The sequence below is a fragment of the Camarhynchus parvulus genome, chromosome 2, assembly GCF_901933205.1.
Source record: "Camarhynchus parvulus chromosome 2, STF_HiC, whole genome shotgun sequence".
NCBI classification, from domain to species: Eukaryota; Metazoa; Chordata; class Aves; order Passeriformes; family Thraupidae; genus Camarhynchus; species Camarhynchus parvulus.
Window position 1 is genome coordinate 116,804,761 of NC_044572.1, and position 224,501 is coordinate 117,029,261.

Below are 224,501 nucleotides of genomic sequence, written 5' to 3' on the forward strand. Positions count from 1 at the left end.
TTTTTCATAATAGGCAGTAATTTCATGGCTTAATTTAATCAATGGCCTAACTTAGTGCAGTACCTTGCTCTGCTCCTGTACTCGTAAGTCTTAAGGCCTCATTAACATAGGATGTGTATGGAATATTTTATGGGGTCTTATTCCATTTTAAGTAGTGGCCCCAACAGAAAGTATTTACCAACCATCATTTTAAGAGGCAGGTGAGGTGTTCTGCAATAATTTACATTTTCTGTAGTAAGAACAGTGTATGAGTGCTGAATTTTGGACCTCGGTATGTGGCAAGTGTAAGCCAAGGCTTTCAACAGCATCCACAGCATTGTATCTGACTTCCACTTACCCCTGTCTTACATCTGGAAAGAGCTTTGGGAACTGCTGGCAAAAGAAGACATTTCAGCACCATTAAGTGCTGTTGTGATTAAACTGTTTCCACAGAGAAGAGGAAAGTGCTATGTCAGTTTAAAAAGTGAAGTTAAGCTCTGGTCCTGAGGATACAGTTTTTGCTAGGAAAGAGTGCTCACCATGTGTCATTGTTTTCTGTAGAAAATCAGGCTGTGTGTTACTTGGCAATAAGTCACTAACATGAATACATGTGCAAGGTGAGAGTCAATAGCCTTTTGTGTTTTATATGCCATCATTATTTCTATTCTTACCTTCCATGCAAAGATGACTTCCCATCTCAGGCTTACCTGTACAGGCCTGGCCAAGAGACTGACTATGGATATATATGACCACACACCTTTAATTTCATTTCAATAGATTACCTAACACATAAGGATTTTTTTAGCAACTATCTTGATAGGCCCACAAGGCCCTTAAATATCAGAGGCAGAACAATCATCCTTCTACCTGTGTTGAGACCAAAATATACGTTTGTGCTACCAGAATTGATATATTTGAAATTCATCATGCAAACTCAAGATTTAAGAAACTGGAGCAAACTCAAATCTGCTGCCTGCTGTATAGGGAAGCAGAGTTAAAGAAGAAACTAATTTGGCCCAATTGTTTTAATGTGAATTTACTGCTCTTGAAAGACACTGCATTTATGATAGCACTTAATTTATCCTAAAGAGTACAATGTGAGTGACACAGAGGCTCCAGGAAAAGTGTTTGCATCCCCTTCATCATGTTCACTGGCATCTTTGGGCTTCCTGGTCTCACCAGCAAAGCCATCATCATTTTATCAGCATTTTTCACACAGTGGGGAGTTAGGTTTACAGAAAAGAGATGAGATCAACTGTTTTTAAAGGCTGTAAAAAAGCTTGTAAGAGATCACAAAATCTCAGAGCTAAACTAAAGCATGAGCACAGTAGAGGCACATTTCTCCACAGGCAACCACTTTCAGCTGCATGCATGTCTCTACTGGCTTCATCTTGCCATTAGTGAGAGCAACAATGAAGCTGCAAGTTTCTGAAGAATATCCCGAACTTCTAGAAACTTGGTTGGAACAAGGTGTGCCCTTCAACAAGAATATACTGGCTGATCCTTTAACAACATTAACAATTAGGTTTTAATTAATATCACTCTATAGCAGAAATTTAATTTCCAATTACATTCCATCAGTCTTCAGCGCGACTTTTGGAAGAAACCTATTGAATTGTTTAGATTTATTTTTTAGCAGATATCTCTTTAAGGAAATATGCATGAGCAATTACCACACACTTTGTCAAGTCTATAGAGTTGACACTGCCTGTGTTTGGTGTCTATACCCATGATACAGTGCAACAGAAAAAAGTGCATGTGTTTGGCTTAGTGCTAAGTCATCCAAGATCAGACGGACAAATCAAAAGCTAGAAGCAGGAGGTCAAACACCCTGCCATGACATTTGGGTATGAAGTTCAGCAAACTTTTTTGCACTCAGAACAGAGGGAAAGAAACTCCCATTGCCAGATAAATCTTCCAGCCACTCATTTTTCTACTGTTGGGAACAATTCTTTACTCAAGGCCCAAAATTTCTGTTTCCATGGGAATTTCTGATTTCTGTAAACCATTTTGCTCAGTATTCAGGTCCAGCAGTTGTGAAATTCCTCCAGAAAAGTGCTGAACAGTACAACCTATTTTTTTCTTTGTGTTTTCAAATTTTCAGAAGGAACAAGAACACTAAAGAGACACAGAAGTGTTAGTCTTACACTAACTTCCATGATGTTTAGTAATACCTGTCCAGAGGATAAAGTCAATTATGTAAATTTTAACCTTTCCTACAGATTGAAAACATGAGATAGGATATACTGCCTTATGATCATTAGGAAAATTAAGTACCCAATATGAGATTATTACAATTTTGGCAGAGAATTCTAGACCTCAGAATTTCTAGAGAATCCTATATATCCTTGGCCTGTGCCAATGATATATAGGACTCCATTTACACAGAGAACATTTGCAAGTATCTAAACTGGTATTTCAGCCCTATTCAGCATCTGTGATGTCCATCACTGGTGAGCTGTTATAATTAGACTGCTGAGTACTCATATCCAGTACTCAGTACTCACTGGATAGTGCAATAGGCTTAAGACCACAATTTAGCTCTGGGATTTTAACTAATTTTAAATCAAACTTTGAATTTCAGTACTTTGACTATGTACTAGATGAGGTAGATGTAGCAGAATAATACACATGAAATGTTTGGCTTCCTTACTTCCACACATTTCCTCCTCATTTTACTGTTAGTAATTCACCACCATAGACTTTAGCCCAGAATAATGTCTTTTCAATTAAAACAACAACAACAACAACAAATCATCAATAACAGCATCATCATTAACAATCTGCAATTACAGCCTAGTTGCAGCACTTGTTCTGGCTCTGGGGCGGCGTGCATCCCGCGCTGATGACGGCGATGATTGCGGTAGCAAAGGTCAGGCTCGCAGCCTCGCCGAAGCCAGGCATCCAGACGATTACCATCATTGACAGCTTTTGCCAGAAGCACACTTATTGAAAGCAATGTGAATGCCACAAGGACTGTGTATAAAAATAGAGGAAAATTGTCTGCAGTCTTCCCTCATCTCCTGGTTGCCAATTGTAATTAGATCTTCGGGCTGCTTTGTAATCAGCCATCAATTCGGCAGTATAAAGAGCTCCGCAGCAGAACATGCACTCTATGTCTTCATCATCAGAGTCCTCCAGTCATTCAAAGGGCTTACAGTGTAAATATCTTTTCCATATAACTTAGGACATCCAAGGAAAAATAGAAAACTGAGTATATCAGAGCTGCTTCTAGGAGAAACTAGAAAAGAATACCAATTGCAATTACTGTGTACCATTTCCTAATGCAATTTTACACTTAGCAGAGGCACCAAAATAAGGTCAGAAAGAATCTTCAGTTATACATACAATGTTCCACTCCCTTTTGCCTTTTTCAGTATGTGGGATTATGTCCTCTCATGCAACATATTTAATCTTTTGTTATCACTAAGTTAATGTTCTTAATTTCAGTGTTTTGAGGGATCTAATCTGCTTCTACTGATACAAGAAAAGGATATACAAGTGACCTCCCAGATTGTATTCACCTACATGTTACATGATATTTCTGTATCATTTTCTCTCAGGAAATAAAGTTTTTTCTTACCTATAGGCTGTTATTTAAATAGCCTGAATTACAATTGTATTGATTTATAAACAGATACGTTCCTAATCAATTTCCACTGTGTTTAGATGTTAGATGCATGCATAGAAGAGTGTTCATCTTATTGACCTATAAGCTATGGTCTCTGTATTTATTGCTCTTAAGGGAATCCGTATGGACAAAGACTCTGATTCACAGCTTTACACCAGTGTCCTGGTTTTCATCATAAAGAATATTGAATAAATACTTTTTTTAGTCCCTGTCAGCCAATTGTCCTTTAAAATGTATTTAATATAGCAGAAATCCCTCTCAACAATACATCTTCTACTAAGCAATGCCAGAAATTACAGTAAGACATAATTCTTCTGTCTCTGAAAATGCTGTTCCATGCTTCTCTTTAGAGGAACTCCATGTGAGTGGGGCAAGAATAGCTACTGCTACATCTCATAAAGCCATAGACTACCAGCACAGCCCCCCAAGGTGAGTTTCAACCACTCTATAGCTGCAGAGGATTTTCACGAGCAGAAGACTTCAGGATACAAAGAAAAATTGCCTGTATCTGCTGGGCCTGGTTGTTGGAGTTGGGAAGTCCCATCTCCATCTTCTCAGATGCTCATCCCATCAGTAAAAGAGAGATTCCATTTTAAGGATGGGACTGACTGTCTGGTCAACCTAGACATAGATGCCCCCTGCAGTTTTTAAAGCTGTTTCTTTACTAACTAGGAATAATAATGACTCTGCAATGTAGAGTCAATATAATAATAATAATTTCTGCAATGGAAGTTCCTGCAACTTTTGTCCTTACTTCTAAAATCATTGTCAAGAAGGAACTAGTGCTATACTCCCTTGATTTTACCTTGTCTCTCTAGATGAGGAAGATTGAAGAGATGGGGGCAAACTTAAGAGTTAGACATTTAAATAATGTTTCATGAACTTCAGAAAATGCCATGCTGATCTTTTCAGGTGAAAATTCAGTTTCTATGCATTCCAATCTTCTTTCATTATGCCCATCTGACACTCCAGATTCATTAACTGAGCAGCCACATTTTCTAGCAGGTTTCCTATAGTGACTGAAGTTTGCAACACATCTATTTCTGCATATAGCAATTCCAACGCTTCTCAAAATGATCCCTTAAAGTCCAGACTTGTGGCAGATTGTCTTTCCAGCAGGACAGCACAAGATGGGCTCTGGTATGTGTCTTGAGATGTAGTGGTAATGCACATTGAAATAAATTAACTATTTATACAGAGAATTTCATCTTAAGAATTGTTTGAGCTATCTACCTCACAAACCATACGCAAAAGTAGCAGCCTCCAGAATGAGACAAGGGGGTTTATGCAGGTCAGGATTTTAGGTGCTAGCAATACACCATGCTAAGGAAACCTAATGAACTTGGGTGGTTCTGAATATAACAGTGATGTTTTTTAGACCACTAAATTGTTGTGTAAAAAAAAGTTTCCAGGATCAGGGATTAATGGTTCAATTTAGGCAATGAAAAGCAACATTATACCTTATACCTTTATACCTTAGCAGAATGACCTTTAGGCATGACTGGAATGTCCTGCTTTTGCTTGTTAAGAACCAACAGTTTTAACCAACCTGTATTTCAACAGTCATTGACAGAACTAATCAGAAAGAGAAAAGTTCTCAAAGTTCTCCTAAGTAATTTCTTTCCCTCCATCAGTCTTACTGTCTTCTATGGCAAAGTTATGAAAAACATCTGGCTAGCAATTCTATAGAATCATATCAAGTGAAAATATTTTAATAGTTTTGTTATATTGTGACATCTACAACCTACACTTAGTGGTTAATAGACATAATTTTGGGGTTTTTTCACCTACCTTCTCTCACACTTACCAAATAACATTAGGATATAATCAGACTTGTTTCTTGCAAAACTCCAGCCAGCTGAACCCAAGTGACCTTTAGAGAAATGCAAGTCAGGCCAATAACATGTGACATTTCTTTTTAATTCCTGTGTTTCCAATATAAAATTTTTAAAAAATCAAAACAAAACAAAAAGCAACCACAAACAAACAAAAAAAACCCCAGGCTAAGATACACAGTGCTGAACAGCCAGGAGATGTACTCTCAGAAAACATCCTATAGAATGAACATCCAGTTCCAATTCTTCCTTCTTGTTTTTTTTGTTAGTATTAATCATAAAATCATATAAAAAGTTGGGGAAGACATTGTACATCGCTGAGTCCTACTGTTAACCTAACACTTTCAACCAAGTCTACCACTTAACCATGTCTCCCTAAGTGCCACTCCTACATAACTTCAGGGGTGGTGACGCAACCACTTCCCTGGGCATCCTGTTCCAATGATTGACACCCTTTCCATGAAGAACTTTTTCCATAATATCCATAAACCTCTCCTGGTACAACTTGAAGCCACTTCCTCTTGTTCTATCACTTGTCAGCTGTGACAGGAGAACCCCACCTTACCACATCCTCCTTTCAGGTAGTTGTAGAGGGACATAAGGTCCCTGCCGAGTCTTCTTTTCTCCAGGCTAAACAACCCCAATTCACTCAGCTGCTCCTCATGAGACTTGTGCTCCAGACCCTTCCCCAGCTCTGTTGCCCTTCTCTAGACTCATTCCAGTACCTCAGTGACTTTCTTGCAGTGAGGGACCCAAAACTGAACCGAGGACTCAGGTGTGGCCTCACCAGTGCCAAGTACAGGGAAACAATCCCTGCCCTGATCCTGCTGACCACACTATTGCTGATACAGGCCAGGATGCCATTGGCCTTCTTGGCCACCTGGGCACGCTGGTGGCTCACATTTACCCAGTTGTCAACCAGCACCACCAAGAAATTTTACAGCCACTCTGCCCCAAGCCTTCATGGGGTTGTTGACACTAGAGTGCAGGACCTGGCACTTGGCCTTGTTGAAGCTCATACGGTTGGCCTTGGCTGATAGATCCAGCTTGTCCTTTGTAGACCCTTCCTGCCCTCCAGCAGATCACCACTCTTGACCTCTATCCCCTCATCCAGATTATAGCTGAAGATACTAAACAGGACTGGCCCCATTGCTGAACCCTGGAAAACACCACTTGTGACTGGCCAGCAACTGGCTATAACCCCATTTTCCACCGCTCTCTGGCCTGGCCACCCAGCAAGTTTCTTGCCCAGTGAACCATGCACCCATCCAAGCCATGATCAGCCAGTTTCTACCAGAGAATGTGGGAAATGATGTCAAAGGCTTTCCTGAAGTCTAGGTAGAAAATGTCTACAGCCCTTCCCCCATTCACAAAACGGGGCACCTTGTAATAGACAGAGATCAGGTTAGTCAACATCACAAATTAAGGGTATCATTGCTACCACAGTCCATAAAACACAGTGCCAAATTTACCAAGTTTTTTATGGGAAATGACATTAAAGCAGCTGCTTCTATATCTCTGGTAAGCTCCACATATTGTACAGACAGCTCTGAAGTTGCCTTTAGATCTGTCATATGGTGCAAACAGCTGTCGATGAGCCATGTGAACTGCTTTGACCTCCTGCATGCCATTTTCCTCTGGCTTCCCTTTGACTTTGAGCATGCGGCCTCTTTTACACAGCCCACAGGATTGCAAGGCAAAAGGTTTTTTCCCATTTGAAGGGACCAGTGATTTTTCTTGGAGAATACAAATACAAATCAATGTTTTCTCATTTTGACATAAGGGAAATGTTTTTTTTTTTTAACAAACTCTGGTTTTGCCCCTGAGACTAGTAAAAGCAACAAGAAGAGGCTACATTAGAGATGCATGGGGGATTTTAAGACTCCACTTCTCTTGCACCCACTTCACATTGTCAAAACATGTAAAACCAAAGGATTTCATTTAACTTACAAAAGATATGTCAGTTAGTGTACAGCTTCAGAAGAAGTTTAATTGCATGATGAATTCACAGGTGACAAGGTGCTAGCATTTGTATATGTAAAAGCTACCTGACTTTGTATATGTGAAACCACCAAGCTTTTGGAAGGATTTTTCGTTCAACACAAGGAAATTAGGTCTACTATATCTCACATTTATTTAAGGTGAAGAACTCCAGTCAGATGAGCACATAGGACCCTGGGCTGACTGAACCAGCCACAGAATAAATGCAGAATGTCGCCTTTGAATCGTGCATTCTCTTTTCCTCCTGGACACCACAATGCTGGGTTTTTGACATGTATGGGTTTTTTTTAGGTTCATTTTATCTATTTAATATCTGACTGATTTACCTAGAAAGTAAAATCATCTTTACAAAACATGCCTCAAACACCAAGTGGTCTGCTAGGCAGAAATTTCATCAGAAACTTCTGCCCTTTAATTTCCTCTTGAAGAGAAAGAAGCAGCATGAAGCCATAGGAATAGAGCAGAGAGCTGTTCTGGGGAGCATTACCAAGCCATGACCCTGGGTACAGCTGGAATTAGGAGCAATGGATTTCCTTGTGGACACTTTATGTCAATTCAGGGAAACACCACATGCCCCAGCTCTGCCCCACCTTCTGCCATGGGGGAAAATGCCCCAGGAGGTTTCAGTGCCAAAGTGCTCAAGTAACACTTTAGTATCCTGTGCTCAGGATGTCACTGAGCAGGATATGGTATCAGATGCAGGTCTGGAGCCCAAATTTTGCTCCAGTAACCTGTGTGGCTTGCTGAAATCCTGCAAGTCTTACACAGGACTGAGCTGTTTAAGACCAAAGACAAAATTTGTTTTCTTTTGTTTAGACTTAACAGAGCTACATTTCATTTCACATTCCTTATTTGTACAGCAAAGAAGCAGATTGATATTTCAAAACCTTTTCCAAATGTTTATTTTAAGCAGTGATACAGGAACTCTGTATTTTTACATATGGTTAGTGGTGCTGTTTGCAAGTTATCAGTCATCAGTTTAACTTTTAATCAAAGGGTTTAAAACATTTGTGTATCTTTGAAAGTTTCACACATATTTAAGTGAAGCTTGATGAGTAGCAAAGTTTTAATTGAGCAGGTGTTCAGGGATGGATGCACACTTCCTGATAGGCCTCCTTGGGGCTATCCCTGGGTAGCAAGACACTGAGTGGCTGAGAGGACAGGTAGCTGAGAGTAGGTGTGCTGACAATGCACCTTATTTAGTACAAAATCGCTAAAGAAAAAAAAATAGGAAACAAGGACAGGCTTTGATGATTATAAAAGTTACAGAGATAATTCTACAGCTACCATTACATATTGCACATACTGCATAAATTGTATTCTATTCTGCAATAGAAATCTTCATACATTCAAGTTTCCTGGTTTTTTTGTTTTGCTACTACCACTTTCTGATGATTGTCTTTGATTGTATTACTTCATTTGAGTTGACTGTTTATTCCTCTGCTGCTAGAAACAACAGAAAAGGATGTAAGTGGTGCAGGGAAATAATCTAAGCCTGGGGGTCTAAGGACCAGCATTTCTGATTCCTGTTACTTCTCTCCATTTTGGGTCACATATATAATATACATGCCATACACAGCCTTAGAGACTATTCTTATTAGCTAAAATGTCTTAGATTTTGATGCATACACATTACACAGCTAGAGAGACAAGAGCAAGTATTAAACATTCACAGGCAGATATGAAGATTTAATTATACAAGCAGTTTTGAAGCCTTGGAATCAATGTATACACACACACACATAAGCATAAATACACTTAAGTGCAAAGTGATATTAATACTGGATATTGTTTTCTAAGTGACAGTGAAAAATAAGTAGATGTCTGTCGCATTCAAAAGTCAGCATTCAGTTTCTCTAATGAGTTAAAATGTAAATACACCAAAAACTGAAGACAAACTACAGATTCAACACAGGAAGAATTAAAAAAACTTAACTTCACAAAAATAAAATTTATAAATTGGATCCAATTATTTGAAAGGATCTTGATGTATCTAAAATTCCAAACTATTAATAAATATATCTGATAAATAATGATGATATTCTCCATATTTCTTTGTTTAATTCTCAGTTTTCTTGCAAGATCTTCTTGAAGTTTGGTTGTAATGGATCATTACGTCCATAATGTGCTCAATGTTGGAGTGAATTTTGAACAGTTTTTCAGCTGCATACTGTTTTCTTCCAGATAATTTACTGGATTAAAATTAGCAGTGTGAAAAGCTGTAGAGAAATCTAAATGCCTGCCAAATCAAAGAAATAATCACATTTTTATGAATATTTAATATCATAGTCATGGCAAATAAGGCAAGTAATTAGTACTTACCATAAATTTGCAAAGTATTATTTTATGTAAATGTTACATTCTACTAGTTTGATATGAATTATTCATTGTATTACCAGACAGTGACACAAACCAGCAAACACTAAAATCTATGTGTTATTAGTTTACTTACCTTTAATGATATTGTTTAGAGGATATTTTTCAGAGATCACTATTTTTTCCCAAACGGGATGGAAACAACAAGAAAGTCATTTAAAGTCACCTACTGCACATTCCAATATTGGAGGAACTCAAGATGCAAATCAACAGAATGCAAGTTCTTTCATGTGTGCAGATGAAGAGCTCTCAGCTATGTCTCCAATTGCAAAGACTGCACAGGTGATTACTATTAATGAAGTATGGCAAAAGCTGTTTATAAAAATAATGGATGTGGGAGAAAAACACACATCTTTACAGATAACCTCCATAGCCCCTCACAGTCAAGGGGCAGAGTCCTTGGGTCGGATAACTAAATGATTAAAAGAGAATCTAGCCCTGACTATAACTCACAATATCCAAATAGCACTTCAGAACAAAAGGACCCATCCCCAGTTTATCTACAAGTGCGGGTTATCACCTGTCTTTCAAGGCTTGATCCTAACTTTCCTTGATTCCTAAAATTATCTGTTCCTCTTCCTAATTTGTGATTAGCACCTACTGATCCCTGAAAACATCAATCGTTTTTGTGCTTCCGTGTTACAGTCTACTAAATGGCCAAAGCCACCTAAAACTCTTGTTCCATCTTAAATATAATCTTAAATATAATCTTAAATATAATTTATATAATAATATAGATATCATGTCCTTCTGGTGTCAGTAAAACCTTTCACTTTATTGTAAGAGGCAAATTTTCACTGATACTCCTTTAGAATCGCCAATATAGAGAGCTAGTCAACATTAATTACTGAAACATACACCCCTTTGCAATTACCTTATGATGTGAAAAATAACCAATAACTTCCTCATTTGTCTTTCACCCACCAAACTATTTTATTGAATCTTGATGAGCAGCATCTGACTGTTTTTCTCGTACAAAACAAGTCTTCTCCAAACAGTAAATCTTTCAGTCTAAATAAATTACATCCACTGCTTGTCACCTTGCTCTGTAACAAACTTACCAAAATTAAAATCAGTTTATGCCATATATCCTCTTCTTTGGTAAATCCATGCACATTTCCTGCAGACAATTTTGATCTACTCTAGTATTCAACTCTCCTAGTATATACCAATTAATTGCTCATGAGACTTTCAGACTAATTGGTTCTGGAGCCAAATTCTCACAAAAAAAAAAATCTGGTGTTCCTATGCAATAAAAAACATATATTGGTCTTTTGGATCACAATTCAACTTAGACCTACCACCATACACTTGCGATCTACCAAGGGGTATTATAGCTTTCAGTGTCTGCTTCACTCTTCATCCTTCTGGCAGTGTCTAGGGGCAATAGGGTTCACAGTACATAGTTGAAAAGCAAATGTTCTGTTTATATTTTTTTTCAAAATTCATCAAAGCAGCAAAGAGTTTTCTTGTCCTAATAGAACTCTGAATAATGAAAATGTGAACTACCTATATACAGTAAAAAGCAATATTACCATCTTTGGACAGAGATTGGAATGACTGGAGTAGTTGTTTTACTTGTGGTAAGTAAATCAGATTACAGGCTGATAACAGATTACAGTTCTTTCTGAGCCTTTGGCACCTCTGAATGGGGAATTTGCAAGTATGAGCAACACTGGTTTAAGTTTTGTTTATTTTATTTAAATACAGCTTTCCTTATGCAATCTTAACTCTGTGTTACCTGTGCTTTTCACTGATTGGTATCTGAAGTTTCGTTCAGCAAAGGCCTTTCCTGCTATCACTAAAATTGTAGGTTTTCAACAATGTCATGCTAAGGCACACACCAACCACAACACCTCTACAGTTTCTAGTGCATTTCACAAAATTATAAACATCTCATTTCCAGAGAACTGAAATACAAGGGTTTTAGCTAGGGGAGAAGATGAGTATCAGATGTGGCTTCATAAAAAGAACTATTTCGAAGTACAGAGGAAAAGGTGCTGTTACAATAGCTCCTCCCTATGACCTCATGGTTTCATGCCGTATTTGGGAAAGTGCATCAAGGAACTGGCAGCTAAGCTTCCACTATTAGAAGCAGCTTTAGAAACCACAGCTCAGTACCCCCCATTTTAAATAAAAGCTTGCCAGCTGGCAGGTGGGAGAGAAGGAAATTTCTTGTCCTTGTGGGTGGTTTGGACTGTGCACCAGTAAACCATCAGTCTTTACCCTAACAAAACTCTCATCAGTCTTTGGAAGTTGCATGTTTTCCCTTAAAATCACGCTTGTGTAACCTATTTTATTTAGGTTCAAATTTGGTTCCATCGCAAGTAAGCAAGACAGAAGGGTCTGTAGAAACCATAGAGAAACAGATACAATGGTCAAAAGCTCACACTAAAAGAATCCTTCAATCCCTGACTCTTTCACCCTTTGGTATGGACTCCTCTGCACCCCACTCTGGCCTCGTCTCCCCCGATCATAATGATAAGCAACATGTGCAAAACATCCAATTAAAAGCAAAATTTAAAGTGATAGGGAAGAACACAGCACAATGGACAGTAAAAATGTGGTTCACATAAATGTTTGGTTTTAGCTTTAATATTTTAAACAAACATTTCTTTCCACTTAGACTCATCCTAATCTGCAATCTCCACCTGGTGTTTTTCAAACCAGATGGAAATGTAAATTATTTAAAATCATGAAATTCCATTAGCAGTTGGGCTTAAGTGCTTAAAAAAAAAAAAGAAAAAGAGGATGAAAGATAACTTTTCCGGGTTCCAAAATGCGACTGCGCCACCCATTGTGTGTGGCTGTGGCCACAGAGCAGGGTCCAGGAGTGCTCTGCTCCATGCATGCCCTGGCTGAGCTCTGAGCACTGGGGGGAAGCCCTAGATCCAAGCCATGGCTGAGATTTGCACTGCAGCAGCACCTGCAGCTCGCTCACTCCCACAGCAGAAAGAGTATGACCCCTGGAGAGGCTGCAGAGCAGACATCCATTTCACGTCCCAGGCTGCTCCAAGCAATGCTACCTACTTTGCTTCTGTTCCATGGGGAGAAAGAATTTCCCAAAAATGGTTTTTTTTTCCAAAGTGCAACCAATGCCCATGACGATGGCTGTTCATTCCTGTTTGTAGCATAAAAGCTTGTGAAGAAATCCCATACAAAGAACATGCCTGCATGAACAAATACCACAGTGAAATTAAAAGGACGACAAAGAAGAAAATACAAACCAACTTCGTCTTTCCACATGCAGGATTTTTGGCCATGACTACTCATAACAAAAATTACATTTGGGGACATGATATTATTTTAATTCTCTTATTTGTTGAGGCCTTGTACAAAAGGAGACTAACAAGAAGAAAATGCTGATGTTGTTGAGGCCACTGACAGCTCTCAAGTGCATCCCAAGACACGAGCCTACAGCCACTAACACCAACAGGCTGAGTCACAAGGTCTTCCCAGCTCCCATCTCGCTTCCTTTAAGCTGATTGAGTTCTGCCAACAAACATCACCCTCTGCTGAGCTCCCTATTGCCCTGCACATCAAGAAATCGAGCAGAGACCTCTTCACCACTGGCTGAAGGACTTTCTTCTCTGGTTTTGTGAGACAGGAGTTCTCTAACTAATCTTTCCCTGGATTTTCTACTATTTGGCAGCAACATACTGTAAAAAATATCTCTAAAGTTCAATTATATTAATTAATGTACAAGAACTTCAAAGTATTTACAAAATGTGTAAGAAGGTATATGTGCAAGAGTCTATCCAGTGGCATGGATATATTCTATTCACATGTACCATTCATGTACCGTTTCACATGTATTCTGTTTACCTGTACCATTTACAAAACCCACACCAGACATACCCATTCTGGCTCTGTGATTGAACTCCGGTTATTAACAAGCATACTTCTTACTAACCTCCCAGCTTGAGCTAGATGGTAACCACACCTCCATCTTTAATCCCACTTTCATTGACCAAAGAAGAACAGCTGGATTTGTTAATTGTTCATGGACCAAACTCACTGCAGGAGACTTAGGCACTGTGACATTATCCTAGCTGTGTCATTATGAATCCAGAACTCTGGGAGAGATGGCTATGGCCCCCTTGCAAGGCAGGAGAAGAACTTGATGCTTGTGAAGGGAGCTGTCGTGGTTTGAGAGGAAGTGAGTTTTTTGGGATGCTGTGGTCAAACCAATAGGTGGTCAGATTTGAATGTTGGCACCTGGTGTGGCCACTGAGGACATGGATACGTCTCTGAGAATGCGGGGGGTTAAAAGCAGAGAACTCCCATGAAAACTCCTCTTGGGTTCCTGAGGTGAAAGGGTTCAGACCTCCCCTGCCCAGCTGCTGCAGCTGGGTGGGGGAGGTGAGCCAGGGCCTGAGGATGGAAGGGTGGAGGAGCACCAAGAGGCATCGGGCAGCCATCCCCACCCAGGAGAGAGAGAGAGAGAGAGACACGGTGTCTGTGCCTGTGCCACCTTGAAATTTGATTGCACGGCCAGCAAGAAGGAGGGGGGGAAGGGGGTGGGGTGCGGCAAGGAGGAGCCCGGCAGGGCAGCATGGGAGTTCTGGACAGGCAGAGCCTGAGATTTTTAAGCCTTTTCTTGGATGATGGAAACCTTACAAATGCTGATCCTCCTGGTGTTGAATGAGAAGAGAGATAGGGATGAATAGCAGGAAATGGGCAAGTGTGATGCAGGTTTGTGCAAGTGAAAGATGTCCGAGAGAACTTGAGAAGAATCCTATGTGGCAGGAGATGATGGAGTGGCCTTGGCTGGACTTTTCTTGTATAGCCATGGACAGAACCATTTTTCCTGTGACACAGAGACTGCATCTAGGGGGAGGCAATGGCTCGGAGCCAAGAGAGTTCAGTGTTCTTATGTGAAGGAGTGTGGGAACAGAGACAACGGGTGAGGAGGGTGGTTGGTGCCCTCAATCTTCAGTAGAGGAGAAGATCTCTGTTCTTGAGACCCCTCGGCCCCAGGGGGTGAAATCTGGGGGGGACAGATGTCCCGAAAGAGTGCTTTGTCCAGTTCTTTTTTGGAACTGGACAAAGCACTCTTAAAAGGATGACCCTAGAAGCAGCTCTGGTCCTTGTTCAGTGGTGAGAGCACTGGACATGAAAGGAAGAGGTCATGATGGCAATGATCTCTGGGCAGTGCCACGAGTGACATGGAAACACACAAAGTTTCAACTGTGTTTCCTGGGGAAGCCTATGGCACAAGAAGGACTCCTCTCCTCTTGATGAACTGAGAATTGATTATCTGAAGGGTGATGATGGACTGAGAGTTGGTGATCTGAGGGATGACAACTGAATTGAGAGTCCAAGGTTTTGTCTTACTGTGATGTATTGGGAACTTGGCTGGGGGGAGGAGGAATGTTTGGAAGTTTTTCATCCTGAGTTCTGTGTGTTTCTTTTATATATTGTAAGTTAATAAAGTTTTTTTTCCTTCTATTCCTAAGCTGGAGCCTGCTTCGCTCTATTCCTGGTCACATCTCATAGTAGACACTAGGGAGAATGTATTTAAATGGGGGCACTGGCCTTGTGCCAGCATCAAACCGTGACAGGAGTTCACAAGAATCAGCTCACTGAATGACTGTTAATGCACCTCTTACACCCCAGGCCTCTCAGAATACTGACCTGGTGCAAGCATTCCCTTGAGGCGTCACAGATCTCTCTGCTTGGTTTGGATCATAGATCTGAATCCAGGTCTAGTCTAACAGAAAATGTCTACATGAGAAATCTTAAGCCATACAACCAGAGGATACAGCAGATTGTTAAGGGCATTGGATAGATGAATGGCAAGTGAGCAAGGAGCTGGAGTCCCAGGTTTGATTTTAAGTTCTTTGTTTGAAGGTGGTGCCAACTATATGAGTTTGGCCTTCTGTTTACACATTGCCTAGGCCAGTATGAGTCCTGTCTGCTGCAACTTTATATGCTCTGTGAAACTGAGAGAAACTGTGCTTAATAATGATCATATTTACCGTGGAAACAATCACTTGATTTTTTTCTTGCTTTGCTCCTTCACACCAACACTTCTGCAAATCTTCTATGTCTTTGGTGCTTAGGCCAATGTAATAGAAAGACTTCCCTAGAAAATCTTGTACCTTCCTCTTACTTCTAAAAAATTGGCTTATTGGCTAAGGAAAAAATTCCTGAGTCACAGATATGACCCTCTACAAGGCACTATCTACCTACAATTCCTGGTATTTCATACTATTGGAAAAGAGAACTCTCTTTCATAGGGAAAAAACATATTAAATGCTGTAGCACTAAAAGCACCTAGAAGTGGCAATGTAATCAGCAATCCAAATTTCAGTGTCTCCAAACAAATTTAAGAGTAGCTGCCTAATGGAACACAGGACTGGTTGCTTCATATGGCTCTGCTCTTCTCTGGCCTGCTCCTTTTTCTCATTACATTATTGAAATTCTGGAGATGTTATTGCCATGCCTTTTTCTCTCTCTGATTTCAAAGAATTAACCCGGGGCTTCTGATCAGGATGCAGAAGAAAAGAGAAAAATAAACATTTCTCTAACAAAGAGACCCCTGTCAAAACACATTTTAAAATAAAGATAATATTATATGTGTACCTATTTTATAGGTATACACCTATTGTATTTGTTGCAGTTTGGGCAAAGAGAACCTTATTCACTGTATGGATCCTGGGGGTGATATCTCTTGTTGCACAGAAATTGGTGGGACTAAATGTCTCAGTGTTTGTTGAGTTCCTCAGAAGGGATTTGCAGCCTGTGTGGAGCTCTCTTTTATGTCACCAGGAGCATACAGGCAAGCCAGTTTAAATCTAGCTAGGATTTCCAAACTGCGGTCAGCTCAGCTGCAGAGTAACTGCAGTGTAGTCTCTCTTCCCATGCAAAACAAGTCACTCTATGTTGTTAATTTTCTGTAAGTTTGCATACCCCACAGGTAGTCCGAAATTATCCTGCTTCATGGAAAGAAGTCATCAGCCATCTGCACCAGAGTGAATGGCACTCAGCGTGAGAGAGGTCCCAGTGGGAGCAAGTCTTCCTCTCATTCTCATCTGAGACTTTCCCTCTTCCCCTAACAAAACCCAGAGAAGCTATCAAAAAGTACTCTGAAATTTCCATAGCTTTATATCCATATAAAGCTTCTTTTGTACTCTCTGTGTAGAACAGCTTGCAATATTTGGGGGTATTTCCCTTTTGGGGGTAGGGCCTCCAGAAATACAGTCAGTTTGGCCACAGCCCCCAGGGACAAACTCTGCTGTGGCTCCTTCATCATCATCCTGCACAAGGTGCCAAAGGTAAAAAGGCAAAAGGAGGCCTAGCTGGGGTTGTACTGTCTATCACCTTGGACTAAGAGTTGCAGGAAGAGAAAGCTTCTCTCCACTGCTTTAGGGAAATCAGAATTAGGCGGGGATTCCCCTCCACCCGATGTGAATCAGAGGGCAATACAACTTGGACAGGTCATCTTTCTTAAAGCAGGCACTGCTATGAGATCAGGTGATTTTACTCATCACACAAAAATTCTCATTCTGTCAACATGGGAGTGAGCAGGTAGAGCACTCTCTTCCATGGCTTCACTGTTCTCATGGTGAAACAGTTTTCCCTCATATCCACTAGGACACATTTTTCCTTGTTTTATTTTCTCTCCTTCCAATGTCTCTTTCAGCACACACTGCTGTTAATTCCTGTCTGCGTCTTCTTGATAAATTCATTGATTCTGGTACACTTTTGATAGGTCCCCCAGAAGTCATATCTTCTCAAGGCTGAGTGAACCCAGACTCCTCAGCCTCTCTTCACAAGTCTTGTGCTCCAGCCTCTGACAACCTCAGTGGTCCCCTGCAGAATTCAGTTTATTGAATGTCTATTGACTTCAATTTATTGATGTCTCACTTATGTTGGCATGCCCAAAACTGGGTTCATGAATTAAGTCACTTAGGAAGATCAGAAGGAGCCAAAGCAGGGAGACATTCTGAGAACTCTCTGTGGTTTTGACTGGGCATTTCCCTGCCTTGTTTGATATGTTTCAATATGAAATCACAAATGATCACACACTCAGGATGCAATAAGTTATCCCCTTCTGGCTAACAGGAAACCAGGAACCAAAGGAATTCACACATCTTTTCCCAGTGTAGCCTAGTTGTAGCCATTTAGGAACCTGCACACAGCATTCTCACCAGTGAGCTGATGGGTAAAACCCATTAACCTTCAAGTTTAGTTTATCTGCTCAGTCTGGTTTATTTGACCAATGAATGCAAATTAATCTCAGTATTGTCTCCCTGTCTCCTTTCCTGCATTGCTTTTCAACTCTTTATTCCTCTAAGCTGCCCAAACCTTTTCTTCCTCTTTCCTCTGCCATCTTCCTTTCTGAAACTCTGGTAATTCCTGCAGCAATTGTCAGCACCCCCTTATCCCCAACATGCAGCTTGGATCTAATCCATTTCAGTGACAGTCTTAGTGGACATGGGACCACTGGCCACTTCAGTTCTGACCCATGTCTAGAGTTAGGTGGCTTCTTGGTTTTCTCCATAGGAAACACAGTTATTTATAATAACAAGAGATGTCACAAATTAAGTGTATGTATTACCATGGCTGTATCTTTAAGATAGGTCCAGTACAGGGATGCTAAGAGTGGATTCTTATTCAGATTAAGGGATTTGAAGTTAGGTGTTGACAGCTGCAGCACAGACCTAAGCTCCCATTACAAAAAGTGGATAGTTGAAATAGATTAAGGTTGTGAGCTTCCCACATAACACTGCAGGCTGGTTTTTCCACGTACCCTGCAGGCTATTTTATCTCAAATCAAATCCTACCTGAAGAATTAAAAATGGCGTTATATAACTTAGAATTTTCTTTTCCTACTACAGACACAGGAAAGAAGGACCAAGTTAAGTAATTATGCTTTTTGTGCTAGCACAGGTCTCCCAGTGTCTTGCTCCAAACACCAAACCTTGCTCCCTTAAGATGTTAAATGCAGCAAATCAGCTCCATTTAAGAATATATTTCTCAGAGCTCCCACATGTTTGCATTTTGCTGCAGGCCAGCTGTGGCACAGGGATGCAAGACCCTTCAGGGGCCTCCAGCTCACCAGGCTCTCCAGTCCTGGGGACACATCAGTGAGCACAGACTCCACCTGGAGAGTCAATCCCCACCTGGGGCACTGAGGGGGGATCCCTTCCACCAGCAGGTCCCAAGGAGAACTTTACTAACAAATGGAGGCAGAAAAGAGCTCCCAGGTGAAGGGGTCTGGCTGAAGCAGTTAGCTGGGGCACAATGTCAAGGGGGAAAGAATGCATCCTCTCCAGTAGTCACTGTGCCTTCTTTTTTAGTTTTCTGCTTTGTTTGGATCCAAGGCAATTCAGGTCCAGATGAGAGCACGTTCAGAGCCAGGGGACTGAAGCAGTTCCCAGTTAAACAAAAACCATTCAAAGTTAATAAACAAGTCTCTGCAAATGGGAAGAAATAGATTCATGCATTAAAGCTGCATTAAGAGAGCAAAGAGAAAACAAATAATTCTCTGCCTGCCACAAGCTTCACTTTAGCTGAACACTATTGGAAAAGAAATGCTGTTGGTCCCCAGTGCAAAAGGGGTGGGAAGGTTACGTGGGGAGAAGAAGAAATCACTTTATTTCTATCACGATGCACTAAGATATAAATACAATCAAAAGGGGTTAATCTAATCCTTTTGTGAAGCACTGAGTCAGAGAACAAGACAAAAACAAATCTGTGATCTGGAACTTCCTGAGCACCCACTCAGGGTGGATTAATGAGGAGTACACGGCTGTGAAATTACGTGCCCTCTGAGTCAGGAAAATGGTCCTAGTGGTGCATGACCTTGAAATGAGGGGAAGCAAACTTCACCTGATCCACAATTATAAAGACCTAAAAGGAGGGGGACTAAGGAGGAGAGAGAACACATTAAGAGCCAAGAAAATGTTTCTGAATATGAAACCAACAAAATATTAAACAAACCCAAGGCTTGAAAGATGAATTAAATGTAGCATAAAAAATCCATAGGCTTTAAAGTATGCTGGCATTAGTGTTTGAGCATTATAAGGAAAGCTTGTCCTCTTTATTTACATGAAGTGGATATTTTGTTGCTGTTGTTATGGACTTAGCGATGTTTGTCTGCCTTCAATTTTCTCTTTGCAATGAAAAATTGTTGTGAGATGATTTCTAGTCTTAGCTGCTTTACATGACAGTATTATCAAGGATTCATCAAGAGGCCATCTGTCGAATTTATGAAAAAAAATGCAAAAACAAAACAGATGAAAAGGAAAGAGCAAGACAGAGATTAGTCCAGGGGACGATAGATGTGGCAGCATGTGCCTCAGTGTGAAAATTACAACATTTAAATACTGTAGAATAAATTACTGTGCCGAAAAATTAGTGATGCTCTCCCACTTCAGATTCTCTCCTTATGATGAGAACATAATGAAATAGATCACAGACCAAATCATTTTTTCCTGTGGCTATTATTATATTCTAATGAAAAATTAAAATGGAGTAAAGACATAAAACCTGTAAGGGAATCAAATAAGCTTAGCTACTGAGTCATTTCTTAGGTATCTCCAATACATACAACTGATGTGGAAACAATAAATTCATAGCTTTTTATGTCTGTAATCAACTGATCTCCCCTGTTTTTCATATCTTCTTGCATCTTTATTGTTGGTATGTGTAGACTCAAATACATGCCTGTGACATAGAAAAGATAATAAAAGGGCAAAAAAAAATTATTCGGCTTCATTACAACTGGTTGAATTGCATTGCAAAGTAAGTAAAATATAAACATCTAATCCCCCCCAAAAAATATTACATATAAAATTCACTATTTGCTGTTTTCTAACTACATTGATACTTATTTTTACATACTGTGTATAAGAAAAAATTTGAATCAAACATGTGCATATTGAAATCAGGATGGATTTAATCAGAATTTAAGAGTTTTAATCCAGCTTGTAATGTATTTCTAAAAATTCCATGTCCCTCCTAGCCTCTCCTTTCACCTGTCTTCCATAAGGGATGCGCTTGAACTTCCAGGAAAATTTGTGATACGCTAAAAGGGGAAATTATTGCACTGATTACTGCACAAATTCGAAGATTTTCAACAAGCTTTCCCCAGACACAGTTTGTGTTTTACTGATTATGTTTAAAGTTATGGAAAGCCAGCCATCAGGCTATACCCATGAAAGTGCAAAAAATCAGAATTTTTCATACCATATATTTTTAAACGTAACTGTAATGCATAATGAAAAAATTTAATTCTACATGTCCACACAGGAAAAAAAAACTAAGAGAAAAAAGGCTGATACTGCTGTTATACCGCACTTAGAAAGACACTCACAATACTTAACTCTGACTTTCTCCACCAAAATTTCCCCCAAAAGTAGATGGCTTACCAACAATGACCTACCCAATGATGATCCAAAGCAGATGAAATTTCTCTCAAGCTTTATTAAAGACCTTCCTCAACTATTCTAGTTTATGTGTCAGAAACCATCTTCTGCACTAATGTCCATGAGTCCCAATTGTTAAATAAGAAGTAAGGAAAGGCTACATCTGGAAGTCCATCAAACAGTCCTCAAGCACACAATCGCTCAATTTAGATAACGAACATTCTTGGTGCATGGAGAAGTCAACACTCCAAAACCTTCAGTTGACTTGAAAAAAAAAAGAAAAAAAGCACCAAGATAATCATTAATTTTAACATAATTGAATTGGGAAGATCATCTTGATGCATCAGTAATTAAATGACAGCAAACACCATAAAAGCAAACTGTGCATATATCTTAATGGCACAGAGCATAGCAAAACTACTTACAAGGTCTAAACTCTGTGTCCTTCCAAAACTACAATAGAGTTTATGGCTAAAGATCACTGTATCATTCACTGGAGCCTGGGGAGGCTGCATGAGGGAGGATTTGCAGGTTTAGACCTGGAAATATATGCTTACTTATTTAACTTTACTCATGAGGGTAAGCTCACAAATTTCAGTTGTACTTGACCCAACTGTAAGGGCAAGCACATACAAATCCCTGTGAAAGATGAGACATAAAATTTACATTCTGGAAACTTTTTTGTAATACAATTATGCAAATATTACTATCATGTTATTATGCTTTAAGGATCAATTCTTTAATTATATAAGCATCAATATTCGCTTGACAACTGTGATGTAATTACAAGCAAAAGAAGAGGTAGTTATGCTGGGTGGGGGCTAACAAAGTATAAGTCTTCTGTGGAGTATTTTCTTTTGAATCTACTCAAATATCTGAATATTAAACAAAGTCAGGAGAATGAGTCTATTACAAAAATATTGTCTGCAGGACTTGCCTTCTGATTTAAAAGAAGATTGGTATGTGAATACCAGACTTGGTACCTTTTTTGAAGAAGGACCTGTCATGCACATGCAGTGAACCCAGAGTTTCTCAGGGATCAGTAATCTTGCTTGTGAAAATTAACAGAGAAGAAACCCACAGCAATCAAGTATATTCTATCACTTATACTCTATTAACGCTTATGATATGACCAAGCATTTAGATAAAGATTGTGCCATAGTAAAAGGGAAACAAAAGAACTTGTTGACAGTGACTTTTGATCCTCATTTCACTGCATCTCTAGGAACAGTTCAGAAGCAAAAAATTGCATCAACGAACCACCAGTGTATTCTGTGACTGATTTTTAATAATCCAGCTGCCTTGTTTAGGGCTGACCATTTCTTTTTCCCTACATTCTTCAAGAAAAAAAAATTAAAGCCTTTGCCTGAACCAATGTGAGGACCAGCTCATGATGAAATAGCACAAAACTCCTTCAAGTTGCAAGGGAGTGGTGTTTCCCACACAGATGCAGAATTCTGCAGATGTCCAGCCCAATTCCTGCCATTGATGGACCATTTAAGCACTTCACCCATGCCAAACCATTATTTCTGTTGGTCACACACAATGGTCACCCACAATGGTCACACACAATAACAATCAGCAACAAAAAATTGTCATGCAAGCACTGGAGGTCCGGTTTCATCAGGAGCAGAGAATTCCTGGTAACTCTAATTAATTTGCTGGGCTCAGACTCAGTTGTTTCACTGGCAGCAGATTTACCACAGAAGCTGTGGTCCCATTTTGGGGAAATCAAGAGCTTTTGTGCCACTCTTTACCTGTCCCAAATTGCTGGCACCCCGAGAAGAGAATTATGCTCAGGCAGAGCTGTGTGGGAGAACATGAAAACACATTCCATTAAATTAGTTACTCAAGTGTGTAGCTCTGCCATGCACAGGAGTCAATTACCCAGATAGCCCTGCTCTGCCCCACTCCCTATCACCATATGACTGAAGATCCATTGTGTAATAATATCCTGCAATATGGTGTCAAGAAAGGACATTAGGGGTCTCTCAAGCAATGAGCATTAACTGGGTACAATATTTGCCTGGGTCCATTTTATTGGGATAATCCCTGAACTATTCAAATACATGAACTCCCATATGAAACGGGTATCTCTCCATCTGCACTAGCCCCATTACTGATGAACAGGCTGGAAATATATGGGAAGCGACGATATTTTAAATAACTGCTCCATAAAATAAATAGTAAGCACACAGCTCAGCATTTCAAGAGCCATAAAATAAACCATCATCAAAAAAGCTTGTTTTATGAACCCATAAATCACCTGAAAATAAGCGTTTTCTTCATCTTCCTGTGTTTTAATAAAAAATTCCTTTTTTTACTCACTCAATTACAATATCACTATCAGTTCAAATTACAGGTCAAAGATATGGGGCTTAATGTATGTACAGCCAGTTCTCTTCTCCTAATAACCTGTCATTCCCAGGATTTGAATGTCAGAACAGAGCCTGCCGTGGTAATGCTACCCGGCAGCACAGTGATGAAAACTTTGGACAAATCATGAAGAACATTCCAGATCCAAATCATCAGAAGGTTACTGGGGAGAGCCTTTCATCCCGCTCTGACCCCTTGATCTGACAAGTGACACCTACAAAATGAACAGCTCTCCAGCTTAAATTGTTTAACTGTAGCCTGATCAGTTTTATTATCTTGCTAATCCGGATATCAGCCATTTCATCAGAATGGAAGATATGCATATCATGAATTATTTTGACACCAAGACCTTTTAATTTTTGCCAGCAATATTTCACTACACCAATCAGGGCCTGCAGTCAGTGATGCTGTTCGCCTCCTGGGATGTCAGAGGACAGTGCACTCCTGACAGCACCAAATCATCTGGGAGCTGTAACGAGCTATTGCTGCAATTATTATTATCTCTTGTAGTCATGCATTTCATTACAGTGCAGGCAGACAGAGGTTTCAGTTTCAGGCCGCTCTTATTTAGGAATCTCTGCCATTTTATGGGCTGTAGGGCTCTGTAGTGTAATTTCTTTTCTCCTCGGTAGACAAGGATAGGTGAATTTCTAATAAAAACAAAACACTAGCGAGGTACTGTAGAAAGAGGGAGCACAATACAGTACATTAACCAGCAGTGAAACAGCTTAAATGGCCCACTTGTAGTTTATGAAAGCAGTGGTTAATCAGCAATATGGTTCGCTGCAGAGAGAAATAAAGAACAGTTTATCTTTAAATACATATATATTATCCTTTTCCAAACTACCCACTGCTAAACTTTTTTGAAGGCTAACACTAAATCTTGAAGGGGCAGACCTACGGCTTTTAGTGAACTTTTTTCTGCCACTTCATAAAAAAACCCCTAAAATAGTTTAGTGCATATGCCTGGGTTTTTTGTCTAAGCAGCTTAGTGGCAATTATTGCAAAGCACAGGTATGCAAGCAAGCATGTTGGAGAGAAAGGGGAGAGGAGTAATCTCATCTAAAAATTATTAAAAATTATGAAAATTAAAAAGTTGATATTTACAGGTAGAACATGCCATGTCTTATGAGGAACAGCTGAGGGAGCTGGGTTTGTTTATTCTCAAGAAGAGGAGATTTAGTGGATCTCCACAACTCCCTGTCAGGGGTTGTGGTGAGGTGGGGACCAGTCCCTTCCACCATGCTTGCAGTGAGAGTACCAGAAGGAATGGCCTTAAACTGAGATAGGGGAGATTCAGATGAGATATAATAAAAACCTTTTCACTGTTTGGGTGGTCAGGCATTGGAATAGGTTGCCCACAAAGGTGGTGGAGCCCCCATCCCTGGAGGTGTTCAAGAGCTGTCTGAATCTGGGTGATGGTTTAGTGCTGCAGGGGTTACAGCGGTAGGGCTGGGTTGATGGTTGGACCTGGTGATCTTGAAGGTCTCTTTCACCTTTGATGATTCTCTGATTCTAGGACCAGGGGCCCTTCCCAGAGAAAGCAACAACCACCATTTTACTTCGTTCTTACATCTAAGGATAAGTGGCGGCCCAAAAAACCTTGACCTGTCTACCATGTGTTGAATGTCCTTTGGAGGATATCACCAGATTCCACAAGCATTACAGAACAAAAGAAGATGACAAAATGAGAGATGACTCTTTCTCTTCAGGAATTCCTTTTCCTCAGTTTCCTTTCTCCTTTTCAAACCCACTCCTTCTCAATGTTTAAGCTACAAATGACTTAATTTTATAATATAAAAAGAAACAACAGCAAAAACAGGGATAGAATTCATCAATTTCCATGCTCTTTAGTAATGGTATGTAATAGCATGGGTAAAAAAGCAGGAAACCTTCTCTTAAGTGTGAGGAGCACAGCCAAGCTCCTGGCTATCTGTGTACACATGATAAAACACTGGAAAGTCAACTACACATTCAGAGAATCTAAAACTAAGTTACCACTGATACAGACAGAAATTGCTGCTGCACTAAATAAAATAATAATTTTAAGAGACTAATTTAAGTGTCAACAATAAAAAAACAACTTCACACCACCTTTCCCCATGAAAACTACATGATGTCTTCTGTGCTGAGGTATTTAATTATGCACTTTCTGTATTCAGCCATCTCCTCCACATGTATAGTTTCTTTGACAGCAAGAGAGACAAAGTTCTGAATATTAAACTTAAAGTAACATATTCTGCCTCATCACTTGTGTAAAGACAGCTGATATTGCCTGAGAGTTTGGCACCAGGGGCCAGGCACCATATTTTCAGCCACCCACACATAAACCCTTTCAATACAATCACTAGCAACTTGACTGTGAAATTTCCAGACATTGATGGCTAGCAAAGACTAATAGCAATGCTCCTGTGATGGACTCCCATCAGGAAAACGCAGTTCTTCAGCTTTTTGATCCCATCTGTGTGATGCGAAGAGAGCAGGGAAGAGTTTGCCTCAGCAAAGATAGGATAGCGTGTCCAAAAAGGAGCAGAGCAGCACACCAGGGTCTGTAGTGTTGTGTTTATTTACAGATGCCATGCAGTTCTACATAACTCCCTTGTTAGTTAAGGGTTGCTGACCCTACAGACTCATACACATGTGAGCAGTTCCATCAAAGTCATTGGGACGCGCATGAATTAAGATTCCTCCTTCAAGAAAGGCTTAGCAGGATCAAGGCTGGTCCTCGTGGCTGTTGAAATCTTTGAGATTGACTAAAAGGAGAAGCTAAATCCACTCAGCACTAAACAAACTAGAGAATAGTTTCTCATGACCCTTTTCAGTGTCTCTTTGTCTGGTAAGGCAGTAATTCACACCTCAGAGGGACTGGCTCTGCCAATCCATGCTGCTGGTGTGCAGCTCTGGAGGAAGAGAACTGGACAACAGCCCCAGAACAGGCAACTGACGTTTGCATGAAGAGCATCAGCTCAAGGCACTGACATGGACAGCAAAGGTTGCTCTATTGCCTCAGAGTCATGATGCCCCCTTCTCTGCAAGGGCTGGCTCATGGGTGACTTGGAGCTAAATTCTCCAAATCACCCATGGGTGACTTGCTAAAAGAGGCAAGAATTATCCCCTCCTCTCTTTGCCTGCAAGACTTCAGAAAACAACTTTTCTAAGTCACTGCCCTTTGCAGGTCCTTTAACATGAGCTTTACATTGGCTGTGGCTATCACAAGTCAATCACAAGCGAAGAGATTTAACATAAAACCAAGCAAGACAGCTCAGCCAGGAGGATCTAAAAGCATCACAAACGCAGGCTGCAATATTTTGGACGTTTGCAGCTTTTCTCTACCTTGAATCCAAACTCTATGCTGTGCTCCATCACAGCTAAGTGGGAGCAACTGAACCAAAGTCAGAAGTGTTCTGGCTGTGCCAGGTGGCTTCTTTTTGAGAACAGGTGGGAAGGCAAAAAATTTCCTTCAAATTACTGAAAAAATTTAATGCAAAAGAAGTTTTTAAAAATTAGAACAATTAATTAGAAAAATTTAAGAGGGAACCCAGGCAATGGAGTTCTCCCACTCCCACTCTACAACCTGTCACTGATTTCAATGTCCCTTATTTATTGTTTTATAATCATTTTTATTCCCTTTAAGACAAATGTTTTCCTAAATGACTGTAAAATCCCTTTTTAAAACTACAGTCACCTCTTTATTATCACTTTAACTAGATATACTTGATAAAAAGTCTATTTAACTCTTGAAAATATGTAATTCTTTCATGTGCATCAGGAAGAAATTAAAAATGCAATGCAATAAAAAAAGAAACATGAAAGTTGCCATTCTTCAGGTCAGTGAGAAGCTCTTCAAACACATTCATGTAAACACACAAGAGTACAGACTGCATATAGACTCTTCTTTTAAGATATTTTGAATTCTACGGTATTGTGAATAAAAATTCATAGGAAAATACGCTAATAACATCAAAACCACTTGCATTTCAAGCATATGTTAGTGTGTAAGTGGTGTTTTTCTGTTTAAAAGAACATGAGAGCACCTGATTGTGAGGAAGTTACACAACAGATATAATTACTTAATTGGATCCTCATAATATTTCCAGACAATCAGTTCCAGAATTCTCACAATCATCGGGGGTCAAATTCCACAACATCCACTGAAGTGAAACAATGTGGTTCATTGATCTGGCTCAGATCACACTCCTTATTTTTTTCAAGGATTCCAGCATATGTTAGCATGTTGCTTAAATCTTGTAGTGATTATTACTTCTTGTTTACTACATATTGCTTTGCCTTAGTAACATCTTAGCTTGTTTATTTACCCTAAGAGCCAGGTCCTTCGTATTACAGCCTAAAGAGTGTTTTAACTTATAACATCAGAATTTTAGTTATCTTTAATGGAACACAGCAGATTTGCACTAAAATAAACATAAGTTCTTCATTAACTTTAGAATGTGTACAGACTCAGCTTTTAATTTTTTACAAAATCAATCATGATAGATTCTTCCCAATACTTTTTAAAACAGAACTTGACTTCCATCTGAGTCCTGCTGATGAGCTGCAGTGTGAAATTGCAGCCACCAAGTACGGTGCATCAGCATTTGCCATCACAGCTTATAGGTGCGTTTAGTCATCTAAATGATTCAACAATAATTAAGTAAAAAAAAAAAAAAAAAAAACCAAAAAAAACCAGGGATTTTTTTTTAAATCTGGCTCTCAGCAACCTGTCTAAAGCTTTATCCTTAAATCCAAGGAAAGAATTCAATACTTCATAGGTATCATGACTGAGCTTCAGCCATCTCTTTGTTCCTTGTAGTAACTCATGGAAAATGTTTTCCTTCCCCCTTTGCCCTCCTATAATGTATTGTGTCTTTCATTCTTGCCATGCTAAAAGGTTAAGGATGCAGTGTGCACCAGTAAGAGCACTTTTTACTTTTGCACTGGTAGCTTCATGTCCATGTAGGGAATGTAACACAACCTGCTTAAATTACAGCCACTTCTACTTTTGGTGAATTTAATTTCTTAAATATCCTGCAGTTTCGGCCATACTTACAAGTAAAAAACCAATTTAATGAAAACTTCCATGGTTTATGTATCACACAGACATGAATACTCATTATAGAAACAGAAGTCTGCAATCCAATGACCTGATAAAGATTGGACCAAAGTTACCAAATGCAGTTCCTAGTGGCAGGCTTCCAAGTCCATGTTAGGCTCCCAAGCCCACAATAATTTTACAGTTTCCATCCAAAAAAAAGGGGGTTAAGCCCTGTGTGAAGGAGCCTTACAGCATTTCAGTAGGCACCTGCTGTTTTTTGCAGAGAAGGAGCCAAGCACTGCCACAGACAAGTCTTGCTGGATCTGTGCTGCGCCAAGGTATGGGCTGGGAATGGAGCAGCTCTGCTGGCTGTGCCAGGAAGGAGATCACGCTCAGCATCCAGGGAAGAGCTGCAGGTTTGAGGGAGTCAGTAAACCCCAAGGGCTAGGTGATCTGGAATAATGTCTCAGCAGAAATCTTTAGGGATATAATGTTGGGCATTAAAAGCTAAACTCAGAAATAATTAAGTGACCAGACTCACATTTGGTTTGACTTAAAACCACTAAGTGCCTGTATGTCCCACTAATGCCAAAAGCTACTGTGGCTTTTTTATGGAAGAGACAAATCTGGAATGTAAAATAAAGCAAAATATTTTAAAACTTTGGCCTATAAACCTTGTGTATATAGCCAGCCTAAACTAAACTCCTAAATATTTAAAATCTTATTTGCTTTTTATTAGACATAATTTTGATTTCAGGAAAAATAAGAATGGAAATAAAACCTCTTATTTTTACTCATAAAATTCATTTAGATGACTCCATGAGATCACAGTCAGATACATAAATTAAATTAAACTACACAAATAAGTCTTCTTAGGCTTGAAAAGAAAGTTAGGGAAGAACAAATGACCATTTTTCCCCTTCTGCCTTATTAATTTTTAACCATCCTTCCTTGTGCAACCACCACTACCATTCATGGTGAAGTTTAAGGGAATTAAGAAAAAGAGTGCATGGCACTCTGCAGCATCTACGGCCACTTACTTAATTTTAAATATTGCACATAAAATTTTACAACACTAAATCTGAAAGACTAATCTTGAACAATTGCTTGTAATCCTGACCAGTGGAGGGACTCCACCACTCTCATTTTTCAGTGGAACAAAGAGAAGGGCCCCAAGCTGCAACCCAGTGTAGGGTAATGACATATGTGTCTTCTGTCAGAAAACCCACTCTTGGCTGGAAGTTTGGCAAGTTTAGAATCAACCCCTCTGTTGGTGTTTACATGCTGCGGAGAACCTGACATGTTCCAACAAAGGCTGTGTGAACCTTTCAGAATATTTTCTTCCCATATATTGGGTGTGTTCACACTTTTCTTTTAAACATAAGGCACTAGTACACTTACCTGTGCTGTCAGTTTGTTGTTAAGTCAACACGCTGGACAGAGAAGCCTTTTGAAAGAAGCTGCTGTCTACTTTATGGAATGCTTGAGGATTTCTTTCGCCTTTCTCATTCACACAAGGAAGTTTTCATTTCCAAATCACTCTGAATTAACTTGTATACTGCTCCACAACCTTATTTACAATTTAATTTTACCCTGAACAATGTTTCTTTTTAAAAACTTGAAAAGCACTTGGTTGGTATAAATCAGTAATTCAGATTTGCTGTTGTCATTCTATAGTAAGTAACCTTCTGAATTACTTGTAAAAGGAATGGTCTCCTTAAAAGAGGAGAAAATCTCATCAATTAAATCATAAACATTTAATAATATATACTGTCATCCTGGGAAAAAAATGTGTAAATTTTTGTAAAACCATGCTATCAAAGTTGGGGGAAAGCATAATGCAACTCAAATCTTATGAAAACAGTTTTAATAATGCATTTTACTTTGTAAGCAGGTGAGGAGCTAGAGAGCTCACACACTATTACAATATGCAGGGGGTGGGCCACTTCTTGCAGAGGTGTTGAAACTCAGTGGTGTGTTCAAATGTGTGTTCATATCTGAGTGTATGTAACCAGTTTTGTTCAGGAACAGACAAAGCTACTTCTAATTACAGTCTTCATATTAGAAGCTGAGCATGTACTTGTCCTTGCAGAACTGTGGCCAAAATGATTTTACAATGCAAAAGATGAGGCAGGTCACTCATTGCTCTGATGAATACTTATGCATGCCCCTGGGTTAGGTAGACAAAACAGTACTTCACTCTCAAATTCACATCAATCATAGTTTGCTTTATTTGCAACCATTCTGCCACAGGAGCCTTGTGGTTCAGTCTTCATTATTTGTGGGTTTGGGAAGCAAAATTAAAATGTGAAACCCTATCAACATGTGAACTCTGCACCCTCTGACATATGGGGCATGCCCCTCATCCAACACAATCTTTGGCTAACAGCTGTGAGGAGTTTTACCAGGCTAAACAGCTTTTTAGTCTAACCCAGGGGAACTGGCATGTGTTAGCGCAGCTACAGAAGGTCTCTACAGTCCCTAAATGCAAAAACATATTGACGATTGCAAAGAAAAAGTTACAAGGGGGACAGAGTTCAAATAAAATTTGTTCTCTGCTTCATGGCAAGATCAATCTATGCTCACAAACACATTCCAGACAGGCTCATTTGCTACAGGTTTGCATTTGTGAGTGCTCAGTATGAAGAGCTCCCGTTGACATCCCCAGGAACACCGCCACACAGAAACACCGCTCCTCTGTGGAGTGCAGACAATTTGAACCACCTGACGATTCAATTCTAAGTACTTACAAGATGAGGTTAGAGGGCTGAGTTCCATTACAAGCAAAAAAAGAGGCAGCATCACTTTTTGCTTCATTTTTGGTTGAGGACTGGTTCTTGCCAGTGGAATATCCTTAAAATTCATCCTGGAATGCAACAATCCATGGGCATAGCAAGACCTGAATATGGCAAAGCAAAAAGATTCACCTAGGCAATTTTTGGGTGTGGCCACTGTCTAAAGGTAATCCTAGGAGCAGCACGCATTGATGTTTTTGCTCTCAGAGCAGCAATGGAATATTAACTGCATGCAAACTGGTGTCTGCATCTAGGGCTGCCATACTTCTGCACCCAAGTCTTCTATAACGCAAGTGATGCATACAGATCTTAACAAATCTGGTATGCAAATATAGGCAGACCATTATATCCCAGAACCTGAGGCTTTCTGTACCTTTAGAGCTCATCTGTCATGCCCAGCTGCCCTCCAGTGCATGCAGAGCCTGGTCAGACCCAGTAGCCTGAGCAGGCATCAGACAGCCTGAAACACTGAGCAAATGGCAAGGTGTTCTTTTCTTGCCAAACAAAGGAAAAAATAAATTATTTTCAAGGAAAACTGAATATATGGTAGCAGTGTCCACATAATAAAGAACCCAGACTAGTTAAAGTAAGGCTGACAGCAGGGCAGTCTGTTCAGGCCAGTGTAGCCTGTACACGGCCCACTGACCACTTCAATCACCACCGTGCTGCATGGGGGGGACATGAACACTTATGTGCCACAGACACGTGAGAGTCTGAGAGAGGGGGGTGTTCACTCCCTTATCAGTGTGAAGGGTTTGTTTCATTATTCTGGCTTTGACTGAGTTCCTCTGCCTCTTGCCAAGTTAAACTTCCATTATCACAGTAATTCTAGGTGCTGCTAAAGGCATTTGGCGAAGCATGAGGAAAGCTAATTGACATGGAAAAGGAAAATTTGCAGGCCATGTTTTCTCCTGTGGAAATTATGTTAAATTGTTGCTGCTGCATTACACAAATAATTTTGATGCATTAACTTGTCTTTTGCTTGTCTTTACCTCAATCTCACCCAAATACTATGGTTTTTTTTACATACCCTTTTTCGTTCTTATTTGACTGGCTTCTGGAGAACTCGCAAAGGCATCCTAGAGAGCAGCTTCCTTCGCATCGCTTCAAATGCTGGTATGGAACACCAGTTATTCAACAATACATTTATTTCCCTAAAAAGGAGCACTACTTCATCAAGCCAACCAGCATTTCTCTGAAGGATTGACCGTACTGACTGCAGTCAGGCTGTGCTGTGCTTGTGCCATGGCACGAGCTGAGGCTCTGCAGTGCAGCAGGGCTGCTGCCAGGTGAAGGTTAAGTCCTTCGCGGCGGCTCTGCCGTGCCCGGCTGAACTATTTTTGCCTGTCACCCTCATCCTCACGCACCACCTCAGGTAAAACCCCGACCTAGCCCATGCTGCTTGAAAGTCATATTCACTGCTCCTGTGGTGACAACTTCATGTGACAACAGGGTCGCCTTCCTTCCCCATCAAAGGTACAAAAAGCATTACTGCCAGAAAACAGCAACATTTCGGTAGTGTTTAGCTCTGCTTTATCTCCGTCTTTGTTCAGTGCTCACCCACACTGACTCTGTCATTAGTTTCTAACAGTTTAAGGCGTTCCTGTTTTCAGCTTTCTCTGAAGCAGCATGTAAGCCTCTGACAGTCATATCTCACTGATGCTTTTTTGTAATTTAGGAAATCTAAAGATAGATCAGAATCTGACTCCAAAAAATCGAATCAATAGACACTTTATAAATTTTACACAATTTTTCACCTACCCATTGCAATGACAAAAGCAGGGACTATTAGTTTTTTATAGCGTTAAAACTATACAACATTTATAATTCAATTTTATTTTATAAATACATAAAAGCTTAAGCAAACTACTTCACTGCAGAGTGCTGAAATACATGCCCACTAAATTGTGGCCAAATCTGAAGATGGCTATGAATGAGTCTCTCAGAAATTTAAAATAAATAAAAAGAACAAATATTCATGTTAAATTATTTTAAATTATTTACATCTCTGTTGTTTCATTGTATCTTAGATGTCATTTTAAAAATGAAGTGATATTTTATCTTGATTACTAACAAATATATTATCACTATTTTGCTATGGACTTCATAACACTATCTGTCTCGCTAATAGATATTTAGAGAAAATGAAAACATTTCTGTTTTATTTAGAGAACAATTCTTGATTGTTCATCCTCACTGTTCTGGAAGAACAATGAAACAGCACTTACAAGAAGGATTTACTGGTTTGCATGCCAGGACAAAAACAGATGGACAAAACAAGTTTAGACAACTGAATCTGAAAAATTGGATGACCTTTATTTCACAAACAAAGTTACAGAAATCCAGAAAAAGCCAAACACTGTTTTATTGCCTTCAATGAAGAAATTCCAGTATTTGTACTGGAGCCAACCACTTGAATTTAAATCTGATGATATAAGCTAGTAGCTAGCCCTTATGGCCAATACAACATCATTCCTAAAGCACAAATATCTCAAATGCAATTTTAAAAAGCCCCACTCCATTCCCCAAAATATTTATCATTGTCTTAGCTAGGGGTAGATCAGACCTAATAAAGGAGATACATGGATTTGGTTTTTTGGTTTTCTTTTTGCACTTGATAGCATTGACTCACAGCCAAGATCAAGTGGCTTGAAGTGACAGTGTCAAGCTTGGGTTGATCCTGACTCTGGCAGCTCGGGGGTGAGGATAAGACAGAAATAACACCAGGCAAACAAACAAGAGGTCTGGTAGGCTGCTAAAGAGTCAGGGAGGAAAGAGAAAAACACACCTTTGTTAACAACAAAGCACAAGGTTCAGATCACTGGTTTTAAGGTATGCAAGAGGAAATTACACAAAGGAAGCCTTCCATTGATGTTCCTAAAATATCCAATATTGCTCTTTGCTGAAACCATGAGAATTGAAGCAGTCCAGACAGAGAGCAAAGATATGGCAAGGCCACTGCAACAAGCAAGTATTGTAACTATGCCCATTTACATTACAGATTTGGAACGTGTATTTAAACTCTGTAAAATCTATTGAATACAAGTACTGAATTAAAAATATTCCCACATGTATTCTTCACACCCGTTTGAGAGCACAAGAGCAAACTGAAATTATCATGAAAAGCTCATCAGTGTCCTTTCAGCTTTAAATACAATGTGTTCTAAGAAGCTGGAGATTCAAACTAAACAAAAGGAAAATTAAAACCTACACAGGAGAATCACCTTATACAGAAGCAAATAGGAAACCTTGCAAAATATGGAACAGCAAAGTTTGGGAATCATGGTTCATTCAACAATCAAGCCCCAGAAACAGCTATGTATTTGGTACATTTGCAGGTAGACATAGAAAATTGCTTCCTTTTCATCTACCTACAGTTAAGAGATCAATATAGTATTGGCACAACACACTAGAAATCAGCTGCTGTTGTAGGAAACAATCAAGGCCACTTCTCATGTTCATGTGGTCCTCCTCAGAGAAGTATCCTACTCATTAAGGATTCCTGTCAAGCTTTTTGTCCCTCATTGCACTGATCACACTGGGAATTTGCGTTCACACACAGCAAGGGATGAGCATGAGCTCATGTGAGTGGGTGGGTACCTCCTCCATACAGCCCTTACGCAAAAATCAACTTAATACGTGATGGAAAGGGGAATCCTCATGAGAATACATCAGGCAATGTAGCAGAGGGACAGCCTTGCCTGGTCATTTTCGAATGAATACCTACATTCCTACTGTGGGAATACGGGTTTGTTATATTCTTTGTGGTTTTGTGTGAATTCCATATCTAGAAAATCCATCTAGTACCCTGATTTTTCTAAAAAAGAGACATCTATAAGAGCATGAGGACATTGGCCCTTCACTGCCTGTCCAAGCAGTGTCTCCTCTACAGTCATGTCACACACAGATCACAGACCTATGTATCTGCTTGAAGTGGCTGGAATTCTAAACTGGACACTGTCATGTCAGAATATCATTTTTAAGAGACCCCTCTGCCTGGATTTCTGGTGGTTATGACTTTGGTTCTGACTCAATCCATGTACATCCCAATGCCCAAGTTATTCTCCATTAACTTTAATGGGACTCTGCCACGGCTCAGGAGAGACAGGATCAGGCCCCAGGAACAATCTGTGATTGCAATAGAAACAAGAACTTTTGCTTTGGAGTGAAAAAGCTTCTCTTTTTCACAATCATTTTCCTGACTGCTTGAGTTGTGAGCCAGGAAAGATGCTGAGGCAAACCACATAATATTATGACCTTAAAGATTTTTATTTTCCTTTTGTGGCAGGGATAAAGTGCTCCCTCTTCTGCATCTCTCAGCTCTATCAGCCTTTGTTTCTCAGAGCTGTTCAAAGATCCGAAAAGACAGAATCCTCCTGTTCTGCCTTTTGCTAAACAAGCTGCTGTATTCAGAACGAAAATGCTCTGCAAAGACACAGCTTTTTATTCTCAGTAGTTCCGATTTTCTTTTTTAGCAGAAAATGGTTTAATTCTGCCTAACAAGCAATTAATGTGTTCTTCCAAACAAATCAGAACTGGAGAACCAAATTAACACCCTTCAAGACTGATATATCAGCGCCGGATTTCACAGAATGCTTTATGACCCTTCCACCTAATCTAATAGATGGATTTTAAACAGAAGAAGAACATTTTAACATGGCTTGAATTTGAGCACTTCAATTTCTTCTAAGTGTGTGTCACTAATTACAGTGATACTTTATTAAACCAAGTAGTCATCTGTGTATTTCAAAGGCAAGAAAAGCTTTAAAAAAAACCCCAGCAACTACTAAACATTACATTCACTCTTATTTTTACTGAGAAATACCCAGTGAAGGAATATTTACCATTTCAGTACTGCATACATACCAAGATTATTTGTAAATCTAAAATCAACTAAATATTAAACACATAGCAGTATCTAGTCAGAACCAGGGATATCAGCTGCTAATTTTTTCCACTTGTCTTTCACTTCCTTCAGCTCATAAACAGATTTAATAAAAAAAGAATCATGGAATCAAAACAACATATTCATGGGGAGGTATGTTCATTTAAGCAACAGGCTGTTCCAATGTAGCTTTTAATAAGATAGATGAAATTGAGTAAGTGATAATTTAACCAATGACAGAAATGGTTTTGCATACATTGCAATAATGCCAAGCTTTGAATTCTAATGAATCCTCTGTTATTCTCATAAAACCTCAGCTCTTGTAGTCAGTTAATTACTCAGTAATTTCATTTTTTATTTGGGGGAGTGTGCAAAAAGGTACAATTCTAGGGGCTGATTTAATAAGAAAAACTTGATGTGAAGGAAACACCTTAGAAAATAGACAGTAAAGTAAAAAAGAACACAATGTTCAAAACTATGCAGGTTTTGTGTTGTATGGTGGGCAGACCTCATGATTATACACATATTCAAAGTATCCACAGCAGGATGTAGATGCTGGGAGTCCAGGTGGTACCATTGCTGCAGCACCTGCAAAAAGATGGAATATAATTTGTGCTACTGAGCTCTTCATGGACTAATATCCAAGATAAAATCCAGCATCAGGGTATATAGCCCCCATGAGAGTGGTCAAGTGTACACAGAGTTAAATAGCCTAAATAAATGGGCAAAAGCAGGGCAAGGTTCTAATGATGCCTCACTCACTTAAGGTAACTTTGTCCTGAAGAAGTGCCTCTGAAAACAAGACTAAATCAGCCTGCATGCCTGTACAGCTTCTGCACTGCCAAATCTGGCAGCAGAGGTTTCTGCCAATTATTTTTTTGTTAAGGGAATTGGACTGCAGCCTGTGATTCATTTTACATATAGTAGAGCAAGAGTTGGCCTACATATAAAAATTCACACTGGTAAAACTGTGTCAGTTTGGGGTGTGATATTTTGCTGACAGTTTTACCTTTAAAAGACCTAAAGTAGATGTGGTGAAATCTGTGCCGAGATACCTTATACTCACTGAGGTTCTTTGTTGGGTTGGCATTTTTTCCTGGTTTTCAGCTAGAATAAACAGGCTAAACTATACAACTATGGCACCTTACAGCAGGCTGCATATTTATCTGATCTTATCAAAATGATACAGATGACATGTAAGTCCAGACATGTACTAGAAACTTCCCTCCAAAAAAGGGAGGATCATTAATAGGCCCTTTGCACCAGTCATCCCTTTAAAGAATCACAGAACAGCTAAGGCTGGAAGGAGTCTCCAGAGGTCATCTGGTTCAAAAGCCCTGCTCAAGCAGGACCACCCAAAGCTGGTTGTACAGGACCATGTCCAAACAGCTTTTGAATGTCCTCAAGGGTGGAAAATCCACAACTGTCCTGGGCAGCCAGTGCTCAGTCATCCTTCCAGTGAAAAAGTGTTTCCCAATATTCAGACTGAATCTTTATGAGAAGAATAAACTTGTTGGGTAGAGATATTTTAAAAATTTACCAAATATACCAGAATTTTAGAGAGGTTAACTAATATATATAACACCTAGTATTACCAGAAATGAGTCTATGTCTGTTCTGAAAATGGTACCAATGCAATGGCCTCATTATTCACACTTTCTAGAAATCAGGGTTTATACTGAAAAGGGCAATTCACCATATTTAATTGAAAGGTAAGGAGTCTGAAACTAAATCCCCTTCTTGGATATCAGCAAAGTGAGACTTGTCAGAAAGGCATAATCAAAAATGACCCTAATTTTTCATGTGCACTCCCAGTTTATTTCTCATGTTAGTTGTAGATGGGAAGAGACCATAATGCAATACAAATGTTTTAAGAGTCAAGATTTACAAGGGGAAAAATTAATTTGTTAACCAACTACATCCTGTTTTATTAGAATCATTATTTTGAAGAAGACTGAGCAATGGAAAAAGAATTGGCTTTCATTTCTAACATTTCCTTCCCCCATTAATACTCCTAGTCAATTGCAGTAATCAATTTCAGTTTGACCCACTGAGCCTTCAAATTGTAGGGTCTGGAGGGGGTAGATGGCTTTTGCATCTTTTCCATATACTATTTCCTCCGACAAAACTGGTTTGGCAACCACATGTCAGGCTCTTGGCAAAGGATCTGACCTGAACATTTTAAGCACTGTTTTCTTAATATAATGTTGACATATGGCTATTGTGCTCTTAACGTAGTTATTTTGTGTCTGCTGTGTTGTTGCTATCTCATCTTCTGAATTTTCTTCAGGCAATTACTGTCAGAGGCATTTAATTTCTTCTGCTACATATTAAGCAGTTGCCAACATTCCCTTCTTTTTGGTGTGGAGGGGATATTTGTGAGGCCAAAGAAATATTATTGCAAGGTGTCCTAGGTATGTCTGTATACTTGCAAGGCCATCTAAAAATATCCTGATCACACACCAAAGAAAGGTAGAGAAGCTTTGGAGAGAATAAAGCTGTTCTTTTGGCCTTCACATGTCACAAAGACAGAAAAAAACCCACTATGTTGCTTTCATGTCTAATATGTTGAATAGTTGCCTGTGGTTAATTACACTGCATCGTGGAAGGTGCCACAATCAGGCAGTAGGTTTAAGCCAGTTGAAAGTGATGTGAGGAAACAGATGGAAAATAACTCAGGTAACCATAGAAAGCAAGTACAAGAGCTCTAGTCATAAGTAGGCAAAATACCACATTTAACCATTTTATACAGTGAAAAAAAGGAAACATCCCTGCAAGAAAAACACAGTACAAGCTGTGCACACACAGCTTGTGCACTACCACGTGTTGTCAATATTTTGACCTTGAGCATGCAAGACCAAAGGTACATATGATAAACTGAGAAATTAAATAGCTGGTAGGCACAGATTTAACACAGGACAGGGGAGGGCATGTCCTTCACGTTAGCTCTGGCTGGTTCACCACACACTCCACATCTAGTGATGGGGAGCAGCAGCTGCCCTGCTGCAATGCTGTCCTACATCCATCAAGGCTGCATCCTCCCTGACCAGCCTGTAGGATTTATTAAAGTGCGTGGCTTCTGTTGGGCTCTTGTGTCTTGTTCTAATGTCCCTTAACTCTAAACTATGAAAAAACTGCCAACAGAGTATGAGATCAGGAAGTTTTTATTCTACTAGTCTTCACAGGGCTAAGTCTGAATGGTCCTCTGAGGAGCTTTTCTCTCTTTCCATTACTGTAAATAATTCACCTCACAGGCACCTAAACTGCATGAGGACCTGCTCATCATCACTGTGTTACAGTGCTTTGTTCACATTCCCATGGATGACACAACTTCATTTTCCTCTGTCTCTACTTACAGAATGGGGTGGCAAGACCTACTTCACCAGCTGCAGGTGTTCCAGCATGTTATCAGGGGATCAGCTTTGCCTTTACAGTCATGGCTCATGGTCAGAATGTTTGCTTTCACAGAACAAATTGCAGATCTCTAGAAAATCAGCATCTAAATTTGTTGCAGAAACTCATTTTGAATGCAAGCTAAGTCCTATGTTTTCAGATTATACCCCACAAATACTAAAATAAGCACTTCCTGGGGGCTGGAAAATAAACCTTAAAAAAATATACCCTTGATTTCTCAGAGAATCAAGAGTAGATATTTGAAGAGAAAGAATGAAAAATATGTGATCTATTCGTATACTTTGTAGTTTTCCAGATTCTGTACTGAAATTCAACCAACCGTTAAGTCGTAGGATAACATGCACTATTTACAACAACCTAAATATAACAGTTGGTTTTATTCACAAATGCTCTTACTTTTCTTTAGTGATTTCTAAAGGAATTTTATCATATGACCACAGGTTTCACAAATGCCAGTTAGACAGACACGACAAGGGTACTGATAATGTCATAAAAGCAGCAGTTACACTTTACTTGAGCACTTAGAATAAATTGTATCTGTAGCAGCTAATCAGACAACTGGTTAGCAATTTAGAAACCAGTTTATTCATAAAATTAAATGTTGCATCAAAAACAATGTGGCAATATGACTAAGCTATGATCATATAGGTTGAAGCATATTGGACAAGAGACCTGTTTGCAAAGTTCATGAGAATTTGTCTGTACTGCAATATTCTATCAGCCATCATCATTATCTTGTACAGGTACCTAGTGGACAAAATAATAATCTGAACTACAGACAAACTGTTAAAATTCACAGTTGAGTGAAATGCTGATTACAGCAGCAGCCCTCTTTTCTTCTCCCTGTCACTCCCACCCTTTTGTTCTCTTCCACTTTGCTTTTCTCCTCGGAGCAGCAGAGAGCGGAACAATGGTGTGGGTAACAATGTGGTATATTGGCCTTATTAGCACTCATTTACACCGAGCTGCACTCCTCCCAAACCCACACTGCGCAGCATCCCTACTGCCACAGCACACACCTGCCTGCACAAGGGATCAGGACACCTTCTTCTCTCATGGGCTGCCTTCTTGTCTGCTCCAGCAAAGAGGAGCGGCTTTCTGCCCAGTTTGTGCATTCGAATGACTCATTGTTTAATCAAATTACAAGCTTACATTACAGCCAATTTCTTTATGCCTTCAAACCAAGTTTGAATGGATAATACAGTATTCAGCATAAATATTACTCTGTTCCATGACTGTACTTTTGTCTCTTAATTGAAATATTTCTTATTTTCCTTTCCTCAGTGAACTATTTTAAGGAATAGCTGAATGAGATTGTGTCAGAAGACACACAGAGTATTCCTCAAAACAGAGATTCTTTTCTTCAGAGTGCAAAATATACCAGTTCTAAAATAGGTTTACCTGACATGAACCTAGATTGTTGAAAATTGGCCTTTCCACCAGCTTTCATAGCCAAGTCATTATGAAAGCAGAAGTCATTAAAAGTTATCCAAAGAACACTTATATGTCATGGCTGGATATAATCCTTGTGTGAGGACTAACACTACATAGACTACAAAAATGCCACCCATCTAAACCATCCTTTTGAGTGCCACAATGTCACTGTTGCTTGCTGAAGGAGAGGTCTCATTTTTTAAGGGACGTTGTAAGATCCCTTAAGCCTCAGAAAACAAAACTTTGCCCAATATTTTTACTTCAAAATGTAAAGAATTACTTTAAATTTTTCACAGTTATCTTAAAATAGGAAGCTATGGGGGAAGAAAATAATTTCAGACAACAGCCCAGCAACTGAACAGATTACTTGATGCCATCCCCAAAACCTGGTTCACAAAATATCTGGCTCAATGGTCAGGGAAATGGGAAGTCTGTGCAGTACCTGATCTATTATTCTGAGCTGCTAAATTTTTCTTCTTATCTTTCCATCCCTGAGGCATTTAAGCCAGCACGATCAGCGTGATTAAGAAGATGTTCTAAGACAGTGCAAGTCACCTGTGAGACAACAGATACATAAAAGCAAGGGTCAGGAAAAGGAGCTGCTTTGGGGCCTGGATGGAATTGCCCCTCCATCAAGCAGCAGAGTGAAAAAACAGGTGTCTGCTTTAGGACAAGGGAAATATTAAGAAAAAGAAAGGTATAAAAAACGAAAAAAATACAACTGGTGAGTTTCCATCTTCCTTTTGCTTTCCTGCCCCCTCACCACCAACAGAGAGATAATAAGTTGAAAGACTTGGTGTTGTCAGTGAATCAATGTCCAGCCTCCATCAGTATCTAGAATCCAATTCGAAATCATCATGCCATTTTCCAGGTAATAGATATAAAAGTTTCTGTAGGAGACAAAGCACCTGAAGTTGGATCACATCATCAGTTTTGTACTGATGAGACATTGGATGGGTTTTCTATTACATATCCAAAGAGTGAACATCTGTCTTACCAGAAAGCTTATTCAGGCTCAGCCAAAAGCTTTCATATTCAGGGATACATGTCATAATTCGAGCCTAGTGAACTGGAGATATTCTAGGGGAAGAAACATGCCAGCACAGAATATTTTAACACAGCTGAGATTGATCTAACATGGAAAGGACACTAAAAAAAAAAAAACACAGAATTTTTGAGTTTTCTATTCCTGTTTAATTCTGAGAATTTTTTTCCCCTGTAATTCTAGTCTGCTATATACACACTGGCACCTAACAGGAGATAAATCCACTCTCAAAAAAAGGAACATTAAACAAAAGAACAGTAAATTTCAAAAGTATTGGCTCTCTAAAATAAATTTAAAGTATGTGACTTTTTTACAATGACATAACAGAAAAATTCTCCCAAGATACAGCAGACCTCCCAAGACTCAGTAAGCCTCCAGAAAATGTTTCTTTCTGGCCATCAAGGAGATCAGCCTTCAGGGAAATTTTGCTTTAAAGTATATTGGGAAAAGCAAGCTTTGAATGTGCATGCTCTCGTTTGCCTCCTGAAGGTGACCTCCTGCCTGTGCAGTGACCAACCTCCACACCACACACCTTCCCAGAACACCTAAAGTCACCTGGGGTCAATATTGCCCAATGTGACCATAAAACAGAAACCTCCTGGAGTCACACCATGCTATAAATCAAACAGCTGTTAGAAAACTTATCTTCCCAAGAGGACTTTCAGAAGACAATCCATTTTGGATGCTTAAGTATTCAGATACAAAACAAGAGGGTTCAACCTGGAAACAACTTCTTCACACATGGGGCAGTACCATCAACTTTAATGTAACTGTTTGCATGAGTAAGTATTTTGCAGACTTGTGACTTTATTTCTTAAGTACCTTTTGTAGAAATGGCATCCTAAAGCCCCTTATAGAATTAAATAACGCTGTCCACTCTCTTGTATCTGATATAAATTACAGGAAACAGCATCATAAAGATATTGCACGGTGAATAAATTAAACCATTCAGTCGTAAGGCCAATGACCAAAGGAAAGAAAAATTAAGAGATGTAGGCAAAGGAGGAAAGATATGTTTAAAGCTCAGGTTTGAAAAGAGATGGAGTTGATGAAGCAGAGAGACATATTCATGCAATGGGAATGAGTACCAAGAAAAACTTTCAGATGTCCTGATAGCCAGACAAACCAAACGTGGACAGGCTTGACTAGACACATGGTACATGGAGGCTGTCACACATCTTCCTACACAAACAGCAATTCTCCCACCTCACGAATTAATTATAGGGAGAAGCCTAGTGCTTGACTGGTCTATAACTTGTTATGTCTCTAGTTTTTCAGTTCACTGCCCTATAAAAGGCATTTATGCTAGCACAAATCCAGCAAGGCACTAGGAGTACAGCTTCAACCCATAAACCAGAGACATACGGAGTGTTTCCTGAGAGAAAGAACAACATTTGTGAAGGTACTCCAAAGCCTTCTGTGGTTATGTGCAGCCATCTTGGGGCGTCAGCAATCCAAGGTGCTAAACAGGTGGACAAGATTACTGCAGTCACAGCAGTACAGTCACAGCAGAAACTCCAGCCAGGTGGCACTGGGTTTGGTTTTCACTATTGTATTTGCAGGGAAGCCCTGACAAAGGCGGGAATGATGCATCTAACTCCATGTTCTCAGAAGGCTAATTTATTACTTTATGATACTATATTATATTAGAGAATACTATACTAACTATGCCAAAGAGTACAGAAAAGATACTTACTGAATGCTATAAAGATAATCATGAAAACTTGTGACTCATTCCAAAGTCTTGACACAGCTTGGCCCTGATTGGTCAAAGAGTCAAAACAACTCACACAGAAGACCAATGAAACAATCACCTGTGGGTAAGCAATCTCCAAACGCATTCCGCATGAGCAAAATACAGGAGAAGCAAATGAAATAAGAATTGTTTTCCTTTTCTCAGAGGCTTCTCAGCTTCCCAGGAGAAAAATCCTGGGCAAAAGAATTTTTTCAGAGAATACGAATGCCACATTTCACTTCTATCAAACTCATGGGCCATACCCACATTCATGTTTGGGTGTCCTATGCCACTAATTTCAGTGGACCTAAATACCTCCATGAGAACAGGTTTTATGCTTGGTCTTCAGCAAGTCATTTAAAGATTGTGTAACTCAAACCCTTCTCTATCAAGCTGAGATGTTAGTAACAATAAATTAGGCCAGTGAAAAGTTCCTGTAATAACACACAGCACTAGAGCAGAAATATCTGCCTAACACTTCCTGGGTCACATCAACCAAGAGAAAAACAACCCAATGCCAAAATTAGAAACAGTTGCCAGATAGGGCTTACTGCCCCTACAGTAGAGCAAGACACTGTCAGACCCAGAAAGAGATTCTGAAAGTTCATTTAAAACCTGCTTGTATGTCAGTTTCATCAGAGCTGATGGAACAAAGCTTAGTCTTTCACGGGAAGACAATGACAAATGATTCCTTCCATTAGATGCGGAGATAAAAGGTATATACCCTTTTCTTGCTGTCATACTGGCTGTTTTCTCTCAAGGGGAGAGGGATCAGTTATATGATTGTAAAAGACTCCTTGCACTATGTGCATCTTTACTCCAGGTCCTCTTGTCCTTGTTCGCACATGTACCCTCTCCCCGTCATTACGCTGATCAATGTCCCAGAATTTCTATCTCTGCCACCTCCACCCAGAAGACTCCCAACCCCATCTGAATCTAAATTTTTCTTTTTCCCTAAGAAAACTTATCCTCTGAAGTTTCCACTCATGACAAACAGTTTTGGTGTGACCTGAAGAGCAGTGCTGCAGAAAAGGCCCTGGGAATCCTGGTCAATGGCAAGCTGAATATGAGTCAGCAGTGCCCTGACACCAGGAGGTCTTGGGGGGCATAAGGGGCAGCATCACCAGTTTGGCAAGGCAGGCAATTGTTCCACTCTGTGTCATTCAGGTGATACTTCACCTTGAGTGCTGTGTGCAGTTTTGGGTGCCACAATATAAAAAAAGACATTAAGCTATGAACGAGTGTCCAAAGGATGGCAACGAAGATGGTGAAGGGCCTGGAGAGGAAACCCTATGAGGGACAGCTGAGATCACTTGGTTTATTCAGTGTGGAGAAGAGGAGACTGAGGGGAGACCTCGCTGTGGTTTTCAGCCTCTTGATGGGAAGCAGAGGGGCAGGATGAGGGTGGTCTAGCATACTGCCAGGTACTAACCTAGCTGTCCATGGCAGCAGGGTTGGAAGTAGATGATCACTGAAGTCCCTTCCAACTCAAGCCATTCTATGATTCTATGACTTAAATGGGAAACCCACAAACCAGTCACATTGTTAAGCTGCTACTAAAACATTATGCTAACTTTTGATACTCTATGGAGGTGACTGCTGATGAAAAATATGGTCTATCCTGCTAAACAGAAAACAAAGAGAAAAATGAGTTGTCTTGTTTTTGTCTGAAGACAAGAGGAAAATGTAATCTCATAGGTCTATCAGTAGAACTGGTAGTAAGCATTTAGGTTCTCAGCTCTGGCAAAGACTTTTCACCTTTCCTGAGCTGAGGCACACTGGCCTGTGTTTTCCATGGTACCTTTTTTTACATTATGAGACACCATAGGCTTTGGCTCACTGAGAACTTCCAGATTCATAGAATCATAGAATTGTCGAATTATCAAGGTTGGAAGAGACCTTTAAGATCAGCAAGTCAAACCATCAATCCGGCATTACCATTGTAATCACACTCTTTTATCTGGAGGTACAGCCAAATCATGCTTCCATGAGCACTGGTTGTGAGGAGAGTCAAGTGGAGCATAGAACTCACGAAAATGCACCACTGCTTTTGAAAACTTGGATATCAACAACCCTTCCTCTCAGTTTTCTCCCCTAGTACAGAAACGCTGTACCTGCTCAACACACCAGGGCACAATGAAGCTGAAATCAAGCTTAAAAATAAGACTCTTGGAAGGAGATGCCTCAGAGGAATGATTGCTTAGCAAATTCCTCCTAGGAAAGGGAGACATGTTATGTCTTATTGAGCCTGGCTGTTGAAGTGAGACCCCAAAGATTGCATAGTACATGGCCAAGATTGTATGGTACATAGACATTTGCAAAGCAGACACATTCTTAATATGCTCTTTAAGTCACATGGACACTCACTAATTCTTCATTAGGCTGATAATCCCTCTGCATGAAAGAACAAAGACTACAGATTTATCCATGTAGCCTGGGAGCCATGAGGTCAGCTTTACTGAATGAATTTATCAATAGAGTTAGAGTTTCAATTTATCTAATATGTTTTACCTAATAAGGCAGTTCCTGTCGTAATTGCTACTGTGGAGATAGGAGGTTAATCTTTTAAGTGAAGGCACTGGACTCACCTGCTGAAAGATGATCTGGAGCTCTCCAATAAAACATTCATGGCTTCATGCCTCCTCTGCTGCACTTAAATCTATGTTAACATTTTCAAAAAGCTAAAAAGTCAGGTCTGTACTCTGCAGTGATCAGTGGCACCACAGTTAGATATCATTGCATTCAGCTCAGTTGGATGAAAGTTCAGTCTTTGGTAGATTTAGTAGTGGGTGGAAATGACAGATGGAATTTAAGTCTTTTGTTCAAAAGCTTTGTTCTCCTCCTGCATTAGTGCAAAATTTTCTGGGATGTTTTGCTTGCTATCCCAGAGACCTGAAGTACCAATCATTTTGCTTTGTTCGCCCTGGAAAATAAAAGAAAAATATCATATTTACTGAGTACAGTGTGAGGAAACAGAAAGGGCAAAAAGGGACACACAGCCACCCCTTCCCTACTGAGGTGACCCTGAGATGATTACATAGAGTAATCGAAGGATTTAGAAAACAAAGAGCTAGAAGTAACTGATAAGAATGGTGGAACTTAAAAAGAATGACTGTGCCATGCAATAAAAGTTACTGTGTGTTTGAGTAGAACTTAAAAACTAGTTACACCATACTATTTAATCTGGGGGACAGAGATTTGCTTTCATCCGTTAATGACAGAGTTAAGAAATATTAGGATTATCAAGTGAAAACAGTATTCAAGTGTGAATCATCAAGTTCCCAAAACTACTGGGTTTTTTTCTGAAAAATAAGAAGTATCTCCTCCACAATGGTCATGTTACTAGTGCAGGTCGAGCGCAGAATATGATTTATTGGTATCCTCTTTATTATTATTAGATGGATGTTACACTTTCAAATTGCTCTTTATAAAAGTGAGGTAGTTAACAAAGATACGATGGACGTAATTTTAAACTTGTAACCCAGTTAAGGTTATAGATACCTGCAATCTCAGCAAATACCAGTCTGCAGTGGGGAGTCAGTAAACTGTCACCAGGTCACCATGGAATTCAGCTGAAGAAGACTCAAAAGAAGAAAGGCAAAAAATATAACAGCTGAAGAGTAAAGTCTAGTTAGCAGTGGCAAGGCCAAATATAGTCCTGGGCAATAATTTCCTCATAAGTTGAAACAAATATCTCTTAAAAGGCCTTTTTCAAGCCACATTCAGAATAGTTTGTTTGATGTGCTTCTTCCTGAAGAAGATAGTCAGGTATGGAGGAAGAATCTAGAGAACAAACAATTCAGCTGTAGACTAAAACATAAGGATTAAGTTATCAATATTTCAATCCCTAAAAGGAATGCCTTTTGTTTCATCAATAAATTTTTCTATGAACAAAATGGAACTTGAAAAATCCTTGAAAAATCCTACTAAAAAAAGGCACACAAGGGTTAGCATAATTTGGAGGATGCAGCATAAGTGGAGCCATACTGAATATGAAGATGAGACACATTTAGTTTAAACCTCAGAAAGGGATTTTCTCAAAGGAGGATGAAACATAATGTTTGCTATGTGCAAAACATAAAGATTGCATCACCATCCTTTTAGATACAGCATATGAACATATCTGCTGAAAGTCAAAAGTGAAAGACTCTAGGAAGCTGCCAGACCTAGGGAAAATGAATATTCTGCAAATATATTTATTTTACATGTAAAGCAAAGCAAAGAAAAATGTTGTTAAATATTTACTCATCACCCAGTAGCTTATTAATCTTTGTTGCAGCAAATACAGCTGACTATAGAGTGTGGGCAGAGATGGTCCTTACCAATAAATAAAGCAGAAGATGCACCACCACAGCCTGAGGCTCCTGGGTAAGCACAAGCCCCAAAAGGGGCAGTGACTCAGCTGCACAGGCAAATCTGGCCACTGCTCTTACATCCTCTTGCTTTTGTTTTTGCTCTGTGGTTTCCTTCATCTGGCCCCCAGAGCTGTCCTGCTCTAGCAGACATCTCACAGCTATTGCTGCAGCACCACCTCAGAATCACTGGAGCCCATGAAGACATGGATTGCATTCTGATGACCTACTTCAGGCACTTAATATTGAGGATTGCAACACCTGAAAATCAAATGCCTTGTCCTAGCCTGATGACTCAGGAGCAATGGCTCCTCAGCTGGTCTGTGGGGAATCTGATTCAGTGATCCAGGTCACCAAATGTCTTTTTCTCCCCTTGGTCCTCTAGGTTTCCCAAACATGGAACTTTCTGCCTCCACCTGGTAGGAAACACTGGGTCCCAGCAGGTCTGCACTGGAGCTTGGTGCAGCTTCATGCCACTGCCCGCTGAGAGAAGACTCAGAAGCTCAGGCACTCTTCTGATGGATCAAGCAGCCACAGTGATTCCCTGCCTTTACACAACAATGTGGCGGCAGATCCTCAGACCCAGGAAGAGGAGACTTAAAATCTGAACTCTGCTTCAGACTGAGGGCATCAACCCCATCAAAATCCCATATCCCTGGGAGTACATGGCTGTACAGGTTACACTCTAGGAGACAATGTTTCCTTTCTGAAAACTGCGCATTTTTTGTCCCCCTAAACGCTTCTGTGCAGGACTCACAGCACCAGAGAGCAGACAGGGAACCTGCCTGCACCATCCAGAAGAAGTCAGAGAGGTCTGATTCATGGTGCTGTCATTCAGTGGAATTGTCATCAATTCAAAAGAAAAATACCAAGCCTCCTGGAGCAGGGAGCAGATGACATTGAGAAAGTCTTCTCCCCATGGATGGCATAGAGGCATAGAGGAAAGTCCTTGATTAGCTTTTTATTAAAAAAAAAATTAAATTAACACATTGCACATAGAAAAGACCACAAAATAGTTAACAGAAAGCTTCATTGGAAAATGTGCTAAGAGTTGCAGCGGGCTCTGGTAATAAAATCATGATTGGCTGTTTTCCTTGGGGATACACTGGCCTTCAAGTGTGAGTTATTTAGCAAAAGTCCAAAGGTCTATGTTATGCAAGAAGGCAGATTCGATGGTCATAGCAGCCCCTTCTGGTCTTTTGCAATTAATCTATGACATGATGTCAGAAGGTTGGTTCATCACAGCCAAGAAAAAAGCAATTTCCTTGCTGATAAATGAAAAAGTAAATCAATTTTTAGTCCTGAGGATGGGATTCCACTGGTCCCTAGGGGCTGTTTCCCTGTTCAGGCCCTGAGCAAATGAGCAAGGGACTGTTGGACCAAACAGCATGTGCTCTTTCCAGGACCTGGATTTATTCTCTCTGTTTCCAGCAAAATCACAGCCACAAAAGGTGAATTCTGGCTTCTGAAGACACTGATGAGTTTAGATAGGGTCTTGGCTTCCAAAAGAGTACAGAATGCTCAGTGATACTCAGCTAAACAAATGATGGAAATCAGGGAAGGAAAAAACAGGCTGATACTTATGCTGCAGGATCACAACCTCACTGGTCTATATTTTCCCCACTGATTTTGTTTTTTCCCCACTAATTTATGTTCTTCAAGTCAAGAATGGACACTGAAAGACAGTTTTCAGGAAACTTCACTACAAAATTGTGCAAGTATTGAATAACTGACTCTCAAATACTTGTGTGACAGCAGGGGCAATGCTCTTCTTACCTCCAGTTCCCCAGGGAGGGAAGTAAAACATGAGAGGACGTGGCCAAGGGACAAAAACCAAATAAATAAAAGAGAAAGAATTGAAAGCAGAATAAACAATTCTCCCAGTCCCATACTCATATCACCAAGTTTCACAATCTCTCAAAGGCGATGCCTTCCATTTCAAAGACTCATACAACTTAAATCTCCAAGTTTAAATCTCCATTTAGATAGCACTGTTTTCTCTTCCCTGTACTGGGATCTTACAAAGTGAGAAAACAACAATGGTTAGAGCCTGTTCCTTTTTCAGCTGAGGAATGCCTGTAATACAAAATGGCAGGAGGAAACCAAACCACAAAATGAGTTATGCACCATCATCCTCAAAAACTGAGATTGGGTGGATTACACTGCCACTACATTCTTAATGATACCACTGCCAAGAGGATTTCTCTACAGCAAATGTCAATGTAAATTTTTCATTAATGCAGTTGCAGAAACTCTATAATTTGTTACATTTTTCAAATTTCTCATTGGTTATATTTAAGTGTATAACAGCATCATTGACGTGCACATTTGCAAAGGACAGATACAGAGGAACTGCTCAGAAATAATGTGAAGTAGAGCCACAGTGCCTTTATTTTGTATTTGAGGCATCTTCCCAGTCAATGAACCTCTGTGGAAGATTAATGTCATTTGAACATTTATTGTGGAATATCATTCGTGCACTGTCACACTTCGCACAAATGGTGCTTCAGTCACAGTTGGGTAACACTCCAGCATATTATTTCCCAGGCATTTGAGAGTTCAGAGAATTATTGAAGGGCAAACTGTACTCATCTGGTAATAAGGCAGAGTGCAGTTGCAGTCTCCATATGAATTCAACAAATGGAATCAATGTTAATTTCATTGAACGTAGCAAAATAGTTGTGATAATAACCCCAGTGAAATATTTCACTAGAGAAAAGAGATGAAGGATAGTGACACAGTGTTTTATATTATCTACACAAAGGATCCTAGAAAATATACAGAAAAAATGGATGTGAAAAAAAAACCTTAAGAATTTCTGAAAAAATATACTCACTTGGAAAATCAAAACTGTTATTTCTCCCAGTCCTTACACTTTGATTTTAAGAATGTGCTACAGAAGAAAGACTTAAAAACCCAACTGAGATTCACTTCCTATTTTTACCAACCACATCCAGCTTTGAGGGAGTCTAGATGTTTCAATTTGGCATTACTGTTAGTGCAAATACATGTTATACTGATCCTGAAAGTAAACATTTCCCAAAGCCATGATTTGTTAGCACTGTCTTCACATATTATAGTCAATTAGTCAATAATTAGTCAAATAATTAAAAATATAATTATGCAATGATATTGCCTTATTTTTAAATTAAGGACTCATTCACAAGCTGATTCCTTTTTCTGATCATATATTTCTTTGCTGCTAAGCACAGAAAGTTTAAGCATGTAAGCCTTGGTTGCTTTTTCTCCCTCTTAGATTTATAACAGGATTCTGTTAATAAACAGACAAGTGCTTATTCATATGCTGTCACCAGCAAAGACACAAATGTGCAACTAAATACTTATGCATCTCCCACAGATGCAAATATATCTGTAAGAACCATCACTGATGTGTTAGAGACCTCTAGAGCTGTAGCTCTTCTCATGAAACTACAGTTGCTGATACTACCAATTATTTTATTAGAGCTATGGTTCAGGTATACAATATCAAGCTTTAATTTAAAAAACTAAATTAACAAACAAAAAAACCTACAATAAAACAAACTCACTAACTAAAAATGAGAGGTCCCTTGCAGAATTATCAAAATATCTCCAATAAATAATCATAAAATGTACAACACCACAGCAACCACCATGGTTTCAGTATCTTTAGAAACTTGCTTGAAGCAGAGGGATGTGAACCTTTACATGTAACTTCTACATAAACATCACAGCCATAAGACAACCAAAATCAGGACTTTAGTGTGTCTTTAGCCATCCCTTCACTTATCTGGTTCCCATCCATCTATACCAAGGCTACAGGACTTCCAGCTTGCAAGGTCTGCAAGGAGGGACTAGGATAGCTTGGAGTGAAGCAAGACACACACTCCACCTCACCCTTCAGAGCTAAATATATGTTTCTAACTTAGGAACAGAAATGTATTGCTCCAATGCTCTCCGGTGACTATATTCACCCTCTTATCTAGGTACCTTTTGTAGTTGTGTTAAGGACACACAAATTTTGAGGATTTCTTTCATCTAGGCACTCAGTTATCAACAGGATTGTGTGGTGCTATGCCATGCTCCATTGCAGCCGCCTCCTGCCTCTTCACCTTAGGGCTGTGAAAAGACCTTATCTCCTTGCAATCCCAAGAAATTAGAGTTGGTGACACAATCAAAACACACACAGGACTATTAGTGCACCTGTAGATGGAAATGGAGACTTATGCAGAAGAACAGTTAAAATTTGAACAAAACACACTTGACAATCATCTCATCTCTTTAAAAATGCTATTATTTTAGCAGATGCAAACCATTCCTATCAAAAACTCACAAAAGTAATCTTACATTATTCTTAAGGTCGTATAAAATCACCACTATGGGCCAAGCTGTCCTGAATGAAATATCATCAACAAATGTATCTTAATGACTGGAGGGTTAAATACTGGATCACAGAACCACAGAATGGGTCAGATTGGAAGGAATCACAGTGGGTCATCTGGTCCAGCCTCCCTGCTCCATCCCAGAGCACATGGCACAGGGTTGTGTACAGATGGTTCTTGAATATGTGCAGTGAGGGACACTCCACAACTTTTCTGGGCAATCTATTCCAGTGCACAGTCACCCACTTAGTAGAGATGTTCCCAATATTCCAGTGGAACTTTCTGTGCATCACTTTCTGCCCATTGCCTCTTGTCCTATTTCTTGGCACCACCAAAAACCTGGATCCATCCTCTTGACATTCCCCCATTCAGACACTTGTATACACTGATGAGGACCTCTCTCTGTTGTCTCTTCCCAAGGCTGAACAGGCCCAGCCCCCTCAGCCTTTCATCTTAAGAGAGATGCTCCAGACCCTTACTCATCTTTGTAGCCCTTCACTGGACCTGCTCGATAAGCTCCATGTTTCCCTTGTCCTGGGGAGGCCAGAACTGGATACAGCACTCCAGCCATGCCCCACCAGGGCTGACCAGGACAATTACCAGCCACTTCAGCCACACAGGTGAGTGGGATTCTTGTCTGAATGAGGACTGAGTAAAGAGATCAGAGCTTGACTGCAGTTATGAAGGCAAGCGTGCAATGCCAGTCACACATAACATAAACTTCTAAACTAAATGCATCCAATACACTATCAAAAAGATTCATTTTTGTAATATGGATGCTTTTCCAAGAAAGCTCTCAACCATAATTGGTACCAAGATGTGGGCTTGGCAGGTGTATAGAAAACTTCAATTTTTGTCTCTTAATACATGGTACTAGAGATGGGAAACATTTCTGCCTTCATACAGGACCCAGATGGCAAACCGTGAAAGCTTAATTTCAAGAGCATTCAGGCTGACAGCTCTACAAGCAGCTAGCTGAATTTAACTTATGTGATTATGACACATACACAGGACTCTTCAACCAAGTGGTCCAACACTCTACCTATTAGAGGCACAGCTATGAGATCTGTGTGTGCTGCAGGAAAGCCTTTACTGTGCAGATCAGGTCTGGATTACTACACTAGGAACCCCACGTGCACATGCATACAGCAGATTTCCATGGTCTAGCCTGTCAACCAGGATATTGGTTTTATTTCTGCTTTTGCAAAGGGTAGTGAAGAGTCTAAACTTAAAGGGTTTTGCTTGTGTTATGACTTACTCAGCTCCATGCTGGCACACCACCTACTGACAGCCTAGCATTGCTTTCCGTGTTTATTAAAATCCTGTCCCTATGTGAGCCCAAGACCTCTGACCCTGTGGTGTGTGGCTGTGCAAACCAGAGCAGCAGCATTTGTCAAGGCTCTAAAAAGAGAAGAGTGGCCTGAAGAGAAAGGGTCCTCAGGCCACTGGTGGTATATTGATAAAAATTAATAAGCTCAACTGTTCAGCATTTCAAGCCAAGCAGTGGGAAATGAATTGTCTCCCAGCCGAAATGAGAAGCAAGCAGTAGGACAGCTTATCAGCAAGCAGTTAATGAGACTCTGGTATTCTGAGGATCTCTTTCATCCAGGCACAAAGTTAGCAAAAGGAGTAATAATTGTATGGTTATATCCCATCCTCCATTTCAGGCATCTCCTCATCTCCCAGGTGCAAAAGTCAGTTTAAGATTCTTTTGATTCCACATTATTTTAAGGTGTTTGTATATTTTAATGGTTGCAGATATGCAGCTGGATTGTGTTGCACTGAACAGACATGCATTAAAGCACCACCTTTTGTCCTTTCTGACATTTCTTTGTATACCACTACTGCACAGCTCCAGCAGGCTGAACTTCCTGTCCTTATTGTTGGCAATGTTTGACGTTCTTTTCCACGTATTTACTTTGATGCTCCATAAGTAGCACCCTTGAACCTCACAGGCTCTTCTAAGTAAGAGCAAACCAAGACAAAATAGTTGATCCTGATAGTGAAATTAGGCATGTCTAGAGAGAATTGACAGGAACTAATGAGCCCCTCTTTCTCCAGGTTGCAGTTGACGGTACATTAAGTTAACCAAGCATTCCTGGACTCAGTAATGCTGGGATTTGACAGATACTTCACATCATCCTGTCATCTTTAACACCATTTAAGGTATCCTGATCCACCAACTTTTCCTGCTTCAGCAACCCACTGGTAGCTATCGTCTCCCTTTCCCCCTGACTTCTCATGACACCTTGATTTGGTCTGGATCTCCAGGTATCAGCCGCTCTGTTTTACCTTAACTCACAAGAATACCATAAAAACACCATTTCTGGAATTTTCGGTGCAAGGAAGACATGAGGGATAAAAAAGGAGGGAGAGGCTGTCACATATCCGACTGAAGAGCTCTGTGATCATCCTCCTTTTCCTCTGCTCACAACATTTAGGGTTCACAGTCACACCCATGGAATTCCTGTTCCTCAGTGCCAAGATCATCATGTGCTTGTCCCAGTTAGACACTAAATAGCCATTTAGGATAAAAAAGGGAGGGATATTTCCTATGGAGGTCGCTAATGTTGCAGTCTCTTAAAAAGATTAGTCTCGAAGTATCTAGTGTGTCTAATCATCTCAAGGGTTGATTGGAAAGAAGATTAAGAATGGTCTGATCCAATTAGCAGGGATTTGAGGAAGAAACAAAAAAAAGTTGTAGATTAACCTTTAATAAACCCTCAGGCACAAGTCTGATGAATTGATAGAGGTTCTGCACAGCTGTGCAAGTATGTGTTCATTTTGGTATGTGTGGTCTTAATGGGATCACGGCTGCAAGGGGCTTTGCCCTCCAGCTGATGTTTCCCTCTTTGGTGTGTGTACCTCAGCTGAGATGGCACAGGGCATCCAACTCCCTCTGCAGCTACATCCAGCCTGGAACACTGTCATTAACCACGCGGGGGGAAAACCTGATGCCTTCACTTGCCCTGCTTAGAGCTACAGGTTTAAACACTGGATGACTTCCCTAAGTCACACAGGTACAGCAGGGAACGTAGCCCTGGGACCACCAAACAAAACTTACTGTCCACAACAAAGAGCTTTTCTACCTGGAGACAGAAGCAGCAATAAGAGTTAATCCTGAAGCAATATCACAAAAACCATCAGGAAGTAGGCACAAGTTTCTATTGCACAAAGGTATTTGTTGAAAAATCACCCTCTTTACTTCAGTTTTAAGTGTTGCCACTAAAATTCCATGAAATCTAACTGTAACAATTAAACTAATGAAGATCCAGCAGATGTTGGATCTGTGTTATTTTATAGCATTATTTTAATTGGGGAAAGAATCCAGTTTTGCTAAAATATTAATGAAAGCATGCTCATTTTGCTTCTGGATTCACAAAACGCCTCTTTTCAAAAGCTTGTTCCTGTTTCCAGTTCCCACTGTTGCTTCTTCATCTTACTAGCAAGACAGCAAGAGGCAAAAACAAAGAACTAATAGTCTTTGTGCACTGAACTGTTGAATGTTTGCTGTGAAGAGGACGACACAGAGGCTGACATGGGCATATTTTTTCCTCTATGAGTGCACCTTGGAAACATGTCCAATTGAAGCCAAATTGAATTCAGACTCCCCAAATTTCCTTTTGATTATGTCCATACTGTAAGAACAAAAGTCACAGGAGACTTTCCAAGTCTTGAGCTTTAAACTGCAAACCTCATTATGGACAAAATATCCCAGAGTAAATTGGGAGGTTTTCATATAACAACTATGTGTGACTTGTTATGAAAAGGTAAAAAAACCTCAAGTTTTGCACTCAGCCTAAGTCATGGGATCACAGCCATCTAGGCTTGCCATGAGGCCTTGCCATTTGGAACATTTCTAGAGGTCTAGAGTGAATTCTCATTTCTGACTGTCAGAAGTTCTCTTTTCTGTCCCCACAACAGAAACTTCAAATTCTGTCATTTCCATAACAAGCAATCCTGTGCCTTTTTTTTCCTGAATCACTCTGCTATATGTGCCTCTCTCCTGTTATACATCTGTTGTGGCACAAGCTCATTTCCCCACTGTCATTCTCTGAGTCAGTATTTGTACTTCTGTCTCATATTATGAAAAAACCATCTCTAGTGGCACTACATTTTAATTGGTATGAAAATATTTGGTAGCATAGTCAGTAACACCCACAACTTTCATTTATTGCTTCTCTCTCTCTATGGAATACTGGTATCATCATCCACTTTTAAATGGCATTATTCAATCCCTATTTTTTATTTCACTGATGGGACTCCAAGTTTTAAGCAGTCCATTTTACTAATATGTCAGACTCTTTTCAAGGAAATAGCCTAGAGACATGAGAAGGGAATTTAATCATGACAGAAACATCAGTGAACTTTACACCAACATCTTCAGCTGCACTTACTACCAGAGCCTGACACAGGGTCAGACAGGGCTATAACACAAAGCTGTTTCTGAAATTTCTGTGGGCAGGTCTTCCTGGTCAGCAGCTGTGGCCACAGACCAAGCTGACTTCTCTTGGAAAGGTCTCATGAGGGAAATAACCATGACCATGAGCCCTGTTTATTACACACTGCTAGAATATCAAATCCTTTGCACCTGCAGCAATCTTATGACGTTGTACTTATATATAACATAGGGTATGATATTGAATATGCACTGTGGGAGGCAGGAGGAAGTCCATAAGCAGACTGTTGTCCATCCAGAAACATTCAGGTAACAAAAAGAGCCTTTTGAGTGAATATACACAATATTTCTCTCTCCTACACATACATGCATCCGTACGCACCAAGTCAACTGATCTCCCAGTAATACATTTTAAAAGGCCCTACAACAGGAAAAATACTTGTGTCTGCTTTCTGTCCTTTGGAATAAAAGTGCATACATGGCATTGTGAAAAAAGATCTTCTAGGTTCTAAATTAAAATTCCTTTTTGTGCCCCTTCTCTGTTGATTGTCTTCATAACAGCGGCACTAATTTCCTCTAATTTCACAGTTAATTCCTCTATTTTTTAGAAGCTGAGCAAAACAGAGTGGAAGGGCATCACTTTCTAAAGAAGAAACTTGGAGCTCAAATTTTGGCTGCATTAACCTGGGCCTAACTCTATGTATCCCAGCATAGCCAAAAAGTGCAGACCTCTCCTTTGCTTCGCTCAGCCTCCCACACACCCATGGACCAACCCCAGAGCCACAGCAGCCAGGAGGCTCTCGTGGTGCCAGCACCATCCTTGCTGGGGAATCAGCTCTCTCTAGGAAGGGAGGAGCCAGGCTGCCATCCCTGCTCCTAATGAGGCACAACACAGCCCAAAAGAAAAATAAACACACACAGACTAAACCTTAGCCACTTCCAGGAAACACCTTTTTGGTGCTTCTCACTAATTCCTCATTTAGATTATTTAGATGGATGTTCTTCCAACATGTATCACCATGAGAAACACCAGAACAGATGAAGAAGAGAGGCACTGCTCACATTCCTGCATTTTAAAGTCAGCCAGAAGTGACACAGTGATGGGCCATTGGGTGAAATCCTGTTACAGCAGCCTTTGCCATGTGCTGGGCAGGTCTGAGAGCCAACCACTGCTCATGCAAACCAAACCTACAAACCTACAAACTCCTTGGCAATACCTGGGGCCTGGCTCAAACATGGGTCCGGAGGCTGAATCAAAAGGAACATTCCTTGCTCTGGAACCAAAGCATGGACCTAGAAAGGGGCATTTATTTGCAAAGAACTTGGGCTGAATCCTGATTTATGTTACATTTGGGATCAAACTGGGATTAAGTTATCCTGTACTTGCACTACTGTCAGGTAGGTCAGCTCAGGACTTCTGTCACTCAAGCAGGTGGCACACCGAGCATAAATCTGCAGATATTTACACACAGACATACAAAACCACTATCCATTCCATTTCATGGGTCATTAAGATCGTCTGTAGCGCTTTATATGCAGTTATGAATAAATTAATTGTAAAAAATAAACAGTGGTCTTTATTTAGAGACAAAACCCACTTCCAGGGGTTTTTCTAAAAAAAAATCCAAACCAAAACAAACCCCAACAAAATAAAAAATTGAAGAAACGTAAGTGTGAGATCTATATGAGAACAAAGAAAGTGTAATGCTCCATCTATGAAAACCACACAAAGTTCGGCAGAAAAGTGAAAGAATGCGTTTTAAATAAAGAAATTTTTTAAAAATCCTGAGGAGTCAAAGATGGTCAGACATCTTCAGCCTCTCACCCCAGCCGGGAAGGAGCCGGGGGCTGCGGCGCCAGCATCCCCGGGCGGGCTGCCCGCTCTCGCTCCCTGTCTCCTTCCCTTCCTCTCTCCCTCGTTCCCCGTTCCCGTTGCCGTTCCCCGCCGCCTCCCGGCCATCGGCACGTCCATGCTGCCATCTAGTGCAGCCGCCCCGCTGCGCACCCGCCGCGCCCGCACCGCCCGGCACCGCCCCGCAGAACCGCCCGGAACCGCCCCGGCACCGCCCCGCAGAACCGCCCGGAACCGCCCCGGCACCGTCCTGGCACAGCCCCGGCACCGCCCCGGCACCGCCCGGCACCGCCCGGCACCGCCCGGCACCGCCCCGGCACCGCCCGGCACATCCCGGTACCGTCCCGGCACATCCCGGTACCGTCCTGGCACAGCCCGGCACAGCCCCGGCACCGCCCGACACCGCCCGGCACAGCCCGGCACCGCCCCGGTACCGCCCCGGTACCGCCCCGGTACCGCCCCGGTACCGCCCCGGCACCGCCCCGGCACCGCCCGGCACATCCCGGTACCGTCCTGGCACAGCCCGGCACAGCCCCGGCACAGCCCGGCACAGCCCCGGCACAGCCCGGCACAGCCCGGCACCGCCCCGGTACCGCCCCGGTACCGCCCGGCACCGCCCGGCACCGCCCTGGCAGAACCGCAACAGGTGCGCGACCGCCGGCACCCGCAGCGCGGGAGGGAGGGACACGGGGGCGGGAACGGGGCCGGAGAGGAGTAAACGGAGCTGGTGAAGAGTCTGGAGCACAGGTCCAGTGAGGAGGAGCTGAGGAAGCTGGGAGTATTTAGCCTGGGAAAAAGGAGGCTCAAGGATGACCTTATTGCTTTCTCCAGCTCCCTGAAAGGAAGTTACAGCCAGGGGAGGGTTTCAGCCTCTTGTCGCAGGCAGGTAGAGAGCACAAGAGGTCACAGTCTTAAGCTGCACTAGGGGAGGTTCTGGTTAGACATTAGGAAGAAATTCTTCAAAGAACGAGTGATTAGATATTGGAATGGGCTGCCCAGGGAGGTGCTGGAGTCACCATCCCTGGAGGTGTTTAAGGAAAGACTGGATGTGGCACTTGGCCATGGTCTAGTTGACAAGATGGTGTTTGGTGACAGGTTGGACTCAGTGATCTCAGAGGTCTTTTCCAGCCTGTGATTCTGTGGCTTACTAACTTTCCATCTTGCTTAATTTGCAGAAGTGGTTTCAACAGGGTGGCAGAATGTCTCAGAGCTGGCAGCATCAACTTCCAGCCAAGGGGAGCAGCCCCCAGTGGCATTGCTGAGGCCCAGGATACAAATCCTGTGTTTGACACGGGTCCATGAGTAATGGGAATGGGCACAGACTGCAGCAGCCGATAGATGGGCAAACACCTGAGACACAATACAAGTGGAGTTTCTTCCTAAAGTCTCTTCCCATGCAGCAGGAAACCAGCATGGCCATGCAGACCTTTTAGGATTTTGGGCTCTAAAGGTTCAGTTAGCTTGAGGTGTTGCTGCAAGCGTCTGTTTATGTGGGGAGTCAGCCAGTCCCTCCTTCCCCTTGCCCCTTCGTGCAGGAGGTTTAGCAGGGTCAATGAGATGGAGATGGAGCATCAGCCAAGCCAGCACTGCAGGTCCGCAGGCTGGAAGAGGAGGAGGTGGGGGAGAGTTTTCCCTTTGCATCAGAACCTCCCTTTTAAAAAGTGCCTCTTCAGAATTTTCATAACGTTTACACAGTCATCAACCACTAAGTAGCAGCTTGGGGAGTAAGGCCAGACCACCAACTACCAAGAACTGGTGGTAGTAGAAGTCCAGGAGTCCTTCCTGCCTGCGCTGGTGTGTTGCACAAGCAGCCACCCAGGCTCCTAGCAGCAGGAGAGAGTAATACTTTCAAATAGAGAATAAAAGTGTTTCCTGATATCCCACATTTTCATTTATAAAAGAATCATGCAGGAGGGGAGGTGATACAGCTTCTCCTCATAACCTTCATATCCCAGAGACAATTTCTGTGATTTCATAATATATGTGGGGTGAGATTTACTAACAGCCCCATTGTATCTTGGCCCAGTGCTGCTCAGTCAAGCCTCTCTGACTTGTTTCAAATACTTCACTTTACCAAATCCCAAAGGAGCAGAAACTCTCAGCCCTGTTATCCTGCTTTGCCTGGTTGAAAAGTGAGATGCAAAGTTATAGCAAGCAAAACAGGCAAAAGAAAACAAAGCAAAACACAAACAATCCAGAAGACTCCGAATGCTTCAAAACCACCAAGACAGGGAAACAGGAATAGGTTCCGTGAAACAGCAGGATGAAGCTGAGGCCAGTGAGGAATTAGCAAAGTAAGGGTGAAAAACTTTTAACTTTCTGTCTTGTTTTGTTTTTCTAATGCAAAGCCACAATTTGTAAGGAAAGGAATTCCACAAAATCTCAATTTTCATTTAAAACAAGCATCCCTAATCCTCACAGCTGCAGAAATGATGGGGGGAAAAGCATGGAACTGCATTCTAGCATACCCAAACAGCATGATAAAACAAAGAAGAAACAAAATTATTTGCTTTGAATCCTAGGGGAATTTGAGTCCAGTTTCTTGTGGGAACTACATTTCCATATTTAGTATTATAAGGACTGAAGGGATGAAAGACTACAATGATGATGACAACAACAGTATTGTAATAACAGCAAAAACAAGGAACAAAGTGTGCACTAAAAGAAGGAGGTTTGTACAAAAGAAAAATACTTACTTGCCAAAGGACCTCACACTCTGTGCTGATAGACACTGCACGAAGAGTGGAACTCCCAACATCCTTGGATTTACTTTTTTTTTTTATGAAGGGAACTGTTAATTTTAAGTGTCTGGAGTTAAGGTCCTGAAGAACAAGAAGCTCAGGTCACAGAACCCAAACCAATTTCCCTGTTTCATGCTGGTCAAGCCAGCATTTTGCAGGATGACCCAGCAAAAAGCACTGCACAATTTTGGTGGGTGTCCAGTTTGTCGAACAGCTCTCCCCTTGGCAGGGGACAAATTTGGTTCTTAGTTTTGCCTTCTCATGTCTCACACAGCAACTTTCTTTGTGTAAACAGATACCCTCATCCACTTTATATTATTTCATAATATTCATATTTCATAATTCTTGGGTTTAGAGAGTGGAAGCCCTTGGTTATGCTGGAATTTAGTCACCTTGTAGGACAGTCCTAGTAGTACTGCCCTCCGCTATGGAAAAAAGGAAAAACTCCTTTATGGAGGCCAGTTCTGGTTATGTCTTAAAAGCTGGTACAAGGAGCAATCACCAGTAACTTTCTTCAGATTTTTAACTTTTGCCTGCCAGATTTAAGGGCCAGGCTCAGAAAAGTATGAAGGAAATATGTTCTTGCCAAGACACTATTATTAGAAAAAACTCTTCATGGAACAGCCATTGCTTTGGGGTATTACTGTGGCACTGCAAACTGCTGCTGATAATTAATAAGTGGCTTATAAGAGCTTTGTCTTAGGAAAGTGAAAACACATCTCCCATGGATGAAATAAAAACATTATTACATTATTTATTCCTATCAAAGAAAGTTTCCCACTAATAGCAGTGGAGGATGTTCATCAGCTCACAGACTTCTTTAAAATCAGCTTAAGGACAACATTGCAATCACAACAGCATTATGTGGGGGCATTTTTGTCAGCATTGACAATTTTTATCCTGTACAAATGGTGGTGTTTAACAAAGACATATGTTTACACAGATGGAGGAGGGAGGTTGTAGTAATGGTGTGATTGAAAGTAAATTGGATTGGTTGAGTAGCTGATGCCAGCTGCCGTTTCAGCCTAGGAGTAGGTGGGTACTCGAGATGGGCTGTAGTCACTGGGACCAGATATTGGAAGTTTGCTGGGTACCTCTTATCGTTCATTTGGATGATCCTAAACCCATCACTCAGCAGCTGAGAGCTGGCTCAGGGTTCAGGATTCAGTGAGGCATTGTGGGTTTGGGTGTTCCTATCCTGAAGGAAGGAATGGCATTTAAGTACACATCTCTTTAGAGGTGGGCACACAGCACATAGATGAAGGCTAAACTTAAGTATCCTTACAGCTCCCCAAAAGGAGAATTTATTAAAAGACCACCCTCTCTCTCTTCCCTGATGGTGACTGACTGTCCCACAAGCCAGACACACAGACAACTATACCGTTGTTTAGCCAAAATAGCATGGCATTGACCTTGCAGAAGAAACACTGGTCCTAGAGTGCTAATATTTTGGCTGGTCAAAAACGGGTTTCTAAAGATAGAAGCTCAGTTTCATGATTTGGGTCTTTATGAGCTACCACTACTGGAATATTGAAGTATCTCAGAGCTAATGGGAATGACAACTTCTTCCACTCATTGCTAATCTCACATGAGCAGAGGGTCTGCTCCTCCCCTCATCTCTGTTCACAGACCCTGCTGCAGTCTAGTGGTGTTGGGATGAGGGACAGAGAAGGACCAGGAAGGGCTGGCCTACATTCAAGCTTTTACTTCATTTTGTGACATTAGGTTTTTTCCTTCTCTTCCTCCCACTCAGTTAATTTAAATGATGCAAGAAACTTACACATTCAGGGTCTTCACAAATAATAGTCAGGTGTAGCTCTCACTGTATTTAACCAGATATCCATCCATTCTGCAGACAGGTCTGCATCATGCTTCCCTATGTATATTATGAGCAGTGCCTCAAAAAAGAGTTTTTTAAAATTTAGACACTTGACAATTTTGTTAATTTCTAAAGTTATATTTGGTTCATAATTTCATAATAAAATCATAGGCCCTCGATTAATTGAATTGCAACTGACTATTTAGCTTTACCTACATCAGGTTCATTATACTGGGGGTGATGTGTTTGGAAGGCTGAAGAAAAAGGAAAACAGCACGATATGACATTCTTCACTTCTTTAGCCAGTCACACAAATATGAATTACAAACATAGTATTAGAGAGGGCATGACTTCTGAAAAATTCCAGGTGAAGAAATAACCGTTGCCACTTTTATTTACAGGTTCCTAGCTTTGAAGAGGGTAACACACACCTATTTGATAATAATCACTGTGAAATTATGTATCAAGAAGCTGTTTTTACAGTGAAGGCTTATATCCAAAAATCTATTTACTTTGTTTTTAGAGCAAAATTTTCCAGAATGGCAGAGAATTTTTATTGTTGAAGCTATAATAGTGAAAAGGGTTTCAAAAACCAGTCATTATTTATTTTATATTTGCTTAGCCTGTTGAAAGGCTAAGATATAACTTCATTTAAAGAGCAGGAGTATCCTTCGAGCACACGTAATTTACTGTTACAAACAGCACTGCATTTTATACACCAGAACATCTACACATATGGAGAAACAAAAGCAGCTACATTGACTATAACAATAAGATTGCTTCAGCAGCCTAAATGATAGAGTTAATGCTCACCTATGTTAAATGGCTGCTATTTCCCTATTATAGTGGGTGATATATCTTCATTGTTTCAGTAATGTAGCCAACAATTGAGAGCTAAGTAGTAGCCACTCTTCACCTTCAGTAAGCTTTACAGGTATTTTATATGCAAAGAAATAGACTCCTTAAAATATGCCATTTACTACATCCACTGAATTACAGTGTATAAACAATAATGGTTATTTGCTAAAACATTACAGCACGTGTTTGTTGTAGCAAAGGAGGTAAAGCCATGAAATCCAAGGACAATGTATAAGCTTCTAGTTTTATACCGAGATTATGAACCTCAATGGCATTGTCAATATTGAATGTGGGACTTCCATACGAATAATACAGGGATTTACAATCAAAAATCCATTATGGCAGTTTAAGTTTTTATTCAGAAAAAAAATTAATCTTGCAGTAATGCATATTAAATCCTCACCTTTAGACAGTCTCATGTAAAGCCAAATTAGCACTGTTCCTCTGGCCTGGAGGAACAGCCATTTGCAGATGCAAAGTCTCTTTGCCCGTGAATTGCCTTCCAGATTCCTTCCACTCCCTCCCAGCCTTCCCAAAATCAGGACTGTCTGTGCTGGATCATCTACCTACCCTTTAAAGTTAAATACAAAACAATACACCATGGATACTTGCCCAGTGAAGGAAGCACAGCCAAAAGGTTACACCACAAAAGGGACACTTTGGTGTGCTGTCATTTTCTACCTGTGCTATACACAGGGGCAGGAAGGGAGTTTAACCAAAACATGCTCTTGACAAGTAATTAAAAAGAAACACCACATTTATATGAGATATATAATACTGTGTATATGGGGAGTATGGAAAGGAGACAACACCTCCTTAGACAAATGTTAAAGATTAAAACCAACTAATTACATTAATTGCTGGAAAGATGACAAATACCACGGTCAGGGTGGTATTTAACTCCAGTGAAAGCAGCAGATGCCTTGGGCACTTTATGCAGGCAGCACTGCTGCATTTTGTGCAGAGCTTTTGAAATACAACATATGCAAAGATAGTTGATTTTTTTAAAACAATTTGAAAGGGTATTTGTTACCAAAAGGGTATTTGCTACCTAGAACTTCAACGAATCAGTAAGAACTATTTTGAGATGAAAATTGGCTTTTGATAATGCCTTTCAACATCCTGATGTAGGAAATGTATAACTCAATAAGGAAAGTTGCTTGTGACAGGTTTGATTTTCCTACTCCAGCCCAGAGAGGTTGACAGTGCAAGGGTCTCTCTTAAAATGGAAAGCGTTTCAGTTTATTTATGAAGCAAAGCATGAACTAAGAATCTGAGACAGCTCACAAAATTTTGCACTTCCCAGGATTCCTGAGCAATTTGGGTAAACAGATTCTGTTGTGCAGTCTGTAAAACGAGGTCAGTAGAAAAACCCTTTTTTAAAGACCTTGTGTTATGTATGTTCACGTGTCTGTGGGATTTTAGGTGTGAACAGTGTGCCAGCTGCTCCCTGCTAGCTCACCATGGGCTCACAAAGGATCTCACCCTCTCTTCACCAGCAAACATCCAGAGGGGCAGCTCCCACGGAGAAGCTGACACAGCAATTCCCTGCACCGGCGGGTTAGCATGCCATGAGCCTGAAGGATCTCAGAGGGAAGAGATTTGAAACAGCAAAGTATTACCTCAAACAGTACCCCCTTATTTTCTGTATTTAAACTTGGTGCTCTGATAGGAAATGAAAACAACACTCCTGTCATATGGTGGGTTTGTGGCATTCAGATTTCTCTAACAGCTACTTAAAAGACCTTTGTTATGCCAGTCAGATACAGTGCCATGCACTGCTGGCACAGAAGTGCTTTTGACATAAGAAGTTTGGTTTCGCTTGTGATTTTATTCAGCTCCTTAGAAACAATAGTCAGAGTAGCACAAGCAGCACTGGCTGATCAACCTAACTGTAGCTACTGGGCAAGTATTAAACACTGCAGAAATTATTTAGCTACCAAGTTCTGTATCTTGGTAGCCACAAAGAGAGAGAGCTGCTGGGAACTTGATCCACATAGCAGCCTTCGGATCCTAACATAATAAACAACTTCTACCATGACAACTGGCACAAAAATCTGTTAACAGTGTGCATCTCCTCTGAGATGTGTTTGTATCTTGAGACTTTAACTGCTTTAAGGGATCTTAATTTATTCCACAGAGGAAGCTCTAACTCTTGACATCACTTGCATAGTGCAGCATGCACATAAATGAACAGTAATGTGAAGAAACTTTAAAATAATATAATTCTGATGTGGCACATGTGTCAGCTCACAGAGGTAGCCTGGCTCTCCATGTGCTCTCTATATACATGCAAAGTACTGTAAATTTAAATCAGCTTTTTTCAACCCTATTCAAAATCTGCAGTGCAGACTGAACAAAGACCATTGCCTGCCCTCTGTAAACTACAAATAGAACAATTTCTTTTTCTAATAGCTTTATACTAAGCTTTAGAGCAGGAATCTCAACAGGCAGTCACCCCTGGGGCTAATTAGATGCTGTACCTCACTGAAGAAGTCTCCAGTGACCCCTCCACTCACTCCCTTTTGCCAAATCATGTGCTTTCAACTTTTCCTGAAGAATTACAATCAGCATCGGAGATGGCTTAAGACGTTATTCTCATCTCTATCTGTTTTCAACCCTTGATTTTACCAGAGGTTGCTAACGTTTTAGGAACTCTGAATAATTAGGTACAGACAAAAAACCAGGAAAGACTGTATGACCCAGCCTTCTGCCAAAGGGATATGGGAAGGAGTGGGGCTGCTAATTTTTATTAGGTGTTTTTAAACTCTGCTAGTTGACAGCTAGAACGTTGTCAGAGGCAAAAAGGCGCACCCACATTTTATTTTACATAGCAGGCAGTTACAGGAGTACTTCACACCTGCCACTTTGCATCTGCCTAGGTAGTCAATGTTTTCTTCCAAATTAGCCCCACACAGTACCTCCCTCACCAGCTTACACGGCCTGTGGCTAAACTCAGCCACATCAGCTATTTTTGTACAGAATAAGCCATAGGTGATTTGGAGTGGGAAAGCCAGAGTATAATTCATTTCACTGTACTGCAGAATGCTTACAGTGCTTTGACAGCTGTGCACAGAGACACAGCTATGAGCCTCAATTTTGCCTCTACCTATCCCATCAGCATTTACTCTTATTATGAGGAAACATGGTAGTGATTATTCCATTATGCTGTGCAGAGATAACCCTAGGACAATTCAGGAATTTCTACCATGATGTAAGCAGTAACTTCCTTGGCAACTGAGTACTTTGCAACTTGGCAATGCAATACCAATGCCACATCTCCCAGTTCAGCTTGTTTTTAGAAGCCTCTAATTTTGCAGTTATTTTTTTGTCATATCCTTAGGTCAGAGCAAAAGGGTTTTCTTATTCTTCATCTGACCTCTGAAAAAGTACAAGCATAAAATTAATGAGTCTGTGTTATGACTTTCCCCCGTTCCCCCAGTTTTATCAAAGCAATTTCTCCAGAAGTGTTGATTTTTCTTAATTTCCCTAATGAAATATGACCTACATAGCATCAGTTATTTTAAAAAAAAAGCTGATGTCCAAAAAAGCCCGCTAAGAATCAATTTGAGATAACATTGTCAAGAATCATCTGCTTACCCACTTTTTACAGAAAACTTTGAAATGTAAGCATGTTCTACACACATACAAAAGACCTGCTGTGACATACAGCAAAGGAGTCACTAAAACAGGACATCTGCATTCCTCGATGTCAAATTAAAGATGAATACACTTGTAAAACCACAAGCAGCTTAAAAGAATGGCAGAACATTTCAGAAGACACCAGATTTTCTTTAGACATTTAAAAAGGCACCAGTCATGCTTTGTTTAGTTATATTATCCTTTATTATTTTACAATGTATTTCAAAAACTTTTACAGATGCCTTAAACTGTTCTACAAGAGCTGCAATACTGTCATAAAAGCACACCTAGAGACCGAATGCACAAACAAACTGTAATACCTACTGGTATTGAACCATTAATATCCAAAGGGTGTAGTCTTTTAGTAAATAGATGTGCAGTAATGCAAATGCAAACAGATGTTAATGCAGAAAAACAAAACTCTGCATTCATGGCTATAGAACAGAGGACTTTTCAAACACATTTGGTACTGTAACATTCTAGACAGCAATATGAAGAGCATTACATATTTAAAGCAATACATGCCCTGAAAAGCCTGTATTTTCAATCTGTGCGTGTAAACCTGAATCAAAAATAAACTAGATATATTAAAAAACATGAGACATCTAGTCTGCCAACAAGATTTTGGGTTTCTTTTTTTCCTTAGAATAACAATTAACCTGGGTGGGTGAACTCTGACCTGCATTATTATCATTATTATTATTATTATTTTACATTATCATATCCTCAGCATTTCTGTAGTACTGTGACAGCCTGTTTTTTTATTTATTCCTTGTGCACAGGCACAGCAGAATAACTTTGATGCATTAAATTTCTTTTCTGAGTCTCCAAGTGGTAAATATGATTCATATTATAGCAAATACATTACCACAAAAAAGCACTATATAACAACATTTATAACATGTTTCAAAGTTCTCAACTGTATTTCTCTGGTGCAACAAAGCAGGGGCACTGCAGCTTTCAAACACTGTGTATTGAATCCTCTCAGGCACAGTGTTTACTAACAGCTCAGATATATGTTATTCTCTACCTACAGAAGTTTTGCTTTTATTATCACTTCTGCTCACAGGAATTACTAAGACATCTTTAGACTTATACTGTCTGTAAGTTACAGGGCAAAGCCAATTGTTTGCATATGTTTTTAAGCCAAGCTGATGTATTTTCATGGGAGTCTCATGAAAGGTATTAGGAGGAAACAGTAATTGCATATCGAGATTGTTAGGGGGAAACAAACAAAAAAAAAAAGAATCAAAATTTACAAGTGTGGCACTGTGGCAAAAGAGGCATTCTGTCCTGCTTTATACTTCAAGTTTAAAGTTCTAATTACCATTAAATATTTCCTAACAGTAAACACCATTTCTTAATCAAATATAGTCTACATTCCTCTATTCTCTGCAGGTAGAGCTGCAAGGGGTCATCACTACATTAGACCACAGCTTTTTCTGCTAGTCTTCCCAGCTAGCCTAAACAGCAGTCAGTGGTATGTATTAGTTATATATATGTATATATATGTCAGTCACACCCATCATTACAAATATGTTCTAGTTTATTTACTGTACAATGTATGTATACATATTTCTGTTTTTTCAGTCCCTTTTTTCTTATCTTAAGCACTCCAATAGTTAAGGGCAGGCTGGGAAAAAAATCAGTATACATAAAAGTGTTACACATTTCAAGTCTGTAGTGATTCTAGTTTTAACAGCAAAAGGGGATCCTCATGCTCATGCTGTGAACACAGCTGGCAAAAACAAAGGCCAAAAAAAGAGGCAGACTGTATTTTTCTCTGGAGTCAAAATCTAGAAAATTGAACAAAACAATGTTAGTCCAAAGGGATGTAGAAATGAAAAGGGAGTTTCATTCAATGTACAACTGGAGCTATTAAGAATTTTCTTTCACAGAGGCCCTGAGACAAGTTGAATGGATTCTCTCTGCCATGTGTTTCATGTGAAGTCAAACTTAAAGCTCTATAGGTATAGCATAAACATTTGGTATATAAGAGTGGACCCATTTTTAAAAAGTGAAGCAATAAAATCTACATGAAAAACTAATGAAGGAACAATTTGATTGGAGGCCTCTGTCCTTTGACCCCTGCCCTATCAGGCTCAACGTCCAATAAAATGTAAAATGCAGCATACATTTGCTTAAACTAAAATTTTCGCGATGATTTATTGCAAATTGCACTTGGCAGTTCACCACACCAATGGAAAACTGGCCCCCTTGTTGGTTCATTCACACAGTCTTTCAACACCAAACACAAGTCACCAGTAGAAAGATCTTGATAGAAAGTTTGCTGCTGTGCTGAGCCAACTTGCTGCACCTTCTGGGTGTGACCCAACACGAGACACTGCTTTGTCCTGCTCCTTAGTAGGGCTCTCATCTTCTGGCAAATACTCAGGTAGATCTGTGTTCTGCTCTACTTCCACTGGAGTATCTTGGAACGGAACTAGCATCTGGTAAAACACAACAGATTAAAATGATGTCAAATGTTGCAACTTAAAAGAATTAATCAAAGTTATAATATACATGTTCATAATATACATGTTCAGGGTGACAGGCATGCACATTGTGAGACTCCCCCCCATTGCCCTGTAGAGCAAGAACATAAATGGAACCTACTATGCTTAGAAGATACAGAAGAAAAGCTTCAGCTTAAAAGGGAAGAGAGAGTATCAAGTAAATACAACTACCTTTTAGTGTAGTAGTTGTGGAAAAAAAAAGCACATCAGCAACACCAATCAAGAAAGCCCACCACTTTCATTGAGACCCTTTTCATATCATTATAATCAGTTACAGTACTTTCATCCTTCTTCTGAACAATAATTTCTGTGTAACTGTTCTATGGATTCGTATCCTGACACAGGATATCCTTGAGTCCTCTTGTACTGGATGCATAACACTCATGCTTAAAAGATTTTGCCTACTGCCAGATCTTATGGGCACAGAGGAGCTGATAGTGAAGATACAGCTGAGCTGTAACAATTGGTATTTAGAAAGATAGAGATCCTACCTCCTCACCACTTTCACTTTTCACAACTTGCTGTGCCTTCATAACTTTGGTTGATGCTATCGCCGTTGCCAGCGCCTACAAACACGCAGAAAAAAGCAAGAGCTCAGTGCAACAGAATGCAATAATTTGGGAATCTGGAGGGTTACAAAGCACTTACCTCTGCTTTTAAATCTGAGCGAATTCGGACCACACACCTTTGAACAGCCATTTGAAAGGTAAAACTAATAACACCTTTAATTTTCAACAAGGCTTCTTCACAAAGATTCCTTCGAGACTGAAAAACAAACAAAGTCCCACAACTAAAAAACATACCATGTGACAATGCTCATAATTAATTGTGTTCCTGTAGGTCTCAAAGCACATGGTTACAAAAGTGTGCTTGAGTAACAGAAAAACTAAGACTTACATTTTAGTGCACAAATATTAGACTCTGTTGCCGCAAAAGAAAATTTGCTTACACTTTAGAAGTCAAAGAAGGATGGAATCAACTGTAAATAATTAGAGAAAAGTGCTGAAAAGCAAAGAATGTTTTTCTCTGTGTGATCAGCTAAACAGTCCCCTCTGGTTAAGGTCTGATTGACTGAAGTGCTCATTGATGAGTAGTTAGTGTTTAAGTTGCTATTTATCAGACACCTTGGCTCCATACTGACTGAATGCATCAAAGCAGCTGTTGTATCTTTCAGCTGCTTCATCTGTGGCAGCTCACAGACATCATGGCACAGCACACGCTTAATTCTTGTTTTAAAGGGAAAATACTTGGTTGATAACCCACAGAGTGTAATGTTGAAAGCAAGTGACATCACCTACTGTGCTGTAACATTACATTGACCCATGCTAGTTGCATCTGCTACATTACCTTAGAATGTTCCTTTTTTTTTTCCCCTTTTAATATTTGCACAACATGGTTGCAACAAAAAGAATTAAAGTATACTTGGAGAGACTGCTAGCACAGAAGGGGATAAAAAAAGATGGACTGTATCAGAAATAAACTGACAGCCTTTAAAACAGGTTTAAAATAATTATACACTTATTTTTTTTCCTTCAAGGTTTTAAATTATTAGTTATTTCAAAGTATATTTGCATTAGTTACCAATCACTAGTCAGTATTCACATGCACAACAAGCAAATTAAATTCTTTTAATCTCTGGAAGAATAAACAGAAGCAGTTTGGTGTTTCTTTTTTAGCAGTTTAGCATATATATTGAAACAATTCATTTGTGTAAGTTTATGTATTGAAACAGCTAACATTTTTGCATTTTCCAAAAAATAACTTTGTCAGATAGGCTACCTTTACTATAGAAAGGAAATATTTGATGCAAAGATGATAGGCTGCCTCACACAAGTGAAAGTTGAAACCTACATCTGGACATAGGAAGCAACACTTTCATAGCTTCTTAGCCTAAAAAAATAAATTCACGCATGGGTGTGTAGCAATTCTGTGACAGAATTCAGCTTTTTACTCTTAAGATCCCAAGTGAATCACAGGCACCTCAGTTTAATTCGAAATGAGGCTTTCCATGATCAGAAAACTGGTGAATAATTTCTTAAAAGAAAAATCTTATTAAGGTCCACACAAACTCTGTAAAAAGCTGGCAGCTTGGCAGCCACCAGCTTTGCTGCACAGACATACTTTGCAAAAGGCATTTCACAGGCAGGTAGCCACAAACCCAGCAATACACAACTAAACATACTTCTGCATGGTACTCCTGGAGCATGGGCACCAGCAAAATTTAGGTTATTTCCTTACACATCAAACCCTGATTACCATGCCACTCACAAATACTTCTATAATGTACAAAGTAGAAAACTGACTGAGGGGCATGCCACAAATTCCTGAGTTACTGCCTTGTTTTTTACCTTTATCATCAAATTTGATTGTTAGATCTTAAAACACCACATTAAACAACAAATGACCTTTCCCCTCTCTTCCTGAAACAATCAATTATCTACTATTTGAGGTTTCGAAATCCACAAGCATTTGTAGGACCTGCAACCATTCCTGACAGCAGTTTCCATTTACAAATGTAAATGACTCAGAACACCATGTCTAAAGCTCTGTGTTTACTCACTATGCCTCTTCAAACTCATACATGCAACCTAATATTCTCTGCTACTTAAGTCAGGAATAAAATATTGAATGGAACTAAATGGCTTTTGTTGTTCGTCAGCTTTAACACTCACCCAGTCCCAACTTATCGTAACACTTAAAACAGCATTATGGGGATGTTTAACTTCTGGTGAGCACCTCTTAACATTTCTTTAATCATTTGATGAAATACAGAGCTACATACACCAGTTATCTCAGCCTGTGCACAGACAGACCTTCCTTTAACAACAAGCTAGGAAAACATGCTGGTGTTTTCCAGCTGATCTACCTGCAGTTTTGCTCTCTAAAGATGAATATCTAAATACCCTATGCTTTTTCACAATACCTTTACCTCAGCATTGCAGAGAGAAAACTCCACAAATATTGCTAAGTTCCATTTGTTGAAGAAAAAGACATGCTTTAAAGATAGAATTGGACTACAGGCAAAATATCTAAACTCACGAAGTAGAAGTGGATGAAATTTCTTGCTTGGAGGTACCTGTAAACAAACCAACTACAAGCTTAAAAACAACAACCTATGGGACTGAATTTAAAAAAATTCACAGAGTAGCAAAGCCAATGGTGTTGACAAAGCACTGCCTTTCTAGCTAGAGCAAGTGCTGGAAGGCCAAAACTGTAAAAAATATTTGTATAAAGTGAGCTAGAGCAGCATGTTATTTCTAAAGGAATTAACTATGGTCTTGTGAAAACAGAACAGTGGGTATGCTGTTGGTAAACTGGGCCCGTGGACATGCTTACTTGGCAGAATGTAAAGCAACAAAGCAAAGGATCAGGTTTGATCATTTAAAATGGGTACAAAACTGAAAGATGCAGAGTCTGGAGGGCACTTGTGGATAACGTGCTTAAACAGCCTACATGCTGTTTGGCAGCCGTAAAAAGGCAAACATGGCCCTGGGGTGTTATCTACAGGGGTATGGTAGATATATCTGTAGAAGTTATTCTGACATTACATAAAGACTCAGTGAGACCTCATTAATTCAAATGCCATTCTGGTCACTACAGTAGAAAAGATCTCACAGACAATGAAAAGATGCAGCAAAACCAGCTCAAAGAAAATACAGCATTTCTAGATTAAGAATAATAAAAAACCTCCCAGTGTCTGAAATCTCTCTTAACTAAAAGGAAACTCTTTTTAGATCAACACACTTAAACAACCACAAAAGATCTTTAAGTGAAAAATCCTGAAGGCATCTTGTTCACTCTATTCTTTCTTGAAAAACCATCAAGAAAACTGCCTTAAAGCTTCTTCTTCAGGTGTTCTGAGTAATCTCAATTTATGCAATATTTTATACATATCTCACGCTTCAAAATACAATTCACAGAAATTGCTGACAATTAATGATGTCACACAGGGAGCGTCAATAGGTTTCTGGGGTTAAAATAACTCTCAGTACAGGATGCCTTATTTACACAAACTCTGAAGGATTCCTTACCGAATCATCAAGGCCATCTATGTGCAAAACCACTGTCTTGGCACGCTTATTTGTGCTGCCGAGGAAAAACTGTGCTTTCCGCCGACGATAATTCATCTCATTCATATTGTCCATGTCTGACATGTTGGAAGACTGAAGGATATCATAGACTTCAGAAGCCAGAAGTTTAGTCTCTCCTGGTGTAGTGGTCCTGAAAGAAAAAAAGGGACTAAGATTTCCATGTATTTGTTTTCACATTAGTACTGCAAAAAGCTATTGATTACATCCTTGCAACTGGAATACTCCATGTGGTACAGTCAAGACATAGCAAAAATGTTAAGTGGGGAGAGCAGAAATTGGGTAAAACTATTTTCTTTTCCTGATTCCAATTTTTATGTCAATTTGTTGATTTTTTGCTCATTATAAACACGTCTGTTCTCAAACAACATGAACACAGTTTACATCAGTTTGACAACTACAAGCCAAACATGGTAGTACATGGTCAGTGTTCCAGGGTTACCTTGTGTTGAGCTTTATTTTTTTATAACAGAACTTTTCCAATTGCCTTGTGACATGTTTTGTTTCCCACTTTCCTTGCTACATAATAATATTTTCTCTGTAGAACTGGCATCTTTCCCAAAGCTTTCTTCTCCAAATTTACTGCGCATCAGCAGCACAGCAGAAACACAAATTTTCTTGAAGAATCCAAAGGTTATTCCTGATTAGACTAAAAGTTATGGTATAAATTATATGATAGCATTTTTTATATAGAGAAAAAGTAGATAATAGACTCAACATATATTGAATTGTTAAGATTTAATTTAAACTAATTTTAATCAGGTACTAATATAAATCTGTTGTCCAAATTCAGCCCTATTTTAATTATGCTAGTGACTTTAAGCTTTGTGTAGAAACAAAATTATTACTGCATCAACTTGCAATTAATTTTAAAATGATGAATGACAGCTTTGCTGCTTTGTTTAGCAAACACTAAGTAAGTAACAAGTACCTTTAGATTTATTTTTTTTTCCATTTGACGTCCTTAATTACCAGCCATTAAACACATTTTCCATCCTACCATATGGACAAGAGAGAATACTAAAGCAAGCATGTTAGGAGTTCTCGGCTTGTGGGGGTCTCAGCTAGCCTTTTTTTTTACTTCTCTGCACCTTGTTTTGAACAGCACCCATTTGGAAAGGAAAATGTCAGTTCTTGTGATAATTCAGTAGATTAACAACATTCAGAGGGGAAAAAACCAGAAAGATAAAGAAGTGGTAATAAGCAAATAACCAAGACCTAGAAAGGGAAAGCATTCCAACATATGTTCAGTTTTAAATACATGCTCATGTTCTGCTTTCCTACACTGAGAAATCACTTATGTTAATTCACAGAAACAAGTGCTGGGAACTCACAAAGCTTTAACTTCATCCTTCCATCATTTATTAGATAAAGTAATAGAACTGATGATAAAGCCATGCAATGGGATGTCCTGACGTAGTAATAAAACAGCTTTTGCTAAAGTGATAGCTTATCAAGAGATTAAGGAATTAACCCACCTATTAGTTTTGCCAATTTCTTTCAATAACAATCCTGTCAATATCAAGTGATTTACAAGAGATGAGTTTTATTTTTGGTAAATTTAAATACAGCTCACAAAGCAAACTACTGAAAATGTCACTATTCCACTTACAGCACCCACTATGCAGTTGGTAAGGGGTTTTGCTTCAAAACAATTGTACTATTGCATCAGAGAGTTAAAAAGTCAGAAAGACAAATGAGAAATAAAAGCATCCTTAATACTTGCCTTTATATATTAACTGTGTGTATATATATATACATATATATATACTAAGCTATGCAAAATAAAGAGAATTTAAAGCTGTCACTATGTCAGCAAATATAAAATATTCAAGTGCCTAAAGCAAAAAATCAACAGTGATTTTCATATATGTTTTATTCTCCCAACATTACAGTTGGCACAGTTCTTGAAAACTAATGATCTGCTATTAACTGCACAACTGAAACAACCTGTTGACTTTAAAACACAAAAGTAAACTGGGTCTTATTTGACAGTTATTCCAAGATCTTCCTAAAACAAGTCTATACTGATAAATTTTATGAGCATACACACACATACACACACATACTCTCAAATAAGATACTCAGATAATTTCCTGTATTTTTCCAAACAGAGGATTACCACTATCTACCACTAGGTTATCCCTATTACCTTAAAAAAAAAAAAACCAAATGCAAGATTTTAATCTTATTTCAAGAGAATCAGTAATAAGCAACTGACTGTGTAATAAAGAGCAGCAAAAAACTCAGACACTACACTACAGGGGCAAGGACAATGGCTGCTGCTTAGAAATATCAGATTGCAAAACAATCCCAAGTGAAGGTGTACCCCAGTTTTACACTGCAGAAACAAAATACTATACTTCCAGCATCTCAGTTAAACAAAGATGCCCAAAATTCCTGACAAAACCTTCTACAATTTAAAATATAGTGGGAAAATGAGTGAATACAAGTTTTCAGCAACCTGTTATTCTTTCATTAAAGCAATTTCTGCAACAGCTGAAAAATAATAGAAACATTTATATCTTAATGTCAGATTAGATAAAAGGAAATTTTTTATGATGAACATGGTAAAACACTGGCACAGATTGCCCATAGAACAGTAGATGCCCTATCCCTGGAACCATTCAACATAAAATTGGACAATTCAGTTGCAGATAACTCCTCTCATTGCAGGGGGTTTGGACTAGAGGATCTTTAAAGGTCCCTTCCAACCCAAACTACTCTATGATTCTATGATCTTTAAGGGAAAAAATACCTATCTGGAAGCAAGTATAATAAACCCTCCTGCTTGCAAAACCAAGGTGATGTTCAATGGCAAGTCCGTTTCCTTACATACTATATTCCTAATAAAAACAAATACACTGAAACTGCATATAAAACGAAACCACAGAACAGTGGAAGTTTTGGTTTTTTCTAAAACTACTGTAACTCATGGACTGTGGTTTTGTTGCCTAAAATGAGAAAACTTTAGGAGAAGAGTTCTGAGGGCACTGACACCAGTCCTCCCAGCACCAGTGTGTCAGTCAGCAGTTTCAGATAACACTGCCCACAGCTGTCTGAGCCAGCCTCCTGCCACCATCAGAGCACCACAAGGGAACTCTTGCTCTCTCCCTCTCCCACTCCAGTATGGCACTTTAGTCATCACTATAGGTGCAGGTGCGTACTATAAATTCACTGTGCAACTAGAGCTTGTTTGAGAACAATCAATCATTGAAAATCTCACCAAGGGACACAGTACAGCCCCCATTGCTGGAGGTGTTCAAGATACAGTTGGACAGGACACTTGATAGTCTCATCTAGGTCCCCTTTCCCAGGAAAGGCAGGACCAGATCATCTTCTGAGGTCCCTTCCAAGCTGGGCTGTTCTGTGATTCTATGACTACTGTTCTGCTACCCTGCTAGGGAAATGGTAGTATCTACTTAGAGCAGAGAAACAGTTGGCAAGAGTTGGTTACCATCTCTTTCAGAGGTGGTAACGTCTTACATTACTTCAGCAAGATTCAGAAGATGCCTGTCAGAAACTCAAGCCTTTAGTTTTCACTGTCTTCCTGAATTCCTGTCATCCTAGATTGCTGCCTGTCCTTCCATCATGTTTACCCAAGGCTGGCTGTGTAAGAAATATGAACACAGAATCCAAGTGACACATGCAGTATCTGTCATAAGAGGATACAAGAAATAGTTCTCATTTTCTACACTATTATTAGAAATAACTTTTTAAACATGGTCCAAATACTGCAGCGATTTTATTAGCATGGCGAGACATTTTTTAAAGTTTTTGCTAACCTTAAAGGACATGAAAACTAATGGCTACAACTCCAAAGGTGTGTGTGATGTGGGCAGCATATGGATGCTAGGAAAGAATGTGTAAGCAGTGTACAGCATTATGGCTGTGACTGAAGTAAACACACAGCATCATAAATTATAACAGAAGGGCAAAACAACCTTCCTACCTTAGCTTCATCTGATGCAAAGGTAACAGAGACTTAGTTTCTTCCTTTAGAATAAGCACAAAGACTGAGAAAGACTAATAGAGTGATTTTCCCCTTTTAGAGAAGGGCAAGACATAAATAAGTTTATAAATACGTACATGGGGGCGTGAGACTGTAAAAGATAATCTTATCCTTTTTTAGGCTATAATATTTTATGCATATTTTTTAAAATAAACGTGTGTACATACTTGTAAATTACATACTAACTCCTGTACCAGAGAAAACATGCAACTGTAACTCTGCTCAAAGTAGAGCAGAACTGTGCACAAGCATGCCTTTCCTTAGTGGCACCCATTGTGCTCTAAAGACACATTAGCCAAACACGTAACACACAACAACAGCATTTCATTACTGTGTTTCTACTGAGTTTATAACCTTGACACAGGAGGTTTCCAAATAAAAGAGGGGATTTTTCTTTACCCAAGACTCAATTAGATCCCAGACTCTATTGAAAGGAGATTTATGTAATTTAATTCCAGAAGTTTCACTTCTCCAGTAATTCTGCTTTTGGATGTACTTGGTCAGTCTGCTCACTACCCACAATAAAGATGACAAAGTTAATTGTCCATTTATGAAATTTCAATTTATGAATATCTGATAATATCTGAACCCCTGGGAAGGTGATGGAAAAAATCTGAAGGTGCTCAGGAAGGGTGAACCCAGATTCACAAAGAGAAAGTCATGCCTGAGCACCCCAGGAACCTTCTACAATGAAACAACTGGCTTCACTGGGATGAGGAAATGACTACTGTCTGTTGACACTGGCCCTTACACAATTCCCACAGAGAAGCTGATGCAGGATGGACTGGCTGACCAGACTGTGATGTGGACTGAAAACTGGTTAGATGGCCATGCCCAGAAGGTAGTGATCCTCACAGCAGGCCACCATCTCATCCAACTCCTCTCTACAGCCACAACAGCCCTATTTTCCACAATAACAGCAGTTTCACTCCTAACTCTATTAGTTCTCTTCATACTAACCATGAAACCCAGCTGGAGGTCAGTGTCTATCAATGTACATCAGGGATCAACACCAGGTCCCATTCTGTTCAGTATCTTCATTAACAACCTGGAGCACAATGGACCCTTAACAAGATGTGCAGAGGACACAAAACAGGAAGGAGTGATAGATACATCAAACAGCTGTGCCAGAGAGACCTCAACAAGCTGGAGAAATGGGCTGACAGGCATCTCATCAAGTTCAACAAGGGCAAGTGCAAAGACCTGCATCTGGGGAAGAACAGCCCCAAGCGTCACTCAGATCAGGCACAATCCCTGAGTGAGCAGCTGGAAAGGAGCTTTGCAAAGAACCTGTTGGACACAAAGATCAGCATCAGCCAGCAAAGTGCCCCTGCAGCAAAGGTTACTGGTTATCCTGGGCTGCACTGGCAGGACTGCTGCCAGGGGATAAAGGGAGGTGATCTTGCCCCTTTCATCAGCACTGGTGAGGCCCCACCTGCAGTGCTGGGGCCAGGTCTGGGCTCCCAGTACAAAGATGTATGAACACACTGCAGAGTCCAGAAAAGGGTCAGGAAGATGATGACAGGGCTGATGAGAGAAGGGAGAGAGATCTGGGATGGTTGAGTCTAGAGAAGGCTTGGGGGGAGCTTATCAATGTACATAAATACCTGAAGAGAATGCAAAGAGGACAAATCCAGGACCAGAGGCAAAGGGCACAATCTGAAAAATCAGAAAACACTTTTCCATTGTGAAGGTGACTGAGCACTGGCAGAAGCTGGCCAGACAGGTTGTAGAGCCTCCATCCTTGGAGATACTCAAAAGCTGCCTGGACATGGTTCTGGGCAATGTGATTTTGGTGTCTATGCCTGAGCAGACAGGAGCTGGACCCATGACCTGCAGAGGTCCCTTCCAAACTCAATCACCCTGTGAGTCTGTGAACACGTATCAAGAAGTCACTAAGTAAATTCAAACAGCAATATACATGGAGTACATCTATTTTTACCTACTTGTGGATCTCTAATCTTTCAGGTTAAGAATATTTTAGAAGATAGGCTTTTATGTAAATAAAGCAAAAATTTATTTAATTTTCTGCCAACTATTTTCCTTACACATTGTCTTCCAAAGAGCTCTGCATGACAGCTTACATAATTTCAATGCATTTGAAAATTACGAACACTGATTTCAGAAACTTCCTGCTCTCATATTTAGACTTAGAGTTCACTGCTCAGTCCTAAATTGTTCTATCTTAAAGCATCATGAACTAAAGGCAAGACTAAATGTAAAAAGGAAGGCATCATTCTCAAAGTCATTAGAACTTGTCAGTTGGTATTGCTGATGTTTTCATCTTCATTGAATCATTCTTGAATGGTTAAGGTTGGAAGAGGACGCTGAAGATCATCTAGTTCTAACCCTCCTGCTATGGGCAGCGACACCTTCAACTAGACCAGGTTACTCAGAGCTGCATCCAACCTGGCCTTGAACACCTTCAGGAATGGTGCATCCACAACTTCCCTAGGCAACCTATTCCACCTTAGGTTATAGCAAGATCTTATTACACACAGTCATCACAGAAAAATTACACCTTATAATAACAATTTAGAAACTTTTAATAGAAAACTTAAAAATCCAACAGTTCACTGGTTCAAACATGACACTGACTGCAGGAGAACACTGCTCCCAGGTTTCTCACTCCAAATGTAAAATTTCTTTGTAATTCTACTTAGCTCAATAATTGTATTTGGTAAATAGAGTATAAAGACTATAAAGCCAAAGATGAGCTCAACACAGGCAAACTAAAGAAATTTTAATCTCAAGTAACTTCACAACATAGATCAAAAAGTCAGTGTTTATAAGCTCACTCAGTAGTTTACACTGTTGCTCTCTTACCTGAATCTGAGGTAGCTCAAGAGTATTCAATTTGTAATTTATGGACCGATCTCAGCCTGGTACTGATGGGCCTGTTTTCCCCAGGGTGCTCATGAGCAAGAGAACCAAAGACAGACAGAGAGACCATTCTCAGCTTCCAAATTTAGAACTGGGCATCAATTGCATCTCAAGGCTGACCTGTGGAGCTGTCCTGCGCAGAACCAGGAGCTGAACTCAATGGTCCTTGTGGAGTCCCCTCCAACTGAGGATGTTTTACAATTCTCAGGATACACAGAGAAGAACTACAGCTCATTCCCCTCCTCATGGAGAAGAGCTACAGCTCTTTTATCTAAACTGAGAAACCTCTGTGAGAAAAGAGCAACCAGAGGTAGCATCTATGATAGAACTCATGGCCCAGATCTCTGTTAAGATCCAAGCAAGGAAATTGATACAGGAGAATGGTACATTTGCAGTAGACCACTTACATAACAACACTTTAGAGTGTCTGCACTATATTTTCAGTTGGTGTGGCCCCATAAGTAAGGGAGCACAACACATAGCCTCACAAATCACAGACAAAGGCTGTTGGTACAGCCAAACAGAAAAGGTGGATGTGCACAGTATGGCTCATCACCGAGCGCTTGCTAACTAATACTTGGGAAACCAGCACAAAGAAAAGAGCAGCTTCGTAAAAGCAAAAAGAAAAGTAGCTAACAGTGGTGAAGCAAAGATAAACTCTAGACACAAAACTAAGGAAACAGATCTTGACATTTTAAAGTTAACTCAGGTAAAATTTCCTGTATTGACATCTCAAGGATTTTACAAAGTAATGGAAAGTAGAGCCTTAAAATGCAGATCTGTAAAAAGAATCCACTACCCAATTCAAGTCTAACAAATATGAAGAGTTTGAAGACAAAAAATATCTTCATTATACAAGTTAAGGCTCCAATATTGGACAAGACCTCGGCAAATGCGATCCTAAATAACCTACTCATAAATTAAAGGATAAACAATTCTCTGACTTAACTTGCAGTCACAGAAGAATCCTAAATCACTGAACATAAAAGGACTGAATGTGTAATTTTTCCTTCTAAAACACTAGTTTGAGAGACCTCATCTGCAGAGTGATGCAAGCACCTTTCCAAAAAGTTAGAGAAAACCTATCATCACATAGAAGTAGATATTTTCATTTGATCCCAATCCTCTTCATACATGCAAGCACTGTCCCTGTATTTTCCCTAGGATCCTAAGTAGTGATATTTTCAGCCATCATTTTATTTCCATAACAAACTTCATTCACTGCAATGCATATGGTAGCCCATATGACACAAAAAACACCAGTAAGAATTTAATGGATTGACACAAGTTCTATCACTGTTTTATCACTGTTGGGCAAGTGCATGCATATCAGAACATCTAAAGTATATACAGGTAGAGATTTATCATTTAGTCATGGGTAACAAATGGCTAGTCAACATATACTCAGATCACTCTGCTTTAAGACTGATGTATTTGTTTCCAGATGAACAATTTCTTTTGGAATACTTTCTTCCTATACTTAAAGACAGAAGTTGTTTCCAGCTACTAAAGGGAGCAGTAAGCTGGAAAGAGTTGTTACATTCTGTAAGAGGGGGTTGGGAAATCACTAATCTTTGCTTTTAGAAGTGAGACACAGTGATTGACATGGTTTTGATGAAAGCTTTGAGCATGAATGACAACCCTAAAGAAAGAGCATGATATTAGAGAAAAAGCAATCTGTTTCAAGACAGTTATCTGATCTAGCTGCTTTTCTGCCTGTTCTACTCCAGTACCAGGGCAAGATTCATTCTCCACGAATGCTGCTCTTTCTTGCAAGCTTTTAGTGCATCCCATGATGCAGTGGGCTCACTCATAAGCACATGACTGCTCTCCTGACTCGTTCCAGGCAGCAGGCATGTTGTTTGAAAACAACTTGATGAGTAGTGTTACTTCAGCACACACCTTCTCAGAGTCCCTGTATGGTGCTACTACCATGCTACACCTCAGTTCCCTCTAGTTCCAAAAACACAGCAAAGACCAGACAGTATCATAGAGCAGCTGATAAAATAATTACCACCTGCTTTCTGAAAAGAAAAAAGTCAAAATCCTCAAGAATACAGACAGCAGGATACTTATGTTGGTCAATAACAATATAGAAAGCATAGTAATCGATTAACAACAGGAAAAACAAGAGAACCTGTAGGACTGGGCAAACCTTAAGTGACAGAATAAGCAGCAGCACCGTGGATCTTCAAACCCCAAAACCAAGCAGGTGGACTGCTCAATGAACCTAAGCCCAGCTTGAGTACAGCAGTGTTATGTGCCTACACTCCAGTGGTATCAACCATGTGCTCCAAGGTGGCTGCACCACGGCAACAAGGCAAGGTCACACAGATTTTCCTAGAATGCTCCCTAGAATTGCAAGATCCCTGTCACTTGGCAAGCCTTCCACACACTACTCGTGTCATAGCTGTACAATATGACCAGGAGACACTAAACTAAAAAGCTTGTAAAGAACAAGGAAATTGGATGTCTTAAGGCTGATTTTGTACTTTACAAGACATACCCCACTGAAATTAGGAGCAAGGATTGGATTTCACAATGCCACTTCCAGCTCAGTTTATGTCATATATTTACTGACCCTGAAGATGTACAAAAACCCCATGAAAATGCTGGGATGTCCTGAAGACTGTTGAAAACAAGCAAACAAAAAGCCTAAATATTAGAAAAGTTGTAAACAAGAGTAAAATCACAGTACAATCCCACTAACTGCTGTAAAATCAGTGACTGTGATATAATTTAAACATATAGCAAATTGATTAATTACCCATACTTAAGACATTTTCCTGATTCATTCTATTGTCCTCTGATCACAAGAAGAGAATGAACTTCCAAGAACAGGATAACAGATTTGAACACATGCCATATGCTTAACCCAGCTATTCATCCAATTTTGTTTAACTCTTGCTATTTATACACTAAATGGAAAATCAACTTTTGATCTCCCACAGCTTGGTATCTACCATATGGACATACTCTACATTAAAAAAAAAGATGCAGGGCCTGTTAACTCAACTACACTCAAAAGGCTTCATAGCAGCATTTGCTAGACAAGAGTCCACATAAAAGACAAACTCCATGTTGAAATTCACAGTAGCTAATTCCAACATCTTGCCTGCTAATGAACAGTAATAATTTCATGGATGGCAAAAATTGTGTTTATTATAGGGTTCCAACAAATTGCATCAGAGCTAAAAAAAAAAAACAAACCAAAAAACTTAAGGGCAACAACTGTCTCTGGTCCTTTACAATGAAAGATGTAAAATGTTGGCATTAAAAAGCCAGCTCTTCCTGGGAATGATGCTGTGGTGACCAGGTAGAAGTATTGGTAGTCCTGAAATCAGTCTCAGCACAGAAGAATTTTAGAAACATCTTGGAGGAAGCCAACCACTTTCTTGTGTTATCAGCATGCTAAAAGCATTAAGTATATAATATAGGAATAGTTGATTATAGTCTATAATTATCTGGAAAATCCATTTATATCTTAAAATCCCCACTGTTTATTTTAGTTTTAGAAGTATATTAATCTGATTAATTCACTGAAGTTTACTGGAGAAAAGTTAAAAAAAAAGAAAAAGGGTTTGAAAGCTCTAAGATTCAGGCTTCCCTGAACAAAGCCTGTAAAAATAGTAAGAATTCAACTACAACAGCACCCTGTCCCAGAGGAAAAAAAATGCAGGTTTAATCTATGTAGGCGTATCTATGTCTAAGTTTTGTATTTGATTAATTTGCTCATATACTTAATATTAATTAAGTAGAGACTAAAAATAGGTAACTATTGAAACATCTTCTTTTCCTACTCTTAAACTACTAATTATTAGCAAGGGACTGTTTTATTTTTAAGTAAGCCAGTATTAGCAGCTTCATTTCTAGTCAAAGGGACTGCAGTCCCCATGCAAAATAGGTTGAAGCATACAACAAGGTTTAAAAAAAGTGTTGTGGGAACTTGATGAGGTACTGTATAAATACAGCATGTACTAACAATGTAAATTTGTTTCAAGTTATTTGATAGGGCTTTCTACTGCAAAATCCAATGGAAATCTTGCCAAAAGATATTGTAGCAGGTACTGCAAAACTACAAAGTATCAGAACATATTCCTGGATAGAAAGACATCCAACTGAGAATCACATAAAATTTACTTCCTTCTGAAATAACAGCTCCATCGAGAAACTACCAATGAAGGCCGTATCATCATTAGTAAGTTCCTTTGTAGCATTTATTGCCTGCAATACCCAACTGAAACCATGTAAGTTCTAATCACACACCAGCACCTTACTATGCTTATTGATCAAGCAGCCCTCAGGAAATAAAAGAATAATAAAAGGGTAATCCACTTATGGTTTCTTAGAAAAAAATCTGCAATTTTTTTGGGATGCTTACTATGAAGGTCAAAGACCAGGGACAAATACCACCTGTGGACAAGGTCACTGTAGACCAAATGTAGACATTTGGCACTGGCAGGAGAAGGTGAGAAACCTCACAGTGTTAAGAATGTATCAATGCCCTTTTTGTAAGTAAATTACTCCAGCCTACAATACTGTCAATCCACACCTGCACTAGTACTAAATACTTCATCACACAATTTGTTACTTTAATTTCAAAGCATCTTAAGCCTTCTTAGCTCTTAATTTTAGTAAGCATCAGTAAAAGTCAGCATACTGAAGAATCTACCTCAGCAGTTTTTCTTGTAAACTCAATAGTAACCAGAGAAGGTCACTGTATTCCTGAAATGCTTTCACCACCAGCTGATGACAAGGTTTATCGAGCATTAGAGGTGTCCATTACCATTAGAGGCGTTGCCATTACTAATCCTGACTCTTCTGCCAATCCACTTAGATCTCTATCCCTCAACACAGGTACAGAACTGCCCCATAAAAAGAAAAGAAGCTGCCTTTTGGCACACCATGTCAGGCAGATCTTGAGACACCAAGGTTCAACATTAGTATTTGTTTCCTATCCTACAGTCAGTAGTTATTTAAATATCAACTCGGATTCTATTTTTTTAACATATAATAATATTGTGCCTCACTCTGTAAACCACTTCATTTTTTTATAATCAACACTTCCAAGCTCCCTATTTGTTTTAATATAAATTCTACAAAAAAATAGGAAGTAAAACATCTTAAGCTTCAATGACTTCCTAAAATACTTTAATCCCTGTTTCAGTCAATTTCTAAATAAAGAAGAAACTGGATAAGACAACCTATTGAGCACAAAAGGCTTTTACATAGATGTGGTTTTAATAAAAGTTATTTTATACTTAATAACTTTCTCAGTGTTTCAAAGTTCTCTATTTTATAAATTCTGCAATACTCATCACAATATTTTTTGCCTACAGTGAAAAGCAACTAGCTCATTTTTAACTTCTCAACTCATTTTTTCCCAATTTAAACAGAAAGCACTCAAAGCAATTATGATTGTGGCACTCCCTCTGCCAGAAAAGCAAGAATAATGCCTATTTACTCAGTAACAGGTACTGAAAATTCTCCTCCGGGTTTAGGAACCTACAATTTGGTAATTGTATATAAATCACCACTGTACAACTAGGCACCTCAATGGATAGGTAACTAGTTTCATTGCTTATATTCTTAAGCCAGTCATTGTAAACCAGCCAAAGGCCATGATTTTGAAGAACTTGCATGTATTCTTTATAAAACACTGCATTAACAACTACTTACTTTGTTACCTCACTATTTGTCGATTAGCTAACATGGCATACTCAAAATGCCAAGAAAAGGGAACATCTCTATCAAAGAAAAGAATCAAAAGAAACCATTGAAATGCAAGCAAGCACTGTCCTGTCAGAGAAAGTTTTGCATCAACTGCAAGTGCTGCACAGAAACCAGCAACAAAAGTCCTGCTGTTTCATGGTGCATGCAAATGTTTTGATGTACCAGAGTAAAAGCTGCTCCATTGAACCAGTATGTACTGAAATGGTACTCTGAAAAGTCCATGGAAGTACAGTACCTGGATTACAGTGAGACAGACATCAGGCAGTGTAAACGTGCCCAACCAACGGTCCTGACAGAAGTGCCAGACAACAAGTGGAACACTGTGAGGTAAAAGCAGCAGCTTGGAGAACAAAGAGCAGAACGACGCGGTATTTCTGATTGCAGTCAAAAATACTGTAATAGGAATTACGTGCATGACAGAATGAAAAAAATAGAAAACAAAAAAACCAAAACTAGACATTTACAAACACCTAAACTGTTGAGTACAGAAACAGTACTGCTCATTACATGACCTTGCTTAGTGAGCTAAGTACTGTACATGTTAAGTACAGTGCAGTACTTAGCTCACTAAGCAAGTTGCACGCAAGCAGAAATGATGACTGTGCAATGTCTCTGACTGCAGAGAGGTCCTGAGATAGACATAAAATTTTAAAAATCCCCCACTAACATGAAAAGTACATCTTGTAATGGCACAGGAGACCCCTCCATTAGGTCATGCTTTTGTATTTTTTTTGTGATCAATCTACACACAAATAGGGAGCTTACCCTAAGTTGTACCTCTCAAAACAAATCTTTAGAACAGTTATTTACATGACTGCTAATTTCTATTAACCCATGCAAATATAAACTCACAGTAGTATTTCAACACCTATATTGCTAGTTACATTTGAATTGCTGATGATTCAGTCTTCCACTAGTCTTACAAATTACATCCATCTTTACAAGACTTGAAACCTTATTTCTTTACCTCACAGCAGCCGTAAAATTCTCCCAGAAAGCCTATTACATTATGACTAAAGTCTAAGTTAACACCAATGTTGCAACAGTAGGATTTTAACAAATGCTTTTTGTGTTTTATTTGTCATCATTTGTCCCTGTGCCAGCATCTCTACATTGAGATCATAACCTTCTATATGGTTACTAACACTGAAATACACTAGAGGAAACAAAGACTGCTGAACCAAAGTTATTGGTTGTTTTTTTGTTTGTTAGTTCGCCACAAATAAGAAGAGCACAACTCGTACTGAGAACACTCCTAACTAACTGAGGTAGCTCACTATATTAAACCCTCTCCCCTAGATATAACCTCCTTGAAATAACAGAAAGCCTTTGATAGACAAAAGGAGCCTTCAGTTATTTAGAAAAAATAACAAATGGTGTTTTTAAAGAGGACATACTGATGTCTCCCACATTTTGTAATATTTCATTGTTTTGTTTTGGGGGAAAGGGGGCAGAGGATGCTTTTTCAAAAGTAACTTCAAGAAACAATCTATTTCCAAAACTTGCACCATTTAGAAAATATACAATAAAAACATTCTTTAAAGAAACTCAGGGTATCCAGGGGAGAGGAGGATATTAGGCTACTTTGCTTAACAATGTGAACAGAACAGCCTGCAGGCATCTTCCTGCTGTGACCTTCTATTATTATCAAACACATTGCTCCAGCAGTAAATACACTGGAGCCCCACAGCCCAGAGATGCACCAGCAACCAAGAGTGTAATTTTATTGGGAAAAAAACCAAGAAAGGAAAGCCCAGGAAAGTTAACATGGAACAGACAGATGTATTATTCTTCCTTCAGGTGATACAGTACAATTTGGAAATAGTAACCAAAACCAAAGTTTTTGGAACCTACTGCTCACATGAAAATCCAAGGCCTAGGATAATCATATTTTTCTCCAAAAACACAACTTCTCAATGCATAATCTCAAGTACTGCAGAATTCAAAAATAATCATGCAACAGAATTGTGCTTCCCATTACCCAATCTCAACTGTTTCTCAACTTTGACATGTTAAAGAAACCCCACATGCCAAGGATTACAAAAACAGCATTACTAAGTGATTCAGGCAGAGAAAAATAAAATCTCTACAATCTATAAAAAGCTGTTTCCTTCTCCTTTGCAGGTCAGAATTTAAGCATTCCACTTAATAACACAAATGCATTAAATGTAAGAAATTTACAGTTTTTAACTGTAATTTCTCACAAAGTATTACCTTGAAGCTATATGGCAACTTCTCTTTAATCATCAGATATCCCTTTAAATACATAGTTTGCCTACTTGCTAATTAATACATGGCCTTTGCCCTGTCTTTCTCCAACCAATCATCCTCTCACAAAGAAGAAAAAATAGTATGCCACACAACAAAAAAACTATAAAACTGTTGTGATGCAACATCTCTACTATTTTAATTTCAACAAATACTATCTGAAATATTTGGCTTTTGCCTTTTTTCTTTGTCAGATATCATAAATTTAAATCTTGCTGGTTTCAGTGAATAATTAAATTTTCAAAAAGTGCAGGTAATTAAGAGTACCAAAAATTAAAATTGAGTAAGAAGTCAGCAATTATAGACTGCATGTATTTTACCAGATCTGCAAGGGACTCTAATTAAACACATATTAATTGCCCTAATCTTCTTAGGCAAGTAATAAATTGGAAGAGCTGATTAATGCACTGGATTTAGTTCAGCTTGTTAAATCTGACAACCTGGCAAAGGAAGACTATCTTGAAAAGCTCTTTTAGCTAAGTAATTGGAATTTTACTCTCAGTAATTTGCCATTCCATAATAAGAGCTATTTAGTACATTGACTCTTCATCAGTGTTTTTTTTAAATACATACTAGTTATACTGAAACAGTATGATTATGCTGCTCATAAAGATTATGAAAAATTATGAACTTTGACCTTTATTGTCCATCAAAAGACACTTTCACTCTGAACACAAATGAGTGTATTTCCTTGTAGGCAATAAATCCTAATTAATTTTAATTCTAGAAGCTGCTAATAACATTTTAGAAAGTCCATATGGACACATTAAGTCCTCTACACAATTCATAAAGCCAGCAACTAAACCAGTTTTCAATATTAAATTACTGCTGATGACTGCTGGAATACAATGAAATACCAGTATTCAAAGAGCTTCAATCACTTCTCTCTTTTTTTACCTATTCATGCAACCACTTCTGCATGTACACATGACAAGGGAGTGTAACATTTTTGTAATATCAGCCATAAAAAAAAGAGAAGTTTGGAAACCTCCAGGTAGAGATTTTAAAGGTCTGCTATCTCTCCAACACAATTGCTTATTCCTAGCTTATAACACGGAAAAATGCCTCAAGTTTCACTTAAAAATAAGCAGATGTAGGTGAACAAAAGAAAAAAAAAACCTCCCTTGCTAAAGAAAAAAGCAGCAAGTAAAGAACAGGGAACCAGAAATTTTTATACTTGAAAAATGTTTTGAAGTGTTCCATGAAAGCTGAAACAGCTCTTCATATGTCCTAGAAAATGTGAAAGTATATAGTCTTTCACATGAAGATGCTTAGAAAGTCATGTGTTTCAAATCAAGTTCAGTCAGAAAACAAATCCTAAACATAAAAATATCTAGTTGCCATCAAATTTTCATTCTGTACTCCTCAGAGCTGACATTCCATACTTCTCCTGTAGAAACTGTAGCTTCCAGGACCTACATTTAAAATTTGTTACTTTTCTGTTAGCAAAATCTAGTGTTCATATGGCTTGAAAATCGATCACAGTGAACCTGAAACCTATTCTTTGTTCCATAGGTGGAGTATCAACTAAGGAGTCAGCCAGACATCAGTTTTGAGCAGCAACATGATTTTCACAGCTAAGCTTTAACACTTAGAACAAGCGAAACACCAAAAAGTTGATCAGATAATACTAGAGGACTGATAAACCATGGAAGGAGACATGAAGGTACTTTAAAGAACTGTGGAACTCAGATGTCCCAAATATTTCCTACTCCTTGTTCATGACGCAGTGCAATTTACCACTTATCACTGAGATCCCCAGCACAGGAGAAATTCTTCACTGTGAGGGTGGTGAGGCATTCGCACAGGCTGCCCAGAGAAGCTGAGGATGTCCCATCCCTAGAAGTGTTCAAGGCCAGCTTGGATGGAGCTCTGAGCAACCTGTTTGAGTAAAAGGTGTCCCTGCCCAAGGCAGGGGCTTAGAACTAGATGATCTTTAATGTCCCTTCCAACCCAGGTTATTCTATGATTCTATGATTGGATAAACAGGCAGCACTCAATTTCAACTCTCATCCTCAGTAGTCTTCATGAAAGAATTAGTATTTTGCCATCATGATATTGAGTTTAATTAAGTGGCATAGCCTTTTTCCATTGGTTGTGTATTACTTACAATGGAAGGGTTAGGGCTTGTGCCTGACGCTCCCATGTACTACTAAAAGACGCCAACAGTAGAAAACCAATTCCAACTACTTTCCAGTTGATGGCATTGACCATCTAAAGATCTGTTAGACTTGTTAGCTGCACTTAGGCTATGAGAAAAAATTCCGTATCTGAACTTGAGGTCTCCAACACAGAAAGCTTCAAGGCTTATAAAAAGACACATGATGAGAAAAGCCCCCAAATTTCAGGATTTGCATAACCGAAAGCAAAAGAGAACTGGAATGGTAAAACACCTCCACTTCCTAGCACAGCGTCAGTTCAGCACTGCTGAACATAAGTTTGAAATATGACAATTATTCAGTTTGTGATTTGCCTGCACTCCATCTCATTGCTTGAGAAGACACACCACAGCTTTATCAGTGGCAGAATACAGTTTGTCATAAATCGGCACTGAACAGGGAAAGCCACTGAATATTATTTAGTTAAGTGAGAAAATGGACAGTGAGAGTTGAAAAATCCTTGGTGAAAAGGAACTATTCAGATGACAGGATGCGCAGCATCTGTAAGGAGCTAAAAGCACTGACTACAACTTCTGGTCCAAAAGATGCTGGGTTCTGTCTCGCTTAAAAGAAAGAAGCAAAAACAGGAAAAGCAGAATTCTGACAGAAGTTCCTATTTTTTTTGTATAATTTGTTTGCATTTTTGTACCACATTACCAAAAAAATTTAAATCCCAAATTAAATTCTGAAAATAATAAAAATATTTTGGATAGAGCAATGAGTTAAATACACAGATTCTGGAAAGTACACAGGAACAGAGAGCACGAAGTAATTTAGACCCAAGCATCCATTAATGTCTAGTTTCAGTTCAACAGACTACATCATCTTCTAGTAAACTAAAATCAATTAAAAACTACACCCTGCATTTTGTAAGGCAAATCAAAGACAGTAGAGACCTTGTTTTCTGTCCTACAGACTTTCTAATAAAAAACCCCAGAACCCAAAACCTAATTCTGATAAAAAAGAAGTCTACATTTATCTTCTCAGCACTTTTCTACCATCTTTCCCCATATTTATGCAGGCAGTACAAAACTCAACTTCAGCATTTCCTGTCAACATTAAAACCTAAAATCCTGACAAGCACATGACAAAGTCTTGTGGTTGAAGATGCTATGTATTTAAATTTTCATGATATCACACTTTCCAAATGTTACAAGCATACAAATCCAACGTATGTTCTTACTGTTGCCAAAGAGCTTTCTAGAAAAAAAAAAACAAACACCTACAAGATTTCCAGTTTTCATTGACTTATCTCTCATTTTCTGCACATATCTGAACTTTGCTCTTTTGGCCCTTGAAACTGAAATTAAAAAAAAATGTTGTTGAAGAGATTTCCATAAAATTCTTTAATGTTTCCCAAGTAATATCAGAGACTGAAAATGAACTATCACTCCCCTCTCAACTTTTACAGAATGTCTTTGCACTCTAAATAGACATGTAATCCATACTAAAAGTAGGTTCTTTTGAAACATATTCTTCTGTTATTACCTAAATGTTTCAGGTCTTATTGTTATTATAAAATTAGCAAAGACTTCTGTATATTTCACTTAATTATGCTTGTCCTTAGAAAAGCTGAATATCTTAAGACTTAATTCTATTTTTCTTTCCATACATCATATCAGAACACCTAATTTTTACATTATTTTTAAAAAATTGACACATCTCTTCTAAATTTTAGTACCTTGGTTCATTTTTCTTTTTTAAGACACATATTTTAAATCCTTGTGTTTTGCATAAGTGGAGAATCACAAGATGATACTCAGGCATAATGCTGAATTCCATGTCAATACCTAATCATCTTTAGCTTTAGCACAATTAATGAAGTGCTTAAAGGTAAACAGAAGTGGTATTTCCTAGGTCACACAGAACTTGAGTACAAACCATAATTTCCCCTCCTTCAGGTTCACACATATAGATAAGGAGTGTCAGACAGAGGAAAATACAACGATAATCCTGTAATATCCAATAATAATTCTGAATCCTGGGCAGCATCAAAAGCAGTATGGCCAGCAAGTTGAAGGAGGTGATTCTCCACCTCTACTCTGCTTTCATGAGACCCCACCCAAACTGCTGAGCACAGTTCCAGTGTCCTCAACATAAGGACACAGAAATGTTGGAGCAAGTCCAGAGGAGACCCACAAAGTTGGTAAGAGGACGGGAGCGCCTCCCTTACAAAGCCAGGCTGAGCAAGTTGGGGCTGTAGGTGGAAATCTCATTGTAACCTTTCCGTTTCTGACAGGGCCTACTGGTAAGCCAGAGAGGGACTCTTCATCAGGAACTGTAGCAATAGGACACGGTGCAATAGGTACAAACTGAAAGAGGTTAGATATTAGGGAGAAATTATTTACAGTGAGGGTGGTTAGGCACTGGAACAGGTTGCCCAGGGAGGTTGTGGGTGTCCCAACCCTGGCAGTGTTCAAATCTAGGTTGGATAAGGTCTTGAGCAACCTGGTCTAGTGGGTAGGGACTAGATGATCCTTAAGGTCCATTCCAACCCTCTAACATTCTATGATAATAGGACACACCACCAAAACCGAAGAGGCTGTGGGATGAAGGAACTAGCAAAGTCTAGCCTTGTGTTTTTTCTAAAAGAAACTCGTACGCTACAGCACAAGTGACAGAGGTTTAACTAACATATTAAAATATTCAAAACTTTTCTACCTAAATATTTAATATACAATTCCACTTGTGTTTTACCCTATTCTAAATAATTGTTTTAAACACTCATCTGAGGCATCTCAATGCAGCAACATGACTCTTCACCCTCATGGAACAACTCCTCACATCTCCAAAGTCCAGAGCTCCAACAGAGCACTACCAAACTGTGTGTAAAATAACCACCTTCAGATAGTTTGACGGAAAGTTAATTTCTGCTATGACAGAATAATCTTTGAAGGAGGCTGTTGGGGCTTCTTTTGAATAATGATTCATCTTAGTTAATCACATAAATTTCTGTTGATTAAGTGCATCATTTCCAGTGTGAATCTGCTGATTTCTAACTCAGCAGTTATAAATCTTGAGAAAATCCAACAATCACAAGTTTTAAGAGACATAACCCATCTGACACCTTATACAAAGATATCAGAGACCACTATAAACCTCATTAATTTCTACTCTACCTGCAAGATGTTCTCTCAACACAGAACTGCAGGTACTTACTTCCAGAAATACACTGAAACAAATTCCCTACCCAAAGGTGGGGGTTCAAAGAATAAATGTGGCAGATGCCAGGCAATTTCTTTAACTGCACTACTTTAAGATAACCTTATATAATGAGAAGGATTATAAAATAACCTGAAGGAAAAGGACAAGATTAGTTATATTGTAACAAGGCAAAGAAAATTTGTTGTTTGGCAAATGACCTGCAAATTAATACTACTTGTAGGCTATGGTCTGATTACTTCAAAATACCATAAAATGAAAATCTTTAATTGCTTGCAGCCACATAATTTCGAGAAGGCAGTATTAGAAACTTAGTATACAAATTCAGTCCAAGTTGCATTTTGTACCACAATTATATGTTTACACTGTTTGGATCCAACATTCCTTACTTACTTTTGTATTACATTCTGTAAGCTGAGCATCATACCCAACTCACTTTTCATCTTTTCTCTGTTGACACGGCACTCAGCCAAATAGCGGAGAGCCTAAAAGAAAGAGGAGCACAGCAGATCAGCAATACATCCAGCACATCATCAGTCATTTCTGTTAGTGCACATCTGCAAACAGTCACAGAGGCAGGTCTAGTAGGGAGAGAAAGGATTATCACCTACTATGAACATTAAAAAAATATTTTATTTTTATAAATACACAGAAAGCATAGAGTATCTAATCTATGAGAAAGGGCTGAGAGACTAGGTTTGCTAATACCAGCTGAGAGCCTAAGGGACAATTTAACAGCTGTCTACAGCTATGCAAGAAGCCTTCACAAAGATGGTCGAGCCCAACTTTCCTTTACAGCAGCAGACAAGGGGGAACAGCCAAAAATTGTAGCTTGGAAAGTTCAAATCCGGTATAACAAAAAGCTTTTTTCCTCTGAAGGTAGTACAACACTGGAACAGATGACCTAGTGGAACTGCAGAATGAACGAGACAAAGCTACAACTGACCTGATTGAGTGCTGGTGACAGTCCCAATTCAAACAGGAAACTGAAGTGAATGACTTCCAGAAGTCCCTTCCAATAAACATTTATATGACCTGAGATCTAAAGTAATTTTTATACGTGATGCTTCCAGTATAATTTCCATCAATTCTGTGGGCTCCCCCAGTACTAGAAATAGAAACCTCACCACTACCAAGTTCCTACTGTCCACAAAAGGAGGTCTAAAACATGTATAAACTTTTGAAGACTAATTGCAATTTCATCACTCCATACAGGAATAAGACCACCAGCAACAGCAAGCTTCTTAGCTTACTGTGACCTAAACTGGGAAATTACACTTATTTGTTGCTCAAGGTTTTGTTTACTTGATTTTCAAGGTAGATTCTTTGCACAATTTTACACTGTTGACCCCAGCTGGTAACTGCATATTCATATGATCCTCTTAACATAACACTCTTCCAATTAAAATGTCAGTCCTTTTCATGAGACATCTCTCTATTGCTTGTGCTGAGAAAGTTTTCTTAGAAGGAGCCTCCAAAGGTGTTTTACTCATGTAGGTACAAGAACTGCACTTGAAAAATCCTGCAATACATAAATACAGTGATTTATAAAATGGGGCTTGTGACACAAGGTTTAGAAGCACACCAACTCTTTATATATAGCCATGTAGTAGCTACACTGCACAGTAACTGCTTTAAAAATAACATGCTCCTTAATCCCTTCAGAAATAGAGGACTAATCATCAGGGCTTGTTTTTTCCAAGTCATCTTCTGCACATACCAGGTAAAATTAACAAGACTGTTTTATTGCCTTTCAAGAAACTCTGGCTGCTGTCTGGCATGGTAAGAACCTGAGATGTGATTTTTGTTATTTCCTGTGAGGACGAGTATCAATAGTTGCAGCTTATAAACGTTGTATATCCATTTATATCTTACTTTTTAACTATGGGGAAGTACCTAAATGATACCTCTCAAATAACTTGCATGCTATGAAATGTATCCTTGCCGGTGTAACAAGTTTCTTATTTTCTTCTGGCAATTTAGTAACAGTACAACTCAGCTGGACAAAGAAAAACCTATTCTCTTAACAGCTAATTTTTTGAGTCACAGCTCAAATAAGACCAAAGTCATGAGTCCAACTTAATTGACCCAACTTTTCAACACTAGGAAGTTCCCATCTCTCTTGCCTTCCACAGGAGATACAAAGGTATCCCTTCAAAGAAGTGAGATCATTTACACTTATTAAATCCAGTATACTGAAAGCATAGGGAAAGCTATTGATATGAACTTTGGCTTGGCTTCTGTTCAGCTAAACACTTACCTGTGCTAGCTTTAAGGCTCACATAGGTGAGTTCATCAAGTAAGCTCAACATAATGAATACCTGCATGGTTGAACACAAAATACACTGCTGCCAGTCTTGATAAAAAGACATCTTTGATGGTTTTCATGTGAAATTTTAAAGTAGTTCCTTAACTTCAGGGTTCTATTTAATAAAATTTTAGTCCAAATTTCAGGGGGAAAAAATAGTAGTATTGCCTGTGTTACTTCTGATTTTTTAAATTTATATCATTCAAAAATTCTAACATTTGAAGTGTATCATAAAGAATTTCTGAAATCAAGACTAGAGAAAACCAGAAATAGAAATATACAGAACATACATATCAATTCTTCATCAGATACAAAAAAACCCACCCTCCCTGAGAAGTTCTACAACACATAAAAAAAGTTAAATGTGGAACTATTATGATTCATACAGATTATTACAATTTCAAGTACAGGAATTTCTGAGCAGAGAAGAAATTTAAAGTTAGTGCTGCACATCCTTTTAGTAGGTACACATTTAATGGAAGATCATTACTTTTAACTATTCCCATTCAAAAATAAGCACTTTTTGACCAACAGGATGACTACAAAAACAAAAAGACTTTTCAAAATGGAAAAATATAAAACATGAAGGCTAAAAAGTTGTCAGCAAAGATATTTAAACCTTCAAAATCTAAGCAGTTCAAGAACTCATTAACACAAGGAGTCTGAGTAGCAGACTAGAACTTGTATCCACAGTGAACTGATCCATTTCTCATTGCAGCCACATCCTGGTCTCTAAATCCTGATTCTCAACCCACTCTAACTGTAGGTTATCACTCCGTGGGACAATCCTTCTGCCTCCCATCCCCACCCAAGGAGATTTCCCTTCAACACAACTTAGTACTGTCAGGGGCTGTGGAACCACACTGCAAACTGGATTAGTGCTCACTGCTCTTGACAAAACCAGTCCTTTTATGTAGAACTAGTTTTTGTAACATGATCAAGAGACTGATTTGCAAATCCCAAGCAGGCAGTGAGAATACACAGCCCAACATAACAAAGGAAGGAAAAAGCCAGTGGGACATCCAAACAAGAACTTCTTTTAAGATCACAGCCTAAGGAAACTACACTGGGCAGAAAACCAATGCAACACATTTCCAAGAACAGTAAATTCAAATCTGTGTTCTCCTACTGAAGAAAACTACAGTCTGCCAAATGCTATGCAAAAACAGTTAGCAGGACATAGGTTTCCTTATGGGACCCCCCTCCCCAAATACAAAAGAAATCAGTCACTCAAGTAATTTGAAGAAGTCCACTAATATCCACTATGGAAACAACACAAATGAAAAACAAAGAATTATGGTACAGATAAGTCTCAGTAATATAAAGAATAACGTACACCTGCCATGTACACATGTAAAAGCCAGAGCTCTTTGCTCTTTCACAAATTCTTTACAATTAAGTAATGATGTAATTGAAAAAAAAAGGAGCACCACATAAACTTAACTAACTTAAAATCTTAGAATTCCAATTCAACTCTTGAAATTACTAAGTTCTGACTTTTATTTCTCCCATTTCTAAGCAAGAAATAAATTTTTTAAGCTAATATTACAATTCAGGATACGAAATCAAGACTTCAGTGTGTATGATTTAGAATGAGAAGAAACAGGCAAAAGCTGGAAGAAGTTGTACTAAATACTGAGAGATTATGTATTGGCTTGTTTGTTTTTAATACCATGAGGCTGTTCAAACACTGGAACAGTGTGCCAGAGAGGTTATGGAATCTTCATCCTTCAAGGTGCTGAAGATCAAGTGAACATAACCATGAGTTGTGATCTGAGTGCACCTGATTTGGGCATGGGATTGGACTACATTGCCTTGGGAGGTTGTTTCTAACCTAAGTTATCCTATGACTGGATTTTGATTTTTATAAAGTGAATATCAAGTCACTGTCCATATTTACCAAACTCTATGGCTTCATCTTAAAAAAGAGATTTAAGGGTCCTTACCTCCCTCCACACAAAAAATGAAATAGCTGTATTAGGGAAAAAATGCAAAGTAAATTAATATATTTTTTAAAAATCCCCTGTAACAATGTGTCAGTTTAAAAATACATGTTTTTTAAAAAAAACCACATGTAATGAATATCAACATAATATAAAATCAGGCATTATTTTTCACATTTTCACTTGTTTAAACAGTTTTATTTGTAAATTGCTTGTTTAAACAACCTGCTGAACAAAGTTTAAAAATTCCCTACCAACATAGAAATTTATCTTCAGAATACTTACTAGTAAAGCTGAATGAACAACCTGAGGGTTGGGATGGTCCAAAAACAGAATGAGACCTGGCAGGCATCCTTGATCCTGAACAATGGCCCGTCTGTTCAACGGATCAGCTGCTAGATCTCGGAGTTGGTTAACCACAGATAGTGCATCAGGCTCCTCACTCATAGCAGAATTCATCTTTTCTGCACCATTCATACAAAATACCTGCTGAAAAAAAATATTACTCCTATCACAACATTTATCATCAATTAAAACAGAGACAAAAAAAGCACAAAGGCAATGATTTGCTCTAAACAAAAAGGTCTAAAAAAACCCAAGGACCAGAATTCATGGAAAGTTGATGGAATTGATCAGGATATGGGTCCTGAAATTTATAAACTGGAAATCTAAACTTCCTATGCAGAGAATAGATATATTTGGATAATAACGTTTTTGTTTCCTGTATGTCATTTTAGACTAGTCAATCTTTATGGGAGTACTGTGTGTTAGTTTTTTTCTCCTTACACTAGTGAAAAATGTTTTCAATAAATCCAGTCTCTCACAAGGCACCCAAGAAGTCCATAAACATACTTCTGTGCAGGGGTGCAAAACCAAAGTATTTTCAGAGCAGCTTCGGCAATCAAAGAATTTTACAAAAAAATGAACCACAAAAGTCAACAAAATATTAACAGTGCATCAAGAACAGTGAACATTAAGCTTTATTCTTCATCCATATATCAAATAACTAATGGAATGCCATACATTCAAAGGCAGAAAAGGCTTTGGAGGCTGGGTTTGAGTTGTTTTTTCTTCTTTTCACAAGTATCCCTCGATAAAAAGAGAGCAAGCAGATCACGCCTTGCTGCAGTGGAAGTCCAAACTACCAGATCAATTTCAAAGGAGACACGTGTTAGTGTGAGAGTATCAGATTGCAGAGTTGTTTAATAATAACTACTTAACAGGCAACAAAAGCATAAGTTTGCTCAAAGAAAATGCTAAAATCTTGGTGCAAAAAAAAGTTTCTTTGTGCCTCAGAAACTCCTAAACGCTAACTGCAGTCCTGGTTGTTGCCAGTACCAACTCAGCCAAGTAACTTAAGGCACAAAAGTGGGAGTGAATGCATATTGTTAATTTGTTAAATCACTCACTGTCCCCCAAAACAAAGAACAAATACAATTTTTAAGCGATCACATTCTTTTAACATCATTTGCCAACATTAAATAGTTTTTCTTCACTGAAGGTTGGCCTCTGAGGAACATAAATTTATCACATTCACCAAAAACAATGAACCATAAACATATATTTATGGTTTTTTTGAAATTATAATTTCAGATAATTTTTGATAATTGATAATTTCTGAAATTTTCACAGAAAAAAAATGCTGTTAACTCTTAGTCAATGTTTCTTACTTCAGGAGAGTGCTAGAATGAAAAGTACAGGCCAAAGATTAGTCTCTAGACTATTTCTCTGGACGATCAGATATCAAAAAGATATCAACTGGGAGATACAGTAGCTCAACCAATACAAGTGTGTGTTTCCAAAGGAAAAAACTCTAATATTAAAAAAAAAAAAGCAAACCAAAACCTCAGCAAACAAAACCACCAAACAAAGCCAAAGCAGCTCTATTGAGTATTAATAACTATTTTCCACAGTACACAAAGGAACTTATTATTCAAGACTTAAAAATCAAGTCAGGAGCGGAGCTGATGCTAATCAAAGTCTCTGACTTCCAGGTCTGTGTCCCAAGCACCATTTAATTTCTACAACTCTTTCCATCCTGATCACCTTTTGCCTTTTTCTTTCTAACCCTCTGAAAAAACCCACCCACAAAACCAAGTTTTACCCCCACCTATTCCATTAGGCCACACTCATCTGAAGGGAGCTACAAGAAAGATGGAGAGGGACATTTTACAAAGGCATATAGCGATAGGACAAGGGGTAATGTCTTTAACCTGAAAGGGGGCAGGTTGGGATTAAATATTAGAATAAATTGCTGTAAGGGTGGTGGTGCATTGAAACAGGTTGCCCAGAGAAGCTGTGGATGCCCCATCCTTAGAAGTGTTCAAGGCCAGCTTGGATGGAGCTCTGAGCAAGCTGGTTTAGTGGAAAGTGTCCCTGCTCAGGGTAGGGGGGTTAGAACTAGATGCTCTTGAAGGTCTCTTCCAATCCAAACCCTTATGCGATTCTGTTATCCTCAGACCCTTCTCCATCTCTCCTAAGCCCCAACTCAGGAACAACTCTGAAATCCTCACCTTTCTCCATGACCTGCAACAATCAATTCCATCAAAACTCACACCCTCGCCCACTTCCCAGAGTTTTTTAAGCAAAACAAATAGGCGGTCTTAAAAGTTATAATAGGATATCTATAATTCAGGAGTCTGGCAGAGCAGCGAGCCAGATGCCTGCTCCTGTCTCCTCTTCGTAGCTTTGAGATCAAAGCCTGACCCAGGCACCACAGCCCTGTCTGTCTGTCGCTCTCCCCCCGCTTTGTGCTCTCGCCGGGGCGGCCCTGGCGAGGAACCCGCACAGCTCCGCTGCCAGCCCTGCCCAGGCGGCCGAGGCCTCAGCCCGGCGGGGACCAGGCCCCGGGACTCAGCTCCCAGGCCCCGCGCTCGGCGGAGCCCCAGCCCCGCAGGCACCGAGCAGCAGGAGCTCCGGGATGGATCTGGCAGCACGGGGGGGTCTCGACCGCACACGCCGCCCCCTCACGGCCCTTCCCGGCGCGGCCTGTTCCCCTCCCCGGCAGGGCCGTACCGTCGCAGCTGGGACCGTTCCTGGGCGGACTCGCAGCTCAGCTCCGCGCCCCCATGTCCCGCGGGGCGGGGCGGCCTGCGGCGAGCGGAGCACGGGAAGAGGCTCGGGAGGAACCGCGGGCTGAGCACCGGAACGAGAGCGCCTGCACCACCCACCGGAGCCCGCTCTGACCCCGCACCGCGCCACACCGCGCGGCACGATTGGCGCCTACCGAGCGCGGCCCCCGCCAATCGAGGAGCTCTTTGTTCCTGCGAGGGGCGCGGTGCAGGCCGGGAAGCGTAGTCCGAGCGCTGTAGTCCAGAAACACGCTCCTCGCGCAGCTCCATTTGTTTCGGATTTATTCTCTTTCTCTGCAAAGATTGTTACCACCGGAAGTTGAATTTACTGCTTAAATAAAGTGTAGCGTGTACTGTAAAACAATCTAGTGTGAACCACACCTGATGCTGTATGGACAGAGAATGCTCATCTCCTGCGAAATCCGAAGTGAGTATTTGCCACCCCACGAGACACCGAAATTAGATTTGGTTCAATATCGAATCAAGACATCGTTAAGGCTGCAAAAAACCTCTAAAAGCACCAGGTGCTGCATCTTGATCCTTTACGATGGTTTGGGTCCCCATAAAGGCAAAAGTTTTCTGTTTCCTCGTTCCTCCACGTGACCTTCGCAGCTTATTTTAAAATGCTTGAGTAAAGTTCTCGGTAGTTTCTAAAGCTGAAAACACCCGCTAAGTAATGCTTAAATCAATTCAGCCCGAAGAAACTCTGAGCTCCCCTTCATCACGCCTCTGCCCCACAGCGATCCTGACGTCCCGCCCGGCCGTACAGCGGCCCCGGCCCTCCTTTCCACAAGGTTTTAATGGGACACAGCCAGCCCAGGAGCCACCGGCGGTGCCGCAGGCGGCGGCGGCCGGGGCTGCAGAGGAGCCCAGAGCAGCTGCACAGGCACCACACGAGGCGGACACGGCAGCGCTGCCCCGGCGGCGACAGGGCAGGCCCGCTGCCCTTCCCCACCGCCTGAGAATGAGGGAGGCAGCGAGGCTGGAAAGGACCTGTGAGGCCATCGAGTCCAACCTGTGGCCGAGCACCACCCTGTCACCGAGACAGCGGCCCGGAGTTCCACATCCAGCCTTTCTTAAACACCTCTGGGCATGGTGACTCCACCGCCTCCAAGGGCAGCCCATTACAACGTTTAATCACCCTTTTTGTGAGCAAATTCCTCCTGACGTTCAACCTGAACCTCCCCCGGCACAGCCTGAAGCTGTGTCCTTTATCCAGTTCGCTAATTGCCAGGGGGATGGGACCGGGACCGGGACCGGCAGCGCTCGCGGCGTCCCGCCCCTATTGGCGGGTTCCGCTCACGTGACCGCGGGGGGCGGGGCGGCTCCCCCGCCCGCTGCCGGCTCGGCGCCTGCCGGGTAGCGCCTCACCCCCACTGCGCGCGCCACGTCCCGCCTCCCGCGCCGGCCGCCGGGCCGCGATTGGCCGCGACGGCGCCGAGCCGGCTGCCGATTGGCTGCCGGGGCGGGGTCGCGAGCGGCCGCGCGAGCGGCGGGTGAGGCAGCGCGTCGGCCGCGGTGGCGGGTGAGGCGAGGGGGGGGTGGCGGCGGCGGCAGCAGTGGCGGCGGCCGCGGCCGAGATTCTCCCCTTCCCTTTGGGCGGCCCCTTCCTTCCCCCTGGGCAGCTCCTCTTGGCGGGACCGATCCAGGGCGAGGGGCGGTGCGAGCGGGGAAGCTCGCCTGGAAACCACGTACAGGCCGCTCGGGGCGGCCCCGCCGTCCCCGGCCAGGGCAGGTGCCGGCTGGAGCGTGGAAGCGCCTCGGGGTGCTGGGCCGAAGCTTTTGTTCGTGCAGGTGAACTGCTGTGATGAAAAGGTGACAGGTCACGGGGAATAATGTAAATACAAGATCATGTGGAGATAATATGGGAAGTTTTTTAAGGACGCTTTAAAATAGAGAGTTGGCGTGTAAGTGGAAAAATGAGCCCTAAGGGGCATGGTGGTTTAATTTCTCTTTTCTGTAAACTTACGCTGCTTGCTGTGTGCTCCTTTAGTGATACTGTTGCCGTGCTCAAGTTCTTCTGTAATGGTCATAAATAAGTAACTTGCTGGGTGCGTCTTTTCATTTTGTTTAACGAGCTGTTGAAATTCCAAATATTGAGGGTGAGTAGAGTTTGAATGCTGAAATCAATCGTAGTGCATTGATCTCTGCCTGACAGCGTCAGCAGTACTTCATTAATATTAACATGCTGTCCTCAGAGTGCTCTGCAGCTCTTGTGAAGGCAAGACTTAAAAAGATTAAATTAATAAGAATTATGTCTTCTGATCCCCACTGGCTTTTACCTAGGTGATTAAAATGAGTCAGTCGAATTATCTGCGCATCGGGTCTAAAAGTTCTGGTTACTTGTTGCTGAATGCAAATAATGTGCTTTGTAGGGGTCACTAGGTAAAACATGATTGCTGTTTGTAGAACTCAGCATTGTTACACAGAGATATCTGCGGGGGAAATTGGACATTTTAAATGCTTTTTCAGACAAGTGCACCCTTTTGTTTCTAAGACTTACATGCTGTTATCTCTCAAAGCTGTAGCAGAGAGACTGACATTCACAGCAGCTGGTGAGGAGGTCTGTCTGTCTGTCCGGCAGGGAAGTGCAGGTGTTTGGTTGTCTCTGTCACATAATACCTTGTGGTCTGTAGGTGTTGAAGGGTTTCACTTACCTCTCAGTGGTATCACAGTGCACTGTGCAGGTATAATCATTGCTGAGCAAAGGCTTTTGATTAAACTAGTGCTGAAATGTGGATTTTTTTTTCTCTGTCCTTAGTTGACAGGATGGGATAGCATGAATGAAATCTGATTAACAGGGTTTTGCATGTTCAGGTAAATACAATGGGGCTATATTTTTAAGAAAGCTTTAGCAACTTCTGTTGCAAGTATGTATGATTTTCAATTCCTGCTTTACATTTCATACCAGTACTAGCTTAGATTGTCCCTGTAGTATTTACTCACTTTTATCTCTCCATATCTTTCCAAACAGGTGTTTCTGTTAGTACTGAGGTGCTCCATTATTTGTAGCTTCCACACCAAAAAAGAGACTCCTGGTTCTGGCTATATGACCTCTGCCAAGTGCACATTTACTTTGCTTGTAGCTGGTCTGTGTCAGTTTGGGACAAAGTCTGGTCCTTTATCCAGAAATTCTTCTGCCCATTTGGGTGTTGTGATAATGCGGTTTTTTGCTTTATCTTCCTTTATTACTTTTTAAATAACGTTTCTTTGTGGGTGTAATTTTATTAGATGGACTTGGGTCATATGGTAGCCTAAAAGACTGAGGAGATATGCTTGCCCTAGTTCTTGCTAAAATAAGGAGGAGCCTGGTCTTTTTGCATTTCATTTTTATGTGGCTGGTATTCCTTTGAACCTCTGCTTCTTTGAAAATTTTATACTTCTTAAAGTTATGCCTTTTGAATTTAGAGACTACATCTTTCATTTTTCAGATTTCATACCTTTGTTTATTCTTTGTTGAGGCTAATCTGCTCCATCAATCCCATTAAGTCATTCTCTTTTATGTTTGTAGGGACCTTAAGTGAATGAGAGAAACCTTCATTAAAAAAATATGAATATCATATTTCTTTTAAAGAGCAAGAACTCATGCTCTGAAGGGGACCTGGATAAATGCAACATTGCAAAAACTCAGAATTTCAACTTGAAAGCAGTTGCATCTGATTTTCTTTTAATTTTTCATTTGTAGGACTCACTAAAAAGCCTGGCAAAGGGCTTCTGTTCATATTTACTGAATATATATATATATTCAGTAAATATGAACAGAAGCCTTATGTGTAGAGATTCCAGAGCTTTTATATTTATTTAGTGAACTTTTTGTTATTTATAAGTGGTATTACCTCTCAGCTATGTTGACTTACTATTTGATATGAAAGTATTGAACAGAATCTGCAGAAGTGGTTGGGAAAAGTAGGGGCAAACAAGCTCCAGGTGGCTTGGAAATGTAGACCTCCTCATTTCTAAGGCAAGGAATTCCTCCATATTTCCATATCAGTAAGGAAGTTCTTCAGCATTGCTAATTTCTGGGTTTCATTGACATGAACCCATGAAATTCCAACTCCTTCATGCTTTATGCAGTGAAATGTAATTCTTTACTACTCGTTGGACATCTTGGTAATCTTGTCTATGAGTGCTGCTCATCCTTGTAATGGTTTTCTGAGGCAGAGCAGAAGGACCATTTTTTATGGTAATATTACTATCACTCAGGGCTCTTCATTTTAGTAATTGAGTTATGGAATTTTTTTTTTGAATTTAACTATTTTTACTGTAGGTAGCACCAAGAAGAGAGAGGATAAATACCACAAAGATCAGTATTTTAAAAGAGGTATTATTCTGTTTATTAAAACCAAAACATTTAACTTCTGCTTCTGAAAATGGTATGTATACAGGGCACGAGAGGTGAATTTGCTAATGATTTCATTCTTGCTGTCCAGCGGTTTCTTTTGGAATGAACCCTGTCTGTTCTTGGCACATAAACTGATTGTGAAATAGTTGAGTTTTGTGAAGAAAGGTATAGTGCAACATAGTCTGAAAGAAATAAGTATGAAGATTGCCTGGAGATAATCCTGTAAACTCATAATCAGATAAAAATACACTAAAAAGCATTTTTCATTTAGATAACAGATTAACTGGAGGTTGTTCAAACCTGGTGGTTTTCCTTAGAGCCACAAACTAATGAAGCTAGTCCAGGAACTGGGTGGTACTCTGTGCTCTTACAGATTGATTTCAGTCAATTTCTTCTGCAAGAACAGACGGGTCATTGAAAAGAGCAAGATGTCGATGACCCCAGTCTCAAGTACTTAGGCCACAAAGCAAACAATAACTTACAAAGTGAACTATAAATATTCGTTTTACTGAAGTAGTTGTTTTGTTGAATGAAGGCCCTTTGTGTTCAGTCATCAGAGCCTTGGAACCTGGAATTATAAAGGGTCACCTTAATATTTTAGGGCAGGATAAGTGTTTTGGACTATTTCCAATGCTTTGTGTCATCATGCTCCTTCTTTTATTCCTGGGGTTTTGAATCCCATTGACCAAGTTTCTGAAATTATTTATCAATATTTCAAGAATTGCTTTGACAAGTGAACTTTGCAAGGTGAAATTCACTAGATACTGTTGTCCTGGATGCTTATAACTTCTCAGCACTGTCTGTATTCCGTGCTAACACCTGTCTGCCTTACCTGCCACTTTCAGGTGAGAACGCTGAATACATTCTAACTATCCAAATCACACACTGCTCTCTTTCCTGTTGCATCATGGTTGTCTCTATTGCCTCTCACTGCTAATACATGTAGGACTGTTTTATGTCTGTGAGATGGAACCCATTTTGTAGCTTGCCTTTTTTAGCTTACTACTTCATATTTACACTATTCTGTCATCCTCATGTTGTGCTACTTTTTTCTACATCTGGTTTTGTGCTTTTAATTGGTTATCTTGTCAGTTTTTGTTGTTCTTTTACCTGTTTGCCTTTAGGTTTCTAAACTCTTGGAAACTTTCTAGACCTGCTCTGATTTCTTTGGAGGAAGTTCTAACACTCACTTTTCACTTCTGTCCAGATTGTCTTTATTGTTAGACTTGGACCCATCATTTAATCAGGAACAAAATCATACATTTTCTTCTCTGCCTGGAAGAAAACATGACTCTGACTTCTTTCAAACCTATGAGCTGGCTGAGAGACCAGTGTGTCAGGATACAGTCATTCCTTTTAGTCCTGTCACTTGCCTTTTTCAGCCAGCCCTGTCTTTGCAGTTGCTCAGCAAAACTATTACAAGTATTGTACTTTTTTGTACCCTAGCTTTTTCTTTTGTTTGAATTTGTCTTGATGAAGCTTTCTTTTTTCCTCCTTTGATTTCCACACTGCTTGTTGAACAAGTCTGGACTTTGGAATGAGGTGGAGTAGATCACATGTAATCACACCTTTGGAACAGGTTTCCCCCTTTAAAGGAGCATTCCTCTCTTTTGTGTCACTGCATGCTACAGTGGCAGATAGGGTGCCAAATCCAATGTAGGGCGTTGTATTCTTCCTGTTTTAAGAGCACTGCAGGTGCAGTGAGATCCAAGGTCCATACAGTGGGTTGTGGAAGGGAAGAATAACAGATGCCTGAAGGAATAATAGATCAAGTACATGGTGATGCTTCTCTAATAGACTTCTCCAGCATTCTATAAAGAAGTCCATGACTTATTTATGTACTATGAATGAGTGTAGCTTGTATTCATGGCTGTTTGGTAGCTAGCCCATTATTCTTCCCTATTGTTTTTCCTATAAACAGTTGTCATTTTCATTCTAATCTCCTGGTGTAAATTAATAGTTTCTTCTGAGCTTAGTCACAAACAAAAGAAAATCCTATGATGATGAGAAACTAATATCAACTGTCTTTTAAGCCTGTCTAAAAAAAGATAACTGTAAGATTGTACTGTTTCTGCCAAGTTTCCACAAGAGGTACGTTATTACTAAGGAACTGTAAACTGTTAAAAAAAACTTGTAATGGAAACAATGATGGTTTAACTGTAGGGCTTATTTGGCTTCTCCAAACAGCAGAGCTTTTCCATCTCCTGACTTTCCATCTTCCCAAGTACCAGTTCCTTGCTGCTGCATTGCTTTAGTCATCCCTGTCTGTATATAGAGTGACTACAGCAACACCATTGTTCATACTACAAATACGTTTCTCTGGGTGGATCAACAGAGTGTTGTTTCCAGCCTGCTACACAAAAGAAATGTAAACCCAAATCTGTAGCTTCCTTTCCTGGTTTTGGTGGCATACGCTTTTCAGTGGTGTCCAGGTTATGACTGGTGTAGAATGCAGTTAAAGAAAAAGTACACTATTTTTGCTAGAGGAGCAATAAAACCATCTTGAGTCATGTGAATGGAAGTGTATATAAACAAAATTTGAAATCTGTTTAATCTTATAAACTGCTTGAATATTTTCATGTCCTACATCTACAGTATTTAATGTAATTTTCCGGCATTAGTCATTTTTCCATGTTTCCTTTCTCTCCTTAGTTGTAGGAAAAAGGAAGGAACAACAAAGCTGTCAGAGAATGTGAGTCAGGAGAGGTGATCAGCTTTCTGCAGTCTGTTCCTGCATAGAATTGAGTTTTAGATATGAGTATGGCACTTCAATCTTAGTGCTAATCCCCATCTGCGGGCATTCCATAGGGCTTGATGCTCACTTAGAGTTGTTGAACGCCATCGTCTGTCCAAGATCAAGTGAGCAGTCATTTCCCCAACTTTTTAATTGTTAACTTTACAACAGCTTAGATTTCTTTCCAGTACCTGAAGGGGACTACAAGAGAGCTAGAGAGGGACTTTCTGCAAGGGCACATAGTGAAAGGACAAGGGGCAGTGGCTTTAAACTGAGAGAGGATAGGTTTGGGTTAGATATGATAGATACCACCATGAGGGTGCTGATGCACAGAAACAAGTTGTTGAAAAAAACTGTGGATGCCCCATTCCTGGAAGTTTTCATGGCCAGGCTGGATGGAGCCCTGTGCCAACCTGATAGTGGAAGGTGCTCCTGCAGATGGCAGGAGGGTTGGAACTGGATGACTTTTGAGCTCCCTTCCAACTCAGACATTTCTGTGAGTCTATAAAAACGACACTATAAAAAGTCATTGTTACCTGTATTAAAAAGTCATTGTTACGTGTATTAGATGCCTTCTGAACCTTTGCTTTGAAGTACAAGGTATTGGTGTCATCTAATATGTCTTTTATCTAAAGCTTGTTTTTTTAGGAATCTAGCAGTTTACTTCTCTAGATGTTCCACAACATGCATCTAAAATTCTTATGTGTCTCATTTCAGAACTACTATGGAACCTTGGCAGCCTTGTAGGTTTGGAAGGCTTAAATCCAAGTTTGGAAAGGCCTTTTCCAGTCCTGATGATTTGCTGGCTGAAGCGCTTAATTAGGATGGCTTTTGAACAAATTGGATTGAACATGGAATCAGTAAGTGTTTCAAATTTCCTTTATGTTTTCAGAAAATAAGGTATAGAAAGCACTTCATGTGTTTTAGTTTGTACTTATCTAGAAGAACACTTTAGGTACACTCAATACTGGAATGATTCTGCTATCCTGCAAAGTCATCAAGTTTATGACTTGAGCACTGAAATATTGAGTAATAAATGTGTTAAAAGTACTACGCAGTTCCTTGTGGTTCCAATAAACTGTTTGCTTTTTAAACATTGCTGTTCATGCTGGACTTCTGTGTGTGTGTTTTGAAGCTGAAGGAGAATTCCATCTTATTTCTAACAGTGATTAAAAAAATAATCTTATTGCTTGTTCTTACCTTGGAGATACAAAAGCCCCATGAAACTGAGATGATTATACTTGTGCTACATTTACCTCTTCTGTGCTATAGTTACCTCTTCTGGAGGTGTAACAGTACATGAGAGCAGCACAGCTGTGTTCTTTGCTGGGTAAACAGAGGAACAGACCTGCATAGCTCTCCTCTCAGAGGAGACTATATAGAGAGTTTTCTTTGAATGCTTAGCAGAGAGAGACAGAGAACTGCTACACATCAGCTGCTCTGTCACTGACCTTTAGGAAGCTATTTTGAGTACAAATATTGACCTCAGTGTAGTAATCCCTGTAAGTTTTTGAAGTATTTTAATGGGGAAATCCTAACAGCTATGTGCAGTATAAAGTCAGTATTATTGTGTCTCTGTATTTATCAGTCTTGGGAATCTATGGAGAGCAAATTGTTTATACAGTGTAAATGAAGATTGACAACAAGAATATGTATTTTAGGATTTTATTTGAATTTTGATCTGAGATTCCATGTAACTTTGAAAATTCAAAGTATGAGAATATGTTGCATTATAACACTACTAAATAAGGAAGGAAACAAGTTTTTAACCTTTTTCTCCCCATTCTTTACTTGTATCAAGCTTGTGATAATGCAGTTACGTTTCCAAATGTCACAGTGAAGAACTGATGCAATAGCAGCGTATGACTAAGTAGCATTTTGCAGACTTGCTCAGCCAGTGCTTCAAGTCAACAAGAAGTTGTGTGAACTTGGTTAGAGCAGTGCTGAGACCTCAGCTCAGCTGAGCAGGGAACTGATTTTACTTGAATCCCTTGTGGCACAGTTTGCATGCAGTGTTCTGGCAGTAATGTCCTGGCATATCTTGTATTACCAAAACTGAGTCACTCAGCATTTTGGTGCACCAAACCATTATTGTTGAAGAGCCCCAAGGGCATTTGGAAACCAAATATTTTTGACTGCTAGTCAACAACTTGTCTGTGGTCTGAGCAATATCCAGACAAGTTTTGCTGCTTGTTTAAAATGCATTGCATTGTGTTGGTAATAGAGCATGTAGTCTAGACTGTCTTGCTGTTGTGGAAGTACTTCTGCAGCTTATTAAGCCTTCCTTTGACTGGCATTATTTGTTCCAATGCTCCATCACTTTGAGTCTCTTGCCAACGGTTCTGCTTTAATCAGAATCAGTTGTGAATAATGAGACTGTATTACTGTGGTGCTGTTTGTTAGTGACTTGTTCTTGAAGGCCACTGATCTACCTGCTGTTTGCTCAGACATGTAAACAAACAGGTGATAGGCACAAATGTGAGGTCTTGGTTGAGGCAACCAAAATGCAGCATCAATAGACTACTCTGCATTGAAAAATTTGTGTTCAGCTTAGCAGTGTATTAAGCAAGAGAATGGGTTTTTTTTATAGAATGGAAAAAAAATAGGTCTGAGTGGATTCATGGCAAAGTTGCAGCTCTGTTGTGAGGATGTAGCATATGTGCAGTGCACATTTATTTTGTCAAAATTTTTACATTCCAGTAAAGCCAGAGGAAGGAAGAATAGAAATTAGAAACAGGCATGTTTGTGTGAAGTTTGTGAAATAATCTGGAGATCAATACCATGGAACATAAACTTTCCTTTTTAATAGAACCTTCAACATCTACAAGTAGTGATCTTTGCTTAGTATATTAATATATTCAGCTGTGTGTTATGCAACTCCCACAGCACCACTACAGCAATATTGCCATTGCCAATCAGAATAGCCTGGATTTTTCCTATTTTCTTTGTTGGGCAACCTTCTACCAGGATGTCCAGTTTGCTTGAAGCTATGATATTTTAAAAACTAAAGTCTGACTAGTAAATTCACATTTACAGCCGTAATTAAACACTGGCCAAGTTTTTAAAATTACCATCCAATGTTCTAATTGTTTACCAACAATGTACCCTGTGTTAGAGTCTTCTCATTATTATTCTTCTTGTTTGCATTGTTTTTGTTGCCTTTGCCTGTGCTGAAATCTTTCCCACCTCTCTCTGGGGTGTTTGCTTCTGTTCTGGCTCATTTTGTAGTATTCTCCTAGGATTAAACTCCCATTTTATTTCCTTTATAAGGCTGTTGTAAATACTAAATACAACAAAAAGAAGCAAATTTAATCCCTCTTGAAACAACATAGAGAAAATGTAAATTGCAGTAGAAACAGTTATAATGAAGCCTGGTGTGTTGAGCTGCTGTGGGCAGTTTTCTCTAGGAGAATCTATTTTTGTGAGGCAGGAGACAAAAGTTCCTTTCTTACAAAAATTTTGTCTTATTTTCTCCATTTTATTCTCCTTTGCTCTTTAATTTCACAGTTACATTTTCATATTTATTGTAGCTGCTGCTTACTTTCATTAAGAAGGATAGACACTATTCCTGTTAGAAGAGCTCCTAATTAAAAAAGAAAAAAAAATACTTTGAGACACGAATAACTATGTGACTTCAAGGATTTTTAATAATTGAGTGGCTATCTTGAAACCCTATAAAAAGAAGTGTTTCGCTGAATGTAGGTTCTTTATTGTCTTGAAAATTGGAATATTGTGTTTTTGAAGATAGTTTCAGCTCCTGAAGTCTTCTGCATTACCTGATTTATTGTTTTGGCTTTAGACTTAATCCAGAGGCTGTCTTGACCTTAAGCAGGCCTGGCTGTACTGTCCTGATGATGTGTAATGTGTTTGTGCCAGTTTGGGGATAGAATGTAAGGAGTTCACTGGGACAGAATTCAGTGTATAAACATTATATCCTACTCCAGCATGAAAGGAATTACTAAATATGTTTAGCAAAAGCATGGTATAGAAGAATAAGGGAGAGCTATTACAATATGATACAAAACTCTGTTCCCTTAACATCTGGCTTCTTTATTTTTCCCATGCAGGTGCTTTGGTCAAGCAAGCCTTATGGTTCATCTCGAAGTATTGTAAGAAAAATTGGTACTAACCTCTCTCTTATACAGTGTCCAAGAGTTCACTTTCAGGTACGTGTTCTCAGCAATTTAGAATCTGTTTCTCATTATGCTGATAAAGAGATTTGCTCATTACTAGAAGGTTTGTAAAAGTAGAATATGATAAACTAGATATAGGAGAATTACTTAACTTCTCTCTGCTTCCAGTTCAGATTTTTTCTAAATAAGAAAGTTGAAAAAAAAATAATAAAAGAGAAAAATTATTGAAACTTATTTATATAAACAGTACTTATAAGCTAGGCTTAAGAGCCATGTAAAGATAAACAGTATTAAAAATACTTGGGAAAATAAACAACTTTATCTGAAATCAAAAAATTAGTTACAAGATAACATGAGTACCTTGTTTGCTTTTGTTTAAAATATAAGACTTTGCTTTTGTTTAAAATACAAGGCACTGTGTAGGTGAAAGGGTAGGGTAAAGAGCAAGTGTAAAAGCTTAAGGAAGAGAAAAGCCATGCTTTCTATAATGAGTCTTTCAGGAGCAGATGGGAAAGTGGAAGCTGTTACACATAATCTCTTCAACTCTGGTGTTAGGGGTAGGGAGTGGATATAGAATTGGAGAAATTTAGTGTTTGAAATTCAAGCTGAGAGAGGAATGTTCCGTGGGCTGAGCAAGGGTGGGGAGTGTAAAGATGAATGGAGGGAATCAGCTGCCACACTTAAGATATAGTAATCTCCACACTGCTAAATTTTTCAATGTTTAAATTAATTTCTTTATCATAAATGAAATGTATGAACAATATTTAGACTTGAAATTCCAGTAGCAAAACCAGATAGTTCAGATTATCATAGAAGCCTTAGTGGTGTGATAGTAAAAGCCATGCTAACGTTTTGCCTCTCTTAAAAAATTACATTGAGAAAGCTGGGACAGCCATCTCACATTTCTAGTGGCTTGATGAAAAAAAAAATAAAGGAATGTGGAGTTTTGTGCAGGTGAGGACAACAAAGAGCGTGCTGGATTAAACTTTTGAATGTATAATTAGTAGGTTTTTTGCCAGCAAGAAGGCTACCTGTGCCTCAGATTTAGAAGGTAGTGAAGTCCTCCTGTGTGTCTGATTCTCTATGCTGTAAAGGCCATACAAGGGAAGATGATGCTCATTTGCAGGTAGTTAGCCTAATACTGACTTCTCTTAATATGGTACATAAAAGAAGACATTTCTGGTTTATGTTCTTGAAAGGAATGGTAAGATATATCTGGGGAATCTGTTCCTGATTATTTTTAGTATTTAAGCAAATAAATAAATAAATACATAAATACGTTTTGGTCTGGGTTCTGTTAAAATAAATATAATATTTGATTTTTTAGTCCTCTTAAAGAGACATTCATTCAGCTTTGTGTGTACACTAAGTATAAGCATTCACCTTCTATGAGATAAAAGGAAAGGATTCTGAAAACAGAAGTAGTTGTGAGAGTTGATATAATTAAAAATAGGAATTCCAAAATTTGAGCCTTGAAACACATTAAAGTTTATATGGTTTGTGTGGACTCTGTTTTATAAACTGCTAACATGTTAAGTGTGATGCTAACTTCTGCTCTTTTTGTCTTTATCTCAGCATTAAGATTCTATAGTGAAGTTCAATACTGATCTCGATCGTTTTCATGCTATTGCAACTGACACTTTCCTATAGCTGTCTCTTCCTCTTTCTTTCTTGCCAGCTTTTGCTCTATTATGAAAGGACCATGAGCTGAACCTTGCTGTAAGTCATTCTATTTAAAAAAACAAATCAAATCTTACTTGCATCATCTGAGGGTGCACGTATGGAATCAATGTTTCTAACCCCAGAGCATCAGGCTTTTCACAGGTCTGCATTTTCCTTACGATGAGTGGATGAGACTCATTGAAAGAATATCTCTGTAATGTCCATACTTACCTTCTAGCATGCTTTTGTTCAACTAGTCTGAAAAAAAAGAGTAGCCAAACATTTTGATGTTTGAAGTCTACTGACTCTGTGGATCTTGCCGTAGTCAACATTTAAATTAACTGCTAAATACTAAAATGCAACTTACATATTCAGTAAGAGGTGGCAGAGCTTATGTACCTTATGCACTCTATATGGCACGAACAAATGAAAACAGTTTCTCTAGATCTTTTGTATGTCATATTTTTAGATTTATATGTAGTATTTGGGAGAAAATAAAATTAAACATACCAGTATAGCCTAGGTAGATTCAAACAAACCTACCGTAGTGTCTCTCAAGATAGCATCCTTCAGCTACAGCATTTCTGTTTTAGTCCCATGTTTCTCCTGTCTGTCTGATGGATACCTGATAACTCAGTGGAAGTCTCCTAATAAATTGGTGTGCATGTTACAAACATCTGAATTTACTGGGCTAATTTGAAAAATCACAGCAAGTTTGTCTTACCTGGTGTTTCGAAATGTTTAATACATAACTGTATTAGTAATTTGAAGGAAGAGTTTTTATTCTGTTGTGTATAAAAGTGATTAAAAGTCTCTGTTCTGCTTGGCACTTTGTGGAGCAAACAGAGAGCAGGGAGCCTGCCCCGCGGCACGCTGCTGAGCAGCGTTTCCGTAGTGTAGTGGTTATCACGTTCGCCTAACACGCGAAAGGTCCCCGGTTCGAAACCGGGCGGAAACACTGGCGAGGCTGACTCTCAATTTGGGAGTTGGACTCGATGATTCTTTATGTGTCCCTTGCCGCTCGAGGTGCCAGAGCAGTACTGTGTGTGTGCAGCACACATGCACACGAAGGCAGAAAGACTGGGAAGGGAGAAGTGGGGGAAGCAACTACACAGTTTCCGGAGAGGCTACGGCACTGATTCTTTCAGTTCCTGCCATCCAGTAGAACTGGGCCTGTTTTCAGTACTCTGTTCTCCATTTTAGGTGCTGGCAGAGCAGTTGTTCAGGTTTTTTTCTGCTGGAATTTACTGGAGGATGGGGTAGTCACAGAGGTGTTCATAGGCAGGTGAAGGTTTTGAGAGATGGATATTGGCCTTTCACCTTTAAATTACGGTAAAAATCTTGCATCAACTTGAAATTCAAATTCTACTGCTGAGGAGGGCTTTGTTGTTTTTAGGGATAGAGAAAAGAAACATCTGTATATGGGGTAACAAGCAGATTCTGTTTACATATAAATATGAATTAAAATTAAGAAGAAACTTGTATCACAATATAACAGAAGGCTTACTACTAAATCTTGGATTAGAAGTTATTTATCTATGCAGGAATTCTGGCCATGGTAAATATATTCTTTACTGTTGGTTTAGAAAATTATTTTTGATTCAAGTATGTGTAGTGCCTTTATTTAAAAGTGGCTTCAATCTTTTAATGGTAATATTACTGCCAAAAAAATCTGTATCACCTGCAAAAAGTATCTAATGTATTATGGATTTTTGAAATTGCCATTAGCATTAATACAAACGCTGTGGTCCTGAAAATTTCTATTCATTTTTAAGAAGAAAAATGCCAAGGAAGCCTCAAACAGCAGATATCCTAACATGCAATATAGTATTCTCTAGACTGCTTTAAAGAGAGGCAGACTGTAATGGTATTAGGCACAACTGTTAATGTGATAAACATATTACCATCTGTGCTGATGCTACCTGGAAAAAACCCTGTTGTTTCCAAATGATCTGATGGTGCCAATATGCACTCCTGGGAGCTGTGATAAAGACTCTCATACAAGTGAGAGTGTGAGGTGAAGGCAACTAATCTCAATTTCTAAGGCTGTTTGCAACAACTCCCAGGGAAAAAACCAGCCCCAAGCTCACAACTTCTCTCTTCCTGAGACTTCTGTATCAAAGGCTACTACTAAAATATTTGTGGATGTTCTTCTGAAATGGTTTCACCTCATCCAGGCTGCAGTCCTACTGTGATAGGTCTGCTACAAATTCAGATTAATGCTAACATTTCATAGTAGTTGGCTCTTACAGAGTGAGGTTGCCTTGAAAACTGATCTCAGTGGTGATGGTCTGGGTGCAGGCTGCCCTTGCAGACTGGCACCTACTGCCACCATCTTTGTCAGTATTCCCAGCTCCTTGGCCACTGCAGGCCACAGGCAGCACTTGAACAGCTGCAACAACTCGTGCAGATTTGGCTGTGGGTTTGTTTGTAGTGTTGGGTTGACAGCTGGACTCAGTGGTCTTAGAGGGCTTTTCCCACCTTAAGGAGTCTGTGATTCTGTGGAATACAACCAAAGCTGGGGCATATATATATTGGAGATAGGGAACTCAAGGTGAAAGACTGAGCAGAGCAAATTCCTGAAAGTTGTCTCAGTAGCTTTTATCTGCTGAGATACTGATCCCAGGCTGCTCAGGAGTCCGGTGACTCTGAACACATGCCCTCATCTGTCCTGGGGAAGCAGCCAGTATTTCAAAATAGATTTGAAACCATTTTCTTGAGTTGTCACTGTGGAGCGAGTGTTGATGGTCGAAACAATTTTTCAAATCACCATTCAGGTCACTTAACTGGAAATTGAAGAAAAGTTCTAGACTCTGCATCTTGCTCACCTCTGGCTTCAAACAGCTGTAAAGCTAATGGCCAGAACCATGCTGGAAAATGGTCCATTTGTTTGGCATGTTGTAAATAAGATTGTTAGCACGTAATGTATAATGTTATGATTGCATCCTACCTCTCACTCAAAGTCTTTGTGATTACTGAGCTGGTAGAATTGGGTTTTTGCCTGGTTTTGGGGTTGGTTTGCTTGTTTGCTTTCCCCCCTGTGCAATGTACATACTTCTTATACAGAAGTTGTAGGGAAAGGGAAACTTTGGCAGAATTTCACTTTAAAAATAATACTAAATTAGAGCAAAATACTTAAGAAGTATTGGCAGCCTTAATGTCTTTTTTAACTACTGGTCATGAATATAATTTAAAAACATACTATTTGGGTTAGTATAGAAAACTGTGTGAGAATGTTGATGTTTGTTTGTCTTAAAGGTAACAATGTGCATTGGATTTTTAGTATTCATTAGCATCATGTGGTGGTGTATGTTGTTAGCCATGAACTTCTGTGAAGTGTTCAGCAGAATGGATTGAATAGTTTGAAGTCAGTGAAATTATTCTGGACTGAGCACAGGACAGAAATAAGTGTTTCAAGTCTACAGATGTGTTTTGTGCTTGTATGTGTTAATAGTTACATGTAGCCTCAGTAGAAATATTGGGTAACATAAATGTGACTTGGGCTGAAAGTATTGACTCTAAAACCTTCAATCTTGCCTTTAAAATCTAGCTAATTTCTCATGTCACGGAAGGAAACACTCCTGCTCACCTCAGAGAAGATGCAGTGCCCTCCTTTGCTGATGTGGGATGGATTGCTGAAGAAGAAGGTGAAGTCTCTACCAGGCTCAGGTATGTTTCCGGAATCTTCTCTCTGGACTTCTGAACTGAGAGGAAGAAACTTCACTTCTGTCCACTGAGACTCTACTGTGCATTATGAATTAACAGAGAGCACTTGAATGCTGGGAGAAGAGACAGAGGTAGGGTCTGGAAAATAGTAGAGGTTAGACTAATGGGATTATAAAATCAATATTTGTTGGAAAACATACAGGAGATTGACATTATACCAGGAAGACTCTGGATTTTATTTATTTAAGTATTGCAAAGAAATGTACACAATAGCTTCAAGCAGTGAAAATGTCTGCTGTGCTATGGCAAAATTGGTAACAGTGATTCTCCAATTCTCCTGAGATTGTCATTACCATGGGGCAGTGAACTGTACAGCTTCTCATTAGCAGCAATGGTCATTCTGGCAATCCAGTAATTGGCACATTGTTTTTCACCTTTCTGTTTAAGGCTCTGCAGTCTGCTGAGTACAGTGATAAAATTGTGGTTTGTGTTTCACATCTTTAATCTTCATAACAAAAACTGGCAGGGAAGCATGTGAGCACCTGTGTCCAGAATGCTGGGTAGGTACTGCTGTGTTGAACCAGGGGTTCTACACAGCTCTGTCACTGCATGAAACAGTTTGGCTGAAGGGATGAAGTTCTCTGTTCCATCCTACTCAGGTTGCTGCTCAGACTATGCAGAAACAAAAGTACAGTTCTGTAGTGCAAAGGAGATTTTTCTTCTAAACAAACTAATTTGTCAGAGAAGGGCACAGATTGTTGGCTTCAGAGATTACAGGAGGATACTGCAAAGCATAGCTTTGAAAATAGGTTAGTAATGACCTAGATGCCCTCCAACATGACTTGTTACAGTGAAGCTTTGCATAACAAACATTCTGGCACTGCCACATTAATTTCATAAACTCAGAGAGGAGTCACAGAAGTCAGCACTTGCTTGGGAAACACTGTTCCTGAAGTCTGTTTGATAGGAAGGAAATTAACTGTCCAATGCTGCTTTTGTTTGCACAGAAGTATTTTGTTTAAGGATTGAACTGTAAAGCTCTTACATTTAATGGAGACAACAGGGAGAATGGCTCTATGGTGCTTCAAAGAACCTACTGTGAAAGATATAGGACTGCATTTTTGCTAAAATGTCTGCATGGGAAGGGGGAAGCAGGGACAGATGAATGTGGGATGGGACTAAAATAATCCTGCAGATACACAGTGACCTTAAGGCAAACAGCTTATGATGGAGCACAGGAAGTGAATTACTTAGCAAATATGACTATTTCAGTGTGCACTGTTTATTACATCTGTGCACGGTATTAGTAGTGGAGCTGGTATGCATTAGGTGTTTTCCAGGCATTTGAAATTCTCCGTTTCGACAGGATCACATAGGTGTTACTGTTCAATATTTATCCACTGTAAAATTTAGTAAACAGTCTTGCAGACAGAGATTTTTTTCTGTGAATACAGTTTTATACAGGAAACAACTAAATGACAAATCATTTTTCCTCTACCCCTAGTCAGAGTAATAGTGCCAACTCAGGCATAGTATTTTTCCATAGTGTTAGATTCTAGTCAAGACATCTCTATTACTGCTCTGAGCGGAAAATACCCTTTGTTGTTTAGCTATTCCTCTCCTTTAAAGAATTTCTGGCAGGCAGGTTTTAAGGAGTGAAGTGACCACTGGCTTCCTTCCACCTTTCTTAGAGAGAGCAGGGAGGTGGCTGCTATAGGAGGTGTCCTCTTCTCAGCTTGAGTTGCTCTCTATTCCTGTCTAGATAACACCACCTAAATTTCAGCATCCATGATAATATTCAATTCTCCTTGATCAAATTTCTGCAAGGTGTGCTGAAGGTTTTTGTCAGTGTCATAGAAGACTTAAATGTGTGTCTAATCTTGGTTTGATGTGGTCAGAGCACAGGGCTTGTTCTAGCCTTAAATCTTGGCTCTTCCTTTAGGTCTAGCACAGCTGCATTTCTAACATGATGAGCACCCACAGTAGCTCAATCCACTCATCCAGAGTGATGGGGCACTTGGGCTGAGTTAGCCTGGAGCCATTCTACCCATTTCAAAAAGTCCTTTTACCAGGCCCTATTCCCATTCTCCTGTTTAAATAAACAATGGAATCCTGGCATGCCTGAGAAGTTTGGAGATTAACATCAAGGAGGATTGAGGAGTTAAGTATGTGGCCACATTTTGTGTTTTAAAGTTTATGATGATTTGTTGTCGTCAGTCCTTATCAGTTCTACTTACAGAATCATAGAACAGCTTACATTGGAAGGGACCTTTAAAAGCCATCTAGTCCAAGCCCTCTGCAGTGAGCAGGGACATCTTTAACTGGATCGGGTTCCCAGTGCTGCTAATATTGGAAAAATTTTTTTTAAAATTTTTTTAAAATTCAGAAATCCAAACAGTACAAAAAAATGTCCTGGGGAACCAAGAGACTCTTCTTTCTCTTCTTTCTTCAAAGGAATCAACTGCAAATGGCTTTTGCTGCCCATGGGGAAAAATGGTAGCATTTAAGGGAAGAAGAATCTTAATTCAAATGAAATGTACAATAGGTTTGAGGCAGAGAAATAGATTGGGACGGGAGGAAATGTATTCCTTTTTTTTTTTTTTTTTCCTGAAACCAAGGGTTCTACAAAATGTTGTCTGGGAGAAGAGAAGAAACACAGTTCATGATGCGAAGAGAAAGGATGTGAAGCTCTTATTTACCTTAAACTATTTAAGGTTTTGATGGAAGTGATTTGTATAAAAAAATTCTGAAGTCAGGTCTTCAACTTGTACCCCTGATTTGTTGGTAACATCGCTTTAGTCTTTGTCTATTTCAAAGTCCTTAGAACATGTTGTGATATGTTTGTTACAGGTCAGAAGTTTGGTTAAAAACAACCCAGCCTCCTCTAGGTGAAGCACACCATTCCAGGAAGCCCCCACTCAGACAAACGTCCTTGCAGAGCCCGGCGGGAGAGGAGCCAGTGCCCAGGATTGCAGTGATGGCAAACGAAGAAGCAATGCAGAAGATCAGTGCCCTAGAAAATGAACTGGCCTCTTTAAGAGCACAGATAGCCAAAATTGTAACCTTGCAAGAACAGCAGAACTTGACAACAGGTACTAAATTTGCTGCACTCTTAGTAAAAATTACTTCATTAATATATTCCTTTTATAATTACTACTGTGTTAATTCTTTTTTTCTGAGATACTGCAACCGAACACTTCTCCATATTGTTTTGGTTAGTTTGGCACAATAACCAAGGGGTACAGAATAGGTCTTGAAGACAAGTGACTTGCCAGATTTTCTGTATTTTTTAGTATTCCTAAAGTCGTCATGTTTGTCTGTAAATCTGCCAGAGCTCTGAATCTGTGAATGAGTAAAGAAGTATTAAACAGCTTTCAGAGCAAAGCTCATGATAAACATGATGGCTTAAACCAAACTAAAAGAATGTAACTTAATTACTGACACTGAAGTCTTTCCATTCAGTGAGGAAATAGGCTCTCTGATATCATTAAGTATTCATACAAGATGCTAATTATGCTTTTGGAATATGTAATATACATCTCAAGTAACAGAAAAGGCAATTAATTGTTTACTGCAATAATCTCTGGGACCAGACACATTGTCCATATGGAACCAAAAGTGGTGCACTGTTTCTGGTAGTAAACAGAATCATTCTTTTCCTGGATTTCTTTCTCCTCTTTCCATCACCTCTGACTCCTTTCAGTTTTAAGTCTTCAGAGATTAGCAGGAGAGGGCCCTTGTCTGCTGCAGATGACAGGCATTTGGTTGTCACTCTTTCCTAAGGTCACTTAACAAGTACAGCTTTGCCTATGTTTGTGTATAAAATCATATTGTGATTTTTCAGATGCTCCTTTAGCTGTTAACTGATAGGAGTTACTTTATTGTTCCTAAACTGCTCATATTCAAAACTATGAAACAGTTTTAAGGATCACCTGGTTTCACTCTTGAATTTTAATTATTGGGGGGAGGGTGGGGGCATGTGAAATAAGTATAAGCTTTTTTGTTCTCCCCCTTTACCTCTATTTAGTAGGGAAATTAAATTTTTATTTTATCATCTTTATCTCCCTCTTGTGGTAGAACGTGGTAATGATGCTGTATGTTTTCCTGCAGATACACAGAGTAGACTCTTCTGTTTTATTTCTATAAATACCTTTACACCCTTTATACTCCAAGGCTCAAAACTCTGGTTTGATCGGATTTTTCTCGGTTTTTTTAAAGGTGAAATTAAACAGAGGTTTCTTCATTTATTTGTCAGGTTATTACTGTTACTGTATTTATAACAAATTTTTACCTAAAGCATACATGGAACTCAAAATCAAGATTATTGTGAGAATCTCTGTGAGTAGAGACAGATGAGTAGCTGGCCTAAAAATCCTCAACCTCGGGCAGCTTCAATTCAATAAGCTTCAATTTAAGCACTGTTTGAGCTCTGAAATTTGCATTGAAAAATCTTGTATGGTAATTTCTTACTTGTGATGATAAGTAGGGAGAAACACTGCTCCTGTGTCAGATTGTGACTGCCAGCTCAGTAGCTGCCTCTGAGAAGAAAGGGAAATACTGGTAACATCAGGGGCAGAACATAACCAGATGTCATGGAATCTGTCCCACTGCAGTAAGGACACAAATGCACCTGGAATTAGGACTGCAATGTCAAAGGACACTTCTAACTTTTCAAGAAGGATTTTTTAGCTGAACCTGCTTAGGTGGTTTAGGAGTGAAGAAGTTACAATCTAAAGGTGGTAGAGGGGACTCAATTAAAGTTACTACAGTGATTTTCTTACCTGAGCATTTGTGACATGTGAAGGGTAGTCACAAGTAAACTGACTTGCATTGCATGTTTTATTTGTAGTTGGGCCAAGTCCACTTGCTTCAGCTGCTGTCCCTGTTGCACCTCCATCACTGCCACCACCTCCTCCTCCTCCTCTGCCTCCACCCCCTCCCACAAGTCTGGGTCAGAGTAAGTCTGCAATTGATCTCATTAAAGAGAGGAAAAACCAAAAAATGAACGCTGGCCAGGATGTGGTGGAAGATGGGCCAAAGAAGCCTGAAGTACCAAACATGCTAGAAATCCTCAAAGACATGAACAGTGTGAAACTGCGCTCGGTGAAAAGGTAATAAATGTCCATATACCAAGACTGGCATTAATGATTTGGTTTTGTGACTCAAAACTATTTCAGGGTGAGACAGATGCTGATACAATTTTCTTTTCTAGATCCTTAGAAGGTACAAAACCTAAAGTGTCTCAGCCTGCAGATCCAGCAACATTAATAGCAGAAGCTCTCAAAAAGAAATTTGCGTATCGATACCAAAATGAAAGCCAAGGTGAAACAGAAACAGTGATTCCAAAGGCTGAAACAAAGACACAGGCTGAGGTAGTGCTGGTGAGTATTTTGATTCTGAACACATCCTTCAACTAAATTATAGTTGTGCAAACCAACGTACATCTTTCTGCTAACATGTGTAGGCGTTACACAAGTTAGCATCTCATTTGTTAGGTCCACAAAACCCTGTGAAGTACTGCTGATATGCCAGGACTTTGGGCAATGAAATGTTTGTAGTGGCAAGTCTTAGTATTGTGTACTGTCTTGGCCCTAGCTTTAAAAAGTCCTGTTACAGTTTTGTTATTTTTTTAAAACAAAAATGTTTTCTGTTGCCACAGCATCTGATATTCAGAAAACCATTGCTAAGGGCTCACATCGAATCCAGTCTGAACTGAGTTGCCTGTTGCTACCAACCTTAACCATTCAGCTGGTGCAGGTGAAACTTTGAAGCAAAATCAGGAAACATATCAGACATTCCTAGGGATTTGGAAAATAAATTGTTCAGAATGCCTGCTGGATCTTGGTTCTTTGGTTATAGGGAGTTTCTTCTAATAATTGGAAATGCTGAGCATATGAAAGCAGTTTCTTTATAGTGTGAGAATGTTAAAATGAAACTGTATTTGAAGTCTACCTCCTGGCACAAGTTATTAATGGCTTCTAGTTTATTTCAGATAGATTTGAATTTGGTTTTTAAGCAGTGAACATTCAAAATACAAGTCTCTATCAATGTACACTTAAAAGCCAGCCTGGTATAGATCAGTTTTGTTTGTCAGCAATCCTTGAAGCCTTGTGCTATGGAACCAGAGAGGATGAGTAAAGAGGGGTTTTTTTCATTTGTGCAATCGAAAAAATGTATATTAAAGTCCAAAAGCTGGTTCTGCTCTGAATTAAGTTTTAAGGAAAATAACATTTTGTTGCCACAAATCTCAGGACTTTTGAGTACCTCAGCTAATTAATGTTGACTTACTTGCCTTTTGGCCTCTACTGGTTTATTTCTATAATGTTCAGGCTGTTCTTCTCAAATAAAAGGCTAGATGTTTCCCAAGAATTAATCCCATTTCCTCAGCATCTCTGGTGCATTAAGGAGAAGAACACAAGTTGGCAATATTTATTCAAACAGGGCTTTTTCATTATTTTCTATTTTTGAAATTTACAATCCACCTTTTGAGGTAAAAGATCATCAAGTTCTCAAGAGCTAAGAAAGCAAGATTTTCATTAAATAATAGAATGTTGATCCATAAGGAGCTAATAAAATCTGTCCATCAGTTACTTAACAGTATCTAACTTTGTTAGATCAGACTTGTATGACAGTTTTGAAAGAGACTTGCACAGAAACACAGGGTAGAGTAAGAGCAGAAGCACTGTTAAACTGCTGCTGGAATACTTGGTTGTCAAGGTGTAGGGACAGCTGTGTCTATCTCATTTCACTGTGCTGGAGCAAACTGCCTCCAGCCCTGCTCCAGCAGGTCGTTGGCTCCCTCCTCTGAGCAATTTCAGCTGTTGCTAATGCAAGTTTCCCCTTACTTTGTGACACCCACATACAGAGAAGCAGGTGATAAAGGAAATTATTTCTGCCCAGGTTCTGCTTTTACTACTTGGATGGATAAGTAGTTCAACAAGGGGTGTGTTGAAAGCAATCTGAACATGTTTCTGGTTTTCTTTCCAGTTTGGACCACACATGCTGAAGTCTACAGGAAAGATGAAGACTTTAATTGAAAAATCTTAGTGTTAAAGATTATTCTGCAAAAGACTGTTAAGCTGCTTTGTATAAAATATTTTATGTTGCAAATAGCACTAGTACTGAGAGGTCTTTTTTTACAGCCCAGAAAGATCTAATGTGAAATGCAGAAACGAGGCACTAAACATGTTTGTATGTAGGTGATTTATCAAGGGGAATAAATTGGACCATTATACTCAGGTATTAATTTTGTATTCAAGCTTGGCTTTCCACTCAGATTTATGTGATGGATTTAGTTCATTAACACTAAGTTATATATACAGCATTTTTGTGCATAACTGACCAGCTTAAAAATTTGTGTACATGTTAATAATGATGGTGATACATCCTTAAGTTAATACCAGTTTTATGTGAGCTCTACCTATAATTTGCACAACATTGTGTAATTTTGTACTGAAATCTTCATGTTGAAGTCTTTCTTTTAAACTTAACTGTAGCAAATTTTTAGCCCAAAGAAAACCTGGAGACACTCTGCTTTTTACTGACACAAAGTGAAAACTTGAACCTGCTGCAGAGGTCCTAAATTTAAAAAAAATCCCTAAATTATACATAGTACATTTTTGTGCAGCGTTTTTTGTTTGTTTCACCTCAGCTTGCAAGGGTAAGGGAGTAAAACGTGCTTGCATCATCCTGTGGCCATTATCAAGAGTAAAATCATGCTGTGGGAGCCTCTGTCAGAAGGTAGTCAAGGGAATTTGAAATAGGCAGTAAATAGCAGATTAAAATAACAAAGAGTATGTGTTAGTGCTGTAGGTGAGAAAACAAAGGTACAGAGTACTGTGGGGTGCAAGTTGCCAAAAGCAGCTCATCTGAGCTGCTCTAGGAGATGCTCATGGACACCTTCTGCCCAGCTTTGCTCCCTGGGTAGGTTCCTGGCAGATGGGGCTTGCACAAGCCCTCCTGGCCCTTTTTGCAGGGAAGAGATGGGATAAGCTGTTGCCTGTGGCCCATTTTCCAGGGGATGCCCGTCTGATGCAGCAGCTGTTTCCTGCCACACCTGTACCAACCACCTGAACTCATGTTCTCCACAGGTGTAGAAAGGCTCAAGCTGAAAGTACAAGTCAGGGTGAAAAAAGCTGTTCAGGAACCAAGAGCTGCAGCTGAGGTGCACCCTGAAACACAGCCATGGTTTGCTCTGACCATGGATGAGCATTGAAAACGCTGAGCTTGGGTATTTTTGGTGCTCTAAGCTGATCCCGGCTACTGGGACAAGTACAACTGCCTCTGGGAGCTTCTGTTTGCCAGGAAAAGACAAAAGCAGCACTTTTTAAATGAAGACAGATGAATGGCTCTGACAAGGTTACTGAAGATGGGGAAGCTTTGCTGCTTATAACTGGAATGTAGGTTGTACATGGAGGAGCTTTGTTTTCTGGTGTGGAACTTGAAATGGTGTTAATACGTACACAATGTAACTTCCTTCCAAAGTGCTCTGCCATCAGTCCTACTGATTGGTCACTCAATCCTTCCGTTCTTTTAAGTGCCTTTAAAACACCTTGGTGAAAGTTAACGTTGGTTTTAAGTTTTGTATTTTATGCTCTATTGTCACTATATAAAATTAAAAGCAGATAAAATAAAGATGCCATATTTGATTTGTGGTATTCTACAAATGATAGCAGCCACAAAAATGGAAGTTTCCATTCTGTTACAGAGACTATAAATCAGTGTAGTGACAACCTCCTTGTAGTGCTCCTCCAGGGCTGGTTTGCTTACCTTGCTGCACAGCAGGAGTAACAGGAGGGGTGGCTGTGAAACAGCCCTGCACTGTTAATTCAGCTGCATGTTGGTTAAACAAACAAACAAACAGTGGTTCTCAGGAGCCAGTGGGGCATTTATGCCTCACCACAAGGATAGCAAGAAGGGACTTGTTCAACAGCCTCTCTGTCCCCTGGTACACTCCGTTCCTCTGGCAGCCCAGTTAAATCATTAATCTGTAAAATTCAAGATGTCACTTGCCTTGTTAAACCAGGCTAAAGCATGAGAATCATCCACACCAGACACTGCTCACCTGAACTGGGGTATCCAGCACCAGAAATGAGGTGAGCTTTAGCAGTGATATGAAATTACTGCAGAAGAAATGTCATCTGTGCCAGAAAATCACTAAGTTGCCATCAAATAACTTATCTTCCACTGTACCTTAATGTGTATCTTTTTCCTTGAAATTGCACACAGTGCCACTGCCCACAGAAAAACACCTCAAGTGCTCAAACTAAGGCCACCCATGGAGGCTGGGCCCCCTTGGCCATGGCCTGAGGCCCTCAGTTGTGTCTGTCTGTGTCCAGAACAATGCTGGGAGCAGATCTGGGAACAGCTGGGGGGCCTGGCCCCTTCCCCAGCAGAGCTCTGGGCTCCAGGGGCTCCCAGGGGCCGTGGGGCCCTCGCTTCTGTGCCTAGCGTGCGTGGGCTCTCAGCTCTCACGTGAAATGCTGAAGCTGCAGGAATGTTAAAGTTCAGTGTGGATTTGTAGAGGGCACTCCAAGCCAGCATGGAAAAAGCATTTTTCTTATTTCAAGTCCAATGACAGACGCTTTCACATGCATGAAGAGGTGGGATTAGAAGCAGTCTTTCTACTGGTCTGGTAGACAGACCCCTTTCCAGGTAGGGTGGCTTGGAATAAAACTACTCCTCCTATTTTACATTTTGACAAGCTCTTCTGGGTCCTGTCAGAGCAAAGGACAGCAAGTTTGCACAATGTTAAAAATCACAGGCTCTTTATAAATACTATGTTGAAATACTCCATATACCTATTTGTTACATTATTAATTTTCATTAAAATTACATATTAACATATGCCTGTAACAAGTAGCAAAACTTAAAATGTAGTTGATGTTCTTTAAACCAAGTTCATTTTTTTACAAATGTGTCACAGAAGGCATCATCAGGCTGATCTTAGTTGTCATTTTGAAAACAGCTGCAAGTCTGGCACGTTGCATTCAGAAAGGTCCAAGAGGAATCAGTACTTTCCCACATTTAACCCATTTAAGTCTGGCTCTGTACTAAGTTTCTCTCAGTTTCTCTGTGCTAAGTTACACACAGTTCTTACCTCCGTGTTCTCCCAGCTTCAAGCACCCTTTCAAAGGCAGCCTCTCCTGAAAATTACAACCAGAGCTCATTGTCCCATCTGGTCCTTCTGTGTTGGAGTCAACATCAAGAACTTGCACTGACAGCGAAGGAAGGAAGTTCACGCAGGCTCAAAAGAATGGTTTCATTAGAAATTTATTTCATTAAACATGGCCACTTTGAGATTAATGATACTACTTCAGGGAACATGAAAGAATAATAAACAGTTTTAGAAGGGAAACAATCAGGTAAGTCAGGATTTGCTTTTCAAACAGTAAAAGGCCAAGCTCCAAGAGGCAATAAATTTTGGCATATGAGGACTAGTATTTTCAAATCCAAAGTTGGCTTAGTTTTACAGTGGAAGCTGACTGCAACCTTAGCTACCTTTCCACAACGCTGGACTCAGTCATAACTTAAATGTACAGGAGCATAATGTGAAAAGATTTTGTTTTATTAATTAAAAGTTAACAGCAACAGGCACATATTAAAATGAATATGGCAAAGCCTTTACAAATGGCTTTACGCTGAAGCTCTCTTCCAAAAATGGCTGTTGCAACAAACTGTAAACAGAATTAATAAACAGTCTTTTACAATAATAACAGGGAAATACAAATGAACTAAAAGAAAGCACCAGTTTCTCAAACTAGATTACAGTTGTGCTTACTGTACTTAAAACAATGTAAAACAAATTACAAAAATGGAATGTTTTAAGTTTAAAATTAGTCCTTTAATTTTGTCCTAAAAAACATTTTTTCCTTTTCCCATCAAAAACCCATCAGTGGGTAATGTTTCAGTAGAGGGAGGAATACGTAAACAATGCACTTTTTTTATTATTTTTTTTTCAAATCAAAAACAAATTTGGTCACTTAGCTTTGTGCATAGTTTAAGGCATCTGTAGCAATTTGTTACAGTTTCCTCCCCAGTGTGGCTGTTCATGAAATTGTCACATTCTAAAAGAATAAATTAAAAAAAAAAAAAAAGAAAAAATGTTGCCGTTCAAACCCTTCCCCGAGCCCTCCCACCCTCCCCCATCCCAAACGTACTCACACACCCACACATACACACACGCTGCAGCGAAAGGGGCATTTGTACCCTTGTTCTGAAGGACACGCTTCCCATCCCACTTTATTTCAGATTGGCAAATACCCTGAGCTGATTATGGTGTTTAGACATTCCACCTTTTTCTTGCATGTGCAGTTCAAGTGTACAATAGTGAGAACAACATGCGATGTTCCCACTGCAGAATCGCAATGCAGTTCGGACGCTTCCCCCCCACCCCTTCCCTTCCCAGATTCAGAAGTGTTTTTTCGCTGTTAAAAAATTGCATTCCCATACAGCACTGGAGTAAAGCTTGGCTGTGCTCTATGATGAATGCTCAGTTCCCAGTGCACAAACAAAATTATGGCAAATGGGAGGCTTTTCTGGCATCCAAAGAAACAAGAGCTGCAGTCTCAAATTTGATCTTTTTCTTTTAAAAAAGCAAAAAACCCAAGTTAGTGGTTCCTTCACAGCCATGCGCAAAGGTTAAGTCTAGAACCGACAGTTTCAGAGTACATTTGTAAACATCGAGTCTTGCCAGAGGCAGCAGAGGATGGGCACTTCACATTTCCGTATTAAAACAGGGACTGAGTGGAAGGTATGCTTTGAACACATTTATGCAAGTCTTGCTAAATTCCAAGGGAGTGGAACAATCCATGTCAAGTCTTAGATTTGAAGACCGTATTCCAAATATCATGAGAAAACCCAAGCCAGGGGGCACGGCGACGCTTCCGTCCCGTTGCTCCGAGGCTCGGTTGCTGCTGTGCTTTGCATATTCGAGGTTCCGAACGACAACCAACTGAGGCGGGTGCATATTGCTCTATGTTCAGGTCTGGCGGCTTAAAAAAATTCTGGGTCAAATGGTCTGTGTCAAAGGAAAACTTGGAAATAAATAATGCTGGCATCATTTTACCATTCTACCAAAACCTAGGGCTGGCATGTGTCTCCTTGAATCCAACCGTGCGGATACTGAGGGAAGAGGCAGTTTTGTCATGGAGATTGAGGTCAGGACAATCGAGGTTCCTGAGGTAAAATGTCTGAGTCCATTTCCTCAAAAGTGGGGTCAACATCGTCACCGCTGCCCAACTGTTCCCTCTGCACTCCCTTCCAGCTTGCCTTGTTCAGTCCCAGGTGGCCAAGCATTGTCTGAGACAGCCTCGTGTTGGAAAACCGGGCCCATTCCCCAAACAGTGGTTCCACTAAGTAAGTCATAAAGCCTTCAAAAACAAGCAAACAGAGGCAGATTAAATAAAAAAACAATACAGAGAAAAAGTAAAATACTCAAACTAAATACTTTAAATAGCATTTATTAGCAAACAATAAATGTGTCAAGCTACTATTCTCCAATGTGCATTTAAATATTCATTTAAATATTTTTGGCATCTTTACAAAAAAAATCTCTCAAAATGTAAAAGATTTTACTAATCAGTCAGAAGAACAGCAATACACTGCATTACAAATTACTCTCTCTTTCACAGCAATGGCCAAATGAAGACAAATACTGGACAATATGGAAGGGGAGTGAAATCTAAACATCAGCAACTAAGTCAGACAATTTAGAAAACCTGAAATTCTAAAAGATTTTATAATCAATTGCCCTTCAGTGTGCCTGAATTATACTACACAGGGGAAAAAAGAATATATTGTTTTCACAATACTAGGGTGACTAAAAATCTAAAAATTTTAAAAACTTTTTAAACAAGGCCACAAAACAATACATTGATGTACTTTGTGAGTATGCACATGTTCATTTATTTGTAATGTCTGTTTATATGAAGCAAAAATATCAATGGTAAGATAGCCAAAACTGAGTCTTTTAATTTAAAAATATATGATTTCCTAGCATTCTAAATTAAACAGTGCAGCTGATTGAACATACCAGCTTTTGTGTCAATCTAAAGCATTAATTCATTTTGTGCTTGTTGTTAAATTTGTTCTTTTCTTTTACTATGTTTTAACTGAGTCCCACTTCATCTCCATGATCAACTTTTATTAAAATTAACTATAAAAAGACATTTTACTACTGAAATCCAAGTCAGGTTAGCAAAAACTATTAATATAATGGCTACCACCATTCTCCATCACATCTCTGCCCACCACCCTCCTTAAAGGCTGTATTTAAAGGGAATGCTGACATTCCAAAAAGCTAAACCCAGCATGCCCAGTTGTGACAAGTTCACTGCAAAAGGCACCCAAGACCCTGTGGCAAGGGGAAGGGACCCTCCTCTTCCCAAAACACCCTTCCAATGAGGAAAGTTCTGGGCAGCAGTGTGGAGAAGTCAGACAGCTGCCTCCCACACTGCACCTGCTCTGGGAGGAAACAGAGGGGCTCCAGGACTGTCAGGGCAGCACCGTTCATAAACAATCCAAGACAGGTTATGTAGCAAATAAAAATAAAATTGCTGTTTATAATAAATTGCTGCCACACACAGATTATGTTCAGCCTCTAGGAAATGTATCCAAAAGGTGGTTTTTTTCAAATTGCATGCTGAAAGAAATCTACTAAAATGAACTGTATTGCAGTTACCAATCTGGATGTTGGCAATAGTTTCTGTCTGTCGGTCACAAAGTGGACTCACACCCAAGTGATATTTTTTTTCAATATCACCTAAAGAAACAAAAGTATAATGCAACCATTAAATCATCAAGTCCCAACCAAATCAAACACTTAACAGAAGTGAGCTGTGAGTGTTGGTTACCCTGCAGCTGGTGGAATGCATTTACTTCCCAACTCCCAAAAAAACAAGCAGATCCTGTCAGACTAACAACTTACAACTATTGTATTTAAATACTTGGTATTTTTCATCAAACAGTAATTACAGAAACCCCATAGAACCACAAGTTTCCTGAAGGATTACCATCCTCTTTCCTGCAAAACCTACACTGTCATAGAAATGACAAATTAATCCCCTCTCAGCAATATGGAAGAGGATAGCTTAGCTTTCAGAAATTTCTCGCTAAAGGCAATTTGTGTTTCTGCTTCCCCATCACCTTCATCTAAGATTAAGTCTCACATGATTAGCACCAAATAAAGCAGTTTGTTCCCCATTTACCATATTCACGTGCAAATTAGCAGGTCTCAAGTCCACCAAACTACCCTTAATTTTATTATAAAACAATTTAATAACAATGGAGCAAATTCACTCCATTTGCCAATGAAAGGCTTTATTAACTGCTTACAGAAGTAGTCTAAACTGCACAGTAACTAAAAATCTCCCTGGCTCTTACCTGCTTACCAACAGGCCTCACAGCTGAAGCTTAAATATTGACACATGATGAACATATTCCATAATTTGCTGAAACCACTAGGGCAATTTTAAAGTGGCCATAATTATTAATCTGCAGCACCTTTCAGCTGAAGGATGTATTGCATCAGCCATTTTAGGTTCAGATTCTAAGCAGATTCTCTGCTGAGTTTTAGTAACTCTGACCTCTTGCAGGAGACACAACCCACGAAAGTAGAAAATTCCTATACTGTACATCTCTGTTAGTGCAAAATATAAATGGACTAGGGCTCATGGACACTCTCTCCACACTGAATACATGATATACTAACAGATACTTCTACTCTTACTTGCCTTGATGGAAGAACTCCTCTGTTACTTTCTCACTCCACTGCTTGCTCAGCTCCCATGTCCGACAGGGGTTACAAATATCTGCGCACTTCAAAGCCATCTAACAAGTTAACACACAGTGTTACATCATCTTTTCTTCAACTCAAGTGCCTGTAATTACTTAACTCTTGAGAGCAGATTATTTTAGGTTTTGTGAATAACAAACCTACCTACCACTTGTGCTCCAAAGTTATGTTCTGTAATATTTAAAAAACACTCAGGGAATTGTGAGATCTCATGATCACCCCTGAGTAATATGGAAATTCAGTCAACTCAAAGTATTTCAGGACCACTATATTTAGTATACTCACTGGTACAGGAACCAAAAATAACTTCAGAAAAAGAAGCATCAAAGCAAGCAAGCCGTGGTTTCCATTTCTGGCTCTCATGCTTGTATTTTTAGCAATAGTTTGCACAAGACAGAACTTCTCATCTGTTTGTCCACTTTCTCTTATAGCCCACAATATGAACCTAGTAAGAAAATGCCTACAAACCTAAGAAGATTCGCAAGGGTTTTGTTTTTAAAGTTTGCTAAAGCTCACTAGCACAACTGCAAACTGATTCACAACAGCAGTGTTTTCTTTCTCCAAAATATGTTCTGACAAAGCATTTCACAGTTCTGAGGCTGCAATGGAGTTGTTAGAAGAGCTAAACCTTGTCTTGGAAACACCTCAATTCAGCAGCTCCAAGTTATCAGACGTACCAACACACACCAGCACTTGGGAGAAGTGCTGGCTGTGGGAACTGAAGTGGAGGGAACAACCTCTTTGTAATGGAACAGAAAGACTAAAAGACAGTTCTGCTCCATTTTGAAAGGAGGAGAAGGCCTGGCAGAAGCACTTAAAGTAAATTAGTTTTTCCACTAAAATGCTGTTTTCAAAAATACGAGGAGGAAGTTTACCTGTAAGATGAAGTGACGATGGTTTGCATTCTCTAAACATAGATCTCCTCTATCCAAATGGGATCGGAACATGGACAGGTACTCGTTTTGTTGGCTGATGTCTGTGGCAAGAATGAGATCACCTATCTGGCTCTCCATCAGCTGCCTGAAATAACAAACATTCAAAAGCATATCGTTTATGAACAACAGTCATCACTAGATCTACATGGCATTTTATCATATTTATTATTATAGAAATACAAGCTTTATAATAAGCATTTTCACTGAACTGTTTGTTTTCTTTTCCTGAAAAATTCCTGCAACATTCACAGAAATATCAGAATATTTCATTGGCAGCTTTCAGAAAGACTAAGACAGTTTTTAGCTTTTTTCCTCCCCCTCCTTTTTTTTTTTCCTTAAAAATGCACGAACTGATTGTCTCAAGATTATTTCTTGTTAAGAGTAGGTGAAGATGGTCTATTTTAAACTACAGTTGTGGTGGCAGAACGAGAAAAGACTGCCAAGTTTAGCCTGAACAGGTGCTTGACTACATGAACACACTCCTTCAATGTGCTTGCAATACATGTTATTTTCTGAGTATCACGTTGCACCATGAACTGCTCTACTCTACCAGCACAGTATCCAGGAATTCTTAAAATAGATCTCTATATTTTGTACTCAAAACTGCTGTGCAATAACTTATCTTGTTTTGCAGGGCTGTCTTAGTTGACAGATTGCTTCTATCTGAAACTAAACTATACTATGTGGTATAAACATACCTGTTTTCTAATGACATATGTGCAAATAAACCAGATTCTCTCAGCAACCCCACTGCCGATCTCCAGTGATGGTTCTCTAATACTGAGGTATTCTGTGAATTAAAAGGGAATAACACATATCAGTCAATGCCCTTTTCTTAGACTGAAGAGCTATATACAATTTGGCTGTGTTTTAGGGTTCGTGTTTTATTTTCTTCTTCTTTTTTGTTTTTCCCAGAGGTTAAAACCCACAAATCCTGAATACTTACTTAATTTGCACAATTTTTTATCCCAGTGACATGGAAACACTGTCTGCATTCCATCCTACCACTAGCTAAACACATCACAATTTATACTCCTTTTCTATACTCCTCTCCAAACCTGGTTTTAACAGAACAACTGATTTTATCCTTACCTTATATAAAGTCGCTAAATAATGATTTGTTTTAATTAGGAAAGGTTGGTTAACGCCTGGGTGATCCAAATCATGTGTGGCAGCTGCTATTAAACTAAGCAGGACATCCCACGGAGTTAAAGACTCAGAAAGCTGCAAGGCAAACCCAACAAATGTTAGTAATGCAATATGGCCTTAGAAAAAGTGCATGAATGCTTTCAGTAATTAACAGCCAATAGAAATGTGGAGAAAATCTTGAAGATGTAAAACTAACATTCCACTGACTTTTCACAGTATTTCCCCCCAAAAGCTGCAAAATTTCAACAATGGTTTAAGCATTATTCTTTCTGAATGGCAAAGTCCACTCTTAAAAAATGCCAGGACACAAAATCCTTTGTGTCTGGTAATGAAGCACAATTCCTAACCAGACCTCATAAAAGCAGCAAATTCTTAAAATTAGCTCTCCCTCTCATTCACCAAGTCCATTTGTGTCTATTCTGCTTTAAATTCATATTAAATTTTAAACAGCATGAAAACCTTTCCTCCTAAGAGGAAGAAACTAATGCTCTGGAAGATTCGGAACTATTTAGAATGTATTTCTACTCTTATGCAAAATTGTATTTCAAGGTCTACCAGGACCAGAACCAAAGGAGGAAAATCTGCCACAAATAAATGTTTTCAAAGAGCGTGTCAATTAACTCAGCATGCATCTACATGGACTTACTGTCACTGTTCATAGGTGTTCCTTCTTGTGGTAGAGAGGTTTGAAAGTTTAAACTCAGTAACAAAGTCTAGTTTGCACTAAAACAGAGAGGACAGTTCTGCCCATATAAAGGTGAACTGCAGCAGACACCCTGCAAGGACAGAAGTTTATGTTCCCTGTTGCTTTTGCCATCTATCCCACCTCACATGTTTATTATGTACTTTAGTGCAACAGAGCTGTAGTTCAGTACACTGAACTGTAGCTGCACATGTTACTAAAAATACCAAGCCTATTCTTGTATCTGAAGCTTTACAAAACTTCCATCACGAGTATTAAATAAAAAATGCTCAGAGCTTCCAAACTGAATGCCATAAAAAAGCTCATCATGTACCAGCTCTGATCAGGCTCACTGCACCAATTGGTCTGAGAGCAGCACTGACAAACTGAGTGGGAGGAGTGGGCAAAGAGCCTCTGAAAAAGGTTTTATGGAGCCAAAATTTACTTGTTTTTACCTCAGAAGCAGAAAAAGGAGCTATTCAAGGGAATACCAGATTGGTGATAATCTGCATCAAGGTAGATAACTTTTCATCTAGCTACAGAGCACTACAGCTTTCAATTTAATACAGAAGGACAGGACTTTGCCCTGAAACTGTTCAAGACATCACTTGAAGCAGCCTGACAGCAGTATAAGTAGTAGAAGAACAACCACTAAATTAGTTTAGCTCAAGGTCTGCCACTCTATCCTTTCTTAAAAAGAAAGCCAAAGAGAACTCCTAATGTATTGCTATGAACTGCATCTCGTAGAAGTAAACTGTTCAGAAACAGCTAAGATGAGCAAAGCAAGGGTAATGATAATTTATGGAAGAAAAAAACCACCCCAGATGACAAGTATACAGGTTTGTTGTTGCCAGCTCTGACTCAGGCTACAATTCTATATAAATGTCTTGGGGCAAAGCACTATATTAAACAGCTGCAACTTTAATTCCCTGCTCTAGTTCAGCAGGAAGTCCCACAAAAGACAATGTCAGCTCAGAAGGGGGGGAAAAGAAAAGCAAACCCACAGCCTCAGCAACAGGGAAGGCAAGGGAGAGTTCAAAAGTGTTTCTTGCTATGTTCTTAGGTTTCTTTACTTTTGATAAAACCTGTATGTGTATGTACACATAGATATATGCATGTAGGTTTATATATAGATCAATGACCTTACTGCTCTCTACAACTGCCTGGGAAGAGGCTGCAGCCAGGAGGGGCTTGGCTGCTTCTCCCACGTAACCAGCCACAGCATAGAGAACACAGTCTAAAGTTGTGCTGGGGAGGTTTAGGTTGGACTTTAGGAACAATTCCTTCACTGAAAGGGTGATTAGACACTGGTATGGGCTGTCCACAGTGCTGGAGTCACCGTCCCTGGAGGTGTTTAAATCAAGGTGTTTAGGTGGATGTGGCACTCAGTGCCATGGTCTAGTAGACAAGGTGGTGTTTGGTCACAGGTTGGACGCTATCTCAGAAGTCTTTTCCAACCTAAATGATTCAGTGATATGTACACACAATCCATTCATATGCATATACACACAAACACATATTTCTGTGTGTATGAGTGATGTAAAAGTGAGAATGTTCCTTACCTTGGGCTCTTTTAAGTAACAGTGCATGGCCTGAGTCACATCAGCAGCATGAACTGCATTATGATAAGGATTTTGACTGTGATAATCTTCTTGAACCATAACTGCAGGAAAAAAACAAATATCCAAATTTAAATAAAATTGCATTTTTTTTCAAGGACCATTTTATATGCCCCTATTAGGCACAGAAATATTCAGTAACACAAGTTACATACAATAAAAGCATCAGAGTCAATAAATTGTCAGCTGAAGCACAATGCTGCTGTAAGATTTTTATGCAAAGAAACAGTGTTTGCTAAAGGAAATCAACTACATGTTAAGTCACCTCAGAGCAAAAATTAAACAACTTGAAATCAATATATAATCTGAGATACTCTGACTTTGAGAACTTCCCAGGGAAGGCTGTCTTTGACAATCTGTCTGAATGGTGAGGCAACACTGAATACAAAATGAAAATTATGCTTTTTACCAAACCATTAGGATGACTTCATATCATGACCTGAAAACAAACAGGACTTTAAAGGAATTTAGCACTGCTTTCCCATCATATGAAGTGTTTTTCTTTCCCATTCAGGAAAGTGGTCATGGAAAACCACTTCTATATGTATTCTAGGCATTTTCTCATACTTGGTATTCAGGCAAATGTAAGCCCATATGCAATTCAGAAAAGAATCTCATTTAGATGCTGGTCTGACTAACTACACCTAGATTCAATATTCCCTATTTAACTTCTTCTTTGCTTTCCTCCTCTTTCCTCCATCTTCCTGACTGTCCTGGAACATTACAGGCAGAATTCTTTGAAGGGCATCAACATTAGCTCAAGTACAGGGAATGAAAAAACTATAATGTTAAAAAGGATTGAAGGGAAGAAGCACAGCAATCAAACTATATTCCAAAGTCTTGCCTACTACCTCTAAAGTCCTGAGGTTTGCTTGGAAGAACTACACATTAGTTCTTCCAAGCAAACCTCAAAACAACATTTTCCTGTCTGACTACAGTCTGTCAGTCCCACCAAACATGCCCACAAGCTCCTTTTCTACTCAATTCACAAGGCCAAAGGATCCATGTAAGTGTGAATGTAATGTTACAGCATTACTGACGTGGTGTTTGTGAAAGCTGAGGTTCATGAAAAGTCAAGATACTGTCACCACCATGTCATCTCAATAGTACTCAATGGATAGGTGACAGCTCATATGAAAAATAATGAAAATCAATATAAATGGCTTTGGGCTTCATTAACCTGCAGTAGAACTCTCTCCCACCTATTCCTCACATCAAGTGTGTGAATGCATATATCCCTGGCTTTCTTTTTAATTTTATTATGGCTTCATAAGCTGATCCAGCTACCTGAACTTTACAATTTTCCTAACTTACTTATTTTATTAAAGCAGACCTAGGTCAACATTTTGATCACAGTTTGCCAGAATCAGGATAGTACAACCACCCTGTTTTCAGGAATGCAGTACGTTCCATTTTCTCTCCCCTGGTTTAGGTCTGGAATAAGAATCTGTAAAGACACAGTAAGAAGATGCAGATCTCCAAGCAGCTCATGGAAATCACTGAATGACCGTGTGTGTGTGAGTATGTATATATATATACACATACACAAAAAAAAGAGTTGAGATCCCACAGGGGACTAAAATCAAGATTTCTCTACTTAAAAGTATTTCAATAGATTCTCATCTAATTTTGTGTAGCACTGGACCATTTGAGGTGTCCTAGTCTTCCGGAATTTGATCTTCAGATTGCTATGGATTAGAGGATAAGAGGTAGCAAAAGAAAAGAATTAATTGTGTTCATGCTAAGAAGCTGTATTTGGAAGAAAATTTTGATTTTATAATGGACTAAGTGCTTTTTACTGATATTAAGTAGAAGGCATTATCAAAAAGGGAAAGGTGTTGAATTTCAAATTTAGAATAAATTTTGCCTTCTTCAAAGTCCAATCTCATTTTAGTGAATTATGACTTTGAACAGCCATATCTAGTTAGAACTCTCATCTTCTGATAATCAGTTAACTAAGCCAGTCATTTCTAACTGATCTTTCAGGTATTATCATTTGCATCATGTCAACTAACCAGATGAGAAAGAAAAAACACATTCAGTTAGAACTCAAGAAGCCTAAAACGAGATTTCTAATAATTTTCCTCCATTCCAACATATCAGTCATTAAGGTCAGCTGATTAACATTCCAGAAACTGGAGAAAATTTAGTCTACTTTAAAACAACATGAAATGCAAGACAGAACTGATTTCTTTTTAAACTGAAAGAGAACTAAATTGTGAAAACAAAAACATTCTCTTATTTGAAAGGGGAGAAAAGACTTCCAAATGTGATTGCTCCCCTCTTAATGACAAGCTTTGTAACCACATAATTGTTTTCTCTGAAACTGTGAAAAACTGCTGAAAGAGACCTTGTTTCTCCTGGTCAGTTAAAAAAATCATCCCATTTCACAAAATTAAATATACTGTCACAGAAGAACCAAAGAAAGGAGGTCTCATACCAGCACCTGTCTATGTGTTGGGATGCAGACAACTCTGTCAAGTGAATGTACCACTTGGTTTGAATATTCTACATTGCATTTACAATTATTTTCAAATAAGCATTCCAGTGACACAGGCCCAGACATTAAATTAAACTTGTCCTATACTCTATCTAGGGAGAAACTATGTCCACAGTTCAATGCTTACTTGTAGGAGAATTTGAGCAAACCAGGGGTAACACCAATTTGGCACCAAAACATATTTCTGACATATTCCATACAGTTAGGAAACTGTATCATTGGATAAAGTAAAGATCAATACAGAACTAAAAATCAGGACAAAGAAAGGAGCTGTCTAGCCTTTCCCAATACAAATGTCACACAATGTCACATATATTCCTGATTGTTTAATAGATACTAAATAGATTTAATAAATAGAATACAGCACCAGCTATGAAACTATTAAACTTCTTAACACTTATTTTGATTTAACACAGAAAATTGTATACTCATATAAACTTTGAGAGATCGTCTCAATTAATATAATTTAAATCACTGCACAATGTAGATTGCATCAGTACCTTCAAACCTTATTGCTAAAACTACAACCAGGACTTCAGTTAAGGTATAAAAATGCAGATAAAGAGCAATATTCATCAAAATAAAAAGCTGTATTTACCCAAAAATCTACGAAGTTTCATCGTATCTAATTGGAAGTGTTCAATTAGTCCATGTAGATTAAACAGATGAAAGGTTAAGCTGACTAGACTGTTTCCTAAAAATAAGATGAAAATACTAATTCATTGGAAGCCATGAAATCAGTGACTCTTCTATACAAAATGTATTATTTCAAACAAATTGGTCACAAAAATTATACAAACGAACTTCTTTACACCAAGTCGTGATATTCTACACCAATTCATAAATATTTAAATCTTACTACATGACAAGTTTCCATTAGCTGTCTCTAGTAACCAGTGGTTTTGCTTAATTCTAATGCATTCACCAACTGTCCAATGGCAACTGATAGGAAGAAAATGTTAGTGAACATTAAAAAACCTGTTTCAACATGCAAATCCATTATAATTATATTCCATTTTGTAATTATATTTATGCAACATATCACAAACACATATACAAAATACAAATGTGATCAGGCAAAGAGAAAAGCTAGACAACACTATTGGTTAGATGACATTGCAAATATGTTCTCTCTCATTTTCATCATGTATTTTGCTGGACTTCTTATTTCACCTGGAACTCTACAAAAAATGTATACTCTTATAAGCTTATAATATATGTTGTCTACTCATTGCTTTATTATAATCTTTTGCAGTGGTAAAATAAGTAAAACCATAAGAGACACAGACCACAATGTTTATTTTTTAATAGCATGTCCATTATTTGCTCTGCAAATGATGTCATGGCTGAGAAACTTCATTTAACATTACAAAACCTAGCACGGACAGAAACTGAGGTACAAAGAGACAAAAATTTCCTCTAAATCAAGTTTATTACTAGGCTAGAATTAATGTATTCTCATGTCACATCTTCACAATGAAATAAACACACAATTCTTGGAACAACATTTACTGGGGAAATTCCTCCATAGAGGTTCATCCAGGGCAGCTCATCCAGCTGGGTTTTATATACAGCATTCTGCCCTGACAAACTTTCAAGAACAAGGCTGTCTGATCAAAATTATTTAATTAGGATGCAAAATGGATGGTGGTATTGTAAGGCTTCCACAGTAGAAACTCTTCTGGTAGTGCTTTAAATGTATTTGAAAAAAGCACATCTAAAAGGTAGAGACGGCTCTTATAAGAAGGATGACTTCAGATTTCTCCCATTTGATAAACTAATCCAAAGAAGCTATGCTTATATGTTAACTTGTACACACAGTGTCTTTTCATTCAGTATTGTAAAGTTTATCACAATCTATATAAGCATTCTATTTTTACAAGTCCTTGCTATTTTCATTTTTTCTATTCATCTTCTGTATTATATATAACTTTGAGGTTACTATTTTTATACTTGATTAAGCCAAGCATCCCTTCAATGAAACAGAAGAGAAAAAGAACTTTTAGTGCCACCTTCTCCTTTTTGAACTTAATTTCTTGTTCTGGCAACTTTAATTGCAACTTTGCTACCTACTTCACATGACTGCTGCAAAATCTGCAAGAGCTGCCCTCCATTCTCTTCCCACACTGGCACAAATGTCACTGTGATGTTGGACTTGCTCATCTCCTCCTTCCATTCTGTTCAAAACCCAGCTGCCATTGCTGAGATTATAACACAAAACTTCACCCTACCCACTGCAGCAGCCCTCCCTCTTCCTTCCCAGCACATTTACAGATCTCTTTTCTGCCTACAAATGAATGATACTAAGGGTTTAATTTTTTAGCCAACTATTCCTGTAGTTCCTACTGCTAATTGTAATGGGCACACAAAAAGTCACCAAAACGTTCTCTTCCTTTTTCTGTGTTGTGCCAAGTGATGTGTACAGCAGCTTCCCTCTGCTTAAGTCTCCAGGTATTCTATGTCATAATTATAATGGATTAACACCAACATGCCTCTTAGAGCACTATAAAGTAATAGAACTATTCTATTAACACTACATTTATCAGAAAAATACTTGGTCAATATAAATGACCTTTTGAACAGAACCATAAAAATCACCAGCACCCCATAACTGAAAAAAAAAAAGAAGTCAAAGATCATAAAATTATTTGTTAATTTGTATCATTACTACTTTAAATCACTAAGAGAGAACAGCAACCTATAAAGTACATCAAGGGCGTCTTCTAAAAATCAATTATTAGTATCAGTACTGACAGTATCATTATTTTAATGGAGTGACCCGGCAAACTAGGACTCAGATTAAAAACTATTGAATCAAAAAGTAATACCTGATGGGATTTGCACTTTTTAGTAAACAATCACAAACAACACTGCAACATAAGTGCGATAGTTAAGTTATGCTAGAAGACAAAGCACAAATGAAACACCAAAAGTAAACTCACCATTTGTCAGTCTATCAAAAAGAAAAATGTCAAAATTCCAATTTCCAACCTTCTCGAGCATACACTGAAAAGAAACACAAAAGCTGTCATTTTTTAATCAGTATATGTCTATCTTCCTGTAGCTCGGAGGAGTATTTAAGATTTCAGAGACAGATCAAGTCTTTAGAATTTCTACATAAGAAATAGTAGTAAAAGAATAATTAGATTTGTCTGATAACTGAACAACATCGCACATTTCCAAATAAAAAGACTGGAGGGAAAAAACCAAACAATAAGTGCCTTAACAGAACTGGTTGGAGATCCTCCTTTCAACCTTTAGGCAGTTTCTCAAAAGAAAATTAAAAACAATTAGGTTCAAATCAGGAATAGTATGGCAGAATGACTGCATTCAGACTAGCAAATTAATCTCTGTGTAGTTGTTTACCTTTTCCTTTTTTCCCCTGCTTACAGAACAGTATCTAGATGATTCACTAGATATTTGAGCCATTGTATAAGCATTTTAATTTAAGAATCTGGTTTTTGACTTTTCACCCCACTAAACTAGCACATCTTTATCACAGCTGTTCCACATAAATTGTTCTTCCCACAACAAGGACAACCAAGAACAGCAAACAGTACAAGAGGTCTCACCAGAGCTGAGCAGTCCCAATCTTTGCCTCCCTTACTTGTTTCAGAAACACCTGTCCAGCACATTTTATAACAGATTCCTGCCTTCTCCTATTCTCATTAGATTGGTAGAGCTGTTTTGTGACCTAACTATTGGTTGTAGCTTTTCTCTACCAGCTGCTAAAACTCTGCTATCAGAAGAAACAAATGCATTAACAGTATAATTTTATTATTAAATTGCATGTACATTTTTAAGATCCATTCTCTGGGTTCTCCGATATTTTTGTACACCACAGCCCCGATGATATTCAGCATGGATACATCCATTGTATTGTAAGCATATTCTTTTTCTGTGTCAGATGACAAAAAAGCACTGCATGCAGTGACACAGCCTTTGGGATATTGAATAACCTAAATAACCTTTGCCTGTTCAATCCCCTTCAGCACTTTTCATCCTCTGTTGCAAATACAGCAGCCTTTCATCCAGGTAGCTGCTCCCTTAGCACCAACTCTCTTCCCAGTATCTGCTTTCCCTGCTTTAGTGCTGAACAAGTGTATTTCAGCTATCACTTTTCTTTTCTAGAAGAAGTGCCTAACAAAGAGAAAGTCAGTTTGACATAAGCATGTCCTGAGAAATCCATTTACTGCACTTTATTGAATTCAGGCAGTCACTCTTCCAATTGTTGACTAGTGAGGTTAGACTAAAAATCAAAGGGAACAGTTGTCTAAATTGCTCCATTACATTTCTTAAATACAGATACATTTTCCTCTCTTCATTTTTTTCTTCAATTATTCAAAGGCATCCTTAATTCACCACTTATTAAAAAAAAACCAAAACAACAAAACAACAACAAAAACACTAGCAACATAAAAATCATCCAAGTAAACTTGTGGGCAGTAGAGGAGTTTGCTACAGACCATGAAATTTTGCCTGGATTTCATTACAATATATACATATATATAAACACATAAAAATACATACACAAAAAATATGCTTAAAATTGGTGTTTGGTTCCACTTTTAGTATGTGATATAGTTATATATACTAGCAAACATTTAGAAAAACATACTTTAAAAAAATAAAAAATCAAGCAACCAACCTTTGCTTGTCCATTATAATCATCATCTAAAATGTTTGAAGAATTTGGAACAGTGATACCACGGAAAAAACGGGAAGATCTCAGGTATCGCTGGAAACTAAGCAACCTTCTCACATTTCTTGCAGACACAGAGACCTCGATTTCAGAATTTGCTACAAAAAACAAGAAAATAAACACTCTCTCTAAAAAACCTTTATCAAAATGACAAGTGCTCAGGGAAGTTTGGTATAAAGATAATGCCCTTTTTTGAGTATCAAACATTTCAGCACAAATACAGATATTTTTATTAATACTAAATACAGAGCCATGGATTAAAAAAAAATATGTTCTGTGTAAGCATCCTGTGAAGAAAAACAAATACTTAAATCATAGCTGCAACACATCTTTTTAAGGAACTCTGTTATTGAAAGGACAAAAATATTATGAATATTGTTTAAAAACACACACAGTACTGCAAACAAATTATTTTTGGAAAATTGGTGTCATGGATACACATCCATGTCCCTAACAAATCACCTAAGATGACATATACACCAGCAAGAGAGTATCAGAAACTGAGTATTGATAAAGGAGATACAAGTAGGCTTTGAGCATGTACAAATTACTTTTACACAGTTTAGAGCTCAGAAAATCTCTTAAGTCTACTATGCTGAAGTTTTAAACACACTCAAATAATTTTGGTGCTTTTGCAAATAACTACACTCTTCTGCCAAACAATTATGACATTTATGTTCACAGCATATCTAATTCTGTTTCCCAGTGTGGTAAAAACACAACAGAAAATTATTTCAGACTCTTTCCAAAGATTAATCCAAATATTTTGTTTTACTTTTATTAGGTTAACTGATTTAAACAAATGACCGATACTAGTTTATGTCCAGTTCCATTTGATATACCTGAAGTGTTTAAGAAACCTCAGCATCAAACTACACAGAGCTACAGTTCCTTCGTAGCAAGCCAGATATTCTCATTTTGAATTATATTAGGCCAAACTCAGCCTTGACTTTCTTTTCAACAGTGCCCCCCAATAGCAGTTTTATATAACCAACAGGAAGCCAATAATATCATCTTGATATTCACTCAATCTGCCTGAAATGACTCATGTTAAATAGCAAAATTTTTAAAACAGCTATTAAGTAAAGAAGTCAATGGCAACATGCTATTTTTTAAAAATGCAGATAATAAAAGAAATATTATCACAAGTCTGTAGCACAGACCTCTTGTCCTTCCAAAAATGAGACATATTAGAAGTTGGTGAAGTAAGGAGTTACAACTTTTATTCTTAAAGTCAGTCTAAAATGTACACAGGAAGGTGTGGCCTTATTGACAATCGGAACTAAAAGCCTCGGTGATTCCTAGTGACAGCAGCTTAATTCTGCGTAACACAAATCTTTATCCATTTTAATTCTTCTCCCTGCAGAAGTTCCAATTTGCTTTCTGTTCTATGCTTGCTCATAGCAATTATAGCCATTACATTAATATATTAATTCCCAAAATACACTAATAAAACACCTCTAAATAGAGCTGACAGTGGCATGATCATAGAGTATCTAATCAAACACAGCACTACTCCCTACCAATGGTCTGTGTTAACAGAGATTCAACTGACACAACTGAACGTTCTTGCAGACATGTCTGAAACACTTCATCAAGACACTGAAGTTCAGGGCTAACACAGACATCTCCACATGAAGTATCCTTCTTCAAGCTATCATTCTCAAGGCCAAGGGCTCTTCCTCTGAAGACACTGGTACCTATAATATATCCCAGGGTTTTTTTTTTATTAAGTAAACAGATGTACTACATATGATAAAGGTTGCTTATAAAGCAACATTCATGTGTACAGCAGGAAAATAAATAGATTCTGTCATGCTACATTACTCTACCAATATTTCTAAGCACATTTGTGACCATGAGGTTACAGTCTGAGCACTACCAGCCTGCATAAGAGAGAAGCAGGGAGCAAGACAGCTGCTGCTGCTAATGCAGTGTATGCTACAGGTAAGAAGTGTCTCTCCTTCACTCTTGATCCATTTCCCTCAGAGCCAAATTTCAAAACAGAAATTACTGGGTTGAAAATAAAATAAAATAATTATATTTAGGTTCTAAAATTATCTAAAATATCCACAATGTCACACACAAAAGCCAGAAACTTCACTAAATCACAATAAACCAACATATTTAAAGCAGAAAAAATGAGCACTTTTCTGGAAGCACAGATAATTTTCTTGTTCTCAAGTGGTCTTCTACAGTTAATAAAAACTACAGTTAATAAAAACTTGTTTTTGTTGTCGTGCTACAAATTAAGTTTCCCCACACAGGTACCACCCATTAATCTTGGAGGGAATAGTACGCTGTAGGTACTACAAGAAAAACAGCAGCTTCTGACAGCAAAGTACACAACAGAACACAGAAATGCAATAATTTGGCAGTAGAGGCCTGTGTTCCACCTATACTTGTATTCAAAGACATTTAGGAGGGGTTGCACATCTTGCTTCAGGATTTTTTCTGATGATGATAGAGGTACAGAGGCAAACAAGTTACTTGGTTTTCTGTGAAGCTGAACCATCATTCTCTTCACAATAAGCTATTGACACTTATTCATCTTACAAATATGTTTAAACTCTCTAAATTATCACCAAATTTGCCTAGCTCGTAAACCACTACTCCTACACATTGATCCTTGGTTTTCTACCCCTCATTAAAAGAAAAAAAGCAAAGCCTACATTATTCCAGCTTTCCTAGCAGCAGCGCTGCTTATTACAGAATCACAGCACTGGTAAGGTAGGAAAGCACCAGATGAGATTCATCTGGTCAAACTCCTCTGCTCAAGCCGAGTCACCAAGACCAGAACCATCTCCCAGAGGCTTTTGAGCATCTCCAAGGATGCAGACTCCACAATCTCTCTGGTTGTGTCAACACTTGGTCACTCACCCTCACAGTGAAAAAGTGTTTCCTGATGTGCATCAGTTTGTGCCTATTGCCTCTGGTCCTCACACTGGGCACCACTGAAAAGAGCCTGGCTCTGTCTCCTTTGCACTTTCCCTTCAGGTTATTTGCATACATTGAGAAGTTTGCCCTTGAGCCTTCTGTAGGCTGAACAGAAAAGGCTTTCTCAGCCTTTTCTCATCAGCCCTTTAATCTTCCTCACCCTTTGCTGGACTTTCTCTGGTATGTCCATGTCTCTCTTTTCCTGGGGAGCCCAGACTGGGACTCCAGGCGAGGCCTCTCAGTGCTGCACACGGGAGAGGGATCACGCCCCTGAACCTGCAGGCAACATTCCTCCCATTGCAGCCTGGATACCACTTGCTTTCTCCGCAGCAAGGGGACATGGCTGGCTCATGTTTAACGTGGTGCCCACCAGGAGACCCAGTTCCTTTTTTGCCAAGTCACTTGAGGGCTGCCCTGCTTGTGCTGGGGTTGTTCCTCCCCCCCATGGACTGGGCATTGAGCTTCCCTTTGAGCTATTAGTTATTGCACATGGATAGACCAAGCTAGGTAATAACACCTTAACTAAATAAATGTCTTTATCCTTTAGATCTGAAATTATCAGAGTAACTTCCAAATTAGAAAAGAGATTTTGAGCCTTGCCATCCCTCTGCAGCTCCAGAGCACCTGATCTGTGGGACTACACCAACCCAAAACCTAAATTTCTCTCATTAACAGCTAAACATTTACCCCAGGACAATTCAGAATAAGCAAGTCAGATGCAGAGGTTTGACAGGTTATTATTAGTTTAAAGGGGAGGCTGAAACAGAAAATAACTGGCTTTCAAGGAAGGGGGTGAGGGGAAGATATGTTCTCCAGCTGCAGGAACACTGATAGCTACTGTGCCTGCCTTTTCCTTTCACTCGCAGATCAATTATTATTAAGGATACAACAACCAAGGGCTTTGTGGTTTTGGCAGATCAGCTAAGGCCAGTTAATGGAAAAGACTGGTAAAATGAATGATACAGTTGTGCAATGGAAACTTGGCATTTCTCTCCTGGCACATTCATTCTCTTTAGATGCATGATTAATATGAGAATGACAACCTCCCCACTTCTATCACGAGTCATGAAAAGAGATGCTAATTTCAGAGACACTACCAAACCAAGGCTCAGTAATGTATAGATCATGGAAAGAAGACAGTGAAGAATGAAGAGTGCACTGCATTTGCTCATGAACAAGCATGCTGCAAAAACATCTCCCAGCCCAAACATCTTTCCTTTCATTTGGAGTCTTCAGTGTGCTAAATGCCCTTCTAATATCCAGTATTTACTATCTGCTCACAAGGACAGTTTAAGGACAAATTAGAACAATAAAATAAATTTAACATTTACAGCCTTTTGAACTGAAAGAGAATGAAAGCAAAGTTGGGATGATGGGCATGTTAAGAAGGACACTACAGCACTGAGAAGTGCTTTTGATGCAAGGAACCAGAAGGTGAACTGTAAAGGCTTAGTGCCTACTCAACAGCAGCTGTCCTATGACATTCCTCTTGCCACTCCTTTATAAATTAAAGTTCTCATCCAAAGCATCAATCACAGGTTTTGGGGCTTTTTGTTTGTTTGATAAAAATGGTTATATTCTTGTTTCTAAGCATCTTAAGTGAGATGCTGGTATAATAAAAAATTCCTTTCTCTAAAATAAAGAAAAAGAAGTAATTCTGGTTATTAATATCAGTTATTTTGCTAATGCGATGCATATATAGCAATAAAATAACACAAGTCGCCTTCTTGCAACAGATTTCATCTGTATTTCGAGACACTAATTTTAATCTCTTCCCACTCCCAATCTTTTAACTTCATGAAAACCTAAAATAAAACGTTTTAGCACATTTCACAGGGGTATTAAATATTTATTTTTCTCATGCCAATATAAAAAAACAAAGTAAGTAAAGACAAGTGACAATCATTTAAAAGATCACAATATACTGATGGATTTAGTCTCAAAATTATTTTATCTTTTGTATATTAAGGACAGCCCATAAAAGGAAGAATTACAATTATGATTTGGTTTAATTATTAATGAAACCTTAAACCCTAGCAATATACTCCAATTTTCTTATAATGCAAAGACAGACTTACACCCTCTGACAGCAATCTAGTTAAAACAAGGCTATCCAGCTTTAAGAACTTTACCTCCATTTCTTCCTTGCTACAGCCTAAAAGGCAGATAGAAAACTATCCATTATAAAAAGCACTGAGTTTTGCTACACACCAATAAAAAGAGCATAATTGAGGATCTTTGGTATCACTACCAACAAAAAAAAATTAAGGAAAAAAAAAGTATTTGAGTATTTATTTGATCCTTCCCATGTTTGGATGTAAAAACTGAACTTTGAGGTGAGCACTGGCTCACCAGAGGAGACTTTCCCCCCAAAACTATGAAGGAATTATCTTCTTCTTTTAACTGAAGCGATCTCTTGTAAATTTTCCATATTATCCCAACTGCATATTTAACAGTTTGACATAGCAGACACTATCATTAAACCTGACACATCATCAGAAATTTTCTACTACCTGTAAATATTTGTTGGAAAGAAATACTCCATTTTACATGCCAATTAAAACCATCTAAGGATGCACCTTTCTAAAGATCCATCTTTCCAGGATAAAAATAATTTTCAATTTATGAATAATTTGAAAGTAGGATCTAGCATTTCCCACCACTAGAGGTACCAATAAGCATCCTAATTTCACATCTATTCCCATCAAACCATTAAGAAATGCACTATATTAGATCCATGAATGTTTGTGGGTTTTTCTAAATTAAGTCCTGCTGTTTAACTCTCCTAAATGTTTACCACTCATGGTTTGAATTTTAAAATATTCTTACAACATTCAGTATTCAAGTGTTATAGAAAACTATTACTTCATTTGGAAGATATAATTTTAGTAAGTATTTTAAAGTTACATAAAAAGACTAATTTAGGTTATTGGGGTCTAAATTATCTCACTGTAGTTCCTATCTTTCTTAGAACTACTTAGAAGACTAGCATCATTGTAAGGCACTACACTTCTGCTTAAAAAAATATTAAGCCATACTGTTTTGGTTTTAATGTACAATATGTAACTATATACACATTCATAAGTATTTTGTTTTCCAAATATTTTCCATTCTTTTCCAAATAATAATGACTGCTGGAAAATATGCTGTGGGTTAAGGATTAATGAAATAAACATGGCTTTACAAGTGTCTTCTGAGTGGAATCAGAAAAAAAAAATAAGGTTTCAAGAAAGTCTAGCAGTACCACAACTCTCTTCAACTAGTGGTTTTCATCAGATGGTCCCCAATGGAGGGGAAGTGCTAGGCATCACCACCACCTAAAATAACTTTTCCTGAAGGATCTTACAGAGCAAAAGGATCTCACTGCCTTAGCAAAGCACAGATCCATAGAATAATTTAGGTGGGAAGGCACAGAAGAGACTTCTGAATGTCCTTTAGTCCAATCATTTGCTCAAAGCAGAGCTAATTTAAGGGAATTTGCTCAAAATGAAGGGATTAGACTACCTCAGTATGAAACAAGTGCCAATTCTCCAATGGCACTATAAGTCATTGCATAGTAGTAGAAGTGTAAAAAAAAACATCATGAAAAGATATCTACAGTACTTCACTAATTTACCTCTTTTGAATTTAAGCTCATCTTAGTATTTCTGTAAACACCTCAAGAAAGATAAAAAATTAAGGGAATTAAACACTGCCATTTCTGTGCTTAAATGAGTAACATTTTGCAATAATCTCAGGACCAGGAAACTACATACAAGGCAGTCTTTCCATACCAGTTTACTGAATCATAAGCCCAGCAATCCTGCAGTTGTGTTTTTGGGGGTTTTTTAACCCTAATCCACCCATTTGGCATGGCAAATCTGCAATTCACAACAGCATACTGTAAACTAAGAAACCTCACTGAAGCTAATTATTTAGAGGAATATCATCAGAACACAAATATACAAAATATGTACAAACACAGCCTTTTACAAAATGGGTTATGCCATGTTAATCAAGATACTGATCCTCCTGAAGAACTCGACATATAATGGTTCCAAACTCTTTTCCCAAAAGGATAATATATTTCAGATCGTTGCCAAATCATTTTCTTGCTGTCTTCCCAGAAAAACCCACCTCTCTTCAGTGTCCTAGAAATCTTCAGTTCTACAGTAAATGAATGACAGAACTCTCAACTCATCTTTTTTTGTCTATTTTTCATCACCAGAAATAAAAGAAGAATTGAAAAACAACCCATCATGGTTAACAGAAAATGAATTTCCTTTACCAGCCTTTACTTTATGATGGTCAGTACAGAAAGTCAAACTGGGAGCGCAGATGAAAACAAAAGAATTTTCAGGTATTTTCTACCAAATTGTCCAGCATACAAAAAAAAAGCCTTTCTAAATAAGGTACTAGGAGAAAGAATACATTGGAAAGGTTCAAAATAAATGGGGAAAAAAATAGAATATATCACTGTCTTCTTCTATGGTCAAACTTAAGCCAGCAATGAAATACAGAGTGGCCTGTACCTGTGCAAGACTCCAGAGCACACAGACTGTTCTACAGTAGCTTGGAAAGAAGAAACAGTAGGTAAAACAAACATCTAGAATAACAAAAGAAAAAAACAAACCTGCTCTATATTCTCAATTACAACTTTTTATCCCCACATCTTCCTTAACCAAGTTCACTTCAAGCTCACTCTTTTCATTTGGCCAATACAACTGTATTTGGAGCATTTTCTGATTTCCCCTTGTGTAACTGCATTCTCCAAACTAAATCAAAGTCAAAATTTCTCTCACATTGTGGAACACAATTTATTTGAATAATCTGGACTGTGAATAATTAGAAGACAAATTCAGTATTGCATCATTCACAGAAATGCAGCTTTTGAAGTAATCTCTCAAGTACAAGCTTTTTACTCGGTGATGGTATTTTCAAAAGGAAACAAATACTTCAAGCTATGATCACATAAATCTTCCTGCATTACTTTACGCATTGCGAAACTCACCCTTCTTCAAAGTGGACTGCTGAACAAGACAGATAATTCCTGTTAAACATAACCAAATAGGTAATTCCTCTATTTTCTGAAACAGAAAGGGCATTGAAATTAATCTGGACTCTGCTTAGTTTACCTCAATCTTTAGATGGTATCACCAAAAGCATCATTAGCTGCTGCTACACAAGGATTTTTCAAATTGTTTCAGGCAATCCATTTGGATTTGCACTCTTGTGTCTTCTTTGAATTCTGGAATCTCAGCCAAGGGAAGTTTAAACTCACTGTCAAAGGTAACCATTTTCAAATGGTACATGAGCTAAGAACCAGAAAGTTAAAAACATCCTTGAAACAGCACATGCTGACATTTTTGCCAGATCTCAGAATAGCTTATAATACGTTCCACAAATGGTAATTTCCAAGTAAACAGTCTGAAGGTTGTATAATAAAGGTAAACTCTGAAATTTCATCATGTATTTGCACTCTCAAGGAAGAGAATTAGATTTGTCCATCACCTATAAAAATATCTCTTCCTTTCTTTCCATTTCCCCCTAAAAAGGCTCCAATACACAGCTAAGGAGAATCATCGAAGTCTCAGTGAAGTCTTATACTGTACCATTACGCTGTCTGCAAGCAACTACTTTCTTCAAAATTGAGCATTCCTGAATGTTACATAACACATACTGACTAATTCAAAATCCCTTCTTCTTTCTAAGATATTTTAACTCACAGATGTGACAGATTGGGTTATCTATAAAACACAAAACAGAGCCCCATGTAGTGGCATCATCATCTCCCCACAGAAGGATGCTCAGATGAGACTGACACGAGAGAATTCTAAAAACTTTTTGACAAGATCTTACTTATTCTAGGCCAGGTACAACAGGAGAAACAAGAAGAAAACCATGTTTCTTCTCTGAAAACCAAAGTATTCATTTTTCTACCTGGTTCCTCCAGACTATATCCAACAATCCTTTCCTAAAAGGAAGCTTAAAAGCATTAATTTCAGCTGTATCGGCATATGACATTTCTCAATATTTTTTTTGTTATCTTAATTATTCATTTTATCTTTATTCATTTTGGCTTCACTTCCTCGCTATAACATACTGTACATATCACTGTGCACACTCACTGTTTGGAGTTTTTTTCCAGGAGAAACAGAATGATTAGGGCACATTATATATGCCTTTCTTTGTGCATGCTAGGAACACCTCCAACAATCAGAATTTCTTATATGTAGTGTACATACATACATACATAAAAAACAGACACTACTGACAACCTCTCAATAGCAAGAAAACAAGGCCTAAAACCTTATTGCCGGTTTACTATTTCTGAAATAAAGTATTATTTTTATCTTGTCACTTACCAATTCTTCTATCAAAGATTTTGTTTCACATTAGCTTTCATCAACATATTCTGACAACACTGAAGAGTGAATTACTGGATATGATGTCTCAAGTAATGTAAAGAAAATTTGGAAGTATTCATGCAAACCGTAGCCTGTTTGTAAACCAGAAGACAGTAAGAGTGATTATAACCACTGCAATCACTTCTTCAGTAACTTTCCTGAAATCCAAAGAGTACATGCTGCATTCTCACAGCAAACTGCAAAACTCCCTTCTTGTTTCGCATGGAGTGAAAAGTAGATTCAATGTTCTACAGTCAATTCAATAAAACATTACAGTGTATGCATTTTACAGTGCAACAGTGAATTCAGAGGAAGAAAGTTGAGGAAGAAATTCAGAGGAAGAAAGTCGGCTGCTCTCTCCTTTCCAGAAATGGTGAGTTTAAGATGCCATCTTGACGTTATGCCCATGGTCCCACACAGGCATAACCAACAGAACACAGTAACAGAAGACCTACTAACTGATAACATTAACCAGCTGCCAACCAACAAGAAGAATATAATCCTGACTTTGCCCATTCACCAGGAAGCAGTGTTGTTAAAACAAAAATTTATTAAGCTATTCTTCTTGATAGTTCCTGCAATTACCCATAAAAAGGAGACTGCTGGAATAACAGATAATGTATTAGGAAAACTATCATCAAACAAAGTTAGCTTAATCATCAGTGAAATCCTGCATTTAATAATGCTCAGATATGACTCCCATTCCACTGTCCTAACAACAACAATATTTTTCCAACTATCTTCCTAAAATCAAACTTCCTAAAAGTTACTGTTGAGAATACTTCTGGACAGGTTAGAAACTTGAATATTCATGTATCAATTACAGAATTCTGGGATGAAGATAGAGATGCTGAGCTTAAATGCCTAAGAAGATACAGAAGTGATCTTTAGAAATAAGGGCTGATAAACTTTACTTCAGCAACACTGGTTGAAACTGTGAGTTCAAATAGTGTTATGAAGCAAAGCAATGCATTTAAAATTCACTACTCTTCCAACCTGTCAGTAAAATACTGGGTTAAGAGCCTATCAATAAATATTAGAGAAGAGACTGGTCAGCATATTATTAGCTACCCCTCCTGAAAGATATTCAAACTCTTCTCAAAACATCATTGACAGAAAAAGAAAACAATGCTGAACAACCAAAGTTAGCTAAGCAAAACACAGAACAGCACTAATGCTTCAGCACTGTGACTGACAGCAACTATACAAGTCCTCTGCAAAACACATAAGCAATGGCCATTGCAAACAATTTAGAACCACAGAATATAGCTAGTGGATAGTACAAGGAAGTTACAGTGAAACCATACAAACACAATGGAGGAAGCATGTCCATGCATTACTGATGTTCAGGATACAGCTGTGGTGGGGAGAAAAAAAAAAAAAGCAACATTGAGATGGTTTAGTCTGCTTCAGCTGCAGAACAGACCCTTTCCAGTTCAGTATTTGCCCCAAGGAAAGAAGAGATGACTGACTGACTGACTCCTCTCACATGTTATTGCTCGAATGGGTATTTTTCAGTCAAATACCTCTGTGTAGCAAAATCAACTCCTTCTGAATTAACCAGGAGAGGGCAGGGGAATGGGCAGGGAGAATACCCTAAGAATTAGGTCAAGTCTGATTCCCGCAACTTCTCTCTACTGGCAGTCTCATAGTGCATTACTAAATCTCTCTGACTTAAAATAATTAAGGAAACACTGATCAGGAACAAATTAGCATTGCAGAGAGGGGAAAAAAAAAACCATTTTATGGATAAAAAAGAATCCCACATTTATGTAAATTACTAGATAACCTACTAGTATGGTGAGAGATTGTGCTGAATTCCTGACTTTGAAAGAAACTCCACAATGTGGCAGGAGCCCGGAAGTCAAAGAGCACCTCTTCAACAAACTACAGTCCTGAAGTGCAAAAAAATCTGACTATAATATGACAACTCTGAAAACTAACAGATGAATTGACCTGAGGGGGAAGTTAAAGCCAAAGAATTCTTTGGGCCTCCTAGCAATATTTCTGCTGTCATTAAACACCACAGGTGATGTTGCTAAAAGCTGGTGGCTGTGTCTCAACAAGTAAGGGCAAGGAGAAAGGGTGTGAAAGTCCTTTTCCTGACTAGTCATGATCTGCCTGATGCACAATCATCAGGATGGAAAGAAACAGTGTGATAAGGACCATAAAAACAGTTAATCTGAGAACAGCAATAATATCATATGTTGACTGCCTTTTAACAGGCAGTTATTTTAACACCTCTGTTAGTATTTTCCTATATCGGCATGAAATGCCACATATATATATATATACACAAAAAGACAATTATGTACTTCATAAATTGCATGCTATTTCTGCAGAGAATTTATTACACTCAATCAGGACTTGAGATGAAACTCTTATCCTCTGTATTGAAAAAAATCTACATAGCACACTCTTCAAACTTTGTTTTCTCACCTATTTTTATGAAACTTTTGAACAAAACTAAGAGTTTAAGAGTTTTAGAAATTATTTACTTTTAAAAACTATAACGTCAGTTAAGATCAGAGTATAAGACCAGTTTCTGCCACTCATTTTTATTCAAAAGGTAATTACAACAACCACACTTACTACCATGAAATCAGCTTTACTAAATGTCTCCATTGCATTCAGAATACTTGGAATTGCGCTGATACAATGCTGGTATAGATCCTTTATGACACTTAATACCTTCATTATTGGCATAATTTAATTAAGACTCAGATCCCCTGCACTTTTGCTGCATATTGGTTTGGTGGTGTCAAAACTTTATATTACCACAACTACTGACAAATTTAGTTGCAACAATATAGATGGATAATTTCACTTTTTTCTCTACAAAAATTTTCTTCTTGTAACACTTCTGAAAAAAATAAAAGATATCTCAAACACATAATTAAAAAAATTAAGGTTGCTACTTTCTCCTAAAACTTTAATTTTTATTTAAGATCTGTCTCAGTCCAAAAATTTAAGTCCTAGCTATGCACTTGAGTAGATGTAAATGTTAGTTCATTATGATGAGGTCAAGAATATTGATATTACTGTAATTCTGTTCAATCATCATCCTGGACAGGGCCTTTCTAGTGCTTTATAAAAACAGAAAAGTATTCTCAACTGATTGTGTCTGCCAAGTAAGCACACAGCACACACATCAGTAGCTGTTTAGAAGATACATCTTCATTTCCATATGGATTTAGGTCTAAATTCAATGAGTTTAAAATTATAATATTTTTAAAAAATATTTAGCAGTGAAGATTTTCCTCTTCTATTTTTGGTAATGAGCTAGAAAGAAAGATTTTCCTAAGAAGTATAAAAAAATAGTCTTGTTATAAGAGCTGCTAACTTTACTTTAGAGGCTCAGTAGTTAAAATTGATTGAAGCCTTTGTTTATTTGTCATTTATCTGCTTTTAAATACTTACAGTGAAAAATACGGAAATCAATGTATGGATGAGAACCTCTTCTCTCTGTTTCAAATCCTGCCCGACTTCTTACTCGCACATCTCCTAGAAACAGGGTCAAGAGTGAAATAAAAGTGTGGAAGAGTGGCAGAGATAAAATGCAAATGAACATAGCCTGGAGGGGTAAAGATTCATGTTCTTAATGGAGGAGAGTAATTCAAACAATAGGCCTACTTCAATGCTTTTTGTTTTAAAGGTGAAATTCAAAACAAAGTTTGAAGACTTGTTAAACATGCAATCACATGCTTTCTTGCCAAAATCTCTCCTGCCTAAGCATACGTTGCCAGAAGCATGTGATAAGCATTCAGATGAAATTAGGAAGAGCTTGCTACACCAGTATGGTAAAAATGCACCTTAATATGACAGAAAACAAGAACATTTAAAGTTGATTTGTTCCTCAGTAACACACATACAACAATAACACTTCGTAGAATACAAAAAAGATTCCATTTCTAGAAATGGTAGCTTTTAGCAAAGAAGCTAGTTACAATATGGTTTTATATTATATAATATTTTCCCACTAGCATTTACTTACTTGCGCTCAGCTGTTTGAATATTACACAAGAGCCTATTAAAATACCAAAACTCAGTATTAAAATTTGATCAAACTATTTTGCACTGTAATTAGCTTCAACCTGAATCTTTTAGCATGCTACTTGATTTCTACTTATGCATTTTACCAACTGAAAGCTGATCAGTATTCTTTCGTTAGATAGTTGTATGTATTAATATAAGCAGTTCACCTGCATTAAAAGCTTTCACTTAAAATCCCTTAGCAATTACAAATTTGGAAAAATCTTTTGAGAATCAAATGCAATACTGTTTCCCTCCTCAAACCCTAACAAAGATAAATTTAAGATGTGCAAATGTTGTAGTTTCTAATTATGAAAATCTATCAAGTGTTGTATTCGCGTCACTTCAAACACAGCACTTCCCATATGAAACCAAAATAAGTAATTAACAAAAAGCACTATGATTGAGTCCATAAGAACTAAATAAAAATACAGCTATTTATTTTTCATCAAGTCATAGGCATCTTGAGAGCATTTTTTTTCCTTTTTTTCTTTTCTAACCTGCAATGTGTAACGCTGAATCAGTCAACTTATCAGAAAATAGCTAAAGGTACTGACTTACACTTCAGTAAATATGTTTTTAAATACCTAACAGGTATCTTTCTAGAGATACATATCTATAAACACTGACACATCTACAGTGATGCATGAATGTTATCTTGTGAGGCATGCTGGAAGGACCACAAAAAGGTAAGTAGGCCCAGGGCTCCCCTAAAGTTTACACATCAGTAAAAATACAGTAAATACATGTGCCCTTCAGTAATTAATCTTTTTTTTTTTAACTGAAAACCATAACTGAGCTGCAAGGGAAAGCAACCCAATTACTATCTCCAAGTATTAATTTTCAGACCACTTACAATACATTACTTATAAAGGCTTCAAGCATTCATTTGAGCAGAGTGCAAGAGACTTGTTTCCTTCCAGGCAATACAGAGGCAGCAAATTGTAGAACTCTTCTGTTAGGCACAAGCAACTGGTGAATTTTATTTACAAAATAAATTAATAAAAATGAAAAAGAAAGGAAACTTTGGAAGAGAGGGGGCAAATGCATTAGTAGCTGTATATGAAAGTAACAGTGTGCACGGAGGAAAATTCGACTTTCATTACCTTTCACTCATATTTATCTGGGTAATCAGGCATAGCTACAGCTGTGTGAATGAGTTCACCAGCTAAATTAAAAGAAAATAAAAGAGGTTTTTTAGTGAAACTAATTTTTTACAGAAAAGGGGATACAGCTTTTGTGATTTATTTTTAGTTTAAAATGCAGTTTTTTACTTTTAAAATTTACAAACCACAGTACCAATCAGCAAATAGTTTCAGACAGTGTATGACTAGGTTGTGGCAAACAATTTGTTTTAAGTGTCAAGAATAGGAAAAGTTTACAGAAAAATACCTGAAGACCAACATGGAATTGTGCAAACGACAAAATGAGCAGGTTCATCTGATAAATGATGTCCAGAAAGTTTCTCTCTGCTTTGTTCTTTTTCATTTACTACCCTCGACTAACAGCATAGACTGAATAATAGTATCCTTGGTACCCTTGAAATGCCTGCAATGTTGAGAACTTTAGGGAGGAAAACAAGAAAAACTGTCTGTAAGTAAAATGAAGAAATGCAACTGACTACATTACTTTAAACAAGAATTATTAGAATATCTATTTACAGGAATATTTAGCCAAAGAAGGAATTGTATACTAAAAATGCACATGGCAAACTAAGAAAAAGGCAGCTGTAATAAGAAAAAGCTAAAATATTGTATTTACTTGCATACATATAAAATGAGGAATTCCCAGCAAGGAAGGTAAATATTTTCATTACATAGTTATTGAACAAAATTCTCTCTCCCTAATCATGGTAGAAGAAGCGATTAAAAAAAAAGAAGAACAATATCTCAACAACTGATTAATTTTTTTAGAATACAACTGGATTTATTCTGGAAAAACATATCCCTTCTACAAGACTGGAATTCATTCTAGTAAACAAAGCAGAAAATTCTCTTATGCCCAAACAAAAGCAAAAGAGATGCCTCCATTATCATGGTACAGAACTGCTGCATTTTTCAAGATTTCAGACCATAAATGTACTTGAAAAATATTGGTACAAGTGGAATTTGATGATACCATACATCCATCTGAAATTTCTAAATAAACAGAAGTAGAAAAAGGGATAACTGGCTGCACATTATGAAATAATGTGCTATTAGCACAGTGAAACTAATCTCTAGTGCATATGTATAGTTAGTTCCAAAACATCCAGAAATACTGGATCATCATTATGCATTCACTCTTTGGTTAATGTAACCTGCAGAAGATTAATGGATCCCAAATGCACCCACTTCATTGTACCTTCACAGAAGATAACATGTTCACATCAATTTGGTTGGGAAATCCTGCACAAGTGTTTTGCAACCCTGTGACTGTGAAGTTATGCAGAATTTAATTTTAAGAGACATGTTTATCTTCACAGAGAACTTCACAAAAAAGCAGAAGATATCTCAGATTTGAGATTACTTTTATCAAACAAAAGGACACTGTTACATAATTCCTTCAAACAGCAACACAAGTCCAACCTCAGAGCCAACCATTACTACAGTAGCCAAAAGACAATTAAAATTCAATACCTAAAACAAAAGAACTTATGAATAACTTTTGTTTATTTAGACCCTTACAAACATATTGAAATGCTTACATAATCTTTTTAAGCCATCAGAACCCACAGTCGGCTTATAGGTAAATTTCCTTGGGAGAGGGCACAGAAGTGGCAGCAAGCTGACTGACAGCTTTTATCTGAAGTGTCTCTTCTTGAGCCACTTTAAGCCACACTGGAAAGATTCCTGTGTTACCTCCATGGAACACATTCAAGTCCAGCATCTTAATGATACTGGACTTCCAGGAACAATTTTTTTCCCTCTTTGAGAGTTTTGCTGATTCCAAAGAATCAAGAGAAAGATTTTAAAAATGTGAAGCTTTCCTTTCCAACCTTTACTCTTAGCACAAAAATGATACAATATCTGATGGCTGAGTATTTAGCTACACTTTTTTCCAGAACAGTCCTGCACAATCAGGATCACTTGCATTTTTAAGACAAAGATCATACTGGCAAAAATTTAATTGAAGACTAAATCAATCATGGAAGAAGGAATGTAAGAGGGAGGTTTGCAGCTATAACTGAAAACTGAAAAGTAATTAGGGCTGTAACAAAACTTACCTTGAAATAGATTGTTTAATTCCTGCCCCTGTCTCAGATTCCTGCTCACACCACAAGGACAGCTCTGATACTTACGAGGCAGCTGAAATGCCACAGCTGACATCCCTGGGCGTTGGGGTTACCCAGCACATACTTGGTGCTGCCCCAACACTGCAGTGTGGCACAGCAACAATGCAGCAGCTGCTTGGGGAGCTGAGGCCATCCAGAGCAGGGGCAGAAACCTCAGAGACCATGGAGGAGCTGGGAGCAGAAATTACGACAGCCACCTCAAGGTAAAGGATTCAAGTCAAAGCCATGAGGTTGTGAAGAGCAGGCTTTTCAGACAGAAATAATAACTTCACAGATTAAAATTCCTATTAAATTTGTTGGAAAAACAGATGACAGGTCAGCTGAATGTGCCAGAATTAAAGCAAACAGAAAACATAAAAAACACTACCAGAGAAGAGCATGCACAGTACACAGTAGTTTTTCTCCAATGTTTCCTATTTGAAGTGATCAAGACCTCTAAAGGAAGATAAATGCTCCAATTGCAGCTGAGAGGTGCATGCTCACCAATACAAGCAGTCAGTGCCCCACACTTTCTACCCCATGCACCGTAGAAAAACTTTCAGTCAATATAAAGCAACAAGAAAAGGAAACCAGAAAAGCAATAGAAAAATCAAGTATCAAGATTACACAGAAGCACTTACAAGATATTTTGAGAATTCCTCAGAGTTGCTGAGAAAAGTGGTTGAGGTGATGCAGATGTTTTAGCCTTTCCAAGGTCTTAAAAGAAAAATTCTACAATGCTGCATCTGTATCTATATTTTAAAATAGTAAATAAGGCACACGGGAGTGGCTTAGTGTATATTTTGGGAATGGGGTATGACAGATGAGTCATTACAGTCAACGCTGCCTGCTTATATCGACACACTGATGAAGGCAGTTAGGAGCGAGCTTTTTATTTTGCATACTCCTAAAACAGGATCTTTCAAATTGAACCTGCACCCACTGCCATAGCACAGGAATTCCTATTTACTTAGTGTAAATGAATTTCTATTGGATTACCATTGGAACAGCCTGAAAACATTGAATGAAGCAACTTCATGGCCAGCACAACTAAACAAAGGCAGAGGGAGTTATTGTAGATACTTTTAGCCTTACATTTTTGGTCTGTTAAGATAAACACCTTATCAAGGTACATTTTATTAGTAGATACATTTATTCCATTAGTATGGAAAAAAACCAACCAAGTAAAAGGCAAATCTTCTCATGACTAACTTCCCATTAAGTTACAGCTGAGGATTCCTTATAGCTTATTCTGCTCAAGTGCACTAAGATAAATAGAACAAAGACAAAACTCTTATAATACTTCAGGAAAAGCAATGCTTCACATTTCTTGCAAAAAATTGTAATGGAATATATTAACCCCTGAATCTACTCTAATATGAATGTTCCTACATACTGATGAGTCCAACTGTTCAGCTTTCAGGCTGGTCTTTTTTACAGTCAATTTACAAGTACAAAAATAATAAATATGTAAACAGCTGCCAACTTGTACAGTATAGTACAGATAACATTTGCATAAACCAAGTGATATCTATTAAGAGAAAATAACACAAATTTACCACACAATGATTCAAACATGCCATGAGCAATTTTTTGTTTGCTTGTTGGTACCCTCCTCCCCCACCTAAGTTGGAAGTCAATCCTTTACAAGATTTACTGCTTCTGAATAGCAGAACAGCATGAGTGAATTATGCCAGCAAGAATTATACTATTCATAACAAACATCAATCTCATTATGTAATAATTAATTTCAATGAGAGTACAAGTGAAAAATTAATTTACTTAACATCATGTTCTGAATATTTTCCAGTTCTACCTATGAGAATAGTGGAAGTTTTCCAAGACAAATTAAATTTTTCTCTCCAGCCAGATGTATATGTCAAAAACTAGAGGAAGCCATGTTTTGCTTCTCTCTAGAATTACTTGAGCATTATCACAAATCCTTCTGCAGAAATGATGGGCCTAACTACTTCATTTTAACTTCTGAAAACAAAATAAACCTATTTACAACAACAACCCAGCACCTTTTTCAATAAACATTTAGAACCCAGTATCTTCTGTTCTCATCTTAACAAATCCCCAAAGTAATTAAATTCTCTGATCAAAACCCCTTCAGCAGACAGTCAGTGCTACAGCACTACCAACTACATAAAAGTAAAAAATCAAAACAACTGGGAAAAAAATGTGAAGCTGCTAAGTCAAAAATTAATTCATATGTATATATGACCATATATTCCTAAATATGTAGGTTAGGACTATAAATTCTTATACACACATGCATATAGCTTACAACTTTAAATTCAGAGACAATGCAGTTATGAATTTCTGGGGACTTGAACATGTGCAATATACAACTAAATTGAAAAGACCCAGGGCATAAAAAGACATGTTCTGGCTGATTTAGTTGGAGATGGTTAAGAATTTGTAATGAGTAGCTTCTGGTGCTCATTGAGCTGTGTGAGACATGCAAGCATTCAATGTCCGTTTCAACACAGATTCATAGCTCAAGGTGGCTTAAATTAAGTGGCATCACACAGCAGTGAAACAGACTTAGAGCACATACACAGTCCCCATGCCATCTGCACCACCAGCAGCCTCCAGAAGAGGTGTGGGAAATACTGAATCTGGCAGCCAGATCTGCAAGAGCCTTGCATCTTCCTCCTCTCAACAAATGACCTCAACTCCTTCTGCGCACTCACTACCACAGAGGATCTCCCCTGGATGCTTTCCCCTCCCAATACCATTCTTTTGTTTGAACTGGGCTTTACCCTTTATCTCCTTGCTACTCTGGAAGCACTCCTCAGTAAGCTGACTGAACTACTCAGCCCTGTCAAGCACCCTTTCCTTTCTCAAATCACCTCCTAGGATATACGAGAAAAATATTGTTTAAAATCACATCATTATTTCAAGAACTCCTCGCACATTTCACAGCCTCAGTACCGAAGTTTTTAAGAATGTGTGCTAACTCTTCAGTAAGTGTTCTCTAAGGTATAGTTTTAACTAGAAAGATACCATGCAGACGTGGTAAATTCCATTACAGAAAGATCAATCATGAGTCACTTAGAAACCTTTAATTCTACCAAACACATTGGGTTAATTATAAGACCTTTCCTTTTTCTTCAATATAGGAGTAAAACATCCTACACAATGTTTAACTCAGGAAAGAAGAAACGAAAAAAGGCAAACAACCAAAAAACCCAAGTCAACACATAAGAACCCAAACTCTTGTAGAGATTCTAACCAAAATATTATCCAGGAGAAAGAGAACACTAAGTTTATCAATTCAACAGAGATATAAAAAAGTTATTATTTAAGTCAATCATAAATGTTGGAACTTGCAATATAGAAAATGGTATGCTTACCTAGCATACGAATGTACAACGCAGTCTGATCTGAGCTGTCATAGGAAATTGCTCCACGTCTCTGAAAAAAATAAGTGCATTTTAAGCAAGTTAGAAGCAAATAATTTTTAAATTGAAATGAAAATAAAGTATCAATCATTTCCATTTTAACTCAGCATTAATTTTAGAAATTGTGTGTCTTTCATGCAAAATGCATTTTACAAGTATATGTATCGAGTGATTTTGCTTTAAGAGGGAACAAAGGAAGGATAGGAATTGGTAGTGAAAAGATTATGAAACGTGAGATCAGAGCATGGTTAAAAACACCCCCAGATATTCCTTTCCAGTGTTCCTCAATCATTCCTCACAACAGGAATGACATAGAACGAGATTGCACACACACAAGGAAGTGCTCCTCATAGCCTTCTAGAACACCATATTGAAACAAATACTTGCAGTTCCTGGTTCATGTATCTACATTTACCTATGGGGTATTTCCATCTTCCAAAGGTAAGAGATGTAATAAGTGAAATTAAAACTTAACCATTAGCGCTGCCCTAGGATACCACATGCTACTTTCATTCTACTCTGTATTTTCTGTAGGCAAAGCAAGGTATCACTGAGGTAAGATGTTATACATAAAGGCATTTCAGAGAAAGCCAGCAAGTAGTATTTCAAATTTGATGATAAAAGTTCAGAAGAGTCATCAAGTTATCCATGCACAAGATTGAGATACTCCCCCATAAACTGTATTTTTTACCTACAAATGTTTACCACACATATGTTTACCACACATATGTTTCATACATATTCAGCTACTGTGGTAGTTACAATCTAGGAAGTCTCCCATGAAGTGGTGAACTTCTCCTCTAGCAGCTAGAAAGTGGAGGAATGTTCTCAATGGCATCACACAGTCTGCAAAGCGTGACTCCACCTAGCACCCAGCCCCACATCGTGCCTTTATTGTACTTTGACCATCTTCTGCCCCTTCCTAAGGCCTTCATTAATGTTACTTGTTAATCCTAGGATGAAAGGATCACCTTCACAATCAGACCTCCATTTTGACAGTTCAGAACATTTGTTCTTTACAGAAATAAGATTTTTTGTGGGAAGTGCACATAAGAAACTCCTATGACCTTTCTCTGTACACCACACTTCTTTCTTACACTGAGGACAGTGAAGTCCTTGATGCCACCAAGAGTCACCACATGCCTTTGAGAATTTCAGATAAAAGTCAGTCTGGTAGCAAACACAATCACCCATTTCTTCATGTACACATCAGGAACAACACTACCTCAGGGACACACAACAACCTGAAAACGTGCAAGTTCAAAAGATAAGAAATCAAATCACGTCAGGAAACAGGATAGAAAAAAAAATGTTGCCTATTGAGAAGAATTCTGAAGGAAATTAAGGAAAGAAAAATTACATGGAAAGGCAAAAAGGCAGAACTGCTGATATGCATCTATCTAAAGAACAACCTAAACGAACTCAAGGACAGACTAGAGATGAGTGACCTCAATCACTATGATCTATGCAAGTCATGGGCTAAGACTCCAAACTCCTAAGTTACACTTTACTTTAAATATTTTTCATGCCAAAACAAAAAATAAAACCTTACACTTGAAGTTGTAGAAGTTTTTCACAAAAGTAACATTAATATGCAATTACAGAAGTGACCAAAATACCTAGCTCCAGATGGGGTCCAATAATAATAATGGGGTCCAAGCTGTTGTAAAGACTACAAGGAAGAACTCCCCATACAGAACTTTAATGTTGTCTCAGCCTTTGTTCTATATTTTCTTGGAAGATCATAAACCATGCAAATAATTCCTCAATATATGTTTGTACAGCATTTCTCACAGCAGTACGCCTGTCCCGATGGGAAAGGTAGAAATACAACTACTCAGCCAGAAAATGATGCTGATTTCTCACTAACATTTTCAATGTTTTTCATTAAACTTGCCTTTGAGTTTCAGAAAATCTCAGCTGAATATATTTTCCGTAGCCTGGAACATTTCGTATCACTGACTAGGCACAATCAGTGATGTAATTTAGTGCTAACTTGCAATTTGCACCTGTCTATCACAGATTTCTGGACATGTCCAGTACAGTTCTGTAATCTAATACAGGAGAAACCTAAGCACACATGCAGCTACAAGACCCACATACAACTGGAGCATTAGTCTGCAAGAAAGAAAACAATATACAAAAATTTACTGAAAATAAATCCTTTTGATATATTGATTCTAAAATATTACTTACTCCCTAAAATAAAATAAAATAGATAAAGCAGTATATATATAGTAGTGCATCTATGTATGATATCAAATACAAAGCACATTTTTAAAAACATACAGTAGTTGCTCATACAGGCAAGTGATTTTGCTCTGCAAGGATATATTTGAAACAATCAAATCTAGTAAAATTAGCTTAAAAAGTTTGGTTCTCTAAGGAAAAATAGAGACAATTTATTGTATGATTTCACTAGCAATACTACACAAATAGCAGGACAATTTCAGCAAATTCTGCTAAAAGGATTGAGGTCTCAAATATACTTATTAATTTAAATTTGTTTAAATGAAATAGGTAAGAGGAAAACATGTATTAGCAAGTTCCACCAACAGATGTTGGGGGGGGTAATGAGTGGTCACATCTTTTATCTTTAGTCCTCCTTTAGTGAGGTACAGAGTTGAGCACTGTGGTGGGCAGTCAGAGACAAAGGACAAAGCTAAGTAAGCAACTAATACTACACTCATCCAGACACAGATTGCTTTGTGTCAGCTTACCCTGCAAATATGTAACAGACCATCCCCTGCAGGTTGTGCTGCATCACCTATTTTCCCACTTTAAATAATACTGTCAGTGCATTTGCTATTCTACCCCCTACAGTACTCCAGAAAAATGCAAGGAAAAAGGCAGAAAGAGAGAAGTAATTTAACATAACCTCTATGGGGTTCTTTAAGATATATTGTCGATTACAGTACTTAAACCCAGCAAAGAGAAAAACCGATTTAATGCTTCAGTTTTTCCTGCAATATGATCAGACAGCAAATTCATAAGAAGGAAGACAAATGTGTCTTGAAGAACTAAAGTTACTGCCAAGCACCAAACTGTTCAAACAATTTAATCAGCAGGATTTTACCCTTGTTGATGACCAAAAATGCCACCCTCCTCATGGTTAATCTAAGGCCCACTCTCTGTAGCCTACACCAAGACACCAACACCATATTTACCCTAAAAATATACCTTACTTACAAAGTTGAAACAACCATAGCATACACTACGGAGACCATGGATCAGAAAATATTACTTGTCGTCGTGTTATTGTAAATATTTTTAACTCATTTAGCATAAGAATTTATTTCTAAATCTCTGCACCACCTCTCTGGTCTACCTGAAGATTTGTACCTGTTAACAACAATACTGACCCTCTGTACAATATCAAACAAATAAGCACCATTCCAGCAAGCAGACAGAGTTACTAGTGCTCAAAGACAAGACAACCCTCATGGGTCTGTGTTTAGGCAGGTTCCATTTGCAAGCACAAGGACAACTTGGTTGCTGGGAATGTGCTGGATCCTAAGTGATTCAACAAATTCCTCAAATGATTATCTGAGGTTTTCAACTGCTCTGCTCCCTTCCAGGCACGAGCACAGCCACCTGACCTGGGTGGGCTGATTGCTTCAGCCGTGAAGATGGATGTCAGAAAGATGACTGGGGAGGATAGTTTATACTGGACTTCCACTTTCAAAGCCTCACCTTAAACTTCAGTTTCACACTAGAGTATCATCTACTCTTCAAAAGGGTGATACAGTCAAAAAGTTTCCATTTTTCCTCTCCTTTGAGACATATTTGTAGAAAGTGAATGGAAGAAGTTCAAACTAAACTGGAAGATCCATTAATCCTCTAAGAACAACACTGATACAAGGACTCTGCAAAAACATGCAAAGGGAGTATCTACCAGAACATAGATTTAAGTCAGATCTCTCTGAATATCTTTTCACAGAGTATAGAAAGTTATTAAAGGCCACGCAATGGGAACAATGTGCCAAAATAGCACACAGATACATCTTCAAAGGGAAACCGTTTCAGTGATGCTTGGGAGTACAAGCATTTGCATGTACCACTTGGAAATGGAGCACCTGCTGCTGTTTGTGTCAAACAGAAATGTTTCCATTGATGTATCAGTTTTATCGCACACATTTCCCAATCTTGCTGAGAGCAGAGCACCAGCATTACTGCTGGGCACTTCATTTTGGCAAGGGCTCGCTTGTGGACTGTCTAGCAAAACAACTCCTCATTCTCTAACAACACCTGCTAGAGCTGTTGGCCTTCAAACTTCAGTACCACCCATCAAAAGAACCATCCATGCTTCTTGATGGACTACACAACCCTCATTTTGCTACTCAGTTGTTTATTCAGAGCAACTGAGCTGGGAAAGAGAAGACAGAGGACAGAAAGCAACACAGGCCTGTGTTTTTACCTACCTGACTTTCTTGTCCAAGCTCTCTGCTGAACTATCAGAGCATTAGTCTCAACTGATCTGAAGACAAGTGTGAAGTTGTTATACCAATTGCAATGTACCGGTTATGCTGCCTCAAATATACACCCTTGGAAAGCATTTAAGATCATAAGACCATTTATGAGCTAGAAGTCTTGAGAATGACAAACTAGTTAAGACCTTACTTCTCCAACTATAACTAGATTTCAAAAGCAAGACTGTCATATATCTTAGACTTATTTCAGGTATTTAAAAGTTCCATGCTAAGAGTCAGTTTTCCAAAAAGCACCATCAAGTTTTTAACTCACTAAAGCACAGAAAAATGCTCTTCAGAAGCACTTAAATTGACACTGAATTCAGGTAAGCCACTGCAAAATGGTCCTACTACTATTTAAAAATTTCACTGCAGTTCAAAGCATTACTCTGAAAGTTTACCAGCACTAAGAAAATGTCATTCATACTGCTTTTCTGAAATTTAATCAGCAATAAGAACCACACCTTTCCTTCAAATATTCAAATGTGACAATTTTAATATTTTCTTCCATATAAAGCTATTTCACATTATCACCTTCCAAGACAGATGGCAACCATTTTTAAATGTAGCTATCATTTGACTGCTAGTTATCAATGTTAGCGATACATATATCTCACAAGCGTCTGTAAGCTATTTTTTCTTATATACCTGAGATGTATATCATGTGGCATAAAATTTATCCAAAGCTTTATCAACATTAAAAAAAAATCAAGACTTAAAAATACACAAAACAAAAGCTTGACAACTGATCAGAAAGAATGTACAGTCAAAAAAACCCCCACAAGCAATTGGTTTAAGTGAAGACAGTAATACACAGGGATATTGCCTAAGGAAACTAAATCTGAATAGCATCAAGGCAATGGCAAAATAGGTAACTGAATGAACACAAAAATACTAATTCTTTAAAAGAAACCACCACTAGCACATGTAGAAACACAATCATAAATAGCAGGGAATTTTATGCCTAACTGTATTATGTCAGCTACCTGGAATTTTTCTTTTTCCCCACCTTAAAACAATCTCTGACCAAACTGAATTAGACATAATCCTTGAATACGTCTTTTATGTCAAGTTCCAAAAAGCCAGCAGTTCAACAATATACCAGCAAAATGCAGATGATGTACTGGTCTAGCACACAGGCTGTAAATCTCTAGAATCTGCCTTCAGTCACAAGTGAACATCCATTGGGCATCCTGGTCTCTTTCTTGATGTGACAAAAGTTGTCACAAGTGCTAGCAACTAAGCCTGACCATTTTTGCTTTTAATAAATTTAGAAACACATTACTGGCAATGACTGAAGAGTACAGGCATGGGTGCCTGGCAAAGCTTGTTTTCACAACAAACTCAAATTCATGCTGGTTCAGATTCTCCTGTTAACTGTACAAAAATTTTAGAAGTGTGTATCAGTAGCAATAACAAAAAAATTATCTATGAATGCAGGAACTCTATTTTTTTTCAGTTTCCTTAGTTCTCTCCAATTAGTCTGGCTCTCCTTCATAATCCTACACTTAAATTTATTCCTCCTTTTTGCAGTGAGCTATGCTAAGAAGAGCCTGGTCTCATCTCCAGACACCAATCTCACCTATATTTACCAGCACAAATATCCATTATGGGGATACTTACATTCTTTGGAATGTGAGAGTGAAAACTTAATCCTAACATTAGCATGCATTTTGCAAAACACAGGGATCTCAAATAGAAAGGCTACAAAGTAAAGTAGATATTTCACATAAGCAAACAAAACTGGTATTTCCACTCCTGCAACTCTGAAATCAACAATACAAAAAGGATATCCTGTCCAGGAAGCAAAATACACTAATTTGTATTATTCTCACTATGTTTAAAATTGTTTTTCCTTATTTTCACAAAGGCTTTAAGGTGCTATAAAACTGGAAATCTGTTGGTAACACAGGCAAGCCAGCTCCTGCCATTCAGAAGCCATTTCAGATCCCTTTTTTCCCCTCTCCTAACTGGCACTGCTACAAACACACTCCTTCCCACTTCAAGGCAAGCAAAAGTCAAGATCTACAAAATCATGTATGAACACTTAAGAAACACAATCTTAAATGGCAAATGATGTTTCCAAAACAGATTAGATTTTAAAAGGAAAAATAAGCACTTATGAAGTTCTTAATGACTTGTTTTGTCTCTGACCGCCTATAAACCCAGTTAGTCAAAACAGATTTTAAAAATGGCCTACCTTAGAAGTAATCCATTTGATAAGGATCAGAGCTAAACACCAGATCAATGTAATTCCCATTAGATCACCCCAAATACCTGAAGCATACTCTCCCCCGATGGCCGCCAGTGCTGAAAGCAGCAGGGCACAGCAGTGAGGCACAAGGCAGGCAGCAGCTGTCACCTGACAGCCCCTGCAATGTGCTCTGCCCCACTCCTCTCGCTGCCAACGCCGGACTCAACAAGAAAGTTTTACAAGCAGAGGACATGGCAATTAGTAAAACCTTACTAAACCCCACAGAAATGCCAACGGAAATGTAAAACCATGATTACATCCTGTCATCATCTTTAAATACAGCAAAGTGTGCCAGACAATAGGATCAAACTCCAGTAGTCAAAACACCCGAGCTAAGTCAGGATACTGCCTTGCCTTCAAATGCTATGAAAAGCCTGTTTCCAGCAGATTCCAGCATTTGTGATATTCACAGGTTCCTTTTATCTCTGCCACCGGGAGAATTGCTAAGAACTGAACTTCAAAACATATTTCAAAATTGCTTCTATAGCAACGTACTATAAATAATGTTAATGAAAGTTAATGCACCGAATATGTGCAATTGTTCAAACCAATTGTCATTATCTAACTTCTTCTGTCCACTAAATACCAAGCCATTCTTCATATTAGCCATTCACACTCATGCCTGAACTGGATGGGGCTTTTATTTATTGCTCCAAGGGCTGAACCTGGCTACAGCCTCTCCAGCCCTTCCCAGGGCTGGAAAGCAGTCTAACTTCCTCCAAGAACACTGATTGTGCAGCAAACTGGTCCTATATGCTTGGTGCAGCCTTGAGATTCATTCTAATTTCTGTCATTTTAAGCTGACAAAAGTGTTTCATTTCAAAAATACAAAGAAATCTCAAATACTTAAGAAAAAAAAGGATCTACAGTGGGGGAGAAAAAGGAACAGTGTAGGATAAAGAGGAGTTTAAAAGGATGATGCTGAATAACTGAAAGCAAATGTATATGAAGAATCTGCTCTTCCTTTTTTTTTTTTTTGCAAAATATCAATTCAAAATTCCAATATGTGTACAAGACACAAAAGTTAGCTCAGATCACCAAAGGAGTAGTTTTAACATTAAGAAACTAATTTCCTCCCTTCCACAGGAAAAGGGGAGACACACCACAGCAGATGTTTACTAAATTAAGGAGAAAATTTGTTAAGTGGGGTAGAGCTCTTTGTTATTTTATATCACGATTCTGAATATTTATGATGTCTTTTATCATGCTATAATCATGTTCTCAGCACAACCTGTGAATCCCTACAGAACCATTACATTCCAAGCATTTATCTTCTGCCCTGTCCCCATGCCCCAGAAAAACCGTCAGATCAAAACCAAAGGGAAGAATAGGCCTTTTGGTACCTCACTTCATGAATGCAGCACTTATCTAAAGCTCTGTTAAGTTCCACATAAAATACCAACTGTCACAGAGATAAATTTAAAAACATTACCACCTCCAAATAGTTGACAAGGTTAAAACACCCTAACAATTAATCACTACTAGTCTGATGTTTCTTTAAAAAAAACAAACCCACAATAAATGGCATCAGGCTATATTTGCATTACAATTTGGCACAACTGGAGCAGATCAAAACACACCTGCTGCTCAGATCTTTACACCTATACTATTATGAAGCCCAGAGTTTTAATTTGTTTTTGAAGGCCATATTTACTCCAACTTCCTGAACGAGATCCTACCACAGGAGGTTCAAGCTGCCAAAAATGATCCAGTAACTGATGAAACCCCTACAACCTTATTGAGAGTTAAGGCACATTAGGTGCACACAAATGAGTGAATGATTTAGTTTCTTTTGGAAGAAGCCTGGTTAGCACATACCAAAACCACTCCAGAAAACAATCAAATGAGCACAGCAAACAGGAACAATGAGGTGATTTGCTTCAAGACTGAATTCTCCTCTGAATAAAACTCAAGCATAAATAGCCTTATACTCTGAAATGTCAAGCATTCCTCTCCGTCACCACTATTATCAATCCCTGACAAATCTTGTTTTCCTGTCTCAAAACACATGAAGATGTTCTTGGAGCATGTGCATAGTCTTGCCCTAGGTGCATGGAGGAAGACTTTCTTCCACCAATTTCAGAAATACATTATCTTAGCAAACAGAACTATACAAAGTGATCACTCTTTCCTCTTTTGTCTTCCACCATTAAGTGGTTTAATTAAGAAGCCTTCTCTTACTGGAGGTTATCTTAAAACTGTCTCATGTTTAAGTTTAATATGAGAACACAGAAATAAAAGTATTTGACTGCTTGTTAAGCACCACTAGACCATTATTTGTTTTAATTACAGCTTGGAAATTGAAAGATTATTTTGGCAATACAATTCTGAATTTGGAGACAGAGTAAGATCAGAAAGTGCACTGGTTTGTGCGAGAAGTTTAACAAATCAACACAGAAGCTAAAGTGCTTCTTCTGGATAAAGTGTTGCTTTGAATAACCCCACTAACAACTGCAAGGTGAAAGTGAAAGAGATTACATTTTACAAAGAAGAAATTATTCCAAGTTATTAGTAAGTACCATAAACCTGCAGGTAGAAGACTACATAAAAATGTGGTAATACTAAATTCCTTCTGCGTTGACTACTCCCTGTTATACTGCCTCAGTTCTGGGATTGCAGGGACCCTTCAGCTGTGGACAACACCATCAGTCTCAGCTTCATCTTGAAACTAAGAAGCACACAAAAAAGAATACCTATCATATATTCCATTGTTTGGTTGTTTGTTTTCTTTTTTAATTGGGGAAGCTGCTAATGCTGTTTCATTTTCTTTCTTCTCTTTTTCCTTACTGCTTTCTAACAGATTCTTCTTCAGTTTTTCTAACACCCATTTTCTTGATGTCTGCAGAGACACCACGTTTGGTAAGGCAAGATTTACAGTACGTAAATTCACATACAAGTTGTTACCTATTCCTCTCTCCTTACCATCAGCTCACATGTACAAGTGCAATTGCTGTCTCTTACCATTTCTAAAGAAACAGAAATATCCCAATGGCATCAATGTAGACTTGGATGATATGCAGCAATGTAGATGCATTTAAGCAGTCAAAGGCATGTTTTGCTACAATTTTTGCGCTTACTGAACAAACCTCTCTGTGCTATTTCTGATAAGACAAGCATGCATTATCAATACAGCAGAAAGCAGCTGGGGTCTTGAAACAGTTAGAAAGATTCCGCTAAGGAATTTGCTAAAGATACCCGTTTGCTCTCATTGGGATACCATTGCTCTCATTGGGAAACAGGCAACGCAGGACCAGCTCCTACCCATTCAAAGTAGCTCCCCCATTAATGCACCATGATTATTTGTATGGCTCCAATTATTTCCATATACACTCCTAGAGATCTGCAAGGCTCCATGCAGAAACCCAGTATTTCCTATTACATACTCTGCTATTTGGAGTACCACGTACAGGATCCCAATTTTACTTGCGTATTTCTAAATACCCATCTATTCCAATACTTCTCTGTATTTATTTATTTTCCTGAAGTTCATCAGCCCTGAGGAATGGCTCAGGGTTACCTTACAAAGCTTAGTAACTACTGTTTGTGCAGAAATGCCTTTAAATACTCTAACCCCCAAGAAAACATTTCAGTAACACCTACAAGAAATCCAGAGTTGAAGCAAGAGCACCAGATTTCAGACACACTGCTGGGTCTCAAATGATGCTCCATTTAAATACAGCAGGGCTTTGTCGATCTCTATCACCACCCGAGTTTTTATGCTCAGTTGGAGGCATAAAGTCACTTATCACTCCTACTTGCCAGAATGACCTGATTTCATGCGCCTGCACCTGTGCACCTGGCCCAGAAAAGAAATCTCCATGGAGTCTCCTTTGCCCTTCAAACACCCCCTTCCAGAACAGAGGCCTGTGGCACACTGATTTCTAGGATACACTCCTGACTGACCTATTACTTACTGTGAAGCAGTCTGGGAACTTTACTACGTTAACAGCATGTAATGACAGTAGAGGAATAAGCCTATCATTTACAAATTCATCAGCACACAGCGGAAAAAAAAGACAACTCATTTCCATCTTTTCTTTGCTTTTCTCCCCGTCTCATTATATATCATGTGTGATCTCTTTCTCCAGCAGACTTCACTCAAATAGAATAATTAAATGATAATCTATAAGTATTCTTGTAACAAGTGTGGGTAGCTACTGCTGCAACCCAACCCAACCACTAAACACTGCTCTCAAGGGAAAAAAATAAGAAAATGCACCATTATTTTTATACTGATATAAGATACTGAGAGCAGAACTTCTAGAATTTCCCACTGTATACAAAATAACCAACTTTTACAAATGCTACTTCTATTTACATCTTATTTTAAAATGTTACCTAAGCAATTTACTTCCAATTCAGCTTCTTATTTAAAAGATTTGCCATGTTAGCCCAAATTGCAACTAGGTACAAGATTCCAACTACTCCAGCTGTTTATTAACAAAATCATAGAATCATTTAGGTTGTTGAAGACCTTTAGGATCATCAAGTCCAACCGCTAACCCAGCACTGCCAAGTTCACCACTAAACCATGTCCCTAAATGCCACATCTACACATCTCTTGAATGATTCCAGGGACAGTGACTCATGAACAAAGCTACATATGAGCTAGCAAGCAATAAGCAAACATGAAAATCTAACAAAGTTAGCAAAATTCACCTTCACAACCACATATTAATCACCATTGCAACTGCCTCATTTGTTGCAACTAAACTCAAAAGGCTGGTTGATCTTAAACCAAGGGCTGAGAACTCCAAAACATGAACTTTGAAAGTCAAGGACAGCTACGGATCCACAGGGCAGAAATTACACCCTTAAAAAACACTTTTCAGTTTTAGAAATCTCCCATTTCAGCCCGCAGTAAGATAGAAAATGAAAGAAATCCCCCTTAGAAAAGATACAATCCCAATCAATCAAAGAAGTCAAAAAACTTGCATTTTAGTATCATCATTCTGTGAATTTTCTATTGCTACTGCAACATAGCAATAGAAAACTATTAGGATCATGCTGTGTCCTTTATTTCTAGAAGGGGTGCGAGGTAGTCTATATTTTATAAAGTAATCATATAAATCTTTGTCCAAAAAAGCACATTATTAAACATTGTATTTTTCTGTTGGCTGTTTTAAACCTTTCCTCTTATTTACTCAACATCATGATTTTGTAGGTTGACAGAAATGGACACGTAACACTTAAAAAGGCAAAACGATACATATCGTAGTTGAGGGGTGTATAAAAACACTTTTTTAACTTCCTCACATAGATTAAACACCTTGAAACAGTTTACTTCTTTTCAAAATTATTCTTTTGCAATACAAATTTGAACACTCTCACTACCTCTGTCATATCATGAACTTCAGTTTTTTAGCTAGATGTGTTTTCATAAGAAAAAATGTTATATGGTATAAACTGTCTCAGTGACAAGCAATCCGATTTAGATCATTTAAATATAGAAACTCTGAAATTTATTGTTTTAGGTAAAACAAATCACCACAAGATTAACTGAAGTTCTACAATACAGTATTGTCCTCTGATTTATTCAGACACATGCTTTCAAAGGATGCTTACTTACTATGGCATTTTAGGACTTTGCTTAAATTCACAGAACTAAGATTTCTGCTTTTCTCCAGAGAAGAGATTTTGGAAAGGTGTTATACACCACTTTTTTAAAAGCCTCTTTAAAGAAACAAACAAACAAAAAAAAGAATGAAAAAGTAAGGACAAAGTTGACACACATGTATTTGTCATTTACTTTTTTGGAAATATTCATTTTTAACCCTTGGATGTAGTGAGTCACCTTGGACAGAGACCCTTATTAGCAGTTGTACAGATGCTCAATCAGGACTGGTCTAAGCAGCCTGTATCTGCCCACACCTGTTGGCAGGTACTGCCAACCTGCTCATTCACAGCCAGAAACAAGGCCCAGCTTAGAGCTCAATACAAACACCTTCATCTGTGATTTCAAAGAGTTGAAGAACTGTACCATTGTTACAAGACAAAGTTCCACCAGGGTCTCAAGACTGCAATCCACTCAGTAAAGGTAGACTTAAAACTCAAGAAGTTGAGTTTTATCTGCTCTGAGTTACTGTGTTTCATGCTAAATACACCTTCTGCCAAGACTGAATGGTATACTGGAAGCAAATCAACAGTAATTTCAATTCCCACGTACTTCACGTATTGCAAGTAACCCAGCAATGTAAGTGAGAACAGTTGAACATTATCGTGTGACAAGAAAAGCTACCAATGTTTTAGACTTCAGAATAAAAAATTTATGTTCTATTTCTAAAGCATATCCTTTGAATGGTGAAAGATCATCTTACTGTGCTATATTTAAATGGGAATCTAAATAAAAAACATTGAGTTTACAATCTCACAGGACAACACTGCAAAACTGTCAAAAACCAGAAAAGAAAATTACAGAACTTAAAGTCACACAAGTTGCATCTCATAATTCTTTACAAACTACCAATACAAGACAAAAAAGACCCAAGTCTGTCTTCTAAAACCTCCAAGGTTTAAGCTTTTTGCCTTGGAGAGAAGCTTCCCCAATAACTTTTACACTTATGTGAACACCACTAGTTCACCTATGATTCTTCAGAGCCTCCAGAAGCATGTGTGTGTGGAAAGGGGAAGTACAGGAAGCACTCAGGGCCTCCCCACACAGCAGATCATGTATGAATTTCTACAGATGTGTCTGTCCAGCTCATCAATTCAGAGAAGAGAGCAATGCAGTGCAATAAGTGAAGGCTAAAAGGCACAGGGGCAGGGTACAATGTGAGATGCTCCTTTTCCCTTGCTCCCTGGGCTTCTTCCTTATTCACACATGAAAAGGAAAAGGAAAGAAATAAAATTTATATTAACAACTAAGAGCCTCTATTTGACTGAGTGATGGGTACTCCTATAGATATGAGGGCTCCTCTCTAAGCCTAGAGTAATATCTTCCTGCCTGGTTCTTGTCTAGCAAGTTTTTCCTAATTCAGCACTGCTAAAAGCTACCTTTAACCCCTTCATGCACACTTCAATTCACTTTGTAGGAAGCATTTAAAGAACAGTTTACACAAAATGAAAATATTCATGCTTACTAAGACTCCCCAGGCAACACAGCTACCAATTACTTTAAGCAAGAATTTTCAATTTTCAAATCGCATTTTTAAAAAATTAACAATTCCCACAGGGAAAAAACAAACAAAACAAAACCTAACACATTTCAGCAGTTCCCCAGGCACACTGGCATATGCTAAAGCTCCAACAGTATATTAAATAATAGAAAGGCAGTAATAAAATTATCTTTGTTTCTGTTTCCTTGCTAGCCATCACATAAAAATATTAGGTTGTCAAAAAATATTTTATTTCAAGGGAAAAGCTGGAAGATTCACTTTCACAAATTAAGCAGAGAGCACAGAACATCTGAAATAAATAAAGTCTGGCTTTCATTCTCTTATTTTGTGATTATTTCCATTAAAGTAACTGAAGAACTACAGAGGACAAACACTGAAACTGGTTACACCATTTGCTGTCAAATTCACAAATCAATATTGTATTTAATTTATGATAGTAAATGAAAATAATAACTAACTTAAAGTCATCACAGAGTTTATGAAGAAAAAAAGAGTGTCAAAGAAAGATCACCAAAAGGCAAACCACAAAACTAAGAAGACACATGTGGTATCATAGTACAGTACATGAAATACAGAAAAGACTGACCAACTACATTCAACTTATTTCACCTCAACAAAAACGCTAACATTTTAAGCTTAAAGAAAACCCAAGCAAATGAAACTAACAAAAACCGCCAAAATTAACAGCAGAACCCCCCCACACACACCTTATACAAACCCAAACCATAGCAGTTAGTTTCTGCTACAATGTTCTTCCTAGATTAAATTCATCTAGAGATGCATCTGCACTAGCCACTTATTGCAGAATTTGCTTGCCCACCATCCACAAAAATGCTTTGAGTCTTCCAGTTAAGGATAAACTGACCAATTTCAACAGAATTGGATAGGCAGATCAATTTCAGCTGAACCCCTTAAGCTTGAAGAAGCTCTTATGAGACAGTAAGCTGAAAACCCTACTCTTCCCCATGGCACACATCTGCCATTTCAACACCTTCCCTCACTTTCCAGGCCACAATATATTACTGCCAGCTTCCCACCTTTCATTTTATTGAGCTACCCTTTCTTACATACTTCTAAATTCTCATTTCTCTGACCTGTAGCAGACGCAGATTTCTTATAGTAAATGCTTTAAAAACCTGCTAATGAAGTTTAATAAAGGGATTTTCATACAAAACTTATGCTTTATAGACATCTACACAGCTTTAAACATGTAATGATTGCCTTGCATTAATATTCTGTCAGCACGTGGGTGACAGTAATCCATGCATCCAAGCACTTTTCATCAAAACCCAAATCTACTTATTTTAGCTTCTCACCCACTACAGATAAAGCTGACCCTGAAACAGAGAGCTTTTCAGTAATGTTGTGCCTCATATCTGCAGGTGTTGAACTGAAAAAGACTACTGTGTTTGAGACTGAAATACACTGAAAAGGCTCAGCTTTCCATTACAGAGATGTCATGTAAGAAATATTTTCCTGGACATAAAAAAAGCATACTTGTTTTTGTTTGGTTTGGCGTTTTTTTCTAATAAGTCAGTACTAAGAAAGAAGCAGCTGACAAAGGAACAGAAGAATTATAAGCTCAAAACTAAAATAAAAAAATTCCAAGGCAAAAACAATGCAGGATTGCAATGCTGTTAGGGGAGGCATGGAAGGAGGTATGGAAATAGGCATACAAAGGAAGTGTTCTATTAATAGATTAATACATTTTTGATACACTTCACTGCTGACATATTGACATAAGAAAAAAAGGTGGATACTACCACTAGTATCTTTCTACACCCTTCTCTCAAGAACTATATCCTTGTACAGACTCCTCATTATTCAACCTGAGTGTGCACTTTATCACATTTACAACATTCCAAGACCTCCTACAATTAAAAACCACTTTCAAGTAATTTTTCTTACAGCAATTTCACAGCAGTACACCTCTGAATTTAATATGCCATTTTTGAAGGTAACAAGATGCCGCTTTCATTGTCAGCATTTTAACACTAAACAGAAATTGAATTAAGCATAGAAAAGACGTTATTTCAATAGGATTTAGAAGATCTACATTTGTAAAATTACGTGCCATTACCATTTTACTTAGTTATCCCGCAGGGATGCTGAAAACAGCCCTATAATTATTACATTGTTTCTTAAAGAAGCAAGAATTGTAGCAATACCAACAAGAATGTTTATCTCTGAAGCTCCTTGCCACCCACTGGACACCTGTCAGTCTTGGCACTGGCCTTTATGTGCCCATGTAAAGAAGATTTTGCATGGCATAGCCCTCTCTTGACCAAATTAGGCTAACCTCATCTGCATTGACATCAGTGCCTACAATTTTGGAATCTCATCGACAGAAATAGCTTTATCACAGGGCCCAGCATACAAATTAAGCATCTGTATAGGGCAGGCTGAACTTGTGGAAGTGATAAAAAGCTGTAGTGGAAAAATCTTAGCATATACTTTGAAGCTGTATCTAATTAAGGCAACAGTTAGCTACTCTGGGTGAACTTGTTATTTGAAGTCTGGGGTTTAGTCCGCTTGCTGTATTCTCTGTTTGCACACAAGCTAATGATAAAATTTTATATTGTAACCAAGAATCATGACTAGTAGCTCTGTATGTATTTGGAATGTGGAAATCACACACATTTTTGGTATCAGATTCCAGTTTTGTCTTCAAATTAGGCATCGCTAATCATCCCATTATTCTGCAAGAAGCCATTTCAGCTTGCTACAGGATTATCTCCAGGACTAAACTTTTGCTGCCTGCATGACAAACTAAAAATATCAAGACACAATTAATTTCATTAATTTTATATGATTTAGACAGAAAAGGAGAAATCTGGTATATTGGATCATAATTTTCTTATTAATGTAGTGAACTAATTTTACAGAGGAACTTTTGAAAAGGAGCAGAAGGACAAAGCAAGCTAGATAAGCAACTCCCAAAACACAGTTGGAAAAGGAGCTAAGAAAAGGAGAAGAGTAGCTTGTATGAATAAAGCAAAATTCCAGGCTTCTCATCATTATGTCAGAGCTGGGAGTTCACAGATCAAAAGACACACAGCATCAGCTGCCTCGTTTTCCAGAGGAAAGGAGGATCTGCTGTCAGTTACTTCGCCAAATACGATGGAAGACAAACACAAGACCTCAATATAATTAAAGCCTTTCTCATTTTAACAGAATTTAAAGACTCGTGGAAATACAGATGATCATGCAGAACAAAAGAATAGTAGAAAACATTAAAAACATTTTTTGCTTTAGAGTAAGTTACTGAATATGGATGTTATTGCTCCTAAAGGGAACAATACTGGAAGTGCAAAGACTACTCCCAAACACATAGCTAAGAAATATAGAAAGAAGTGCAACCCAGCCTGTAGTTCAAGATCCCTGGGTTTTTGGGTTTTTGGAGGTTCCATGGCGAGCCAGCCTGTGACACACACAACAGAACCTTGCTTCCCATGCTGTAAATCAGCCTACCCCCACCAAAATTGCCTTAATATCTTTCTTACTGCTTTCTACACAAAATTACAAATTGTCTCATGCCTCTAATCAAAAATTTCCGAACAACTCTCTCTCATTCTAATGTCCCTTCCTTTGCATCATATTCCACCAAATAGTGTAGGAGAACAGGAAAAGAAAGGTAGCACATGCTGTGGCTAACCAGTTAGCCTGGGTGAAGTCCTACAGCACACCACACCAGAGAGCTCCTTGAAATCACCAGTGAAAAGCCCAACTCTTGGTCTTTCATTTACTTTCCACACTATGAAGAGCAAAAACATCTCAAATCCTAGAAATAATAAATTCATTTTTAACACTGAACTTTTTATTCTGCTTTGAGATACATAAAGCAAGTATTTCTATTAAGTATTTAATAGAAATAGTATTTCTAATAAAGTATTAATAGAAAGTATTAAGTACTTTCTATTAAGTACACACAAGTATTTCTATTAAGTAGTTTTTATGTCTTTCAAGGAAGTTGCAGACATGTCCTTCTAAACAAGCAATACAAACATTTTGGAAAATATCCTGCATTGAAGGTATATTTGGCAACAAATCATTAGCCAAAACATTATAATTTTTTATTATAATCCATACTTATGAGGCCCTTAATTTTAAACTCACCTCAAAAAATATATATTAAAAAAACAAGGATTACTAGCAATTCTCCTACAGCATATACTCGCTGTTGTTGAACAGACTAAGAGTAAGATTCCATTTTGGCTTTTCAGAGTTCCCAAGTCAATTTATGCACATAGTTTGTTGCTCCCATAACTAAGTCATAATTCTTTACTTAAAAAGTGGAAGGTCTGAAATGGTAATAGCCTTCACATACTACAAAGGGCTCAAACTCCAAAGCAAGAATTAATTTTTTCAGTGGTTTGTCTAGAGTATTCATCAAAACTATCAGAGCATTTCACAAGTTGATGCCCAGAGAAGTTGTGGATGCCCCTTTTCTAGAAGTGTAGAAGTGTTCAAGATCAGGTTGAATGAGGCTTTGAGCAGCCCAGTCTACTGGAAAGTGTCCCTGTCCCTGCCCCTAGCAGAGGGGATGGAATTAGATGATCTTTAAGGTCACTTCCATCCCAAACCATGCTATGATTCTATGATAAGTATCCATCCTCAAACCCCAGCCCAGCATCAAGATCAGAGCCCAGATACCAGTTATTCTGGACACACAATTTAAGACTGCTAGAATTGTATTCTTCAATTTTTTAACCACATGTAGCCTACACATCAGCATGGCTCCTGAGCCTAAGCATCTCCCTCTTTAGAGGGGGGTGGAGGAGAGGAAGAGGGCAGGAAAGGCAAATCAGGCTGCAAGATCTCACATCAAGCATTCAACAAACGAGAAGCATACAGCTGTGATCTAGGAAAAGCTTAATGTATATGTCCACACTAATAACCAATTACAAGATGGAAGCATGGGAAGTATCTTTTCCTCCAGAGTGGCATTTAACTGCCCTTCAAATACATCCAATCCATCATTCTTCCCAGACAAAAAACACAAGGTATGGTTAAAATGCTTTCCACAACAAAAGCAAGTACATTTTTAGAAAAAAAGGAGGCAGGGATTTCCTGTAAAACATAAAAAAGCCCCTAAAATATCACAATGTATTCATGTAAGGATGTTAACATGGATTGCAGAGGCAATTGAAATGCATATTTCCTAAATGCTGTGATTATCTTTAGAGTTACATCCATAAGGGAAGAAAACTTATTTCACAGCTCTTCTGTTTTACTTCAATTAGGAAAAAAATACAAAAAAAAAACACACCAAAAAAAAAAAAAAACACAAAAACAAACAAACCAGAAAAAAACCAACAATCAAACTAAGAACATTGGTCAGAACATAACTTAAGAGAGAAATTAAAAAACTCTACAATCATCTCAGAGACCACTTCTGGTGTTTTAAGATATAAACTACATATATAACTCATAATTTCTAATTATAGAAAACAAACATCTGTTTCTAGAATTAACACAATTAATATGTATCTTGAGCAATAGAGAAATCTTTACACAGAGATATACAAATATACTCAGCATGTAAGCTGGAACCAAATGAAAAAATTTAAAGCAATCACTCTTAACCAGGGAGTACAAACATTTTACAGAAAATAGTACAATGCAAAAAAAAAAAAAATAAAGTAGTTCTGTAAACTGATACATATTTCTCCTTCTAGACCTGAGATACACTTTTCCATCAATTGAACTTTCAACACTGGACTGGCTGCTTCTATTATCTACAAACCCTGTAGCTCTTTAAAACTGTCAGTTTAGAAGTAGTCTGAAGCTGTTTCCCTAGGCACACAATGCCTGCTAGGGTTGTAAGTAGTGCAGTAACCAGGGCTAGGTGTGGACAGGGCATTAGCAATAAAGCAATCTGTCCTTAATGATGAGAGGAAGTTTTCAAGTGCACAGTTCATGCCAAAATGTCTTTGATCCTGAAAATTCAACACTGTACAAAGCTTTGAACAGGTTAGCCACAAGAGCACTGCAGAGTGCTCGAGAGCCTCCTCCTTTAAAATAATTGAAATGAGAGTAAACACTGCTCAAGTTTCCTATTTTAATAAAAATAACTGCTTGATGTCTTAAAAATCCCCCCAGTATAGTACAGTTTATCTGAAAAACTGATGCCTCATTCTCAGGTTATGGCTTTTTAGCGGTACAAGAGTACTTCAAGTACTTCCAGCCCACCTTGAACTCCAAGATTGCAATGCTGCATGGGGTACAACAGCCAGGGCTGGCACTGACTGGCACCTCAGTGCAGAGACCTTGCTATATCTTCTTTTCATTCCCAAATTTTGCAAAACAAGTTTCAATGTAACACTCAACCTCAGAGAAGCAGAAGTACGAGTAACAAGATCCAGAACTCCTTTCCTGGATCCAGCCTCCCCCACTCCATGGGCATATGGTACAGGAGGCTCGCTGCCCTTCAGTTCTCCACCTTTCAGCCTTTCACTGAAGTATGGCTTGTCCTAAGGCAATATGTATTATTCCACCTCTTCCTCAATCCAGACATGTTGTGGAGGAGTGGGACAAGCTCATACAAATGCAAAGCTCCTGAAATGAGGAACTGGAGGAAAAAAAATTTTTTTTTTTGCAAGTAATGTTGGAAGACCACAAAAACATAGCTTTGAAATCAGAATTGTAACTATTATTATTGTATTATAGAAAAATACTGTTTGAAAAGCAGTGTGCATCTGTGAAAGCACAAGATAAAATTTTAGTATGCATCAACCAGTACTTTTTTATGCTAATACTTTTCCCTTTTTTCGCAGAAAAAAAAAATAAAGACAACTAGAATCCAAAAAATGCATTTGAATGCCAAGTTACAAAGGTCACAACAATATCCCCCACAAAACCACATGAAGGGACAATAAACTACTTTCCACTGGCACATGAGATTACTGGAAATTGTCACAATATTTTCATGGTAATCACTCCATATAAAATGGTTTTCCATAGGTGAAATTAATCAAGTAGCTTAGCAACACCCAAACCCTTCCTCTCTATATATTAAATTACATCACAAACCCCTTGAAAGAGGAATTTAGCTTTTATTCTCTAAACAAATATCACAGCATACTTATTTTACTTTAATTTTTCCTCGATATTTTTTACATAAAATATAAGCCATTCCGATAAACTCCCTTTAAAACTGAAAGGGTGGTGATTTCCATAACTGCCAGTATTTTTATTATTTAAAACATAAAGGGTGAAACATAAGAACCCCAAAGAACAACTGAACAGAAAGCCTTCTTGCTACGCTGTGGATAAGACTAAAAGTAGGAGAGAAAGCTTAACACCAACATAACTTATTTTTGTTTGCTCTTAAGACATAAAAAATGGGAGGTGATGGAGGTCTGAACAAACCTTTGAGACAGAAATACAATTTTCAAGGAACCACATTCAGATTTGCATCATTGTCAAAGATGGGGTAGCCCACCTCTGGCTTGTAGTGAGGCACAAGAACCTCTCCTGAAATATGAGGAGCAAGCATTCTGCAAAGCCAGGAGAGTAACTCATCTCTCCACAGAGGCTGGGAGAAGTGACTGAATTCCTAAATCTCAATGCCAACAGCATATGTATTCTAAGAAAGGGGAAGACAACATTCACAGACTTTTCCTTAGCTCATGACAATTAACTACTTGCAGGTCAGAGCTAAGCATCACGACCACCTGCTTAATCCAGAAGAAAGCTGGGCTGCACTTCACAGTCCACACAAACAGGGATCCAGAAGTGAAGTCAGGCATACTCCTGCCTCCCTCAACAAGCAGATTATTTTTTCACCTCTGACTGAGTTTACATTTAGGCATGCATATGCAACAGCACACCAGTTTGGGCAAAGTTTTTTAAAAGTAACAATCTGATTTTCCTATATTTATCAATCTGAAGTGCCAGATATATGAAAATCCTTCAGAGAGCAACTTGGCATCATGCTGGGCACAGCAGCGAGTTCTGGGCACTGAGATAATTTGATACTACGAAGTCTGGAACAGACTCTCAGCTTATGATTATGGGAACTGCATCCATGTATGTGCTGAATCCGTGCATGTCAAAGCCTGCTACAAGTGTGCAGGAGGGTGCTCTGATTCCAAACCCCTCTCTCCAACAGAAAATCCCAGCTGACTCATTTCCTTGATATGCACATGCATGATCTCATTGTAGGTAAAAGACCTTTTCTTTCCAAAATGCAGGTGGTGTCAAACTCCATCAGACCAAATCAATGGCATACCAGTCATGTCCCTTAGAGTGACAACAGTCCTGCTAACAATAACTTGGCATCTTTGTTGTCAATACACGTTTCTGAAAAACATATGGGGTGGGTTGGAGGACACATGGACAAACAGCTGGGAGGGAGGTAATCCTGCTTTCTAGGCCACTTTTTTGTACCTGTGGTCAAAACTGACAAGCAAGCTACCAAAAAGTATTCAACACTAAAGTATGAAAAAATCACCAAATCAAAAGAAAAAAGAAACTTAAAAGTGCATAATGCCAGGCATTATACAGATGTGTATCTTGAGCTTTGCAAATAGCCAAGAACTATGATACTTCTTAAAAGGCAAATCAATTCTGTAATTATTACCAGTGAAGTAACATGGCCATTACATGTGTTGATATAAAGGGATAACTCAGTACCTATAAAGACAGTTTGATCTTTAACAAAACTGATAAAACTATCTGCAGTATCTTGATATAGTTGCCATTTAAATCTACAAAATCCTACTCAAGTAGGACATCAATTTTTTTTCCCCCTCACACTCCTGTCTAGATTTCTGCAACAATCAACAGCCCACAGCTGAACTCATATGACACAATGAAGGCCTCCAAGACGTCAAGGCTGCCAGATTCTGAAGGTGTGTGATGACTTTACATTAGGTTCTTCATTGTGCTGGCAAAAGAACACTCTGTGTGCTGATGGAACTGACATCATTAATATCCACAAAAAGATTTTCATTACAATACAGAAAAGATGTAGTCAGGCATTAACTAGCAAGTCTCTTTCCATCCCCCAGCCACCCCCAAAATGAAGATCCTCAAAGTCTCTTTAAAATCTTCTATCAAGGGACTGCTTTCAGGAATAGCACCAACCCATGCCAAAATACTATCAGAATAATATACTTGGTCATAATGGAATGGCTAAGATAAAAACCTATTTTAAAAAGCACAAAACATTTGAAAACATAATAATCACCCATTAATTTTATGACACAACATCTACCTATGTTTGCAATTTAAAGGCATTAGACTTCCACTTTTTTCACAGAAACAGAAAAACACTAACAAAAGTTAATTGTTACAGAAATACTAAGAATTTTATCTAAAGTATTAAGGTATTGAAAACATGCACACTTGAAATAAAAGCTAAAAAATGAGGGACTGGATAACAACTGACCTCCACTACTACGAGTAAAAGCCTAGGAACAAAAAAAAGTAAATTCCAAACCTGCAATTATGATGCTTCACCTATTGTATTTGAATGAAAGCAACAGGATGCAAAAATATTTTTTATTGCCATGATGCAAAAAGCATTTTTTAAATAAAATTATTTAAATCATTCTCATCTGCAAATATAATGAATTCATCATGTTATGTAACAGGTATAAGGGTTAACTTCTAAGGAAAGTATTCAACTAGTTTATGTGACCTTCGAAACTTAGTAAAAAAAATATTCAAGCTGCAACTGGAGTTGTTACATTTGTCAGTCCAGATACAATTTCTGGAACACTGCTCTGTACACCTTCTCTGCATGGCCATCCTTATATTCTAGACAACACCAACAGAGATAGTACTACCCATAAAATCAGTTACTTCACTTCTCCAAACAACAAGTAACAGACACCACCAAAAATTACCAGGGTAGAAGTTCACTTAAGGAAAAAACTTTCCTTTTTTTTTTTCACTTATCTGCATACCCTGAAAACAGTTTTCAGAAAGAGACAAAATACTGAAAACATCATGGAGGTCTATCTGCCAGAAAGGACCTTAATCACCAGGTTATTCAGCTTTCATTCTTCCTGCTCAGTTCCTTACAACCACACTTTCCTTGCCTATACACGAGGTACCACAAATTCTTAAGTAACTGACATCATTTCCAAAGACAAATCACCTAGATGGCCGGACAAAGCTGATTAGAAAGATACAGTACACCCATACCAGCTTCATTTGAATGCGTGGGAGGAACCGACAGCCGTGCCAGCACATTTATGTAATGTGGTCACTGCAGATGTTCAGAGCTTTGAGCTGTCAGCTGGATTTGGAGATACACATCACCGAGCAGACTGGCAATTTAAAGAAGAACCCTCCAGGTGGTGTTGTGTGGATTTTTACATGGTGAAACATCTTGAAAAACATGCTGGGGTATCTACCATATAGAACAGGTTTTAAAAACCTCAATGACACATTCCACCATGGGCTAATTAGAATTAATTTGTGCCCCACAGCCTCAAGAGCTGCTCTTGGAATACCTAAAACTCCTGAATCATCTTTAAGAAGGCACCTTTTTGTCATAGTTTGATCCATGATTGTAGGACAATTTAAAGTAGCAAACCTGAAAATTCTAAATTCCAAAATTTCTTAATTCCAAAACTTGTCCATCCTCATATACCATGTTTTAACACCTTTACTTCTTGTTGAGTGCGTGCTTGACAGAGAGAATGAATTAATAACTTCATCTGTCCCTTTACCACTGCCAACAGAAGTCAGAGGGCTGCACTTAGGCCACCTTCGTACCCTTACAATGAATCAAAGGACAAGAGCAAAGAATGCACAGTTCTTCAACACCACTACACAGGAACTCCTCTCTCAAGTATGTGAAAAATCTACCCATGAAAATCCTCTTCCCCGCCTATATTTTTTTTCCTTCTAAGTTACACACTCAGCTATGCCTTTTGCCTGGCCTTTCTACTAGTTTTACACATTCAGGTTTTTTTCTCCTTCACGCTGCTGCTGAAATATTTTACCTCAGTGTTTTTAATATCAAAAAGTACAGCTCACACTTCTAAATACCACGTTTGCTTGATGAATTCTAGTTGACGTTGTGAAGTTAAAAAAAAAGACAAACCAACATTTTTAGACAAGAAAGTAGTAAATTTATGTGCTTCATCTTGTGAGTAAGAAGGACAGATTATTGCAGTTTGCACACATGATGAAGACTCAGCATTACCAAGCACAGATCTTACACATCTGTCCACTAGCTAGTTTCATTCAAACACTGCTTGAGAACCTTAAAAACAAGCAGCTTGACAGTCCTTTCCTCAAAATGGTTACTATTAAGTCAAATAAGAAGTTGATACTTAAATACCTGAAGTACACTCAGGAAGGTGAACATTCATGAAAGATAAATGCAGTTGCATATCATGCCAAGAGTATTTTAATGTCTATGAATTACTAAGAAAACATTTTAAAACCAGAGATTCTTTCTAGTCTAAAACAGAAAAAGAAGACATCATGTTGCTCTCCATAGCAAAAAACATTCCCAGTAATCAGAATAACCCATGATTGCTGCAGGAGGCTTAGAAAGTCTTGGAGGTACAGCATAAAAAAAGCTATCATCAAAGACATGTCCTTCTCTAACAGAGCAATTTTTCTCAAATAAGCCTAAACACATTAATTCCATTCAGTGAAAAAGCAACACACTGCAGTTAAAAGTGAAAGTAACACTAAAGAAGCCAGCACTAATGCTTATTGCAGTATGTGCCCCAGTAATCCCCTATTACTGGTTCGGGGGCCCCCATTAACATGCTCAGACCCTGGAGTATTTGCATTCATGCTCAACCCTTTTCCATCTCAAACAGCAGCATGAAGGATGACAGACTAACCAGACCCTTCTTCCCTAAGCATGAGTCCCTCTTCCTCTCAAAAGTATAGGAACAGAACTCCCATTTTCTACAGTAGACAAAACAGCCTATAGGAAAGCCATTAAGACAAGGAAAGGGAACTTATGAAAGAGGAGAGATTCCAAAAGCATCTAAGTGAAAGGATGCACTTCTGTGTGTCTGTGTAGCTGAGGCTGGAACAGAGATGCTGAAGGAGACGGACACTTCAGCAGTGCCTTTCAACCAGATCACACAGGACACAAGAGGTCACTGATTTTAGGGCAGAGAAAACCACATCCCTTATCTCAGTTACAATCTTTGTTTCTCAGCCGTAGAGCAGAGGTCTAACAGTACTTTGACTTAATTTTACTGCAGCATTATTTTTCAGAACAGTACTGAGAAAGATTTAAAATGCAGACAATCCATGCACATTTTAGCCAAGTTAATGTAACTAGCTAGTTCAGAAATGCAAACTGAAAAAAAAAATTTCGATACATAAGGTTTAGACCTGCATACTAGAAAATTAAAGAACATAATCCATTCACTAATTATCTATGTTAACGACACAACCATTTCACCTGCCTAGCAAACTGCAAATCTCCCATCTTTGTTTAACCCGAACATTACAGTCTTGAATGCACCAAAGAATTGTCACTAATATGTTTCACTTTCCTGAAACAGAAAGTGTAGGACCATGGACTCATAAAACAGTGAAAACCTGCAGGATGCCTGGGATTGAATATTAAAAAAAAAGTATCGAGAAAGTACTGCAATGACAGGATATGATATTAATTCTCTTTTTGCACATAACCAAGTTTTGTCAGGTCAAGGATGAAACTTGACTTAGAATTATTTCAGTTTGTTATGGGTCTAGTCAACCCATATCAGAAGCTTCCTCTGGATATCATTGCCTCGGTAATTTTACCAAACCCCTTCCAATTGCTAATCTGTGGACTAAGGACAAAATCACATTTCCACAGTCTCTCTTTGTAAGCTATTTCAGGCCTGTATTCCCTACTGGTTGATTTCGATGTTAAGACAGCAGTCAAAGGAATAGTATGGTTTCAGAAAAAAAATACAGAAAATAGAAACTGTAAACAAAGTCTCCATCTGAACTTTCAGTAGAATGAGGCCCACTTCCAAAACCAGGATTCTCTCTCTTTCCCTGTGCCCTTACTTTTTCAAGTCCCTTCAACCCTAAGTAAAAACTACCCCTCTTTCCAAATTACTAAGCACTTTAACAGCCACATTCTGAAAGATCCTGTCACCCCATAGTTAGAGTACAGTTCTCACACCTGCACCCACCCAAAGTCACCCTGCTATCCAGAAGCAGGACTGTTGAAGCTGCTGGTGAATTATGTGCTAGGCACACCTCAAATACGGCCCCTTTATCCCAGCTGCATGCAGTCAGCAGTCCTGGATCTGCTGGAATTTGAGACAAGGCAGCAGCACAGGGGGCCCAAACTGGAGGCAGAGATAATAACAGCACCTATGAGAAAACACCATGGACCAGACACATCTGAAGCTGTTCACATCCTTGTGAGGACCCACGAGAGGCTTAAAAGACCACTGGAACAGAAGAGTAAAATCTGTCACACTGCACTGAAAGTTTCAACACAGATGAAAAAACTAATACAGAGGCACTGAAGAAGCAACTGAGAAGCAAGCTCAATGTTGGAAACTGTAACTCAGCAACTACTGTCTCACTGGGGGCCTCTATTGTGTAGGCGCTGCCATACTCTGCATATGATCTTTTTTTTTTCCTCATTCCCTGCAGAGAATTAGCAGCACAGCCCATATCCACATGCAAAGAATCTCGGGTCACAAGAAGCAGGGATGAAAGCATACACCACTATTACACACACACACCCCCCTAGGCGTCCATGGAAGATTTAAAAGCTCACAGCTTTCTCTTACTGACAAGAGCTTCCTTCTGTTTCCCAAAGCACTGATCAGTGGAAGCCCTAAAGAGCAGAAACCTGCTTAAAACCTTTTTACATATTACTCTAACAAATAATTTATACTTTCACAATAGGTCCATCTTCTTTATTTACCAAATATTTCCACTGGCACTTTTAGAGTGAAGTGAAGCACCAGGCCTCATAAAGACACCTAAAACTTTCATGGAAGGTTTTAGAGAGGCTGTATCTGGGCTTAAGCCACCATGTACGAACACAAAGAAAGCAATGGTGCAAAGCAGGCAGCAGAAGGAAGAGGATACAATGGAAATAAATGTGGATCAATGTGTGCATTCAACAAAACCACATTGTTTTCACAACAATCTCATGCCGGGGTAATATTCTGCTATCACACACGTCACACAATTGTCTGATCTTCACCTTCTCCTGAGAGAAACAAACCCCAAAAGGCACTGGTGGCACATCTCTCATAATGACTTTTGTCAGTCCTCAGTCTTTGCTCTCACAAATACTACAAAGGAGACTTCAGGCATAACCTTCATGAGGTATCTTCTACAGCAAAGATGAAGAGTTACTAAGAGAGGACAGCCATGCACATCACCTTTTCCATCCTCAAGTTTTACTTCAGCTGCAGAGCCATCATCTGCTACTGATCCATTCATTCTCTTCTCAAATGCCAGCATGCATGACATAGAAGCCAATACATTTACTCCTGCAGCTTCTTCTCCTCTATCACAATCCAGCAAACATATCAGGCAGTATGGCCTATTTTATCTCCTGTACGTTGACAGTTCCCAGGAATGCTCTCCTGGTGCTACTCTGGGCAGACTCTGGGCATGTGCCATCCCAACTTGCTCAAGGCACTGCTCCTAGGCCAGGGGTTGAGTTCCCCACAGGCCTCTAATGAACCCACACACAAATACCTCTACAGGACTAAATGCACTTCAGGGCACGATTCAAAATAATTCTGCCAATCAACATAATCAGCATACTGTGATCTCTACTAAATTCAGCAGAAATGGATGGCTGAACAACTGCACACACATGTACACAGTCAATCCAGATTTGTTTGACTTGGCAACTCAGTAACATAAAGAACAGCTATTATGGTATGACTGTCCTTGGCCTAAGACATGCTTCAGGGCAAGCTCTACAAAGTTTGAAGGCGATATCTAACAACATGTAACCTGGAACCAGGAAAACCAAAAGGACTAAGAAGAAGAATCCTGACAGTTACCTGACATCATCCTGAAACACTCCCAACTGTAAAACAAACGTGTCATTCTGACCAAAAGCTTCTAAAACTTCGCTATAACTGATAAAGGCTAGCAATCTAGTAAGTAAAATTTCTTACTTAAAAAGATCAACTGAGAGCAACAAATATTACCAAAATTATTATCTTGAGGATATAATTTTGTCTTGTGACTTGATGGAGACAGGACAACATGGAAGCAAATGCTACAATGAATACTGTTTTTTACACTTTTCTGAATCTACGCAGCACCTACCATATCCTTATTCAGTTACCACATTTTCATATATATCAGTATATTTATTTTCATATGTATATATTTATATATATATACACACTCACTCCCACATACACTAGCAAGCCTTTTAAGTATGCTAAACAATTCTCCAAAGACAAATGACAGGATTGAGCCTCATGTTCTCACACACTTAATTTATAAACTCTAGCAACCATAGCCACTTTTCATTCAAAATGTGCAGAGAGGAAAGACACTTTCAGTTTCACAGGAAAACAACCTTTCATTTATACATTATTTCTAAATCACTACTCATACAGGCAAGAAAACCAAAATTTTTCATAATTAGAAGTCAAACAACCCAAATTTTGAAATTGGATGTTTTGCAGGTAAAAAAACCCCACAGATTCTTTTGACTTAATGTACTCAATCAAGTACAATCAATTTGTTCAAAAGTTATCAATAGTCCTTTTAAAATGTTCAAACAAGGCAAGTCTAATACCTGAAACACACAGAACCATGGACTCACCTAATAAAGACAAAATTACAGATTTTGAAGCCATGTGAATAATAATATATAAAAGACACAGAGTGCACAATGCATCTTTGGAAATACTAAATACCTGAATACAGTGCATTACTTAATTTGAATAACACCACGGATTAATCAGCCCACTCTTGTTTGCCAAGAAAGTGAAACAATTCCACACAGTTCAGCTGTTCTGGACATTCCTCCGACTGCAATGGAAACAACTTGAGTCAGTGTTGCCACACACTCTGGGTGGCCTCTGCCCGCATAACCCTGCTCCTTCCCGTTCGCCAACACTCCTCAAATCCCGCAAGAAAACCAGGGAGAGACAAACGAGCAGAAAATTACTGCTACAAAAATTAAAGGGCTTTCTGCTGCTGCAGCTCAGCAAACCAGCTTTCCACAGGGTCAGAGGAGTGCAACTGTCAGCACTAGAGCAGGAGTAAAGATAGGCAGCTAAAAGCAATTACTGTGCAAGCAATACTGCCTCTACATTTAACACCAAAAGCACCTTGGAACTATGACTGCAGACATTAAATAAAACTCATACCTGAAAAAGAATTTCCATTTAAAATAATATTAGTAATAAAAACTATGGCTCCTGTCAACAATAATCACCAACCACAAAGCTTCTCCAAGCACAACATTACTACATGTCAAGGCAGAATTTTAAAAACTGCCCATCTCTTTCTCATGACACATTAAACACAAAAATCACTGTACTTAACGTTTACAATCTTAATGTCAGGAGTGTCAGAAACAAAAACCTTCTGTAACATGTATTATTACACTGAGAAATGAGCTCAAGATGCATTTTCTAGCCTTACTGACCTTTCTCTTCTCCCACCTTAACCAGACCCTTTGTCACCCACACTCAGCATAAGAGAAAAATTTGATCTCCTGACTCACAAATTGCTTCCAAAACAATCACATTTTTCAGCATATAGCTTCTTTCCCATGTTCTCATATAAATACAACAATATTAAGAATGATGAGAAATGTCTTAAACTTCATTAGTCTTAACTGTCTTTTCTATTTATTCAGCCAATCATGAATAATTGCTCCTTGTCTAATCCTCTCAAATCATCTTTCCTAAAAAGCTCATGAAAATGGATTAGCCCTGTAGTGCACAGCTGATTATTTCACTTACAGTTTATTGTATCAAAAGGTGATAGGTGAAGAATTTTAAACAGAGGCATTTAATTAAAACAAACAAACAAAATAATCCCTTCAGGCCTAAACTTCCGATGGAAGGACATGGCAAAAATAACATCACAATATCGCAAGAAAAAGAAAAAAGACAAGGTAACCATAGCTTCAACCATTCAACACCCTTTGGAGTGAAAATGGAGATGAAGCCTTTCTCCTCCTTAAAAGAACCTGAAAGTCAATACAGATCACCAAGTACAAGCCCAACAAAAAACTTCAGGAATTTAGTACCTGCAATTTGCTAGGTTTGTTCTAGTCTTCACTTATGGTAGTTGCAAAACTCCTGCAATAATCTGAAGTGACAAAGATATAAGCAGAAGGACTAGATGCAGAGGACAACCATTATCCTTTTTGAAAGGAGAAGGAAAAAATATTGAGGAGACAAATTTTTAGCATTTGGGACATTATGAGCTTCTCAAGGTTAAAAACTCAAGATTACTTTTTGGTTTTAATTCAGGCAATAATGCTTTACCATTTTGTCTGCCAATTTGTGAGCTAAATACTGTTTTATCTGGACATAAATATAATCAGCTTATTTTGTCCAAATGAAAACAAGTTAGGACAAGCTTATTAAATATATTGTTTAAATTAAGTGGAAAGTGCAGAAATTCCTATTATCACCATGTTAAGAGAAATGTAGCTCAGACTTCACAACACAAGAAACAGAACAGTGGCAGAACTCCATAACAAATGTACAGTCTAAATCTCATAATAAACAATGCCATCAAAAAAACCTGACCTTTACCATCCATATATAGACATTTATTATTTAGCACTTTCACACTATGTTTGCAGCTATAAAAAACTACAGATTTTTTTTTTGCTCAATACCTGAAAAGCTCAATAATTGCAGCTGAAGTCTAGAATTCCACAGGCAATAATCAAGGAAATTTAAGTGTTACAGGCTTTTTGAAAACTGGTTACAGGACTTTACCATTGCAAAAGAGAAGACGAGGCACTACTGATAAGACACACACCCCTGCCACACACACACACATTTCAAGAGATTACTGTGGCACATGAACTTTACTGGAAAGTTTAAGAAAACAGAAGTGCAAGTTAATGCCTGACTAAACATGAAACCTCCTCCTCTGCATGTGATCAACTGCAGCATCAATATATGGGGTGTATTAGCTACAAACACAAAGCAAGAAGCAACATAGGCCAGTGCCATTCCTGCCATGACAGCTATGGTTCCTCCACTACCAGAGTATTCTATTCAAAGTAGTTTTTGTGAGAGTGTTAACCTTTTCTGGTCTAGATATAACTGAGTCCCTAGGGAAGTTACTTGCTTGCCATCATCCCAACACCGCAAGTACTTCCATTCCTAAGACAACTAAGAACCATCACATCAGCCAGAAATTTCACACAAAGTTTCTAAATCCTTTTTGTCCCAAGGCTGATCCACGTACTGAAGTCTGAGTTCCCACTGTGATTTTTTCCTTCACAGCCTTGGAATAGGTTTCTTATATTTTCCTTTGATTTTCTTTACCCCGTGGGATAGAACTGACCCCTTGCCCCTAAGAGGGCAACAGGCTGTATTTCACATTTATTAAATATCCAGTGTTATTAGTCAGAGTAGCCTCCAGCTATGTCTGTCATGGGGGGAGAAACAGGAAAAAATCCCTGTGACTGGTAAAGGAAACAGTGTCTTTCTTTCCACATATCTCATCTGGCAGATAGGAGAGGAAGAAATAGTAAAATATTCTACTAATACAGACCTTTCTTTATTACTCTCATTGCTGCATACTCCTTCTGATGCTCACACAGGCAGAGAAGGAAGGCCTGCTGCAAACCTTGGCTCCTTCACAACTTCAGCTACAAGCTGAGAAAAGAATTCACCCTCTACCTTGTGATAAAAAGCAGACTCCAGGAATCTCTAATTATAATTATTGTGGGAGTGTGGTCAGGAAGATAATAAATCAGATTGCCATATCAAAGGTGTACAAAGAGGAGGGAAGTGGGAGGAAAACAGGAGTCAGGCTGCTGTAACAGAAGTAAAAAATTCTCAGGGTATGGAAGGGAGAAGGGCAGGGAAGGCAAGATAACAGCCACAAATTTATTTTCAACTAGAAAGAAAACAAAATATTTGGCTACAAATTCCTTACAATACAGCCAGGACGCAAACATACAAATAAACAACACTCCAACTAACCCCTAAATCTAGTTTCCCATAACTGCATTTTTATAATAAGACATTTTTTCTTTGGCAGACTGCCTTGTTGGATTACACAGGGTGGTTATTTACACTGCAGTTACTTGTTAATGACATAATCAGAACAAACTGAAGAAAAATTCAAATCTGATGAAACTCAAACTCTTTCAAGGTTTCCAGTGAGGATTTTGTGCATAACTCTGAACTAGAACTTAAGAAGTCTGTGTTCAATTCCTGGTCCCAGACACGCTTCTTGTGAGACCCTACATGCACGTGCATGCCCACACCATGTATTTGTGCTTGCTTATATAAAAGACTTTTTTCAAGCAGAACTGAACATTTCATTCAGCTGTGAATGCACACAAATGATGATTTACACTAAATGCTTAATGTAATATGGCTACCGAGATTAAGATTCCAATTTTTAGTCTACCCATCTTCACGCCTTCATTTACAAAGCAAAGACATTCTAACAGAACACACTACATTCCTTCAATCACAAGATACGTGAATTTGTGTCTTAGACACACAACCGTATAAACTCACATGAGGAAAATACTGACATGTGTTAACAAATATTTACACAGTAAAGGACAACCAAGCTACTCTGGTTCCACATTTCTGGGAGGAAAAAAAAAAAAGGCAAACCATCAAACTAACTTGAGCTGTCAAATTACTCATTATTCCCATGCAGGTGCAGTGAACAAAAGCAAATACAACAGGTTCACTCCAATCCAAAAGGTGTTTCATACATATGAGCCATAACCTAGCATGACTTGGAAGTGCAGTCATGAATCTGGGATCTTCAGTGCAAGAAAATTACTGAGTTAGGGTAGAAATCTACAATTTCAGCAGAAAACCAATGAAAAGTTGCAGATACTAAGTGATGAGGGAAACAAGAAAACAAGAAGCCAATGGTCATTGACATGATAGAGAATTGTTCTAACAAATCACCATTCTATTACCAGCATTTTTTTTCCACTGTAGGCTTTTCAAAAATCGAAGAACCAAAGAAATAAAGATTCACAATGCAGATGTCTTCAGCATTGTTTTTCACAGGCCAAAATTGCAGAACAGGCTTGTCCAAAAAATTACATTATTTTATGATGTGTTATTAACTCAAAACTGATCTTATTGACTCTGAATTAACTGAGTTTGGACACTGTTGCTTTTCTCAAGCAACCCAGAAAAACACACACCTAGCAAATAGGGATTTTTTCAAGAAAGCTGCTGAAACAGACATCCCACAGAAAACACTCCGAATTCCAACAACCTGTATTTGCCTGCTATTACTATATCATTAGTTCATATAGAATATTGAATATTCATATACTAATGCTGACTTCTTGTAAAATTGTTTTATGGTTAAAATTCAGTATTTCCCAACTTAAGCACCCAGCTATAATCGCTCTTTTCAAATCAATTTCTCTTTAAAGATAGCATCTAAAAATTGAGGTTCATACAAAGCACAGTCATACTATTACACAATCTGGACAAAGGAGAATTGACTTCTGGTGATTTAAGACAATCTAATTAATGGGGACTTTAAACTATTATTCTGTTTAGATCTTACATAGACAATCAGGCCATGAAAGAAGCTGCTATGACCTTTTGCTGAATGAAGTACCAATGTTGCTTTACACTACAACATATGAAAAAGTTAATTGGTCATAAAACTCAGGGCATTTTTAAAATGAACTGCCACATAAAATTACTGTAGTGTATGAAAGCCTCAATCAGAACTTGTCTGTGCTGTACGAAGAGTCAGCGTCAGTCTCTCCCTCTCATATGAATAGATGCAATCTCAGCAACCAGACACAATAAATACAAGATGAAGGGAATGGCAAGCAGAGCAGCAACACAGAATTAATTCCAGAGGCTAGGAATCACAATGTGAAAATTATTTCATTATTTTAACTCATTAATTATTCATGCAGTAGAGATACGGGAAATGGCAGCAGAAATCTAATGAAAGAGCCAGCAATTGAGAAGCACTGACGAAGAGGATTAGAAAGGTATAGAAGAAAAGTTATGAAAAATGGTGGATGAGAAAAGAAAGGGGCTTAGGGCAAGGTTTCACATTCAGTAGTAGGGCCATTGTAAGGCATTCCTTCTGCTGCTCTACTGCTCGCTACTCCTAGTCTAGCATTGTGGTGTGCTGCTTCCTCCTTACTAACAGTCACAATCATTTATGAAACTGTACTATGAGTCAGCCATGGCTGGAAAAATAACCTGATTAAAAAAAAAGGAGGGGGGAAGAAAAAATAAAAAAAAAAAAGTTGACACAACTAAGAGGAAGACGCAGGAGTAGAAATGAGCAGCTGCAATGGAAAAATAGGTCATGCCAACACTTCTCTCAGCAAAAAGGTGCAACCATGGGATTAAAGACCAGTGTCTATGTCCAGACCATGTAAAAACATCTCTCAACTGCATCTTTTAACTTACCATGCTACGTGCAGAGCGAAACACGTTTGGATCACATCAGGTGACAGTGACAAGAAAAATAAACAGAAAAAGATGGCCTAAGCACTTTGCTAATGCTGGGAAAGAGGAAGGATACCCCTTTCACTGAAGAATCAACCAATGCAGTATATTTCTAGTTGCTCTTAGTGACTTTTCCCCCCACTTCATCCCCTAAGTCAAATTCCATATGTGTGATGTACAATCTGTTGTTCAGGTATGAGAGTCACCAAGTCTGACACTGCATTGCTCACATGATGCAATGAAATGGAGATGCAATGAAGAAGGGTTGTGAATTGGGCCACTGAATACCAGGTAGCAGGCCACGGTACTGCCTGGTACACAGTAGCACTTGGAACTACAGGTGCAGAGGGTGCCTATGTTTCTGAGATTCAAATGGAGTCTTCTATTGTTGGCTCCATTCCCTCTTCATGCAATTTTATCATTAGGACATATCTTTCTTTGTCATAATCAATTTCAATCATTTAAAAACAGAAAGCCTAAAGCTAGATCTTTACCTCTATTTAGACACTGCTACTAGATAGCATTGATGCCATTTTTGGAAGAACTAAAGAGACTGCAGAAGCAGTTACAAAGTAGAGAGATGGAAATTAGCCAAAAATAGCAGGTTAGGCCAAAGTTTTCTTACTCATTTATGATATGTTTATGTCAATTCAACATGGGGTGAGGGGGAGTGCAGTGCAGGACAATCTAAAAGTAGCTTGGAGCTACATTTGTGAAGTGGTCTTCATTATAAATCTTTATTCATAAAAACGCAGACTAAGAATTTTCACACTAAGTAAGTACAATTCTAGAAACTTTTTAACTTCTATTTAACAACCCAAGTTAAAAACTAGATGAGGCAATAAATCAAAAATTGTTCTCTGAAAGCTCAGCTTTAATTTGAAAAACATAATTTTGTAATATATGGAATGAACACCCTGAATGTATGATCCAAGGTACTAGTTAACATCCACCTGATCTCACAGTGAACCTAAATTCAAATCTCATCAATGTGAAATGTCCTGGTAATTTCAACACTTACACATTCAAATGCCCTCAAAACCAGCTTTTAACAATAGCACTTAAAATTATTTCATATTTAAAGATGATTATTAACGGAAACATTTGTATATACCCGTACAACAGCAGCTTTTCACCTGACTGGACTTAATATTACAAATAACCTCCAGATGTTACCTTTATTATTTTTATTGTAAAGACTTTGAAATTGACAAAAATTAAGACTACAGGGAAATAATTAATGCATAAAAGAAAACTACAAGGAAAAAGGAATAAGCCTTTCTCTGCATTTATTGCATACAGTAAAAGTTGCAAATCACCACAACTAAGACTTCCAGTATTAAGAAAGAATTGTTTTATGACAAGAAGTGTTAAGCACTATTAAGAACAGCTAACTAGTGAGATTGAGTAATTTCTATTATTTAAAGCTTTTATGACTTTCAAAAGTTTAGTGGTACCATCTTTTCCTTTAAATCAATTCTGAAAAACTTCAATAAGCCTGTTTTATTCAAAGTGATGGCAGGAAGCTACCAAGTTTCCTGCTTGTGTTAGTTTTGTGCTGCTTTAGTGAACTGAATGAGCAAACACCTGACAAGCATCAGAGATGGCATAGAGGAAGCAGTAATAACACGTGCCCAATGTCAGGGCTTTTAACCTTCAGCAACAATGAGTTATGTCAACTCACTGCATCTCATAAGACTATATCTTAAAAAATAGATTAAGCAAACAGATTAGACAAACATCTGCCAATAATGCTGTAAGTACAATTTATCCTTCCTAGGGCTGAGAGGAGCAGACCAGAATCCTCGAGGTCATTTCGAGCACCACTTTATTTAAGCTTTAAAGAAGCAACATACATTTTGAATTTTGAAAACATTTTGAATCCATACAGAGAAACTTCAACAAAACTGAAATTCTACTTAATAAATTAAGAGATAAATATTTGCCTGCTTAGGACTGTCCAATTAAATGCTATGTCTAATGTAGTGTGCATTAATCTCATGTATGTTTCCTGTATAAAATACCTGCTTGCTGGAAGGATAAGCCTAAAACATCTTACGACTCAATCATGTCAAGTCACTTTTAATCTGTAAGTGGGAATGTAATTTTCAAGGCCTTACATTTTCCAAGAAAATCTGCTAAATGCCTCTTAGTTGTAAAATGCTGGCTGTACATACCAGCTCCTTGGGTATATATCTCCAGTGTTACTCCTATTGCTCAAAGCTAGCTGGAGCAGAAGACTGAAAATGACAAACTGCTAAGGGTTCAGCACTCTTTGGACAGAAGTGAAACTGGAATGTCTTACAAAAGACTTGTAAGGTGAAGCTACATTCACAAGTTACACAGTGATGCTTCTTAGTCCATCGTTTACACCAACCTGTAACTGCAGGTCTGGCAGACCTATTCACATCCTATTGTTTGCAGGAGACTTCAAGGAAAGAGGAAAAAAGGTAAAGCTAATCAGATGTCGGATAACAGCAAAGGCTTCCTCACTTACATATCCGAATTCCTTATTATTAATGCATAAACTTGGTTACTTGCTGGTTTATGCAGACAAAATACTACTTGGTTAAGCACACATAGTTTCCCTTTTTACGGGTTATTCAAGTACCTCTTCTTGAAGGTATGAGCAGCATACTAGCCAGAGAATAGGGAATCCATTGAGAAGCTTTAAAGAAAAAGCAATTTAAATGTCAATATGAGATGTAATTTGGTAAGCTTGTGTACACCTCATGCATCACCTGTTCTGCCATACAGAAAGAAATACAATGTATCACCTTGACCATTTCGCCTATTCCTTTTCAGAAAACCACGAATGCTTCAAACAAGGGGAACTCCTATCTCCACAGAACGAAATGTGCTATATTAGGTTGGACCTTCAAGAGGACTTATACACATGGAAAAGCCACCATCACCAAGTACAGCTCAGAACAAGCAGTACAAATGGAAAAGATCCTAACCTGGTTGCTATAAAATTAAATTTGCCATAAAAATTAATTTTGCCATGGAAAATTAATTTGCCATAAAACCAAAGTTTTTTGGCAATTATTACATTTATATCAGGGAAGGAAGCATTGCCAACATATGTTCATCTTCATCTGCTTGCTAATAATTGTTTCCACATGCATGCAAGTTCCTGGCCATTAACGCAGTATTTTGTTGATTTTTCCTGTCCAAACATACATGTGCCTAATGCTCACACACACACACAGAGCTCCACTGCTATGAAACAGGGGAAGAAGCCAAAAGCCACTGGCAGCTCTGTACTTTCTACAAAGACGTATGTGTAGCACAGCAAGTCATGAAAAAAAGTAAATAACTTAATAAGATACACCAAAAACGTACAGAACAAAAAAATACCATTACACATGCAAAGACAACATCTCTTTAAGGACAACATACTTCACAGCACTTAAATAAGACCTTTCAATCTCGACATAGGAAATCCCTCGAAGCCAAAACGGGCTGACTCCACTAAAACATATGCTTTCCACCATAATTCCAGATTTTCTCCAGAGACTTCCGCCAGAATATAATTTTATCACTGGGTGCTGGGAAACCATACTAACGCACATCCAGAAATTTAGGGCAGTGTTCACAAGAAAAACCTGCCTTTTGTCTTGAGAGTTATAATGACCTTTTTCACAGTATTTCCAACACGATCAGATGAAACAAAATACAGTACAGTTCACATTGTGACGGATGTAATACGGGCTGGGAGCAATACCGTGGAAACCAAAAAGCCAAGGATCTTTGTCTCCTTCTAGACAAATTGCCAAGCCTCAATAGTTGGAGAGAGAAAAAGCAGAGCATCCCAAATAAAACACTGCAGTGCATGTTCACCATTTCAGTAAAGTCGCTGCAGCTTTTGGCAACCCCAAAGGAAATTTGGGCCCTTCAAAGAAAGCCCAAGCTAATAAAAAACCTATAAAACAGTCCTAGCTTAAAAATTACAGAATAAAAAAAATAACCCACTGGCTGTAGAAATAAAAATAAACCCAACGGAACTCACCGTTTGCATCGCAAGCGATGCTAAATGGATAACCTCGGCAATAACTAGTCATAAAAATATTAAATGCTGCATTTTCTTGCCACCGCGCCGGTATTCGGGGGCAGGCGGGCAAGGGCGGCGGGCCCAGCGGCAGTGCCTACCTGCGAGAGCTGCCGGGGGTTGGGGCAGCCGAAGAGCGCGGAGCTGGAGCTGAAGCTGATGGCCCCTCTGCGGCTGAGGACGTGCTGCGGCACCGGCCTGTCCAGCGGCAGCACGGGTAGCTGGTAACATACTTCCATTGACGAAGCCTCCGTCCGCCGGCCCGCCGCGGGGCAGCGGCCTCGCCCGCCGCACCTGCCCGCGCAGGGCTCGCCGCAGCGGGGAAGGATGAGCGGCGAAGCCCCGCGGGGGCCCGGCGCCTCCTCGCCGCCCCCGCGCCCCCCGGGGGCCGGGCCGGGCCGCGCCGGGCCCCGCGCCTTTGTGCTCCGCCGCCGCCAAAGCCCGGCGGGAGCCGCCGGCGGGAGCGAGGGGGAGGCGGCGGAGCGGGACGGCTCTGTCAGCGCCCGGGGCGGCGAGTCCCGGCCCGCAGCCCGCGGCCGCCGCCGCTCCCTCCCTCAGGCGCGCTGCCGCCGGCGGGAGCCGCTGTCAGCCCCGCTGCCCGGCGCCGCGCATGGAGGGCCGGGGGCCGCGCTGGGGGAGACACGCGCCGCGCTCGCTCCTATTGTCCGGCACAGCCGGGAGCGGGAGGAGGAGGAGGAGGCGCCGCTCTGCCGAGGGGAAGGGGCCGGGCCGCCAGAGAGGGGACCCGGGGAGGAGGGGGAGGAGGAGGAGAACGGAGAGAAGGAGGAGGAGGAGGAGGAGGAGGAGGAGGGATGGCGCCTCTGCCCCGCCCGCGCGCGGCGGCCCGGCTGGAGGAGCAGGCACGAGCCCGGCGGACCGTGCGTGGGTCGCGCGGCTGGCGACACGCGCAGAGCGGCGTCATAACGTCACCGCTGCCCACACTCTCCCCGTCCGCGCGCACCAGGCAGGGGCGGCTCGGCGGGCCCCGCGCGCCGCGCGCATGCGCCCTGCCCCCTCCCCCTCGCGCCTTCGCAGGGGCGGGGGGCGGCACCGCCCTCCTTCCCTCCCTCCCTCAGCTCCTCTCAGAGCCACGGAACGGATCGGCCCGGGAGCGGCCTGAGGGGGCATCGAGTCCAACCTGTGACCGAGCACCCCCGTGACAACGAGACCATGGCGCTGAGTGCCACGTCCAGTCTTTCCTTAAACACTTCCAAGGACGGTGACTTCACCGCCTCCCTGGGCAGCCTATGCCAGTATCTAGTCACCCTTTCTGTGAAGACATTCTTCCGAATGGCCAGCCTGAACCTCCTATGATGCAGCTTAAGACTGTGTCCTCTCATCTTGTCGCTGGTTGTCTGGGAGAAGGGACTAACCCCCATCTGGCTACAACCTCATTTGAGGGAGCTGTTGAGAGCTATAATGTCACCCCTGAGCCTCCTTCCCTCCCAGGGGGCTAAACACCCCCAGCTCCATCAGCTGCTCCTCCTGAGATTTGTGCTCCAGACCCATGAGCCACTCCATTGCCCCTCTCTGGACTTGCTCCAGCACCCCAATATCCTTTCTGAATTGAGGGGCCCAAAATTGGACACAGTACCCGAGGTGCAGCACTGCTTGGGTGAGACCCAAGGGCTCCTGGAACCCTAGGGTCAGAACGGTGGTAAGTGGGGGTTTGAATCAGTACCCCCATGTCATAACACGTCATCCCCAAGAGAATGGCATGAGGTTGTGTCAGGAGAAGTTTAGATTCAGATATTGGGAAAAGGTTTTTCACCCAGAGGGTGGTTGGGCACTGGAACAGGCTCCCCAGGGAAGTGGTCACAGTGGCAACCAGCCCAACAGTTCAAGTGTTCCAACAGTGCTCTCACCACGTGGTGACTCTTGCGGATGGTCCTGCTGCACAGGGACAGGAGTTGGACTGTGATGATCCCTTCCAACTCAGGATGTTCTGTGTCCATCAGCCCTCAGTTCCCCATTCCCCATCCCACACGCTGTGCCCTGACGCTGGGGGAGCAGCACTCAGGGGGCTGTGGTGTCACCAGGGCCAGGTCTGGATCCTCTGGCTGCTTCTTCGGGAAGCTGAGCACCGGTCAGTACAGCCTGGCCTTGAACAACTGCTTGAAAATCAAACGTGGAAAGATAGTTTTGTTTCAAAATGCATCATCTATCAAATGCAATACACTGGGGAGTTTGTATTTGCATTTCAACCCTTGTGGTTCATTTTTAGAGTGGGGAGAGGTGGGATTTTTTGCAAGAAAAAGAGGTAAAACCATGTAATTTTTTGTTAACATTAAAAATGAGGTTCCTGCAAACCACACAATTCCACAATTCCAAGAATTGCACTTTAAGGGAGAAAAGGAATAATCCATGACGTGATCTACTAGTCCATAGCTATGTACATCATATTAGCTGGGACACCTAGAAATAAACTTTGCTTTTTTTTTTCTTTTAGGACTAAGCCTCCCTTTGTCTCTCTGCAACTGCCTTTTTTCCCCCCATCCTTTCATCTCTTTTATTTCTCCATCATAAAAAAAATCCTAAATATAGCGTGATAGGTAAGGAACGTTTCTGTTCTTTGAATAATATATGAAGTGCCTGTACCCACTTAAAAATCAGATTTTGCAAAATGATTCATATGATTTAATTTTGCATAATACATTGTTCTTCTCAGTGCTTGCTTACTGGCAGAAAGGTTTAGATTTCACATGATGGTGGTTATTTATAGGCAATGACACAGCTTTGGAGGAACCCATTTGGAAAGAATAGGTGGTTTGTATGGAGGATTTTCATCTGTTTGAACTAGTACTAGAAGCAAGTAGTTTTATACATGGACTGATGGCCATTTCACCTTGAGCTGTGAAGTTAACAAATGCACCTCATTCTTTTGCAGAGCTGTAATCCCACTTTGCCTCCTGGATAGCCAAAAGAACATATGGACACATGAGGAGGACACTGGATCAAATGCTGTGTCTTAAGAGCTTTTTTCAATTGTTTTCCACCTTTTTAAAAAAATAAAAATCTCACAAGCATTCTCAGTATTTTATAATGCATGCATGCATTATATTTCAAGATACAATAAGCACATGGTAATTCAAAGTAAAATAACATACTCAGCTTTTATTTTCCCAGTAATTAAGACATGTCAGGTTTTTTTTTTACATTCTTTGATAGTTCACTCATATTCTTTGTGCTTACATTAAATCAGCAGTGCATTCGAGTTACTGATAGGACTCCACCAGCTTCACTGGTGTCAGGATTTCCCTCTCCTAATAAGTTTTCAAAATTACTTTTTGTTCTTTTCTACTGATAAAGAATTTGTTTTCTGTACTCGGGTAGGATGGATTTTTATTCTAGTCAATCTGAAATTCAATTCATCAAAAATATGTCATGTTTTTTAGGGGAAAAAAAGGTATATTCTTACTTTCACAATATAATTAGTGTAAATTGCAATCCTATATGGTCAAACTATAAGTGAAGATTATTGATAGTGTGTTTTATGGTTCCTATCAACTCTGCATACTTTCCATCTGATTATTTGAAATTAGTTCTTTAAGGACACTTTAATTTTGAGTCTGAGACAGTATATCCTTAAATAACATACCCAGTGTTGCCCCTCAGATTATCTTTGATCTCTAATTAATGTTACATTAATACCTTTAAGGAAACTGAAATACATTATTATGAAGTAAGCATAGATTTTCCAGACAGTGACTGTTTCCATAAGTGAGATGTTCTCAGGACACAAATTAGTATTTTTGAATAAATACAGAAGTTATTTATATTAGCTCGATGCTGATATCTTGAGTGAATTTACAAGGAAGACTCTTAGAGACTCATAGAATGGTTTGGGTTGGAAGGGACCCTAAATATCATCTAGTTCCAACCCCCAATCTTACCTCAGGATGACAGACAAAGCCTTAAAATTATGGGGTAAGTCACATATTTTCATCCTAAGTACATTTGTAGCAAAAAGAATGCATATTCTGTGACTTACATTCTGCCAATTCTGTCTGTTGTCTTCACTTGCCATGCACTAAGGGCTTGTAGGAAAAGAAAGAGGGTTTTATTGATTTTTGTCATAGAGGTTAAACAACTCCAAAGTATTTCTTCAGAGCATTTTGTTTGAATTAAATTTCAGCCATGGATTTATTTGAGTACCATGGTGATGCGTGCGTCTTAAATGCATCAAAGGATATTAGGTGCCATAGTTCAGCCATGTAAGCCCTGTGTCTTGTGGATTCTTTATCATGGCAGATACAGCTATTAATTAGAATATTCAAATTTAGGGATCATTAATAATGTTTCAGTGTTTCTTTTCACATTTGCATTAATGTCTTTTACACATCATTACTATTTTCAGGGTGCTGTCTAGCAAGGAAGAAGCATTACTGATGGCTGGATTTATCACAAAGAACAGCACTTGTGAAACTGGAGAGATGGAAGATCACAAAATCAGAGTTAGTTTAGTTTCCTAGTTACAGTAAAAGGAAGATGAAATCACACAGGTACTTCAGCAAGACATTCTGCAGGATTAACTGCACGGCACAGAGTGCCTCTCTGGGGCACACCCAGCTAACACTAGCAGAACTGAACAGTCTGAGCAGAAGAGGATGCTTTTCCCGTGTTCTCTGTACAAAATGGAAAATAAGCATCCTCAAAGGCATAATGTGCTTGTGTTTTGAAAACATCCTGAGAACAGAGGAAATATTTATTTGTACAGGTACATGATCAAAACAAGCACAAGATGCTTTAGCTTTTCTTCGTACCTGAACAAGTTATGTAGTCTAAAAATCAGGGTTATTCTCTAGACAAGTAAAAAGTGTCTTTGTTTGTTACATCCCCAGTAATGCACTTTTAGACATTGTTTTCATCATCTCTTTGGCATATGACCAGATAGTCCTTTTTTTCTACCCAGAGTTATTGTCTGAGTGAAAACTGTATATTTCCGTAGGAATTTCAGACATCTGGCAGTCAGTTGAAATGTACTTTTCTCCCTATGTGGTGTGTCCCTTCCCTCTGCCTTGCCCTGGGTCTGCACTGGGCTCCTTTAAATTGTTGGGCAATACAACATTCTTGTCTCCACTTTGGTTTGACATCCCCTGCACCCTGGATATTTTCCGCAGAACTTTGCATCATCCCCTCAGTGTGTTCATTCTTCCTGAGTGCAATAACTTGCACTTGCCTTCACCTGAGTGTATTGTGATTTCTTCAAACCATTGTTTTGGTTGGTCAAGATTGAATACTAGTCCTGTATTGGAATATAATCCCAATATTACTGGGTTGAACGTGCCTGGGCTTGTCTGGCCCTCGCTGCCTGACCAAAGGCGGCAGCCGCGGTGTTACACCCCAGAGATACCTTTGGTTAGTTGTATGCGGCAGCTAGGCTCTTGGAACAAGTCCAGGCAACAGAACTCAGGCTGGACCTTTGATGAAGAAGCTTTAGGAGAGGTGAAGAGGAAAAAAGGAGATGGATCCGGCTAGGGGGTCATAGTCCAGAGTTTATTCCTGGGCACGCAGGCCTCTGAATGTAGCGACAACCCCGACCGGATACCGACCGCATGGTCCTGTGTCTTTTTAAGCTCAGGGCAAGGGGGAGGGGAAGGGGTAGGTGAGCTACCAACCAGGTAGCGAGGGGGGGCTCAGGAGACAAATGACACCTGGATGGCCCAATTGTCCCCAGGGCTGAGAGGCATCTTTTGAACTTCACCTATCAGACCACGGCCTTGCTGACCTTCTGAGATTGATGGACAGCTCTCAGCAGGAGGCAGGGAGAGGGGACAGGGGAAGTGGGAAAGCCAAGACAGGACACTGCTTCACACTGTAACAGTCCTGTCCTTCAATATGCTTTCATACTTTCCTGGCTCTCTGTCATCTGCAATTTTAATAAGCATGCTCTCAAAACAGCTCAGCAGTAAAAATTCCATGAATGAGTTAGTCTAAGACCTGGAAGAGATCTGAAGAATGGTATTCAGTATATCCTGTCAACTCATGCTAACTCCGCTGGGAATGTTTTACAGTCATTTTTTACACCCGTATTGCAGTAGCTTTATCTTTTCTAGGGCCCAGGTTCATCATTCCTGACTTTAGAGGCTTAACTTGGAGAGTAGTTGCCTAAGGCTAATTTCATAGTCAATAATTAAGGGAAGGACAGCAGGCCCTTCAAGTTGTTCTTTGAAGTTGTCTTTCTCTTCACTGAAAGGAAGGAACATGGCGTAACCTTTCTCCTAATTTAAGTGTGTTTCAGTTAGTGTCTGTGAAGGCAGTCAGATGAAGTGGGATATGTGATGGTGTTTATGGCACTGTCAGGGTGGGCCGTGGCAAAGGACGGCGTCAGCGAAGACAAGCTAAGTCACGTGTGCTGCATTCCCATTAGCTACAGGTTTTGTCACTCTGCTGGAGAGGCAGATAAAGTTGGTTTGACTTGTCTGGGCAGACTGCTTGTTTGCTTTTGCTTCAGTTTCTGGTATTTTAAGTATTATATTGAAACTTGTTCAGAATATTTTCAATGTTTGTAATAACTTCAGTTTCACTAAACTGACAGTGGCTAATAGACATGTACCAATTCTATGCCAAAACCAGCAAGCTGGAGCAGAAAGTTAAGGAGCGATCCCAGAGCATTTCAAGTTTTAATTTGCTTCCAGCCCCAAGAATTATCCTCTATGCTTAATTTAAGACTAGAGTTTTACTGACAAGTTATAGCCTCCAGGAACTGGTCTGACTGTGGAAACAGGCTAACAAAAGTCAGTTCTAAAACATAGCTACCACACTGTCACAAATTTAATATGAGTTCAAAGCCAGCTTTTTCTAACTCTACTGAAGATATGATTGGGAATAATTCTATCTAAATGCACTTCTAAAAAGCTTTTGCTAGAGTGCACACAGCTCAACTGGTCTCAGTCAGTGGAGTTCTGATGATTGCATTTAGCTGGACAAAAATCCTTACACTACAGTTTAAATGATTAAGGGCGTTGGTGTCAGCATAAGCCTGTGGAGAAAGCTTCTCTTTGTGTCATTTTTACATGAATAATAACAGCTGATGTGCAGAATATTTTTAATATCAGAGTGGGAGGATATGAGAACCCCAGGTGCAGTTTCCGAGGTGCAGCTTATAAGTTTAATGGTGTTATTAGAATCTGAAAATTCACAGCTTTTTATGTTGGTAATGGAGGTGGGTTTGGACCCCTATGAACAGATGTAGCAAATTAATTGCACATTCACCAGATGAATCACTTCTTAGCATGCCACTCAGTGTACAGTACCTGGCAGCCTCCATGATAAACTGCAGAGCATCAATCTCCCATTCTATCTTTAGAAAATCTAGTGATTTATTTTGATTTGGTTTGGTAGCTTTTTTTTAATGTTTGATGCCTCAGTACCTCATTAAAATTGCACATCCTTCTAAATTTCTTTACATGAAGGTGTAACTTTTAGCAGTCTTGGCAAGGATTTTCTAAAGCAATTTTGACTTTTATTTTTTTAAAAATTATCCATAATCATGGATTAGAGTTAGGCTTGGATTTTGAAGTCATGTTTAAGTTCAAAAGATTCCTGAGGTTACAGCTGATCCTTTACTGGCCTATTGATATATACTAAAGATGTCCTGTAATATTAAAACTGAGACTATCAAATGCTGACAGAAGTGATATAATGAGTTAAAGTTGCTGCTTACCACCTAGGCTGAAGCAAATGTTTTATTAATCTCATTGTGTTGTGTTGTTAAAAATCACAGGAAAACACTTTGCTGTTTATAGGTCAAAAATTAGACCTTTCTTGGGGTCCTGCCTTCTTCTAGGGGAGAAGGAGCTTTCCACTGAATTAATTCTGCAGAAAGTTCTGTAGTGAAATGAGCCCACAGGAGAAGCAGCTAATGCAATTCCTGTTTAAAAAAAATAAATAAATCAAGCATGAGCTTTAACTAGTCCTGGTTTTTATAGGACCAGTGCTGGCAGTAACACTAGAATTTCTTCAGACAAAGAACATTTTAATTTATGTCTGGTTGTATTAAAGATGAGCACACTCCCTTGTTGCAGGAGCTTATTTGTATGAAAATGTAGACTAGTTGCTTTTTTATATATGCTAAAATTAATGAAAAATTTCTAGCAACAAAAGGACACTAACAACAGTCTCTCTTTGGTGTATGAAGCAAATCAGAAATGGGAATTGGAGTAACTTGCATCATTTGCACTTCTGATAATTTGGATGACTACATTCAGGAACCTACAGTTTTTCTCTTACACCTACATTCCTCCTGCATTTTGGATTTTTTACTATTCAATTTTATTTTTATTGAAGGGCTATTGTGTGCAATTATTCCCTCACAAAAAAGTTAAATTGAAATTAATATTAACTACTATTAGAATTAACATTCTCATTCAGAGGATTGCATTAGTAGTAAAACTGGATACTAATTAGTATTCAAATAAAATGACTTCATTATATTCCAAGCAGTTATTTTTCTGCCTTTTCAAAAAATGCTTAAGCATACTACCTCAGTTTCTCCATTAAATTTGAGCTTGCTTCAGAAACTAATCAGGATTTAAATTTTTTTCTTCCTTTTCAGCTCATTGGTGGAATTGCTCTTCTATCAAAACCTACAGCAATAGAAGCATGAGGATTAAATATTTGAAGCTACTCTTGTTTTTCTGCTATGTAGCATCCTGACATTTCTTTGTGAAGGAAAGAATGTGTCAGGGTTAGCATTAGCATGACTTCTCCTCCAAGTCTGGAAAAACATCTGTCATTCTGTCAGTCTTCCCATTAACTACCTGAACAAATGCAGCGAGATTTCATTACTTTCAAGAGACTAGCCCTGCTTTTATTTAGGTTTATTCTCTGCTAGACCTTTTGTTTTCAACAACTGCGAAAAGGTAACTGGCATCCTGTCACATTTACAACTCACTAAATTTCTATGTGCTTAATGCAATTAAAACTGGAAGGAATATTGCCAATGTGTCAACAAAAATGCAACAAAGTGATGGGAGGGTTAGTTTACACAAATTCCTGAGCTCCTTTGTCTTGACCAAAAGAAAATTGTTCTTGTAAGACAAGGGCATACTAAAAGGATTAGCTCTGATAAACTTTTATGTTCAGATAAAAGAGAGTCTGAGTATTAGGAGAACATTTTTTCATCAATTTCTTAAAAGCAGCTTTGCAGTTAATTAGAGACAAGTCTCGTGTTTTAAAAGCTGAATGGGGGAGGGGGTGGGGAAGCGGGGAGTAGGGCAGTAGAACAAAGAGGCTGAGCCCTGTAATGGTGTGAAGAGCCCTGGAAATGTGGTTTTAAAATGCACATTTTGCTAATACACGTTGTGCTAAATTAGATCCTGCTGTGCAGAGAGGCCATGCCCCTCCATCTCACTCCTCCTGGCTGTTTGCTCCTACCAGTATGATGCTCACCTCTAGAGTAAGCCAAGAGAGTTTTAGAGAGTTAAACTGGAAAAAAATTGCTCTTAGCCCCACCCCCCTTCCTCGCCCCCCACAAAACGTGGGACCAGCCAAACAGCACAGCTGGTTCAAGGTGCAGGTATGTAACTAGCAGTGGGAGTGCCCCTTTTGGAGTCAGCCTACCTTAGACCACATCATCTGTATCATAAAAACTCACCTACATGGTGTAAATCAGAGTTATGTAAGGAGTTACTCAGATACCACATAATTTAAAAAGTGGTTCATTTCAGAAAATCTAGTTTTAAAATCTCACAGAAATATATTCATTGGAATACGTGAGTAACACATTGAAATATATAACAGATAAGAGCAATGTGTAATGTATGTATGGAATATATTACATATGTCAAATATTTATGTAATATATTTATGATACAAGATAGGCATAGCAGAAATTGTGGTGAAAATATGGGTTAATTGGCATAAAGTGTTAGTGGTACAAAGCATATACTTAATTTTATGCGTGTTCCTACATGCTTTGCTGAGCTGGGATTATGGAGAGCACCCTCTAGTCGTGTCAGAACATCAGTTAAATCTACATAAATCAATACCATGTCAGCAGTTTTCTAGATTAAATTACATTACTAGGAGTTTCTAGACTACTTTTATACAAGCATAGGCCTAAGAAAATAAGCAGTTTTATAATGTTTCATCTTACCCTGGACTTGGGATGTTTGTTAACAGAGTTCTTTAGTAAGAAATTTCATACTAAAATGTATAAAATCTGGACAAATGTACCAGTCTGCAAATTGTTCCAAACCTGCAAGGCAGTGTGTTTTATAGAATACCTAAAACCAGGAAAAACCATGACGTCTGCTTAGTTCTATGCAGGAGGTTTTACTTACATGCCCAACTTCTGACTACACAAAATAAGTAGAAAGCCCTGTCTTAAGAGCCAGGATGGATGTAAAACCCCAGTAGAAATGCTGACATTTCTGCAAACTATGAAGAACTGAGAACAGGCCCAAAAAGCTTAATTTGGTGCAAGATTGCTTATCTTGCTGTGATCTCGAAATAGATGATCTGTGGGCAAATGACATGTCATTACCTCTGTAGCCAAAATAATCAACTCCCAGATAATGGGAGAATTTAATTTGTTAGAAGTCAGAATTAATACTAATACACTGCAAGTCAATACTATTTGCATTACAAGTGCCTGTTTTATTGCAAAATGTGGATAAATGTAAAGTGTGAAGCTATGCTCCCAAACAGCAAATATATTCAAAGCTTAAATTGCTTTATAATTCAATTTTCAGTTATATTTTTTTTCCTTGTCACTTTATCATATCTGTAAGCATGGATGTCCATTTATGGAAACAATTGATGAAATAGATCTTTCTAAATACTACTTGGAAAAAAATAAACAAATATTCATCATGAAAACTTATTCATAATTGCTACTTATCAAATGTAGGAAAAAACATTGTTTTGTATGCAATTTGTAACAATACATTAATTTTAATTTCATGTGACTTTAAAATTAAATAGAAAAAGGAAAATGGGTGAAATCTGCTATTGCCTGGCACCAGCAAAGGAGATTGTGATGTGAACCAACAGCAGCAGCATTTACTGACCAAGTAATGTTACCAAGTAATACAAAATATGGATCCTGTTCTGCTTGGATTTGACATGCATTCTGCAGAAACCCATTTCCCCTTTCTATGGCACAGACTCCATGCACACCCTGAAAGTCTTTATAATACCGCTACTTTCCAACCAAAAAGTTCTGGTGGCCAATTTCTACATGTTCTAAGGGCTTTTGCCCTGCTTCCCAGAAAAAGCTCCACATCTTCAGATTTGTGATTTTGGAATAAAATTAACAGGGGAAATCTGAGAGTCAGACATTATTTGATAGTCTAATTTCCAGTTGTTAGAATTGTACAAAGCTTCATGCAGAAGCTGCTGCAGGGTTAACCTTGGCTGGGGACTAATGGTGCAGCAGGGCAGCAGTAGTTCCCATGCCTGCTTAAGTAGCTTAGGTAGTCTGCTGCTAGGATACCAGAGTTTGGGAATCCCTGGCTAATATTTGCAAATTGTTTTGAAATAATATTTTGAAATAACATGTAGAAGTTTGAAGAGCTGTTTTTTAAGGAAAGCAAGAAAATCAGGTAACTCACTTCCTCTGAAGTGAATCATCCTCCCCCTGCCACATTTGGAAAAAAAAAACCCACACTGTAAAGTTTATTGTGAGTAAAACCCATAAGGTTCCCCAGTCATATACAGTAATTTGTGGAAAATTATATAAATAAGGCTTGCAAATTATTGGGTGCTCATTTTCTGTCAATCTTAACTGTGAGTTCTGTCACTGATTTATAGAGGGTTGGGACCTCACCTTTAGAATCAAAAGGACGGTAAAAATTATTTTGTAGAGTTTATAACAATCATAAAAATCTTTATTGAATTCTGGACAATTTCATAAAGCCCATAGGACTCCCTGATATAATAAATGCCTTGTAATCCACTTGTCTGAACTAAGAAATACGAGTTATGTTAAGGCCTGTGAATATTTCCCTCTGAAAATTGTTTTCAGGTAAAGTGTAAGTTCTCATTTATTGATAGCAATTACCACTGCATTTTGTGGCCTGAATTTTCTATTGCAATCAATAGATAAATCATAAAGTTGAAAAGTTCAAGATGTTCTTTGGCAGAGAATAAATGCCAGCAGTCTCTGCCTTTATGGTTATGTTGACCTTATTATGGGCAAATCAGCCGACTTGAAAATAAGCAAGTACTAAGCAGTGGCCTAAATTTCAGTTCTGTTTTCTTGCTCAGAAGGACAGCCCGTTCTCTGTTGTCACAGCTGCCTAATTGAAATTTGATCACACAGCTGGATCACTGGTCACGCACCAGTGACCGCTCAGCGGCTTTGGCAGCTCTTTGCTGTTACACTAACTTTTTGTTTCCCAATCATAAGCAAATTAAAGCAGGCAGCTGCAGAATCATCAATAGGTTAAATTCATTAGCTGTTCTCTCTATGAAATAAACAGGAAAATGAAGCTCTTCTTGGTCTTAATTAGTTCTTATAAAAGTTGGCAGGGAAACAAAGACATTTGTACACTCCTTTATTTTTATAAGAGACTTGCCTGAAAGAAAAACCTCAGACATGTAATTTCCTTTTTTTTTTTCCACTCCAGTGCTTAATGCTCTCAGTCAGAAGCTAACCCAGCACCCTGCCTCTGAGGGTAGAAAGAAAGGTGGTTTGGCAAGGGTTTGGCTATGGCTCTTTTGTGCGGATCGGGGCATGTCTGGGGGAGCCTGCACAGGCTGTTTCCACAGTGATAGGCCGCACTTGCTGTTTGCAGTCTCCTGCACGGGCAATTCCTCTGCAGGAGAAGCCTTCACTGACTGCTGTGGTTCCACAATCATTACCGCTGGCTCTGGGCCATGCCACATCACCCAGCAGTACAAATTTGATCTGGATCAGGTGTGGGCACATGATTACATTTCTGTCAAATTAGCAGAGCGCTCGGTGAGGATTCTCTGCCGCCTGTCTGCTTTTATCCTGGTTGCAGAGGAAATGCACTGGGCCAGAACCACAGAGCAGTAGGGCCGTGTGGGCAACCGATACCTGCTGCAGCACTAATCCTGCTGGGGCAAAGGTAACCTGCCAGAGTTTTGTTGGAACAAATTGAATTGGCAGAGCACATTTCAGCTGGAACAGCACCTTGTGTCACGTACCCATGGCAGTGTTAATCTGGCAGCAGAGGCCTCCAATGTGTTTAATATATAGTTAAACATTGGCCTATCCTTTAGCCACAGACTAAGTCCAGAACAGTCTTAATTCTCCTTATTTGCACTATGTTCCACAGAATTTACTTGTGCTTCATGCATGTATGGTGTTCTGACTCCTGTATCCTTCTTAAGGTGCGGTTCTGTGGTGAGCTGAAAACAATGTAAGGCTTTACTGCTGCTGAAAAGGTGTGATGTCACCACTTCCATTGCATCAGCTCTAGTAATGATGCCAGTTGTGGAATGAGTCAGACTAGAAAGCTGATTTTGCTGAAAACTAAGGAAAAAAATAATAGTAAGAAAGAAAATCAGTGAAAGTTTGCACCTCTCCTTTGCTGGCAGCCCTAAGATTAACTTGAGCCAACTGTGATCCCGTGGGTTCAGACTTTGAGTTTCAGCTCTGACTATTTTCCAGCTGAAAGGTCTTGTCATAACAAGGTGAGGAAAAAAAACCCTTAAGAACAGCTGTGATAAATGGTTAACAATGAAGCTACTAATTTACTGAAATGTTAGTCTTCTGACCATTGCGAAATATTTCCAGTAGCTATGTGCATAATAACATTCATGTTTATGGTTTTGCTTATTTACTTTACTGGTGAAATATTTATGCTAATGAAATACTTTAAAAAGATTTTTACTTTCTCACAGTAAGTAACATTCAGGAAAGAAAAATATCTTAGACTTCTGTCTTCTCATCCATTAGTCTGTAATTCCCCAACTGGGATTGCATTTTGCTTTAATTCTTTGACTTGTAACTCAACCACTGAACAGGCATTCCTTTCTGGCTCGAGATAAGATAGTTACTCATCAGCACTTTAGAAAGAATTTACCTTTCTCAGGCATCAATTAAGTGAGCATTTCTAAGACAGGGCAATAAATCCAATGTGAGGATTAATGAAGCTTTAGAGAGAAATGGATACTGCCTGCTATCTCCCCTGCTGCATCCCCTCCCTCCTGGGAACTATGTACGTAAGCAGCCAGCTTGCAGGAATTTTGGAGAGAATAGTTGAATGGTAGGTGCAGGGTAGAGAAAGAGCTTGCTTAGACAAAGACTGCAGATGTCAGAGGGTGAATTATGAAAACTATGTGAAGGAGGAGCGACTAAGAAGAACTGTTTGGTGTTGAAGAAATGTTAAATTTGGTGGGGAGGACAAAAAGCAAGTCTTGATTCCCAGAGAACAGGTACTGTGAAGATGTGGTACTGCTGTTTCCTGATATGTTTCTGGTAAAATAGCCTGAGAAACAGGTCAAAGCACTTATTTATACTGTTCAAGCTAATCTTCCTGATTCTTTGCTGTAGCTGATTAGGCCATGCTAAAATGAATAACCTTGCTACCAGAAATGTGGATTTGTAAATTTACTATAAGAAGTTGTAGAATACTGCCTTAAAGCACTACAGCTGCTTGCAAAGTAAATTACCAAGGCACTGCCTAAATAAAGAATTAGGGAACTCTCTTACTTCACTTTTACTCAGACCTAGAAAACTCACCTCTGAGTTGTCAAAGCTAAATAAACTTCCTAGTCTTTGCTTTTCAGAAAGTAATTTAATTTAAAGATGGACAGATTATTGTGATTTACATCTTAGTTAAGGCTACCTCCATAACCCACTTTAAATTAGGGAGGATATTCAGAACTTTCTCATAAACCACAGATGGAAATAAAATTCCTGGTGTTTCCTGAGTAAGTTGTTGGAAAAGTTAAGTCTATTACTATTACTTAAAACATCATGTCAGGGGCCTCTAGTTTAAATTGCCAGGAAAAAAAAAAGTTTATGTCTTGTCACTTAAGTAGTCTGCCAAGGCTTTGAATTGAGTTTACAGGAATGAACAAGGAAGTTATAGGTCTGGATTGCTTATTTGTGTCAAACTGACCATGGAAAGGCATGAGAAATTTAAATATGTAACTGACTGTTCATTTAAGGCTTCTGCTTCTTGAGTTTGCTACTTTTTTCCAGTACTTCAGTTAAAGATATTAAAAACCCAAGATATATTTAAATTGAGATATTCTATGTGAATAGTAACAGAAGGTCACAATATGTTCAGAGAATTCAAATATATGAATGTTCTCTTATGAATACTTACTTCATGTATAGATGGAGTTGCAGATGGGTTACCAGATGGAATACCTTCCTTCAAATATAGTTCCATGTATTTAAAAATGGATGCAATGCAATCATATTATTTAAATCAATTCTGTTATTGCTTTTGAAGCCATAATGACAGTAACTATTCTGCAACAGAGAAATGTGGCAAGAGGAATGTAACTTCTTGCTGTAAAATTTTGGGCTTGACTGACATCTAAAAAGTCTTATTCTGAAGAAAGGACCTTAATCCAATGCTCTTTTCTTTGGGAAATTGTTGGAATATCTAACAGCATGCAGTAAAGTTCAGACAGGGCACTAGATGTCCAGAAGCACGTGACACAGATCTGGATAAAAAGAAATTATAAGAAGAGCATCTGGGGACATAGCAATTCAGAAGTACTCTTCCTTCTTTACAAAAATCAATCTCCATGCCTTAACCAGAGGCCCAGCACATCTTGGCAGAAGCATTCTTTTTTTTCACTGTCTCCATCATTTACCCTTTGACCATCTTGCTTAGCTAGATGTTACAAATACTGATATCACCAGAGCATAATATTAAAATATAAAACACAGGAAAAATCCTGCGAAACTAGAACACGCTACCCCTGTATACACCCTTTCTGAATTCACATATTATCAGCCTACCATACTTCACTTATATCCTCATGCTCTACTTGTGTTGGTTCTTCTTTTTCCAGCCTGCCATTCATTCACCAGTGAAAAGTCATCAGCCAGCAAGAGGTCTTGTTCCAGTATCCTCACCTGCGTTCTTTCTCTTGGCATGTCTGCTCAGTCACCAATATAAATTCCAACCTCCTTGTGGACCACCTTTTTGTTGAACAAGGCACAGAAATTAGCCAGAATAGTAATCATAGCAGGGAGGTTTCGGGGAAAGCAAACAGGGACACCCAGAGCCACTTGCCCAGAACCATGTCCAGATGGCTTTTGAGTATCTCCAAGGATGCAGACTCCAAACCTCTCTCAGCAACTTGTGGCAGTGCTCAGTCATCCTCACAGTGAGGAAGTGTGTCCTGATGTTCAGAGAGAACCTCCTCTATTTGTGAGTTTGGAGTCTGGGCCAATTGCCTCTGGTTGTGGCACTGGGCACCACTGAGAAGAGCCTGGCTCTGTCCTCATTGCACTCTCCCTTCAGACATTTGCACACATTGATGAGTTCCCACCACAGAGCCTTCTCCATCCTGGACAGTCCCAGCTCCCTCGGCCTTTTCTCACAGGACAGATGCTCCAGTCTCTTCATCATCCTTGTGGCCCTTTTTTGGACTCTCTTCAGTATGTCCACATCTCTTTTGTACTTGGAGGCCCTTATCTGGACCCAGCACTCCAGATGTGACCCCACCAGTGCTGAGTAGATGATAAGGATTATGTCCCTTAACTTGCTGGCTTTACTGAAGCATGTCAGCAAGACAGTTTATTTCAATTGCCAAGTTCCTCAAAGTAAAATCTGAGATTTTCTTTCCCTGCCACAACTGGAAGAAAGAGTCAAAAGCTGTAGGTTCTCCATAAAGGTCAGGAGTGCTTTATCTGATCACTTGTATCTCCTACATGCTTTGATGTTGTCAGTATTAACCCTATCAGATTCAACAAACTAAGAATCTAATTCAGCTTTTTAAAATTGTCTTTCTTTGCCTTGGAAGTTAAAATTCACACTGCTGTTAAGCAATGACGCCAGTACCTTCATGCACGTGTATCTCAGCTCCAGGCTTTAAGTTCTTGAACTTGCTATGAGCCTGGAAAAAGAGGGAGTGGTAGGAGGAATGACTAGAGTGACTCAGAGTCCTTCAGTCCTTAGCTCTGGTTATGTGTAACTGGAGGCTTCTGAAGCAACCCCAGACCTCCTGTTCTGTCTGGGCCATGTTTCAAATTTTTTATGTCTGATATTCAACTTTGAATTTCCAGGCATGTTCTGATTTGCCTGGTTTGAAAATACATGCAATGTATACATTAAATGTAAAGTATAAACCAGATTTTTTAGATAGAACAGCTTGAAACTGTGTTTTAGTTTTGCATTGCCTGCCACAGTGGTCTTGTGGTGCACTATCAGGTGTTACAATACAAAACCCATAAAAATGAATGAGAAGAGTGAACAGGCAATAAATTATCTGGTTATTCTTCTAAATTGTATAGCTGATCTGACAAAAAGATTTATGACAATTCAGCAAATTTTGAGTCTTTTAAAGATGCTTTAGAATATGTTAAGGATACAGAACACCAAAAGGGACAAAACTCCCTAGATTTGCTGGGATTATGTTCACTTCCTTCAAAGAAATCAGAAGAGCTAGCAGGAAAAGCAAGGCAGGATGCAGAGCGGTCCCAGCTCTGAGCGCCAGAGGGAGCTGGATCCACACGGAACTGCAAATCCCAGTATGTGCCAGGAATGCAGAGCAGGGATCTTGTAATAGGATGAATATAAATACAAGGGATTTGGATAACTTGGAAGTGATTTTATTTTCTACCTGATTTTACTTCTTTTCCCTAAATTTCTTCTTACCGTTAGAAAGAGTACATTTTCTTTTGGTTTGTATAGCAAGAATGATAAAGTAATTTTGAAGATAGCAATCAAGCATGCTGATTGAATAATCCGCTATATTGTGTTCATGCAAGGTAATAAAATTAGCTATACCTCCTCTGTTGTTAATGTCCTGGGAAAGATACTTTGACTATACTATTTTGACTTCTCATAACTATGAAAAACACATTTTAGATTGAAATGTCCTTTGCCTTGCTCCCATACAAAGCTGAAATTTGAGGGAAGATTTGAAATTAAGAATATACCTCAGAACTAGAGAAGTGTTAAAATCATATGCTTACATTAAAAAGCATCCAGTTAACAATTTTTTATCAGCTATCCTCTTGTTGTTTTGTTTTTATATGGTCATAATTCTATAATCATAAATATACTTTATATATATGTGATCATAACATACTTTATGTATTTGACAATAATTGTATAATATATGTGATATATATATATATGTGTGATATATATATATATATATATGATAATAAATATGCTTTATAGACATATACTTCATATGATCTTAACTATACAACCCACAATTCCTGTCCTCCTGGCTCTGCTTATGGATGGTGGGGGATAGATATGAATGAAGGAGCAAATTTGAGCCTGGAACAGGGTGCTGAGGGGAAGGTGTTTCAGTTTTTGTCTCGGTTTCTTACCATCCAAATCTCTTTTAATTAGTTATAAATTGAATTCATTTTCCCGAAGTTACATCTATTTTGCCCATGATAGTAATGGGTAAGGGATCACCCTATCTTTATCTTGATCTTTGAACTTTTCACTTTATCCTCTCTTCCCATTCTGTTGAAGGGGGGATGGTGGATGGTGTGAGGTGGGTAGAGGTCCAGCAGCCAGCCAAAGTCAACATAGTCCAAAGAATATGGTTTGGAATTGTGTGATCTAGGAAATTTTTGAGCGCAAAGGATGAACTATTTGGTTCCAAGGATGATACACCAAGGAAAATTGAGGGTTTTTAAGTCTCTAGCATTTATAGTCTTCTCTGTTTCAAATGGAAAGGAATGGCTCTCTAGGTTTTCATGGTGTAAGAGCAGAAGTTCCATCAGAATAAAAGACGACATCCTACATCTTCTGTTTTGATATAAAAATTTACAGGAACTCAGGACTAAGTCCTAAAGGGACTTCTTCAATTAATACTGTTTTGGTAGAAATTATATAGTAAACCTAAGCCATGGCAGGTCTTCAAGAAGTGAAATATAGCAAGTGACTGTTTTATGTTTAAAACAATATATCTGCATAACAAAAAAAAAAGACAAACTCAATACCCTATCAGGAGTGAAGCACAGAAGAAGAACTAACTCAATACACAGCTGTCCCAAATTTTTTGGTGTCATTAACTCTTGGATATATCAGCTTTTAGTCTCATGAATGTTTTATTTGCTCTTTCATAGATCTTCCTGAGAGATAACCAACTGGATACTGGACAACAAAAGACGTAATCAGACTCCACTGACCTGTTTAACCCTGATTGTGAAGGATGAAAAGCAGCAGCTGCTTCCTGTGGAACAGCACTTCTGGTAGCACTTGCTTCTTTCATTTGGGATGATATTGGCATAAAGACATCAAGGTATTAAACTCATAATGTTGTGAGTTTATACATGCCAGAGTGTGTGCCACCACTTTTTGAAGCAGGTATGTTCTTTGAATAACTTTGCCTTATTTTTCAGCACTAATCCAAATGAACTATGTGTATTGTAAGAAAAAAAGGTATATTATTACAACCTCTGTATAAGATGCTTAATGCTGGGTAGTGTAAAATCAGCACAGAAGGAGCTGAAGTTAACTGGGGTCCCATCTTCTTAGGAGATATGAAATTGTTACCAGAATTTGGAGTGTGTTTTTAATAGTTTTATTGTCGTTCAAGGAAGAAAACATCTTCTTGACTTTGTTCTACTGGAACAAAAATAAGTAGCTCAAAAATAGGATTCTAATGTAATTTCAGCCATGAGGAATGTATCTAGTACTAAAATTGTGACTGTTACATCTTCCTTAATAAGGAGAGTTTAACTTTTTCTAGAAAAGTATTGTCTCATTGGACTTCTAGTATTTTTATAGGGCTGCTTTAAATAAGTAAGAAATAATTTTGAATAGCTAAAGTTAAAGCTTCAAGTTGATTAATCATTAGAAGACTGAATAGGCTACTGAGTCTAAATTTCTATAGCTGACTAGGTTATTAAAATTATT

General features: G+C 38.8%; 3 protein-coding genes and 1 non-coding gene across 11 annotated transcripts; 2 read left to right on the forward strand and 2 right to left on the reverse strand.

Annotated features, from left to right (window-relative positions):
• Nucleotides 1-68,121: 68,121 nt before the first annotated feature.
• On the reverse strand, nucleotides 68,122-102,344 carry ARMC1 (armadillo repeat containing 1). Of its 3 annotated transcripts, none has more exons than XM_030971439.1 (7): nucleotides 102,028-102,217; nucleotides 99,298-99,501; nucleotides 95,155-95,246; nucleotides 74,488-74,677; nucleotides 71,105-71,221; nucleotides 70,948-71,022; nucleotides 68,122-70,390 (listed from the first exon to the last, which is right to left on the reverse strand). In XM_030971439.1, the coding sequence occupies exons 2-7, from the start codon at nucleotides 99,487-99,489 to the stop codon at nucleotides 70,199-70,201; spliced, it is 858 nt and encodes a 285-aa protein (XP_030827299.1). In that variant the 5' UTR covers nucleotides 99,490-99,501; nucleotides 102,028-102,217; the 3' UTR covers nucleotides 68,122-70,198. The 3 variants fall into 3 exon arrangements, with proteins under 3 accessions (XP_030827299.1, XP_030827300.1, XP_030827298.1); XM_030971440.1 differs by lacking the exon at nucleotides 102,028-102,217 and adding an exon at nucleotides 102,239-102,344 and having other exon boundaries at nucleotides 69,780-70,390; XM_030971438.1 differs by having other exon boundaries at nucleotides 69,780-70,390; nucleotides 99,298-99,498.
• A 1,207-nt stretch (nucleotides 102,345-103,551) lies between these two features.
• MTFR1 (mitochondrial fission regulator 1) lies at nucleotides 103,552-126,078 on the forward strand. Of its 4 annotated transcripts, none has more exons than XM_030943552.1 (8): nucleotides 103,552-103,579; nucleotides 109,877-110,019; nucleotides 113,227-113,325; nucleotides 118,505-118,623; nucleotides 121,471-121,712; nucleotides 123,470-123,731; nucleotides 123,833-124,001; nucleotides 125,608-126,078. In XM_030943552.1, exons 2-8 carry the CDS (start codon nucleotides 109,954-109,956, stop codon nucleotides 125,665-125,667), a joined length of 1,017 nt encoding a protein of 338 aa, XP_030799412.1. In that variant the 5' UTR covers nucleotides 103,552-103,579; nucleotides 109,877-109,953; the 3' UTR covers nucleotides 125,668-126,078. The 4 variants fall into 4 exon arrangements, with proteins under 4 accessions (XP_030799412.1, XP_030799410.1, XP_030799409.1 ...); XM_030943550.1 differs by having other exon boundaries at nucleotides 103,567-103,608; XM_030943549.1 differs by lacking the exon at nucleotides 103,552-103,579 and adding an exon at nucleotides 103,617-103,898.
• Nucleotides 115,840-115,912, forward strand: TRNAV-AAC. The gene has a single exon. It is a non-coding gene; the product is annotated as a tRNA-Val (tRNA).
• A 3,690-nt stretch (nucleotides 126,079-129,768) lies between the features above and the next one.
• On the reverse strand, nucleotides 129,769-204,857 carry PDE7A (phosphodiesterase 7A). Of its 3 annotated transcripts, XM_030943545.1 has the most exons (13): nucleotides 204,609-204,857; nucleotides 164,972-165,032; nucleotides 157,745-157,828; nucleotides 144,948-145,099; nucleotides 143,242-143,305; nucleotides 140,898-140,993; nucleotides 137,743-137,843; nucleotides 135,442-135,573; nucleotides 135,048-135,139; nucleotides 134,290-134,434; nucleotides 133,353-133,449; nucleotides 132,302-132,382; nucleotides 129,769-130,991 (listed from the first exon to the last, which is right to left on the reverse strand). In XM_030943545.1, exons 1-13 carry the CDS (start codon nucleotides 204,744-204,746, stop codon nucleotides 130,780-130,782), a joined length of 1,455 nt encoding a protein of 484 aa, XP_030799405.1. In that variant the 5' UTR covers nucleotides 204,747-204,857; the 3' UTR covers nucleotides 129,769-130,779. The 3 variants fall into 3 exon arrangements, with proteins under 3 accessions (XP_030799405.1, XP_030799406.1, XP_030799407.1); XM_030943546.1 differs by lacking the exon at nucleotides 157,745-157,828; XM_030943547.1 differs by lacking the exon at nucleotides 204,609-204,857 and having other exon boundaries at nucleotides 157,745-159,524; nucleotides 164,972-164,992.
• Between the last annotated feature and the right edge of the window lie 19,644 nt (nucleotides 204,858-224,501).

Excerpts from the sequence above, each read along its gene's own strand:
- ARMC1 (XM_030971439.1), bottom strand. The coding sequence starts at position 99,489 with ATGAATGGTGCAGAAAAGATGAATTCTGCTATGAGTGAGGAGCCTGAT. Across the intron at positions 74,678-95,154 it reads TTACAGAATGTAATACAAAA|GACCACTACACCAGGAGAGA; the intron begins GTAAGTAAGGAA and ends TTTTTCTTTCAG. Across the intron at positions 71,023-71,104 it reads GCTCAGATTTAAAAGCAGAG|GCGCTGGCAACGGCGATAGC; the intron begins GTAAGTGCTTTG and ends GCGTGTTTGTAG.
- MTFR1 (XM_030943552.1), top strand. The coding sequence starts at position 109,954 with ATGATTTGCTGGCTGAAGCGCTTAATTAGGATGGCTTTTGAACAAATT. Across the intron at positions 118,624-121,470 it reads GAAGTCTCTACCAGGCTCAG|GTCAGAAGTTTGGTTAAAAA; the intron begins GTATGTTTCCGG and ends TGTTTGTTACAG. Across the intron at positions 121,713-123,469 it reads ACAGCAGAACTTGACAACAG|TTGGGCCAAGTCCACTTGCT; the intron begins GTACTAAATTTG and ends TTTTATTTGTAG.
- PDE7A (XM_030943545.1), bottom strand. The coding sequence starts at position 204,746 with ATGGAAGTATGTTACCAGCTACCCGTGCTGCCGCTGGACAGGCCGGTG. Across the intron at positions 135,140-135,441 it reads ATTTAGCGACTTTATATAAG|AATACCTCAGTATTAGAGAA; the intron begins GTAAGGATAAAA and ends TTTAATTCACAG. Across the intron at positions 133,450-134,289 it reads ATCGTCACTTCATCTTACAG|ATGGCTTTGAAGTGCGCAGA; the intron begins GTAAACTTCCTC and ends TTAACTTGTTAG.